Here is a 288,358-nt window from a genome sequence, read left to right as displayed (position 1 = left end):
AGGTTTTGGAAGATAATAATAACTAACATAATCCACCAGCACTCTTCTCAGCTCTTTAGACATACTACTCTATTTAATCATCATAACAAGTCTACAAGGTAGATATTAGTATTATCCCCACTTCACAGATGAGGAAACCAAGGTCCAAAACTTTGGAGTAACTTACCGAAGGCTACATATAACTAAGTGGTAAAGAAAGCTGGGATTTGGGGCCGGCCTGGTGGTGCAGTGGTTAAGTTCACATGCTCTGCTTCAGTGGCCCAGGGTTCACATGTTCAGATCCTGGGCACGGACCTATGTACCACTTATCAAGCCCTGCTGTGGCAGGCATCCCACATATAAAACAGAGGAAGATGGGCACAGATCTTACCTCAGGGCCAATCTTCCTCAGCAAAAAAGAGGAGGATCGGCAATGGATGTTAGCTCAGAGCCAGTCTTCCTCACCAAAAAAAAAAAAAAAAAGCTGGGATTTGAAGCTTAAGCTCTACCCTATTCTAACATTTATTCAGCACTAACTCTGTACTGGGTAGTATGCTTTAGTCTGGATCTGGGGCGACCCAAGGAGACCTAAAGAGCTATGGGTGAGAGGAAGAAAAATACCCTATCACATCTCCTTTAATTGCTAACATGTAGATTATTTACTTTGTGAATTGATCTGACAGAATCTTTAATCCTGTGTTTTTTGTTTTTTGTTTTTGTGAGGAAGATCAGCCCTGAGCTAACAACCATGCTAATCCTCCTCTTTTTTTTGCTGAGGAAGACCGGCTCTGAGCTAACATCTATTGCCAATCCTCTTCTTTTTTTTTTTTTTTTTTTTTCCCCTAAAGCCCCAGTAGATAGTTGTATGTCATAGCTGCACATCCTTCTAGTTGCTGTATGTGGGATGCGGCCTCAGCATGGCCGGAGAACGGTGTGTCGGTGCGCGCCCGGGATCCGAACCCGGGCCGCCAGCAGCGGAGCGCACGCACTTAACCGCTAAGCCACGGGGCCGGCCCTAATCCTGTATTTTTTACACACAGTCTTTCATACACACTGTAAGTGTGTATATGTTGTGGTGTTTATATACTCAAATACAATGTGCCATGAATCTTCAAGATCACAAGATCATGCCTCATTCTTACCTCTAGTTTTTAGCATGGTTTCCATTTACTATTCCTGAGAGGAAATGAGCCAGTCGTATTTTATAGATGGTGAAAGTGGTTTGGAGGAGGTCAATGGCTTGAACAAGGTCACAGATCAAGTTAGTGGCATTTGGCTTAAATCGGGATCAATAACCTCTGTCCCTCCAGCCTGATCCTTAGAGGGTCTGCCTGTCTTGGGGCCTGGGCCACATTCCAAATTGGGTAATCTGGTGCACGCTGCCTGTCTGAAATTCCCCTTGTGGTTTTGCTCACATCTGGTGTTTTTCACTTCTCTTTCTAAACACGTGCTTTGATCCTATTGCTGCTACAGCAGAAAGATGTCCATGGTTCCAAGGAGCATAGTTAATTTAGTGAGAGGTGAAAGATACTCCTCTCAACGAGACTTCTAAAAATAAACAGAATCAGAGCCTCACCATGTCATGCTTGAAGCACTTCCCGGAAACCCCCAAACTTAGTAACTTCTACGAAGTTTCTCTAAAGCCCTCAAACCTCTCGTGTGCCTGGACTCCTAGCCCCAGCTCCTCGCAAATGCCCAACAGGTTTGAAGTCTTCTTGTGTTGTTCTTCCTTTTGGTCTTTCTCAGGGTAGACAAGGGTAATGTGGTTCAATGTCTACCATAAGAGTTCTATGGTCATATTTCTCTGTCACTTCACATACACCGAGCTGAGAGCTCTGTATATTTACTTCCAGAAAACCTTATCTACAACTAGCCTTCCTGTTTTATTTTATCAAACTTTGTTACTCATTCTGCCCCTTACCTTATCTTAGTAAGTCTGTTTCTTAATTATAAAAGTATTTTTCCATTACATTAAAAATTTTAGGAAAATAAAGAATAAGAAAAAAATCCACAATCCTAGTACTCTAACATAACCATTATTAATGATTTGGTTTGTTTTCTGTCAGGCTTATTTTCCGTGTATGTGTGTGTAGTTTTTTGTTTGTTTGTTTTTACATAGCCAGAATCATAATTTACATGCAATTTTTGTGTTCTCTTCTTTTTACTATTTACTATTATATTATAAATGTTTTCCTGTGTTGCTACATAATCTTGCAGGTATAAAATGAAAGGGGACATGTAGGATTTGGCAAGGGGAGTGGACAAAAGCCATCAGTCACCTCCCATAAAGAAATGGATTATGAATCTCATTTGTGGGGACCCAATTCTTCCCTAAGTTGCTGAGATTTAGGATGGGATAGAGAAGACATAGCTGAGTATAAAGAAGCAAAACAGCCCCAAATTTTTGAAGACCAAGGATTAATCTGAAGTCACAAATGACTAAATTCAAGATTCCAGACAATTAACCCTCCCTGTTGAGATAAGTCAGAGGCAAGGCTAAATGTTTTGGTAGCACCTACCTAAACAGTCTCCAGAAAAGAACGTCTTATCACAGATATGGCCAGAGAGAGGGATGTTTGGGGAACATCCCTCCTAGGGAAAGAACATGGGCTGTGTGGAAAGTTATAACAAGTAAGTTACATTGCCTATTCCATTTGGCTTCCTGACTATGTGTTCTACTTTATCTCGGTCCCTCATTCCTCTTCAGTTGCCCCATCAGACCCCCACCTCAAACTAAGAAATATTACCTCAGATGAATTAAGTTGTCCTCATTTAACCAATCTTTCTGCCATCAACCTTCCAACCTCTCTTGCTTGTCTTTGCCGACTCTCCCAAACCCAAGGTGTCCAGCCAGCTCCCTTGTGCCATCTTACTCTCCACCTCCACCCTCACCACACACAGAGGCCAGTGCCGAGCAGCATCCACATGCCCTACTTAGTAGCCATGGTGAAGCCTTCTTTTAATAACTGAGCAATCCCTTATTGATGAATAGAAGAACACGGGCTATTGTGCACTGCTTTACTTCTTTGGAGCTGATCTCCCTCGTCTAGGGACACCAATTTACCTACTATGTGTCAGGCACTTTAATCCTACAACAATGCTGGAAGATTGGTATGGCTATTCTCAAATCATGGATGAGGAAACTGAAGCCCAGGGATTTGTCTATGTAATAGTACATAATATTATAGAGATGTAAGAGAATTGAGAAAATACCCAAAAGTGCAGAGAAGAGTACAAAGCAAAATTACCCATCATCCACCCTCCCAAAAGAAACACTATTGGGACCGGCCCGGTGGCGTAGCAGTTAAGTGCGTGCGCTCCGCTGCTGGCGGACCGGGTTCTGACCCGGGCTCGGATCCCCAGTGCGCACTGATGCACTGCTTGTCAGGCCACGCTGTGGCGGCGTCCCATATAAAGTAGAGGAAGATGGGCATGGATGTTAGCCCAGGGCCAGTCTTCCTCAGCAAAAAGAGGAGGATTGGCATGGATGTTAGCTCAGGGCTGATCTTCCTCAGAAAAAAAAAAAAGAAAGAAACACTATTAACTTTTTTATATATTTCCTTTCAGTTGTGTGTGTGTGTCTGAGAGAGAGAGAGAGAAGGATAAACCATAACATATATGGGTTTGTTTTTTTTCACAAAATTGGGATTATACTGTTTCTAATAGTTTGCTAGGGCTGCCACAACAATGTACCACAAACTGAGTGGCTTAAACAACCAAAATGTATTGTTTCATGGTTCTGGAGACTAGAAGTCTAAGATCAGAGCATTGGTAGGATTGGTTAGTTTTGAGGGCTTTGAAGGCGAATCTGTTCTAGTCCTCTCCCCTAGTTTCTAGTGGTCTTCTGGCAATCTTAGTTGTTTCTTGGCTTCTGCTGCATCATTCCAACCTCTGCCTTCATCTTCACGTGGTGTTTTCCCTGTGTGCATGTCTGTCTCTCCACATGGCATTCTTTTATAAGGACAACAGTCATATTGGATTAGGGACCCACCCTACTCCAGTATGACCTCATCTTAACTTGAATAATTCTATGTATGATGACCCTATTTCCAAAAAAGGTCTCATTCTGAGGTATTGGGAATTAGGACTTCAACATATGAATGGAGGTGGGGGAACATAATTCAAGCCGTAGCAACTATTTAGACAATATTTCATCTCCCTTTATTTTTTTTCTCTTACCATTCTACTGTAAACATTTTCTGGGACAAGTACACTTTTGTCAGGGAAAGAGACTGGAATTTGTGTGCAGGGAGAGAAGGCCAGAGTGGAGCACCACAGTAGGGAGCAACCCACAGCTGTAGGGGGAAGGCGGAAATGAGAAGAGCACATAGAAAGGGCAGGAGAGCCCTCAGAATGTTGACCATAATCATGGTTTGCCTACCTCACAGGTTTCTGAGAAACATGCTTCTCAGAAACATGTGTTAGAAAAGGAAAGCTGCCAGGACCGCCCAGTCTCCACGATCATCTCTCCACCCACGTACCATTATCCAGCTTGGAAGAGATCCTGGAGGAGGACACAAGAGAAAGCATAGAAACAGACCAGAGGGAATAACTATGAGGGAAGTTTTGGAAGGTGAATGTAGATTTGTCAACTAGGAAGCACTATAATCTGATAATCAAGATGTCCTACATAGAGTCCGAGAAATGTATTTTCAAATTCTAGCTCTGACACTCATTTTTCTGTAAGATCTTGGGCATTATTACTCAGCTCTCTAAGTTTCAGTTTCCTCATGTGAAAATGGACCTGATAATAGTACCTAGTCATAGGGTTGTTGTGAGAATAAAAAGGCAGTTATATACATAAAGTGCCACCTGTAGTGACTGGCATGAGGAAAGCACTTCATTCATTCAACAAATGTTTAACATCTACTGTTCCAGGGACTGCGTTGAATGCTAAGTATACAGTGGGAAACAAAACTGACATGGTAAAGGTAGATATTTAAGCAAAAATACAACTAAAGTCTATTTAATAATTTGAAGAATAAAACGATTTCTATGATAGAAAAGTGGGGAAACTGATTTCGTTTGGTGGGGGTGGGGAGGGGAGCCACTTAGGGAGGGGCACTCTGGGGCAGTGATGGTAAACTGAGACCTGAAAGTCAAGTTGGAGATAGCCAGATGGGGGCGTGGGGGAGAGCAGCCGAGGTAGAGGGAATACGGCCTATTCCCTTAGTATAGGTGCCTTAGAGGAACTGAAAGAAACATCAGTGTAACAGGAGTGTAGTGAGCAAGGGGGACAGGGTACACACGAGGCTGGAGACAGGCAGACACCAGATCTTGCAGGGAATCAGGGGAGCTGTGTGGACGCCTATTTTGAGAGGGGATCTGAGGGGAGAGGGTGGTTAGAGAATAAGAGGTAAGAAAACCAGGCAAGAAGAGTGACACACAAGGGGGCTTGGGGGGTTGGGTTCAGAGAGACAGGAGAAGAGGTGTTAAGTGTCAAAGGCTTAGGGAGGTTGAGGAGGATGAGGACTGAGCAGGACCAAGGGATTTAGCAGGTAAGAAGTCCTTTGAGAATCTGAGGGAGCAGGTTCGGTGCGACAGTCCGAGTGAAAGCTGGATTGTACGGGGTGAAGACGTAGCGTGTGGTGAGGAAGTAAAGGAAGAGAAGGAAGTTAACGTTTATTCTTAGAAGTATTGTGATGAAGGAAAAGAGAAAGTCAGGGTGATAGCTAAAGGGAGAATTTCCCCCTTTATTGGTTTATTTTTATTTTAGGTGGGGGAATTTTTGAGCATTTTTCTAGGCTGGGAGAAGGATCCAGTGGATAGAGATTGAAGACAGGAAGAGAAAGCAGGACTGAGTCTGCTCTCAAAAGGCCTCATTCCCATGGGTATTTTCCTGCAATTAGAAAGTGGTAGAATCTGGTGTCTTGATAGGGCTTCATACCTAAACAATGGGATTGCAATCAGAGATATGGTTCATCGAAACTCTGTACAAATCATTTCTATGGGGTTTTTTAAAATTAAAACTGTAAATCAAAATAGTCATTTTTTTTTTTTTTTGTGAGGAGATCAGCCCTGTGCTAACATTTGCCAATCCTCCTCTTTTTTTGCTGAGGACGACTGGCCCTGGGCTAACATCCATGCCCATCTTCCTCCACTTTATATGGGATGCCACCACAGCATGGCTTGCCAAGCGGTGCGTCGGTGCGCACCTGGGATCCGAACCAGCCAACCCTGGGCCGCTGCAGCGGAGTGCGAGCACTTAACCACTTGCGCCACCAGGCCGGCCCCAAAATAGTCATATTTTTAAATTCTGGATTTTAAGGCAATAGGCATTTAAAGTAAAATTTCAAGAAATTCGTATCCAGACACAATTAAGAATTTATTCCACCAACACTTTAGTGCTGTTAATGGCTCCCTTAATGTAATCCTGGTTTTATTTTTGAATTTTATATAATCCTTTCTTTGCACTGACCTTGGACCATTTCCTTGCGTCAAAACCCTCCTAGGGCAGCACCAGACTTCAGGTCAGTTTGGCGTCAACAGCTCTTTTAAAGACTTTTAAGTCTTAATTTCCCAGTTGCTCATAATTTTTTTTTCCTGCCTCAACAGGAGATGGAAAGACAATGGCCCTTCTGGGTTGATGGACTCAAGGAACAAGAAAGTTTCACTTTACCTTCTCAGCCTCATTATCAGCCAGGAATGATGCACATTGTCCATCTCACCTCCTCCTTTTTCATACAGCAGAAGAAAAAAGATAAATTATTGATTTTTATTTAACTATTTATATCAAAATTAAATGTGCACATCATTCAAAGAATCAAATAGTTCTACATTACTAAATAGCAGTCCCCCATCCCTCCCCTCCATTTCTCACTCCTCAGAGGAAATCACTTCCAATGCTCTAACTAATGCTTTTTTTTTGGAATCACCATATCTCTAAACAGCTACTTCCTACTTTATCTAATCCCTTTCCACTGTGGAAAATGGGAATTTCACTTTCACCCCTTCCCTTACCTTACACACATGTATTTCCTGGGTTTGTATACCTATGTCATTATTAGATTGATACTCAGTGTTTACATTATTTTGACCAAATAAATATTATTCACACCTCTGTTGTATAATAAATTCTGATCACTTCCCTAAAGAATATTTTGCTCTCTCTGGAGTTAATCATTGTCACATTTTTCATTTGCCTAGGTTTTCCTATGCATACGTCACTAATATAATCCCTACTCTTCTCCAGTTGTTTGTCTCCTCTCAACATGTTCAAACAAATTCCGTATTCAATGAATTTCATCTTAAAGAAAGTTTTTCCAAAACCTTCTGATCTGTTCCTATCTGGGCTGGTTAACCTCTAGATTTGCTATACAGCTGTCAGCGTGGGATCTCCTTTCACCACATCCTGGGGATTCCCTTTGCCTCTTGTGTTGAATATCTAGTTCTAGGATTCCACCTCTTCCTCTTTCATGATTCACTCCATTGTTTTGGTGGAGCACATCCTCCAGTAGTTTCCTAAGAAAGAGTGCAGGGAAGACATGACATATGCCATCAGCGCCCTGGCCATATTCCCTTGCCGCCTACCATATCCATGCACTCTAAGTTACCAGCACAGATGTCTCTTTGCCTGAGGGCTTTTTCTGGCCACTGAAGGTTTGCTCTTGAAATGTTGGGGGATTAACTTCCTCCTCACTGGGAGCAGCCCTTAACTAATGACTGATGAGAGCTGGTAGATAAATACCCCAGCTTCCTCAGCCCTGAGTGGGGATAACTTTGAGGCTTTGAGGCATGATTTCTACACTGGTCTACCAGAGTTCCCTAAAGGAATCAAGTTCCAGGTGTCCACAGTAAATTGCTGGATATACTGGCTTCCTTGTTTCACTTCCCCACTGCCCTACAGGTGTTTCCTGGGATCGTCTCCTAGATAAACTACTTTTGCTCTTATATCTTCTATTTTCCATCTCTTATCTTTTTGCTTTACTTGCTGCTTTCCAAATCTTCTACTGAGTTTTATTTCTGCAATCATATTTAAATTTTTAAGATCTCTTTTTTGTTCTCTATATGTTCCTCTAAAAAAATAGCATTCTGTTCTCATTTCACATATGCACTAGCCCTTCTTATTTCTCTGAGAATACTAATATTTTTTTGTTTTCTTTTTCTCTCAGAGATGCTGCTGTTTCCAAATGGTCTTGAGGGCATTTCTCCCCAGTGTGTCAGGTTCCCAAGGAACGCTTGCCTAACCTCCTGGATGTCAGGGTTGTGTGACTTATGTAAGGGAGGAAGGCAAGGGGTCTCTAGGTAATCTCCTTTTTTTTCAGAATGTTGTCCTTTCACATGCCTGTGTCTGGTCCTCTCTCTATCTTACTCTCCCACTGAAGAAAAACCTCCGTCCTTTGGCCATTGTGAGGAAGGGGCAGTCCACCCGACAGCAGCAAGGGCAAGAGGGGGTCTGGGGACCTCATTGCTTCTTGAACTGACTTTCAACTCATCCCATTGTTTTTAACCACAACTTTACTAGCAAAATACTCACAAAAGTACCTGGTGCCGCCAATTGCTGAGCACATGGAGGATTCTGAAATGTAAAGCAAGTTGCTTTAGCTTTCTTGTCTGCTGGCTTAGAATTCAGCTGTGTCAGGTTTCTTGATTCAGTTACTACTCACTCATCTACATTCCAGCTTTTAAAATTATCCTGCTGTGTCCCTTTCAGATTTTTTTTGTCCTTACATGTTTTCCTTTAAAAAAATCCACTTACCTAACTTCTTATTTGCTTACATACGCATAAAGAAACTCTGAAAACACACATTAAAAAACTAGTAATAGTGTTTACTTATGGACAGGAAGAAGGTGGGACCTGGGCCAATGGGAGACATGGATGAGGGAAACTTTTTGCTCTGTGCCTTTTTACATTTTTTGGTTTAGAACCATGTGAATGTATTACTTCATCAAACATTAACTTTTGGTTGAGTTCTAGGAGGGAGTGGAGCACAATGCATGTGTTTAATCTGCTGTCTTTAACCAGAAATCTCAAGTGTTGTTTTTCTAAATTGCAGCTTCAATGTTGAGACTGTAAGAAGCTTCCCAACTAAAAGCCGTTCTAAGCAATTTCAGAGGCCGTAAGCAAAAATATGGACAAATTTGACTCCACAAAAATTAAAAATTTCTGCCAGACAAAAAACAAAAATCAAATAAAATAAACAAAATCAGAAGACCAAAAACAAATTGGGAAAAATACTTGCAACAAATATGAAGAAGGACTAGTTTTCTTAAAATATAGAGTTCTTGCAAAAAAATTAAAAACAGATCAAAATCCAATAGAAAACAATAGGCAAAGAACATGCATAGACACATAGGTAAATAAATACAAATTGCTTTTAAATATAAGAAAAATGTGCAACCTCATTCATGGTTTAAAGAAGAAACGTTAAAACAAGAAACCATTTTTCACCTATCAGAATGGCAACATTATAAAAATCTGATAATACTCATTGGTGAGATGAGGATGTGGGGAGAGATGAAGGCTAAAACATTTTAGCAGGATTAAAATCGGTGCAGTCTCTTTGTACTACAGTTGTAACTATCAAAATTAAAGAGTTATACTCTTTGACCCAACAACTTCACTGCCAGAAATTTAGCCTATGAATCTGCTTGCATTGAGCATTGAGACATATTTAAGAAATATTTACAAGGATGCTCACTACAGTCTTACTTGTAGTCATCAAAACTGTAAGCAACCCAACTGTTCACAGTAGGAGACTGGATACACAGATTATAGTATATTCGTTCTACATACTGCATGGAATTCTAAGCAGCTACTAGAAAGAATGAGGCATCGTTATATTTACGGAATTATCTTAACATGTATTGTTAAGTTTAAAAGCAAGATATGGAACAATGTGTAAGGAATGACCCCATTGCTGTGTTTAGTGGCTTTTAAAGTGTTTTTTCTTAGATACCTAGATATGCTTACATACACACAGAATATCTCTGGAGGAATACATAAAAAACTAGCAATTGTGGTTACCTCTTGAGAGGGGAACTGGGAATAAGAGGTCAAGTAAGGGAAAGAGACTTGCTTTTTTTTCTTAAACACATTTTTTTCCCTTTTTTAATGAAGTGCATGTTTTAAAACAATAATGGGTGCATTAGTCAGGTTTGGTTGCAAGCAACAGAAACAAACTCTGGTTAATTTAAGCAGAAAATGAGTATATTAAAGGATACTGGGTAGCTCACAGGCTTTCCAGGTGGAATAGAGACCCAGGTTTAGAGGCTACATATCCAGAAATGACTTCTAGAATTATGCTGCAGAACAACCCCGTGAAGACACCAATGCCTACACTGCATGGACATCATCGCTGGGACAGTGGACACCTCAAATGCGGTTGCTGATCCTTGCTGCTAGAACCACTACCACTGAAGCATCTGGAAGCTGAATGTGAACCACTACCACTGAAGCATCTGGAAGCTGAATGTGGTTGTTGCAACTAATCTGCAGAGCAGATCCAGCAGTCTTTGCTGTTTGAGGTCACTAGCTCCTGAGTCAAAGTCCAGTGCAGATCCTGATACCTGTGCATAGCTGCAAGGAAGGCTGGAAAATAAGTATCTGATATTTTCAGCTTCTGTAGTGGGAGGTTGTCTCTGTATCCATCAAGGCCCATAAGGTTAGGAATGTCCCAAATATAGAGAATTAGATAACTGAGGTGTAGCAAGGGAGAGAGGGGTAGGGAAGGAAGAAGGAGTTTCCCATTAATTTTCACTTTGCTTTGGAAGAAAGTAAGAAATTCTCTCCTGGCTCCCATCTGGCATACTCACTTTCCTAGCTGAGTCTTTACATGCACGGTATTCAGAATCATAGGTCTTCAGAGTAGAAAGGTCTCTACAGGTCATTTGGTTTAACAACCTTATTTTATGATGGAGAAGTTCAAACTCAAGTTAAGTTTGGGCAACTCAAGATGCCCAATATTACCCAATGAGAGTTTTTGATGATGTGATTAATTTTTGATGATGTGATGATATGATTAGCCTCCCAGTCTGGGCCCTAGCCTCCACAGAATCTTTATGCGTAAATAGTACTTTAGCAAGAGCTCTAATAAAGTTTCAAGATACAGATTTGTTTCCGGGAAAGCCTGTTCTTACAGGCTTTCAAATGGCTGGTGCCATTTGTTACAAATATTATTGAAACATTTATATAGGATTTTAAAGTTTATTTTTAAAACAATTTTGTTTTTAATTACTAAAATGGTTTATTTATTAAAAATGAGCAAGCAATATTGAAAGATTTAAAGTAAAGGGTAAAATTGCTACTCTTATCCCAGCTTTCCTACTCCTTAGAAATAATCAGTGTTAAAAGTATGGTATCTCTCAGTTCTTTTTCTGTATATATACACATACATTTATATGTATTTATAAATATATGTAAGATGTATACAATCTTTTATAACTTGCTATCTCACTCTATATGTATAGTGGACATAACTGAGACTTGACGTGGCTGCATGCCAGTAAGTTACTGGCAGGTTGGTAAGCCCCACATGGAGACACAGTGTCTGAGGAGGGGATGTCATGCACCGTGGAAGGCTTGGTGGTAAGGTGATATTTTTGATCCAGTGAGCCTCATGGTATAAATCATCTCAAGTAGAAAACTACCAACTTTACCTATATTCAGGGCTGCTTCAGACATGAAGAGATCTCCAAAATCCTCTGGTCCAACCTCATTTCTAGGTAAAGAGCTATTTTCCTGGGAGGAGATGAGGAGAAGGTGGTTAGGGGCCTGGCCCAAGATCACCCAACCAGGAGAGTGACAGAGTTGGGGCTTCTTTCTCCAAGACCTTTGCTCATTGCGTGGTGTTCTGTTGCTTTCTGCAGCTTTAAGAGGGAGAGGGAGGGCAGTGCTCAGGTGAAAACATTCAGATGCTCAGACCACACTTGATTTCTCAGACAGCAGTGCTGGTGCTCCATGCCTGACTTTGTGCCATGAGTTCTTCCATTACCTTTTACTTTTGCCTGCTGTGTGCTTTAACCCTACCACTGATTATTTTCTTTAGGACTACCAGTCTTGTGCTTTTCACTTTTCTCATGGCACTTTACACTCTTTACTTCTCAAACATAACTTTATTATTTGCTCAGGTTTGGCTGAATATGTCTTTGAACAAGACATAGTATTAGATGGATGACAAAAAGTGGGGAAAAAACAAAGAAAGACAACCAAGTTCATATAGAAGCCAAATTCATTTATTTGGGGAGTGGTCATTTAGTGCTAGATAATGAGGAATGAGGTGGGGTACAAATTAGAACAAGACATATTTCTTGCCCTCGAGGAGCTTATTTTCTAAAACACTTACCTCCAAACTCTCCATCATGCCACTCCATCAAAAATATTGAGCATGCATTCCCAATAATTGCACATTTATTATAAACTATATATGCTCTACTATAACTTTTAAATATTGGTAAAGCTTAATTTTTTTAGTATTTTAGATTAAAGAATAAATAGAAACTACTGTTCACATATTTTCTTCCCACACCTCAGTGTATCATCTTGGGCACCCCACTTTGGAGCCCACTGTTCCAACAGGGGAATCAGATGGATACCCAAAAATACTATAACACAAAGAGTGTGAAGAAGGCTCTAATATCAGGGTAAGCAAATTATTCTTAGAACATCAAAAAGCATTGCAAAAGGAAAGGAAAGTTGAGAATATTCGAGGGCTCCTGACCTAGCCTCTGAGCCCAGCTTCTCCGGGCTTGGGCTAGGGATTAATGCCAGGCTTCTCTGCCTAGGCTGGTGTCTGTGCAAAGACTGCTTGATGAGAAGACTACATGTGAGAGCCTACTTCGCCCCTGAAGCATCCATTACCTGGTACCTCGAGCACGTGAGGACTTAATAAATAACATGTCATTCCATGGTGCTAGGGACGGACGCTTCTGACCCACGGCCCAGAGCCACCTTTGGCTGTCTACACCCAACAGTGGAGCAGCAAGTGCCCTGGATATGGAGTTAGGAGGCTGAACCAAATCCTGGCTCTCTCACTTGCCAATTGTATGACTGCAGCCCTTTAACCTGTCTGAGCCTTAATTGTCTGATCCTTAAAAAGAATAATAGGGGCCGGCCTGGTGGCGTAGTGGTTAAGTTCATGCGCTTTGCTTCGGCAGCCTGGGGTTTCCCGGGCTTGGATCCCGGGTGTGGACCTATGCACCACTTATCAAACCACGCTGTGGCAGGCGTCGCACATAAAAAGTAGAGGAAGATGGGCACGGATGTTAGCCCAGGGTCAATCTTCCTCAGCAAAAAGAGGAGGATTGACAACAGATGTTAGCTCAGGGCTAATCTTCCTCACCAAAAAAAAAAAAAAAAAAATAGAGAGAACAATAAATGCCTTCCAGGACTGTGAACAATTTCTAACATTTGTTGAGTTTTTCATTATGCTAAGTGCCTAACATGTATCATCTCATGAAATCTTCATGACAATATGATGAAGTAGATGCCATGACTGTTCCCATTTTGCAGGGATGGAAAATAAATCGTAGAGAGAGTAGATAATTTTTACAAGTTCACACAACTAAAATGTGCAAAGCCAGAATTCTGAGGCTTGCTGGACTCTGAAGCCCTTGCCCTACTCCCTCTGCTCTGCTGCTGACCCCACAATGCTGCCTGGGGGGCAGATAGGTAACACGACCTCCAAGTACACACAAGGTACTGTTACACACAGTGTAAGATTTAGTCCTTGTCCTCAAGCCTAGTTCAAAATATGCTTTTCTACACAGCCCTGAAGGTCAACAAAGTAGGATGTGATTAGAAAGAAACGGTGGAGAAAGAGAACTTTAAAATTAACTTCCCTAGTTTTGGTCCCTTACAACGGTGTATGATAATCTGGAAAGAGCACTAGGTTAGGAACAGGAGACCTGTTCTGCCCTGTGCGTACCTCCGACTTGGGGCGCATCATTTAAGCTGAGTTTATACGTCTGCTAGGGGTCCTAATAAATGAGCTCCACAGGGTCTTCTTGACTATCCCCAAATTCCAATCTGAAAACACTCCGCAATCTCCCTGCTCTTTGGGCAGAGCCCTGAAGAGAGGCGTGAGGATAGGAGGTACTGCTCAGGTCAGCTGGGGCTTACTCAAACAACGCCGTGTGGGGGCAACAGGGAGGGTGGATGGGGACTCCACAGGACCTCTGGTGGGCTGGGCCAGTAATTATAAGGAAACATTGCAGAGAAAGTTTCTGTTGTGGCTGTTCCCTCTGTTTACTTTGGGTAGTTCTGTCATTTTTTAACTGACCCTTCCCAGATGAGATCGTCAGTTTTCAGCTGGGTAAAGTCGGAGCCTTGCAACTGATGGGGTGTTTGAATCCTCTGCTGCTCTGTTGTTGGAGGGAGGCCAGGGCAGCTGACCCCCCCCTTCAGGGAAGTGAAGCCAGGGCTGCAAACTTGCTGACAGTGGCCCGCGGCCTGCAAATCCAAACATCCTCCTCTCCTCCGCCTTGGTGTAGCAATGCGAAGAAAACAAAGCCACGAGCTTTCCAGAGCAGGGAAAGGCTCCAGCAATTCCCTTCCAGCATTCCCTCCTCCCTCTGGCTCACAGCCATGTGGGCACAAGGTTATAGTTACAGATGAGAACTGCTGATGTCTACTTTTTGGTTGTTGCTTAAAAAAAAAAAACCACACATACACTTTTCTTGATGGCTTAAAGCTTCACATAGCTGATTCAGACCCGAAGGTGTATATTTGCTTTGCTTTGCTTGTCATGTTTTCTTAAGTTTGAACAATACGAATGTGGCTGTTTAAGAGTCAGAGAGAAGGAAAACTCATTTGCTTAGTACTTTTCCTAAATTTTCCAGTTTCTTTTGGCCTCAGAAAACCAAAGAATAGAGTCTTTTATGCCTAAGATTAGAAACATCTGGCCATCACATTTGAGTAAGGCTTGCCTGAAGTGGGGCAAAGCCAGGTGGAATGGCCTGCCTATCTGAATTATGGAATTTTAAGCATTGATGGGACTAAAAGTTACTAAATTCAACCTCTTCATTTTACAGCTAAGGAAGCAGGCCCAGAGAGGTTAGGACTTGCTTGATGTCACACATCTTGTAAGTGTCGGAGGTGAAGCCAGGAGCCAGGAGATAACAGGGAGAAGCTGACTCCCAGGCTACCACTCTTTGCATACACCCATGCGTAGGGAGGACTAGATTGTTGAAAAAATAGAATATTTATGAATATTCTTAATCCCTCATTTGACACACCCAACTATTTCTACTTTTGCATACTTTGGCCAGTTTTTATCCACTGGCTGTAGATTCTTCCTCAGCAGAGGAGAGGGATTTAATGTCCAGAGAGCACCAGCTGTGTGCCAGGAGTTCATCACATTTTCTCATTGAATTTTCACAACAGGCCTATGAGGGAGGCATGATTATGCCTGTTTCACAGAGGATGAAACGGAGAGGTTAGGCACACTTGCCCAAGGCCACACAACTAGAAAGCAGTGGAGTGAGGATTTGAATCCAGATCTCTCCAATTCTGCAGCTCCCAGACTTCACTGCACCACACTGCGTGCACAGCCACTGTGCATGTCACAGTTTATATCTTTATACTTTCCCACTTTCAAAATTATGACCTAGTTTTCATAATTATTACTTTTATGAATGTATTCATTCATTCAACAAATATTAAACAGCTACTCTGTGCCAGGCACAGTCAGGACACTGAGGATACAGTAGTGAGCAACATACATAAATCCCTGCTCTCACAGAGCCCAGGTTCTACCAGAGAGAATCAGACAATAACACAAATCACTATGTCAGATAAAACGGTAAGTGCAACAGGAGGAATAAAGGAGAAAGGGGAGAGGAAATGCTGGCATGGGGTCGGGGGAAGACAGCAATTTTAAATAGAATGCTCAGGGAAAGAAAGTTTTCTCTGTGACATTGGAGCAGAGATCTGAAGGTGGTGAGGGAACAAGCCAAACGGATATCTGGGCGAAGAGGCAAGAGTGAATTCGAAGACATTGAGGCAGGAGGCCTGATGTGTTCAAGAAAGTTAGGGGGCCGGCCCGGTGGCGGAACAGTTAAGTTTGCATGTTCCACTTTGGCGGCCCGGATCCTGGGCATGACCCTACTCACTGCTCATCAAGCCATGATGAGGTGGCGTCCCACATAGCAGAGCTATAACTCTACGACTATGATACACAACTATGTACTGGGGCTTTGGGGAGAAAAGAGGAAAAAGAGGAAGATTGGCAACAGATGTTAGCACACGGCCAATCTTCCTGGAAAAAAAAAGAAAAAAGAAACAGTTAGGAGGCCTGTATGGCCAGAGTGGAGTGTGCAAGAGGCAAAGTAATATCAGATGAGGCCAGAGAGTAATGGGGCCCAGATGAGGGAGGGCTTGTGAACAACAATAGACATTGGCTTTTATACTAAATGAGAGGGGAGCTGTGGAAGCTTGTGAGAAGAGGGTTGACACGTTTAAGTTTTCTAAAGAGTTCCTCTGACTACTGTGTTGAGAGTAGACTATGGGGTGGGGAACAAGGGTGAAAGCAGAAAGACCGATTGGGAGGCCATTGCAATAATTCAGGTGAGAGATGATGTGACTTGGATGCGGGGTAGTAGAGAATGCAGTGAAAAGTGATGCAATTCAGGGTATGTTTTGACAGTGGAACCAGTATGATCATCTACCATCCTTACATGCCATGATGTCATAAAACATTCATTTTAGAGATTTAGGTTGTTCCAGCTGATGCTATTGTAGATAACATTCTCATTTACATTGCCACTCAGACTTTTTCCATGTCTTATTTCCTCAGGATAAACTATTAGGAGTTAGATTACTGAGTCAAAGGTGTGATCATCCTTATGCCTCTTGCTACATATTGTCATATTCCATAGTAGGCTCCACCAGAAGTACCTTAAAGATCTCTCATTTTAAATGCTCCAGAATTCCTCTCCTACCCTCAATATCTCTAACCCACTCTCCCACTATGGTTTTCCTCTTTTTCTCCCTCTCCTCCCTCTCCTTTTGGGGAACTTGTAAAGGGGAAGGGTAACAAAGATGGACAAAGGTTAGGGCTGGCGCCAGAGAGAGGTCAGAAAAGACAGGGAGGCATTTCTTCATTTTTTTCTTGTCTTACAGCCCTGAGAAAGGGCCAGCTGCTTCCCTTAGATGAGAATCTTCTTCCCTAAGAATCAGCAAACTAACAATACTGCTTACTTAGAGACCTTTTTTTCTTCTGGGGAGATCAATGGACTTACCAATTTCAATTATCTTTCACAATGTCCCCTGGTGCTAGATCAAACTGCCTCCTCTGAACAAACATGCCTCTCACCAGGGTGGGAAGTTTACCAAACTTTTTGGCTCCCCTATTCCCCTCCTTCATAAGTTCAGTCCCCCTTCAAAGGACCCTCCTGCTTTCCACAACTCCAAAGTGCACTTGCTCAGTCCTCTAATTTCACCCTAAGTATGGAAGAAAATGTTTTAATCATTTATTAAAAGTGGGGGCTTTCTGGGGGCTGGCCCGGTGGCACAAGCAGTTAAGTGCATGCTCTCCGCTGCGGCGGCCCGGGGTTCGCCGGTTCGGATCCCGGGCGCGCACCGACGCACCGCTTGTCAAGCCATGCTGTGGCAGCGTCCCATATAAAGTAGAGGAAGACGGGCATGAATGTTAGCCCAGGGCCAGTCTTCCTCAGCAAAAAGAGGAGGATTGGCAGATGTTAGCTCAGGGCGGATCTTCCTCACAAAAAAAAAAAAAAAAAAAAGTGGGGGCTTTCTTATGAATTTTAGGATCAGTTTGTCAATTTCTGCTGATCCTAAAATTCATATGGAAATGCAAAGGACTCAGAATAGCCAGATGATCTTGAAAAAGAACAAAGTTAGTGGACTCATGCTTACCGGTTTCAAAGCTTACTGAAAAACAACAGTAATCAAGACAGTGTGGTACTGGAATAGGGATAGACATATAGATTGATGGGAAAAAAATTAAGAATCCACAAATAAACCCTAACAGTTACAGTCAATTGATTTTTGACCCAGAGGCTAAGATAATTCAATAGGGAAAGAATAGTCTTTTCAACCAATAGTGCTGGAGCAACTGAATATCCACATGCAAAAGAATTAATTTGGACCTCTACCAAATATCATACACAAAAATTAACTCAAAATGGATCATAGACCTAAACGTAGGAGCTAAAACTATAAGACTTTTAGAAGAAAACATGGAATAAGTCTTTGTAACCTTGGGTTAGGCAATGATTTCTTGATATAACACCAAAAGCACAAGTGATTAAAGAGAATATTGATAAGTTAAACATCATGAAATTTAAGAACTTTTGTGTTCCAAAGGACACCATGAAGAAAGTGAAAGGACAACCCATAGAATGAGAGAAAATATTTGTAAATCATGAATCTGATAAGGGGCTTGTATACAGAATATTAAAAACTCTTACAATTAAATAATTAAAAAAACAAATAACCCAATTTAAAAATGGGCAATTACAATAGATTTTTTTTAAAGAAAATATACAAATGGCTAATAAGCACATGGAAAGTCATTAGGGAAATGCAAATCAAAATCACAATGAGATACCACTTCTCACCACTAGAATGCCTATAACAAAAAGACAGATAATTTTTGGCGAGGATATGTAGAAATTGGAACCCTCATACACTGCTGATGGAAAAACAAAATGGTGCAGCCACTTTGGAAAACCATTTGGCAGTCCCTCTTAATGCTAACAATAGAGTTACCCTATTGGTGACCTAGCAATTCCAATCCTAAGTATTTACCCAAGACAAATAAAAACATATGTCCACACAAAAACTTGTATGTGAATGTTCATAGCAGCTTTATTCATATAATAGCCAAAAAATGGAAACAACCCAAATGTCCATCAACTGACAAAAGGATAAACAAAGTGTAATATAGCCACACAATGGAATATTATTTGGCAATAAAAATGAGTGGAGTACAGATACATGCTACAGTATGGTTGAACCTCAAAAACATTATGCTAGGTGAAAGAAACCAGTCACAAAAGACCAACTATTGTGTGATCTCATTTATATAAAATATTTAGAATAGGTAAATCCATAGAAACAGGAAGTAGATTAGTAGTTACTTAGAATTAGGGAGAGCAAAAAGGTGGGGGGGAGGGTGGAAATGGTGAGTGACTGCTAACTGGTGCAAGGTTTCTTTTTGGGATAATGAAAATGTTCTAAAATTAATTAAGGTGATAGATGCACAACTCTCTACATATACTAAAAACCATTGGATTTTACACTTTAAATGCGAACTTTATAGTATATAAACTATATCTCCACAAAGCTATTTTTTAAAGGTGGCTTCTTGTTCACTATTGGAAAAAGACACCACCTTGTTCCATTGAGTGCCCTCAAAAAATTTGTTCATGTAATGCATGAAGGAGCATGCTATGGGATTGTCCTAAGGGGTTGCTAGTAATAAAAGCTGGAGGCAGAGAGGGGCCAAGGGAAGAGGAGGATGGAATAAGGGATGGAGGAGGGACAATAAGGAATACGCAAAGAAGGCACCCATAAATGAAGGCATCAATCATCTCAAGGTTGGAAAGCCAGGTGGGAAAGGGAGAGGAAATGTGGGAGTGGAATTTGCAGGATAACTTTACTGCAAACCGTGTAGGAATGGGGGTGGGATGGTTCAAAGCAAAGCTGCAAAGGAAATAACTAAGAGGAGAAAGGCTTCATTGATTTGCTGAGTATGTAATGCTGTGTAGAGCTGATGGGAATTATTTGGTAGAAGTATGTGAGCACTGTAGCCAATTGGAAAAAGGGATCATGATTGCTGTTGCCAAATTTGTGTCAAAGGAAAATTATAATGCAATTCTGCAAAAAGCCAGAAAAGATAAAAGATTAACCCTTCCTACAAACAAAGCTGTGAATTAATCGTAGGTAACTTCTAGGAAACTGCTCTTTTGTCTAAGCAGAAACCCATGTATATAATCTTGTTTGTACAGCCCCTTGTATCTCAAGAAGAGTATTTGTAATTTCTAAAAACGTTTTCCTTAAATTAGAGAGATGTTGGATCTGAAATGTGTCCATTTTTTAATAAGAATTTAAAAATAAGAATACAGGGCAAGTTAAATAATACAACAGTAACTCATTGTATCTCGTAAGACATGCGCATATGCACACACCATCCCCCAAAGGTTCAAAGCATGGCAAGATACAAATCACACCACTGTGAGCCTCTTCCTTGTGGGTCTTGGCCCTGCCTCCTCAAGAGCCCGGCTCTTCCTCACAGCCCTGTCATACAGGGTAGAAGAGACAGAGACAGAACAGCTGTGACCAGGGCTCACTCATCTGCACAGTCACTAGACAGTGAGAGTTATATAATTACCACGTGTAAAGGCTTTGCAGTATACAAGCCACTGCTGTGCATTGGACAGTAATGTAATTTTAATCTTCATAGAAATTTCTCCTTTTTTTCCCAGATGAGAGCATCAAAGCTTAGGAATGAAGTGACTTGCTTAAGATCTCTCACTATACTCTTTCTCCTGAAGTATGTAAACACACCTAAACCTCTCTCAATATAGAAAAATGAATTCCATTCTTTACTCCTTATGCCCTCCAGCCAATCTCTCTCTTCTTTCATGAGTGAGCTTTTTCAAAAAGCAGCTCACATTCCCTGTCTCCCTCTCTTGGCACTCACTTTGTTAAATTTCCCTGTCTAAGGAATGTAATGTACTAGGGCAGGTCACAAGCTGAAAGATCACACCTGGGGAGCACAGTCACCCAGCCCCTGCAGCTTGGATCACGCATAATTATTAAACACAACTTGAGGGTTTAACAAGAGGAATGTCCTTGACCACTGAGGAAAGTGGGCAAACTCTTGGAAGGCACTCAGGCTCGGGAAGCTTGCAGCATTCTATGGCTACTTTCCCCATCCCTTCCTCTCTGGAAGGAAGGAAGGAAGGAAAGAAAGAAGGCAAGCAGGCAGGCAAGAAGGGAGAAAGGAAGGAAAGTTGGTTTCAAAACAAAGTCATCTGACTACAAACTCTTTTCCTTTTGTCCCTTATTAGGATCCATTCCAACTTACTGCTGTTGGCTTTGCGAAAACAGAGGCCATATTTTTACTAATTGTAGCTCTGGCCTTGTGAGAGAAGAAGGTCCCTCTACTCTAGAATTGTTTTCTTCACCTCCTATCAAAGTGCCTATAATTCCTCCATTTAAACTTCATTCATGATCTAGATCTTGGAAGATTTTCTGGGTTGAAGAGACTAAAGAAGCTGAATAAGACAGGAAGGGGTGAGAATGCTGCAAGGGAGAGGGGTGTTCCTAAAGGCATGTTTCACCCACTTCCCAACGCTCCCCAAGTCCTGGTCACTTACAGGATAGAACAGTGTGATACAAAGAGGCCAATGAGTAACTTTATGCTCTTGGGTACACAGTAAGTTCTCTCTCTCCTCCCAGCTGCACTAACCGTATTTCCTGTTCTGTTATCTGAAGTGTGAGTCTGGCACTCTGTGAAGACGCAAGTGCCCACTTCCAGTGAAGCAAAGCAAAAGCAGTCTTTCCTCCAGACCAAGATGGTCACCCCTATTGTCAGTACTTTGCTTCTCCAGCTGTGAAGGCAGAGCCCAGCTCTTGCCTCCCCAGATCCTGAAGTAATGAACCACTATGAGACTGTAATTCCAAGGAGTTCCCAACCTTACCAGTGTTTAGAATCTAGACTGAGTTACTACACATTGCCCCACACTTTTCATCCCCTTCCCTATAATTCAGGCTGCTGAAGAATTAGTATCTCCTTTGATAGCAAGGGGGACAAATATGAACAATCAGGGTGGGCCGTGGGCAAAATCATAAGGTAGGTGAAACATATCTTTGATGCTCCATCTCCTTCCTTTCTCCTTCTCCCTCTATTGAAGTCAGGAAGGAATCTGAGAAGGGTCATTTATACCTTAATGTGAATTTAAAGTTCTCTAATTATATCTCGCAAGGACTTTATCTTCGGTTATAAAATAAAAAAGTTCTGGCCACTACTAGAAGCAAACTTTCAGGCAGGTAGCAAAGGTATTTGCAGGGAACATGGGAGCCTTCATCTTGGAATCACCCCAGGTGGAGAGCCCCTTAGAAACACTCTGATACCCAAGGTCTTCGTGCTCACGGGGCTGGACGATGAGGGGTGTTTGAGCTGAATGGTCCACAGTCATTCCTTTCAGGGACTTTCCCCCAGCCTCTACCTCTCTGGTGGCTTTTCTGCCATGACCCACCTTCTTAGGCCAGTACCTGGTGACACTCATGGTGACCCAGGAAGGCTGGGTCAGGAGAAATGAAGGACAGGCTGTGCTGATGATTTATTAAGCTCTGTGGCTTCTTCCTCCTCCACAAGACTCCTCATCAGAGGGTGCGGCTTGGGTCATGCTGGGCACTCAGCAGCTTTGTGGTGGGTATCGGTTTGTGCTTCCTCTCCTTTGCTTTCGATTCAATGCTTTCCTGTTGCAGTCTGAGCAGTTCTTTTTAACCGCAGCCCCACAGCAGCTACCACTGCGTGCAAACTGGGTCCATTGAGGGGCAAGTGCAGGGCAACCAGAGGGGAAGGGCTGAGAGGTAAGAAAGGAGAGTGGTGGAAGCCAGCTGGAAATGAAGAAAAAATTCCAAAGATAGAATGTCATGATGAATAACAATCAAGAAAACATTCCAGTAATTTAAAAAATATGTTCCAGTTCACATTCAGCTATGAGAAAAGTCAATCCTGATGTAAGTTAATTAGTTCAAATACATTTTCATTACAACACACCCTTGGATGTATTTTTCAAAGAAATATCTAGGATGAGATAAGGTTAATTTGGGCTTTAATTCAATAATTCATTAAAAATTAACTATCCAAAATCAGTTCTGATTCAGGAATAAGATAAATGACACTTTAGGGGTAGGATTTAGACTACATTTGTTTGAGGTCATATAATAGAGTGTTCCAGGCAAAAGAGCGAGCATTTGTGAAGGCCTAGAAGCAAGAGGAAACAGGATGTGTTCGAAACACTGGAATCCAGCATGAGTGGAGTGCAGACTGATGGCAGGTAGGCAGGTTGCTGATCGTGAAGGGCTTTTGAGCTGTGCTGAGAAGTTTGGACTCTAGCCTAAGGATAGTCAGAAGCAACTAAATGATTTTAAACAGAGGAGGTGAACTTATCAGAACTGCATTTATGAAAACCTTTCCGGTGGCTGATGGAAAATGATCCAAGGGGAGAAAAACCAGAGGCAGGAAACTAGCAAAGACTTGCAAAAATCCAGAGGTGATCACTTAGGCTAGGTGGGGATGATGATAAGTGGGTAGATTCAAAGAAGTAGATTTTACTGGACTTGGTTATTGATTGAATGTGGAAGGTGAGCAAAAGAGTAATCAAAGATGAATCCTAGGTTTCTGGCTACAGCAACTGGGTAGATGTTGTGACATATATTTAGACAAGGAACATTAGAAGAGGAATAGTTTGAGGGAGTGAGTTGATTAATATGGTTTCAGGAATTTCCAGTTGGAGAGGTTCTAGAAGGCAGTTGATTATATAAGTCTGGAGTACAAGGGAGGTAGAGATTTGGAAATCACTGGCATGTAGATCTCAACTAAAGCCATGGAAAGGGATGAGATTTCTCAAAGAATGTGTAGAGGGAAGAGAGGCTGACATAGCACAGGATCCTGAGGCACACCAACACTTAAGGAGCTCATAGAGAAAGAAGAGCTTGCAAAGGATACTGAACATCCATAACTAAAGTAGGAAAAAAATAATAGTGCATGGAAACCAAGACAGTGAGTCTATCAAGGAGATCAATAGCATCCGATACTGCCCACAGTCAAGTAAAAGACTGATGTATCCATTGGATTTAGTAATATGGGGGGCATTACTGTCCTTAGTGAAAGCCCCTTCAACACCGTGGAAGCCAATGCCAGATCAGACTGGGTTGAAAAGAGAGGAAGTGAAGAATTAGAAACAGCAAGAGTAGACAGCTCATTCAGCAAGGTGTGCAGATGCCCTTCCACACCGTTCCTACTTGGTAAAATCTTGCTCATTCCAGGATAGGGCTGAAGTGAAGGAGGCAAATTCAGCCAGGGCTGGAAGTCAGGAAGTGTGTGACTTATTCCGTGCACACCAGACAAGAACTTTCAACCAATAAAGAAGGCCTGTACACTGCCTGGTGCCAATGTGGGGGTGTTGGTCTACATTAAGCCAAGAATGTGATGCAATTCTTAAGAACAGGAAGAGGTTATTTAGCTGGAATGGAAAGAGGGTGGCAGTACTGACTTGGGGTGGCGGTACAGGGGGTAGAGTGGGAAACAGAGTAGTCTTTTCAAAAGAGCAGAGCCAGAAATGAACTGACAAAAGCGGAAGGAATTGCAAAAGTGTAACTGAAAGCCTTTCTACCCTATCTCTGACTTTAGTAAAGCAGACAGAAAAAGCATCAGATTCAGAATTGGCTCATCTGTTACTTATTAGGAGAGAGAAAGTGCCCACCCATCAGGACTCTCTTGACATAGGGGTGACCCCCTGCACTTTTCTCTTCAAGCAAAGGGCAGCTATGCTGATTACAGATGAGAAAATTTATCTATAAAATGGGGATAGTGGCTATCAACCTCTCATATGAAAACGTGTATGAAAGCACCTGATATACTACTAAGAACAGTTCAAATGTTAGCAGCTGATGTTCTTACAAGATATAAAAGCACAGGATATCTTTAAACAAATTTGAATAATGAACGAATAAGAAAGATTAGATACAGATAACATTTTCCCCGAATGACACAGTCACATCCTATGACAGACATATTTAGAGACTGTTGGGAATCATTCTTTGCACTTAGCTAAGGCATCTTAAATTGAAAGAATCAGGCCTGAACAATTTACTTTCCTCTCATTAAAAAAAATGATTTAAAAATTGGTGCTATGTGAAATATAAAAATATGGGGTTAAATGGAAAAACATGGCTAGGGGTTTCTGCTTACACAGGTCAAATCATTAACATCAGATTAAAGAAACAGCCCAAATTATTTTCTTCAGAGAATATACAAAAGGCAAAATATTATTTGAAATGGTGAATGTTTGTTGTGGTATTTATGGGATTTGCCTCCTCTGTCTCCTAAAGACCATTATTTTTTAAAAGCTATTCTCTTCACAGCATAGTTGTTTTCCTCTCAAGGAAACAAGGCTTTAGACACTTTGAGGAAGTGGCAAAGAGCCTTTGGATTGGTGTTTTGCTGCCCTCTTCTGGGAACATGAAGTCATGGCCTGAAAAATGGACCAAGGTTTCCTGAATACTGCAGTATAACCAGACCAAGTTACTGCCCCATCAAGAGTAAAATAACTATGAAACTGGGTTGTTAGTTTCCAGAGTAACAGGCAGGATCACACTGGTCACAAATGCTTTCCTTGAACAGTTAGAATCGTAATAATAATAATAATAACAATAATAACAGTAATAGTGATATGGTGTGGTACTTATAGGTCATTTCACGGTTCATAAAATCCTCACAACCATTATTGCATTTTTACCTCCTTTTATTCTCAAACAGTCCATCTGAAGTAGGCAGCAGAGCAGATATCACTCCCATTTTTCAATGACGGGAAACCGAGGCACACAGTGCCTAAATAAAGTCCTATAGCTGCAGAGTGATGGGCTGGGTCTACAAGCCAAGTCTCCCAACTCCCAGTGCAATTGTTTCTATCCTTTCCCCCTCATGGACCACTGCTGCATGTGATGTCAATAAGTTGTCTCTGTTGCAGTTTCATAAATCCCTATCCTTCTTCAGCAATGTCCATTTCACACTGTAGTGTTCACCCGACTGATGAAAATAAATATGCTGCTTTGTATATGATTCTAGCAAGGCTAGAATCATAGCCTTGTAGCAAAAACAACAAAAACAAATATATCTACATAAATCCCAAAAGCACATGGATGAACTTACAGCAGAACTTCTTAAACTTTTGCTTGGAAGTTCTTCAGTGTCTTTTTTTTTTTAAGAATTTATAGCAAGCAGAATTTTGTAATATTAAGTCCCAACTCTGCTTCTGGGGAAAACTGAGTTTGAGAAAGATGGAAAAAAGTAGAGTGTAAAGATGAAAAAAAACAAATCAAGAAAAACCAATTTGAAAGTCAAAGTACTTTTATTCTAAAGTTCTGAGTCTGCAAATAATCACACTCTGCATATTAACGCAAACAGACAAAAGGCATACAAATAGATAAGTCTTCAGTCCTTACTTTTATAGGACTTACTACCTGCCTCTGCATGCCCAGCCCAACAAACCTCATAACCACCTACACTACTTGCAAGAGAATCATTGGCAGAAGTTCGGCAGGCACAAACGGCCATCAGTTGGTCAAAGCTATGCCTTCAACCACTTTCTTAACTTTAGCATGGTAAAATATGCCTCACTTTAGATGGCATATTGGTCAAAGTATTTATTGTTGAACTGGAGTCACTTTTTTAGATGACAAATTGGTAAGGACTTAAGTGACATGAAAAGCTCATTTAATATTATCCATACAACATAAAAGCAACCATAGCCATGATGGCTCTGTGGCCAACTGGAAATATTTCCAGACCAAGATCTGCCAGTCTATTTGACTTTGTGCTTTTTCTTCAAGTCTGATTTGTCTCCATGCCTTAATTTCCTATCCCTTGTCACTCTCTTACCTTTCAATTGTTTCTGCCCTAAGGAATCAATTTGCTATATTGTCTTGCTCTTCTCCAGTGTGTGCACCGTACATAGATAGAATTTTCCTGTTAGTCCTCTCTTGTTCTGACTTTTTAATGTGCCTTTTTTCTTTCCCATTCCCTTAGTTGGCCTTTACCATTTAACCCCACTTTTTCTCTTTTCATTCAAATTATGTGTATATCCATGATTTACAGAACAGCCCAGTTCCAGAAAACTTGTGCATAAATTTTTATGTCAATGTACTCACTCTGCAAACATTTGCTAAGTACCCCAACATGTCAGCCATTGGACTGAGTGCCAAGGATTCAAAGATACATGGATAACAATCGGTCTCTACCTCAGGGACTTCACACGGTATATGGCCAAGGAGACAAACAAGTACACATCTACTGTTATTCTAAATTGGTAGGTTCTTTACTACAAATATGAACAGGTTGCTATGGGAGGATGAAAGCATAACTTCTCCCAGGTTGGTGGGAAGGAGGATGTGAGAATGTTAGAAAGGCTTTGCAAAGGAGACATTAGAGCTGGGTCTTTGAAAGATGAGCAGGACTTTAGTAGGCTGGAAGTGAAAATGATAGGGGTAAGGAACACAAAAAAGATGTTCCGAAGAGAAGGCATCAATGAGCCAAGGAACAAGGTAAAGTGCTTGACTGGTTAGAGAAGGCTAGATAATTTGGTGTGGCTGAAACAAAAGAGATGGTGGGGATTGGCAGATGAATCTGAAATGGTACAAAAGGGTCAGATTTTGGAAAGCAGATTGGAGTAGGTGATCTTTTATTCTATAGGAATTGGGGTGTGATTAGCTCTTTAAGAAAATTTCTGGTATTAAGACGGTAGTACTGGGTTGAAAGACAGACACGTGTAAGGAGAGTAGTAAGGAGGCTACTGCAAGAGCCCAAGTTACAGTTAGTGAGAGCTTGCATCTAAGGCCCAAAGGAAGAGATGGATGAGAAATATTTTGGCGGTCATTAAAAACAGATTTTGGTTAAGAGTTGAGAGGTGGAAGGAGAAAACAGAGGAGTCACATGCAATTCATGACTTGTAGCTCAGGCGAAAGGGTGGCCGGTGATGCCTAAAAATTAGAAATGTAGTAGGAAGCACAGGTTAGTTTTACCTTTAAGAGTAACGGAATGGAGGTAATAAGATGTTTTAGATGCAGTGAAGTAATTATGGGATAGTCAAACACAGACAACCAATAAGCAGCAAAAAATTGGGGTCTGGGCCTCAAGTTTGAGGATTGACAGGTATACTTTGAAGTTATCGAAATATAAGTGACAGCTTAAGTCCTAAATAAAGAAGACAAACTAGAGGAGCTTGTTCTTGAAGAATTCTTGCAATGTTTGAAATTTTTTCTAGAGATTCCTTAAAGCAGGGGCATATCTGCATTGACTAATAAGAGAACACAGTTTATTATAAAATCTATCAAAGGTAAGATAAAGGTCTAAAAATAAAGAGTAAATACAATAATTGATTTTGAAGCTCTCGCTTGCAGAAGCAAAGTTGTAGCATTACATTAACTCCTAAGTAAAAACACCATCTAGGGAAATGAAGTAAAATGGAAAGGGATAAAAGAGGTGAGGAAAAAGAGTGGGAGAAAAAGAGAAGAGAATGGGCAAAAGGACACAGGAAAAAAAGGGGGTATTTATTTTTAAAAATTACTTTGCTAAACCTTAAGTGAATCAGATATAAAGAAACGTTGAACTAACACTGAGATCAAATGAAAATGTAAAGGAGCAAATAAAATAAGATGTATTACAAACCAAGCATGAGAAAGGGCAAACAAGAACTCAAGAGCAAAAAATATTAAAAAGGAATGAAGGGAGAAATGACAGAAGTAAATAAAAGGAGATGGGAATAATAAAATGAAATCGTAAAAAAATATGTATCTTTTCAAAATAAAGCAAACTAATAACTTGACAGGACAAACTGAAATGTCAGAGCTTAAGAATTTGTTCACATCATTATTTAGGAGTAGTAAACAGTAAAGTGTACTGGTTCGGTGTCTAGCAGTCCTGGATTTGAACTTAAGTACTTCAACTTGCTATGTGACCTTGGGCAAGCTGGGAAAATGGTTATGAGGACCGTAATAATATATGTAAAATGCCTAACACATAGTACTCAATAAGTGAAGGTTATGGTAGAAAAAAATAGTCCAGTAGTATATGAAGTCAAATTTCCAACAATTTTTCTAGTCTAAAACATGAATTCAGTTACAGCACTTGAAATAAACTTTATTAGAACTGAGTGATTAAATTGCTCGAGATAGTTTTACAGTTAGCTCAACCCTGTCTGTAATGAACAGGATGTGAGACCCAATTTGCCCATTCTATCTCAAAATACATCACACGTGCTAAAAATTTTTCTTTGGGGACCTTCACAGTACAAGCTATTTGGCCCAATCAGTTAATGTGCAATTATAGTAGTGACATCTATACAACCACTGCTCTTTGCCTTTTTGCTGAGCTGAAATGACAACCAGGTGGGGCTCATTCAGTTCTGCTAAATACACTAACCAAAAGCCTTGTGTGGCCACCAACACTTATGCCCTTAGTCATGAAAACTCCCAATAAGATGGGAATTTAAATTATGAGATGTTCTCTTATACATGTATTAAATACTGTGTGTGAAGAAATGATTATCCCATTTGCCTTCTTCTTAACTTGCTTTTGCAAGATTTCCTACTGATAAAAGTAGAAAATATAGGGGCCGGCTCCATGATCTAGTGGGCTCCGCTACGGTGGCCTGGGTTTGGTTTCCAGACGCCGACCCATACCACTTGTCAGCAGTCATGCTGTGGTGGTGACCCACATACAAAATAGAGGAAGACTGGCACAGATGTTAGCTCAGAGTGAATCTTCCTCAAGCAAAAAGAGGAAGATTGGCAACAGATGTCAGCTCAGGGCGACTCCTTCTCAAGCAAAAAGAGGATGATTTGCAACACATGTTAGCTCAGGGCAAATTTTCCTCAAACCAAAAAAGGAAGATTGGCAACAGATGTTAGCTCAGGGTGACTCTTCCTCAGCAAAAAAAAAAAAGTAGAAAATATAAATTTTAAGATCCTTGAATGTGATTTTTGAGGAACTGGGACCAAATATTTTTTTCTGTAGAACCAGATCCCTGAATGCACTACAGATAAATATTTGATAGTTTTTTTTTTTTTTTTGGTACACAATTTCTCAAGGATGCATCTCATCCACATAGTTCAAACTGCAGAATTCTTCCAATTCACCACAGCTGGACAGTTTTCAAGGCTTCTGGGTACTTACCTTTGAGTTCCACATCCTATGTATCTGGAGTTCTTAACTAGGGGATCCTGGACCACTAGGTCATGATCAGGCTCTGTGGAGTTCTTGAATACTGTGAAATAGTATGTGATACTTGGTATGCATGCACACAGGAACATTTTTCTGGGGTAAAGGGACATACCTTTCATCAGATTTTCAAAGGTTTTCCAAAAAGCATAAGAACCACTGTTAGACATTTAAATGAACATATGTATGTACAATGTGCCAAATACTGCTGCATTTTAACATTAATTTTTAATTAAAGCATGTTATGAAGCTCAATGTCATAACAACCAGAGAAGCTACTTGTAAGAGAAGTTCTACATTTTTACTTACTAGTGGTTCACACAATCCTCAATCCATTGCAATCTGACTTCTGTCCCCACTTCCCTGGAATTACTTCTGCTTTTATGATTGAGTTCCTAATCACTAAATTCAAAATACACTTTTTGGTACTTATTTGACCTCTTGGTGGTACAGTATGGCAGAGAAAAGCACAGACTCTGGAGCCAAAATGCTAGGCTCTAATCTTAAATCCATCACTTTCTAGCTCTGTAACTTTGAACAAATTACTTAACTCTTCTGTGCATCAGAGTGGTAACCTTTGTAAGGTTTCTTCATTCATATGGTATGAACAGTTTTTACTTCAAAACATCAACGTGAGAATACAATAAAATGTCAATGTGAGAATAAAATTAAATGAGCTTCTAACAAAGAAAGCATTACGTAAATTATTATTGGTACCTGGGATAACTCCTTTCTTGAAAATCACTTGAAACCTGTCTCCTATGTCTCATTCTACCTTGGATGGCTCCTTAGTTTCATCTCCCTACTTCCAGGCTTATCCATCTCTAATATATCTTTTAAACTATGGCCAGAATGATCATTTGAAACTATAAATCTGATGTCATCTCTTGCCACTGATGTTAGTGTAGTCTAAACACCTTAGCATGGCAGACAAGTCCCTTTATGATACTATACCAGTCTAGTTCTTTTTCAAGTCTCAATTGCCTACACTTACCCTACGAGTTAAGTTGAACCAAGCTAATTACAATCTCCAAAATGTGCTTCATTCGTTTAACTCACGATTTTGCACAAGCCATTGACTCTGTCTAGAATACCCCATTCTCCTTCCCTTACCACTCCTCCCCGAAGTACATTAGGTGTCCTTTCTTAACGTGCCCTCAACAACCCTGTACAGTTGTTTATCACATTCTATTTTACCTGCTTGTTTGGTTGTTTGGTTGCTGATAAACTTCATCTACTCAGATCTTCCCACTACCTCCAATAAAGAAGAGAAGTAGGAGTCATATTATGACAGTCTTTTTCTCTCATTTTTCTACCTTCATAATCTTAAACAACTTTCTTATTCCTTGGTTGATCATCTCCCCCTTCTCATTTTTTAATTAACCCAGAGTTTAGGTAGAAATGTACCTAGAAGGATATGTGTACATAAATTAACTAGATAACAAAACTTCACACTGAAGGGAACATTCTACAAGTATTTATTTCATTGCTGACCACTTGGTTGCAGCATGCAACTCTCAACAACGAGCTGCCACTCTCCACTCCTACAGAAGTACCAAACACTATGGTACCACTACTTAGGTTTTTAGTCTTTCAAAGGCTTTGATTACCAACATCATTACTTAGGGACAAACCTTTTAGGGACTTAAAAGCACTTATTCTCTATAAAAAGTAACTTGATATTTCATGCACAAAACTCCAATTGGCAGATTTATGTCCAAAATGGGAAAAAAACATTGTATTCTAGCTCTGCAAACTATCAGGAATAAAATAAGCATTTCTCCTTGCCTTGTTATAAGGAAATAGGATTTTTTTTCTCTATCAGGAATCAGAACAGTAGCTTTGATGTCTCTTAGAGTTATAAAATTGCTTACTGGTTAAAGTTCTTTCCAAAGATGTTAAGAAATAAGAAGTTGGCTCATTTTCCTATACAATTTAAAGAAATATTTGCAGTATGTGTAGGAGTTATAGGTTATATTGTAGACCCTTGTGACAATATTTAAAAGGCCTGTTCTTCCCATTTAAAAAATCCTACCTCAGAAGGTAAAAGGAAATCCCCATCATCCCTGAGCAAAAAAGGGAAAAATCATAGGTACTTTTATTTGTTAACAGAAGCCACTGTAAATGATTTATCTATCTCTAAAACATTCTCAGAGAATTTACATAAACTGAAGGAGGTATGAAGTACTCTCAGAGACTTTCTCAGGTAAATGTATTTAGTAGTTTGAGTAGTCACTATGCAAAAATTTAAATTTAATTAACTCTACAGCTGAACATTTTCCATTTTGAAATTTCAGAATATCCTGAGAGGATGCTTATGAGACATGAAACTACTGGGCACAGAGGAATTTAAAAAATGTTAGCAAACCGTGGCAGGAGGAAAAGAGAGTGGGAAAACTGTAGTGGAGAAAATGAGAAGGGGGCAGGACAAAGCTGTAGTTACGAGTGGGCCTTTCTTCTCACTACGTCAGGGGCTCTGGCTATATGTATGTGATTCTCACTCATATTGATATAATCCAGATGCTGAAAAATAATATTAAGAATGTCCCAAACTAATTTAAGTCTTTTAAGGAGTAAATGACAGAAAACATTTTAGCTTCTTAATCAAGGAGTGCTATAATATAATTTCAAGGCATCTTAATATAATTCATTTAACCCTAAAGCAATTGTGCAATAAGCAAAATATCATAAAAGAAAACAACAAAGGTTAACTTCCTACAGGGGCCAACAGACAAGATCTTTGCAGCACAGCAATTAACCTTCACATACTGGAGTCTTATTTAAAAGGCCATCAAAAACTCAGATTACTGAAAATCACAAATGTCACTAACAAAAGGAATGTTGATTAGATAGAGTCAAAAATCTTCCCAAAGGGCTGCCTTCTCTGAAGGAATTTCAGACTATTGCTAGCACAGATTGGTTAAGCCAAATCTCAGTGATGGTGCCCCTAGAGAATGAGGATGCCCCGGTCAGCACTGTTTTAAAAACATAAAACACTGGGAGGGAAAAAACAAAATAAAACAATCTACTGTTCCCTAACATATATGGCTTAGCACCCAGAGAAAGCCTCTGCCCCCAAAAGAGACTTTCTACACAGGTGAAGCTTCATTAAATGAGGTGTAACCTTTCATTTTCAGGGCATGTCTTTTCTTGCAAGGTCTTTAGAGGCAGAAGTTCCACTTGGATCTAATACACATCTCTGTGAGCTCAGCCTCCTGAAAACACACACCTGTCGGATTCTAGGCTCTCCCTTGTCAGTGACTGGATTCACTACTTCACAGCCACCAGAATCGCACATACACTATTAACATGATGAAAAATACAGCGACTGCTGCAAGTTTGGCATAAGTGGAACGCATGTTCAAGTACTTCGCATCCTGGCGGTATTTCTTGGACAGACTGGACAAATTGTTAGCCTTTGAATCCAATGCTGTCAAAGAGGAAAAAACGAAAACACTAATTAGTCCCTACAAGTATTTTATAAAATGTATTAAGATATAAAAATAACCAAAACGAGTGTCATTATACTAAACAAACATGAAGGTTAAATCACCATTCTTATTTTAAAGGGAAGATGGCATGTACTGATTAATTCACAATCCTGAAGCACTGTAAAATCTACAATGCATTTTAAAATTATCAAACCAAATTATGTTCAAATTCTTGAGGCTGTATAGTAAGGTGGTTAGGAATGCAGGCTCTGGCCTCAGACTCTGGTTCAAATCTCACCTGCACCAGCCATGTGACAATGGCCAACTCACTTAGCCTAAGACCCAGTTTCTTCATCTATAAAATGGGGATAATAGTAACCATTTCAGACGATTATAGGCACATGAGAATGCCTGTAAAGTGAGCACAGTGCTGGCATATGGTAAACATTTGATAAATGTTAGCTGACATTAATCATCTTCATAATCTAAATGGTCTAAATCATATTCTCTCATATTTTGAAAAATGATAATCCATGTAAGATAAGACTCAGGTAACCAGAAAATTCAATGAACCAGACACTGAGTATTAAGCTGTATCTCAGTGGTGACTGCTACCAAATTTCTAAGCTTCTCCACATAGTGAAGACTATTATGAAGGTAAAGTATCAGAAATTATATTTCAACAGACATAGGAAAGTTGTACTGTAACTAAGATACAATCACAGGTGCTAGAAAACCACCAAGATCTACTAAATTAAGCTTTTTCGAATCTTCTGCAAAGTTTTTTTTTTCTATAAGAACATTTGTAATGTTATCTTCTTAAAATTGTTAACTGAGCACTTAGAGAAATAGCCAGATACAAGCTATACTGCACTAAAATATATGGCATATTTTAGTAACAAAATCAAACTCTCAGTATGATATAAATGAATTCTATCAAACTTTTTACTTCTTTAAACTTTTGAAAAACTATTTTGCAATCTGAATTTGTTTGTTCTTCCTTAGGGAATGCTTTTGGAATATTTGGAATTGCTTAATAGAGACTGGTTTTGATTGAGAAATGTGGCATTACTTAGCAAGACAGACATGACAGCCACTTCTAAATTAGCAACTTGTCCTGTAAGAAAAACACCTAGTCATGCAAGAAAAAAGTTAGAGGATGAGAAATAACCATGACAATGCTGCAAGGAATCTTCCTAGCCAGTGTACTGGAATGTACACTCCACTGGACAGAGGTTTTTAACTACTGTGTTTATTGCTGTATCCCCAGGGCCTCGAACAGGGTCTGGCATACAGTCAAGGCTCAATAAATAAATATTTGCTAAATGAATCTAAATCTGCTGAGAATAACTGTGCAGAGGAACAAATATTAGGACATATGAAACACGTAATAGTTCAGAGAATTCCTTTACATAGGAACATTCTGAAACACATGATACAAAGACAAAGCGACTGCTTGGAGAAGTCATTTAGCAAATATTTATGTTCCAGGCACCATGCAAAGTGCTGGAGGATACCATGATGATCAAAACGTATGTGATCCCCGTATTTGTGGAATTTAAAGTCTAGTAGGGTAACAAGTTTGAACGAAAAAACACAACCCACGGCTTAAACGAAACAGGTCTACTTAGGCAGTAAAAAAGGACACAATTTGATCTTGCTGCAAGAACCCATAGGAAATACTCCGGTCTTAAATGCAAAGCAGGATAGCTCTAAAACTTTAAAAATTAGAAAGAGAAGAAAGCATAAAAGATGGATTCTTATTATGAATAAGCTTAAAGAGGAAGAAAACATTTTTTGAAGTAGGCTAATCTTTTCAGTCCTTCAAACACGTTCCATTCAGATGTTTTTTCTTCCTCTTAAAATAACACTCTCTTCACTCCTTCCTAATCTACCAAAATTCAATAATCTTTCCTGTTCACTTCACATTTATCTACTTCTTTCTATACTTTTATAGCTCTTATTGTCTATATATCTATTTAAAACTATCATACACTGAAGATGGACAAGGACTTGTGAGGCCAACAAATTCTGCAAGGCACTAGCAGCGTGTGTGACTTTTGGTAAGCTATTTAAGTTTTCTGAGTCTCTGCTTCTTTATTTGTAAAACTGGTTTGATACCACCCATTTCACATGGGATTACTCTAAATAATAAATAAGATATATGTAAAGTCCCCCTACCATATTGCCTAGCACAAAGTAAGTGTTCAATTGATGTTTGCTCCCTTATACTGTCTATAAATTACTGTGACAATGTTTCTTATCTTCTTAATCAGATGAAGTTACTTAATTACTGTGACAATGTTTCGTTTCTTCTTAATCAGATGAAGTTACTTAAGGGTAGAAATGTACTTCTTTTTCAACCAACCTATCAGTTTCGTAGCAACCAGCAAAGCACTAGAAGAGAATCCTTCACACTTTTGATAAGCTGACCAATATATAAATTTAGGATTTCAGAAAAAATCTTGTGCTGGTGTACTTTATCCCAGGTAGAAACTGTTAAGTCTGGTTATGATAAAAATTGACACACTTACCCAAAATTCGATGTTTAAAGAGTGTGAAGCTATACACTAGGACAACTGATGACTACTAAAATAAAGGTTAAAATTTGCAGTTCATAATAAAGAAAAACCCATTTACTCATGAATATGTAATAAGGTTGGATTCAAGAAATATTCATGAAGGCATCTACTTGTGATCATTACTGTGAGAGAAATAAAAGAAGTATATGAAACAGATATGAAACACAAATACTACCTTTAAGGAGCACATGACCACATTAGACACTTAGGTAACATTTAAACATTAGGTACATACATATATTTTAAGGTAAATTAGGTAAATAAGTATACACAAACATATATACACACACACCATGATACACTAAAAACACTATGTAGCTAAGTGCTTTAAGAGTTTAGAGGACAAAAGAGATTAATGTGACGTGGGCTACAAGGTTCAGGGAAGGCTTCTTCAAAGAGGCAGTTCTTATCTAGATCTTAAAGAACAGGTCTAGGATGGTGAGGAAGCTACCTGGTTGAGGCAGAATGTCTGTGGACTAGGGAGAATGAGAGATGTTTGCAATCTCCTTATCTTCCATTATAGAGAACACGATGCCTTGCACATTACAAGCACTCAATGTAATGACTGATTGAGTGATAAGTAAATTGAGACCAGATTAGATCTGATCTTGTAGCCACAGATTCTAAATGTTTTTCAGCAGAGGAATGTCTTGATGAAAATGGCATTTTATAACATTTAATCTGGCAGCAGTCAAGTCTCCCAAAATGGCTACTCAGGAAACCACTACAATAAATCTTTGACAATTTCCTCTCATTCTTCTTTTCATTTTCCTTAACTTATGTGTTTCTGTAAATATTTACTTAATTTTGTAAATATCTTGGAAACAGCAATTGCTTCTGATACGGAATAAGACTTTCACACTGTTTCAACTCAACAAAAACTAATCACGCCACAAAAAAATATATCATATTGGAAGATTTGTAATGTAATCTATTTCTGAGAGATGAATTCTTAACAGTGCTAGATAGAATCTAACAGCATAAAAGATACGCCAAACTAAGCTATCCTTGTCTATGGAATTAGAACCACTTCTTCCTAAGACTCTTACTGCTTTCAGATACCTGAGAGTGCTTCTCCCCGTTGCAACACTTCTTCAATATTGGCCACCATGATCCTCTGCACATCTTGCAATTCAGTGTTGATGGAGCCTAGGTTTCTCCGAGCACGACTGTCAATGTAGAGCTTCTTGGTTTTCTGAATGTAGGTATCTAGAATGACAAAGGAAAGTTACCCATTAACAAATTCTTTCACGTCCATCAAAGCACTGAAGTAGGGAATAGCAAGTTCTGAGTGTAGTCCTGGATCTGCAACTGTCTGTGGTTAACCAAGTTCTTGAGTGAGTATCAAATTTGATTTCTTCATCTGTAAAATGTAAAGATATAATGGGTGATCATTCAGGAGAAATTTCCTTTGCACACCTTCAAATTAGAAGTATCTGCTATCAAGATACTTAGAGAAATTAAGACCCCCTACAGTAAGCCTTTCCTGAAAGCAGAAATCTTCAAACTATATTCCAAAGACTCTTAGGGCTTCATTACTTAACTCTACATATTCCCTGATAAGGATGCTGGCAACAATCTAGCAACACTACAGCCTAGCATGGCAAAAGAGTTACATTATCATTAAAAGGTTGGAAAACATTGCCTTAAAGTATTTTATTTAACATACATTCCCAATATCACTCTGTTCTTAAACTTCATAAAGCAAACATGTGATAGGGAGTTTCCCAAAATACCACAATAAAATTGCAGTCTCATTCATGTCCAGCCCATGTCTGTATTTCTGAAAACTGTAAGAAGAATGACTTATTATTAAAAATTGTATTTTTAACTTTTGGCAGTGTGTTAAGTTATGTGCGCTGGATACTTTTCATTTGCCTCTTTAGATCTCTTCTCCACCCTTGTGCACCCTGCTCTGCCTTGGGAAGCTGACCTGCATGGAGTACATCCATGGGCTCCTTGCCCTCCAGCTTCCAGTTAGGTTCAGCCAGTATAGGAGCCCCAAGAGTAGGGAAGGAGAGCAGACAGTAACATCAGGGTATTTATTCCCTAGCTCCTCCCTGAGAAGTCCCCTTGACCTGGCAGCGTCCCTCCACCAAAAGTGACTGTTTCTCTCAAGTTGGCCTTCTCTATAAATTTTCTCCTTCCCAGTTCAAGAAACTGCGCCCTTCTCTTACCCCTTCAGACCTTGGGATGGTAGCAAGTACCATGTTACTGGTCTCAGTTTACTATACCTTGTGGTTCACCTATAACCTATTCATATCTTTGTATATAATTCTTTAAGCTAATTTGAGTGTACCAACTATTTCCTGTGTGACCCCGATAGAGTAGTCTTTTTTTTTCTTGGGTTTACTGGACCACTATCGTCTACAAAAATAAAATTTGAAAAACCAGAGATTATAAAAATCAGTATTTGGAGAGTCTGTAGTTATGAAACACTAGAATGCTTTGCTAACTTTTCTTTATTTCTAAAAAGCAATATGGCCCACTTATCTAGCAAACTTGAAACACTTCAGAAATTCAGATAGTAAAACCAATTTCTTTTTTAACTAAAAATGTCAGTGATGTAGTCTGATCATACTTGTTCTCACTTCCTTTACTTACTGTACTTAGGACATTTCCTTTGATCTATTGCCATCAAATAGTCTGCCAGGTCTGACCAGTGATGAGTCTTTCTATAATTCTTGTACAAATATGGACACCCATGTTCACTACTTCTGCATGTAGTAAATATTATCCCCCAATACCATATCCTGTCTGTTGGTTGTCATATTGTGTTACTGTAATGCTTGTGTTACTGTAATGCTGAAAGCTATGCCACTGGTATTTCAAATGCCAACAGGGTCACCCATGGTGGACAGGTTTCAGCAGAGCTTTCAGACTAAGACAGACTAGGAAGAAGGATCTGGCCACCACTTCCGAAAAAAACGGCCATGAAAACCCTATGAATAGCAGCAGAGCATTGTTTGATGTGGGGCTGGAAGATGAGAGGATGGTGGAAAAAGATTGGGCAGGGTTCCACTCTGCTGTACATAAGGTCACTAGGAGTCGGAATAGACTCAACCGCACTACTAAAAACAAGACCATACATCTTCTAGTACTATTTTTTAAACTAGAGGATCTTATTCTCTTAAAAGAAACAAAACACCATTCCTTCTGATTTCCAAATTCTGATCTCCATAAAATGAGCCTGACTCTGTGTGTGTGTGTATGTGTGTTGGGGAAAAGAACAATTCAGCTAGCCAGTCAAGCGGATCTTGAGGCACAGTTCTTGACCCTAATGCAGAATCCAACCAAATAATAAAAAAGGCAAAGGGCAAGAAGTTCTAGGGGGAAAAGATCAACAACTAGAGAAAATTACTTATGAGAAGGAAGCCTCAGTCATTCAACAGGACAAAAAGAGGTGGAATGGAAGAGGAGGCAGAATCCAAAACTTTGGTAAGTAAACATCCGAAAAAACATATCAAAATTATATCAATGTAACAAATAGCTTCTTCAAATTGTTTGCTCCCTTGACAGAGAGCCCAGCAGCAAAAACTTACCAAACTCAATGAAGGAATAGGGTCGAGACACAGTGGGCACCTTCTTCCCATGCTGTTCATCAAACTCGGAGTGCAAATCTTCTAGGTAGGCAAAAGCCAACTTCTTAGGAAAGGCAGCTTCACACAAAACCAAATAACACACTCCCTGCTCAATAATGTAGCTGGAGAGCAAAAAGGAAGAAGTTGTTTGTAGAGTATCAATACCTCCAACAAATTGAAACAGACTCTCAGCGCCATACAAACTTTTGAAAATATTCTAGCCTAAGCCCTTTGAGGCTAACTAAATCAGAAAGTCAATTTCAAGCCATAAATCCCTGGAATCAGAAAGCAAACATCTTCCATTAGAAGTAGATTCCAAAAGGAGTATTTAGATATGTTTATTATAACTGTTTATTCATGACATAACATTTCAACTAAAATATCTTAATACCTAAGACTTTTTCTTGAAAACTTGGAGTTGTGACTCCATCTACCCCTTGATTATTTATGGTAAACTAGTATACACATATGTAAATTCCTTCCAGCTACAAGAAAAACAGTGGAACTGGAAATTTTTGTGGAAAAAGTTGGAAGTTAATGCCACATTTACTGGGTACAGAAAATAATGACCTAAGGACTAATAATATTCCATAATTTCCAGGGTAGCAGAACTCTGTATCAGCTGGAAACTATCCAATAACAGAACTGACTTCCTCTTGTGAGAGTAAGCTCCCTGGCACTTTGGAAGGGGCCATATGACTACATGTCTGATATATTCTTGTAAAGAGGTTAGGCTACTCAGTGGTTTTCAAATGTCTTTTTAGCCATAGTATTCTTTATTTCAGCAATAATTATATTCAGAAGACCAATATGTATAGCAAATAAAGTCAGAAATTCTGTAAGTAAGAGTTTAACGGCCCAAAGTATTACACATACCCCCATCCCTGCCCTTTCTATGTGACTCCTAAGGCATCCTAGGACTCCACAGAGCACAGTTTATAGTCTACTATATGATATCTCAGACCCTTTAAAATAACAGTAATAATGATAATGATGGTAATAATAATACCGCTGTCCTCTCTCTCGCTTGGGCACCTGAATAATAATAATGATGATGATGGTGATGATGATGATAATAATAATAATAATGCTGCCCTATCTCTTGCGTGGGTGCCTAAATTAACCGGTCTCCTTGTCTTCAGTCTAGACCATCTTCAAAACCACCAGTTTTATTCCTAAAAAGTAAATATGACCATATTTCCCTGCTTAAAAACTTTAGGGACTCCCAAATACCAATAAAATAAAATCGTACTCCTTGGTATAGTATCTGTAGCCCTCCAAAACAAGTATAGGCCGCATTCCATCATATATCCCAACACACCAAATGACATGCTGTTCGCCAACAAGCTAGGTTCTTTTACGTCCTCATGGACTTCTGCTTACATTGTTTTTTTCTAATTCTAATACTCTTTTATGCAGCTGGAGAAACCTTGTTCATTTTCATATGCTCAATTCCACTATAATTTTTTCTGTGAAATTTCTCTGTATTCTCCCTCTATCCCCTTTCCTCAAATTCACTCTCTACAAATGGGAATTTATTGCTTCCTTCTCTCTCCTCCCAAAGCATTTTATTTATATCCCAATTACAGTACTTCTTGCCATAAGGTATTATAGTATAGTTGTTTGCATATGTGTCTCTCTCTAATAAGAGGATAAGCTCATTAAAAACTATGGACATTAAAGGCAGGACTTAATACATAGTCTGGCAAAGAACAATTCTTTCATAAATAGCTCTTGGATGGAAATAAAGGATGAGATGAGATGATAAAGGTCCTAAAGAACCAGGCAGAAGAAAATCTCTTCAATTCCGTAAGAACTTTCCTAGGCCATTGTTCCTAAGCCATGGTAGAGATAAGGATACTACATAATTAAGTGCCTCTATTATTTTTTGATGTTGAAAATTAGATTTAGAGAAAATGTTTCATATACTATGTAAATTAATACCTTATGAAATTTAATATCCACTATTTCTCAACCAATAGGCCAGGGTTTTGTTTTGGTTTTGGTTTTGTATACTTGTTTGCTTGTTTTTGGTAAGTAGAGGTTTTCTTTTTTCCTTTTAAGTTAAAAACAGCAGGTTCCTTGCAGGTCGATATTATCTTAGTGTCTGAGTTCCTAAAATAGCAAGGATTATTCAGCTAATCCTTTTTTATTTTCCTCTGATCTTCTTATTCTCTCTTTTCTTCTTTAATCCCTCCTGTTTTATCACCTTCAAATTTGACATATATTAAACATTTAATACCAATTATTTATAGATAATTTGAAATCTAATCAAATCTCTTTGATCGCTCTCAGCTGTATGCATTGTGTATTACTACTGATTGAGATGCTCTTAAACTATCTTTTATAATTTTCTTTTATCTAACTAATAACTAACACTTATTGACTACTCTCTATGTGCCAGGCAAGATGTTAAGAGATATACATGAATTCCTTCATAATCTTCACAAAACTATGATTATTTTCCCTATTTTATAGACGAAATTGAGGCCTGGAGAAGTATATGTGAGTTGTTCAAGGTTACATTGTTCGTAAACATCTGAGTATGTCTGGCTCCAAAAAGCTCCTACAGCAAAAAGTTATCTATTATTGCATGACGGGCACAGCATTCACTAGACACAGGATAACAGGTTAAATTATTGAATGGAAGTTGAATAAAGAAACCAAGATTTCAGTTTTGCAGAGAATTAGAGCCAGTGAAGCTGCTTCTATGAAGAGACTATATTTTTAAAGTTATCTTTACTTGTAAAAAAATCTTACCATTCTTATCAGGTGTTACTTATATTTACTGTATTTCATACTTAAATAATCACAAAGAAGTCAGGATTATACTCACTGGAAAGTCATGGCGCCAGCTTCCAAGGTACATCTGGTAGGGGATTGTTCATTCAGCTTTCGAAAGAGTTGCTTAGCCTGACTCTGGTACTGTTGAAGGTCCCGGCCAGACTGAAAGAAGACATCTTCATTTCAGAATTTTCCACAAAAAAGTTGTGTCAATTAGTGAGAAGCATCATATTATAAGAACGCTATGTGAATATAAAATGTGTATGTATGTATACACACACACACATACATATATGCATATATATGTTAATATAGAAATATTTCTCAAGTGAACAGCATTATAACAAATCATTGCCATAAGGACAGTGCTAAAAAAGATAAATCTACAAATTGATACTTCTAGTGGTCTCTGCCTAACTCCTCTGGTTCACTCACACTTATTTACTTCTTTATTCATATTGAAATGTCTAGTTCACCATTTTATATTTAATTTATTTTTATTGAGGTATAATTGACATGTAACATTAGTTACATGAAACTATATTAGTTTCAGATGTACAACATAATGATTCGATATTTGTATATACTGCGAAATGATCACCACAAGTCTAGTTACCATCCATCCCCATACATAGTTACAAATTTTTTTTCTTGTGATGAGGACATTTAAGATTTAATCTCTTAGCAATTTTCAAATATGCAATACAATATTATTAACTGTAGTCACCATGCTGTACATCACATCTCCATGACTTATTTTATAACTGGAAGTTTTTACCTTTGACCTCCTTCACCCATTTCACCCACCCCCTACTTCCCTCCCCTCTGGCAACCACCAGTCTGTTCTCTGTATCTATTAGCTTGGTGATTTGTTTTGTTTGTTTGTTTTGTTTTTTAGATTCTACATATAAGTGAGATCATAAGGTATTTGTCTTTCTCTGTCTGACTTATTTCACTTAGCACAATGCCCTCAAGATCCATCCATGTTGTCACAAATGGCAAGATTCTACTCTTTCTTACGGCTGAAAAGTATTCCGTTGTGTATATACACCACATCTTCTTTATCCATTTGTCCATTGATGGACATTTAGGTTGTTTGCATATCTTGGCTGTTGTAAATAATGCTGCAGTGATCATAGGGGTACATATATCTTTTCGAATTGGTGTTTTCGTTTTCTTTGGATAAATACCCAGAAGTGGAATTGCTGGATCATATGGTAGTTCTATTTTTATTTTTTTAAGCAACCACCATACTGTTTTCCATAGTGGATGCACCAGTTTATATTCTCACCAGTAGTGCACAAGGGTTCCCGTTTCTCCGCATCCTTGCCAGCACTTGTAATTTCTTGTCTTTTTGGTAATAGCCATTCTTTTTTTTTTCTCCCCCCCAAAGCCCCAGTAGATAGTTGTACGTCATAGTTGCACATCCTTCTAGTTGCTGTATGTGGGACGCAGCCTCAGCATGGCCTGACAAGCAGTGCGTCAGTGCATGGCCGGGATCCGAACCCGGGCCGCCAGCAGTGGAGCGCACGCACGCACTTAACCGCTAAGCTACGGGGCCGGCCCAGTAATAGCCATTCTAACAGGTGTGAGGTAATATCTCACTGTGGTTTTGATTTGCATTTCCAGTTTACCATTTTAAATATAGCAGACTCCTATACTTGTAAATTTGCTTATTTGCCACTTACACAATTTTATCGTTGCTTCCTTGTTTTTACTCTTAGCTCAGTGCTTCGGTATCTAGAATTTTAAGATTTCACTTTGTACTTTCTCAAAGTTAGGCCTCAGATCCAGTCCCTGGGAGAACCTCATATAAATACTTTTCTATTTAAACGTTTAGGTATTAAACATCTACCAAGGGGAGACTGTGTTCTATCTTTCAATCCAAAATAATAATGCAAAATAAAATAATTCCTCCCATCACATGGCAAAAGTTATTGCCCCCCCCCCCCGTATGTGGATGAATAAATAATGTATATTTGCTTCCCATTCTTCCTGCACTTCTTTTCTCTTTTGGATCTAGTAGGTTAGTGAGGTATGATTTTCTCCTTTTGAAATGACACTGCTGTTTCCCCCAGTAGACTTCTCTCCCTCTTTAAAAAAAAAAAAAATTGTAAGATCATTTAGAAATTGTTCAGGAAAATATTGCCTGTAATTCTATCATCTCAATATTATTATTTTCATTTTTGTATACATATATCCTTTGCTATCCAAACTTTTGCTATCAGAACTTGGGAACCAAGTAGATTTATTCAGTAAAGGATATTTGACTTTCCAATCTTTGTCCTTACTCTTGTTCATTTTTACCTAGTTGAAGTTATAGTTTTCATAATAATTTGCAGTCATGGGTACACACATTTAGTTTTGCTTAAATGCTCAATACTGTAAAGCTTTGTGGAAGATTTTGCTTGATAGTCCAGCATAAAAATGAGATTCGTTAGTCTGTTGTTCCCAGGATTTCCCCATGAGTATAGAACATGTTGTGAGTTCTGTTCCAGTACCTATGCAAATGAAATGGAGGAGGGCACTGACCTAACAGTGGAAAAAACAATGAATTCAAAGTTGACTCCTTAAATGTAGTTGAGGAGTGTGCTTTTGCTTTTTAGCAAATAAAAATGAGATTTTCTTGAAGAACTAGGGTTTGGTCTTCCTTTTTGCTCTAAAGGTAGGCCATTTTGTTTTTGTTAAAATGAGTCTCGGGCCAGCCCAGTGGTGTAGTGGTTAAGTTCGCCCGCTCTGCTTCGGTAACCCAGGGTTCACAGGTTCGGATCCTGGGTGCGGACCTACGCACCACTCATCAAGCCATGCTGTGTTGGCATCCCATACCAAAATACAGGAAGATGGGCACAGATGTTAGCTCAGGGCTAATCTTCCTCAGCAAAAAAAAGAATGTTATTAACTTGTAAAAAAAAAAAAAAAGAATGGCTATTACCAAAAAGACAAGAAATTACAAGTGCTGGCAAGGATGCGGAGAAACGGGAACCCTTGTGCACTACTGGTGAGAATATAAACTGGTGCATCCACTATGGAAAACAGTATGGCGGTTGCTCAAAAAAATAAAAATAGAATTACCATATGATCCAGCAATTCCACTTCTGGGTATTTATCCAAAGAAAACGAAAACACCAATTCGAAAAAATATATGTACCCCTATGATCACTGCAACATTATTTACAACAGCCAAGATATGCAAACAACCTAAATGTCCATCAATGGACAAATGGATAAAGAAGATGTGGTGTATATACACAACGGAATACTTTTCAGCCATAAGAAAGAATAGAATCTTGCCATTTGTGACAACATGGATGGATCTTGAGGGCATTGTGCTAAGTGAAATAAGTCAGACAGAGAAAGACAAACACCTTATGATCTCACTTATGTGTAGAATCTAAAAAACAAAACAAACAAACAAAACAAAGCACCAAGCTAATAGATACAGAGAACAGACTGGTGGTTGCCAGAGGGGAGGGAAGTAGGGGGTGGGTGAAATGGGTGAAGGGGGTCAAAGGTAAAAACTTCCAGTTATAAAATAAGTCATGGGGATGTGATGTACAGCATGGTGACTATAGTTAATAATATTGTATTGCATATTTGAAAATTGCTAAGAGATTAAATCTTAAATGTCCTCATCACAAGAAAAAAAAATTTGTAACTATGTATGGGGATGGATGGTAACTAGACTTGTGGTGATCATTTCGCAGTATATACAAATATCGAATCATTATGTTGTACATCTGAAACTAATATAGTTTCATGTAACTAATGTTACATGTCAATTATACCTCAATAAAAATAAATTAAATATAAAATGGTGAACTAGACATTTCAATATGAATAAAGAAGTAAATAAGTGTGAGTGAACCAGAGGAGTTAGGCAGAGACCACTAGAAGTATCAATTTGTAGATTTATCTTTTTTAGCACTGTCCTTATGGCAATGATTTGTTATAATGCTGTTCACTTGAGAAATATTTCTATATTAACATATATATGCATATATGTATATGTGTGTGTATACATACATACACATTTTTATATATTAACAATATTTTATAATAATTAACATTATAATATATATTAACATTATCATATTAAACAGTATTGCTAATATATATTTTCATGACAGGTCAGCCAATAAAGGAGAGTGAATACTATCATATGCTTTGAACTAGTGCACAACATCCTCCGTTCCTAAATTTGAATGGTACTTGCCAATCTGTTTGCTTCACCAATGCCATTACGTGGCATTCGGAAGAGATCTGACCCCACGATGGTAGATAAAAGGGATGCAAATAAAGTTGGAAATGCTACTAAAGTGCCAAGAAATACTATCAACAATGATTTTCAACCTTGGCTTCACACTAGAATCACCTGGGGATCTTAAAAAAACTACTCATGCCCAATCTCCGCCCCCAAACTAATTAAGTCAGTACCTTGGGGGTGGAACTTAGACATTGGTTTTTTAAAAATATCCAAAACCACAGACGTTAAGTATAAGTTTTTTGACAGCTAAAGGCAGGGGAGCACGTTAAAGGAACTAGTTAAAGAAATAAATGGCAAAAAATTGTCAAAGCCTGGCACAAATCCTTTGACTTTATAAGAGGCATCATAAACATTACTGCAACCTGAGAGAAAGAGCCTAACAACCCTATCAACCACAAGAAGCCACGGCCAAAAGCATGCTACAATTCCAGGGATTTACAATGAACAAAGCAGTGACTGCCAATGTATAACACTGGGGGCACATCTACATAGGGATTATGGCATGCCAACCAACATTTTACACTGCTGGTTCAGTTAGCATCACCATGCCTGAGAACACAATGTTGGCACAGTCTATCTGGTAGTCATTTTGGCAATATGCATTAGAAATTATAAAATTTTGCATACTGTTTTATTCAACAATTCCACAACTTTGAAAATACACATACGCATAAAAAAACAACTACAAATGCATATAAAAATAAAAAACAAATGTTCAATAACAGGATAAGAGACTGGTTAAATAAAATATGGTATATTTATATACTGGAATACTATAGAGCCATTTAAATGATGTTGGATAATATTTAATGATATGAGAAAATATTCATTATACATTAAGTGAAAAAAATTAGGTGGAACAGTCTTACAGCATTACTCATCACTTAATTTTATACACACACACAAAGATTACGCTTATACATCAAAATGGATATAATTTAAGTAGGGATTATACGGGTAATAATCACCATTAACATTTTGGTCCTTTTGATTGTGCAGATTTACTGAATTTTCTACAATAAGCACAGATTAATTTTGTAATGGGAAAAATTATTCATTCATCCATTCCTGTTTATTGCATATTTGCACCCATCATATTATGTATAATTCTACTCTGTGAACTTTAAGAAAGGCAATATGGAATTAGAAAAGACTCTTCAGGGCCGGCACCATGGCTTAGCGGTTAAGTGCGCGTGCCCCACTGCTGGTGGCCCGGGTTCTGATCCCGGGCGCGCACCGACGCACTGCTTCTCTGGCCATGCTGAGGCCGCGTCCCACATACAGCAACTAGAAGGATGTGCAGCTATGACGTACAACTATCTACTGGGGCTTTGGGGGAAAAAATAAATAAATAAATAAAATTTATTTAAAAAAAAAAGACTCTTCAGAAATAGGCAAATAAGAGGCTGGCTCAGTGGCGTAGTGGTTAAGTTCGCACGCTCCGCTTCAGCAGCCCGGGGTTCCCAGGTTCAAATCCTGGGTGCAGACCTATACACCCGTCATCAAGCCATGCTGTGCCAATGTCCCATATACAAAATAGAGGAAGATGGGCACAGATGTTAGCTCAGGGCCAATCTTCCTCAGCAAAAAGAGGAAGATTGGCAACGGATGTTAGCTCATGGCCAATCTTCCACACCAAAAAATATATATATATTAAAAAAAAATAGGCAAATGAAAGTACTCTCTGCCAGCCACTGTTCTAAACACTTCACATAATTTAATTCATATAATCTTTGGAACTACCGTATGAAATGATTAGACTTATGATGCCCATTTTATATTTGAGAAGTCAAACTTGCCCAAAGACTTGGGGCCAAGAAGGGAAGGGGTTGGATTTCAACCCAGTCTAGCTTTGGAGCCCCTGCTCCTAAGCATGTGATACCACCTCTACAATTAAAATTGCTTCAGTGATAGTAGATCCACCTTCTAGGTGATGTCTTACTATTTAATATTAATTCTAATTCACGGGAAATGCTCAAGAAACTGTGTGGCAGCTCTGACCTAGATCTCACAAAACATAATCACTGCTTTACTGATAAACCCTCAGTTTGCTTTCAAGATAAAAGTCACAAAGGGCCCACAGTCAGCCAGTCTACCTAAAAATAGTTAGATTAGATGTCCTAATTCTGTTTTCTACTTCGTCTAGAACAGATCTGATGAGACTTGTATACAGTACAAGGGAAAGATATTTGTTAGCAATCCAATAATGAAGTAGATGTGAATGTCTGGATAAATTCTGAAACAATTTGAGGTCATCCAGTAGCATATTTAGGATTTGGCTCTGTATATAATATAAAAGGTACAGGGTAGTAATTTGCCACACAACCACAATACTTTTTTTTTTTTTTTTGTGAGGAGGACTAGCCCTGAGCTAACATCCGAAGCCAATCCTCCCCTTTTTGCTTGAGGAAGAGTGGCCCTGAGCTAACATCCGTGTCCATCTTCCTCCACTTTATATGGGACGCCGCCACAGCATGGCTTACCAAGTGGTGCGTTGGTGTGCGGTCGGGGTTCCCACCCGGCGAACCCCAGGCCTCCGAAGCGGAGCGCGTGCACTTAACCACTTGTGCCACCAGGCCAGCCCCCAACCACAATACTTTTTATTGCTGTCACCTAGGACTGCTGAACAACTAGTTGTATCAAATGCCATCTTTTGCCTTTACAAGAATGTTTAGCTAAGCTCTTATCATCTTTAAATATGTTGAACTCAGCTGGTCAAAGGCCAGCAGCACCAACAACGAACCATTTTTCCCCAAAAGCAACTACAGTAAGGTGATAATCAACCTGCAATGGTTGGGGGCATGCGGCAGTTCACCTGTACAACACACCAGCTGCTTTCTTGGGGCTCCCTGCTGTCTACTTGGTTAGATTATCACTTTCTTCAAGTTCACAAAGCTAGGGCAAAATGAAAGAGAAGAGAATATGGTTCATTTTAAGGTAGAATAGAAAGGTAGATGAAGGGATTGCAAACATCTGAAAAGGAGAAACACCAGAAAGGAGGAAAGAAAGGAAATAGATAGAATATCAGTGATATTGAAGAGAAAAGACCATCTCTCTACCTGCCCTAGACCTACATTTCTAGTGAAGCACTGAGGAAACAGTGTATAAGATACTCTGCCTATAACATTTTTTAATTTTACTCTCTACTGTATTATCTGAATAACTGTTCATCTCCAATAGTAAGGCAGCTTGTACAGGGTCTAGCACCTAGTAACTACCTAAAATATGATATTTAGTATCAGTGTAAATAATTGAAAAAGTACATTGTATTGTTTGGCCTGGACAGTTAAGGTGATTGACTATAAAACTATTTGGTCGAGATATCCATTTCCGAAAAAGTTATTTCTGGACTCCTAAGAAGTAAATACTTGATTAAAAATACTTACAACAAGGCAGTAAACTGTAGCAGTTAGGTACTAAGGCTCTAGTCTAGAGTCAGACAGATATCGATTAAAAACCAGTGGTTCTCAACCACCAGTGATTTTGCCCACCACCTCCCCACCCCGCAGGTGACATCTAGCAATGTCTGGAAATGTTTTTGGTTGTCACAACCAAAGGGAGGGTGGTGGTAGTGCTTGGCATCTAAGGCGTAGAGGCCAGGGACGCTGCCAGACATCCTACAATGCACAGGACAGTTTCCCATAACAAAGAATTATCCATCCCAAAAGGTCAACATGCCGAAGAAACCCTGATGAAGAATTCCGTTATGCTACTTAGTAGCTGTGTGACTTTCTGCAAGAGACCTATCCTCTCTAAGCCTCAGGGCTTCACTATCTATAAATGGGGATTAGTACCTATACTAATATGGTTAATATGAAGACTGAATGAAATCATGCACTTAACAGGCTTAGCACAGGCTTGGCATGTAGTAGGCACTCTATAAATGTTCTGAATACTATTATGAGAGTAACAGTAAGTCTAGATTCATATTTTTGCAGGTATTAAAAGTTTAGGAAAGACTTTATTATTCAAAGTCAAAATTCCTAAGGGAAATCACGATGGAATTACAATCACAAAAATGTTTTTGTGTAAAATTTCTTTCCTTGTCAATTAAACAAAGCAACTCATCTTGGTAGACCAATACCTAATTTGGAATTAAATTAAGAAACACAATAATACATCAATTAATATTTTTTATATAATTTTATTTATTTTTTTCCCCCCAAAGCCCCAGTAGATAGTTGTATGTCACAGCTGCACATCCTTCTAGTTGCTGTATGTGGGACGCGGCCCCAGCATGGCCAGAGAAGCGGTGCGTCGGTGCGCGCCCGGGATCCGAACCCGGGCCGCCAGCAGCGGAGCAGGCGCACTCAACCGCTAAACCAAGGGGCCGGCCCTCAATTAATTTTTGAATAAAGTATCAAAGCAGAGAGTAAAGGCCCATTAACATTAAGTAGACTCTCAAATCTACTTTGTATTCTTTGTCCACATCACAATTCAATGCAATAGTTGGAAAACCGACTAGATTTTCCCTACCCTGGGAAAACTATTTCTCAGTCAAACTACATATCCTTCAAGGAAAACTTCCCCACACCATCTCCCTTGTTCAAATCATGTTCCTGCATACATTTTAACAATTTCACTCCTTCTGCAGAGTGGTCCTAGAAAATTCTTAACAAATTAGAAAAGAGAAAAATATTTCACAATTGAAAATTCAGGGCATGATATATTTTTTACATTTTTAATCAATGTTTAGACTTTGTTTTGTGGAACGAATAGAAAATATCTCAGTCAGCATGACCTGCAACTTCATAATCTGTGTCACTATGCTCCTAAAAGTGAAAGTAAACATATTCCCAAATTAAACCTAAAAAGGCATATAAGCAAATATATACAAGCTTTCCTTATTATTAGACATTACTGTCAGCTTAGATGTCATTTATTCTGGGAAGACTTTCCTGATCACCCCAAATCAACCTAGAAACCTTTTCCATGTTCAACCACAGAACCTTCTTCCTCTTCCACAACAGTTCTACTACATTCTAATTGTTTGTTATCTGACTTTTCCACTAATCTGTAAGCTCCATGCAAGTAGGGACTGTGTCCCCTAACTCCCTGCATTAGCACCATGCTCGGCACATCTTAAGTGCTTAATAAGTATTTTTTTCATGAATATACAAATGAAAAGTACAATAAAAGATATGTGCAAAATATTTTTTTCTAGAACTCATCTTTTTTTAGGGTTTGAGGTGTTTTTTTTTTCCTTTTTAAACTACTTACATTGTATGAGAAGGTAAAATAAAATTGATCACTTTAAATAAATTATATAAATCTCATTCTCAGCCTCACTTCTTCAGGGACCCCCCCCAGCCTTGCTCCACATGCTTGTCTCACACCAGAAATTTCCCTTGTGACTCTAAGGCACAAAGCAGCTTCCTTTCAAGATATCTGGAGTTGTTGTTTTTTAATCAATGCCGTACATTTTTGAGCACCTATTAGAACAAAGCTGCTGCTGTAAAAGCTATGGGAAACACAAAGATGACTCAGATGTGTCGTTGGCCTACTAGGAAACCCAATTTGTTAAACGACAAAGGAAAATAGTAAAATAAAGGTACAAAGTGTTACAGGAATATAACACAGAGGTTATAATTAAACAGCAGGAATTTAGTAAAGCTTATTGGAGGAGGCGGGAGTTGGGCATAACCTTTCAAGAAGGTCCCGTATGAACTTCCAACGGGCGCCTACATGTGGCCATATTACCTCCCCCACATTCAAAAGATGTCAGCAAGCTAGGTCAAGGAGCAGGTGCTACGGTAAAAGGAGCTGAAGAACTTGGGAGTTCATATTTTCCCCAGGACCTGTCAGTCAGCCTTATTAGCAGCAAAAAAAATTAGAAATCCTGAATTTTAACAAACTGCCCAAAAGTTACAGGACACTAAGTGATAATCAGCCGAACCTATCCCTTCTCCAGAGCGTTTTTCTAAGGAGACACACACATCTACCTCCGCCTTCAGGAAAGATTCCTCTTAACAGGTAGTCTCTCCACTCCCAAAGGATGCCAGGGCACTTCGGCGGGGTCGGGAGCGCCCGGGAGGCGGCAAGGGTCTCCCGCGTCCTAAGAGGGAATCCGTGCTGAGAGCACAGCGCTCTGGCACGGACTTGGGTCGCGGGGATCCAGTGGCTCACCTGTTCGTCCTCCTGCATCGAGGCGGCCAGCGGGAGCCCGTCCGCCACCCGGGCGATCATCGTGAGCAACACCATCTTCACAGGCTACAGGGACCCAACAGCGGCCCGCACGGCCCTAGGCGTCGCCTTGACTTCCTCCGCCGCGACAACAGTTATATCTCCGCCTTAGCTCCCGAAGATCCAGCTGCTTGCGTCTCTGCTTCCCGCTGAGGTGGCCGGAAATAAGCTCCAGAGCTTTCCACTACCGGTCCCCAGAATTGGCTTCCCACCGAGAACCACAACTACCGGAACACTAGTTCCGCGGTCTCTCCTTGCACATTCGGAAACTTCCCAGGCCCCGCCCAGTCTTGTCGATTTGAAGCTTCAAGTAACCTTTGACCCTTGAGGGGGCGTGGCACACATACAGAATTTTCTAGTTCCCGATACTCTAATTTTGGGGAGAGAGCTGGGAAGGAGGATGGGAGTTAATGAGTACTTAGATGAAGGGTGTGTGAAAAAACTGAAAATCAGGCTATATATTTTCATATTTAGTTTTTTATTTTCTATATGTAATATTTTCTGTATTCATATATTTTTAGGCAGAGATTTGTGCCTTTTTTTCTGTTTGTTTATACTGTTTCTGGTAAACAATAAATATTCATTGTATGCGTGAATAAATAACCAAGTACAGGACCTGAGAAATCACCCAGGTCAGTAACCCTTCCAAAAACTGGGGTCTTTGCTACATCTGTCATGACAGGTATCAGGGTAACCTTGGTAGGACTTCCAGTAATTGGGTGTTCACTCCCTATTGGAGCAACCTCTAGACAATTCTACTTGAGGAAGTGTTACCATCTCTCTTTTCTTTGGTGTCCCCATCTCTAAAATTGGGATGTTTTCTGTCTGTCAGGATTTTTGTGAATAGTCAATGAGAAAAAGTAGGTCCACGAGTTTTGTAAACTAGAAAAAGAAGTTATACAACTGTTGTGTTTATTATTACTTACAACAACTACTCTTTATTTACTTGGAAGTGGCATTTGCATTAATACAATACTGCTAAGTGCTTTATGGATACTAGTTATTTAACCAAACAACCCAGTAAAGTTGTTTAATAGTAGGTCCCCATTTGTAGTTGGAGAAAAAGCCTCAGAGAGTAATTTTTCCAAAGTGACACAGCTACTAGTGATGGGAACAGGATTAGAGCTGAGGTTGAACTCGAAATTCTATGCTCTTAATCCTAATGCAACTCCGTCTTAACATTTAACCATAGGTTAAAGAACTCATGCTTTTGTTACCTTTTCTACAGCTCTACAGCTATTAGGAGAAAACTAGTATTGTTTCTTGAGAGGATTTTGGGAGGAAGATGCAATAAGACCTAATGATTGACTCCACACACAAAATGAAGGACTGGGATATAGATAAAGCAATGGTGCTATTAACAGAGACAATGAGAAAGTGAAATAGAGGACAATCCTTGTGTATATAGGAGCCTAAGTTGGTAAAATCATAGTATCTTACATTTAGAATAGCCCGTAGGTATAACTTGATCTAACTTCCCTTCCTCCCACTCAACAAGGACATACCTTCTACCATAATCTCAAATGATGGTCATTCAGTCTCTGTTGGAACAATTAATGAGGAATTAATAGTAAAAATATTTTAACTAAGGGTATTGCTAGGTGGACCAGAGAAGCAGAGAGAGAAGAATGTAGCAGGCATGCACAGTGAGAAGCAGATTTGGAGCAAGCGTCCCAGCTTCTTTCCAGTTCTTGGCTCTAGGCTTTTTCCAAGGCCCATAAACATCCCTGCCTGAAGATTCTATGAGTCATCATTGTTTCTTTATAATAAATCCCCCTTTTTTTGCTTAGTTTGTGTTACTTACAACAACAGCAACAAAATTAACAAATAGTGGAATACAGAGTCAACCTGGAGCAACCCTATCTTGACACAACAACATTCATACTCGCATCTCTTATGTTTTTCCTATTTGACACACTGGATGATTCTGACACCCTTTAGATACACTGAAGTTATTATTCCAGGGAGAGAACAGTGGTCTTCTTGGGTCACTGAGCAGCCATCAGGAGAAGGCCAGAGTTATCTCTGTCTGAAACTGCCCAACACTTAGACCTCAGGAACTATGGAATCTGAGTTACTTTGCTTTTGACTTGATCAGCATATCTCATTCACCACCAGACATTGACTTTGAGCTCCTGCCCCTTGGTCCTTTGGGCAATACAGGACTGGGTAATAATGGTGATCACCGTGATCAATACATGGAAAGTTCTCAACTTGTTACATTGAATGAAAAAAGGGTATCAACAAACATTTGTTCAGAACTTTAGAATTTGTACAGCTTATGTATATCCTTTGTCTGCCAGCAACCGGACAACAACACTGTGAAATGGGTCAAAACCAAGAATCTCGGAGCTTGTAAACGCTGTACTAAGGAAAAAAAAAAAGGTAAACGGAAGCCTTGAATATCAGTTAGAGCTGCCAGCAACTTCTTAAAACTTATCAAAGAAACTGAGTAAAGTCACATAGCTAAATCAACTTAGATTAAGCTGCTAAAACAGGATAAGACTTTCCATTAAAGCAGAGTCAGAAGGTTGCAGAGATTTTACAAGTGAGAACAAAAGAAGCAATAGTTAGAGGCTTGTGTCCACTACTCTTAAACAATTCTTTTTTTTTTTTTGTAATTTTATTTATTTATTTTTCCCCCCACAACCCCAGTAGATAGTTGTATGTCACAGCTGCACATCCTTCTAGTTGCTGTATGTGGGACACGGCCTCAGCATGGCCAGAGAAGTGGTGCGTCAGTGCGCGCCCGGGATCCGAACCCGAGCCGCCAGCAGTGGAGCGCGCGCACTTAACCGCCAAGCCACGGGGCCGGCCCTCTTAAACAATTCTGGAGTGCCTGATTATATGCCAGACACTGGGCTAGGTTGTCAAGATGAATGAATAACAGTTCGAGCAACCTGTGGCCCAGATCTACCCCCAGACCAAACACTGTGGCTTAGAAGAAGAGGTCTGTAAGTAAATAGCAACTCCTGTTTGAATTACATGATTGCATAAATGGAAAAAGTATTTCTCAGAATGAGGTGACGCTCTTGGCAGACAAAAAAAAAAGTAGATAGCCATTATATCTGGACTGATATCCAGCCATATGCACTAGTATGGCCAAAACAGTTATTACAAAAATGAAATGCTTTCTTAGAGATTAGTAAATAGCTACTGCTCTGAGCAAGCCATCTTCAGCCCACATCTCCTACCGTAACAGAACCAGAACTCTTATAGTTCTGCATCCACAATTCATCCAGATTAGGTTCTGATTGGTTGGTTTCCATGCCAGTCAGTTTCAAAACCCCCACCTCCTGGTGGCCATTGGCTTGTTGTTGTTATGTGCCTTCAAGTTGGGCTCCGACTGCAGGAGACCCTATAATTAGTGATGTCCACAATTTCCTGTCCTAACCAGCCCTACTCAGCTCCTGTAGACTCATGCCTATGGCTTCCTTTATGGAGTCAATCCATCGCATATTTGGTCTTCCTCTTTTCTCACTGCCTTCTACTTTTCCCAGCATTTTTGTCTTTTCCAAAGAATCCTGCCTTCTCATGATGTGCCCAAAGTTAGGACAGCCGCAGTTGTATCATTTTTGCTTCCAGTGATAGTTCAGGCTTAATCTGCTCTAGGAGCCATTTGTTTGTCTTTCTGGTAGTCCAGCATATCCGTAGAGCCTTCCTCCAACACCATGTTTCAAATAAATCAATATTTTTCCTGTCAGCCTTCTTCACTGTCCAGCTTTTGCACCTGTATGTAGTAATTGGGAACACGAGGGTGTGGATAATCTTGGCCCTAGTTTCTAATGACACTTCCTTACACTTGATGATCATTCTTAATTGTTTCCTTGCTGCCCTTCCAAGTCTCAGTCTTCTCTTGATTTCTTGGCTGCAGCCTCCATTTAAATTGATGACTAAACCAAGGTAAACAAAATCTTTAACAATTTCAATGTCTTCATTGTCTACATTAAAGTTATGTAGTTCTTCTGCGTCATGATTTTTGTCTTCTGGATATTCTGGCACTTTCTTCTTTCACTTTCATCAGAAGTTGTTTTAAGTCATTGCTGCTTTCTGCCAGTAAGATGGTGTCACCTGCATATCTTATATTTTTGATATTTCTTCCAGCAATTTAACTCCCCCTTCATCTGAGTCTAGCCCAGTTTTTTGTATGATATGTCCTGCATACAGATTAAACAGAGAAGAAGATAAAACACACCCTTGCCTGACACCTTTGCCTATAGGAAACCATTCTATCTCTCCATATTCTATTCATATTCACCGTCAAGAAGACGGTGGCTTCTTGTCCACAACACAGGTTACACATCAGGACAATCAAGTGCTGAGCCATGCCCATTTCTTTCAGAGCAGCCCATAGCTTTTCATGATCCATGCAGTCAAAGGCTTTACTGTAGTCTATAAAACATAGACTAACCTTCTTCTGAAATTCTTTGGCACACTCCAGTAGACAACGAATAATCTCAATTAGATCTTTGCCATTAGCTACCTTGAGGGACTCTAGAAGGGCCCCACCTTCCACTGTGGTGCCTGCCCTTTGACCGTACCACTGCCCTCTGCAGACTGGCTGGGCTGGTAAGCAGTGCCTCAGACAGATGTACTGACATCATCTGTGCTGGTGGTTGTTTTGAATTGTCACCCCTGACTAAACCTCCTCACAGTGCGAGCTCTGTGAAGGCAGGAATTTGTCTGTTCATTCTTGAATTTGTTCACAAACCTTACCTGTGTCATCCACACAGCCATTCCAGACAGTGAAGTGAAAGTAAAGATTTGGGGGAGCAAGGAGAAGAAAAGAACAAAGTATGCATTGTAAGTAATGTGAAAGCCCCTATTTAAAATAATTATTACTTTAAGTAGCCTGCTTCAAATATAGAGCCTTAGCAAAGCTACCCCCTGCCTTCTAGAAGCTACCTCATGAAACTTCATCTTTCATCATGTCTGTGTGGTTTCCCTGCTTTGTCAGGAAAGCCAAGCAGAGAGCAGGTCCAGCTGGTCCATCCCTTGGAGATTGGGATGGGGGGTGGGGGTGGTAAGAAGGATAGTTGGGGTAGTTTTGATAGCTTGTAAAATATTTTATTGAACTTAAAAATTTTTTCTAATAGATTTCTTTCTTCTCCTACTAGCCTCTAAATCCTTTCAGAGCAGAAAAAGTAGTCATTCGTTATTCCTCAGAATCTTGTATTCTGTACCTGGAACCTAGCAAATGCTCAATTAATATTTATTGAATAAATGACTAAATGAATGGTATGCTTATGGATTGAGACAGTATTTCATTGGTTGTTTACAGCACAATTCACAGTTGGTACTCTACTAAGTGAAGACATAACCATCACCATTCCCTTCAGTCATCCATTAGTTATTCAACAAATATTTATTGTTCAACTACTGTGGGCTAGTAAATCAGGCCCCAGGTTATACAAAGGTGAACAAAAGAAACATGATGTTTGCTGGTAGAGGTTACATTCTACCCGGCTCTGTCTCTCTCCCATCGCCCCCCAACCCGCCTCCACTCCCATTGCTTTCCTACTCCTCAGTCAGGAATGACAAAAGCCTTGGGTGGTGATTTTCTTTCTTTTTTTTTTTTAACCTGAGTGTCTACCCAGATTGTCCCTCAGACCTGCAGCCCTGCTCCCTTCCTGTGAAGTCCAAGTGGATTGAGTTGTTCCTAGCAGCAATTTCAATTTCTTGATCTTAGCTGCTGTTGTCTCAACAACTTCCACTGTTGTTTGGCTTCCTCCTTTCATAGTCTTGCAGCTCCTACTTCTTTATTAGACCCTCTCTCTTCTACCCATACTGGTGTTTCAGGAATCAGTGAACAACTATCTCTGTGAGGGATTTGTTTACAATCTTAAGGGTCAGATCTTTCAGTTATTACTAGTCTTTGTTATCCTTCCTCGTAAAAAAAAAATATATATATATATATATATTAGCCTGACTTATTCAGCTCTACTTGCCAGAAAACTGAATCCAATATGACATTAAATGTGACAAAATGGGGTACAACCTAACTTGCTACTAATGCTTTCTTGTGACTTCTCCACCTTCCAAAGACACAATTTTTGTTAATCAGTCCTTTGTGGTTGTCCTTCCCCCGCTCCCTAGCCCACACTCTCACTTCATTACTCTCTGATGTGGGACCATTTTCTCCCTACTTTATTAGGGAGTATGATCCTCTGCTTCTGAAAATCTGACAGATCCAAAGTTCTATGTGTCATTTCTCTAAGAAGGCCCACCTCAAAGCCCTTAGTCAGATGATAATCAAAGTCCTAGAAGCAATTCGCTTTTTTCATCTGCTATTTATGTAGCCTGTTGCTTCTTGAAAATATTACAATAGCAGATTTGAGTTGGGGTTTTAGGGGCTCAAGACAACAATCCTTTATTCCTCTTCTAAGTTGAGATCAAACTGGGAAATAGACATAGGAACCAAACAGAGAAATAATAATAATACTTTTATTGCTGATCGAACTAAGTGGAGAATATGGATTTAGATCTATGATGACCCAAAGGTCTTGCTAACATTTCACCTCAGAATCAGGTAGACTTACCCATCTAGCTGGGAAAGAGCAGGCCTTCCCCAAAGAGGCAGTCAGGCTCCTTACCACATGACAGAGAGCAAACTAGAATGTGTCTGCACCGAGGCCAGCATCTTCTCCAAAATACTCAGCTGTTACTGGGTACAGCCCTATGCAGAGGAGGACCTAGGCCCTATCAGGGGGCAGAAGTGGTCTCAGCACCTTTGTTTCCCTCCAGCTTAGTGGCTGTGGTGATCTCATAGACTTCTAGCTGTTCTCTCTCTGCTAGCCTTTAGCTGGGAAGAAGTTGTATCACCATATACTTTTTGTGGAAGATTTAACTTTTGTAAATTTTGTATGATACAATGCTTTTCTTATGAGTCTCCGCGTTCTGACTGTGTGTTGCATCCCAGTTTGTGACAAAGTTCTTGCTCCAAAAGTAGAATTATTAGATTTTTATACTACTTTGGGGATAGGATGTGTATTTTTATTGGGATCCATCATTTTTGTTGCCACAAATGGCAAAACCTCAGCTTAAATTACTGCAATTGAGTTTGGGTTTTTAGCAAGTTTCATGTTGCTACTTGATTTTTTTCATTATACGCTATGAAAAAAATATGGGAAATGCTGCTGGGAAAAGCTGAAAACACCAATAGGACAGGAGACTTAATTGAACCTCTAAAATGCTACAAGACTCTGGGAGTTGAACAGATATTATGTATAATGGATGATATCTGAGTGCTGTCAGAAGCTCTTATAAAATCTGTATAATTTTTAAACCACTTTTTCTGAAAAGTGAAGGAAAAAGGTCAAGAAGGTAGTTTATATCCAGATTAGACTGAATACAAATCCCATTTACCACAATTGCACCAGAGGCATTTTGTGTTTTGTTTTGTTTAAGTTGGTCTTTGTGACTGTTGTAATTTTGTAACTGTTGAAATTTGTCTTAAATGGAGTTTTCTGGAGGTTTTGTTTTTGGGGAAGAGATGCTGGTGGAGACACAGACTTTTCTTTAAAATACATGGGTCAAATCACAAATGAAGGAGAGTTATTACTACTAACCCACAGAAATGAAAGGATTATAAGGGAATACTATGAACATTTGTATGCCAACAAATTAGATAAATTAGATGAAATGGACAAATTCCAAGAAAGACACAAGCTACCTAAACTGATTAAAGAAGAAATGGAGAACCTAAATAGACCTATAAAAAGTAAAGAGATTGAATTAGTAGTAGTAATAATAATAAAACTTCCCACAAAAAAGAGTCCAGGTCCAGTCGGCTTAACTTGTAAATTCTACTAAATGTTTAAAGAATACTAATCCTTTGCAAACTCTTCCAAAAAAAGAAAAAAATAGAAAAGAGAATACTTCCCAACTCATTCTATGAGGCCAGTATTACTTGGATACCAAAACCAGACAAAGACTTCACAAGAAATGAAAATGACAGACCAATATATCTTCTGTAAAAATAAGTAGCAAAATAGTAGTAAACCTTTTCCAGCAGCATATAAAAAGGATTATACATCATGACCAAGTGGGATTTATCCTGGGAATGCAAGGTTGGTTCAACATATTAAAATCAACAAATGTAATACACTGTATTAATAGAATAAATCACAAAACCCACATGATCATCTCAATAAATGCAGAAAAATCATTTGAGAAAATCTAACACCTAAAAACAATCAACATACTAGGAATAGAAGAGAACTTCCTCAACCTGATAAATGTCATCTATGAAAAACCCATAGCTAACATCATACTTAAAAGTGAAAGATTGAAAGATTTTCTTCTAAGATTGGGAACAAGACAAAGAGGTACACTCTCACCACCTCTACTCAACATTATACTTGAAGTTCTAGCTAGGGCAATTAGGCAAGAAAAAGAAATAAAGTCATCAAAATTGGAAGAGAAGAAGTAACACTAAATCTATTTGCAGAAGACTTGACCTTGTATATAGAAAATTCTAAAGAATCCACAAAAAAATTTAGAATTAATAAGTGAATTCAGCAAAGTTGTAGGATGCAAGATCAATCTGCAAAAATCAATCATGTTTCTATGTATTAGAAATGAACAATCCAAAAATAAAATTAGGAACACAATTCCATTTATAACAGCTCCAAAATAAATGAAATATTCAGGTAATTCTAACAAAAGAAGCGTAAGGTTTATACACTGAAAACTATAAAACATTGTTGAAAGAAATTAAAGAATATCTAAATTAAATGGAAAGACATCCCATATTCATGGATCAGAAGATTTATAGGGTTAAGATGATAAAAATCCCCAAACTGATCTATGTATTCATTGCAATTCCTATCAAAATCCCAGCTGGCTTTTTTCTTTCTTTCTTTTCTTTTCTTTTTTTTTTTGTGAGGAAGATCAGCCCTGAGCTAACATCCATGCCAATCTTCCTCTTTTTGCTGAGGAAGACCAGCCCTGAGCTAACATCTATTGCCAATCCTCCTCCTTTTTTTCCCTTTTTCTCCCCAAAGCCCCAGTAGATAGTTGTATGTCATAGTTGCACATCCTTCTAGTTGCTGTATGTGGGACGCCGCCTCAGCATGGGCAAACAAGCGGTACGTCAGTGCACGCCCGGGATCCGAACCCGGGCTGCCAGTAGCATAACATGTGCACTTAACTGCTAAGCCACGGGGCCGGCCCCCCTTTTCTCTTTTTTTTTTGGCAGAAATTGCAAGCTCATTCCGGAATTCACGTAGAAATGCAAAGTACCTAGAATAATCAAAACAATCTTGAAAAAGAATAACAAAGTTGAAGGACTTACACTTCCCAATTTCAAAACTTACTACAAGCAACAGTAATCAAGACAGTGTAATACTGGGATAAGGATAGACATATAGATCAATAGAAAATAATTGAGAGTCCAGAATAAACCCATACATCTATGGTCAACTGACTTTTAACAAGGGTGCCAAGATAATTCAATGAGGGGAAGATTAGTCTTCTCAATAAACGAGGCTGGTACAACTGGATATTCACATGTAAAAGAATGAAGATGGACCCCTTACCTCACACCATATATAAAAATTATCTCAATATGGATTATCAACCTGAATGTACGACCTAAAACTATATATCTCTTATATAAAATAATATAGCTGTTATATAATAAAATATAGGAAGGAATATTTATGATCTTGGATTCAGCAATAGTTTCTTAAATATGACACCAAAAGCACTGTGGGAATTAAAAAAAAGACAAATCTGACTTCCTCAAAAGTAAAAAGTTTTTTGCTTCAAAGAACATAATTAAAGTGAAAAGACAAACCATAAAATGGGAGAAAATATTTGCAAATCATATATCAGGTAAGGGAATTGTATATATATACACGCACATACTACATATATACATACAATTGTGTGTATATATACATACACACAATTATATATATACACACAATTATATTTACACACAATTATGTGTGTGTGTGTATATATATATATATATATGAACTCTTACAATCAGCAATAAAAGGACAAACAACCCAATTAAAAAATGGGCAATGGATTTGAACAGACATTTCTCCAAAGATATACAGATAGCTATTATGCACATGAAAAGACGTTCACCATCATTAGTCATTAAGGAAATGCAAATCAAAACCATAATGAGGGCCGGCCCTGTGGCTTAGCGGTTAAGTGTGCGCGCTCCGCTGCTGGCGGCCCGGGTTCGGATCCCAGGCACGCACTGATGCACCGCTTCTCCAGCCATGCTGAGGCCCTGTCCCACATACAGCAACTAGAAGGATGTGCAGCTATGACATACAACTATCTACTGGGGCTTTGAGGGGGAAAAATAAATAAATAAAATCTTTAAAAAAAAAAAAAACCACAATGAGATACCACTAATGAATGTTGGTGAGAATATAGAGTAACTGGAACTCTCATGCACTGCTGTTGGGAACATAAAATCATGCAGCCACTTTTGAAAACAGTTTGGCAGTTCCTCAAAAAGTTAAACACAGTTTTACCATGTGATCCAGCAATTGCACTCCTAGGTATTTACCAAAAAGAATTGAAGACAGTCCACTCAAAAGTGTGTATGTGAATATTCATAGCAGCATTATTCATAATAGCCAAAAAACTCAAACAATCCAAAAGTCCATCAACTGACGAATGAATAAACAAAATGTGGCATTTCCATACAATGTGATATATTTTAAGCAATAAAAATGAATGGAATACTGGCACGTGCTACAAAGTAAATGAACCTCAAAAATGTTATGATAAATGATAAGAGCCAGACACAAAAAACGATATGTTGATGATTCCATTTATATGAAATGTCCAGAATAAGCAAATCTATAAAGATAGAAAGTAGATTAGTGGTTGCCAGGGGCTAGGAGGTGGGAAAGCAGATGATGGGGATGGACATGGTGAGTGACTGATAACGGCTATGGGTTTCTTTTAGGGGTGATAAAAATGTTCTGAAATTAGATAGCAGTGATGCTTGCACAATTCTGGGAATATACTAAATACTCATGAAAGAAATCAGAGAAGAGCTAAATAAATAGAGAGATGTTTCATGTTCATGGATAGGAAGACTCAATATTGTCAAGACCCCATTTCTTCCCAACTTGATCTATAGATTCAGTGCAATCCCAATCAAAATACCAGCAAGTTATTTCATGGATATCAACAAAGTGATTCTAAAGTTGATATGCAAAGGTTAAAGACCCAGAATAGCCAACACAATATTGAAGGAGAAGAACAAAGGCAAGAGGACTGACACTACCTGAGTAATTAAGAGAGTCGACATTGGTGAAAGAATAGACAAATATATCCATGGAACAGAATAGATAGCCCAAACATAAACCAACAAAATATAATCACCTGGTTTTTGACGAAGGAGTAAAGGCAAATCAATGGAGAAAGGATAATCTTTTCAACAAACAGCACTGGAACAACTGGATATCCACATGCAAAATAATGAATCTACATGGAGACCTTGCACCTTTCACAAAAATTAACTCAAAATGGGTCATAGACCTAAATGTAAATGCAAAACTATAAAACTCCTAGAAGACAACATAGGAGAAAATCTAGATGACCTTGGCTTTGGTGATGATTTTTTGGATACAACACAGATATGAGCCATGAAAGAAAGAATTGATAAATTGAACTGCATTTAATTTTAACTAAAAACTTCTGCTCTGTGAAAGACACTGTCAAGAGAATGAGAAGACAAACTACAAAGTAGGAGAAAATATTTGCAAAGCACATATGTGATAAAGTACTGTTATGCAAAAGATACAAAAAGCACTTAGAACCCAACAATTAAAAAAAACCTGATTATAAATGGGCAGAAGATCTGAACAGACACCTCATCAAAGAAGATACACCGATGGCAAATAAGCATATGAAAAGATGCCAACATCATATGTCATTAGGTAATTGCAAAGTATAACAAAAATGAGATACCTCTACACACCTGTTAGAATGGTCATCTGCAAGCTGGACATCCAGGAAAGCCAGTAGTATGGTTCCAGTCCAAGTCTGAAGGCCTAGAACTGGAGCACCGATGGTGTACATGTCAGCTCAAGCAGGTAGGCAGAGAGAGAGAATTCAACCTGCCTCTGTCTTTTTGTGTTATTCAGGCTTTTCAAAGGATTGTATCATGCTCACCCACATTGAGAAGGGCAATCTACTTTACTCAGTCCACTGATTCAAATGCTAATCTCTTCCAGAAACACCCTCACAGACACATCCAGAAATAATGCTTAAACAGATATCTGGAAATGCTGTGGCCCAGTAAAGTTGACATATAAAATTAACCATCACATGTCTCTATGATTTTTTGACTACTCTAGGTATCTCATAAGTAGAATCATACAGTATTTGTCTTTTTGTGACTGGCTTATTTCACTTAGCATAATGTCCTCAATGTTCATCCATGTTGTAGCATTTATCAGAATTTCTTTCCTTTTTAAAGCTGAATAATCTTCCACATTCTGTTTTTTGAATCATCCATTGTTAGACAAGTGAGTTGCTTCCACCTTTTGGCTATTGTGAATAATGTTGCTATGAAAATGGGTGCACAAATATCTCTTTGAAACCCTGCTTTCAGTTCTTTTGGGTATATACCTAGAAGTGAGATTGCTGGATATGATAATTCTATTTTTAATTTTTTGAGGAACCGCTATATTGTTTTTCATTGTGGCTGCACCATTTTACATTCCCACCAGCAGTACACAAGGGTTCCAATTTCTCCATATCTTGGCCAAGACTTGTTATATTTGGGGTTGTTTGTTTTTGACAGGAGCCATCCTAATGGGTGTGGTCCTATGGGCTCTTTTTATCTTTCTCATTTTAGAGTTTTTAAAAATATACTTTATGTCAAATATTGTAGTCTTGTTTTAAAACAAATTTATTGTTACAAAAAACTAAAACAAATTCATTGTTACTAAAATTAAAAAACAAAACAAAACAATAACAGGGGCCAGCCTGGTGGCATAGTGGTTAAGTTTGGCGCACTCCGCTTTGGCGGCCCGGAGTTCCTGAGTTTGAATCCCGGGTGTGGGCCTACACCACTCATCAAGCCAGGCTGTGGCAGCAACCCACATACAAAGCAGAGGAAGACTGGCATGGATGTTAGCTCAGGGCCAATCTTCCTCAGGCAAAAAGAGGAGGATTGGCAACAGATGTTAGTGAAGGACCATGTCCTCATCGAAAAAATAAAAATATGAATAAAACAATAAAACAATAACAAAAAATCATGAATCAGATCAATCACTCTTTCCCAGAGGAATAATAAGTGAAAGGGATGAGAAAGAGCAAGGAGTGTCACCCCAAAATGCGTCTGAATGGAAGTTTCTCCATTATGGAAAGAGGAATACTGGAGCAAAGAAATTCCCTCCTAATATTTTCAGGCTTTTTGTTTTCTCAGCCAGTTGGGCTTTACCATTTGTTAAACCAGAGGCTGGCTCTCTTCTTGAGGGGGAGAGAGCAGTCTAATTAGGACAATTCTGTCCCCAACTTCAGGTAGCCCCACTCTGAAAACCACAGGAGGATAGTTAAGTTTTTATGCTCAGAGGCTCTGAAATAGGTCAAGCTAGTACATTAATTAAATTAATTCCAAAGCCTGACTGTAAGTAAGGCCAATAGATATAATCGCTACTATTTCCTATTCCATTTACCAGGTTAAACTATTAACTTGTTATGTTGTCTAATACAGTATACTAAAAACATGTAATGAAATAAAATGTCAAGAGAAAGACACTAAAATTATACAATATCAGAAGATACTTCAAATTAGGATATTAGTCTTTTTTCACTATCAAATTTTCAGTTGGGAGATTAACTCTCCTTCTCTTTGTAAAGTAAACTGCATAGAAAATCCAGACTCTGTGAAGTTCACAGAAATTAAAATGCAAAAATCATTATTTCCCAACTACTTATTATACTTAGGCTCAGCCAGCATTGTTCTTAAACAGGTGCCTGGGTAGAATCAGGATTCTTTCATCAGCTGTAAGGCTGAGCTGTTTTCACTGGAAAATTTCTTCAGTATCTTCAATTTGAATTGATTCAATCAAAATTTCTGATGTCTCTTACTTTCAAACAATCCAAAACATAATAGGACACTTAATATTAAGTTATCAAAATATTAAATTAATACTAATTTAATTAAGCCAAAACATTAAAATTAAAAAGTAAATTCCAAGGCCGTAGAGCTACCCAAACAAAATGGTGTTATCAGAAGCCCGTGTACTACTTGGGATATGTCAGAACCACATAGCTGTTTCTGAACAGCGTAGCAGAAACTCAGCATCAAGAGTACAGAAAGAAGAGAAAACCTTTTCAGTTTTAGCTTCTCTGGCTTACCAACCATTTTATGCCAGTTATCTGAACCTATGACTTGTAAACATAGTCTCAATTGAGAGAAATGTTTCCCATGATGAGGTTAATTATTGTGCTGTGTTTAATACATGGCAGATGGAGGTGGGAATCACCTATACAAATCGTTTCCTCTTTCAGGGAAGGACACTTGAGATTTTCCTGCCTTGTTATAAAATTTAGCAATTTAAAGGTTGGCAGTCTTTTTTTCTGGTTACTAACTATGTTTTAATGAGCTTATTGATTTTGGTTTTCCACCAGCATAATCAAAACCTATTAATTTCCATTTCCCCCTTTTTTCCTGACACCCAAGGGCTGATTTGAGTGTAGGCTCTGTTTAGTGACATAATTTTCATATTCTCTTGTGCATGTTCATTCTCAGCCCTTGCACAGTGACTCCTGCCACTGTGTAAACGCTATGAGATTGATTAGGCCTATGAAACCTGCCTCCTGATCAAGATTCCCTACTTTATTTCAGCTGGAGAATTGTCTTCAGCACATTTCTGAATTGAAACTGCTTCTAATATTTCCGAGATATATTGGTTTTTTATTCTACTTGGGGTTTACTGAACTTCTGGAATCTAAGAAGGCAATATCTTTCATCAGTTTTAGAAAATTCTTAGTCTTTATCTCCTGGGATATTGCTTTTAGCCCACTCACTCTCTCCTCTCTTTCAGGGACTGTAATTACACATATATTTTATCTTTTGACTGTATTCCACATGTCTGTTATGCTCTGCTCTTTTTTCTCTTCTTTTTTCTGTCCTTCATTTTGGAATTTTCTATTGACCTATATACCACTTCACTAATCCTGACTTCTGCTGTATTCAGACCGCTGGAAACACACCCAATGGGCTCTTATTTTCAGTTATTCTAATTTTTATATTCAGAATTTCCATCTGATTTTTTTATAGATTCCAATTCTATATTGAAGTAAATTATCCATTTTACATCATTGCTCATTTTTTCCTCTATTTTCTTAAACCTATTAGTCGTAGTTATTTCAAGTCCTGTCAACTCTAATATCCAGGTCTGTTTCTATTAATTTTTCTCTTAGTGGTTAGTCACTTGGATTTGATTTTTAGAATGCCTCATAATTTTATCTTGGATCCTAGACTTTGTGGATGAAAAAATTGTAGAGGCTATGGATAATGTTATTCAACTCCCAAGAGTTAGTTTTATTCTGGTATGCAGAAAGAATACTGGCAGATCAGTTTGATCCTGTAAAGACGTGGTTTTAAGCTTTGTTAGATCTATTCTATTTCAGTACTGTATTGCCCTTACTCTAATAGTGTGGCCTTTTTGGGTATCAGCTGAAAGCCCTGGGTATCTCTCTACCTTGGACAGGCTTGAAGTCCAACTTGTGTTAGATGCTGAAATCTCTTCTTAGCTCATTAGGCTCCATACTGCTGTTTTCTGGCATCTTGCTTTGTGCATGCTGGGCTTAGGAACTGGCCCCTATTCTGAGGGGAATTTGTACCCAGATTATTGAGCTGCTTCTCTGCCATTCTCCCCTCTCTGGGGATTCTCCCTCAAGTCCCAGCCACTTTGGCAGCCCTGAACTTTCACCTTTGTCTGTTTAGCCCAGTAATACTGCCATCTTGTACTTGGCCTTTATTCTCTAGCACCTGATTTGTAAAATTCTCTCAGGAGAAAAATCCCAGGGTGAATATGGAGCTCACCTCATGTGCTTCTCTTCTCTCAAGGATCATAGATTGGAGTCCTGTTTGCTTTGGTTACTCCTCAATGCCTTCCAAGACTTGTTTTTGTATTTTCCTATATTTAAATATATATAGTATTTATATATTTATTAATATTTATATATTCTCTGCAATTCCACTCCCCTTGCCCAGGAGGAAAAAGTTAGTCTGATACATGCTCCTCCATTTTGGCTGGAACTGGAAGTCTCAGCACTTCTTAGCTTTTGGGTTTGTGGTAATTTCGATGAACTGTTTGTCTGCCTCAACTAACGAAGATGGCATATTCTCTTTAAATTAAGGAACCCATTCCTTTTAATTTGTGTATTATATAAAATCTACTACTCGTCTGTGGGCAAAGCCAAAGTCTGAGTCAGCTAGGAGAGCAGCTTCAGCTAAGTAATAGGATTAGAAGCCCGACTGCCAAGAATTAGGTGGTAAAGAATGAATGGAAGTCAGGAAGTATAGACATCAAATGAATACAATGTATTTAAGCAAACTGGTTATGAAGGGAAGTGAGAGCTATGACGGTGGTTAGAGGTGGAAGAACTTTGTTTTAGGGATGAGGAGACTTGAGCGTCTTTATAGGCTGGGGATGGAGCTAATGGAGAATAGGAGGCCAAAAATATAAAGACAACAAAAGATAATTAACACTTTCTAAGTAGAGATGAGAGCGGTAGGGTAAACTGCCCAGGGAAGATAGATTGGAAAGAAAGAGAGGTAAAGATATAGATTAAGTTAGGAGGTTTGAAAGAAAGAATAATGAGATACTTGATGAGACACTAGATAGCGTCATTTCCAAGAGGCAGTTGGAATCATGATGGGGGCGACCACTTAAAGATAAAGAAATAGTAAAGAAGTGGAATTAAAAACTGGATGAGATGGATAAGTGAGAAAGACAAGTCTCAAGTGACTCCCAGGTTTGAGGCTTGAGCCACTGGGTTGATGGTAGTGTGGGGGTTAAAAAAAAAGACTGAACTGCATATTTGGAAGGAAAAATAAATTAAGGGTGAGTTCAGCTTTGTTCTGTTAACCTTAAAAATAAAACAGCCAGTTATTTTACCAGAGAAATGAATTTATTTGGGAATAGTCATAGAATTGCAATTTGGAATGGGCATGCTATAGCAGACCATTGGCAAATCCAACAAACAAGAGAGAGGAATGTTATTTTATAGAGAAAAAGGAGGAAAATGGGAGGGATTGTTTTGAAGGAAACTTCACAGGGGAAAAGCAAGAGTTCAGGACAGTGAGAGTTTCTCATTGGCTAAGTTGCTGGGGTAGTCCATTTCTGTTTGGGATCCAATTACATTTCTTCTTGTAATTGACAGTTCTTTCCTGTTGACTTCTTTCTGTTGAGGTCTATAATTGACTTTTCTGTAATTGACCTTCAATGGTACTGCATGGCAGCTCCCCCTCCCAGCCTCCCAACTCCATTTTAAATGAGGTTTCCCTTTATTAATTTTCACAGTTCACATCGAGTCAATCAACAATAGTGACTATATTGCCTATCAACCTTGGGATCGATAGTACCCACCAGAAAGATAAAGCTTCTCCCTTGCAGGCTTTGTGCCATACAGAATAGTGTAGTAGAAGCATTCTGCTTTGCTGGAGACTCACTAGCTTCCATTCTTAGAGGACACTGGAATATAAGAAAACGGTTTTCAGAACAAACATTTAGTGGAGGACTTATTTGACCTATGAACTTTTTTTTAACCATGAAAACATACCCTTGACTTGATGGTGGATACCAAGCTATATATATTTTACTATGAGTTCTTCATGAAAAATGGCAATCAGAAGGCCTCAACTGAAAGGAAAACTGAGGTTGTTTAGGAGAAAGGTTTTTACAATAACTAAAGGGAAAATTGAAAAGAAGATTTTAAAAGAAGGAGAAGGCGGGAAAGAGGGAGAAAAGAGGCTAGCCAACAACCTGGAGAAGTAGTGATTCTGAGGAGAGGATAATATAAGAGGATGACTGCTTTTGAGGGAGGAGGAGAACAAAAACTGGGAAAATACGGGGAGAGAGGAAATGAGAAAAGGAGAAAGTTCTTGAGGTTGGAAATTGAGGATGGTGACAATAGAACGGATAGGAAAAATAAAGAATGAAGTCTGGGAATGAAAAGCTCTCCACGTGGGGGTAGTAGGTGGAGAGAGAATGGGGAGATGATAGAGGGTGAAGAGGCAGCGGCGGATGTTTGTGGGAGAGGGACAGAGGCAATCTGGGCGGAGCAGGTGGCAGAGGCAGGCGCGGAGGAGGCCTAGTCCTTCCAGGTCTCCACCACAACAGTGGCAACTGGTGTGAATACTCATCCACGCCTAGAGGATGGATGCGCCTTGTCAGTGCGGGAAGATCGTAGGAAAACCAAGCAGGGACGGTAGCTAGGACTGGCGTGGCCAGGCTCGGGAAATCCATGAACAGGACCAACAGCGGATCCTGCTGCCGCCGCCGCTGCGACTGCAGCAGCTGCTGCTGCGCATCCCGCCGGGCGCACCACGCGCCTTACTGGTCTGGGGACACGGCGCAAGCCCCACAGCCCTCGCGGCGGTCTCCTGGCCGGGAAGGACGGCATCCCGAGCAGGCTGGGAGCTGGGCAGCAGCGGCCGAGGAGGAAGAGGCAGTCGCGGCGGCCGCACCCTGGATGAGGTGAGAGCACCGCGGGTGCGCAGGAGGCTGCAGACTGCGCCGAGAGGCGCGGCGCGCCTTGCGCTGGGCTAGAGAACCGCTCCTGGGGCTGGGACTCAGGGGCTGGAGACCTGGGCGCCTGGGAGGGATTGGTGCCAAGTGACATTAGCTTGGAGAACGTTGAAGGGCACCAGGAGTGAGGGGTGATGCAGCTGGTGGCGGGGACGGGAGGGGGAGAGACAGTGGAGGGTTGCCTAGAAATAAAGATGGGGTGCTGGATTGTACCGGACTAAATCTTGGGAAACTCAGTCTCTATCCCAAGGTCTCTGCTTAATGTGTAGACCACCCGCTTTGTTGGCGGAGATGAGGTTGAAGGCCATGCTTGTTGGGTGGAGTCAAAAGAGAGATGAATACATGATTCAGAAGGCCATGTCAGGGTGGAAGCATTAGGGATAGTAAAAGGAGATAAAGGATCAGGAAATGTGTATGGGAGTACATTTGAAAGAGTAGGCACTGCCTTCTCTTACACCCTCTTTTTAATTTTTTTTTTTCATATTTATCTTAGATACAGACAGCAAGATGGGGGTTGGTGACGGTCCCTTCTTCCTAGGCTACCTCTCTTCCCCTACAGAGCTGGAGCCCTGCCTGTTGGCTGGATGAGGTTGTGCAGGACAAGCTCCACCCAAACAGGTCCCTTCCTTTGCTCTGGCTTGGAAGATCGGGCAAATGAGGCCCAAATTGTCTTCACGCAGCAGTAGCAGGATGAAAATCTGACATGCATACGATTTTTTGGAGAAGAGACAGATGGTGCTGCTGCCTTTTTTGAAATAAGCATTTCCTTGTCATAGCATCTTTGGCTTATTCTTTTATGGGAAGCTAGTACCCATGAAACAAACTACAAGGCTATAGTGGTTTCAGTCTCTAAGCTGCCCTTAACTAACTGGGATCTGAAAAAAGTTACTAATTTCTCTAGGCCTCAGTTTCCTATGTGTAAAATCAGGATTTGGATCTTTTGAGTATTTATTACAGAACTAAATATTAATGGAATCTGTATTCTGTGTTCAGAACTATGCTTTATTTGTGAACTAGGAAACAAGTTTATTTACAGCCACTTAATTGTATTGATTCATCATACTGTCCACTGTTTATTTGAGAAGACTGAATCAGACATTCAGTTAACAGTGCTTAAAGGAATCACATTTCTATTAAGAAATCCATAATAAATTACTGCTTTTAAGAAGGAATGAAGCAAGAAGTATTCATTATTTGATTTTTTATAAAGTGAAATTTTAGCCTAAATATAAGTACTTTTTTTTTTAACATATGTATCTATGGGGTGTTGAATATTTTTTACAGAGTACTTTGGAGTTTTTTTAAAGCTTGAAACAAAAAAATTTAATCTGCATATATATTTATAATTTAAAATCTTCTTAACTACTTTATCTACACTGGGGTGACCTCCTTTCATCAAAAGAAGCATTACCATTGCAAAATTTTAAGTGGATCGTGACTTCTTATCATAAAGGTGTGATTTTTCTTACTGTCTTTGGTAACAAAAAGTTTGTAGGATTAGAATTTGGTTCTCTAAATTGTGGTTTAATTGTTAAAATAAATAGCATGCTTTAATTATTTCATTAATAGTTACTCATCTGACAAACCTCTACATTCATCTTAGTTGATGTAATGACGAGCCTTGAAATGTTTTTAAACATTTCAGGAATTCTCAAAGGAAACAGTGTCAGGGACTTCACTGAGGTTGGTGCTACTCTGACCTTCATTTAAAAATCAAGTCTCCAGGAATGTGCAGCGTACTTTTAAAAACATACGTGTCTTAGCTATAATATTAGAGGTTTATGAGAATTAGAGGCTTGTACTTGGGAAGGAGTGTTTTTGGTATCCAATTTTCTAACTCCCAATCAACTAAAAAATGAAAGAAAGCAACTCTGCACACTATCCAGATTCAATTTAATTCAGTGTTATTTATTGAGCAGTGCTGGTGGAGGCCAGTACAAAACTGGATCCAAAACTACCCTCAGGTACCTGAGACTCTGTAGTTCTAAACTATGCTCATCTAACTATGTATAGTATGGAGTAAGTGCTGTAACAGAAAGATGAACTGTGGAAATAAAAAATAAGTAAATAAAAGAATATCTCTGGGGAAGGCTGGCTGACTGTGTCCCAAGAAGCCATACAAGGTGGCCTTATCTTGGAAAGTATGTGAGAATCTGGTCTTTAACTTGTTGAGTCTGTTTCTCACACTGATATTCAACAAATCTGCGAGACTATGATATAAACCCAGGATGGCAAATTATTAATTTATAATGAGGATTCTAACATCTTAGAGAATTAGACCCTCTTTTGTTATTTCAGTGAGGTCTCTGGGCATACTTGCCGCATTCAGAAGCCACATTAGAACCAAAAGATTGTTTGTGAAACTTGAATTTAGAACAAAGGGGATTAATCAGTGAATTCTAAATTTTAAAAAACACTTAAAAGCTTCAAACAGAGTATCAAGGGATACAAATGGGTTCTTCCTTCCCTGGATGGTGTGTCACTAATGATCAAACTCTCTTCTTACATACACCTTTTTTCTGTCTCTGACATGCTAATATTTTCAACCAGGTCATAGTCTGTTTGGCTTGGGGAATCCTTGTGTCTGTTTCAAGTGTCTGCACATCTCTTCTCTGAACCAGTTTGTCTTCACCATAGCTTGGTGAGCGTACTTGCCCTAGGTAAAATTCATGACAGGGATAGGGAAGTGGGATTGGGGGACCTTGTTACAGCCCCTATGTCCTGGCAATATGAACCAGGTAGTTAGTGGCAACTGGATATGGTGCTAAGGGACAGTGGATCAGAGAGGGCTTCACACACTCAGGAGATGAACTTTGTCTGGCCTAATAAGATAATGAAGTCAGGGTTGAGGGGAAGGCAAATTTTAGCCCAGGGATACAAGCAGATGTATGGCCCTGAGAAAATGCCTTATTGAAGTGAGACCCACACTGGGACAGTACTTTTCTATGAGGATGTAATTCAAAGATGATCCTCTTTCAAGTATACAGCTATTTAAAAAGAGGAGTTAAGTGAGTTGCTGATGGCAGTCTGCCTCATTGTGTACTTTTGAAGCCTAGCAGATTGCACATTCTAGGTGGATAGCCTGGAACCAGCAGACAACTGTCAGGGGGAATGATGTTGGAGAAGGTTCAGTCAATTTCTAATATCAAACGTCAACCATTGTGTCTCTTTAGCCATCTCTCCTTTTGTTATTATTATTTTTTGCTGCTTTATTGAGATATAATTGATATACAATAAACTGGGCAAATTTAAAGTGCACGATTTGAAAAATTTTGATATATGTATATATCTGTGAAATTATCACATATCCCTCATCCCAAAAAGTTTCCTTCTGCTCTTTTATAATCCCTCCCTCCTGTCTCTTCCTGCCCTAGTAACACACAGACAACCACTGATCTTTCTGTCACTATATGTTAGTTTGCATTTTCTAGAATTCTATATAAATGGGTACATACAGTATGTACTTTTTGCTTTTGCCTGGCTTCTTTTACTCAGAGTAGTTATTTTGAGGTTTATCCATGCTATTGACAGTATCAGTAGCCCATTTTCTTTCATTGCTGAGTAGTATTTCATTGTATGGATATGCCATAATTTGTTTATTAATTCATCAGTTGTTGAGTTGTTTCCAGTTTTTTGGCTATTACAAATAAAGTTGCTGTGAACATTGGTGTACAAGTCTTTATGTGTGCATATGCTTTCATTTCTCTTGGTAAATTTCTGGGAGTAGAAGAGTAGGCGTATGTTTAACTTTTTAAGAAATTGCCAACCTCTTTGTCAAAGGGATTGTACCGTTTATGTTCCCACTAGTAATGCATGCAGGTTCCCATTTCTCCACACCCTTGCCAACATTTGTTACTGTTATGTCTTTTTTTTTTTTTGTGAGGAGATCAGCCCTGTGCTAACATCTGCCAATCCTCCTCTTTTTTTTGCCGAGGAAGGCTGGCCCTGGGCTAACATCCATGCCCATCTTCCTCCACTTTATATGGGACGCCGCCACAGCATGGCTTTCCAAGCAGTGCCTTGGTGCGCACCTGGGATCTGAACCGGCAAACCCCGGGCCGCTGCAGCTGAGTGCACGCACTTAACCACTTGTGCCACCGGGCCAGCCCCTGTCTTTTTTTTTTTGTTTTGTGAGGAAGATTTGCCCTGAGCTAACATCTGATGCCAATCTTCTTCTTTTCACTGAGGAGGATTGGCCCTGTGCTAACATCTGTGCCCATCTTCCTGTACTTTATATGGGATGCTGCCACAGCATAGCTTGACAAGCACTGTGTCAGTGCACGCCCGGGATCCGAACCTGCGAACCCCGGGCCGCCGCAGCAGAGCACGCGCACTCAACCGCTCAGCCACCGGGCTGGCCTCTGTCTGTCTTTTTTATTGTAGCCATTCTAGTGGGTATCTTATTACAGTTTTGATTTGCATTTCCCTATTGACTACTGATGTTGAACATCTTTTCATGTGCTTAATTACCATCTGTATGTTATTGGTGAAGTGTCTGTTGAAATCTTCTGCCCATTTTCTATTGAGTTGTTTGCTTTTTTATTGTTAAATTTGGGAGTTCTTTATATTTTCTAAATATGAATCTTTATTATACATGTACTTTGAAAACGTTTTCTTCCAGTCTATAGCTTATCTTTTCATTTTAGTAACAGTGGCTTTCAAAGACCAGAGGTTTTTAAATTTTGCTGAAGTAAGTCCAAACTATCAAATTTCTCTTTTATGGATTTTGCTTTTAGTGTTATGTCTAAGAAGTCATTGCTTAACCCAAGGTCACAAAAATATTCTCCTATGTTTTTCCCTAGAAGTTTTATAGTTTTTCATTTTACATTTAGGTCTCTTATCCATTTTGAGTTAAGTTTTGTATATAGTGCAAGGTACTGATCAAAGTTCATTTTGTGCATATAGGTATCCAGTGGTTCCAACACTGCTTGTTGAGAAATCTATCCTTTCTCCATTTAATTGCCTTTGCACTTTTATTGAATATCAATTGACCATATATATGTGAGTCTATGTCTGAACTTTCTATTCTGTTCCATTGATTTGTCTGTCTTTAGACCAATACCATACTGTGTTGATTACTGTAGCTTTGTAAGTCTTGAAATCATGTAGTACAAGTCCTCCAACTTTGTTCTTATTCAAAATTGTTGCAGCTATTCTAAGTCCTCTGCATTCCCATATACATTTTAGAATCCATTTGTCAATATAGTCAAAAAGCCTGCTAGGCATTTGAGTGGGATTGTATTGAGTCTATAGATTAATTTGGAGAGAATTGATATTTTAACAATATTGAATTTTCTGATCCATAAACATGGTATATCTCTCCATTTATTTAGGTCCATGGATCTCAACTGGGGGTAATTGTGCCTCACAAAAGACATTTGACAATATTTGGACACATTTTTGATTATCATAACTCACAGCAAGGGTGATACTGGCATCTAGTACATATGGTCAGGAGTACTGGTAAACACCCTACGATGCACAGGACAGTTCTGACAATGAAGAATTATCCAACCCAAAACATCAATAGTGTTGAGATTGAGAGACCCTTATTTAGCTCTTCTTCAATTTCTTTTAGCAGTGTTTTATGTTTTTAGTACATAAGATTCACACTTCTTATGAGACACTAATCCCTAAATTCTTCATATTTTAAATTCTAAGTGTCATTGTCTTTAAAATGTCAATTTCTGATTGTCCATTGCTAGTTTATGTTGATTTTTGCGTGTTGAACTTATATCCTCTAGCTGTGCTAAATTCACTATTTAGTTCTAGTAGATTTTTACGTAGATTCTGTAGAATTTTTTACGTGATGATTATGTCATCTACAAAAGAAAGAAAGAGAGAGATACAGTTTTAGATCTTACTTTCCAATCTCTATGTCTTTTGTTTGTTTATTTATTTTGCCTTACTGAAATAGCTAGCACCTCTAATACAAAGTTGAACTGAAATAGTGAAAGCAAACATCTTTGCCTTGTTCCTGATCTTAGGAGGAAAGCATCCAGTCTTTTACCATTAAGTGTGATGTTACCTATAGGTTTTTTGTAGGTACCTTTTATTAGGTTGAGGAAGTTCCCTTATAATCATAATTTTCTGAGAGTTTTTATTAGGAGTGGATGTTTAATTTTACGTTTATTGAGATGCCTATATCATTAAAAAAATTCTGTTAATGTGGTGAATTACATCAATTGATTAAGAATATTAAAATCAGTGTTGAGTTCCTGGGATAAATCCCACTTAGTCATGATATACTGTCCTTTCTATATTGTTGGATTAGATCTGCTAAAATTTTGTTAAGAATTTTTGCATCTGTGTTCAGGAGAGATGTTGGTTTGTATTCTTCACTCATAATGCCTTTGTCTGGATTTAGTATAACGATAATGTTGGCCTCATAAAATGAGTTGGGAAGTATTCCCTCCTCTTCATTTTTGGAGAGAGTTTCTGTGGAATTGGCTTTATTTCTTCCTTAAATGTTTAATAGAATTCTAAGGAAAATTATTAACATAATGTCTTCAAGTTTCATCGTGTTGTAGCATGTGTCAGAATTCTGTTCCTTTTTAAGGCTGAATAATATTCTGTTATATGTATATAGCATATTCTGTTTATCTGTTTGTCCTGTTGCTGGACTTTTGGGTTGTTTCCACCTTTTGGCTATTGTGAATAATGCTGCAGTGAACATGGGTGTACAAATAACTCTTTGAGTCCCTGCTTTCAATTCTTTTGAGTATTTACCCAGAAGTGAAATTTCTGAGTCATATGGTAATTCTATGTTTAATTTTTTGAGGAACTACCATATTATTTGCCACAGGTTCCCACCAATAGTGCGCAAGGGTTCTGATTTCTCTATATCCTCACTAACGCTTGTTATTTTCTGGGTTTTTTTTTTTCCCACCCCAATAATAGCCATCCTAATGGGTGTGAGGTGGAATCTCACTGTGGTTTTGGTTTGCATTTCCCTAATGATTAGTGATGTAAGAGATATTTTTTAAAGTCGTTTCACATTTACTCACATATTTACCACTTCCAGTGCTCTTCATTAGTTTGTTTAGATCTGGATTTCCATCTGGTATCATTTCCCTTCTTCCTGAAAGAATTCCTTTAACATTTCTTACTCTTATTGTGCAGATGCTAGTGGGGAATTCTTTCAGCTTTTGTATATCTGACAAAGTTTTTTTTTCACCTTCCTGTTTGAAAGTTATTTTTGCTGGTTATCAGGACTGACTACATAATGTGGTCGTAATTCTGGGGCCTGATGCAAAATGAAAATGTAGAGCCCTCTGTTCAAAAATTATTAAGAATTTCAAGCCATCACAGCAGAACATTAAGTCAAACACAGTCCTTCTGAGCATAGTACCCTGTGTGACCGCACAAGTTTCACACACAAGAAGGCTACTCTGCTGATTATAGAATTCTAGGTAACTGCTTTTTTTTTTCTTTTAGTATTTTAAAGATGTTGTTCTGCTATCTTTTAGCTTGCAATTTTTTCTGATGAGAATTCATTCTTATTTTTGTTTCTCTGTGTATAATGGATCTTTTTTTCTCCTGAATGCTTTTAAGATTTTCCTTTTATCACTGATCTTAAGCAATTTGATTACAATGTACCTTGGTGTAGTTATTTTTGTGTTTCTTGTGCTTTGGGTTTGTTGAGCCTATTGGGTCTGTGTGTTTATAGTTTTCATTAAAGTTGGACAATTTTCAGCCATTATTTCTTCGAAAAATTTTTGTTACTCCTTCTAACTCCTTTCCTTGGGGACTCCAACTGTACATATATTAAATCACTTGATTTTTTTCCCACAGATCACTGATGCTTCGTTCATTCTTTTCAGTCTTTTTTCTCTTTGTTTTATTTTGGATCATTTTTATGTTATGTTTTCAAGTTCACTAACCTTTCTTCTGCATTGTCTAATCTGCTGTTAATCTCATTCAGTGTATTTTTCAGCTCAGATATTGTCTTTTTCATCTCTAGAAGTTTGATTTGTGTCTTTTTTTATAACTTACATGTATTTTACTTAACTTGATTAATCTTCATTCTACCTTCTTGAATATATGGAATGTTATAATAACTGTTTTAATTCTAACATCTGTGTCAGTTTCTAGTATGTTTCTAGTGATTGATTTTTCTCTTCATTTTGAGTAGTGTTTTTCTGCTTCTTTCTCTGCCTGGTAGTATGTGATTAGATGCCACACATTAAGCATTTTACCTGTTGGGTGCTACATAATTTTGTATTTCTGTAAATATTCTTGAGCTTTATTCTGGGACATAGTTAAGTTACTTGGAAACAATCTGACCTTTTTGGGTCTTGTTTTTAAGGTTTTCTAGGTGAAATCAAAGCAAAATTTCATATACAGTTAACTTTCCCCACTAGTGGGCTGATAGTCTTTTGAGTATTCTGCCCAATATGCCATGAATTATGAGATTTTTTTCATTTTGGTTGCTAGGGAAAGAAACTATTTCCAGCCTTGTGTGAGCCCAGAGGATTGTCCCTCAGATTCTCTCATGTGGTTCTTACCCCAGCTTCAGTTTCCTTATACAAATGTGCTGATCAGTACTCAGCTGAATACTTAAGGGGCCCCTCTGCAGATTTCTTGAATTTTCTCTTTTCTGGTACTCTGCTCTATGGACTTTAGCTCTCTTGGCTTTCCTGGATTCCTAGCTTGATCTCAACTTAGAGAGATAAGTAGGCTCTGCTTTGATTCCCTCTCTTACCGCTATGAACCATAAATACTTTCCAGGAAGTAAGCTCGGGCAGTTGTGTGGCTCACTTTTTTTTTTATTCTCTGGGATCACTATCTATGCTGCCTGATATCCAGTGTTTGAAAATCTTTGTTTTGTATATTTTATCCAATTTTTTAGTTATTTCTATCAGGGGTGATTGAGAATATATATAGACCCTGTTACTTTATGCTATTTGGAAGTAAAAGCATCTTTCTAGCCATCTTTTAAATTAGTAGTTTTCAATCCTGGCTACACATTAGAATTACCTGGGAGAGGTTTTTAAAAACACTGACATGCAGGATCTACTCCAGACCAGTTAAATCAGACTCTTTCAGATTGAGGCCCTAGCCTTGGTATTCTTTAAAAGTACTCAGGGTTGTCTTATATACAGCAGGGTTAGAGAACCACTGAATTAAAGAAACTTGCATTTATAAGCAATTCTGAGAGACTTCTGTGTTCTGTCACTCCAATCAAGACACAAAGGTGGTTTTTTTGTTTTGCTGTTTATTTATTTGTTTTGTATTTTTGATAAGCATTGTGGAGCTATAGAAGGTTTTAAAGCAGGGTACTGACATACTTAGATCTTTGCTTTAGAACCACAAGTGTGACAACAGAGTGGGAGATGGGGTGAAGTGGGTTGAGTCAAGAGACAGGGGATCATTGAGAAGCTATTACAAGCTGGGTCAGGGTCAGAGGTGATGAGGACCTGAACTTGGGCAGTGGTGGTAGGAATGGTGAAGAAGGGATAGATTTGAGAATTTCTGAGGTAGAATTGATGAGACTTGTTGATCAATAAAGTGTGGGAAATGAGGAAGAGGAAGGAAACAAGAGCGACTTAAATTTCTAGGTCAATCATGGAGTGATTAGTAACATCATTAACTGAGATAGATAATATGGTAGGAGAAGCATGTATCAGGGAAATGAATTGCTTTAGTGTGGAACTTCCAAAAGGAGGTGTCTTGTAGAACTGTCTCCTGACTTCTAAATTTTTCTGAAGCATAGGAGAGAGAAAACATTTAAGAGCATATCTTTCAAATGTGCTGTATGATTTTGAACAGTCATGTCTTTCTGCTTTTGTTTGACTTAGTTTAATATTAAAATCTGCTTGCATTTCTTAAGCATACATCAGTTTATATTAGAATAAAATAGATGTCTTCTAGATGACAAGATATCAGGTCAGGGATTATTGCAGAGGTTTTTCCCTTTTTTTAGCTGTGGGAGCATTCATTCACTCCTCCTTTCTTTGGACAATAATCCTACATTTCTTTTGGAGAGTTAGCTTTTTCGCCATTACTTTATTAAAGTCTTGGTGAAATAGTCAGTTAAGGTACCCTGCCCTCTTCTAGCTAAATGAGGGTGATGAGACCCACACTAGGACAGTCCAACTCTCTTCATGAACATTGCATCTTCAGTGAAGCAACACAGGAGTGAAAAAAATGGTTGAAACCAATTGGCTCCTTCTTGCTACCTGGGTTCTTATTCCTTCCCTACTTCTGCCCCTTCCAAGTCTGTTTTTTAGTCTTCAACTGTTCCTTTGGTTCTATGAGTCTCCCCTTCCAGAATCTTCTTTTTAAAAACTTAACGTAGCCAAAGTTGTTTCGTTCATCTTTTCGAAAAGTGTATACGGAATGCCAGGCATAATTCTGGGTGCTAGAATAGAATGAAGAATAAGATTATTGGGGCCGGCCCAGTGACGCAAGCAGTTAAGTGCGTGCCCTCCACTTTGGTGGCCCGGGGTTTGTGGGTTCAGATCCCGGGCACGCACCAAAGCACTGCTTGTCAAGCCATGCTGTGGTGGCATCCCATATAAAGTAGAGGAAGATGGGCATGGATGTTAGCTCAGGGCCAATCTTCCTCAGCACACACACACAAAAAAAAAGAAGAGGAGGATTGGCATCAGGTGTTAGCTCAGGACTGATCTTCCTCACACACACACAGAAAAGAATAAGATTATTGGATAAAGGCTCTACCCTCACAAGCTTAAATTTAGTGAAACTGTAGTAGTACTGGTGAGGAGCTAGACAGCAAACAAGTAAATATACAAATAAAATGATTTCTGATAGTAATAAAGTTTATAAGGAAAATAAAATAGAATCATTGGTTAGAAAGGGATTGAGGCAGATAACAAGAGAACTGCAATTGTAAAACTCCTAAGGTAGAAATAAGCTTGGTGGTTTGAGGAGGAGAAAGAAGAGCAGGCAACTGGAGCCTGCTAAGCAGAAGGAGAGTGGCCGGAGATGAGGCGGAAGAGGTGGGCTGGGCTGGACCTTGTAGGCCGTGGTAACAAGTTGATTTTATTCTAAGGACATTGAGAAACCAATGAAGAGTTTGAAGCAGGAGTGTGATGGGATCTGGAAAATGTTTGAAAATATCACGCTGCTATTGTAGAGCAGACTTTAGGAGGCCGAGAGTGGAAGCAAGGAGGCTACTTTGAAGACTGTTCCAGTAAGTAGTCCAGATATGAGATAATGGTGATTTATTTCAATCATGGTGGTAGCAGTGGGGGTGGTAAGAAGGGAACAGGTTCAAAAGATATTTTGGAGGTGGAGCCATCAAGATTTGCTGGTGTATTGGATGAGGAGAATGAAGTTTTAAAAGGAGGTATAACAGGCCTTTTAAGAAAGAGTAATTTAAATTGAAAATTGCTCTAAAAAATAGTCTTTATATTAAAAAAAATTTTAATGTGAATTAAAAAAAAAAGAGTAATTTTACCCCATAGCCTCAAGGGTAAAATTAGTTCAGGGATGGGCGCTTGACTCAAGTCCAAACAAGATTCTTTAGGAGCCTCCTGAAAGAGGCAGCCTTTCTTCTAATGGATGTGAATCTGAGGGAGAAAGTAGGCCTGGACCTGCTGGCAAATAACTTGCTACCTTGCAGACACTGAAAATAAAACCAGCAGAGAAAATAATGAAGAGAAGAAGAGAGATATTGTTGGAGTCTGTTTTAGGCTGTATTTAAACCTCTGGCTGAGGTTTTTCGCTTAACCCTAGTTGAAGTTTTATACCCGCTCAGTATAGGGGTGGTGGTGGTTAGGTGATGGGACAAAGGGATGGAGGTCACTCCAATGGGGAAGACTCTGGATAACATAAAAAATATCTTCACAGAGGACTGCATATGATGACCAGATGGTGCTAGTGTTCATGGTGGGAAGGTGGTAGCAGGCAGGGAGATATTTGCCTCAGGACATTCCAACCACTTCTTCAAGTTACCTGTTCTCTCAGGCTTATTTGACAGAGCAGCTTCATAAGTAGAGGGGATGGTACTAGATCTCACAGGAGTTACAAACAGAATTCTGTTAGATTTTGATCACTCATTTCCATGGCAGCAGCATTGCCATTATTATTGTTACATGTATAATTGTATTGTTAATAATATTGATTGAGCACGTGCTACATGCCACGCCATGTCTTAAGCAATTTATAAGCGTAATCTCATTTAATCCTCACTCCAGTTCTGTGAGAAAGATGCTATTATTATTCCCGCTTTTTTTTCCATCATTTTTTTAATTTATGTTTTAATAGTTTATAACATTGTGAAATTTTGGGTTGTGCATTTTTGTTTGTCCATCACCATATATATGTCTCCCTTCACCCCTTGTGCCCACCCCCCACCCCCATTGCCCCTGGTAACCACAGTACAGTTTTCTCTGTCCATGTGTTGGTTTATATTCCACATATGAGTGAGATCATACAGTGTTTGTCTTTCTCTTTCTGGCTTACTTCACTTAACATAATACCCTCCAGGCCCATCCATGTTGTTGCAAATGGGATGATTTTGTCTTTTTTTATGGCTGAGTAGTATTCCATTGTATATATATACCACATCTTCTTGACCCGATTGTCAGTCGAGGGACACTTAGGTTGCTTCCACTTCTTGGCTATAGTGAATAATGCTGCAATGAACATAGGGGTGCATAAGCCTCTTTGGATTGTTGATTTCAGGTTCATTGGATATTATCCCCACTTTTATAGAAATGTTAAATAATTTGACATGGTTATGAAGTGGTACAGGGGATGCTTAATTGGCAGGTGCTAAATTTTTTTTCATGTACATTTGAGTAGTTATTTTTGTCCATCTTGTATGCTTTAAAAATTTTCTTCTTTCAATGACTCTAGATTTGCTTTTCCTTAACAAACAAATCAAAACGATCAAAAACAACAACAAAAAGCCTTTCATAGAGCTTTGACAAAAATGGTTTGGTCTCCAAATTAGCATAACAAGTGTGAAATGTCATCTGTTTTAAAATAATAAGCTGCATTATTAAAATCTGACCTTGCGAGGATTTGCTTTCTAATTCATGTGGCAAAATGCCTGAAGCTCAGCACAGAGAAATGAATGACCTGATTAAAACAAAAAGGAGTGTACCTGGATGTGACTGAGAAATCTATCAAAAAAGCATCAGGGAGAGCTCCATATTCAGGTTAATAAAATTGAATGGCACATTTCAAAGGAGAATCTGGGACACTGTTCAAATGACAAAGACTTAAAGGAAGCTGGGCTCACTGCCCAGAACAATAGGCACATGAATTCACAGAATGGGGAGCTTTTTCCACTGTGTGTTTGCTCATGCATACGCACATTTAACCATACAACACTAGCTCAGAGAAAGTGGAACCAGTAAAAGAAATGTTAACGTGAACAAGTGCCCTTAGGGTACAAATAGAAACAATACCATATTTTAGCATCCTTTTAGTCCAAATCTATAATAATATCCAAATCTATAACATCTTTTTGCCTCATTGCTATGGAAACCTTGACTTTGTAATCTCCAATAATATATTGCAACTAAAATGTACAGCTTTCTTATAATCTCAGCAAGAAAGGTTTTGGTGGATTGCACATATCTTCTAAAAAAATGTTCTTAGTAGTAATTAAAAGCTTAAAATTAAAATTTTAAGTAATTAAAAGTAATTCTGGAGAGAGAATGCTTAGGCAGTATATTCTATAGAATGGTCTTACAAAGGTACTACTTATCACTCCCTTAATTTTTTCACCATAAATCTAGTTTCCTGTTAAATAAGTGCTCTGAATTCTTTGTCCTTTACTAAAGAGAATAATAGCTTCTTTGTGAATGGGAGGGCTGGGTCTCTAACTCTACAGCATGACCTTGGATTGAGGGAAGGGGAGGGTTCAGTGGTCCATGTATCAGTTGTCTATTGCTGCATAGCAAAACCCCAAAACTTAGTGGCTGTGATGGTTAATTTTATGTGTCAACTCTCCTGGATCACAAGGTGCCCAGGTATTTGGCTACACATTATTTCTGGGTGAGTTTGTGATGGTGTTTCCAGATCAAATTAGCATTTGAAATCAGTAGACTGAGTAAAGCAGATTGCCCTCCCCAATATGGGTGGTCACTATCTAACCCACGGAGTTCCTAAATAGAACAAAAAGATGGAGGAAGGGAGAATTTGCTCTCTCTCTGTCTGACTGCGTGAGGTGGAACATTAGTCTTTTCACCTGGGATTGGGACTTACACTATAGGCCCTGTGGTTCTCAGAACGATACCATCGGCTTTCCTGGGCTTCCAGTTTCCAGACAGCAGATTGTGGGATTTCTTAGCCTCCATAATTGCATGAGTCAATCCCTTAAAAAAAACTTCTTTCCAAGGTAAAGAGTGTGATTACCAGGGATCATTGGGGGCCATCTTAAGAGTTCCCCTACCACAGACTGCATCCATTACTTGAACTCTTGGAAATTAGAGGAACAATGGGATTTATTCCTTCCTTTTGGAGCAAGGCTAGTACAAATCAAGCACAAAAAGCAAGGAGGAGTGTAACCAGAGCTGAGGCTGCAGACTATGTATGTCACGTTAAAGAATTTCATCTGTATCCTCAGAACAATAAAAACCTCAGACTCCACTTGAGTCAGCTCTCCAAGCATCCCTGGAAGACACTGCTGGCAGTGACTGGCTCTGGCCATCTTCTTGGATGCCTTAAGAGTTGAGGGGATCAATTTCCAGACAGATAATGTAACCTGTTTACAGCACAAGATGTGCACTGGTTGGGAAGCTCTGCCTTAGATGACCTATTGGGAGACCACCTTGTATATGTAGTTTACAGTGATGGTCCCTAAGCCTCTATTCATTTACTCAGGTTTGCCCAAGAAAAGATCCTAGCTGGTGTATCCATTGTGTCTTATATGCACTACAATGCAACAGTACTTGCCACCAAATTAGAGTATGTTTCCAATATAAATTAGCAAAGCTGCCCTCAGATTGGTCAGGGCTTGGTAGAGCCAGAAACTGGGGGCATATATGAGGTTAAAATAACTTAATAGTAATATTAATGTTATTAATAAAGGTAATAACTATTGATTTTTATTTTTTTTATTTTTTTATTTTTTATTTATTTTTTTATTTTTTATTTTATTTTTTTTAAAATTTTTTGTTTATTGCAGTAACATTGGTTTATAACATTGTAAAAATTTCAGGTGTACATCATTGTACTTCTATTTCTGCATAGATTACATCATGTTCACCACCAAAATACTAATTACAACCCATCACCACACACATGTACCCAATTATCCCTTTCACCCTCCTCCCTCCCCCCTTCCCCTCTGGTAACCACCAATCCAATCTCTGTCCCTATGTGTTTGTTTATTGTTGTTATTATCTACTACTTAATGAAGGAAATCATACGGTATTTGACCTTCTCCCTCTGACTTATTTCACTTTGCATCATGCCCTCAATGTCCATCCATGTTGTCACAAATGGCTGGATTTCATCGTTTCTTATGGCTGAGTAGTATTCCATTGTATATATATACCACAGCTTTTTATCCATTCGTCCCTTGATGGGCACTTAGGTTGCTTCCAAGTCTTGGCTATCGTGAATAAGGCTGCAATGAACACAGGGGTGCATGTACCTTTGCAAATTGGTGTTTTCAAGTTCTTTGGATAAATACCCAACAGTGGAATAGCTGGATCATATGGTAGTTCTATCGTTGATTTTTTGAGGAATCTCCATACTGTTTTCCATAGTGGCTGCACCAGTTTGCACTCCCACCAGCAGTGTATGAGAGTTCCCTTCTCTCCACAACCTCTCCAACACATGTTGTTTCCTGTCTTGTTAATTATAGCCATTCTGACGGGCGTGAGGTGATATCTCATTGTAGTTTTGATTTGCATTTCCCTGATAGTTAGTGATTTTGAACATCTTTTCATGTGTCTGTTGGCCATCTGTATATCTTCTTTGGAGATATGTCTGTTCAGGTCTTTTGCCCATTTTTTAATTGGGTTGGTAGTTTTTTTGTTGTTGAGATGCATGAGTTCTTTATATATTTTGGAGATTAAGCTCTTATCAGATGTATGGTTTGCAAATATCTTCTCCCAATTGTTAGGTTGTCTTTTCGTTTTGTTGATAGTTTCCTTTGCTGTGCAGAAGCTTTTTAGTTTGATGTAGTCCCATTTGTTTATTTTTTCTATTGTTTCTCTTGCCCGGTCAGATGTGGTGTTTGAAAAGATGTTGCTAAGACTGATGTCGAAGAGCGTACTGCCTATGTTTTCTTCTAGAAGTTTCACAGTTTCAGGTCTTACATTCAAGTCTTTAATCCATTTGGAGTTAATTTTTGTGTATGGTGTAAGGTAAGAGTCTACTTTCATTTTTTTGCATATGGCTATCCAGTTTTCCCAACACCATTTGTTGAAGAGACTTTCTTTTCCCCATTGTATGTTCTTGGCTCCTTTGTCAAAGATTAGCTGTCCATAGATGTGTGGGTTTATTTCTGGGCTTTCGATTCTATTCCATTGATCTGTGTGTCTGTTTTTGTGCCAGTACCATGCTGTTTTGGTTACTATAGCTTTGTAGTATATTTTGAAATCAGGAGTGTGATACCTCCAGCTTTGTTCTTTTTTCTCAGGATTCCTTTAGCTATTCGGGGTCTTTTGTTGTTCCATATAAATTTTAGGATTCTTTGTTCTATTTCTGTGAAAAATGTTGTTGGAACTTTGATAGGGATTGCATTGAATCTATAGATGGCTTTAGGAAGTATGGACATCTTAACTATGTTAATTCTTCCAATCCAAGAGCACGGAATATCTTTCCATTTCTTTGTGTCTTCTTCAATTTCTTTCAGAAATGTTTTATAGTTTTCCGTGTACAGATCTTTCACCTCTTTGGTTAAGTTTATTCCTAGGTATTTTATTCTTTTTGTTGTCACAATCATTTTTAGTTATTGCATCATTTCATTCTTTACGTAATAATTAAAATGTTATACTTTGAAGGATTAACAGAATTTCAACATGTAAAGTATATATATAAAGAGATTTTCACTCTGAATTGTATCTAGAATACTTACCTGTATTTTAGAGTGAATGTTCAGATATTTAAAAAAATGTAAATGGCATACTTTATTTGTATTACCGACATGTTATGCTGGGTAGATATTATGGTAACCCACATGAGCATAAGTTCAGAGATGTAAGGAACAATACTGAAGTCAGCATTCAGCTATTGGGTTTTGCAAAGCTGAAGCCAAATGGCAGATTTTGGCTCAATCGTGATGCTGAACTTTGGCGCATCTCTAAATTTTATATCCTCTTTTTACTCTTCTAGTTGGCCACAGGGGCTAGTTTTTCTCAGCCTTCAACTTCAGCTCTTCAGTGGCTGCAGCTTTTTCTCTTTTCCTTGCTTCAGTGAAACCTTAAAAGACTTCCGTGTACCTTACCGCCCTCCAATCTAGTCCTAGTCTCACAGGCAGAAACTGGATGTCAAGGGGAACCAGGAGCGGGGGCCAATCCCTAGAAATAAAGCCGTCACAAACTGAGCTAAAAAACCAGGGCCCTGCCTTCAATTGGGCTGAGCCCCAAGTTATATTTCAATGAAAGAAAACTGGAAGCAGAGTTTGGCCCTAGGTGGACTAAGAGCCTGGCAAATAGTTCAGTTCTCCAGGTTGAGAACACAGTCAGAACTGTGACTCCAGTGTCCTGCCCGGAGGATCGGTTTTAAAAAAAAATGGCACAAAGGACCCAAGGCTAGTGAGGTGGCTGGCCCTGTGAGGCAGATGTAGGTAGAGCAGCAGAAGGCAGGCCTAGGGTGCCCTACCACTAGGAACCAGGCAAGCCATCTGAAGGAACATGCAAATACCTGGTGCCTACAGATGGCCTGACAGGTAACGTAAATGAGTGGAGCAGGTCAGGTGTAAGATCATAGAGGGTAGTGTTGGTGACTGTGATTACCTGGAGCGTTTAAGTCTCATCTAAGGGCCAAACAAGATACATTGTGAGACCGATTCTGTAAGATAGGTTCTGCCAGCAGGGGGCACCTGTAGATGGTTTGCACTGTTGCAAGATCAGGTTCGGTACTTATGGATGGGCAGCTCTTGCCAAAGGAGAGGCTCCAGTTGGATGAAGTTTCCTAAGCAGGTTGAATTCACTAGAGCCTGCATGGAGGATGTAGCATGGCTACTTTTAATTTCCAGAGCCAACTGCAGTCCATGTGACAGGAAGACTACAGGTGAGGCAGATTTGGTCTTTGAGTCGAGTGGGCAGGCACCTCAAACTGAGAGTTGAGGCTCAGAGTTTTCTTAAAAGGACAGGCTGGTTACATTAGCAGCAACTCATGAGGTGACTTGTTCTTTTCTCCCTCCCCCACCCATCTCCCTTTTCCATCTGTTCTACCATCTCCCCAATGCCCTATAAATCACAGAAACTTGCCCTTGAACCTTAAAACTATTTGGAAGAACTGGCCTTGGCTCAGATAGTCACCTTTGCCTTGTGGTGTCTTCTAAGTGCCACCCGATGTCTGGCAATTCATAATGCACAGACAGCTGTTGACAGCAAGGTCAGCAGAACAGAGCACTAGAGAGTACCAGTTTGCCTCTTGTCACACCACCTGGATGACCAGCCGGGCCCCGACTAGACTGAAGCAAGTAAGGCATTCCCTCCTAGGGTTGTGCAAATGCAGGGGCAGCTGGGGCCTTTATTCAAAATTTTGATATTTTGTTCATCATGGATTTTTTGCACTAATTTTGTTTTTTAAAATATCATTTACCTTGATTACTGAGATTTTGGCATCCCTTAAATTTTGCCCCACAGGCGAGTGCCTCCCCTCACCCTAGGTCCGGCCCTGAAACAGCTTCACAGTTGAATCAAAAGCTTGAATCACTTGAACCAGTCCATCAGCACCAGGACCTTCTGGCCTTGGTTTTTCTCTCCCTCTGTCTCCAAATTTACCAAAGCCAACACACAGAGGATGCAATCATTCTTTTCTGTATATCACAGCTGATTTAGAGTCAGCTAGCATTTCTGTATCTGTTGTTATGTCACAGATCTAGCCTCAAAATGAAATACTTTTGTCTAATTTAAAGATTATTTTAGTTGAAAGGAATCATAGTGATTAATGTTGGGTGTGTTTGTTCTTTTACTGAACAGATATGATCTAGAATGGGATTAACTCTTACAGCCACTATACTCACTTGGACTTTTCAAGGATAAAGCACTGTTGAGGTGTGCTCATGTTTTATCTAGGATTGCCAGATGTTTGACATTGAACTCCACAGCTCAGTATTTTGGTTTCTTATATGCCAAGATGAAAATTAAAACAAAAGTGAAAACACAGCTGTGGGATTTTTCTCATTAAAATTTTTTCTTGATTGTGTGAGGCTTTCTGAGGCTGTATCTCACTATTTCTGAACCATTGCCAGCTGGAAGAAAGGACAAGCATCTGTTCTAAACTGCCAAGAAATTGACTTCAGTAGTTGTGATGTAGATGAGGGAATTTGTCTTTGTCGTACAGTTCACCTTTGTCCTGGGAGTGATTATTTGGATAGGCTGTCTTGGTTGGACATATTTGAGCCAAATATCTGCCAGGGATAGCTCCTGATAGTAGTTAAATAATTCAATGCAAATACTTCAGATTCTGTTTAAAAGCGACAAAAGCTGACCTGGGAGAAGTGGTATATTCTTTTAAATAATCAGAGTAATTTAATAATTTTAATTATTCTTAGGAGATACACAATGAAATATTTAAGGGTGAAGACTCCACATCTTACTTTCATATGGTGCATCAATAATTGTGTGTTGGGGGGTGGGGAGAGAGAAAACAAATGTGGCAAAATGTTAGCGACTGGTGAACCAAGTGAAAGATTTACAGGACGTCATTGTACTATTTTTGCAACTTTTCCATATGTTTAAAATTTTTAAATTTTTGTCAAACTGGAATGTTTTAAAAACTGATTTGTTTTAAATAAATATATATACAGATATACTTATATGTATATATGAAAATGTGTATATACATATATGTGAAACGTAACATTGATTTTTAAAAACTTTAAGATCCGATTGTAGAGGAGATAGAACACCAGAGATCCTCAGTGTCTGCCAGAATTTTAAATCCAGAGAAATCTATCTTGACCCATGGGTCATTGGGGGACAAGCTAGTAGATGGCCTGATACAGAAACAAAGGCAGAGACTGTAGCTGTATGACTGCCTTGTCCTCAGCAATATGTGTTCTGATTCAGAATCCAGTCTGAGCTCTCCACCAAGATCGTGCATTGCATTGGTTATCGTCTCTGGATTTCTTAAGAGGTCCAGATTGCCTGATGCATGCTGCTTGGCCTTGGACTGGAACTGCTTGTCCCACCCTACCCTAGAAAATGACTCAGGTTTTAGTGATGGTGCAATTGTCATGAATGCCTTGAAAGCTATTTGTGAATTTATTCCAGTATTGTTTCTGGTTCCAGAAATTTATTTATTAACCCTCACATCAGTCCCTTAAATTTTTAAGGCCCATTATCTACATTCAAAGCAAGGAGAATTATCCAGGTAATTCATACGAGTCTCTCTTCACTGTTCTAAGCCTCTTCCTAGAAATTTACATACCACATTTCTTGCCTGATTCGCTCTCCTCCAACATCAGATACACATAAATAGGGGGTGTTGAAAGGATGAGGGAGATTGTATGAGTAAATTACCACCAGCTGTCTGAAGGCTTGGTCATAATTTTTTTCCTTGAGGTTTTTGTTACAGCTGACAGACAAGGCTAACTAGTGAAAGAGATGGGTCCTCTTTCACACACAGTCCTCAAGACAGGGGGAGGAGGTTGCAAGATATAAAGGGAGGAATACAAGATGGAGGAAATAGCCACTTTTTTTGTGCCTAGAACTCCAGACAGGAAGTGAGGGAACCAGCTTATTCAGCTTCCTTGCCAGTGCCTTGGTCTCATAAGATAACTCAGAGAGCTGAGAAATGGAGAATCTGGGTCACTGGCCTAGCCCTAGAGAGCAGTTTGAAGCAGAACTGAAATTAAAATTCACAATTTCTATACAGGGTTAGAATCCTGCCTGGTAGGCAAACATTAATAAAAAAAATAGCTGTGATTTTTTGAAGGCCTAAAAGGTGCTGGGGAATGAATTAAACCCTTTTCATATATTATCTCATTTTGTTCTCACAAGTGCCCTGGTAGGTAGTTGTTATTGTTAATTTTACTTTACAAATGAGGAAGCTAAAGCAGAGTTTAAGTAACTTGTCAAAATCACAGGGCTGGAAATTGACGGGGGGGGATTTGAACCCAAGTGTCCCTTACTCTAGGGCCAGTAATCTTAACCACTCTGTGGTAATGCTTGCCAGTGACAGCTTCTCTGCACGGCTTTTCCAGATGAATGGGGCCCTAGGCAGTGACTCAGGGGAGATTGGGAACATTTCTCCTTCTACCAATGAAACTTTAAATTTTTAAACAAAAGCACTTTTTGCAATCCTAACATATGATAAAGTTCTATATTACTACCATCCTTCAGGACCCTACTCAGATGCTGCCTTCTTTGTGAGACCTTCTCTAGTCAAATTTAATCACTCCTTCCTTTGTGTTCCTCTTTGTGCCTTTACTGTAGCCCTTACACTATCTGATTTGTATTACGGTTTGATGAATGCCTGCCCGACTTTCCACACTAGATTTTAAACACATAGCACAAATGTTTAGCATATGCTCTGTAAGTGTTTGTTGAACTAATGTTGAATTGAATGAACTAAGGTAAGGAAATTGCTCCTGAGTTTTACCAGTTTGTGGGAATAAATTAAGTCCCATGAGCATTAGCTATCTTTAAACTCCTACCTGTTCCTTTAGGAAATGAAGTCTTTTCCCAAGTCCCCTTTCCCCACCCAAGTATTTCTGCTTGTCCCAAGGATTATTTCCCAATCTCTCACAAACTGCTCCTGGTTCTGATCTCTGAGGCACAGCTGCCACTTCACCTACTATGTATAGTCCTCTGAGTCACACATCCCCTAGGCCCTGCCCCGCTCCAGCTCCTGAAGGGCAGATCTTTCAATTCATATATGTACAACCTTTTCTCTTCAGGTTCCTTATATGGTCTGGGTATAAGGCACATCTATCCAAGCCTCTGTTCTGCCCATTATTAGTTCCTTCGTTGGACTAATAATACAGATAACAGACTTGAATTTATGAATTCCATTGGACCATGTTTTTTACCACATGAAACTTCAGTTTTATTATACCTGGGAACATGCTTCTCTTGCTGGCCTGTCATTTAGTCTCTCTAAGGCCCAGTTTCTTCATTTATAAAACAAGGTTGCCTTGTTGGGATGCTCTCTTAATACTGCTTGGTTTCTCTTCATTGCACTTATCATCATCTGGCATATTGTAGTTATTTCTTTGTTTATTGTCTGTCTATATCAGTAGACTGTAAACTCCGTGAAAACAGGGTCTTTGCTGTTTTTTCTTTTTAACTACTGTGTCCCTAGAATATAGAATAGTGCCTGACACATAATGGTCCTCAGTAAGTATTTTTTGAATGAATGAGATAATATATCAGAATTATTGTGTACATTTTGAGGCCAGTTGTCTATTTCTGCATAATGATGTACTTAAAAACTTGGTGGTTTAAAACAACAATCATTTTATTGTATTTTATGATTTTGTGGGTCAGGAATTTGGACAGCTCTCAGCTGAGCAGTTTTTCTGCTTCGTGTGGTGTTCACTGGGTCACTCGGTGGTATTCAGCTGAAGGCTGCTCTGGGGGTCCCAGAACAACTTGACTTGCGTCAGGCATAGAATGTGAGTGTGGCCTGATGCCTTCATGCGGATTGCTGGGTGATATTTCACAAGTGGTCTCAGGGCCTCTCCTCAGGGTCTCTCCAGCAAGGTTGTCAGATTTCTTTCATGGCAGCTCAGTATATCAAGAGGCCCAGGTGGAAGCTGCAAGGCTTCTTATAACCCAAACTCAGAATTTACGACCTAGCACCACATTCTGTTGATCGAGTAAGTTACTAAGACCAGCCTAGATTCAAGGGGAGGAGAATTAGACCCCACTTCTCAATGGGAGAAGTAGCAAAGAACTTTCAGCCATCTTTAATCTACCATATACTTACACATTTTGGCCTTAAACTTCACCGTGTGCATTACTCATTCCCTCCTAAAGCCCCCAAAAGTTTTGTAACATGTGCTATATCAGCTCAGAAGTCCAGAATCTCACCATCTAAATCAAGTTCAGGTGAAGATGAAGCTCCTGGGGTATACCTCCTTGTGTATGATTCTTCTTGATCTGAAGACCTCTTGGTCTACCCTCTGGGCTGTTGGTTCCATTCTTTTTGTGTGCGTGTGTGAGGAAGATTGTCCCTGAGCTAACATCTGTGCCAGTCTTCCTCCATTTTGTATATGGGACACTGCCACAGCATGGCCTGGTGAGTGGAGTATAGGTCCACGCGTGGAATCTGAACCTGTGAACCCCGGGTTGGGGAAGTAGAGCATGCAAACTTGACCACTGCACCACCGGGCCGGCCCCTTGCTTCCATTCTTTGAGTCACTCTTCTAGTTCCGTAAGACATGGTCCTTGTTTGCAGTTGGGTAACTTTTTCAGCCTCCTTCCTCTCAGCAACAGTTGTGGGTCCAAAGGCATCTTTTCATTCTGTACAGTCTTAATCCCTTCAGTTCATGCTGGTACAATTTGCTTAAAAACTTTGAGAGCATCTTTTGTACTAATTTATAATCAACTCCTCTAGACAAAAGCCACACCCACATTTCATTCTGAAACAAGCTCCTCTCTACCTTGGGCTGCCTGTGAGGCTGCTGCAGGATAACGGGCCCTTAAAATTCTTAGAAGCTCTTTTGTCTAATGGAGAGGCTCACGCTTAAGAGTCTTACAGGCCTTTTTATTTAACTGAAATGGTATATGAGGTATACCATTTTATATGTATATATATGTAAATCAATGGTATATGACCTTAAATCTTCTTGAGTTCTTAACTCTGTGTCTTAACAGTCACATCTTGGATTTGATTTTTGCCCTGAAACTGCTTCTTTTTTTGAAAGCTTTTGCTATGTGGAGAGATTAGGGATGAGAAGCAGTTTGATTTTTGAACCTAGCAAGTCCTGACACTTTATATTTCCTCTAAATGCTCCTTAAAAACTGAATTGTTTTTTAGCTCATCTTTTTCTATCCATACTTTATCATATGTGATTAAAAGAAACCAGTTAGTACTTTTGAAATTCTGCCTAAAAATTTCTTTTTCCAGATCTACCTATTCATTAGGTACATTTTCTATTTTTCATTCTCATGGGTAATGGTTTTGCTAAATTTCTGCCACTACATGACACAGGTCATTTTTTCAGCCCCCAGTAGTATTTTCTTCACTGCCCTTCACAGTGTCTCCAGGAGTTTCCTCAGTGTCCTTCTAGCTTTCACTAACACTCTCCTTGAGGCCTTTCCAGCTTCTGCTGCATCCAGATCCCAAAGTCATTGCCACTTTAGGTGACGTTTTAGGTTTTGCTATAGCAACACCCTACTTACAGCTACCAAATTTGGTTCAGTTATATATTGCTACTTGGTAAACTACTCCAAAACTTATGGCTTAACACAAACATTTTATTATATCTCATGATTTGGGGGATCAGTAATTCTAGCATGGGCAAATTTACTCCATATAGCCATAGCTGGGGCTGCTCGATTATGTCCAGCTGATGGCTGGACTGATCTGGATGGTTCAAGACTGCTTCATTCATGTGTCTGGCACCTTGATGGGAACTGCTAGATGGTGGGCTTAGCTAGGCCCCTACCCTTCTCTGTGTGGTCTCAGGGCCTCTTCACATGGTTTCTCTAGCATGGGAGTTTCTTATCTGGCAGCTCAGGGCTTCAAAAGCAAGTGTCCTGAGAGTCTTGCATGGAAGCTGCAAGGCTTCTTTTTGAGTTAGCCTTGGCAGTCCAAGAACATCTCTTATGCTGCATTCCACAGTCCAGTAAGTCTCTAAGGCCAACCCAAATTAAAGGGGAGGAGAATTAGATTCCATCTCTCAATGGGAGAAGAAGGAAAGAATTTGTGGCCATCTTTAATCTACCACAGACACTCCATCTTTGATAGCAGAATGATTCCTCTCTGTCTGAAAGGACATTTGTTAAACCCAAGGTTAGAGAGATGGACATGGAGCTGTAAGGGACAAAAGAGACATCTTCTGACTAACCAAGTCAGCTGAATCAACTGCAGTGATAAATGAAGTGACAGATGTTGCAGACATATTGTTCTCCCATCTAAGACTCAGTGAAGGTTAGGGGTCAAAATTACAGAAGCAGTGTGCATAGTTAGTGGTTAGGCGTGACGTTCTGGAGCAAAACTGGTTATAAATTTCTGTTCACTGTGTGAACTTAGGCAAGATACTTCACTTCCCTGTGCTCCACTTAGTCATTTACAAAGCAGAGATAACTAGACCTCACCTCGTTACGTTATTGTGAGGATGAAAGGAGTCAGTACATACGCTTTTAGAGAGAATCTGGCGAAAAAATGTTAGACATGGTTATTTTTCTTATTGCCTTATACTTCATGAAGTAATCCATATGAAGATCAATAGTCCTTTTTACCAAGAATCAAGCTGGGGAGGAGAAGAAAGGGAAAAGGAATAGAAAAACTGAATGGAAGGTAAAAGTACTGTTGGAGTATTTGGAGCTGAGTATGTAGACAGAGATACCTTCCTTTTTTGTGTCCCTTGTCATCAATTCAAACATTTCCTGAAGCACAATCAACTGACCAGTTCAAAAGCAGTGTACTCAGAAAAGAATAACATAACTGGTTTAATTTATCAACACTATCTACCAAGATTCTTTGAGTTCTAATCTGGAAAACTGGGAGAAACATATAAGGAGGAAGATGTGTGACTTTCTATATAATGATCCATGGGACCTACAGTCTTCTCTCTGCCTCAGTCTCAAAATGAGTTAAAAAATAAAGTAAATAATGTGTCGTAACGGGGCAGGTTATGCTGCAGTGATAAATAATCCCCAAATCTCAGTAACTTAATATGACAAACATATATTTCTTGCTCATTCCACATGTTCGATTTGAACTAGCAGGAACACTCTGATCATTAGAGTCACTCAGGGACCCAGGTTGGTGAAAGCTTCATCTTGACATGTATCAATTTTCAAGGATCAATACAACAGTGGAAATTGACAGTTGCCAATTGTGTACTGGCTCTTAAAAACTTCTACATTTTGCCTAGAAGTGGCCACATGAGACCTCGTCTCACATTTCAGTAGCCAAAGTAAGTTACATTTCATTGGCCAAATCCACACCTAACTTTAAATGGGGTGAGGAATGGCAAAGTTACCATGTATCCACAAGGACAAAAGCTTAACAAAAAGCCATAAAGTATGACATATAGTAACTGGTAGATTGTATTATTGTTCCATAAATACTCACTTACCCCTCCTGCCTTCTGTGGGCAGAGTGCACTTTTCTACGTCAATGACTTTGGATTTGACCATGTGACTTACTTTGAGAAGCACAATATAGCAGAAGAGAGAATGTGCCAGTTCTGAGCAGAGATTTTAAGAGATACCACAAGTCTCTGCCAACTCTCTTACATTCCTGTACTCTACCATGAGAAGAATATTCCCTAGGTAGCCGCTTCTTCTTCAGCGTGGGTCCTAGAATGAGAGATACATGGAGCAGACTTGAACCCATGTGCAACCAACCTGAACCACAGATCCTTGAGTGGAAATGGATGTTTATTGTACAATACTGAGATTCTGGAGTTCTTTGTTAAGCAGCATTGCTTCAGCAAAAAGATGACTAATACAGTGACTCAACACAGTAGGATTTCATGATGACTAGCTACTACAGATAATGGGTTGCAAGTAAGCATATGAAATAGGAACTTACTAGTTAGTATTCTGAGAAATATAAAGTAAAATGAGATGATATTAAATTATTTATATACTATATAGATAGATATAGATATGTATCTAAAATATCTTATAACTCTTAAATTATTTCTTATTTATTAAATAAGGAAAAAATTTAAAGGATAAATGCTAGTGCTATTGAGGCTATATAAGATGATAAAATTAGGAAGTCCTTTTACCCTAAAATTCCTATGCCTTAAGAAGTTATCTTAAGGAAATAATTTAAAAGAATAAAATAATGAAGGCAGGAAAACTTCATTAAGGCATTGTTCATAAGAGTCTAATATTAGAAACAGCATAACTATGCAGTAATAGAATATTATTAAGTAAGCTATGGTTATATTGATATTATATAATATTATACAATCAGTAGAATAATAAATATGAACACTCTCTAACAACGTAGACAGGTATCTGACAAGTGCAAAAAGGAAGATATAAACTTATGTCTAAGCTATAATTGTAACTATACAAATCGATATGTAATATATATGAATAATGACTATAGGGAATATGGAGAAATTTAAACTGTTGTGCTGGAGGAGGGAAATATGATTGAATGTTTGTCTTGTAAAATATAACAAAATATAAAAGAACAAGTTTGTTCTTTTGACAATAAATGTAATTTTAAAAACAACAAAGAAAGTTCTCTTCTCAAGAATACACTCTTTTGTGTTTAAGAGAGAGTCAGTGTTTGGGCTAGAAGATACATTTTTAAAAGATAGAAAGAAATTAAACAACGTAAACATTATCTCTGGGTATTATGGGTAACTTACTTTCTACATACTTGTCTATATTTTTCAAATGTTTTACAATGAATGTGTTATGAACTTTGTAAAAAAGTTATTTTAAAACGAAATGAACATATTTCCTGGCCTCGCTTCTGAGACCCCACAGTTTATCTAGTTAATGCTGTCATTTCTTGAATGCAGCACATGTCTGGCTGTAGACAGAGTTCCTCCCAAACTCAGTAGCCCATAATTTGATTTGAGACAAAACTAAATATAGCACCAACTTTGGTATGGACGATGGAAATCTGACTCTCTCCGCCCTTTTTTTTTTTTAATTTATTTTCTTTGCTTCAGAGGCAGCAGGAGATTCTTTTCAAGACAGGTGGCCTATGAGCCTTGTCTCAGGTCAAACTGGACCTTAAAATGTTTCCTAGAAACATTCTGAGCTCAGGAGCAGTGTGGTCTACGCTAAGTGTTGAGGTTGGGGGATTCTAGACTAGGGGCCTTTTAGACAGTTCCTCTGAACTTTCAAATGTTTTAATGTTATCCTACCCTCCCAACCCCTATTTTGTACTGATAATTAGGAGAACTAATCCAAGAGACAGGAGGCAGGATGACAGTTTGCCCCAAGAATACAGGTTCCCAACAGTCTTACTAATACTCAGCATGCTAGAGGCCTTCCTGGGTTTAGCTCCTAGGATACCTGAGAGAATCAGTTTGGTCTAGGGAAGCCTTGTTGGTTTTATCTTCAGAGAACATGTCTCTGCGGCCACACTATGTAGAAGACAACCTGTGTCAGATCCTTAGCAGAGACTTTGAGCCTTTTTGGTCTCAAATTTATCATCTGTGAAACAAGTATAACTAAATCAGCATTGCCACATGTGGGTACTATAAAGCTTTCTGCAAATTAAAAAAAAGGTCATTGGGAATGCTAATAGTAACAGTGATTATGTCACTTAATAAAAGGGTTTTATTTTAAAGCTAAAAAGGAACATCAGGGCTGTAAGCACTTTAATTATAGCATGTCTGACTTGTTTAAACTTCATTACATAAATAGATGGTACAGGGTCGCAGGCAGTGCCATCACCTTTTCCATGATCTTAGAACAGTTATGGAGGTGATTCTAAGTCCTGATGGCTACTGTCTTGAAGCTTTTCTAATGTTCTGGAAAGTTCAGGAACCCTCTGCCCCCTTGAAGCTAATGGTAGAGCCCAGTTGCCTCTGTGCTTGGGAAACTGAAACCCAGAGAAGTGGAACACCATAAGAAAAAGGGGTTGTCGGAGATGGAGGCAGCTAATAAAGTTGCAAGGTTTTGCTAGGATGAGGAAGGTTCATGTCACCAGGTTAATGGTGAGACTGACAGGTCAGATCTCTAGGAAAATAACATCATGTCCTATGACCATCTAGTGTGTGCATCTGCATTCAGCCAGGATTGCACCTAAAACCTTCCTAGACTCCAGCTCTGCCTCTGAGGTTACCTGTGGGTGGGGTGATGCAGGCACACAAGAGGACCTTGTCTCCAAATTCTCCCGACGGTTGGTTTTATCCAAAGCCCTTCGGTGGGATGGGCGAGGTACAGAGGGCTTGATGCAGCGTCCTCTAAGCCCTCTGCCGTTCTGCCAACATCATCAAGGCAAGGAAGACGGGATTGTGTGTTCAGGCGACGTGTAACCTGGGCCGGCTCAGCCCCAGCACACTGGCTGTCGGGAGCCCCGCCTCCCTCGCGGTTGACAGCTCAGCTGGTGCCGAGCAACTCGTGCCAGCCAGTCGTGTCTCAGCCTGGGAGTGTGTGCGCGCTCCGCCGGGCTGCCTCTGGCCCCGGCTCCCAAAACAGCCCCGGGCGCCCTAGCTTCCTGCCGAGAACAGTCCCTCCCTTGTGCCTGTCGCACCGTTAGCTGGAGGTTCGGCCACGTCAAATTGCTTTTCTAAAAAGCAGAGAGTAGAGCTTTCTCTTCGCCCACACAGAAAGAGGAGCTGGGGAGGAAAAAGCTGCTGCTCTTTGCACTGGAGATTCGTGGGCAAGGCTTCTCTTTCTCCCAGGCTACTTCCACTCCTGGGTGAGGAGCGCCCTACGAGTAACGACAGCGCCTGGAAAATGGAGCAGATGTGGACGAGGTAGGTGAACTGCTGGTTTCTCCCCGCATCCCGGATTTGGTATCCCTCCCTCGCCCCTACCCCTGCGCTTATGGAGAGGTCGCCCCTCACCAGTAGAGGCCTTGGACAGCTGCTCTTTTTTATCACCTCGCCCTCTCTCAAGTCCCAGCCCACTTCTCTTGGTTCTCCTGCACATGTTCTGTTCTCTGGTGTTTTCCTTGCTTAACGAATCTCCCTTCCACCTAGTCTTGATGTTAAAAATACCCAATGAGGCTGTCTGGAAGTTTTTGTAGAAATGTTTCTCTGTCTTGTCCTTGCTCCATGATGAGAGGGATTCCCATGGATCTTTCTTTAGAGATACCTTTGATTTCAGATACCTTGAAAAATATCAGATTTCCTTCTCCTCCTGCCACGTTTTCCTTCTGAACCTCACCCTCTACTAGTCACACAAAGGCAAAGGACTCGGTGAGCAGAGCCCAGCAATGCTCATCTCCAGGGTCTCCATTTGGAGCTGACTTGGGGAGAGGAAAGGAGAAAGAAAGAGACCAAGGTGCCCCTTCACTGCTCAGGCTTTGTCGAGGTCAGAGTGACAGCCTGCTTTTAGGTCAGATTTTGGAGATGAATTGTGTTTTCTCTATCCCCCACCCTTTCCCCCCAACTATACTTTAAAATGGAGCTCACTCAAGTATATGAGATGATGTATTGAGACAAAGACTTCATTTTTGTTTTCCAGTTGGAGGTAGGTGGAGAGACTGTATCAGAGGTGTTTCCATAACAGATACTCCTCCATCTCCAGGATTTAGCTTTGGAGAATTGGAGTGGGGCCAAATGAGTGTTCTGAGCCCTAAAAGAGGGCAGACTGTACCAACACAGAAGATAAATTTGGGGCTTAACAGTACTTGTGAAAAGACCTGGGGGATTTTAGCTGATTGTTCCACAGGAGTGAACTGTATACTGTGAATTTTAAAGAAAGGGCAGATTGATGCTTAGAGTGTGTTGATAGAAGTATCCTATCTAGATTTACAAGTGATGATTCTATCTTTTACTCTTTTCTGCTCTTCTTAGGCCTCTCCTAGAGGACTGTGCTCTTTTCTGGGCATCACTAGACTAAAGGAGTGAAGGAGTGCAATCAAGAGACATGGGGGGACTGAAAACCATACTTTGAGGGATGACCAAAGGCCTCAGGGCCCTTTAGTCTGGAGAAGTGAAGACTTGGAGGGTGGATATGGTAGCTCCCTCCAAATATTTGAAGAGCAGTTGGTGGTAGAGGGATTAGATGACTTTGGAATATCTTAGGAGGACAGAACAATCGATTGGAACAAGTTGTGAGGAGGCAAATGATGGCTTAGTATAAGGGAACAACTTTCTAACAAGTGACCTACCTGGGCAGTAAATAGATTCCTCACCCTGGAATTGTTCAAACAAAGGCTCGATGACCACTTGATGGGAATGAGAGTGAGGATAACAGGGATTCTTGCTCTCTATCAGTGTTTTTCACACTTTTACAAAAAAACATTATTTTTTAACTTTTTTGAACTTTAGATCTAACAATTTCAGAAATAATTTAGAAAAATCACAAATTGTATGTTTATAGTTCAATTATATTTCACAAACTGAATATACTACTCATGTAACAGGCACTCAGATCAAGAAAGAGAACATAACCGGCACCCCTGAAGCCTTCTTGACCCCAAGGAAGCATTATCCTGACTTTTAACACCAGAGATTAGTTTTGCCTGGTTTTGAACTTTCCATAAGTGGAATTATCCACTGTGTACTCTTTTCTATTTGGCTTCTTTCACTCAATCTTATGTTGTGTGCTTCTTCCATGTAGTTGTGTGTCGTTGTAGTTCATTCATTCTTCCTTCTATGTAGGATTCTATTGTGTGTAAATATATCAAATGTATTTATCCATTCTATTGTTAATGAACATTTGGGTAATTTCTAGTTTGGCACTATTATGAGTAGTGTTGCTATGAGCATTGCTGTGCATGTCTTGTGGTGAACATATGTACACATTTCTGTTGGGTAGATACATAGAAGTAGAATTGCTGGGTAAAGGAAATGCGTGTTCAGCTTTAGTAGATGCTGCCAAATAGTTTTCTAAAGTGGTTATAAAGAGGATGTCCAAAGGGCTGAGATACAGTGAAAAGGTGCTCCCCATCGCTAGTAAGCAGGGAAATGCAGATTAGAACCACATGCCGTACCACTATATACATAGCACAATGGCTGAAATGAAAAAGACAGAAAATACCAAATGTTGGTGGGATGGAAGAGAATGTTCATGATTTTTTTTTTACCCCTATCCACAATAAGAAATGTATTTACATGACAACTAAGTACACTCCCATATGTAACTGAAGCAAAAGTTTCATGTAACAATACTTAACCTTACTATGTGTTTGATACTCTGATCTTTCCCACCCTATTCTTTTTCTTAAAAAAAAAAGGCTCGTGTGACTCAATTTATTTTACCACCTAATGGGTCACAGATGGAAAAATCCTATAATTATATATGGTAACTGATGTCTCAGATACTTCCTAAATCACAGCGAAGATCAGTTCACAAACTTTTATTTAAAATGGGAGAGGCTAATACAGGCAGGGCAGTGTGCTAAATGCTGAGGGTAAAGCAATGAATGAGACTGGGTTTCTGCCTTTAAGGATTTTACTTTCTCATTGTCTATAATTCTAATGGAGAGAGGCTAAGACAGACATATGCATTGGCTGCTCTGGGATCACAGTGGAGAAGTACAACTTGGGGGATTCAAAGTATAAAAATTAACTTTCAAGTGATTATTTATTAAGCTTGCATTTATTAGTTTCTGCATTAATCCCTTTGCATATTTTATTTCACCTAATCCTCACAACCCTATGAGGTATGCAGTAAATGTTATACTCATATTTAACTCAAGAAAACTGAACTTTAGAGAGATTAAATAATTTACCCAGATAACACACACAGCTGAGGAAGAAATATAGCCCGAAACGATCTAATTCCAAAGCTTATGCTCTTAATTGCTTCATTTGAATTGAGTCTGGTAGGTGACTTAGTTTCTGAGTTGGTTCTGAAGCCAGCTACTTATTCTGACTGTTCTTAAGCTTTTGAATAAGTTTAAGACTGTGATTCTATTCTCAAGTTTCATTCTTGGTAGCTCTGGAAAGCCCCCTTTCTGAGGGAGTCTTCACATGAGTCCCCATACCCTTTATCTTGCTCAGTCTACTCACAAAGGTGCTGAGTATTTGAGTTCTCAAAGTTAAATATCCCCTACTCCCAGCTGTACATCATCTTCCCCACTACAAGTCAATGGGAGTGTCTTTTCCCAGGAGTATTGCCCAACTGTTGCCAGACTCTGGTTAAATCATTTGGGGAAAGCATGGTTGGTTCTGGAATAGCAAATTTCCCATGAATACATTGGCCTCACAAAAAGCTGATTTGGTCACTAATCAAACTGATATCTATGAATAGGGTAAGAGTTGTCAAAGGAATAAGCTCATGGAGATGATGAGGAACCTGATGATGAGGGTAGTTTTGCTCACTTCATAAGTCTAGTATCAATCTACTGCTCTAAATTTTTAGCATTCACCTGTCTGGACTAGCAACTGGCTAGAGCAAGGCAGGTATTTCAGAGTCCTGTTTGTATTAGTCTTCTTTTGCTGCTGGAACACATGACCACAAAATTAGTGGCTTACAACAACACCAATTTATTATCTTGCAGCTCTGGGGGTCAGAAGTCTGAAAACTGGTCTTCTAGGCTAAAATAAAAATGTTAGCAGGACTGTTTTCCTCCTGGAGGCTCTAGGGGAGACACCATTTCTTGCCTTTTCCAGCTTCTAGAGACTGTCCACATTCCTTGGTTCATGGCATCACTCCAACCTCTGTGCATTCATCTCATCTCCTCCTCTCATTCTGACTCTCCTGTGTATCTCTTACAAGGACTCATGTGATTACATTGGGCCCACCCAGATAGTCCAGCATAATTTCCTCATCTCAAAATGCTTAATCACATCTGAAAGTCCCTTTTGCTCTGTAAAGTGGCATATTCATGGGTTCTGGAGATTAGGAATGTGGACTTCTTTGGAGGGCTGTTATTCAGCCTACCACACTGTTAAATGCTGAAAAAATCATAACTAATTCTCTTCCCCTTTTAGGTGGAAATGTTCTTGTTTCTAGCATATGGGAAAACTGAATAAAAGTCAGGCGAATCATATATGAACCTTATACAACTTCCCTGAACAAATAATCTAAGAAAAAGTGAACTTGAATTATTTAAGTGCTACCTATAAGATTGAAGATTAGGAAAGGAAAGCAAATTAATTAGTCTGTTTTGTTTTGTTTTACATTACCCTGTAATTTGATTTAATAAAATGCAAGCATTAATTGTATTTGCCTGCTGTGGCTGTGAAAATTTGGAGAAGGGAAGTAACATCCAAGAAAAATAATGATTTGGTATCAAAATTCAAGAATTTTGATTTTGTTTCTCCTCTCCCACATAGTTCAAGTGCAGCCTTCAAGTAAGATAAGATGCCCATTTATCATAGTTATATTGCACTTAAAAGATCCCCATTGATAGCTTATTTGCATTTATTCTGCTCAGTATTAACTCTTAGCCTAGAGGAAGCAGGGATATTTATTTCTCTTTGAATTCACAGTGAGTTAGCAGACAGTCCCGTTTACTAATGCATAGTTACAACCAGAGGTGGAACTCCCCACCGTTTTATAGACGTGGCAGCTGAGGCTAGAGAGGTTGTCAGTGTTGGAGCATGAAGGTCTGGTTGATTCTGATATCTTTGCTTATCATGGTGCTGCTGCTTTGCATATAGCACTTTTTATTAGGAAAATGCTCCTTTTCATAATTGTATTATTGAAACATCTTTGGATGTTGAATTTCCTGTTTAACATTTAGCACTTCTAGCAATTAATTTTCTGTATTTGGGGAAGGAAAATCTCTGCCTTTGCAACTCTGATCTCCTTTCAAATAGGCGTATACTTGGACTTAGGCTTGACAAATTTATCTCAATCAGTGCTTTCACCTCTACTTGCTTATTTCTCACATGCCAAATCAGACTGGACCTCCGTCCCCTCTTCTTCCAGCTTACATGCTAAGGCTGGATTTAAAATACCAGAAGACTGGGAAGGGCTTGTTTTGTCTCTGAAAGGATAAGTGGGCTGACCTCATCACAGTGCTCTCTCCATTCTGTGTGGCTCAGGGATGATTTATGCAAGGCTGTGTGGAGCATCCATCCATTCAGTGGATGCCCTGAGACACTACTGCTATTGAAATTTTATAAATAAAATTCCAAACTGGGCTCAGAACATTCCACAGGTTGTCTCTGGCAAAAATTCAAATAGCATTTAAAGTTAGAAGAAAGTCCAGAATAAAGGCAATGTCATGATGACCCAAGATGGCTCTATCTGATTCTATTTTTAAATATTCACATGCACTGAGGACTTGTTTTCCTCTGTCTCAGAACACATCTTCTGAGTTCTATGGTCAGCAAGAGAGGCGTGATCTGAATTTTCTTTTTATTTTCTGATGGCTGAAGCACTTCATTAGTCATAGACTATTTATAATTATAATAATAATAATGACTTGTATTTCATAGCACTTGAATAGTTTCAAATACATTTTTTTTGCTAAGGAAGATTCACCCTGAGCTAACATCTGTTGCCAATCTTCCTCCTTTTTTTTGCTTGAGGAAGATTGTACCTGAGCTAACATCTGTGCCAGTCTTCCTCTATTTTATATGTGGGTCACTGCCACAGCATGGCTGACCAAGGGGTGTAGGTCCACACTCGGGTCCAAACCTGAGAACCCGGGCCGTGGAAGTGGAGCACGCCAAACTCAACCACCACGCAACAGGGCTGGCCCCAGGTTTCCAATACATTTTACCTTAATCTTTCCTACTATCTTCAGTCCTTTTCTGCTTGTTCCACTCTACAGAAACTTCTTTCTCCCTTGGCTTCTCCAAGGCCAACTAGAGTGGAGGTAACCTGCATCTAGTGTCTTCTCATCATGGCCCAGGTGGAAGGGGTGGAAGGAAGCAATAACTGCTGGTATATAGAAAGCATTGACTGACAAAGAAAATTGAATAATTTCTAGCATTTCACACAATTTAAGAATATATTTATTTTCTATTTCATGATGTGGAATATTATTACTCATAAAGTGGAATAGCATGTCATGTGGAATTATAATACTTAATCATTCCCCTATACTTAGGCCTTTAGGTTTCCAGTTTTTAACTATTATAAATAATACTTGATAAATATCTAGATACATAAAACATCTTCTTCTATAGGATGATTTTTGAATGATAGATGTTCAGAAGTAGAATAACTGTCAAACACTTCTAGTTCTTGAAAATACATTGCAAATTACTTAGGGTTTAGATGCATGAAACTCATTTTAATATAGAGGATATTTCATTCGGTTTAAATATTTTTTTCAAGATCAGAGTCCCTGTATTGCAGAAGGGGAAACAGAGGCACACTGATATCAAATGGCATATCCTCGGATATCCTAGGGAAATCAGGAGCAACATTCCCAACTTTTACCCCTCTCTAGGGTAAAATGCTTCACTGTTGCTATTAATCTCTGTTACCATCTTGACGTGTTTCCTGAAATGGTTTCCAGAAAATTTTAATATACGAAAGTAAAAGTGGATATAAATTACATCAAAATTATGCAGACGTATTAGGATGTCTATTGCAAGGCAAGAAGAAAAAAGAAAATAGATGCTGTATTTGGTTGTGGGGAATATGGACAACACTCCTTATATGCTGCTTTAAAACTAAGTCAATATATGTTTTATAGCAGGAAGAAATTTACATTTATATCTACCAAGTGACGACATGTAAAGTTTGGAACTGAATTGGTTTTAGAGAGATTTTTCTGTGCATTACTTAGAGATTTCCAGATTATTGGCACCATGGGAGCAGCATTATTGCCTGCAGACCTAGGGAGATGGTTGTAGTGTCACTTACTCACCCTGAGCTAAAATTATTATGAGTGGGCCTTAATATACCAATTGTTCCACCCACACACTTAGCCTTGCCTTTGCTAGGATAACTGTGTTTATCCTTCAGAGGTTAGTTTCAGCATTACCTCCTTTCGGGATTATTTTTGGAACCTAGTTCTGGGTTATTTTCTGTAGCCAGAGCACGCTCTGCCTTCTCTGTTATAACATGCAGCTAGTTGGTTTACTTGGTATTTTCCATATTCTAAGTTTATGGGAAGAGAGGATTATTTTTTGTCTGTAAATCTTCAGCATCTTACATTGTTTCTAGCACTTAGCAGATCCTCAATTAAGAACTTTCCAGAGAACATTTCTGCAAGGCTCGTGTGACTATTTCTTTGGTAGGTGTCTCCTTATTATGGAACGGAGACAGCAGGTTATCGAAGCTGGATGCTGTAATACATTCAAATTGTATTTATTTGTTGTTTAAGAAATATGCATAAAATTCCTATTGTGATCTAGTCTTCTTAAGTGCTGGATACACGATAATGAATGATATAAAAACCGTGCCTTCAAGGTGCTGACATTCTAGAGGGGTCACCAGGCATGAATATACATAACTGTTACTCCTTGACCTCACAATTCCTTAAGTTTGATTCACTTCAGTACGTTATAAGCACAGTCATTATTTGTAGCTCATCTTCACTCCAAATTCTCCATCCTTAGGATCCTTAACTTTGAAATTGTATTTCCTGGCCACAAGGTCAAGTCCCCCATCTCCTCATTCTCTCTGAATATTCAGTTTACCTTATCATTTACTCCAGTTCCTCCAATCCCCTATATCTCCCAGGCCTTCTACTCTTCATTCATCTCCCTATTGAGCCTAGACCTCAGGGTCAGCTATTTCATTGGTTCTCAGCACTGCTTTAGAATTTCTTACTTCCTTAACAATCCCCAACCCTTGGTAACCCTCAATCAATTTTTTATCTTCTAGGATTCTATAATCTTTATTTTATTACATTATAAAACCATACTGAGAAGGAAGACTCTAGATTCATTCTTTCTAATCTCGAGCAGGTCTGTAATGTTAAGACCTCTTCCTTCTCCTCCTCTTACCTGCCTCCTCTCCTGACTCTTCCTCTTCCCCTAAAAATGCATTCCTCAAAACCTTTGACTTCAATAATATAAATAAAATCAAGATACAAAATTGTATGTTCAGTACATACAATTTTGTAGAATTCACACAGGCATATGGACTCCAGAACAACTAAAAGTAAATATGTAAACACCTTTATCAATGTTGCCTTTGGGTGGTAGCATTTTTTATTATTTTTATTTTTCTCTATACACTTTTCTCTTTTCTGAAATTTCTAGCTGGAACACATAATTCTTTTAAAATTATTAAAAATAGACATTATAGAGAAAGGGAACAGTAAGAGATTATGTGAATAAAAAGGTAGGTGGGAATGGGAAGAAATCATCCATCTCTTGATGCTTGGTCTAGGGCTCTGAGATAGACTGAGCCAACTGCCTTGGCATACCCCAGTGCCTCATGAATAGTGGTTGTTAATGAAAACAGGACTACAGAATGCATTGCCAGGACCAAAAGTAAAAAGCACAAGCTAAATTTTAGAAGTGGGGAGAGAGGCCATATACCATCCCTGAGTGATGTGACTGAATCCAAAGCAGGTTATTTTCATGTCTCTTTTGAAAGAGTGATATCAGTGTCTTGGCTGATTCAGGGGACAGGAAGGAGAATTTATTAGATATTTGGATGTCTGATAACCTCATAGGGCAAAACGAGGGAAAAAATTGCTTCAACTGCCTTTACCTTTTTGCAGTATTAAGTGGTTTCTCTGAACCTTAATGGATGGCCGCAAGAAAAATGCTGTTAGTCCCTTTTAGGACAGAGACTTAGTGCAGGAGCAAAAGAAGTCATAAAACTCAGAGAAGGTGTTACAGATGCACAATGATGCTTGCAGCTTCCTGTAGCAATTGAGGACCTAGCACTCCAGAAAACTACCTCCCAGAGTTCCAGTGGACCGTGGGCACTCTCAGTGAATAGACTATGTTGAGTGAAGGGTGTAATTGCAGCCTGTGCTGGAGAAGAGTGGATGTTACTGTCTCGGTGCCAAGTCAGCCCACACTTAGGGTACAGAGGGAGACGCACAAGCGATGCTCTCTCTGTTCTGAAAGGCTTTGCCAATTAAGCATCCTAGCTTGCAGAGGTTATAATGATAGGTCTTGAGATGAGAAAAAATTATAATTTCACTGTATTTATTATGTAATGGTCTTGTGCTCTGCATCTGTGACTTCTGCTCTATTTGCATTTGAATAAGTGTTTTTTGCAATTCTGGTGCTAAATGGGGGGTATTTGGCAATATTTGGAACATAGAAGATATACTCAGTGTTTCTCTTGGCAAGAGAAAAAAAGATTTGAGAAGGAGAAGTCTCAGAGCTAGTTCACTAATGGCCTTTCCCATTTTGATTGTGTCTGTTTCCATCACCTCTCCTGCCTGTCAGTTTATTCCCTTTGTCCCTTAGGGACAATGCCAAGTATTATCAGAGAAGGGGTTCAGGGAAGGTGTGAATATTTGGAGAAATTTGGACAGAGACAGGGAAGTATAAAATAATGGATGACTCACTTTTTGGGAGAGGACCTGTATAAAAAGTCGTACTTGCCACTTCCCTTTTAGGATTTTAATTTGTTTGTCACACAGCATCTGTTATACCTGTACTCAAATACTCAGGTGTGAACTGTGTCCATTGGGGATGAGCTGGTGTCCCAAGAAATGAATTTGTGTCTGGATTTGAGTGTAAGTCCCATCTCTTTCCCACAGCAGCACTGCCCACCCTTCTTTTCACCTCACTTTCTCAGGGGTCATTTCCCTGGAGTCAAAGCAGGTACAAAGGAGGCTCCTGGTAAATGTGTGGGTAGAAATAAGGCATATTGGGCAGAGTAAAGGTTTGAAGTCAGACAGATAGAATTTTCAAGTTCAGGCTTGACACCAACTAGCTGTATGATCTTGGGCAAATTACTTCATCCTTCTAGGCCTCTTGTTTCCTCATCTGTAAAATAGGGGTAACAATATCTATTTTGCAGGATTTTGTGAGGATTGAATGAGATAATGCCTGGAAAGTATATCAGGCACTCAATAAATTGTGGTGGCAGTATTGGTGGTGAGTGTTGGTGGTTGTCCACTATAATGATGGTGGTCATTTAATGCAAGATTAGTGTTGAGGAAAATTCCAGCATAAAAAAACGTGTTAACCTGTAAAGTTATACACAAGCTGTCCAGAGATTGCTACCTGTAGACGTCTTCGTTTAAGTTGGCACTATTTGTGAAACCCCATCATTTAAAAATTCTCAGAGCCAGAGCTTCACATGTTAAAGATAGTAGGCCACAGTTCTCCTCCTCCTTCTAGCCCTTTTATATCTGCAAGAGTTGAATGCGGATATAAATTAAAAATATGAAAAACAGATCTTTGAACATTAGGAAGATTTCTTTCATTTGAACCAGAATCTAGCAACTCATGTCAAATGAGCTTTAAGAATATGGGATTAGAACAGAATGTGTGGTTGCTTCAGTGCCTAATACTAGGGGGACCCCAATAAACAGCAAGCTTCAGCAACCTTCCTGTCATACCATATATCCCCCACTGTTGAGAAGGCCACACTGGGCCTAATCTCTTAATGTTTCATGTCTTATTGGGGGCATTAATTAGAAGAACAATGTAAATTAAATCAAAATATGTTCCCTAGGTTTATTTATTTATTTATTTATTTATTTTTGTGAGGAGGACCAGCCCTGAGCTAACATCCAATGCCAATCCTCCTCTTTTTTGCTGAGGAAGACTGACCCTGGGCTAACATCCCTGCCCATCTTCCTCTACTTTATATGGGACGCCACCACAGCATGGTTTAACAAGTGGTGCGTCAGTGTGCGCCCGGGATCCAAACTTGTGAACCCCGGCCGCCGCAGCGGAGTGCGAGCACTTAACCGCTTGCGCCACCGGGCCAGCCCCATAGGTTTTTTCTTTTAAACAAGAATTAACGATTTAGTATAAAAATAGGAAAAAAAAAAAAAAAGATTCTCAATGGTATTTTCTACCATCCTAAACCCCCAGCCTTGTCACTTCTCCAGATTCTCTCCTGGTCTGATCTGTAGGCATTTTTACTGTAGTGCAAATCTTAGTCCCGATCCTTTCTTGGTGAAAGTCTTGATTATTTTAAATCATCTTTGGGGATTCTAAGGAGTTAGATAAAGCTACAGTGTTTGAAAAGGGAAGTGCAAATGAAGAAATGGTTTCCCGTTGACCCCCTTAATAATCCTATGTGAGGGTTGGATTTAGGGGGAGGGAGGCTTGAGGAGAGGGAACGGTAAAAGGGAATTGGAAGGGGTCCTGAGGGAGCAGTTCATGCTGACTCAGGTGGAGGGAACAAAAGGACAGACCTGAACACACCCTTCCTTTTCCTATTTTGGGGTCTTTGTCGTGTTTTCGTATGTGTTCATACCCATCCTTCAAGGCCTAGATTCAATGTTCTCTGTTTTCTGTAGATTTCCTAGACACCCGCCCCCCCAATCAGGACAAAATTAATTGCTCTCTCATTTATGTTCTGAAATCTCTGTTTTAAATTTCATTATTCTAATAATTATCTCTTTGAATCCTGTCTGCCCCACATCCTCAACAGACCCTGAGCACCTTGGTGAGAGCATATATATTTTTTTCACCTTTATATTTCCAGTGCTTGCCATATAAGCAACTTCTTAATAAATATTTATGAAATGGAATGAAAAACTCTAAAAATGGCAGTCAAGGTCCAGTTTTTTGCTGTAAGTACTACTATAGCAGATTGCTTTTCCTCCTTCTGAATTTCTATTTATAATAAGAAAACCATATAAAAAGAAGTTTGAAAAATAGAAAATGTCTCTGGGAGATGGCCTTTGTCCCCAGGCTTAAAGACGTTAAGCCAGGGTGGTGGTGAGTGTGATGAAATAGGGGGGCCAGACTGTGTGGTGCTGGAACAACCCACGTGTATGTGATTGCCCTGGGGTGGGGCCTGAAAAAGTACCCACCCCTTTGAGAGTTTGGACACTCATATGGGAAGAAATATCCCTAGGTTAATTGTCTTACTAGATGAGACCAAGGAGAAAGCAATGGGTCCTAGACAGGCCTATTTCTATTTCCTTAGAAATGGTCTGGGGGTGATTTTGGTCCTGGGATACTAATATCTCATACTGTCCAAAGACTTGTTGCGTAGCCTGCTTTGTGATGTGAAGTACGATTGTCATCTTGCCATTGCTCATGAATACTGTGGTCCATTAACACAGTCCATTGCTCTTCTCACTCCACAGGTTAAATAGGTCAAAATACACCACCACCAAATGTGCAGTTTGCGAAGGATGGTCTATGGCTGCCTTATAGAAAATATCTCTCTGCAGGCTTCATCTTAATCTTAGCCTTTACTAAGGAAGAAGGACCCAAGTTTCCACCCTTCCCCACAATATTATGAGAGACCAGACTAGTGGGACCAGCGAGCTGCTCAAAACTTGGAAAGGAGCTGTGGCCATTTTCAGTGGCCATTTTCCAGCAAAGCAAAACTGAGTGCCTTGGATATTCTTGAGATAATTGAAGCTACCAGACTTAGAAAATTACTGGAAGAAATCATCAGAGCACAGTTTGACAGCGTCAGAGTACCAGAGTGTAGCAGATGGCTTTGAGAAGAGCAATTATTTTCTGCTCATTCTCAAGCTAATCACCCTGGAAAACTGTAGGAAAAGCTAGTAATATGCAATGTTGAATTTTGATGTATTGTTTGAGTCCAGTATCTTCATAGCTAGTTATTAGCAAATCAGGAAAATGTGAGTAATATACCATGCAGAAATTAAATGGGCAAACAGCTGGGGGGTGGGTTGTACTTGCAAAAATGCTTGATTCTTCGAATTAAGTAGGACAGTGTCTTGGCAAAAATTAAGAGGTCTACTTTTAGTGGAATTGGTATCAGTATTGACAGATTGATGAGGTAGGGAGAAAAAGGATAAGGCTCATGAGGGAAAGTATAGTTCATTTAAACAGGAAAAGCACATTTAAGGTAAAAGTATCTTGGAGGAAAGATTATATATGTGCATCTATGCAAGAGAGCTGTAAGTGCCCTGGTGAACCACACGCTAGCTGAGCATGAGTCATTCAAGGACTGATGTTAAAAAAAAATCTAGAAACACTTGAATTTGAGAAACTATGACAAAGATATACAAGTTTTTTTCCGGACTTGGGTAATATGGAAGAATTTACCAACATCTCTTACTGCTTTGTGTGTGTATATGTGGCCAGGCTTGGAGTCTGTCTCTAGCATACCCTAATTCTCTTTGCACTTTGGTTTATCAGATGTTGTCACAAATTGAAATCCCCTAGACATATACCCTGTGTTTCTTCACTATGAGCCCCTTTCCTGCGGGAGCATCAAATTCCTTACCAACCTCTTGGAGCAGCTGAGTGAGTCCCACTCTCTGGCAATAAGAGAGGGAACTTGAGCTGTTAATAGAGTTACAGTGGTTTTTAAAACATCTCCCGAGACTACAATAATCCCATTAACTCAGTACCCCTCCGAAGCAACCTCACTACCCTTCCAGTTATTGATTCATACTGGGTAGGCAGCTGGCTCAGAGCGGGTGTGGGTGGGGTGGAGAAGGTGAAGTATCTCATGGGACCATGCATCGCCTTGCTGTAACCTGCTCCTCATGTAGAATGTGGAATCTTCTGAGCAAGGAGGATTGAATGAGATCATGTCTGGAAAATTCCCTGGATTCATGGAAAGTATTAAAATGGGTTTTATGGTTAAGCATCTATTAGAATATAATTGCATAATTACTGCAAGGAACCTTAGAAATTCATGCATTTCTTTTACAAATATTTGAGGAAACTGGAGCCCAGAGAGATAAAAGTGACTTATAAGCCAGTTAGTAGCTTATCACAAATTAATTAATTATGTGCTGAAGCCACTAAGTTACTCAAGACCATGTCTTAAAGCAGAAATGAACTTCTGTCTGCACTTGATTTATACCAGGGTAACAGCCTCAGAGACCTATAAGGAGCCAGACAAGTATCGTAAATGAGTGCATGAGCTGGGACTACAAGGATAAGGAGTGACAGGGACTGTGGCAAGCTGGAGAACACGTCTGTTTTATTTAAAGGCAGCAGGTTATCCTCCTATATGGGAAGAAAGGCCCAGTGTTGCTAGACCCATTCATTTTCCAAGAGAAGTTAGAAATGGGTCAACCTTGTGTTGACCAAATAAAACATATTGGATGGGCTGAATTTGGCCTGAGGAATGACCCTGCTCCTGACGGCAGATGCACAGTTACCTAGGTCTGTGGGCTGAGCATAATGGAATCCATCCAATGTATGAATGGCAGTAGTGAAGTGTGAGTTTCTTCCTCACAAATTTTTCAAGACATTGTTCTGGCTGATGGTTTCAACGTCCTTCCCCTGCTTTATCTCAACAGAGGGGAATCCCTAAGTAGTACATTCATCTCTTCCATTGTTCAGCCTCAGGGAAAATTTTTATTGAGAAGTGGAGAAGAGAAAGAGGCAGAGGGCCTGGAAGAACCACAAGCTGGGGATCTGATTTTGAATAATAAGGAATTGCCAGGTGGTGTGTATAGTCCATTGTGCCCTGTCTGGTACTTTCATGTCCATCTGGAACTTAACAAAATGAAGATTCATGCCAAGATCCAGCCCTGAGGCAGAAAAGAAAGAATATGAACAATTTCTAGATAAATGCCAGGCTCTGCTCCGCCTTCTGGTGAATGTCTTCTGGCTTTTAAAAGGAGAAGCTCTCTAAATCTCTATCTACAGAATTATTTTTGGAACAACTAACTGGGAGTACTCCAGGATTTAAGGAATAAGCTAAATGTTGAAAGCATCTCTCTGTAGCATTTTTGCAGTCGTCTCTCCATTTCTGCCTTCTCCACCCAGTCTGTTGTCAAAATAGTAGCCAGCTCTTTTAAAACATTCATCACTCAGTTCATCTCTCTTTTGACTCACAAGACTCCAATGGCTAAATGCCTCTCAATGTCCCAAAGGCTTTATACAGTCTGCCCCCTGCCCAGCCGTCCCACTACTTCCCTGACTTCGCCCCCTACTGCTCACCACATACTCACTCTGCCCAGCCACACTGGCCTCCTTGCTGTTCCAGAAACGCCCTGGCACCGTCCCTCCTAAAGGCCTTTGCATTTGATATTCTCTGCTTAGAAGACTCTCCCCAGATACCCCGTGGCTACCCTCACTGCTTCTCAGAGAATACCTGTCTACTGAAAATTGCAATCTCCTCCTCCTCCCCCACACCTCAGGCATTCCCCATCCCCACTCCTTGCTTTAATTTTTATAGTACCTGTCCCTAATTACTGCTATACATTGTACTGACTTCTTTCCCTTTATGATATAATATAAGTTCCATGTGTGCAGGCAGTGGTGTCTGTTTTGTTCCCTGATGCATTCCTGTGTCTAAAAACACAGTAGGTGCTTGACGAGTAATTGTTGAATACATTTTGAGTTTTTTCCTCCCCTGTGCTGGAGATAATGGTCTTCACTGTACTGGGCAGGTATACCTGTTGCTACTGAATCGTAGTGTTTTTAACATTTCCATTAATAGCCTTTGTCTGTTTTCCCAGTTTTCTGTATCAGTTCTACTTCCTAAACATATCTTGAATTTTTTTAAGCTTCTCTCCATCTCTACTGTTTTTTCCCTCAGTTAAAACCATCACAACTTCTTGCTTTCCCCATCCACTTTTGTTCCCTCCACAGTCTCACCCAGCAGCCGGAATGATCTATCTGAAATCTAAATCCGGTCATTTACCGTTCATATTCTCATTTAAAATCCTTCAGTGGTTTCCTGTTGCCCTTCACATAAAATTCACTATCCTTACCCCATCCCACAGCCCTGCACGGTCTGGTTGCAACATTGGCTTTCTCTCTTCTTCTGACACATCAAGTTCCTTCCCGACTCAGGTTCTTTGCTGTTCCCTCATGGTGGAATATTCTTCTGTTTCCATTTTTCATCTGGTTGACATTCTGTGTGTCTCAGTTTATATGTCCCTTTCTCTGAGTTTCTCTGAGTCGCTCTACTAGTTAAGTTACTCTGCATTTTCCTTCATAGCATTTTACCACAATGGTAATTCAGTACTTGTGGAATTATTTGTTCAATAACTGTCTCTACATGTACTTATTGAGGATAGGAATCCTTCCTGTGGGGTTTGTCTTTTGTGTCTCCAGCATATAACACTGTCCCTGATACAGAGCAGGAGCTGAATGAATTCTTGTGGAGAAATAAATGATAACAGAACATAGGTATCTTGCCACCTCAGGCATTGGGGACCCTGTGGGGTGCTATCTCATTAATTAACGATGTGTTTCTCTCCACAGAGATTATTTTGCAGAGGATGATGGGGAGATGGTACCCAGAACAAGTCATGCAGCAGGTAAGGAGGCTATGGGCCTGCCTTGTTAGATTCTTGGTTTCCTGCTGATCATATTCCCCTGAATTATGGACCCTTTAAATTCATTATGGCAATATCCTCAGACTTTTTGTGAATTTCCAAATTTGCACATGCTATGGTAGCATATAATTCCCCACCTTCTCAGTACAGTGGAGTAAACCATAAAACTGAAATACTTATGTGAACTCTTCATACTTTTAACGATTCTGTAGTTGTAAGATTAAAGTCACTTGTAAAATGATTAAAATAGATTCTGCCACTAAAATGAAATCTCTGCTCTAATATACCATTAAAATGGATAATAAAGTGTCAACCTTGTAAGTGAGATTAAGTGAGAAAAGCTCTTAGTACAGAGCTCGTCAAGGAATACACACAGTAAATATTATTATTATTATTATTAATGTATTCATAATCATATCATACTATTACCATGCTAACATTAGCCAGCGATCTACCTGAATTACAAAACCAAAGTGAAGACAGCTCTCTTTGGGGGACCATTTTTCACAAAAACTTTTAATCAATGAAGAGTTTTACTTGCTTTGCTAAGTGGTTTGCCTTTTTCATACCAGCTCTGAAGCACAGATGGTTCATATGCACAATGTGGAAAAAAGATTTTAATTTGAACCTGTTAAGGACTTCAGAGTCACTTAAAATGAGCATTGGTAATGGTGTATATTAAATCTACAGATTCCAAGGGTCTACCGTACTCTCGTTTTGAGCAACATGATCCTCCGTTTTGAGGTCAGAATCAGAGGGCTAGGGCAAAAATGGAAGAGGAATGGAGAAGATGCCTACTACAGGCAAGATATTAGGCTGGCTATTTCATTTATTGTTTCATTTAATCCATACAAAAGCTCTGTGAGGGAAGTATTATTATTCCCATTTTTACAGAGGCAATGAAGCTCAGTAAAGTTAAGAGATTTGCCTAAATTCCCACAATTAGCAAGTGGTCAGGATTCATATCCAAGCTTCAAATGCTCTTCTCTTCCCATTGTATCCCACTAATCTAACTGTAATGTATTGTTGTTATGCTTTATCAAATTTTCTTCCATTCAAAAGCCTATTTAGGGCCGGCCCCGTGGCTTGGTGGTTAAGTGCGCGCGCTCTGATGCTGGTGGCCCGGGTTCGGATCCCGGGCGTGCACCGAGGCACCACTTCTCCGTCCATCCTGAGGCCGAGTCCCGCATGCAGCAACTGGAAGGATGTGCGGCTGTGACATACAACTATCTACTGGGGCTTTGGGGGGAAAAATAAATAAATAAAATCTTTAAAAAAAAAAAAAAAAGCCTATTTAATTTCACCTAAACATGGAAGACATAATTCTTTCTAATTTCTTTTAGTTAAAACATTTGCATTTACTTAGAAATAATCAGAATGTCAACAAAACAGGTGCAACATTATTATTAATACTATTATTATTACTATTAATTTGCAATCACAGAGTGGTGTATAATTAACAGAACAACAACTATTTTATACAAGCTGAATCAAAGACAATTGAAGATGGAAAAATACTACTTCCATCTATAACTAATTTGTGCTGTGTGCCAAGAAAACCTGCTTTAAATTTCTGTGCTAGTCTAAGCCCCTATACTCTACCAGGCAAGGTTAGCAGCTATTGAAAATACCATTAAGGATAGGGCTATCTAAAGACACACTTTATAGTATGTTAATTTTACAAAAATGAAAAGACACTGTCAGTGTCAGTGTCCAGTTTAAAAGCAAATCATATGGCCTTACATTTCTTTTTTTTTCTTTAAAATCAATGATGTAATGGGGAGTTAAATACTTTTAGACAAGAAAAAAACTGCACTAGATCCACCCTATTTATCATCATTATTTTCTTCTTCTTCTTTCTCTTTACCATCATCTTCCCGATCCTTTTTGTCTTCCTCCTCTTCCTTCTTTTTCCTTCTTTCTTTTTTTTTTTTTTTTTTTAGCAGAGAATGCTCTTTTCTGAGCATTAAAAAAAATCTGGGGACTTTTTCTTGTGGCAAGTTTGCAGAAAGAAAGAGGACGGGAGGGAGGGCAGGAGCAATATTGTCTTCCATCCCATAGGCTGCCTTTTCATTCTGTTGATGGTTTCCTTTACTGAGCAGAAGCTTTTTAGTTTGATGTCGTCCCACTTGTTTATTTTTGCTTCTGTTGCCTTTGCTTTTGGTGCACATGCATATATGGTCAATTAATTTTCAACAAAAGAGACAAAAATGTGCAAAGGAGGGAGGAAAGAAGGAAGGAAAGAGAAAAGAAAAAAGAAAAAAGAAAAAAAAAAGGAACAGAAAAGACAGAAAAAGAGCCTATAATGACGTTTTGCCTCTTGACCCTTAGGATCTCCTTTGCCCATACGTCCAGTTCTGCTGACTCTTCCTCAGTGAGGCAGAGTCACCCAGAGCCCATTTTTGCTCTCACTTGCCCTGACACTGTCTATGGAGCTCAGTGTATTGCAATGGCTGTCATTCTTTCTGACTTAAAAAAAAATTGTTCGGTAATAAAGGCTCATTGTTGCCTCCTGTCAACCAAGAAAAGATGTATTTTTCTACATCTTCTACCTGTGTCTACAAACCCAAGCCCACTTCAGTCTGAGGTTCTCTGTGTACTATGCCTGAGGAAGCCCTGATTTCTTATTCTTTCACAATGTTTCTTCTCAGAGGCACGCATAGGGTTAGTAGCAGCTTAGCCAAACCAGGGCAATGCTTCCTTTGATTAATGGAATGATCTAGCCACTGCCCCTTTGCCTGTTTTTTCCTGACTCTTAGGCCTGTTACAATCCCCTTTGCTGCTAAAACAACACAGTATTAGTATACCGTCAGGAAGGTTGAGTGGAGAGAACATAGAATTGGTTCTGCCACTCTTTAGCGATGTAATCTTGGACAAGCAAACTTTCTGAACCTTTATTTACTTGTTAGTAAAATGGTTTTAATAATCACATCAGTCTGTTTCACTGGTTGCAGTAACTTTATAAAAGAAATAATTCATGTGAAACTATTTTGTAACCTGTAAAGCCTGTTCAAGATGTTGGTGTTTACAATAATGGTTATTATCTCTATATGGTAATCTGAAAGATTCTCTATAGAGAGATTGTAGAAATACTTCTCAGCGAGTAGCTTGATTAAAAAAAAAAAAAGAGGCTATCTCAGTTATCTTTTGTCATGTGTAGAACCACCCTAACACTTAGTGGCTTAAAACAGGAGTCAGCAAACTGCAGCCCATGGGCCAATTGCCAGTTTTTATAATGACAGTTTTGTAGCAACACTGTCATGCTCATTCATTTACATATTGTCTGTGTCTGCTTTGAGCTACAAGGGAAGGATTGAGTAGTTGTGACAGAGATGGCCCACAAACCTAAAATATTTATTATCTGACCCTTTAAGAAAAGTTTGCCCACCTAGGGCTTAAAACACAATGATTTATTATTTCTCACAATCCTATGTTTTGGCAAACTGGGCATTTCTTCTGCTGGTCTCTCTTGGCATCACTCAGATAGCTGCAATCTTCTGACAGCTTGACTGGGGCTGAGGGTCCGAGGTGGCTTTACTCAAGTGTCTGGCAGTAGGTGACTGGCTGTCAGCTGGGGCATCTTCATTCCCCCTGTACTTGGCCTTTCCTCCTCCAGGAAGGTGGACTGGGCTACTTCATAGCATGGTGGTCTGGGGGTTCTAAGAAGGCAAGAACAGAAATGCAAGGCCTCTCAAGGCCTAGTCTCTGGAACTCATATGGTGGCATTTTCATACTTAGTCAAAGCAAGTCACTAGGCCAACCCAGATTCAAAGTGTGGAGAAATAGACTCCACTTCTTGGTGGAGAAGCAGCAACATCAAATTACAGAGGGGTGTGGACATAAATGAGTGTGTTTCACTGGGCACCATTATTAATATGATCTACCGCAGGCTACTTCAGGTGAACTGTTTCTTTATGGCCTAGAATTGGTTTGTATTTTGCAGAAACCAAATTCTGCTGGACTGTGCAGGTTGGAATGATCATAGTGCCACTATTATATAAAATTTTTTGTTGTCCTCTTTCACTGGCAGCTTTTCTTAGTGACACTAAAGATCGAGGCCCTCCAGCGCAGTCACAGACCTGGAGAAGTGGTGAAAAGGTCCCCTTTGGGCAGACCCATTTCTTGAGAGCATTTGAAAAGCCCCCTCAGGTGCAGACCCAGGCTCTTCGAGACTTTGAGAAGGTAAGTCACGTGGGTGGATAATTGTTATCCCAATTAGAAGCAGTACCATTGGATAGTGATATCTTATCAAAATATGACCCATGGCTTAGTCTACATTGTGGGCATTCTTACCATAATGGTGTCTCTTTTAAGAGCATATGTCCCAATAAGCATATGCACTGTTTAGCTATGTGTTGAGGACTGTGGTTCATGGGTAATTTCCTGTACCAGTGGTTCTGTCTTACCATTTTTACCCCTAGTTTACTTCTTAGATAAATTCAGGAAGTTTAAATGACACCCTGAAAATCTGTAGCTGGACCACAGTGAGCCCAGGAGACCTAGTCCAGTCAGCTGGCATTATATTCTCTGTGGCTGGCTTGGGCCACTCTAGATATCTGGATACTGTCTGCAGTATGAGGTGGCTCAGCCATACCATTTGCTTCTCAACGAGAATCTGGCATTGTTGCTTGAAACTCCTGATTCAGCTCCTGAAATGCTCTGCATCTTGATATGTTTATCATTGGATTTGACCAAGAGCCAAATTACTGGTCATGTAATATACATCCCCAGCTTCCTGTGCCCTGGACTGATCCCAGGACGTGGGTACAATAGAACCCATCTCCTAGGATTTATATGGCCTGGAAAGAGCACCCAGGATTTCTGAGACCCCTTGTGTGCTAAAAAAAGAAACAGCTCTTTGGTGCCCCCTGGGGGTTACCCAGGGATCAAGCCACACATGAGTACTGTGTAAACAGACCGAGATAACGTGGGTTTCTTTCATTCTTGAATTGATGGCTTTTGACATAAAATAATAAAATTCCATCTTCAAAAAAGGGTTAATAAAGCACTGTTGACGGGGTTTTCCCCATCTTCCCTCAATTTGTAAATAGAAATGTTTCACCGGGACCTAATGTACATCCTCCAAGATATTCTCGTGGACAAAGAATATGCTCCATAAAACACGTGCCTGAGAATTAAACAGCCTCCTCTTGGGTTTTTGCTCATAGTTCTCATGGATACTGTTTAAAAAAAAAACAAAAGACAGTTTGCAGGCATGTTAAGTGGCTTTTGAAGACTAAACCTCTGAACAGCTGTGGTGCTGGTGGTGGGAGTGGGGGTAGGAATGCCCAACCGTTTCCTCTTTTTTCACCTTTTGCATCTGCTGCGACGCAGAACGGGCGAGCAGAGTCGCAGCGCTCCTCCAAGCTGTGTGAGTGCTCTCCGAAAGTCAGTCTGCCTGCACGCTGCTTTTGGTTGAGAGGTGGTTTGGAACATAGAAGTGAGGGGTGTCGACTCCACCGACATAATGAATGGCCGGATGCTGTGGTGAGAGGGAAGATAGTGGGCTGAGTCACGCGTCGGAGGAGCAGAGGTCAGCTGTGGAGGTGTGGAGTTCTGAGTGCTTTTCTCTTGGCATTCAGGTCTAATGTCGCTGATCAGGCCTTACTTCTCAATGCTGGGAACCACTGACAGAAACCAAGCCAGAACACAGAGAAAGGCCAATGAGAGCTGTCTAAAGCTCTCTCTGGCCCGGCGGCATAGGGGTTAAGCTCACCCGCTCCGCTTTGGTGGCCCAGGGTTCGCAGGTTCCGATCGTGGGTGCAGACCTACTTACCGCTCATCAAGCCATGCTCAGGCGGGGTCCCACATAGAAGAGCTACTATGCTACAACTGTGTTCTGGAGCTTTGGGGAAAAAAAAGAAAAAAAGAGGAAGATTGGCAACAGATGTTAGCGCAGGGTCAATCTTCCTCAAAAAAAAAAAAAAAAAAAAAGGCCTGGATTGAGGGTCTGATAAGAGAAATTTAAAAACCAAAAAACCTCTCTCCCCTATGTGTCTAATAATTAATAAATAACAATGAGGCTACACTTTTTTGAAAGGTCATTGCTAAGGCTTATAGAAATTGTGACTTTTTCAGAATCATAGAATTTATGTACCGTGACCATAAATCATGACAGGTTATTGGGTCAGAAAGATTTTTACAAATGGCCATGTATTGAGAAAAACTTCCTATGTGATTTCTCACCCACCCCACCCCCAGCATCTCTGGGATGAGTGAGACTACAGCAGCACGTAGAGAATATTGGCTAGCACGTGTTGATCTCTTTCTGTGTGTCAGGTACTATTCCATGTATGTGCAGTATTATCTCATTTAACGTTCATGACAACCCTGGGAAGACAGCATGATTGTTACCCCAGTTTACAAATCAGGAAGTAAAGGCACAAAGAGTAGCAAAGGAACTTACCCAAAGTCTCGTAATGTGGGCCTGAAAATACTTGTCGTTTCTGTGACCTGAAATAGTGAATACTATCTAGGTTGGGAAGCTCAGCTGGTGAGAGTTTGGTGGTAGTGGGACTGGAACCCTGAGCTCCTCTTATTTAGGTGGGCACAGAGCACAATTCTGTCTCCTCTAGGTAAGCTGTAAATCTACTTGTATCTCCCAAGATTCTCCAAGACATGTTTTTTACTCCATTAATTCTGAATTGCTTGCAATTCAAAGCTTTTTCATACTTCCAAGTCTTTGTTCTGGCTGTTCCCTCTGCCTAGAATACCTTTTCCCTCCTATTCTTTACCTGGTTAAAGCCTGCTCGTCCTTCGAGTTTCAGCTCAGGTGCCATTTTCTTTTTTTTAGGATACCTCCCCTGACTCTCCAATCTCGAAATATGTACCTTGACTCTAAGCTCTTCAAGGGCAGAAAGACCTCTCGTTCATCCTTTTCTAGTCTCTAGAATCTAGCATGATGCCCATGTATAATAAGTGCTCAGTAAATGTTCATCAACTGAGCTAAACTTGTTGGATCTGTATTTGTGTTTCACCTGGCCTCTTTTCCAGCCAATTCTATTGGATTTGTGTTTTCCCCGGTCTCTACTCAGTACTCACTGAATGTGTTCACAATAAGTTGAATGGTTCTAAGGAGCATACTGGTGTGTTAACTAATTGGTTAGAATAGGAAACTGGGAAGTCAAGAAAAGTACATTTGTTTTTAATGATGAGTTTAAAGGAAGACAGTTTTCCACCTAAACTGGGATGATAAAATTATAAATGTAAAGTAAGAGAAAGCAGCAGAAACCTTTTGAAATATCTGACAGGATTTATTAAGAAGATCATAATAGTGGCTAATAATAATACATGATATTTATTGAATTTTTAATACTCTAGGCACTTTTCTAGATACTTAATATATTTTATTTCAACTATTTTTCAGTTCATTTTCCTAACTCATGAGATAGATGTTATTATTACATCCGTTAGACCAGTGAAAAAGACCAAGGCTCAAATAACTTGCCTAAAGCTGTATAGGTCTAAAGTGGCAGAGCCAAGATAATGCCAGTGATTGCCAAGGTTCTTGGGGAAAAGGAGGATCATTCAGAGGAGAGGTTATGTTGGTGGAATGTGTGCGGTTTGGTTTTATATGCAGAATCAAAATGGCAGATGCTACAGAGAAGCCATGGAGGGGTGGGGGTCTGCGGCTCTAAGGTCTAGAGGGGACCTCCACTGCCCTATCCTGTTTACACATTTTCTAATAATGTTGTCTTTAACATGAAAATGCCAGCAAGACCAGCTGCAATGTTTGCCTAATTATAGTCTGAAGCCAGCTCTCCCTGGCAGTCTGGATCCAACCACAGTGAGTCAGCCTGTTGAGGCTCCACCCATCCTGGCACATTTTTCCAGTTGTGTCTTCAAGTCTGTACGGGGGAAAAAAATCCTAAAAGGGACTTTTCTACCTTTATGGATATCTGAGTTATCACAGTCTGGGTTTCCTGTTCTAGTTTAGGTGAATCTGGGTCATGTCACTGCTGCCTTATGGTCCAGTGATTTCAGTGCTTCTTGAGTGTTTCTCTGTAATTACAGCCTTGGGTAATGAGTGCTACCAGTAAAGTGCATTTTCATTTTTTTGAAAAAATGCCATTTATGCTCTCTAAACTACAGTGCCAAGCATCCTGATTTTGTTTTCACTGGTGTCTTGAGATGTTCAAAAAGTTATTAAATGAAAAGAGAAGGAGGGGAATCCTAAACTTTAGCAATCTTAAGCATAGAATTTTCTTCTTTTTAAACATGGTTTTTCAGAGGGATTCTGCAGAATTTCAACAATGTTTTCACTCCTAAGCAACATTGCCAAAGATATGTATCAAGTCAATCATTTTTTTCTTAAGAACTATTGAGTAAAAGGAATGATTCTGCTTGCTGTAGAGGATACAGAGATGTATACAAGTTACCATTCTCAAAGAGCGTACAATCTGATAGGGGCACAAGAAATTTAAATTACATAAGATTTAATTTAAATAACCCCTAAGGCAACAGTGGAAGGGGTATCACAAGATGAGAGTAATTCCCAAACAAATGTATGTCTTTAAAACCTAAATATTAGAACAAAACATTTTTTCTAATTTGTATTCATATACATATATGTAAACTTCACAAAGTTATAAATACTAGTTCATATTTGGTTATATAATTAATAAAGCAACTTTATCAAAAAAATGAAATCACAAAAATTTGAAAACCCTGAAAATTCTGAGAGGTATGGTTACTGCCACGGAAAAGAGCAGTCACTTCCATGGAGAAAATGATGCTTGAATGAGAACAATTTTTCTTATTTTTTAATTATCTCCTTTCTGTTTTCTCATTAGAACTGTTTTCTTCTTTTCTTCAATGTATGAAGCGAAGCTCTGTCGTTCTTCCTGTGGACCTTGAGGAATTTCCATTCTAATAATAAATTTTTTAAATAATAACAAAAATAATGATACCAACATTTATTGAGTGCGTACGGTGTGCAGAGCTCTATGAATGCACGTGACTTGCATTATCTTATTCAGTTCTTTGAAGTTAGTGCATCCGTTATCTTCATTTGCGCAGAGAGGGACATGAAGCTAGGAAAAGACTAATGATTGCTAGAAAGTGCTAGAGCTGGGATTTAAATATAAGTATACTGATTCCAGAGCCTAAACTCTTAGTCACAGTGTTCTTATGCCTCTCTATGGACAGCTGATTCCCTTATGCATTTGATTATTCATCCACTCATCCACTCAGTATATGGTTGCATCCTATGTCCCAGGCCCTGTTCTAGCTGTTAGATGCACAATGATCAAGTATGAACATATGCCAAGATATGTGTTCAAGGATGAATGTTTATTTCAGTATTCTTTATGCTAATAAAATATTAGAAATAATCTAATATCCATCAAAGTGAGGATTAATTATTTCAAGTATGGTATATGCTTACAACAGAACATCAGAGAGCAATGTACTGACTTGCAAGGGTGTCCATAATGACAGATTTAGGATTAAACAATAATTTGACTGAATATTACATAAAATAAGATCTCATTTTTGAGGGAGAAAAAAATGGAAATGTCTGGGAGGATATATGCCAAAATATTGATAGTGATTATATCTGGGTGGTGGGATTAGCCATGATTTTTGCCTTTTTCATTACTTTCTGTATTATCTAATTTTTAATAATGTGTGTTCGTTTTAGTTATCTAATCATTCAACAAGTGTTTATAGAGCTCTATGTACAATATAATGTCTTAAGCACTGCAAATACAATAGTGAATAAGGAAATAAGTTTCCTGCCCTCATAGAGTTTACAGATTAGCCAGTTACAACAGAATGTAATCATTATTATGATGGAAGTAAAGGGTGCTACACAATATAGCTCCTAACTCAGTCTGAAGGGGTGGGAGGATTCAGGGAAAGATTCCTAGAGGAAACTACATCTAACCAGGGATCTGAAGGAGGAATAAGAATTAGCCACTCACATGAGCTGGGAGTGGGAGAATGAAGAATGTTCCTTGCAGAAGAAACAGCATGAATCAAGATTCAGATTAGAGAAAGAACTCTAGTAAGTTAATATGTCTTAGAGCATAGGTACAAGGAATGTGGAGAAAAGTTGAGACTGGAGAAAAAGAGAGAGAGAGAAGCCAGCATACTGGGCTGTGCAAGTTGCATAAAAGCTTATAAATTTTATTGGAGCTCATAGGCGAACAGCTGGAAGCTTTTAAACAGGGAGATGATATGATCAGATTTTCCTTTTAGGAACATCCCTTTGGCTTCTGTATGGACTCTGGATTGGAGGGATCAAGTCTAATCAGTTATGAGGCTGTTGCGGCATTCCAGGCAAAGGTAGGTAGTGCTGATAGTACAGGAGTGAGAGAAATGGAGAGATAAAAGACAAAGAGATTTCAGAAGCAGAAGTGACAGGGCTAGGCTACTGATTGGATGTAGAACCAGTGAGAGAGAAGCAGCCCAAAGATGACCTACCACCAGTTCATCTCTCTAGTTCCATCCCCGGCTAGGTTATCAACCTGTTGTAAACTTCCAGAGTACCTTGCACTTTCCCTTTAATCACATGAGTTACTTGTCCCTGATAGCAGGGACAGTAGTGATTAGCAGAGTGCCTAGTATGCAGTAGACATGCCTATTTTCGTTTTTGTTGTGTTTTGAATGAATAAATGTCAAGCTTTCTTGCTTGAGCCACTACTAGATAATACCATCCATAGAGAAAGGGAACAACTGGAACAGGCACGTGCAGTACTTTTATAGTCATTTATACAACAGCGACAAAACCCAAAAACCAGTAAAGTGATTTTCACTTTTGGAAGAAAAATAAGGAGATCCTGTATGTTCTTAAGGAACTCTAAGTCTAATTGGTGAGACAGTCAAACAGATAACCCCAGTAATAAGAGTAGGTACATAATGCTGTGGAAGCACTCAGGAGGGGCCCTCACCCAGACTATAGGGTCAGATAGGCTTCCTTTGGTAGGTAATATCTAAATCAAGTCCTTAAGGGCAAATTGGAGATAGTTAAGTCAGAGCTGAGTGGGAGGTGAAGAGAATGACATTCCAGGCTATCACTGCTACCCATGAAAAGTCCTGGAGGCAGCAGAGAGCATAGTGAGCTCAGAAATAGAAGGCTTTTTGTCATGGCTGGAGCACTAGAGTGTCGACTGAGGTTCAAGTTGGCTGTGTCTCCACTATCCACCCCCTACTCCTGGTCAAAGCCTTATTGTTGCAGCCATTGTCCTCCATGATATCACTGGGAACTCTTAGCTCTTAAGCCTAGTGAAAGTCCTAATTGGGCCTTTGAAATCACCTTCTTTCCTAGAGAAGGTTGGAGAAAGGATTATTGAAAATCTAGAAAAATAGGTGAGACTATAAATTGATATGTCCCCCCCTGAATATTAGAAGCTCAGCAGATAATCTTCCTGGGTTGAACCAATTGTGAACAAATAACACCAAGTCCTGCTGATGTTGGTCAGGCCAAACTGATGGAGAATCTAGTTTGGAGTCTTTCAGTCCTTGGGAGCTCCCAGCATCAGTGCAGTTCAACTGTTGTTTCTACCATGGAGCTCATGTAACAGCACTATTTCTGGCTGGGCCATTGACTTTTGGTGTCCAAGGAAGTTGTTATTTGTTTTGTTTTGGTTTTATAGAGTTCACAGCGCTCTTATATGATGATGATGACGACACCTTGTTATTCCAGGATTGGGGTGGTGTGGGTGTGTATCTATGGTGGGAGAAGGCAGCAGGAACGTCATCTGAATCCCTATCCTTTAACCACATGATGATGCTGCCTAAGACAGAGTTTATTTATCAACTTGATGTAATAGTTCTGTTGTTAGCTCTCTTGTCATCAGTCCAGTTATTTCAAGAAAAGGCTGTGTAGAGGATGGATATCAGTCTGCTTCTGAGTTTTAGGGGAGAAAATGGAATGATATTAATATTTTAGCATTTAAAAGACTCTAACTTCAGGAATTATGTTGAAATTTCAGAAACAGAGTTGCAGAAGAAAGATTTCTTTATTGTGCAACCAAAGAGGAAAAAAAACAGATCTTTGTAGAATTTGCCGTACTTTCTGATGCAGGCATCAACACTTACCTTCTCAAACACTGAACAGAAGCCCTGTGTGTAAGTTAAGGGTTAATGAGTGGAGACGGAGTTGATTGACTTTGATTGACATGTTCCTTGTTAGAACGTCTGCAAAAGTTATGCATATTCTTCAGGACAGCCTAATGAGTGTGTTTTTCCTGTGTCGAAATATAGAGTGGATCATATGTTTTCTTTCTGTTTTATCTGAGGATTGTAACAAAACTTTTTAACTTGATAAAACATAGAAACCCATGAGTTTTCAATCTTGAGTGCTGCTTAGAGGATACTTCTAGCCTTTATGTTAGGGCCCCATAATCTAAACAGGATTAATATGCAGAATGTTTAGAAATGATCAGTTTTATACTATTTACTTTTAACTGAAGTGAATTGAGCTTTGATCTTTATCATAAAAAAATCCTTTCTAAAAGGCAAAGGACTGGGCAAGTTACTTCTCCCAGCTTGGGTTTCTTTCTTCTTTTTTAAATAACAGCTTTATTGAAATATAATTTACATACCATAAAATTCACCCTTTTAAAGTGTACTGTTCCATGGTTTTAGTATAGTCACAGAGTTGTGCAACAATTACCACTACCTAGTTACAGAACATTTTCATCACCCCCAAAGAAACCTCATACCATTAGCAGTCACTCCCCATTCCCCCTCCCCCCTGCCCCTGGAAGCCACTCATCTACTTTCTTTCTTTCTTTTTGTTTTTTGCGAGGAAGATCAGCCCCAAGCTAACATCTGCCAATCCTCCTCTTTTTTTTTTTGCTGAGGAAGACTGGCCCTGGGCTAACATCCATGCCCATCTTCCTCCACTTTATATGGAACGCTGCCACGACATGGCTTGAGAAGCAACGCATCGGTGTGCTGCCAGGATCCGAACCCCAGGCTGCTGCAGCAGAGCGCATGCACTTAACTGCTATGCCACTGGGCCGGCCCCTCATCTACTTTCTTTCTCTATGGATTTGCCTTTTCTGAACATATAAACGGAATCATACAATATGTGACTTTTTGTGCCTGGCTTCTTTCGCATTAGTATAATGTTTTCAAGGTTCATCCGTGTTGTCGCATGCATCAGTACTTCATTCCTTTTTATGGATGAATAATATTCTATTGTATGGCTATACTAAACTTTGTATATCCATTCATCAGTTGATGGAGATTTGGGATGTTTCTACTTTTTAACTGTTATGAATAATGCTTCTATAAACATTCACATGTGAGACTTTGTGTGGACATATGTTTTCAGTTTTCTTGGGTACATAACTAGGAGTGGAATTGCTGGGTCACATGGTAACTCTATGTTTAACCTTTTGGTTATTCATCTTGAAAATGGAGAAAACCATATTTTATATAGGTTCAGGTGGTCAGATCCTCCAGGGTCCCAAGGAAGATTATTTACAGTGAAGGTTACTTTTTGAAAAGATGCAGAGACCTGAGGTAGAAGTAGAAGTACTTGATCAGTCACAAGGGAATCCAAGGTTCATAGGGGTCATCTAGTGTCATGATTAAGGCCCTGAGGAGTATGCAATATGGGTCAGACTCTTGGATGCTGTGGTCTGTGCTCCTCCACTTTCTAGATGAGCAAGTCAGCTAACTTCTGGACGTCTCATTTTCCTTTACAGTAATGGGGATAATAATACGTAATCTGCTTACTTCACGAGATAAAATGAAACAATATACATGGAAGTGATTTGTACGTTGTCCAATCCTAGCAGGTGATTGTTGTTGTGAAGACAGTGTAATTATATCCAATCAATTTTGTAATACAAGTCCAAGTCATTAAAACAGCCAGGAATTCAACTTTTGTATTCCTGCAATTTAGATTCTTTCAGAAAAGCATAGGGACTCCCAGACACATAGATGTATTATAAATAAAATATTTATATGTGGAAAAAAGCCGTCCTCCTCCTCCTCCCTGCCCCATCCCTTCCTGTCTACTCCCATCCTCCAATCCAAAACAAGTTGGGTTCCTGGGTTGGATTCCACTGGATGCTAAAGAGCAGGAAATACTCTCCAGCTGGTTGTGTGCCCTTCCCATATGTCTGTTTTGAAAATATGACAGTTAGCAAAGTTATAGGTTAAATAGTCTATTGGGGATCATCTTTGGGTCCCAGTCATCATTGCTGCTTTTGTCTTGAAAATATGACGTCCTTTACGCTCGCTAATCCCTTTTTCCTCTTACTGCACAAGGCAGCCAGACTCCCACCACCTTTTAGAGCTCTGCTATAAGAGAGCTGGTGGGGTGTTCTGAGATTCTTCAAAAGTGATAGCTCTCTCATTGGTGCTGCCTTTGGTAGTATTGTTTCTATGAGAAAGTATGTTTCAAACATGGAATCTCAGGATAGCTTAGGATCTTAAAAGTCCTCTAGAGCTAACTCCTAGTTGACGTGTGACGACTTCCAGCAATATCCCTGACAAGTGGTTCTTTAGTTTCAGTCGAGTCCCTTTTGTGACAGGAAATTTACTATCTCTCATAATGTAAGGGCTCAATAAATATCTGATGTATGAATGTATGGATGAGGTGTGGCAATAAGTTCATTACATCCAACTCTACTGGAGAATTCATCCTTGTATCTAATGGACAGCTGCCTCCCTCTGATTCCTAGTTTGATTGCCCTTAAAATAGTTTTTTGAAATTATGAGCTGTTTCACAAACAACAGGAATGTACAAAGAATAATAAAACACTGGTCCATGTATCCAATATCTAAATTTTAATGAATATTATTTTCAGCCTATTTGCCTCAGATTAAAAAACAAAAGTTAACATAACAGATACAGTTGCAGCCTCCTTAGTACCCTACCCAGATCCCAGTCTTCTGACTCCTTTCCTACAGTTAATTACTAGTAAGTAATTTTCCCAAAGTTACACAATCAGAAAATACCTAGGTCTCCTTGGTTCAAAAGCTTTTGCTCTTTCCACAAGGTCGCGCTACCCTACCTGGACAATATGCATGATGGTGATAATATTTATTGCCCATTTGTAAATGAATAGTATAGCTTCAAAGGTTACTTAAAACACTATTCTCCTGTTCCTCTGTTTACCATATTAAGTTATTTAAGAATATTTTTATTTTCATGAACTGTAAAGATATGAATTATCACAGATATCAAATTAGTAGAGTTTAAGTTGCAGAAGTTTTATTATATTTGAAAAGAATGTGTCAATTAAGATGATTAATCATTTTTAGTAGAGTGGAACTTTATTTTTGAGAGAGAGAATTGTAAAAGATTATTATGTTTTCAAGCATTTCCATTATAAGACCTATCTGGGGGGTCTGAATATGTTAAGCAAATGTGAAGCTAAGTTTTTTTTAAAGGCTGACTTGTCAGTTGGTTATGTTAATGGGGCATGATGCACAACAGCTGGGCTGTAATCCTCCTACTATTGTTGGCGTTGATTGAGTCCTTATTAAAGTCTTATTTCCAGTCCACACTAATACATTAAGAAGCGGTGGGAAGAAGAAACTAAGGAAAGAGGAGGGAAGAGCCATTAAAAGTTTGGAAAAGGTAATTTGAGAGAAGAGTAAAGATTTTAGATATACTATATAAAAAAGAACAAAGATAGAAACACTGTCCCTTGCTCAAGAACCTGCAGTGTTTCTTTGTTTTCTAAGCAATGCAGTGCCTATCAAAACATATAGGCCTGGGAGCTGCTCCCAGAAGATTTAGTGTGCAGCCCAGGTATGTGTATATTTGTTTGTTAAAGCTACAAAAAGCAAACGAGTAAAACAAAACATAAGCAATAAACAAACAAACAATCTTCTTAGTAAGCAAGTTCCTGGCCCTCCCCCATGGCCTTTCTCCTCACTCTTTGTCCAAATTGAGAGCCAGGATCTGCCTAGGGGAACAAACTCAGGCTCCTCACCCTGACTTTCAAGATCTCCCGAAAATGGTTCGTCACTCCCATCATCTTTGTTCCCCATTACAGGACAGTACCGGCCTTTTGTTTCTGTCCAGTCTGCCCTTTGCACCTCTGCTCAAGTTCCACCTGCCCAGATGGCCCTGTATCTTCCCCTCAGCCAATCCAGACTTGGATTCATCCTTCAAGGGGAGCTAAACGCCAGTTCTCTGTGGAACCTTGTCTGACAGCCTCTCTTTCCTAATTTCTATGGTTTTTACCATTTGTACAGTTCATATCGTTCTTTGATTGTAGTTTGTCGTATATTATTTCCCGTTTTTTCAGAACTCTTATACAAAGTTCAGATTCTGCATTCTGTATGGAAATTAGTCTGTCAGAATAATTTATTTTACTTATAATCTTTTTACAAAGAGGAATGCCTTTAGATACGCTCTTCATCCTAAAACATCTGTGTAATCTTGTATACAGATTGGGTTCTATTAGAATTAAATCCAGTGAGGTCCAAGTCAGCAGGTTAATTATTTATCCATTCTTTTATTCAACAGATATTTATCTAGCACCTATTATGTACAGGCACCATTCTTGGTACTGATGATGTAGCAGCGAACAAAACAGGAAAAACTCCTGGCTTTCTCATGGAGTTTACAGACTAGTGGGGAGAGACAGACAAGAAACAAGACAAATAAGTAAATAAAATGTTTTGGAAGGTGATGGTACTATAGCATAAAAAAACAATTAAGGGAGATACAGAGTGCTGGGAAAGATCTGGAGTTCCGTTTTAGGTATCACAAGTATGAGATGTCTATATTCAAGGGGAGATTTCTACTAGGAAGTCAGATATAGATTGGAGTTCAGGAAAAAGGTCAAGATGGGCATATAAACTTAGAAATTCAAGTGAACAAAAATCATTTTTCTACAGTAACCATTCTAGCAAATGTATTTTCTTTGGAACTATTAAAACAAACCTTTCTATATTATTGGAAAGTTATGACAATAATACAAGCAAGCTAGCCCATATTTAATAAATCAAATGAGCAAAAAGTAAAATCTTTATGGAATACTTATCTTTTCATTAATTCAACAAATATTTGGGGAGTGCTTCCTAAATACTACGCAATGAGAATACAAAGACACAAAATATGCCTTACCAGCCCTCAAAACACTCTAGTCTGGTTGGGGTGATTGTAAAACAGGCTGGGACTGCACAGGGGGGTGGATGTTATTGGAGAGGTCTTCTCGGTTGTTATGGGAGCAGAAGGAGGCTAGAAAGACTTATAAGTCATTGACCCTTTCCTTGGGTAACTTCCAGACTAGTTGGTGAGACATAAACGCAAGAAAAGTTAAATAGCTCTACAAGGTGTAAATAACCCTTCAAGACAACAGAAGGCAATATCATGAGGCAGCATAAGAACACTTGCCAAATGCTAATATTTGTCTTAGGAGTTCAAAAGAGGAAGAAGTCTTTCTAGGCTGACGTAGCAGGGATGGCTTTGTTTGGGTGGGATTCCAACTAGGACTTGAAAAACAGGCAGGGTGTCTTGAGGGGATGTGGTGGGGTTTTCCTTTTATTCTAAGAGTGATGAGATGCCTGTGAAGGGTTTTAAGTAGAGGAGATGACGGGATAAGATTTAAGTTTTGAAAACTTTAGCTATGATACAGAGAAAAGATGGCTGGAGTGAATTCTGACAGACATGGTAGAGACTGTTGCAGAAGGTTTTGCTGTGAGGTTGTTTGTGAGAATGGGACATTCAAGTTGAACTATCTAGCAAAGAAAGATTTGGATGTGTAGAGCTAGATCTTGGGTGAGAGGACTCGGTTGGAGATTTGGGGGTTGTTTGGGAGGCAAAAGTGATAGCCCTAAAAGTGGATAAAATCTCTAAGGGAGAAAGTGTGACGAGAAAAAATCAGAAGGCTAAGGACTAGCCATCATTTAAGCACTTGCTGTAAGGAACTGGCAAAAAACACAGAAAAGAGGCCAGAGAGGTAGGAGAACAAGGATTGCAGGGCATAATAAGAAATAGGCATTAATGTATAGAAAGAAATATCTAGGTTGGATGAGAATACCCTGCATTCATATGCAATTTTACTTTCCATAAAACTTTTACTAAATTTTCTTATGTGATGAAGCAATCCAAGTAGACTTCGAAGGCATGATTAGACACTAATCTAGACTCTGGCAGCCTGGTTCCCCTTGTGCAAAATGGAGGTGATAATAACTAGGTTATTCCTCTAGGAGCTTAGACCAAGAAAGGGCCTTAAAAAGCACCTAGTTTCCAACCACTTCATTTTATAAATGAGAACAGTTAGGCCTCCGGAGAAGTGCACTTCCAAGGTCTTTCAGCTATTTAGTAACAGAACTGGGACCAGAAAAGGATCTTCTGAGTTTTAATTCAGACTTTTCTCTTCCTGTCTCTAAGCCTAAATGAAAATAATTTATTCTAAGAGCACAGATTTAATGAAAATAGCTAAATGAATTTTAAACTAAATAAATAAAACTAAATTTTAAATTTTAGATTTTTTTTTTAATGAGGAATATTTTGTCTTAAGTCACGGTCTGTGGTAAGAAGCATGTCACCTTACTTATAATCCAAATCTATCCGAGAGAATCCCCAGTTCTAATTATGCCCTCCTGGGGCCACTTTATTCACTCAACTTTTTCTGTCTTTCAAAGCAAAGTGCAAGTGCAACTCCTAGTGAAGTTTTCTCTCATCATCACAGTAAGAATTAATTACTCTTTCTTCTGGATTCCCAGATTCAGTGTTTTTCAAACTTTAGGATGAAACTTATTAGTGGGTCATGAAATCAATTCAGTGGCTCCCTCCCAGAAAGAGAAATAGAATAGATAATATGTGAGTGCATCACCATGGTGATGGTAATATCACTTTGTGAAATTTCTGCTTCAGTTATGTGTGTACGGGTATGTGTGTATACTGGATTGCAGTATAAAATGTAAAAAGTTTGAATAACACAAGCTTGGAGAATTGTAGTGTAAAACACATACTATATGTATATAGCCACTTAGTTCTTTGAGGATTGGGACTGTCTTCATTTTTGTATCTCTCAAGCCCAACATACTACCTGGTGGGTACTCAGGAGATATTGATTGGAATTATTATGTAGAGTTAAGAAAGAATTAGAAGAAAGAAGAGCAGGTATTTTGGGGAGGAAGAAGTGAGTGCTTGAATTAAGGCTAAATTTTTTAGTCTTCTTTACATTGGATGTTAATATTAATTTTGTTTTCAACCTAGTGTTACTGCAACCAAGAAGCTGTGTTTGGTATCTGTGCTGTGGGGTTGTCTCCCAGTCACCTTCAATGTCCCGTGTGATGTGGTATAAATAATACTTCCTGCTAATGTTGCAGCTGTCATTCAAGAATCTTAAATTGCTTTACGAGCAGGATCTGGCGATGAGTGCCTGGCTCCACTTGGCAGGTGCCGGAGTTAAGAACCAGTGACTGGCTGAAATCTCTGGGCTCCAGGCTGACGCCTCCCTCCCTCTCTTTCTCTCATCCCTTGAGGAGAGGAGCCTTTGACCCTGCCTCTTTGTGAGCTTGTGTAACTGGTAAACAGAGTTTGCAAAGACTCCACTGAACTAGAAGATTCGCTCTTTCTTTAGGGGGTGGCTCTAGTGTGTATGAGGGGAGGCGCATGGTAATAAAGGCTATTTATTTAACTGTCTCAGGGATTGAAAATTCCAGGGAGGAAAACTGGGTAGGAACTGATTTGAGGTGAGCTTCTGAATCATCAAAGGAAATGAGAGACCCCTGCGGTTAGTAGCTCTTTAAGATTTGCGCCTGACAGAGAGGGATATTTGACGAGTGGTCACCATTTTGTATATGTGTGCTCTTCTCTATAGCAACCGTATTTCTTGCTTCTGGCCACACTCCTTTGGGTTTTGTTGTGTAAATCAGCCACCAGGAACTTAAATACCCACTCACACACACCCCCCTTCATTTCCTTCTCTTTTTTGCAACCTCCCCATCACCTTGAATTACTCCGTTCCTCATTTGCTGGAAGCTTCTGGGGGTCAGTCCCCTCTCTTTTCCGAGAATCTGTTAACTGCCTACAGTTGGGCCTGGGAGGCTCTGGGAGGGTGACAGCCAAGTCCTGGCTTGGAGTCGGGTTACACCACTTGTGTCTGAGTTCATGCAGCATGTTCCTCTGTCAGGGATTCCGCAAATATCTCCCGGAGGTAAAAAAGGAAAGTGTGCTGGGCTCCAGCACCCAGAACAGTAAGCCCAGTCCCAAGTCCCTGAGAGAGAGCCAGCCATCAGGGCCATGTCGCTGTAGCCTCAGCAGCCTCACAGCCGGCTCGCTTCATGTCGCGGTGCAGCTGCACCAAGTTCCTGGGGTGAGGGGGCGACTGGGCATGCTCCTCCCCATGGGTTGCCCACCATGTCTAATGGATATCGCACTCTGTCCCAGCACCTCAATGACCTGAAGAAGGAGAACTTCAGCCTCAAGCTGCGCATCTACTTCCTGGAGGAGCGCATGCAGCAGAAGTATGAGGCCAGCCGGGATGACATCTACAAGCGGGTGAGTGCAGGGGCCGTGCGCTCCCCGCCGGGCGGGGGCTGGTGGCGGACCCTTCGGACCCAACGATATTCCAGGCTTTTCCTAGCTCTGCTGTGCTAATTAGTGAGGTAGGCGGGTTCCAGGCCCTGTCTGGTCATCTTAATGCCTTGTGACCCTGGACAACCCATTTTACCTCTGTTGTGCCTGTTTTCTACTTTCCTTCTCTGTAGTGGGAGGAAGCTGGATTAAATCAGAGGCTCTCAAACTCTTGGTCTGGAGCTGTGCAGAACAATTACCTTGGAAGCTGGTTTAAAATGTAGATTCCATGACTCACTCCCAGGGATTCTGATTTAGCAACCGGGAACTTCAAAACTTGCATTTTTAAACAAGCCCCAGAGGTGACTCTGAGGCAGGTAGTTTCCAGGTCACACCTTCTGCTAGAGAAGTGCCCCTTCTCATGGGGGCAGGGACTAATGCTCTGGAGAAAAGGGCAGGGACTGAGGACATTTCTGTTCCTTGAGAGATTCTTGTTTGTTTTTGAAGATGATTATGCAGATCAGCTTTTAAGACAGAATCTTAGGCATTTCAGTCTTAGGTATAGTTCACCTTAGAATGACAAAAAGGGTACTGATGGACTAGGAGCTGGCCTGAGGAGGGGTGGGACAGGGAATGGTGGCTTCCCTGAAAGGGAGGGCTGTCTTGATTGAAGGTTGGGGTGGGGAACGAAGACGGAGGAGGTTTGCTGAGTTGAGGGTGAGATGAGACAGCACCTTGATAAGGGGACATTAGGCTATGGGTTACAAGGATTAAGCTTCCTAACTGGTTACCACAATATTGGTTTTCTCTTAGTGTCTGGGCAAGCACTAAAGTGGCCTGAGTGACTTGGAGCTGGTCGCCTCTGATTTAATCAGAGATTCTAAATTTCCAGCTGTTTATGCCAGGAGACCGTACAAAGCTATCACTGTCTATGTGTGCTCTGTCCTGTCGAGAAGAAGGTTAGGAAGCATTACAGGCTGCTAAATAGTATCTTGTATCAAAGGAGTAACTGGTGTCTATGAAACCTAAATGATTATTTGGTAAATTCAAATAATATGGTTAGCTAAATTTGGGGGATTTGGCCCTATGTTCTGTCTTTCCTGCATTTCTGTGTTTTAAATGGAATTTTCCTGAAATTGGTCCAGACTCATCTTTCATCTTGTATGTGGCTTGTAGTGAGTGTGCCTCATTGGAGCTGCCAGGGGTTGAGGAGAATGTTGCCAAGTGAGGATTGGGAACTCAGACATGGAGAAAGGGGGAAGATGAGTGACAATATTTGCCTCAGGGTAAGAATAGTGAATGAATTTGTTTACTGGGCAGAAGGAGGAGTATTTCCCCATTAACTGTCTCCAAAGCAAGGCAGAAGGAAGGACAATTTCTTAGATAATTGGAAGGAAAGGATATTTTTAGCTTGAACCAACCAACTGCTTGAATCATTTGGTCTTACCTTCTGTTTTGCACTGGCTAAGGAGACAGTCTTCAGGGAACACTTTGGGTGGGGTGTGAGAGGACACCATTGCTCTCCTGGAGAAGTGTGATTAAGGAGCTGCACGGGGGCAGGGGAATGTCACGTGACATTGTCACAAGCAAAGGTGACAACCCTTTTGTTATCCTAATGTTGTCGTTAGTCCCATACAGGGAATAGACAAGGCCCTGTCTCTTCCTACTCTTAAATGCAGAGGAGTCAGGCAGCTACTGGCATCATATGATTTGAGGGATCTCAAGCTACTGTGTCCCCTCCTTTCCCTTCTCACCAAATTTTGTTCAGTCCACCTGTCACATTGCTCATCCCATTTGGCGATGATTACTTGGGGAGCACTGAAGCCTTAGGTTAAAATGCTCTTATTCTTTGGGAACGAGAACACATAAAGCCATTTTCAATCATTAACATCATAGTTGAAATTAGTTTATCACACTATGTAGTGATGAGGGGTTGACAGAAACCAGGGCAGTTCTGTTTTGATGGAAGGACAACGGCTTAAAAAACCACCACATCAGGACCCCTGGAGAGCCAGGGGACCTAGGCAAGTTACTTAACCTCTCTAAGCCAGTTCCAGTCCCTGGAGAACTGGCATCAAGGATAACACACAGCATCATAGACCCTGAAAATTATTTGTTGAGAGTATGAATAAACAGCAGCCATAAAGATTAAATAAGAAGGGGCCGGCCCCGTGGCTTAGCGGTTAAGTGTGCATGCTCTGCTACTGGCGGCCCGGGTTCGGATCCCGGGCGCACACCGACGCACCGCTTCTCCAGCCACGCTGAGGCCGCGTCCCACATACAGCAACTAGTAGGATGTGCAGCTATGACATACAACTATCTACTGGGGCTTTGGGGGAAAAAAAAAAAGGAGGAGGATTGGCAATAGATGTTAGCTCAGAGCCGGTCTTCCTCAGCAAAAAGAGGAGGATTAGCATGGATGTTAGCTCAGGGCTGATCTTCCTCACAAAAAAAAAAACCTCCCTGAAAAAAAAAAAAAAGATTAAATAAGAAGACTTATATCAAGGCACTTTGTAAACTTCACAGCTTCGTACATATATGAGGGGATGGTAGTTACATGCCTACTAGTAGTAATAGTATGATATTTAAAAATGACGAAGAGGTTTGGCTCTTTTAATCTCACCCTCAGATATTCCCATGAGTGTGTTTTACATTCATCCTTCTTAGTCACATTGTGATTCTGCAAGGTTAGGATGATTAATTAGCAGCAGTGTTGGCAAAGAGACATCGAGAGTGACATGCGATGCATCACATGGTAAATCAGATGGTTCACTTGGGAATTTAGGGCTCTGTTCTGTGACCAAACTTAGCTTGATTTTTCTTTGGTGTTGGAAGGACACTTCTTTAAATATAGTAAAAACATTAAATCACACCCAACTTAGAATCTGCAATAATCTGGGTGCTGTATGCATGATTCTCTTAAAGAAAACCAATGTTTGTGAAACATATGTAATGCAAGTTTATTGTGAATAGTAATTATTTTATCATTTTTTCTATTTTTGCTATGGCAGATTTTTGTTGGGATATTTGTACTTAAGAGTGAAAAATTAGTCTTAGAGACGATCAAGCGTTTCACCATGATGACTGCAGGGAAGGGCAATATGGGAAACTTTAGGAGAAAAGGACTAGAGAGTGGGTTCAATCTTTCTCTTTCCAAGTGGCATGTCCTCTTTAGGTAGTTGATGGAGGGAGAGACTAAAATAGATATAATCCTTAAATGTAAAGGAAGCTACAAGGATATTTAATTGTATGAGAAGTTGTAAGAGAGAGTTATATAAAAACCTAGAAGTATCAACTTCAAAGCAAGTAAGCAAAAAAGAAGTTAAGGGTTTCTCTTTTTCAAGCTGTTCAGAGAATTCAGAAATAATCTTAAGACTCGTACTAGTAATGGGTTAATAAAAGTGTTAAATTATACATAAAAATTGGTTCTGTGAAACTAGCTACTTTTCTGTTAACTAAGTTAAACTATTTTTTAAGCTTCAATATTTGTAAATAATTAAAAAAAAAAACACAGGTAGAGGCTGCTTACCCTCAGCACAGATAAAGTGGGGCATATACCTACATGATTAGGTACCACTGCCCCCTCTTGGTAGCAAATATTAATTGTAGGTTCAGTTTTTTGGGGACAGTTTTGAACGTAAAAAGCAAGGAAAGGAGAAACCGTTGCAGTACATATAGCTTCTGATTCTGGAGCAAAGTAAATTGAGAAAATGCTGAGTGGTCCACAGCTGAGTATGGCCCACTCCTAGGGAGACTGGCTTGTTAGCATTTCTGGACTGCAGCTGCTCTGGTAAATAATTTCTGGGCAACTTGACTGACTTCCTTGTTGTTGATTATCTAATCCTGCATATTCTCATGATAGCTGAGTGTGCCGCCACTAGAACTATGCCTGACCCTGGAATTTATGAAATCCACTGCTGTGTGGTAAACACCCAGTCCCCAAACAGCACACAAAACCACTGTCCACTGTGTTTTGCCCCATCATGGCTACTCACTTGTTAAACTTGTGTGACTTTATTATTACCCAAGGTTGCTTTAAAAAAGATTTAAGGTTCCATTCTAAAAATGGAATTTAAAATCTGACAGGCCTAGATCTAACAACAAAAACGTTAGGAGAAACTGAATGCAGTCATCCTGGCCCAGATAGAGTCAATGTTTGAATATGACATAATTGATATTAGAAGGTTAAAGTGGATTTAGCCTTTAGAGAGGAGTTGAAGGAGTTGTGTTCCAATGTTTTATCGCCCTTAACTGTCTGACTTTTTTGAGCTGTATGTTATCATATTTTGGGTTTGATGACATTTTTCTTGAGCAAACCTTGAAGCTTATACGTAGCGTATTTCTACAGCTAGGTTTTAAAAATCATGATAAACAGGGGCCGGCCCCATGGCTTAGCGGTTAAGTGTGTGCGCTCCACTGCTGGCGGCCCGGGGTTCGGATCCCGGGCGCGCACCAACGCACCACTTCTCCGGCCATGCTGAGGCCGCATCCCACATACAGCAACTAGAAGGCTGTGCAGCTATGACATACAACTATCTACTGAGGCTTTTGGGGGTGGGGGGAGAAATAAATAAATAAATAAATCTTTAAAAAAAAAAATCATGATAAACAGCCTACTGACTTTACTTGCCTACCAAATTTTCATCATTTCTACTATTCTGCTATCACTGGGCATAGTAGTTAAGAGTAATGAACCAGACAGACCTGAGGTAGAATCTTGGTTTTACCACTTGCTACCTGTGTTAACTTGGGCAAATACTGTAATTTGTCTGAGCTGAAGTGGGTGTGGTAATAGAACCTCTCTTATAGGATCTGGGGCAGGATTCAATGAGCCAATGACTTGAAATCAGCACAACACCTATAATGTAGTAAGCCCTCAAGAAATATTTGCCATTACTGTGACAAATTGAGAGGTATCAAAATTATCCAGATAAGTCTAATTACTGGACATACTCATCCTGGACCATTTTTTATTCCAAATCAGTTTCTTTTTCCTCAGTAGTGGATTTGGGTCCACTTATCCTATTTGTCTCAATTCTCCATTTTAGTTTGCCCATGTATAAATAAGATAATATTACCCAAGTAACCCTGTCGCAGCAAATTTACTATCACCGTCAAATACAAATATTTCTTCAAAAAGAATAAATAAGAAAGGGTTTGTTAAATTTCTTTTTTTGAAATACAATATTTTATTTAGTAACGGCACAAAGTCCTTTGCTTTCACAAAAATTACTACTATTCTGACTGTGATGGGTTATAATTCAAAAATTTTTATCATCTTGGTTTCATACTTTGATATAGCTTGGTCTGGTTCTAAATTCAGCTTATTTTATTTATTTTTTTATTTTTTAAGATCTGTCTTTTAATTGAGATATAATTGACATAAACATTATATTTGTTTCAAGTGGACAACAGAATGATTCGATATACGTATGTATTGTAAAATGATCACCATAATAAGTCTAGTTAACATCCATCACCACACATAGTTAGAAAATTTTTTTTCTTGTAATGAGAACTTTTAAGATCTACTCTCTTTATTAAGTTTCTTTTGCTCACTGATTGATTTTCTATAGTCTTAGCCTGATTTCTTTAGGCTTTGGGCAATATGATGAGTAACAGTATACATGCAGACTTACTGTGCTAAGAAGCACCCAAAAGTTCAGTGAGGTCCCAAACGACTCCAACAGGCTGTACAATTTAGGAAACTTGACTTGAACCAAAGGAAGACTATTACAGAAAGACAGTAACTTTGAGGGAGATAATGTAGGGACACAAGTTTTGGATTCAATCAGAAAGCCTGAGTTCTAAATCTATCTTTTCCTGCTATGTGTCCTGTGACTTGTCCTTAACTTCTTTGAGCCTTAGTCTCCTGAAATGGAGGCATGAGTTCCTGCCCTGCCCTCCTCTCCATACGTAAGTATGTTTGAATGTGTTAGATGTTAAATAAATGTAAAGGCTTATTACCATCCTACGTACCTACAGACACATATTAAAGAGCCTGCACCTTCTCAGATTATTGTCTAAAGTGACTGCTGCAGTTGCTGTTGTAGAGTGGAATAATTTTCTTCTTATATTTAACGGAGTTGACTCCGTTTTCTTTTTACAATTGGATACCTTGTTTAGATAGCTGCTAAGGTTTTTTTTCCCTGCGTTTTACTTACATAACTTTAAGAAATGTGTATAGTAGAGAGGGGAAAAATATAAGTAAAGAGAGAGAAGTAAGAACTACTTTGGCCAAACTATTTTTAAACAGTTCTCTGGAAGCCTGGTATAAATGTAGTCTGTGTGTGTTCGTGTCTGTGCACACTGTGTGTGCTAACTCCTCGTTCTCAGCTTTCTGCGGTCTTTGAAGGCATGCTTGTCCATTTCCTTTTCTTTTTGGGAGTGGAAGTAGGAAGAAAGTAGAGAAACTCTACTCATTAAATAGTTGTAACCAATATTTGTGTTCTCGGTTAAAAATTTCTTTCAACTTCACACCTATTAGGATGGCTAATAAAAAACAAAACAAAACAAAACAAACAGAAGACAACATGTTGGCCAGGATGTGGAGAAACTGGAAACACTGTATACAGCTGGTTGGGAAGGTAAAATGGTATAGCCGCTGTGGAAAATGGTATGGATATTCTTCAAAAAATTAAACATAGAATATTATATGATCCAGGAATTCCACTTCTAGGTATATACTCAAAAGAAGTGGAAGCAGGGACTCGAACAGATTTTTGTACACCCTCATTCATAGCAGCGTTATTCACAACAGCCAAAAAGAAGAAGCAACCTAAGTGTCCGTTGACAGATGAATGGATAAACAAAATGGGGGACATACATATAACAGAATGTTGTTTAGCCTTAAAAAGGAAAGAAATTCTGACACATGTTACAATGTGGATGAACTTTGAGGACATTATGCTAAGTGAAATAAACTAGTCACAAAAGGACAAATATTGTATGGTTCCACTTACATGAGATACCTTGAGTAGTCAAATTCATAGAGGCAGAGAATAGAATGGTGGTTGCCAGGGACTGTGGGGAGTGAATGGGGAGTTATTGTTTAATGGGTGTAGTCAATTGGGGAGAAAGTTCTGGAGATGGACAGTTGCACAACAATATGAATGTACTTAATGCCACTGAACTGTATACTTAAAAATGATTAAAATAGTAAATTTTATGTTATGTGTAAGGAAGAAGGGAAGAAGAAATTTTTTCCTTTGAATACTTAAGACCTGTTCTTCTAATCACTAGGAAACAAATCTAAAACTAAATTCTGGAACCTGATTTAATTCTAATCCACTTTCAATTATCCTCTTACCTATGTCTATGTAATTTATACTTCTGCATGAACTTATTACAAAGACACCTCTTCTTCCTATTAGTTATGTACATCCAGGTTTACACACTGATAGAAGTAATATGATATAGTTGAAAGAATAAGCATTCTAAATTCCTGTCTCAGATGTTTCCCTTATTTGCCTTATCACCTTGGCGGTTCATTTACTCATGTTCACACGCATGCATTCATTGATTCAGACATCTATTGCATATCTACTATATGCCAGCCAGTGTGTTTGAGGCTGGTGGAGAAAGATATCAACAAATAAATAAAAATGGTGTAATAAGGGCTACTGTAGAGGTATGTGTAGATTGCTCTGTAGTATTAAGGAGAATGATAAAATCCACCAGGAAAGGGCTTGCCAAGCATGTGAGGTTTGAATTGAATCTTAAAAGATAATAACACAACAAAGAATGGGGAAGAGCATTTCGGACAGAAGAAACAGTATATACAAGGGCATACAAGCGTGGAAAAGCATTGTGTGCTTGGCACACTTCAAGTCGTTCAGTATGGCTAGAACATGTGGTATCGAGGATTTGTTGTGGGGGTAAGATGAGACTGGAAAGGTAAGCAGATGATAGATCATGGAGAGCTTTGGATTTATCTGTTCATCCATTAATAAATGTTAATTGGGTACCAACTATATTCCAAGTATTATGCTGGAAGTTAGGGCTTCAAAGATGAGTAAAACACAAGTGATCGAGTGTGGTAAAAAAGCAATAATAGAGATGCATATAAGGCATAAGGGAACCCGTATGAGGCATCTCTAACCCAACTGAATGGAGTAGATGGGAGGAAAATCTACAAAGGATTCTTTGAGGAGATGAACCCTGAGCTTTGTCTTCAAAGAGGAGTAAGCTTTAGTTAGTCAATGGATGGTGGAGTGGAAAGAAAGGGCTCTTGCCAGAAGCAAAAGCCTAGAGATAACAAACCGCATGGTATATGTGGAGAATTATAAGTGGTTTTGTGTTGCTAAATTTAAGTACTGGGCATAGAATGAGGCTGAAGAGTATGCAGGGCATATTCCTTTGTGCCATTTTAAAGAGTGTAGACTTTATCCTGGGGATGATAAGGAGCCCTTGATGGGCTTTAAGCAGCAGGGAACATGGTGGGTGGGGAAGATGGACTCAAGGAAGATAAGGCAAGAGGACAGGCAGGCCAAACAAGAGATGATGAGGGCCTTAATGAGGGCCCTGGCAATAGGAATAGAGGGGAGGGAACTGATCTGCAAAATATTTAGGAGGTAAAATATCTGTAGGACTTGGTGATTGATGGGATGGGAAGATTGAGGGAAAGGAATCAAGAAGACTGCCAGGTTCCTGGCTAAGACAAGTCACTTTTTCTGAGCTTCTGGTTCTTTATGTATAAAATGGGTGGGCTAGACTGGGACTGACACTGACATCTCTCCCAGCCCTGGAGTGCTATGATTCTGGACGCCTCTTTGGACTCTCACCCTGACTCAGGTAGTTGCTTCCCTTCTCCCCGTCTCTCAGCTCCTCTGATGCCCTCTTAGTATGGGAGGTGCCAGCAGAGCTGAGATGGCTTTAAAACTGCCAACCAATGTCAGGAAAATCTAGTGCTGTTACCGGGTAGCTGGAGTTATAATTAGCTCGGTTGCTAGGGGAAAACTGAGATTCTGTAACCATGGACTGCTCGAAACAGCTCTTCCCTACTGGGTAAATGTATTTGTTTGCAGGAACAAAGTGGATATGGATGGAGTGTTTTTAATGTGTTTTTGGAGAATTCAGTTTTTGCCCAGGGTGTAAGATATGTTAAAAGCAGAAAATATGTTTGTGCTGGAGCTAATCAACCTCATGTGTGTGGTAGGAGGAGTGGGCAAAATTCTGCTCTGTTATATATTTGGATAGCTGGAAAGAGACTTATTTCACCTGAAGAGAGACAAATAAGAACGTAGAATCACAGTTTAGAGCTACAGAGGATCTTGGAGATAGTCTATAGAACCCCTTCACTTTTTAAGAAAGCTTTTTATTTTTTTTCTTCTTCTATTTTTTTTTCTTTGCTGAGGAAGATTCACCCTGAGCTAACATCTGCTGTCAATCTTCCTCTTTTTGTATGTGAGCCACCACCACAGCATGGTCACTGACAGGTGAGTGGTGTATGTCCGTGCCCAGGAACCGAACCCAGGCTGCCAAAGGGGAGTGCGCCGAACTTAACCACTAGGCCACTGGGGCTGGCCCAAGAAAGCTTTTTATTTTAAAATAAATTTAGACTCACAGAAAAGTTGTGAAAATATTATAGAGGGTTCCTATATACCATTCACTCAGCTTTCCCTAATGAATACACCCTTCATTTTAAAGATAAAGAGACTGAGGCCCAGAATGGTAAAGTAACTTGCCCAAGGCCACACAGCAAATTAATGGCCAAGTTGAAGCTAGAATCCAGGAGGCCTTGCTTCCTGTCCAAGCACTTGCAATGATTTCCTTGGTCTTTAACAAAAGTTCAAGGAATTTATATGCTTGTCAGAAGTTTAGACTTGCTTCCCCTTTGCACTACTGGGCTAAAATAGAATAGACACAGCAGGAGCTAGAGTAATTCACAGATAAATGATTCTGTACCCTGTGCCTGCTGCCAAAAGAAAATATTTAGTTCCTCAGCCTACATACCCCTTTCCCAGGAGTTTCATCTATATGTTTCCAAAAGCCACTGTGGATTTTTTTTTTTTTGGCTCTTCTTCCTCCTCTGGCCCTTGCCATCGCATCTAAGCAAGCTCAACTTCACAGAGAAGTGAGGCTGTGTTATACAGGGAGAAGGCAGAGTGGGGGCTGGTGCAAACTGGAAATGGGCCCGCCCTATCGTATTAAGTAGCAGCTAATCCACCCACACACCAAAAGGCTGATCTGACTTGGTACATGCCGTTCTGCAGAGAGCTAAGTAATAGTCAGGTGGCTTTTTGCCAAGTAACTTTAGAAAGGACTTTGGGTTACACTGGGCAGTTACCATCCCAGTTATTTGGAAACTTGGCTTGAAGAGAGTGGGAGTCAATGAAAGGCACAGGCTGCCCTATAATGCCAGCTTTTCATCTCCCAACCTTGTGCAAGGCCCCACTACCATGAAGGGCAGGAAGCCACCTTTTTTTTTTCCTTTTTTGAGGAAGATTAGCCCTGAGCTAACATCTGTTGCCAATCCTCCTCTTTTTGCTGAGGAAGATTGGCCCTGGGCTAACATTGGTGCCCATCTTCTTCTACTTTATATGGGACACCGCCACAGCATGGCTTTGATAAGCGGTGTATAGGTCCGCACCCGGGATCCGAACCTGTGAACCCCGGGCCGCCACAGCAGAGCGCATGAACTTAAGTGCTATGCTACCCAGCCAGTCCCCAGGAAGCCACCTTTTTATGCACACAGGGTCTTAGAAAGCCCACATGGGGGCTTGAGGAAGAAGCCCTCCTCGGAAGCCCCTGGGCAGGTGGAGGGAGGCTGCCAGCATGAAGGCCATGACCTGGAGCTGCAGAAGGAGAGTCAAGGCTCTGGCTGAGGGCTAGAAGTAAGCATGTCCTTCCAAGTCACTCTTTCTTGATAGGTTTCATAGCTTCTCTCTGAGGCCACGTAGGTGACTGTCCCTCTCAGAGACTCTCTAACCAGACCTCCCTATTATCCAAGTTCTCTCCACTTAGGCTGAGTATCTGCTTAATACAAACATAAACCTTGTCCTGCCCACCTGGCACTACTCCATTGATGACAAGGTGTGTTGTCATCACTCTGCTTCAAAGTCAGGAACTCCTGAGTCCAGAGCTGGACCCTAGGGTCTTCGCAGCACAGAAATGAGATGAAGGTAGTGAACCTCTAGGGCTCTGAGGAGCAGATCCCTTAGAGGCGAGGAGCAGTCTCCCTTCTAAGTCTTGTTCTTTCTCTCCGACCCCTTCCAGGCTGTGGGATTGTGGAGAAACCCAGCTTGCTGCCAAACCATTTGGAGCCTCGGAGGTCTCAGACAAGAGTCAGGATAGTAATAAGTGGTCCTTGCCAGCTTCTGCAAAGCTGGGGGTGAGAGCGTAGGAGTTCTGTTAGCTGTGGAAAGCTTGGTTATGTAAGACCACTGGAATGGGCTTGCCTGAATTGCTCCAAGTGGAGGGTGGTGACATCGAGTAGAACTGGAACTTCGCCTCAGGCTTTCTCTACCTTCATTTGGCCCTCAGCTGCTGACTTCCTGATTTCCCTCTCCTCTCGTTCCTCTCCTGTTTCCCCTACTTCTTCAAGGTGTCAGGGTATGTCATCAGTGCCTAAGGGTCTTGATATAAGATGGAGGAAAATAAATGGTCGTGAGGAAAACAGCAGTGGACTCTTTTGTCCTTTCTAGGCTACTTTTCTCCAGGAGAGGTTTCTAGATCCGAGTCTTGTCCCACCTTCTGGTGTCAGTATTATCCCCGCTGTTAGGCTCTTTCTGTCCTTCTTTGCCCCATATCCTCTCTCCTTTCCCCAATTTCCATATACATGGATACTAAAACCTAAATGCTTCCCATTTAAACCTTATGGAGGAGGAAATCCATTTAGTGTTTACTACGTGCTGGGCACTCTGCTATGCATGTTATACACATTTAGTCCCAACCACATAATAGCCGTATGAAGTAGTCCCCATTTTTCACAGGACCAGATTTACCATTAGTAGCCTCAGCCAGTGTACCTGGTGTCCCAACAGCCACATGGCCTAATTCTTCAGTTAATAAGCAAGGCCTTGGCACATTCTTTAGAATTTAAAGTTAGTTCCTCTTTCAAATGCAAATAATGTTTTTTAGTGAATAACTCTACATTGTATTAAGGTCTGACTAAAGAGAAAAGAAAGAGCTCTAGTCAGGGATACCTGTTTTCATAGTGGCTTTCACCCAGATTGTGGTAGGAAGAGGGCATTGTCTCATTGGTGTATCTTCCGTAAAAGGTGGCATTGACCTCATTTTTACTTGTGAAACAGGTGCAAACTGCCATGTAGAATGTAATAGAAACCAGGCTGTTCTTATCCCCGGGCACTGCCCTGTTGGACTTGTGCTGAGTCTGGTATGAAACTCTAGAAATTCAGAGGAAATTGGGAAATATTCGAACCAAAATAAAAATTAGAAAATGAGGCTTATGAGAAAGGGGAAATGGAATTGGGATTTTTAATTTGGGGAAGCACAGACTCAGAAGTGACCTAATAGTAGATTTTAGGTACGTGAAGTCTCAGTATGTGATAGGTGGTGATTAGTTATGCTCTGTCTCTCCTGAGAATGCAAATAGATTGATGCTAGTGTAAACATAAGCATGAGGCCTCGTTCATTTAAAAACACTTTTTGAGCACCTACTATGTTCCAGGTGGAAGTAGTTAGAACGTATACCAATGAACAAGACAGACACACATTCCTACTCTCATGGAATTTATATTCTGGCACGAGGAGACAGACAGTGAACAATAAACTTTAGAAGTAAATAAATATGTAGAATGTTGGAAAGTGATAAGTCCCCTTGGGGAAAAAAAAAAGAAAAACATAAGAGTGGAGGGCAGGTTGCAGTATTTAAAGAGTGGTCAGGGGAGGCCACATTTAGACAGTGATTTTAAAAACACACATACGTGTTTATTGTCTCATAGTTAATGTGGGCCAGCAGTCCAGGCAGAGCTTAGCTGAGTTCTCTGCTTAGGGTTTCACTAGGCTACAACCAAGATATTGGCCAGGCTGAATTCTCATCTGGAGGCTTGACTGGGGAAGAATCTGCTTCTGAGCTCCCTCGGGTTGTTGGCAGAATTCATTTCCTTGTGATGTAGGACTAAGGGTTCCAACTTCTTGCTGGATGTTGGCTACAGGCTGCCCACAGTTCCTTGAAGCCACCTACTGTTCCTTGCCGTTTGGGCTTTCCCCACATGACCACTTACTTCATCAAGTCAGCAAGGAGAGGCTCTAGAGCAAGGCTCCTAGCAAGACAGCGTCTTAAAACTTAATGTAGTCACAGGAGTGACATTCCATCACCTTTGCCATATTCTGTTGGGTAGAAGCAAGTTACACATCCTGCCTGTACTCAAAGGGAGGGGATTACACAAAGGCATGAACACCAAGAGGCAGGGATCATGGGGAGCCATGTTCGAGTCTGTCTACCACATGATCTTCCCACTGTTTTTGCAGAGATGGGATGGAAAGGAAAGTAAACAAACATGAGAGTGACCAATGGAGGAAGATTTGTTCCTAGGTTTTGCCTTTCCAGCATTTATAGCTCTCAAGTCTGACCTGAGGCAATGAAAGTATCCGAGATTGGTGGTCTTGGTGGTGCTAAGCTCCTTATTCACCCTTTGCACTTGGCTGTTTGCATTGCCACTTCCTTTATCACTTCTGTTTTTCTTTTCATCTTTTTGTTTAAATCAACTTTATTAAGTGTAGAATTTGATGAATTTGAACAAATACATACATCCATGCAATCACCACCACCACACAATCAAGATATAAAACATTTCCATCACCCAAAAAAGTTGCTCTATGTCCCATTGGTGCCAACTTTCTCATACCTCTGGCTGCAAGAAACCATTGATCTGCTTTCTGTCTATAGCTTAGTTTTGTCTATTCTAGAATTTTGTATAAATGGAATTATACAGTATAGATTCTGGTGTCTGGCTTCTTTCACTTAGCATAATGATTTTGAGGATCATCCGTGTTGTTTGTGTCAGTAGTTCATTGCTTTTTATTGCTGAGTAACATTCCATTGTACGAATGTAATGCAGTTTGTTTATCCATTCACCTGTTGATGAATATATGGGTTGCGTCCAGTGATTGGCTATTATGAATAAAGCTGCTATGAATATTTGTGTACAAGTCTTTGTTTTATTTCTCTTGAGTAATTACCCAGTAGTAGAGTTGTTAGGTCAGATAATAAGCATATATTTCAATTTATAAGATACTGCCAAGCTTTTTTCCGAAGTGGCTGTACTATAGAAAATGATTTTTAAGCAATGGCTTGAAGGAAATGAGGAAGTTAGCTAAACAGATAACTGTGGGAAGAACATTCCTGGCAGAGTAAAAGTAGGAAAGCCATGGGGATTGAAGTAGCATGAGAAAGGGCGAGAATGCTGGGAGATGAGGCTCCAGAGGTAATGGGGCTGTTGTAGATCAGATAGGACCTTATAGATAATTTTAAGGACTTTGGCTTTTACTCTAATTGACAAGGGAAGCCATTGAAGGGTTTTGAGCAGAGGAGTGATCTAACAAATGACAGCCCTATCTGACTTTGAAAAGATCATTGTGGTTATCGTATTTTGAATAGGCTGTAGAAGCGTGAGGACAGAAGACAGAAGGGCTATTAGGAAGCTATTGCAGTAATCCACACTCCACATAGGAAATGATGGTGATCAGACTAAGGTAGTAGCAACTGATGTGGGGTGACATGGTGAAGGTAGCACGGACAGGATTTGCTGATAGATTGGATGTGGATTGTGAGGGAAAGAAAGGAATCAAGGAAGACTCCAGGGTTTTTGGCCTAAGTAACTGGAAAGATGGAGTTGCCATGATTAAATAGAGAAGGCTAAGTGTCAAGCAGGTTTGAGGGTGGAGAGTGGGAGTTCAGTTATGGACATTTTGTGTTTGAGATATTTGTTGGACATTTCCAGTGGCAATATCAAGTCAGCAGTTGAATATATAACTCTGAAGTACTGCATGAAGGGTTGGGCTGGAGATGTAAATTTGGGAATTGTAAGCATATAGATGACATTTAAAGCCGTGAGACTGTATAAGATCACCAAGTGAGTTACATCTACCAAGGGAGAAGAGAAGAGGATCAAAGACTTAGCCCTGGGTCACTCTAACATTAATAGTTTGGGGAAAGGAGGAAGAACCAGCAAAGGAGATAGAAAAAGTACAATTGGTGAAGTGGGAGGAAAACCAAGAGTCTGGAGTTGTGGAAACCAAATAAAGAAAGCAAGAGGGAGGGATCAACTTTCTGAAATGCTGCTGGTAGCTCAAGTAATATGATGACTAGGAATTGACCTTTGGATTTAACAACATGAATGTCATTAGTAGTCTTGATTAGAGTAGTTTTGGTGGACTGGTGGAGGCAAAAGCCTGATTGCAGTAGGTTTAACAAAAAATGAGAGAAGAATTGGAGTCAATGCGTATGACTGATGATGTTGAGGAGTTTTGTTGCAAAGGAGAGCAAAGAAATGGGACAGTCACTAGTTAGGGTATGGGCTCCACAGAAGATTTTTAAAAAGATAGATGAATAATAGCATGTTTCTATACCAATAGAATTTTCCAGTAGAAAGTGAAATATTGATGGAGGAGAGAAGGTAAGACTTTCTGGATGTTAGTTTTGAGAGGTAGAATAAGACCTAAAGCATAAATGGAAGGTTTGGCTTTAAATAGGAGCATGGATAGTCAATCTGTGATCACAACTGAAAAGATGGAGTATGTAAGCGCAGATGCTGGTACATGGATAGATATGGTGGCAGGAGACCGTTGGAGTTCTATTCAAGTTGGTTCAATATTCTCAATGAGGCAGGAAGCAAGCTTTATTCTCCCACGATATATTTTCAAACATGTTCCTCAAGTGAGTCACTCTCCCTCATGTGTGCTAATTCCTGCTGACACATCCTTGTTTACACCTGAAATACCTGTATCTCTTTTCTCTGCTCATCCAAACCCTACTCAGGTTACAGAGTCCAACTCAGATTCCTGGATTCCAGTCCAGGCTCAGGGGAGCCTTTCCTCATCACCACTGACAGAAATCATCTTTCACTCTCTGTGCTTTTCCGGCAATTACAGTTCAGATACATTATTTGGCACATGTTATTTAATCCCTGGCTGGCAATTATCTTTCCATGTATACATCTCTTATCTCTTCTTTTAAATTATAAACGCTTTGTGGGTTGGATTGATCTCAAACTTGTCTGTAGCCTTCAGCATAATCTTCAACATTGTTGAGCCTATAATAGAACCTCAGAAAGTTTGTGTTGATTGATTATAAACACCCTAGAAGTTGCAGGTGAGGCTCATCTGTACAGAAAAGGTAGACGAGGAGACCACTTTTCCATCCTTTGCTATCTCCTCCACTTGAGAGGCCCAGAAGCTGTGCTTTCGGGCACGCCAGGTGAACCTCCAGCTCTTCTTGGAACTGAGCAGTCTCTCCAAGAGAAGGGTTGGCAGAAGTAGGAAGCAATCGAATTGAGAAAAGAATCAGTGTAAGAGGAGGAAATTCTTGGCAGTGAGAATTGTTTAAGAGTGGACTGATTTTATTTTGAACAACATCCATTCACCTGATAAACATATAATCGTCTTCTATGTGTGGGCACCCTGCTAGCAATGGGGGCAATGGTGAGAAGATAGAGGGAGTCCCTGCCCTCCTGACACTTACAGTTTTGTGTCTGAACATCTTTTGAGTAGTCCTGTGATCTGACTCCTGTTCAATGTCATGCTTGTTATCACCCCCTAGATAGTTTTGCTTCACTTATAATTAGCTGGAGTTACTTCTGTATTTTGTTGGTTGTTGAATGCCATAACCCCATAAAACTAAAAGGGGTCTTATACCACAGGCTTACCTGTGCTGCAGGTTGGAACATGTCTTCATGTAATGTACTTAAGCTAGTACATCTTTTTCCTAACATCTCATAGAGGAGTGCTGTCCAACAGAAATATAATGCGAGCCACAGATAAAATTTAACATTTTCTAGTGGCTGCATTAAAAGAAAGTAAAAAGAAACACGTGATGTTAATGTTAATAATATATTTAAAATATTAGCATTTCAACATGAAATCAGTATTTAAAAATTGAGATTTTTTGTTCTTTTGTGGTGGTTAGTCTTTGCAATCCAGTGTACTAAGTCTTTGAAGTCCTTACAGCATATCTCAGTTTGGACTAGTCACATCTCGAGAGTTCAGTAGCTACATGTGGCTCGGGGCTGCTGTCCTGGATGGTGCAGCTGTAGAGTCTCCAGTCTAAGTGCTGTCCCTGGTCCCAGGTAGAGGTATAACTTCAGAAGAGCTGCCTGATCATAGGACCTAGCTTCAGGACACAGCTAGGCTTTCAAGAGAGGAGTGACAGGTGTTAGAACTTGGATTCTAGTTCATAATGCAAGCTTCAATGTACAAAAAACTGTCCTGGACTTTGTAGGACACCAATGAGTGGCTTTATCCTTTTTGGAGAATAGAACAAAGTACAAATATCAATCAGAACTGAGAGCTGAATTTGGGGATAAATGTCAGGTCATGTTAGGTGCCACAGGTAATTTAAAAGTATTTAGTAGGCCATAAATTTCCTATGTACCAATTTATCTACAGAAAAATTAGTATAGTTTTTATACTTTTAAACTCCGATGTAAATTTTCACTTAGTTCCCAATTCTATATCTGCTGCCCCAAGAGAAGTCAAGGAAAGCACAGGACGGTTCGCCTGACCTCCAGTTCCTAAGTGCTGAGGGAAACAATCATTCTGAACATGCCTCTCAGCCCTTTCAGTGGGGCCGGGTCCTGTCTCCACACAAGGTGTCCTGGGGATTGCTGGGCTCCAGCTTCACCCCCGGCTTTCACAGGAGGCCTGCACTTTGCTAAATTAAGCCCAGTCAGGCCTATTTGTGAACAGAGAGGCTCCAGCCAAGTGAGAGCGATTGTCCTGCAAAGGAATGTGCTGGGGAGCGGGAGAGAATCACTGAGATCATTGGTATTTATGTGTATGTTTTCACTTGCCAGCTCACTCGGGCCAGATCAACAGAGGCTTCTGGGACTCGACCAAGATTTTAACAGGGTGACTGAGAAGGGTTCAAGTTGGAGATCAATGAGAACACCAAGGCAGTGTGTATATTGGGACCTCTGAACTCAGAGTTTAAGTAAAACAAGCCTAAGACACCTCATGTTTTTCCCCATATTTCTAAATAGACTTTATTTTTTAGAGCAATTTCAGGTTCACAGCAAAATTGAGCAGCAGGTACAGAGATTTCCCATCTAGCCCCTGCCCCCATACATGTACAGCCTCCCCCACCATCAAAATCCAAGGAAACCTTATTTTAATGTATCTTTTCTTGGTTTCCTAAACTCAGGGTTGACAAGAAATAGCTGTCTCTCCTTCTTATGATTCATGCATCTTACTGCCTTTGGGGGAATGAATGTTTGTTGAACACCTACTATATGTCAGGTATTTTCATATACATTTTTTCATTTAATTTTCACAATATCCCTGAAAGGTAGTGATTTTGGCACCTGAAGGAACTAAAACTTAGGTTAAGAGATTTACCTCTAGAATACAGAGGAAGAACTGTGTGGAACATGTGAAACTGTAAAAAATGATTGAATATCTTCACTTTCATATGATTCAACCAATAGAATGTGAGAGTTAGTATTTGAACCCAAGCCAGTTTAGTTCTAAAGTTGACACTCTTTGCATTATACCGTACTGCTGCCCTAAGTACCAGATTCTTTATTTTCCCTTGGCAGTGCTGTAGTTTCAGATTTACATCCCTCCTCCCTAAAAGATTAGACTGGGGAGCTGAGAGGAAGGACAACCCAAGGTATGACATATCTTGCATTGGATCTAGGAGTGTTTCTTTGGAGGCTAAAGCCGGGAGTTACAGGATGGACCTGCATTGATTTGTGTATCTGCTGTTATTTATATCTGCCACCTGTGAGTATTTCCATACAGCCATCTGGTTCTGGGTCTCTTCTGTTTATGACACTATACTATAATTAGCTGTTTAATTGCCCCCATAGGCTGTAAATTCCCTGAGGCCTGTGATTATGTCTGCCTTGCTCTTTCTAGTACCTGTTAGAGTGCCTTGCACATCCAGAGTAGGTGCTCAGTAAATATTTGATGAAAAAACAAATGAATAAACAAATGCTACTATCTCATAAGCCAGCTACCCTGTCCTCTGCCCAGCGAGTACCCTTTCTATCTCTGACTCTGTCTCTCTGTATCCCTCTCTCCCTCATTCTCTCTCTCTCTCACACACACACACTCACACACACAGACACACACACACACACACACGCCTTGGCTGTGTCTGTCCAAATACCTAGTTACCTTAGAACTCGTCCATGGCCTCAGTGCTTTCTCAGGTGTGGATGTCTGTTTGTCTTATCAAGGTAAACTGGGCTGGGAAGGGAATGGAATTGTTTTCAGGTCTCTACTAAGGACTGACATGGATTGGGCTTGAAAGAGTGACCTGAACAGAGTTGTGCCTTTTGGATGTGGATCCTTGTATTTTGTATTATATAAATGGAAACTTTTCCACTTGGTTTTTTTCCATCTCTTTGGGGGACTGGACTCTAAAGCAGGCTCTGGCGTTAGAGTGCCTGGCCTTGTATTCTTCACTACCCTACTGTTGTTTCCCTGTCAATGAAGGCCATTTGGCACGTTAGGTAACTACTGTGTCTAATTTGGGGCTTAACTGAACTCGTAGAAGACAGTGAACCTGAAATCTGTAGAAAGGCACGGATTGTACCTCTGAATAAAATCTTCCTCCACCCTAGGGGCTAAGGACTTGAATGTTTTGCCTTTGAACACCTTCTGGCTAGGCATCTCATATCAACGTAGAAGATGAGCAATGCAAGTGGTATTATAATTCTTATGAGCAACAAGAAGAGGCTCTGATTAAAATTAATTGACTGTATAAAAATATAAAGCTTTGGGGGTGACTTGTCTAAGGTGACACAGTTAGTTAATGACAGAGCCTAATATTTAGACCCGTTAGGGTTCTAGTTTGCTATAAAACTGGGCGAGTGAAAAGAAACTTCATCTACAAAAGAACTCACTCGAAGCTACTAAAATGTGTTTCTAGGGATTGTGTGGGACCAGCCCCTTGTCCCCGGGTCAGGACAGATAGAACCCCTTGTGAAAATGAAGAGGAGGCAGGAATCCTAAGCTGTATGCAGAATTCTAGTGATTCGAGTTGCCCTGGGGCAAGTTATTTCTCCTTTTTATGCCCAGTTTTAGCAACCTTTTATCTTCATTGGGTTAATAATATAGCTCTTGGAGAATATACCTGTCAGTTGAAAACAGAGAAAGTCTTTTAAAGGCTTCAGATAAAAAGCTTTTTGCACAATCATACAGCATTATCCTATCCCCTTTTTACTCACTCAACAAACACATTGTCATTCCACTTCTGCCTACTGTCCATCTGTTCCCGTTTGTTTGTTGGTTGGTTCATTCATTCAGTGCATTCACTACACATAGAGTGCAGGCCCCGGGTTAGTCACAGCTGCTAGCTATTTGTGTCAGGCACTGTGCTGGGTCCTTTACATAGGTTATTTCACTTATCCCTCCCTACAATCCCCAAGGTAATTTTTCTAACCCCATTTTATAGATGAGGAAATTAGGTTCTAAGAGGTTAAATAACACACAACAAGGTCACCCAGCTAGTAAGTGGCAGAAAGGCCTTTGGAGGTCTGCCTGTCCTGAAACCTGTGTCCCAGCATCGCAAAGCTGAAAGGCAAGAGCAAACGACCAGCACAACTGGCTAGTTCCACCACACCCGCATTTTCCTGTCCCTTGGGAGTCTGTAATTTAAAACCGCAAATAGGACGTGTAGAAATGCAAAGCACTATATGATGTGTCAATATAAAAGTACAAAAAAATGATATTATGAGAAATCAGAGGCATAAGAAATGACTTTTAATGGGGGGAGATAAAGTCAGGCTTCACAAGGGACATGGCAGTTGGTGAAGCTGAAGGGACAACAGTGACAAGGCACTGAGACAGCATAGGATGTGTGTGGGAAATCCAGTTAGACTGGTGGAGTATGATGGGCGATAAAGCTGATAGGTAGGGTGAGGTCAAATTTTGAATAGACTCTATTATCAGGCTCAGTTGTGTAAAATTTAATTGCTGTGCAGTTGAAAACTTTTAATAGCTTTTTGAGTAAAGGGAGTAAAGTTATCTCTGATTAGTTAAATTAGGAAACATTTAAATGGTGGAGAGACTGAGGTTGGAGAGACGAGTTATGAGACTATTTACCCTGATCCCAGTGAGAAAGGAGGAGTACCTCATAGGGTGGTAACCGTGGTAACTGTGGTAACCGCGAGGAGGGGCGGGATTGGAAAGAGATTTTGAAATACCGGGTGCTAATCTCTGTTAAGAGAAGCTTGAAGACAGTGTATAGTTTGCTCTGTAGTTCAGATATAATAATAATGTTTCTATGTGCCAGACACGGTTCTAAGTGCATATGTAATATGCAATATGTAGTAATCATTGTCATTTAATTTTAACTGTTATAACTACCTAGGGCTTTTAAAAACATATTTATAATAATTTAATTGAGATAAAATTCACATATCATTATAACTCACCCCTTTAAAATATACAATTCAATGTACATGCTAATGTTTTTAGTATATTCACAGAGTTGTGCAAATATTATCACAATTTTAGAACATTTTCATCATTCCAAAAAGAAACCTCAACCCCTTAACCATCACTCCCCAATTCCCTTATCCCTCGCTAGCCCTAGTCAACCACCAGTATACTTTATTTCTCTGTGGATGTGCCTATTCTGGACATTTCATATAAATGGAATCATACAATGTGTGGTTCTTTGTGACTGACTTCCTTCACTTAGCATAATATTTTCAAGGTTCACTTATGTTGTAGCATGTATCATCCCTTCTAAGGACCAAGTAATGTTCCATTGTATGGGTATACCACATTTTGTTTATCCATTCATCAGTGGATGAAATTTTTAAAGTTATTCTAGAGCTTTGCTATGTCAAATATTTATATGCTTGAAATAAGTGAGCTACTGAATGTCACTTGTACATTTGGATTGTATAGCAATTTCTATTTTGATACTATATTTCCTTATCTACAATGACTTTCTCCACCCTTCTCTATCTTCCTCACCCATTAAGACTTCCCTGGGTTAGGCCATATCTGAACTCCCTCACCAATGATCACCTTTAGCATTTTTAATATGTACCTCGGAATTTTGCTCTTCTCTCCTCAACTGGATTACAGGCATACTGAGTGTAAGAAATACATGTTGGACATCTTCATTATTCCCCACAGGACCTTTAAAGTGCCTTTCCACACTAAGAATGTTGTTAAGTTGGAAGACAACACCCTACAAGAGTCAGAGCAGACCCATTAACACTCCTTGGCTGTGACCACACTTTTCCAATTTAAATTTCTCCCTCCCTCACTCCTAGAAATGTCTTGTGGAATATTTGTGGGAGACAGTGTGCATACTATTGAATTAGTTAATATAATGGGTAATAATGCTTCTAATCTAATGCTGAAAGGATTGATATATTTGCATTAAGATTGTTTTTTAATTGGTTGGACATAGCCATTTCTCTCTTCTGTTTTTTTTTTTTAAGTAGTTTTTTAGGATTCACTGTGTCATGGCTTCTACTGGAGCAAAATTTTGAAAATCTTATTCTTTTTAAAAGGGATAGCCACATTGTGGATTATATGAGAGTGGATCAATTTATAGAGTTAAAATTGGAGCCTTGGAAAGGAGTCAGGTAACTGGTTACTGCTGGTTGCTTTTAACCCAAATCTATGTTGAACTTTACATAGAGTGGAAACCAGTTCAGGAGAATCCTGTGTTTAACATGGATTGCTATTAAAGCTCTGGTCAAGTGATATTTCATGAAACAAAACAACTACTGTCACAGAGAAAGTCTGATTAAACACAGTTAATCTATAAACTCACTGTTAGCCCAGTCCTAACATTATAATGAAAGTTTATTGTATTTCTTCTTTTTTTTTTTTTTTTGGAGAGGAAGAGTGGCCCTGAGCTAACATCTGTGCCCATCCTCCTCTGTTTTGTATGTGGAACACCACCACAGCATGGCTTGATGAGTGGTGTAGATCCACACCTGGGATCCGAACCTGCAAACCCCCAGCCGCCAAAGCGGAACATGCCGAACTTAACCACTGCGCCAATGAGCCAGCCCCTGTATTTCTTATTTAATTTCAGCTTCATCCTTGAAACTTTTCTTTGAGTTAGATGGGTGAATACTTCTCTGGGGACATGGAGAAAAAGAGGCTCTCGCCTCCCCAGCCACCCCTTTCTTGAGTACTTATATTTCCTTAGAAATCTTGACAAAGCATTGACAAGATTTGATGATAAGATAAGCAAACGCAGTTAATTTGGGATCCACTTCAGCTACACTTGAATTTAACGATTTACGTATGAGTATTTACTATGGAGAATGAATAAATGTGATAAACTAATGGTGAATGGAGAAATGTGAATGAATAAATGTCATAAACTAATGGTGAATGGAGAAATGTGATAAACTATGCAGTGACTTTCCTGCAGGAAGAGGTTACAGAGGGTTAGACTTTAATGCTGTAAATTGGTACGTACTTGCATTTCCATGTGGTAAGATTTTGTAGCACCCATGAAATTACTTTGATCCACTGGAATAATTGATCGTGAGATTTAGGATCTACTCTTGTGGAGATGAAACTATTTTAGCAGTTCTATGTGAGACTCATAAACTTTATTGACTATTTGATTGACTAGACATAATGCTGAAGCCTAGAGAAGTAATTCTATTTTTTAATCTTTCCTCTTGTTTTTTTCTTTCCATCCTTTCCCCTCTTTTCTACTTTTCTCAGAAGGATAAAGCTAATGCGAAGAATGTTCAGATTGGGTGTGTATTTGTGTGCAGGTGCCTCACGTATCCCACCTTTGGTGTAATAATTTTCTTTCCTTTCTATAACATAATATTAGTTTAATATGTGATTATGGCCAAGAACTTCAGCTATCCCAGTCAGAGAGGGTAAATTGTTATTTTTATAGTTAATAAATGTAACGTTTTTTTGAATGCTTACTGCATGCTAGGCACTATGCAATGTGCTTTTTGTGTGTTATTTCATTTAGTCTTCTTAACATCCTTAAAAGATAGGTACCATTATGATCCCTAGATGAGGAGGTTGAGGCTTCTGGAGAGGACAGGTGACTTGCCAAGCTCTCTTCTCACCTTCAAGGCCTATGCTCTTGACCACTGTACTTACTGTCTCCATCTATATTCTTTCAGGAGTTAACTTAATGCAGCACATTGCCTAATTCTATAATTTACCACATTCTACTAAATCAGGCAGAAATTGGCCGTGTTTCCTGAGCTGGTCTCTGGCTGAAATGCTGGAGCAAAAATGGAATGCTGGATTCAATTATTGCTTTTATCTTAGAGGAACCCTTCTGGATTTCAATTTCCTTTTCTTTAAAATGAGGGACCTGCAACATATAAATGCTAAGGTCTTCAAATCTGTGAATCACCAAATTAATTGAAGTATTGACTTCATTTTGCTATCTATGATTTAGAACAGACAGAGCCCATGTAATTTACATCCTCCATTTTTCTTCCTTTTAGCTTTAAATATTTTTCCTGGGGGTGCTGAGGTGGCCCTAGTTAGCCTGGGAATGAAGGAGAACTGAAGGAAAGTTGTTGAGCAGCTGTGTGCAAGGCAGTGTTCTAGGTGTTCTGGGTGAATTGTGTGCATGATTTCGTGTCTTCACAAAGTCCCCTGTGGAATAGACATTATTATCTTCATTAAAAAAGAAAGCAACTGCACTATATCTTTGAAAAAACTGAGGCTTCTATGATGAAGTCCATAACATAGCATTAATAAAATTCTTCCTGCTTCATACTATGTTATGAACTTCATCAGGGAAGGGACTAATTCACCTCTGTGCACTCAGCTCTAAGCCTGAATAAAGTAAATCCCTCAACTGACATGTGTAGACTTCCCCTTTAAGTTCCCCCACACCTGCTCCTCATTTTCTGTTCCCTATTTTAGTTAATAGCATGCATTACCACCCAGAAATCTCAGCCTCAGCTTTGCTTCTCCCTCTGGTTAATCTGAATCTCTCACAAATCAGCAGGCCCTGTGGATTCCACTTCTGAAATGTCTTTTGAGTCTTTCTCCCCATACCTCTTTGGCCTCAGACAGTCTCCATCGCTATTCTGGTTAGTTGCCTCCCGACTCATCCGTATATTTCTTCACATCCACCATAAATTCCTTCCTTAACACAGACCTGATCATGGCAATATTTTACCTAAAGCTACCTGATGAGTTCTTGTTCTCTACTTATTCCTATTCAGTCTTCTCAGCATGGCTTTCACAAACTAGTTGCAAACTATTTTCTATACTGATTTCCACTCCACACCACACACCAGGCCACTTAACCTGCGCTGGACACTTCATGCACATCTCACCAAGTCTTTGTCCATACTTTACTTCACTTGGGATATTTTTATTTCTTTTTTCTGTTTGTCAAAATCTTACTTGCTCCTGCTTCACCTCAATAAAAATTAATTGTCCCTTTCATAGATTTATCATCAGAATCCACTCTCACCTTAAGCAAACCCAATTTATGAAAGTCCAATTTTATGATAAAGGCAGTGTATTATTTTCGGAAATGTTCACAGCATAATGTCTTTAAATAATTACATCCCTATGTATATTTAAAATACAAGTGTTTATACAGCAATTTGGTTTTGAAGAACAGACCTATATTAGTAAGAAAAAATTATTTTAATATACACTTTGTCCTCCAGTGCTTTAGTGAGCAAACAAGTTTGGGCATTATCCATCATCCAGGGGCAATGATAAACAGGTTGGGAGAAAGAATAAGTTGCTCAGGGGAAATCCTGAGGCTGTACAGTTCACTCGTCCTTGACTGGTTTACTGATCCATCTGAATCCCCATTTATGTCAAGGACCATGAAGATGGCTGAGACGAGAAGCTGTGGACTTGTGTGTGTAAGACTCAAGTAGGCACCTGGTTCCAGGATAGAGGGTCTGTGGTTAATGATGATTAATGCCTGTGTGCTTTTCAGAACATTGAGCTGAAGGTTGAAGTAGAGAGCCTGAAACGAGAACTCCAGGACAAGAAACAGCATCTGGATAAAACATGGTGAGTTGCAGTTTGCACTAGTTGAACTCTTGGTCCTTTCCAGAGTCTGGCTCATTAATCTGAGAGCAATTGATTTGGAACCAAATTCCTTAACCTTAACTCTGGCATTTGAATGCTGTCTCCAACTGAGGAACTAAAACAATCTGCTTTCTTTCCCTTGGGCTCCGTCTGTTACTAAGTCTGAGAGACTTTGCTACAGATTGGTACATTCACCAAACCTGAGGTTATAAACTTCCTATTCAACAATCTACTAATAGTATCAAGGGCTGACATAGAATTTTGGGAAAATGGGCACTCTCATACACTGCTGGTGAGAATGTGAATTGTGAAACATTTTTGGTAGCCACTACCTATCAAAGTAAAAAATAAGCATTTCTTTTGATCAAATAATCCCTAGAAGGAAACTATTTCTCATAAATGAAAGCACGAATTTGAAAGTATAAATGTATAAGGATGTTTACCATATCAATATTTATAATCGCAAAAACTAGAAACAACTATCCATCAATAGGGCATGGTTGAAGATATTTTAATATAACTATACTGTGGAGTATTATGCAGTCATTAAAAAAGTGAGTTAGCTGTATGTTATTATCCTGGTGGGAAGTCCCTGATAGACTAAGCAAGGGGGAAAAGTGCTGAGTGATGTTTATAGTATAAGCCCCTTTGCGTAAAGACGAACAGTCCTTTCTGTGTGTACATGTGTTTGCTTGATTATGCATAGAAAAAAACTGGAGTTACATACTTGTTAATATGACATCAGGGGAGTGAGACTGGAGTTTGGGGTGGGGAGAAGACTTGATTTTTTTCTTTATATACTTTTGCATTGTTAAATGGTTACTTTTATAATTTATAGTTTTTATAATTTAAAAACAATTAGTTTTACAAATACATGGACAAAGAAATTAGATTAGTGGTTATCAGAAGGGAAGGGGGCTGCGGAGTGGGCATAAGGGGTAAAGGAGCACATGTATGTGGTGACTGACAAATAATAATGTACAACTGAAATTTCACAATGTTATGAACTTATGACACCAATGAAAAAGTTTTTAAAAATTAAAAACAAACTTAGTTTTAAATATTATTAAAATTGTTATTAAAAATAATTTTCAGATTATATCCTGGGATCAGTATACATTCAATCTCATCTGGCATCCCTTCTATCTCTACAGTATTTCATGATATTTAGGAGACAGTCCAGAAAGATCAGAATACTCAAAACCAGATTCATTTACACACAATATGCTGTCATTACTAAATACTAAGGCATTAAGTGAGCTCATAGACTTTAGGAAAACTTATAATAAAAATTGAGTAATAAAATTTGAAATTTGTGTAATGCTTTTCAAAATTTTTATGTCATTTCAACTTTTAATTAGTTGGCATTATCCTTTTTTAGAAATGAGAAAACTAAGGTACAGAGCATTAAAGTCCTCTCAAATGAATGGCAGAACCCACATCTTCTGGCATCAAGTTCAAGGCTCTTCTGACTTGACAACAGCTGTAGCCTATTAAATCAGGAATTCCTGGCTAACTGAGTTACTCAGAAAATGTATAACTTCCATTCCCAAGATATTGTGGTTAGCTGTTCCATTTATCAAGGAATATAGAGTCAAAGTAAAAGTAAATGATTCCTGAAGTCTGCCTATTTAGAGGTCTTGGGTTATTCTCTTGACTTATGTCCCTTGTACGACCAAGACTCTTCTACTCCCAGAAAGCTGTATAATGCCATGGGAGCTAAAGATAAATATAGCCTCTGGGATAGTGCCAAGTGGTGTCCACTATAACCAATGAATCCTCTAATCTTTTGAGAAGCCCCATTTGGTCTCCATGGACACAACCTTCTGGCCCAAATATTAAAGTACCACTGGGCTTTAGAGCAGCTTTGATTTATCATGAGCCTATGAAGGTTCTATATTGTTCTCTGCCCTGAGATCAAGAAGATGGCCTGTGGTTCTCAACAAATGGCTTAAAACAGGAATAAAACCAAACCGGAATTAAGATCATTCAGCTCTTGATACTGCCCCAAAATTTCTAATCCTCAAACATCCAAGGGCAGCTGCTGTTAGCTATAAATAAGCTGGTGACACCTTACCCGCTTCATGCTAGCGCCTGGACATTCATTCCTAAAGACATCAGAGAAGCAAAGCTGGGCCAGAACCCTGAGCTTCCATAGATTAAATGTCTGCTCTCTGCATGGACCATGGGAAAACTGGATAGAACTCTGAATAGGTAGCCCAGATTCAAGACAATCGATAGGTTGCTGGCTGTAAAATAGGAGAGCATTTCTGTGGCTGGCCAAATGGATATTCCATCCCAGCAACCTAAATAGAAGGACCACTTTAAATTCAAATAGCAAGAAGATAGGGAACTAGCAAAGCACTCTGGGAGGGCAGTCTAACTGGAAGAGTCCAGGAACAGGTGATAGTGAACATGGATGCAGTGTTCTGAACCATTTATGACTACCTGCCTTCCAAATGAAAGATTCTCCTCTTGAAGCTATAGCAATAATGAAGCCTCTAGGGAGTCAAGTATGTTCGATTGACAAGCAACAAAAACCTGGAGTTCCTAAAAGATTATCTGAAAAGGTTGGAAAGAGTAGTATCACAAATAATTGCAGAGAAAAAAAAATGCTTCATTTTTTTCTTATCAGTAACTTCCTAAGAGGTTCCAGAGGTTGAAGACCGACAGTGCCTCTGAATTACTGAAACAACTTTAATGAGTCTACTTGCTAAATTGTATGACTGGCTCTAACTGGCTGATGCTCTATGGTTTTAGGGCTGATGTGGAGAATCTCAACAGCCATAATGAAGCTGAGCTCCGGCGCCAGTTTGAGGAGAGACAGCAGGAGACGGAGCATGTTTACGAGCTCCTGGAGAACAAGATCCAGCTTCTGCAGGAGGTGAGCAGGAGTCCCAGAGGTCCATGCGGTCCTTTTTCACCTCTTCCCCTGCTGCTCTGCCTCCTGGCATGCACCTTTTCCCTCCTGACTTTCCTTCCCAAGCTCTGCAAATGTCCCTGTGCTTTAGGGTTCCTAACTTGGGTGGGGACTTTGCAGCCTCTCAGTTTTTGTTCTTTTTGCAGGAATCCAGGCTAGCAAAGAATGAAGCCGCGCGGATGGCGGCTCTGGTAGAAGCAGAGAAAGAGTGTAACCTGGAGCTCTCAGAGAAACTGAAGGGAGTCACCAAGGAAAGGGAGGATGCACCAGGAGACCGAGCCAAGCCTGACCAATACACTGAGGCCCTGGCCCAGAGAGACAGGTAGGTGCCTTTGGTGCTCTACCTGTCACTTGTCTTTTGCCTGTTCTCTATGAGAGCATACAGCAGCTGCACTGTTCTCTTTTAAGGGCTTACTGTGGACCTTCACCATTTCCAAGACTTTATGGCTCCACACCCAAGAATTTCTTTTTAGAGTTGAGTCTTCAATGGTTGGCAATCAAGAGACTTCAGTAGGTATAAGTAGAACAACGGTCAGATGGTGGCAGGCAGGAGACATGGATTCCCTTATGCACATTTATTGAGCACCTGCCACCTGCCAGACACTGGGCTAAGCACTAAGGTTACAGAGGTGGAAGACCCAGCTCCTCTTATCTAGAAACATGTTACATGATTTTAATAAGTTCTCTGAAAGAAGTAACATGAGATGCTCTGGGGTCATGTAGGATTGTCATCTATTCCAGACTAAAAGAGCAAGGTGCCATTGAAGGTTTCCTGGAGGAGGTGAAATCTGAGCTGGGTTTTGACGAATGAATAGGAGTTAGAAGAAGTAGTGTAGGAAGTGTGTGGGGAAGGGAAATGTACTGTGTAGAAGGAGAAACAACGGAGGGGAAACACAGAGAAGGGCATATTTTAAGACCTGCAAATAGTTCTGCAGAACTAGAGCAGAGGGTCTAGGGCAGACTAGTGAGAGGTAAGCTGCATTGAGAATAGGAGTCTGATTGTGCCACCTTTGTATGCCATCATAAGGAACTTGAATGTTCTCTCACTGTCTGGGTTACTGCAGCAACTTCCTAACTATTCTCTTTACTTCCGGTCCTGCTCTTCTCCATTCCATCCCCATCTAACAATTCACAGCAGTTTTGAAGTGGAAAATTCAACAATATCAAATTGACAAATAATTTAGCCTCTTAGATGCATGATACTATGGTGGCTTAAAAAGTCTTAAGTGGTTTTTAACTCAATAGGTGAAAAACATACAGTGTACACACAATGACCTACGTGAGCTTTTTGAAACACAAATGCGATCATGTCATTGCAGAGCCACTTAAAAAGCTCTCCCAGCATCTTCAGGAGATAAGATCCATTCTCCTTAGCCTGGCCATCAAAGCCTTTTATGATCTGACCCCTGATTTCTCCCAGACTCATCCTCCGTCCTCCACGACCTGGTCACACTTCAGTGATGCTAGACCAGTAATAATAATGATGGCCGAGGGTTGTTGAGCAATTACTATAAAGGTGAGCTGAGTACTTCACATTCTTGTTTAATTCTCCTAACAATCCTATGAGTTAGGGATTATTATACTTTATAAATGAAGAAATTGCATTTAGAGAGTTGTGTAACGTGGTTTCTGGCTTTGCTGGAATCCAAACCCTGAAGCCTCATTGCTCCAGAAGCATACGGTGCTATGTCAGGTCTCCAGAATTTTGCTCATGCCCTTCCTGCTGTGGGAAACATCTGTCTTTCTCCCTCCTGGTGAACTCCTGTTCTTTCCTCAGAACTCACTAAGGCATCAATCGTTACTTCTGTGAAGGCTTTTGCGATAGCAGAATTAAGTCTTTATATTGCTGCTTTGTTTTGTATACACATCCATTATTGACAATTCTCAGTGTGGTGTTGTATTTTCTTTCAGATCTTCCCTGCTAGATTCCCTGAGACTCTGCCTCATCTCTGTATCCCAATAAACACTTGTTAAGCTAAAGAAAAAAAGAAGGAGCAGAAAACATATGCACACCTGACAAGTAAATTGAGGGAGTTCATATCAGATGGCCTTGAACAGCTTTATAAAGGTGGAGAATAGATTATCTGTAGAGACCGAGGGTCAAAGGGATGAATGAAGTGAGGCTTGAGAATGGTAGAGACGTTCTAGCACAGATCCCATGGGGAATTTGATAAAGAGTCCACATTCATCATCATAGTTATCATTACAGCCTGTATTTGTATAACATTTTTAAGTTTTTAAAGTTCTCTTTCATCCCCAAATCTTAGCTGATCCTCATACCCTAAATGAATTTATAATTTGTGAGATTCCTGCTTGATTTTCTGGTACTCTTTACCTTTCTGCCAAACTATTTTCCTCTTAAGGTGCTATCATTATCTTACACGCTTACACAGGAACAATAACGATTGGAAACATTTCATCTAGTACCAGCACATTTTCTAAGGAGAGATATCTCTAGTACTCTAAGACTTACAGAGAAACAGCAAGACATGCCTTGTACATAGTAGGTGAGGAATAACTGTTGATTTGAACCTGTGATTTGTATACTTCAGCACAGAATGCACCATCTTCTACAACTTAATCCTAGTCCAAATTTCCAGCCTCTTCTCCAGCCATTGTCTCTTCCCTCCAACCTTTCACCCTTCCCCTTCCAGTGACTCCTCCCCAAATATATTTTGGATCTTTGTGCCTTCATTCCTTTGTTCAAGCTCCTCCCTCTGAGCCTGGAAAATGACCCAGTCTTCATAATCTCTTCTCCTGAGCTTCCCCCAGACTCCTCCACGTCAAATGAATCACTTCTTTATCTTTCTTCCTACATGCAGCTTCCTACAGCTCCCTGCAGCCCCGGATGTGCTATATGGTATATACCTCTGGAATGGTAGCGCTTGTTACATTCTATTACTGTTATTTTTTTGTAGAGCTGTTTCCCCACGCCCCAAACTTTTGGCACACATACCAAAAGAATTTAAGATTCTGTAGAGCAGAGATTGTGTCTCTTCCAACTTTATATTCCCAGTGCTTGGTAGGGTACATTGAGTATACATAATGGTTATCCAATAATTGTTTCTTGAGTGGAACAACAATAACAACCAAAAAACCCACAACTTCCGGGCCCTTATTCCAAGAGTTACATACCTATGATCTATAGATTGACAGCTTGGCTTCAGGAGGTTTATGAAGCTGGTGACAATGTAAGCAAAAAATCATTTGTGTGTATATTTGGTAGCTGGGGCAGAGAATACATGGCTTGCTGAAGAAAAGTATCAGAGTTCAATAACCCAAAAAGATAAAAACCTCCTCTACTGGACCATGCTATCTTTGGAGTGGGCTGAAAAATAAAGGTAATGATGGGATCATGACCATAATTGTTGTTGTTACTTTTTTTCGCTCCAGAAGAATTGAAGAACTGAGTCAGAGCCTGGCTTCCCAGGAGAAGCTTGTAGAACAGCTATCTCAAGAGAAGCAACAACTGCTACATCTGTTGGAGGAGCCAACTAGCATGGAAGTGCAGGTGAGGTTTGGGCTGTGCTTCCTGAGGCACTTGCTTCATGCTTTCACGAGCCCTACTTCTGTCTGTGTCTAAGTGTATTGGTTATTTATTACAGTCATGCGTCGCTTAACAGTGGGGTTACATTCTGAGAAATGCGTCATTGGGTGATTTTGTCGTTGTGTGAACATCATAGAGTGACTTACATAAACCTTGCTGGTACAGCCTGCTACACACCTAGGCCATATGGTACTAATCTTATGGGACCACTGTCATATATGCCATCCGTCATTGACTGAAACATCATTATGCGGTGCATGATTGTACTGTGTAACAACTTACTACAAACTTAGTGGTTTAAAACAACGTACATTATTATTCCACAGTTTCTGTGGGCTGAGAGTCCAGGCATGGCTTAGCTGGGTTTTTTGCTCAGGGTCTCACAAGTCTGAAATCAAGGTGTCAGCCAGGCTGCTCTCTCATCTGGAGGCTCACTTAGGGAAGGACCTGCTTCTAAGCTCCCTCAGGTTTTTGGAAGAATTTATTTCTGTGTGGCTGTAGAAGTTATGGCAGCTTGCTTCTTCACAGCCAGCAGTGGAGAGAGAGAAGGAGAGTGTCTGTTGCTTCTCTCACCTCTAGACATTCTTTTAAGGGGATCACCTGATTAAGTCAGGCCCACCAGTATAATATCCCTTTTGGTTAACTTAAAGTCAGCTGAGTAGGGACCTCAGTTACATCTGCAACATCCCTCCACTTTTGCCGCATAACTTTGTAGTGGTATTCCATCTCCTTTGCCATATTCTGTTGGTTAGAAGCAAGTTCTAGGTCCCACCCACACTTAAGGGGTGGGGATTATACAAAGGTGTGGATACCAGGGAGTGGGGATCACAAGGGCCATCTTAGAATTTTGCCTACCACACTGAGTGTTTTATAATTATATAGAATGTAGAATGTGGTTTTAATATTGAAGAGAGAACCCTCACTGTGGTGAAAGTAATTGTATTGATGTATATTGTAGGAGGTTACCTCAGAGAGAACTCCCCTCCTCCATTCAACTTCTAATTTCTAAAAAGGTACCTTCTAAAGGAACCCTAGAATATATCTGTTCTCAAGCAATATAAGCAATTACCAGGTATTCTTACAGGTCCTAGACCAATGATAACGCAAGACGTGTGCAGTTTAATTTAGTGGTTCACATATACAAAGGTTGGAGTCAGGATAGAAAGAGCAGTGATAAGAACTAGTTTAAAGTCGTGCTTCCCAACCTTTCCTGTGTCATGGCACAAATAACAAATGATAGTATTTGTAAGGAGTAGTGGTAAATGGATGGACCTTCTCACCTGGGGGGCCACCCTGAGTGCTTAGGCCACAATGAGGGCAGAAGAAATCACTCTCTTGGCCACACTTGTAATCCTCTTGGACGTGGCTCCATTTTGGTTGGAAAGCTCTGGTTAACAAACTCAGGAAATGATGTGTATGCATGTAATTTGACAGATATAAGTAAAAATTAAAGTTCATAGGCTTTTTGCAAGATATATATTGAAATATATGGAAGGTTTTTGAAAAGACTCTTGAAAAGATTCCACAACATTTTTTAATTAGAAAGAACTTGGCTGGGAATTAGGAGAATTGGATTTCTATCCTGATTCTTTCTTTATTAACTTATGACTATGGATATATCGCTTCTCAGCTTCCATCTGTGTAAAATGGGAAAATTAGCCCAAATAATCTCCAAAGTCTCCTATAGTTCTGACATTCTATTATAATGAGTCCAGCATCATTGGAAAAAGTATGTAGTCCCCAAGGTGAGCATTTTGAAAGACATAATACTCAGGTAAATTCTGAAATAAAATCACCCTTATGACTCTAGTTTTATATTTACAGATACATAAATACAGATATATTTATGTACACATACTTATTTTCATCAGTATCTTTGGTAAGCACTGCAATGGGTATATGTAGTTCAATATTTGCAATGCTGATGAAGGGAATTCGTTTGGTATCACTTTTCAGAGCAGACTTGAAGCAGAGAAAGATTATAATTTCAAAGAGACTAAATTATTTATATTCTATTTTAGAGGAATACTTAGAACAAGGAAAAGTACAGCATTCAAAGAATAATAAAATCGTATGGGTAGAAAAAAGAAACGCATCAAGTCACAAATTGTACTAAATTGATATGTTTCTTTAATATTACCTGGTACCTATAAAAATTTATGGTTATTGTTATTACCCAACTCTTAGTACATTTATAAACCTGATCATATGGTGCTGTTAATTCTGTAAATCAGTATTTCCCAACCTCGTTTATAGAAAGTTCATTTTCATAGGAAATTATCGTGTGTCTGCGGTACTCTGAAGTTAAGTGACTGAGGCTGGTCATGGTTGGAGGTTATTGCCTGTGTCCGCCTCCAGATCCACCCACCACCTGAGCGTCGAGGGGATGGCGTCTCAGCACAATGGTGGGCCACTCTGAGGCACACCGGCTAGAACACACACGTTGGAAAGCTGTGTCATAGGGGACCTCGGACAGTAAGTCCTCTCAGATGTGGAGGACAGAAAGCCTCCCACAGATCATGTCCTTGTTTCTCCCTTTTGGTCTGTGCCTTATGAAAGAAAAATTAGGCACCAAGTACTGCCTAGTGTGCACAGAATTATTTTATATTATCATTTCTAAAACAGCCCAAAGAAGCCTGGCCAGAGAATGCAGCCTTCTAGCAAGCATCCAGATAGTCCTCTGAAAACTTCCTTCTCCTCCCAGTGCGTATTCAGATTCCAAAGGAAAGGACATGGTTTCGGTCACTGTGCTTCTATCTTATATTCTGTGGGCTAGAAAAAAAGAAATGTTGTAATGATTTCTGTAATATCTTGGGAACATTTAGCCATACTCAAGTGGTACAGATGGACTTATGAAAGGATACAGTCAAGTCCAAGTTTAGGAAAGAATCTGATCCTTCAATAACTGATGCTGGTATGAAGTCTCCTGGATTTTAACTAGAGAAGCAAAGTGTTATGAAAGAATGAGCTCAGGTTTTGGAATTTGAATCCCAGTGTCAACACTTTTTATATACATGGCCTTGGACAAGTTACATAATTCCTCCAAGTACTGTTTCCTCCTCTATAAAATAGGGATAAAAATACCTAATGTTCAGCTATTTGTAAGGATTAGAAAGAATATATATGAAGTGCCTAGGATATTGCTCAAAACATGGTAGCTACTATTATCATTATCCATATTAAGAACCTGAAAGAGAGCTATTCTTAAAATGAGTAGCGGCTGTAAAGACATAGTCAATGAGTCAGATATTGCAAACTTCACTCACATTGTAACTATCTTTGTCTTACAAAAGACAAAGAAAAATTAATAAGTATAGCAATTATTTATTAATGAGATTAATGGTCACAATTCTTCCTCTGGACCTGTTAGCCTTGCACATACAAAAACTGTTTTATAGGCAAAGACCAAACTCAAAGTTGTCAATTTGTGTTCTTGCTCCCCAGGAGGACCACGAGGGAATGTGAATCGTTCAGGGTAAATTGGTCATGATGAAAATTATATCTCACTTTAATCTCCTAGACAAAAAGGAATATTGAAGCACTTTCTCTAACATCTTGGGAACATTTAGTCATGCTCAGATGGTTCATATTATTATTATATGAAACCTAGAAGTGAATTCACAGGATTTCTTAAATATGTATTTCAAGTGTAATTTAAAATATTTGTCAATGAATATTCAACAACTTTTCTGTAGTAATGACATCAGCACTTATTATAGCATTTTCTGTGTGCCAGACACTGCTCTAAGTACCTTATATATTAACTCAAATTATTTTAAACCTCAAAGCAACCCTGTGAGGTAGATACTGAACTATAAGAAACATAAAAAGAGATTAATTTATAATAAAGTAATAATTATTTAAATATGTAAATTCTTGGGCACAATTATATTAAAAGATATAAAGAAATAGTCAGGTACTTTTACCTGTATGGGAAATCACTGTGAATGTCACAGTTCAAATGCAGTCTGATCCAGGCTTGTTATATTGGCAAACCAAACACGGCAAGGGGCACTTCCATTAGTAATAAGCAAGGGGCACTGCCGAAGTGAAAAACTCTTGGTAAATTTCCAAAGTAAATAAATAAATAAAACAATCCTCCCTTAATTTACATAGCAGTTTAATTGATGGAGAATTCAGGGTATATTCATGTTGTGTTCATATATACAAGAGAATAAAGTGCTAGGTTCAGATTTTATAAACAGTTTGATTACCTCCATCAGTGCCCAGTGGAACATTCGAAAGTCGTTCAGATTTTGGGACAATGCTTTGTCCTGCCCATTGCAAGTTATGTTGTACCCCCGGCCCCACTCATCTCTGTGAGGACAACAAAAACGAGAAACGCTCCCACAAATTTCCAAAATGCATCCCAGGATATGGTACAGTTGCTCAGTAAGAACTACTGGTCTAGGGGGTCCTAGCCTTCGAAGTGTTTACAGTCTGATAAGAGATGGGCGTGTAAACAAAGAACTAAAATACAGGGTGATAAAGGGAGAGAGAGAAATATATGCATAGTGCTAAAGGGACCCACAGATGAGACAGATTAACTCTGCCTTTGGAAGTCAGAGAAAGCCTCATCTGGAAGTCACCCTTGACCTAAGGCCTTAAAGGCTGAGTACACCAGGCAGAAACTAGAAGAAGGTCATTCTAGGCAAGGGAACAATATATACAGTGGTGTGGAACATAGTTAAGGAATTGGCAGTAATTGGTGTTACCAAATATATGATAAATGTTGGAGAATGATGAAATACATACATAGCTGGAAAGTCCCATAAATGTCAACCTAAGGATGTCATGTTGTAGGCAATGAAGAATTAAAACAAAAATAAGCAAGGGGAATAAAAGCTCATGATTTGCATTTTAGAAAAGCAATCCTGGTGGTTGTTTAGACTGAGGATTGACTGAACAGATAATTGATGTTACCTCTTGAGATAGCAAATCATGGTTTGACACAGATATTAACTGCTTCCTCTAGTCTATTCTGTGAATTAGATAAAGGTAAAGAATATTATAAAACCAATTATAAAAAATATTATAAAACCAATTATAAAGTGCTTTGTCTCCCCCCTCTGTATAAAGTAACATGTGGCAACTCTTGCTATTTGTGACACCTGAAGCCTTTGCTGTGAGTGTTACCCTTGTCTGCTAACAGTAGCAGCATCTTTTTTTTTTTTTTTGTGAGGAAGATCAGCCCTGAGCTAACATCCATGCTAATCCTCCTCTTTTTGCTGAGGAAGACCGGCTCTGAGCTAACATCTATTGCCAATCCTCCTCCTTTTTTTCCCCAAAGCCCCAGTAGATAGTTGTATGTCGTAGTTGCACATCCTTCTAGTTGCTGTATGTGGGATGTGGCCTCAGCATGGCCGGAGAAGCGGTGTGTCAGTGCACGCCTGGGATCTGAACCCGGGCCGCCAGTAGCGGAGCGCACGCACTTAACCGCTAAGCCATCGGGCCGGCCCAGTAGCAGCATCTTAATTCTACTGTATTATACTCAAACCTTGTCTGCATGCCACTTCTCAACACAGGAGCCACACCCCTACAATGTGGAAGGCACAAGTTCAATTTCTAAGCTCTGGGCCTGCTCTGGAGAGGGTAAAGAATTTCCTTATCCCTAGCAAAGTCATCCCTGGATCCCTTACAGATGTCAGGGGATGAGGGAGCTTGAGTTCTGAGGACTGATTTACTCCCTCCTCCTCTCCCCACCTCTCACAATTGGGAAAACCACAGTTGGGCTTTAGAAGAAAGAGAGCTCACAGATCTGACACTTCTGGGTTTGAGTCGTCCAAATGAAGAACACTCATCTTACCCCAGCTCCCATAAACAGGGATTTCTCATGTGATCACAGTATGAAAGTCTAGACTGGGGTATTATCTCTGAGTATAGAAAGTTTCACTTCAGAGCCTTCATTCTCTCAAATAAGACAGACAGTTTTAATAAAGATGATTTGATTTGATTGATTTTACCATCCTTCTAGCTATTTTCCTTTTCCATTTCTACCAAAACATTGTGCAGCATCCATGTTAGCTGGAGTGTACTTGCACAATACTTATGAACTTCTATGATATAATTAACTTTATAGAACAACAAAAAACTTGACATGCCACTGATTGACAACACTCCATGTTTGTTTCCGATCCTCCAGGTCCATGCAGATCGACAGCTGGTTGTTGGGATCAGAGTGCTCAGAAGCTTTTTGATATATCTATCATGCTGCAGCAACTTATCTATATCTTTTTTACCAGGGAGTCAGAAAATCTAATCAAGTGAAGTTTACAAAGCGTTTTTCTCTTCCTTAGTGAGAGTATCCACAAACTTGCAGGGAAAGCTGACAGTTGTTCCAGTTATTGATGTTATTCCCTTCTACAGAATGGGGGAAGCTTCATCTCAAAGAATCTTTTAAATTAAGCCAGACTTTGAGGGTGTGAAGGCAGGGGGAAATAATGTACTTGCAAAGGAAGGTCTAGAGGCATTCTTGTTTTGTTTCTTTCCTTTTTTTTTCCTCTCCATTTTCCCCCAATATTTATTATGTGTAATTACACTGTGATTGGCCTAAAAAAATGAAACGGGACAACAGCATTAGGGAGAGGCATCCATTAAGCAATCAGGACCATCCTACTCACACAAAGCAGCAGACACTCAAGCCATTGCATTTAAGCCTTGTTTGGAACCTAATGTAAATATCACTGCATGCAGTGAGGCATAGTTCCTAAAATAGCAAACATTCCAGCGTTACCATGGAGAGATCTGCCATGGAGGTTAAGGCAAGAATGTGCTCTGAAAGCTCAAGGCAGAGACTGAAAACGTTGCAGGGATCAGTAGCTCAGGCAGCTCCAGCCAACTTCATGTAAGATTATTTTTAGAGCAGCTTTTCAGTATCTTCTTAAGCTGATGAATGTTGAAGCTGGAGACTCATTTACAAATCCTCACTCAACATCACCATCTCCCAGACATAACCTTCATTGGTAACATGTCTCAGAAACAGGCCTTATCAGCTAAGACAATCATAGTTCTGACCCTTTAGAGAAGAAATGGAGGTAGAAAAATAAGGGGCTTCTCTACAGCCTCATCGAAAATATTTATTGAACATTTACAATGCACAAGGTACTGTTATGTGAAGAAAGAGGAACACAAAGATGTATAAGGTTTGGTTTCTGCCTTCTAGAGATAACAATCTAATTGGAAGGTAAGAAAGTCTCTGATGGAAACAAAATACAAGATAGTAGAGAAAAGAAAAAGTCATCATGGGCTGGGGTGGGCAGTGACGATTCTGATCTGTAAGGAATGATTAGGATTTTAATAAGAGATGAAAAGGAAAGGCATCAATTCATTCATTCATTCATTCAATGATTATTTACTAGATCTAGGAACATACTGTTCTAAGGACCTCAGAAGATAACAAGATGAGTAAAGCATGGTTCCTCTTCTTAAGGGAGCTTACCAGCTAATGGAGAGAAAGCAATATGGAGAAATGACACAAATTACTGTAGGTACAAGATGTGCTTTGGAAGTTCAAAGAAGAGAAAAATGTCTTTTGAGGGGATTAAGAAAGGCAGCTTAAAGGAAATACGTGAAGGTCAGATAGGATTTTGACAGGTGGAGGTGGTAGTGATGGAAAGAATATTCCAAGTAGATGAGATGGAGAGGTAGGGAAGTTCAGTATAAGGAAGCAGTCGTCGGAGTAGAATATATGTAGGTAGATAGTGAGTTTAGGCTAGAAAAATAGGGTGAAGCTAGAGTCAGAGGGCCTTAGATGGCAGGTTAAGAAGTTTATGATTGATGGATAAGTCATTAGATCTCCAGGTTGCCGGGCAGGAAAGTGATATATCTGAGATCTGTTTTGGAAAGAGTAATCTGGAAGGAGGATAGAGTAGAGGGGAAAGAAGTTGAGGGGACTAGTTATTATGGAACTCTATTACTTAAATATGAGGTCATTAGAGGGTAACCAAGAATGGAAGTTTTGTGCTAAGGCAAAAGAGTGAAATAAAATTTTAAGATTATAATAAAAAGTTCATTCATTCATTCACTCACTCATTCATTCATTCATATATTCCAGTCAATGACTGTTTATTGAGTGCCTACCATGGCCAGACACTAGAGTTGTTAGGTGCTGGAGAAACAGTAAGAATAAGCAAGGCAGAGTCCTTCCTCTCAAGAAGCTTACATTCTAATAAGGGAGATAGATAAATAACCAAGTAATCAAACAAACAAATAATTGCAAACTGTGATAAGTACATTGAAGAAAACAAAAAGCAGGAAATAGCAAGCTTTTTCTGTAATAGGTAGTAAATAATTCTGTAAAAGGTAGTAAAAAGGTAAATTTCTGCAAAAAGTAGTAAAAAAAGAGAGTAAATAATTTAGACTTTGCAGGCGATAAGATTTCTGCCATTGTAGCACAAAAATAGCCATACACAATACATAAAGGACTTGGCATGACTGTGTTCCAATAAAACTTTATTTATAAAAACAGGTGGGGGCTGGAATTAGCCCACAGTCCATAGTTTGCTGACCCTAGTGGAGAATTAGGAGGAAGGAGGGGGAGGCACTATTGGTAAGGGGAAGACGGCAATCAAGAGTTCAGTCTTTCCTGTGGTGATTTTGAGATGTCTCTGACACATACATCTGCAGATACAAATAAGTAGTTGGCCATCTGAGAGTTGAACTCAGAGGAGAATTCTGGGATTAAGATATTCTTTTAGTGGTTCTGATCACCAATTCCAACATGTGTGTTGCAGGGGCGCGGTGAGGGAGGCGCTTCCCACACAACACCAACACCTACTGGTGTCCAAGAATTCATCCCACTTCTGATATACATGATCTACCCGGAGACAGCATCAGATCCCATAGGTTAAGGGTTCAGTCTTACAAGACTGTTGCTGCCGCTTAAAACATCAGTCACAAGCCCAGGTTCTGGGCTTGTGCTTCTGACCAACTGACTGTAGATCAGCGGTTTCCACGACCCACTCCTCAGGTTTGTTTAATTTGCTAGAGCAGCTCGCAGAACTCAGAGAAACATTGTACTTACTAGATCACCGGTTTATTGTAAGAGGATATAACTCAGGAACAGCCAGATGGAAGAGATGCATAGGGCAAGATATGTGAGAAGGGGCATGAACTTCCACGCCCTCTCCAGGTGGGCCACTCTCCCAGAATTTCCAAATGTTCACCAACTGGGAAGCTCTCCAAACCCAGTCCTTTTGGGTGTTTAAACATAGGCATGATTGATTAAATCATTGGCCATTGGTAATTGATTCAACCTCCAGCCCCTCTCCCCTTCCCGGAGGTTGTTGGGGGAGTAGAAGGGGACTGAAAATTCCAACCCACTAATCACATGGTTGGTTCCTCTGGCAACCAGCCCTCATCCATAGGTGACCTAAGGGCATTCTAAACGTCACTTCATTAATATACCAAAAACCTTTACCACTCTCATCACTTAGGAAATTTCAAGGGTTTTAGGAGCTCTGTGCCAGAATCAGGATGAAGACCAAATATATATTTCTTATTATAAATCACAATATTACAGATATAAATTGGAAGTTAGTGGTATAAAGATGGGAAAGGATGAGATGACACTGAAAGAGAATAAAAAGAGAGAGGTGAAAAGGATCTAGGACTGAGCCTCAATGAATACCTACAAAAGTTTCAGAGTGGTTTAACTCTTACTCTGAATTCACAAATTCAGTTATGCAGGAAATATCACATTTTGTTACTTTGTTTAAATCAATTTAATGTTATCTTGAATCCCTATTCTAATCAGGCTGGTGGGAAATTAAATTTCATCTACTTGGTACTTCCTCCTCCCCACTCTCTCAGTTACTTGAAGGTGAAAATCCCTAGGTTTTATCAGGTGCCAAAGCATCAAGGAGACTACTCTGATCACTGGTCCACCACTGAAGCACCCCTGCCCCAGCACTCATGGTTCTGCCAACGCTAACAACTTGCTACATTGGAATCTTTTTGGAGAAGAACCCCTTGACTTAGAGTCTAGCCTCTCCAAGTCACCCATTGCCTTCTCCTCCCAGGGCCTGCTGCTTCCCCACGGCACTGATATGGAATGGAAGTGGGTCCTTGTTACTCTTTGACCCCCAGTCTCTTCCCTATCTGGGTGAAAGCTCACTCTCTCCTCTTTTGTTGACCTCAAAGACGTTTTCCTCTCTACTCTTCTCCACTGGGACACTTGGCTTAATCTTCTCAATTGGTTTAGAATTTTATAAGAGTAAGGAAATGCATTTGACTTAAGCCTCTGCTTTTGGCTCTGCAAAAACTCTTAGTCGAGGGAATGCTAAGGACCTGACCATTAGACCAGAAAAGAGGGAGACAGGGGTATACGGGTAACAAAACAAATTTATATCCAAAAATTTACCCTGTCACTATTTGGTTAGGTAAGAAGTATGAGATGAAGCTGAAAAGTAGATTAGGATCTTATTGTAGAGATATTGAAATGCTAGGCTAAGGTTTCAGATTTCATCCAATAGGTAGTGGACAATGATAGTGGATATGAATGTTCTGGAAATAGTGTGCAGAATGATTAGAGGGGTAAGCTCCTAGGGCTGTGTGATGTCAACCTAGAAAAACAGAAACCAGTTTAAGAGGCAAAGCATTTATTTGGGATCAAAGAATTGCAATTCGGGGAGCATAGATTCAGGTAGAAACCCAAACAGTGTCCCAATTAAAGGAGAGGGCCTTAGAGTTTTTATGGGAAAAAGGAAAGATGAGGTGAATTGTATTAAAGAAGACTTCATTGGTGCTAGATGAGGTAAGGCTAGATTTGTACTTCATAGATTGACCTGAGGTTTGATCTTCAGGCAAAAGGCTGGACTTGTACATCATTGATTGGTGAGCAATCCAGTCATCAGCAAAGTCCAATTTCATCAGTCCTTACAGACAGGATATTCTTATCCTTACTGACTTCTTGGATTGTTGGCAGTTTGGTCCAGTCTGGAAGATAAAACAAGGCACGCAAGGCAATTCCTCTGAAATGGCTGCTCTGGCTCTATTTTAATATTGCTCCATTCATGTCATCTTTCACAGAGACATGGTTCAGGTTTCAAGAGCTTGAAAGGGAAAGGGTAGTGAAAATGTGAAGAAACATTTCTAAACATGCTAGAGATGTTCAGAAAAAGGATCAAAAAGATTTTAGTGTTTGGCTTGACAGGGAAGGATTCTGAGGTGTTAAAGGTAACAACTCTGAAGTTTCCAAGTCTGCTCTGTTACAGAAAATGATATGCCTGATCTCATCTCTCCTGCTGATCTCTCTCTAGCTTTTGACAATGTTAACCATCCCTCTCATTCTTGAGATTCTGTCCCCCTCTTACCTGTGCTTTGATTGCAGACGAGCTCCGCTTAGTTTTTCCACTGGTTTTCTCAGTCACCTAAACTCAGCATGTCCCAAATCAAAATTTTTCACTTTTGCAAATGGACTCTTCCAACTCCCACATTTCTGTTCATTTAGACCATTTTTTCTACCAATCTTCCAGAACAAAAACCTTATCTCCATTTTTAACCGTTTCTTTTCCTTCATCCTCTCTGCATATGTTATCAAATCCTGCTTTTCATTCCTTCAAAATGATTCTCGTATTTACCACTTTCTTTCCATTTCCACACCAGACCTTTCTTACCCCACATATGAATAATTGCAATGGCTTTTTAGCAGGTCTTCTTGTAACCATTCCAGAATCTCTCCCTGAAACTCTAGTCCATTCTGTTGCCTGGCTAATCTTCCTAAAATAAAGTTTTAATCATGCCATTCTCTATTCAAGTACATAACATTAAGTCCAAATTCTTTTGCCTTTGCCAAATATTAACCAAATTTTAGTTGCCAAGGCACTCCCATAGCACCACAGCATAGTGTCTGGCTTACAGCTGGCCCTTTATACATGTTCTTTGAATGAGCAATTGTAGAGGATAAGATGTATGGAGTAGGATGAACCTGGCCATTCAAATGTCAAATAGAATCTCCAACATACTCCCTTTAGTTACAGGCTAGCACTGTATTTAAACCCAACTTCCAAGACTTCTGATGATGCTATTTTCTTTTTCTGGAGTCCCTTCCTTTGTTTCCTTCATTCTAAGACCCACCTTAGAATGAAGCAGGCCACTCTCGCCCGCTTCAACTATATCAGCCCATACTAATCACAACTTTTCCTGCACTCACATTGAATTTAAATCAGCACCATTTAGTTTACCAATCAATCGTTTTGATTGTAGCATGCACATTTTCTCCCCTTCAACTAAACTGAAAGCTCACTGAAGACAGGGAAAAGACATACTGAGTTTGCATAAATTCTGGCTCATTGGTTGATTGATTTAACATTAATTCACTTCAACAACTATGGGTATTTAATAACAACTTGAAAGACTCATGTTTACTATATTACGATGGATTCTGCTGATAGCCATGTTACTGCAATCTGTAGTTGAACTGGAAATCTGATTTTAAAACAAGTGTTTTGAAATGCTGTTATTAATTAATGCAAAGCATGATCGTTTTTAGCTTCTTAAAAGATTTCAAACCAGCACAGGGAAATCATGCATGTGCTTGTGGTGTTACCATAAAGTCTAATGGGCTTTACTTAGATATTCTTGCATTTCCTCATCTGCTTTAACTTCTCTGCCAGAATCACTTTTTGTTTGGCATAGTTTTTAGTAATTAGAACAGCTATTTCGAATATCATAACTGGGGCAATGAAACCTAATACAACTGGTTTAGGACATGGGGATTTTCCATCTCTCAGATTCTTTTGGAAACTCCCTCCCGGCCCAGAATTAGGTCTTAGAAACACTACAACACAGGGGGTACAAAAGTGGCTACAGTTCTAAGAGAGACTTCCCAGGCCCCCAAAATTAGAGATCGAAATAGAGATAGTGCCAAACATCCCTACCATACTACTACTTAGGAATTGTTCCAAATGGGGTTCCAAATTGTTCCAAATACAGTTCTCCAAATTCAACAATTTTATAAGTAATTCTTCATCATTGATGGATGTATCCATTTATCTGCAGAACTTCTGATCTTTTGATTGAGATTTTTCTGAATACACTTTAGGATAGTTCTAATTCAGTAGTTTTCAAAGTGTGGTTCCCAGACAGCAGCATCAGCAGGATCTGGGAATTTGTTAGGAATTCTTGGGCCCCATCCCAGAGCAACTGAATCAGAAACTCTAAGAGATAGGTCCCAGCAATCTGTGTTTTAACAAGCCCTCCAGGTGATTCTGATACACACCAAAGGTTGAAAACAGCTGTTTAAATTCAACATGTTTATTTTGTAGATTAAGGAACTGAAGACCAGATGTCTGGCCTTTAAGTGACTTGACCTAGGAATACAGAAAATAAGTGTGAATGCATTTATCAATCCGTTTTGAGGGCAAACTGCTGATACATAAAATTATTTTGTTTAATTCATAATAGCATATCATAATATGAAACCTGTTCTCAAATTTTCCTTTATTATTCACCTTTGATAAGTTTTAGAATTATCCTATTCTAAATCATCACAAAAGCCTCAGGTCTCACCTTAACAACGTGCCTTGCTTCAGTCATAAATGTGTGGTTTGTGGTGTGCATATGCATATAAAATAATATTTTCCAAAGCTTGTATGGATAGGAACTATAAAGTTTTGAATTTTCAAATGGGCTTTTTATGGAATTTCTTTTGGGCTATATTTTATCTTCCCAGTTTTCAAAGCTATTCTTATGATAAAGTGGGGGTTACTTTCTACCAAAGAAATCCCACAGATTAAAAGTTTATGGATAATACATATTTTTATATTTATTTACTCCTTTTAATATTTTTTATTGAACTATACTAACATACATAAAATCTACAGATCTAAATGTTCAGTTTAGTGAGCTCTGACAATTGTACATCCATGCAACCATCACCCAAAACAAGATATAGAACATTTTCATGACCCCAGAAAATTCCTTTGGGTCCCTTGCAATTAATTCTCACCCCATCTTATCCCCCATAACCACTTGCTGAATTTCTATCACTATAGATTCATTTTTCTTTCTTTTTTCTTTTTTTGGTGAGGAAGATTTGCTCTGAGCTAACATCTGTGCCAATCTTCCTCTATTGTATGTGGGTCGCTGCCACAGCATGGCTTGATGGGTGGTGTAGGTCTGTGTCTGGGATCTGAATCTGCGAACCCAGGCTGCTGAAGTGGAGCCTGCCAGATTTAACCATTATGCCATGAGGCCAGCCCCCATTTTTATTCTTATTAGACTTAAATGGAATCACACAGGATGTACTGAATTGTATATGGCTTGTTTCACTTAACATGCTTTTGAGATTCATTCATGTTGTGGGTATCAGAGTTCATTCTTTTTTATTGCTAGTTAATATTCCATTGTATGAATATACCAAAATGTGTTTATCCTACCTTTTTTCTTAGTAATATTTTTTTTCTTAACACAAATGCAATACATGCTTATTATAAAATACAAATGAAAATTATAAAATACAAATGAGGAAGGAAGAAAATAAGTATCCATAATTCCACTTTCCAGACATAATCACTATTTAATAATTTGTATATCCCCTTTGAACCTGTTTATATAAGTTATCTACATATATATAATATATATAGTTATCACATATGTTGCAAAAATTCTCATTTTAGGTTCAAGTTTTACCACTTAGATTCTGATATTAGTGTGTTAAATTGGCACAATTCTTAGTTTTAACTATAGAATATTTTCTAAATTTTAAAAATTTAAAAAATAATACACAAATACACATTCATTGCCAAAAATTCAAATGATACATGGTATATAGAGTAAAAGTAAATGTTCTTGTTCAGCCCCCCATTTTGCTTGCCTCTCCATAGGTAGCCAGTGTTAACTAAATACAAAATCTTGACCAAGATGATATTGATAAAGACCATGAAGTGCTGAATTTATCACATAATTTTTCTGTTTTATTTTTTAATTTTATTTTCAAATTTTGTTATCTATACACCAGTGATCTTTCAGTCGGGATTAAATTATTTTATAATACCAAATGATCATGTTAGGACTAGTTCTAATACTATAATTTACTATCCATTTCTTGAGAAATGGTTTTTAAATATTTTCTCTAGGAGTGAGTAGAGTGCTATCTTAAGATTCTCTTTGATTGTTGAGTGGTTTATTCCTATCTGTTGTTGGAAGCCTAGATATGTATAGCTCTCTTTCAGTATGTTGACCTTTACTTATAGCCAACATATTTATCCTTCAATGGTAAATGTCTTTTCACTATTTATACTGACTTCACTTCTACACCAGGCTATCTATATGCTGTCATTAAAATTTAGAGACTGTCAGATGCAAAATCTTATTAAGGAATAGAGAATAATACAAAGTATTATTTTGGGTTTGCTCCTGAAGAGTACTTTGTTTCCTTAATTACTTTGTTTCATTAGCATTTTCCTCAATAGGAAAATGTGGCTTGCATTGACTGTCAAAGATGAGGCTTTGATTAATGTCTTAATTTGCACTTTTATGGACCTTTGAGTCCTTGCTGCTCTTTAGGACAGTACTTAAGACAGTGTACAGCAGATGGTGTCCTGGCAGGCAGGCTGTCTGTCAGTAGAGTGGGTCCAGAGACTCCTTGCCTCTCTGTAGTTTACTACAGATTCCAAAGATTGTTGTTTAATTTCCTCTGACTTTGAAGCTCATATACCTAGAGGCAGGCAAAAATGCAGCTGTAGTGAGTTTTAGTTGGAACTCTATTTTACATTCTTGGTTTTAGGACCAGAACATCCATATTTAGGTGAAGTCACATATGCCAAGTTCTATAGCCTATGAAGCCCAAAGCTCTAAGGACAGTCCTCTCTCACCATGGAGCTGCTAAGATTTTGTTTTGGTGATTAAATAAGAGAACAGTACAATCTGTGTGTGCAGAGTCCCATACAGTCTTAAAATTACTTTAAAATATTCCCTTTATTATATTAAAACAACAATGTTAGCTATTATTTAATGAGCCAAACGTTGTTAAAGCACTTCCTCCAAATCATCTCATTTAATCCTCAGTAAGAAGTTTGCTGGTTTATTATGAGCTCCCATTGAAGGCATTTGAGTATCTTCAAGCTTAGGAGTATGGGCTCTGTCCTGGAGATGAGGCTCAGAAATATGCAGACTGTTGCTGGCCTTATTATCTCACAAGGTCCAGTTAGTGAAATTTAGCATTATTGTAACTGGGAACTGTCCTGCTCTGGGGAACTCCTGATGATCGCTGGGCCTGTTTTTCCTCCCATCTGGTGTCTGCATGCCTCTCAAGTCAGGGAGAAAATTCTTTATTATAAATGGCCGTTGACACCTGGATTCCACCTAGAGAGAGCTCCAGCTTCCTCCTACTCTTCGTGTGCATTACAAGTTCTATACCCAACACTGTATAGTCTTGAATAAGACAGTGTACTAACTGACATCAGTGAAATTCCCAGCCCTATTTCTGCAGAGGGCAGCACTCCGACACTCTGGACTCTTACTCAAAGAAACTAGGTCTTTTGTTCTAGTGTTTGTCTACCCTTCCCACCCCCAAAATAAAGACTGCAGTCTTCCTAAACCTGAAAGAGAATTCGGTGATAGTAATCTACTCTTAGGTATCTACATTCTTGAAAAAGCCCATTTTCTCTCTTATTGTCTTCAAAACCTTGGTTAACCAGCTGCATTCACCTGGTATTTTCTGGACTCCTTCTCAGGTGACTGCTTTCTGCCCTCTCGATTTCTTTTCTAAAAAAGGGCAAATCATCCAGGAGTGCTACCCCCCACCGCAGCCGCAACCCCAAACATCGCGAGAGCAGAAACACTTATCCTCTTTTCTAGATACTCCCAGTGGTGAGGGAGAGGTTGAACCGAACCTCCTAAAATCCGCCCTACCTGCCCCCTCTGCTTTTATTCACCCTTTCTCCCCGCCCGCCACCACAGCCTCAGGGCCTTTTAATCCAGGCACAGAACTGGGTAGGGAGAGAATGTGGGGCTGCAGACTGGAGGGAGGCGGCGCGCAGCGGTACCTAGTGGCGCTGCCAGGCTGCTCCGTCCGGAGTACGTGGCACTACCCCTGGAGAGGGGGGGAGGGGAATCGGCTGTCTCCTCCCCACGCAGAGCCGCGGGACATCCCTCAGGGGCGGGAGGGAGGATCCACCAGGGAATTGATGCGCTTTTTTGGTGAAAGCTTAGTAGATGAAAGCGGCCTGGCAGCGGTCGGCAGTCCATCCTACTCTCCACCCGGTACCCACTGTGAGCCACGTCTGCGTTCCACCGCGAGGAGCCGTGACCAGATTTGGGGCGAGGGCCAAATCTGGCCAGCCCGCATGCGCAGAGCGGGGAGCCGGCCCCCGGACTACAGCTCCCAGAGGAACGTGCCGGTGGCCGCAGGCGCCGAGCCGCTGGCGCCATCTTGAAATCCGACCCTCAATCTCCGAGTCTTTGCGTCAGCAGCGGACGGCCGCTGCTGTACCGCGAACTCACCCTGCTAAAAGAGAGGACGTTGAGGACGCGGCGGCTGGCGGGAGAGACAGCTGGAAGAGACATGGCAGGTTCCGCGCGCGGCCTGCGCTGCTGTCACTCAGCATCCCCCTGAGGCGTTTCTACGCCCGCCCCCTCCCCGAGGGGCGGGGCTGACCACTGTGGTACCCAGAGCCCGCGCGCGGGTGGCAGAGGTGTGCCCCTGCAGAGTGGGGACCCCACCCGGCTGTGCCATGCCGGCCAGAGGCCGCGGAGGCGGGGGACGGAGCGCAACCAAGCGCCAGTGAGTGATCACCGAGCAGCAGCCACTTCAGGGAAGCTCGGCAACCGCTAGGAGGGAAGATGAAGGAGATTTGCAGGATCTGTGCCCGGGAGCTGTGTGGAAACCAGCGGCGCTGGATTTTCCACACGGCATCCAAGCTCAACCTCCAGGTTCTGCTTTCGCACGTCCTGGGCAAGGATGTCTCCCGCGATGGCAAAGCCGAGTTTGCTTGCAGCAAATGTGCTTTCATGCTCGATCGGATCTACAGGTTCGATACTGTTATTGCCCGGATCGAAGCCCTTTCTATTGAGCGATTGCAGAAGCTGCTGCTGGAGAAGGACCGCCTCAAGTTCTGCATTGCTAGCATGTATCGGAAGAATAACGATGACTCTGGCGCGGAGACCAAGGCGGGGAATGGGACGGTTGACATTTCCGGCTTACCTGATGTAAGATACTCTGCACTGCTCCAGGAAGATTTTGCCTATTCAGGGTTTGAGTGTTGGGTAGAAAATGAGGATCAGATTCAGGAGCTACACAGCTGCCATGCTTCGGAAGGCCCTGGAAACCGACCCAGGAGATGCCGTGGTTGTGCAGCTTTGCGGGTTGCTGATTCTGATTATGAAGCCATTTGTAAGGTGCCTCGAAAGGTGGCCAGAAGTATCTCGTGTGGCCCTTCTACCAGGTGGTCCACAAGTATTTGCACTGAAGAACCAGCATTGTCTGAGGTTGGGCCACCCGATTTACCAAGCACGAAGGTACTCCCAGATGGAGAAAGCATGGAGGAAGGGACACCAGGATCTTCTGTGGAATCTTTGGATGCAAGTGTCCAGGCTAGTCCTCCACAACAAAAAGATGAGGAAACTGAGAGAAGTGCAAAGGAACTTCTAAAGTGTGACTGTTGTTCAGATGAACAGGCTCCACAGCTTATGTGTAACCACAAGCTGGAGCTAGCTCTTAGTGTGATTAAAGGTCTTGATTATAAGCCCATCCAGAGCCCCCGAGGGAGCAAGCTTCCTATTCCAGTGAAATCCAGCCCACCTGGAGCCAGGCCTGGCCATATCATGACAGATGGAGTTAGTTCCAGTTTCCTTAACAGATCTTTGAAACCCCTTTACAAGACACCGGTAAATTATCCCTTGGAGCTTTCAGACCTGCAGGAGCTGTGGGATGATCTCTGTGAAGATTATTTGCCACTCCGGGTCCAGGTATACAAAATGGCTACATAGTACCTTTTTGATGATAGTTAGCTGGCCTCAGGCTTCACATGATTTCTGTCTAGGTGACGGTTAATTATATTCCAGACTAGAGAAAATTAATCATTGGCTCCTTTTTGCTGCACCTTTTGCTTGTGCCCCATTTAGTAAATGTGATTCACACTCAAATAATTTGCTTTTTATGATTCTCTTTGTAAAATATCTATCATCTTCCCATTAAATATCAAAATTGCAGACCTTTTGGAGACAAAAAGATAACGCTTCCTAATTCATTTTTACTCTATAAAAAGACATTTAATCTTATTTCTGGCACTAGAATTCTTTCCTCTTACCTCTTTTTTCTTTTTGTTCCCTCCTACATTTTGGTTTTGTTTTCATTTTTAGATATATGGATGTTTTCTCCTATCTGTAAGTGAGTGAGTTCTCCCTGGAGCGTTAAGCCTTTCATCCCCTGATATGCCTTAAACTGATTAGAGCATAGAGTAAAGGTTTGGGGAAAATCCATTAATCCACCAAAGTATTGTAACGTCTGGGTAATATTTATAATAAAATAATAGGTCATTTGAGGATTAATGATGACTTGTTCATAAAAGAGACTTGGGAATTCAAGTGTTGACCTTTAAAATTTTAAGACGAAAACTGTTCACAGCCAGTTTGTCTACTGAGCTCTTTTAGAAGATGTTTGATATTAAGAAAGTTTCATCCATTATTGGGTGATATGAGAGTTTCATCCATTATACTCTTGAATTTCTTAATGCCTAGAAGATAGCAGTTGATCTAAATTTAACTATTCATATCTGCCCAGTTGATTTCATACCAGCCTTTTAAATTCAACTATATACAGGGACCTGACAGATGCTGTTTTGTTTCTACAGCAATGGTAAATGCTAGATTCAATTACCTGTGTGAAACATCTGGCATGTTTTACTTGATACAGTTCTTCAGTGTTACCATTACAAAGGTAGACAATTTAGAAGGCATTTTTGGAAAGCCTGCTTCTGGTCAACGTTGTGTTAGAAATATAGAGCTTGATCGTAAATGAAATTGTTGATTGTCACTTGAAATTTTTGAAAAGTAGTTTTATTATATATAAAATTTGCATCACAATAAGAACTTAAGCAAAAAATGGGATAAATATTTTTAAATTTACACAAAATTGTCAGAAACAGCATATATGAAAATGTTATGAAATAAGTATAAATATGAAAAAGTTTTAAAATGTGTTTTCATTTGTATAAAATGGTAAGTATTAGTATGCCTAACACTTGTGTACTTCTTTTCTTTCGCTTCCTTTTCTTTCAGTGGATCCTCACAGCTAAATTTGGGCATTACAGTATTTCTGGGACCAGACACATAGATGTCACAAATTAAACATGGTGTTTTTGTATTAGGATCTAAAAGTAGGCAGGGCAGGGTAGGTGGGAAATAAGCTTTTTTCCCCCTCAAATATGGCCAATATTGTAGAAAGGGAAAGACTTAGAAAATTACAGGCAAAACAAAAGGAGTTTTTTCTCCATATTTAATTAAAAATGCTGTCTTTTGATGCCTGCAACTCAACAAATTTTGGAGTTGGGAATGATTTTAAAGATCATCTCACGCATGCTGTCAGTTTAGAGAGATGAAAAGCTCATGGCTTAAATAGCTTCGCCCAGGCAAGAACCAAAGATTCCTAACCATTCTCAGCCAAGACCATTTAATTCTGTATATTAAACCACATTGCCTGATGTACATTGAATTAAATAAGTACTTATTTTAAATGAAGAGCCTTCTTTCTATAACTTGAGGATTCTTTAGGGATTCTGTGAAGAAAATTGTCATCCTATTGAGCACAGTTATACTATGGTAACTGTATCTTTAGGTCAAGTCCCTTTACTTCACTAAATTTGGACCTTAGAAGAATAGACTTTTAAAACAGTAGTGTATGACCTTTCTGCTGTCACCTGGCTTACATTCTTTACTGTTTGTAGAATAATAAAACATAAAGAGGAGGGAGAAGATAACCATCTTGAAGAAGCATGGTGTTTAATTACTTTGTCATTTTCTCAAATAATTAAGGATGTGGAGGAAATAGATAAATTGAGCTCAAAGTGTTTGTAAATAAAATGTGTATTTTGGATCCCTGATCTATTGTTTCAGTCTGGTTGACTTTTAAGCTCCTTAAGGCCTGTTGTGCTTTATGGCAAAACCAGACCTAAGTGGGACAAAGGCAGACTGGTTTTTATCTATTTCTTTGAACAAATATGGAAAGAATAGAAATAAATGTAACTTATTTTTGGTAGTTCTCTTTTCAGTTTGTAGAAAGAAAAAAAAAATTTCCTTTAGTTAAATTCTACTACAAATACAGAGAAAAGCTCTTGTCTAAAGAGCGAGATTGTTCTGTAAGATCATTTTGATTCCTTTGTTTAATCCTCCATCTACCCCATTGTATGCACTATTAAATATCACCATCGGAATTCCTCCTGATTGCTTTTTTCTTTTTCTTTCTTTCCTTCTTACTTTCTTATATTAAAGAAAAATAGCAACAGTGTAGTTCTCCTGCTTACTAATTTTATGATATTATGCAAGTTGATTTATTTGTATTCAGAATTTATGCCTGAAGACCCAAGCTTGTTCAGATATCTAAAGAAAGGTTTGAAGCCTGATTTTATCTGGTAATTTCCTTCTTTATTGTCTTGCCCTGAACTAGAAGAGCTATGATAGGAGGGGTGTGGTCCCTTAGTAAACATCAATTCAGCTCTGGCCCATAAACATCAATTCAGCTCTGGCCCATGTGCAATTTCCTTTTCTATCTAAATTCAAAGAACAGGAGATCTTTATTTCAAGCCTTGCAATGCCAGGGTCTGCTCCAGTGTGACTATGGTAAATTCATCCCTCTCACAGTTTAGCTCCATAACCTAGATTAGGCCCTTTGAAAAGTGTAAGCATTAGATGCTGGTCAAAGATTAGGCCTTTAATTTTAAGCTAGTTGATGGTTCTTGTGTATCTCCTATTATTAGCAATAGGAGAGAAAATTACAGCAGTTTGAGATCTATGACTTGCTATTGTGAGGACTAGGAAAGTGCCAAGAGGAATGCTGTTAACCCAGAAGATCTAAATAGCTGCCTTTTAGCTTAAAGGTCTCACATTATGCAACATAAGGCCTGGGAGCAGTTCTTTTTTTCTGATGCTGGAAAGCATTTGTCCTGAGTCAAAAGCAACTTAATTTAAAATAATGTTATTATTACAACATGATTTTAGTAGCTGATAGTCTGGAGATTAACACCGATTCAACCAAATCAAGTATTACTGATTTCAGGCTCTACAAAATCTTCACAGGAGTGATCAGTTTATATATTTGATACTTCACAAGAATTCATAATGAGCTGTTGACTCGAGGACTTTGCTAAGTGCTCTTTTGGCAGACTGTTATCTGAAGGGACATTTTTCTAAGATGTAAAATAATGAAGTATTTTGAATAAAGAAGAAACAAACATCTTCCAGTTTTTAAGTCAAAACATTACATTTACAGAATTAGGGGTTTTTCTAGGATTGCTCATGCCAAGATGGGTGCAGATGAGATCCAGATTCATTATGAACTTTTCTGTGACATTCTTTGGCTTTAAAGTTGTGTTGAAGTATGTATATTAAATATCTATCTATCCAGTCTTATTTCTAAGAGAGCCACTGAAAGATTAGAACATTGGGGCAGGGAATTTGGAGACAGGCCTGTTTTTGTTTTTTTGCTCTTGGTTTTATTGTTCACTTATTAAACAAAAACTTTTGGTCCCTACAGTATTCCATGCATTCTGGTAGGCAGTGGGTTTATAGAGATGAAAGATACATTACCAACTAAAGTGCCTTGGGTTTAATTGGATCCTTTTCCTGATTTCCTGTGTAACTTTGGACAAATGACTTACCTTCTCTAAATCTCCATTTCCTCAAATGTAAGATGGGATTGAACCAGATGGTTAGTTTATAAAGTTTCCTTCACAGCTCTAAGATTCTTTGTTTTACAGTGAATAAATGTGACCACCTTCCTTTGCCATTTTAAACTTGAAGCTATTTTCTTTAATTCTGCTTGTTATAGTTTAAATTCGAAAAATATCTTATAATAGCTGTTATTGGAGAGATGTTGTACGCTGAGGAAGTAAGAAGCTAAGTTTTGTAGAGAATGTTTTATCATTAAATAAATGATAAAATTATTTATTTATCAGTTAGAATTGTTGTAAATCTCTATTAAAATAGTTACCTCTCCCATAGTGTGACATAATTCACATTGCTTCAGGGCAAGGCTCCTTCTTATACCGTCAACAAGAAATATCCCAATTTTTCTAGGAGTCATTATCCCTGCTGCTTCTCTCTTTCTCTCTTTCCCGCTATCCAGCCCTGTTGACTCTACTTTCAAAACATATCCAAGTCTATCTGTTTTTCTGCCCCTCCATTACTCCCACTCTTATCTTTCACCTGCTCTACTGCAGCAGCCTCCCAGCTGGTCTCCCTGTTTCTGCTGGTGCTGCCCAACAATCCATTCACCACAGAGCAGCCAGAGTGATCCTTCTAAAATTTAAATATGATTGGATTACTTTTCTTTTTAAAACACTGCAGTCCATTCTCATTTCAATGAGAATGAAATCCACCTTTGCTCACCCTGCTGCACAGAAGCTGTGTATGACCTGGCCCCTGCCTTCCTTTCCACCTCATCATATATTACTAGCCCCATGTTACCCAGCAAGGTATCCACTAGCCTTATGTGGCTAGTCCGAATTGAGATGTGCTGTGAGTGTAGAATAAACCCCTAATTGCAAAGACTCAGTATGAAAAGATTGTAAAGTATCTTGTTAATAATTTTTATATTGAGTACATGTTTATGATAATATTTTGGATATAATATATTGGATCAAATAATATATTTTATTAAAATTAAGTTCGCTTATTTATTTTTACGTTAATCAATGAAGTTACTAGAAAATTTAAAATTACATATATGGCTCACATTATATTTGTATTGGAAAATGCTATGCTGGCCACATAGGTGGTTCTCTTTTTCTCTTTCCTAGGCTCATATCCGCCCTAGGTCTTTTCCATTAGCTGTTCCCCCTGCCTAGATTGTTCTGTAGATCATTGCAGGACTGGCTCCTTGTCATGCAAATCTCAATTTAAATGCTGCCTGATAGAGACCTTCCACCGGTCAACCAATTTAGAGTAACTTAACCACTTTATCATGCTTTCCTATTTTACAGCATAGGGCTTGTCACTGCTGATATTTTGTGTATTTCCTTGTTCCTTCATTATGTAGCTCCCCACTCCAGCTCCCACAGTGCTTTGCATATTATGGTACTTAATAGATGTTAAAAAACTTTTTCGGGCCGGCCCCGTGCTTAGCGGTTAAGTGCTCGCGCTCCGCTACTGGCGGCCCGGGTTCGGATCCCAGGCGCGCACCCACGCACCGCTTGTCCGGCCATGCTGAGGCCGCGTCCCACATACAGCAGCTAGAAGGATGTGCAACTATGACATACAACTATCTACTGGGGCTTTGGGGAAAAAAAGGAGGAGGATTGGCAATAGATGTTAGCTCAGAGCTGTTCTTCCTCAGCAAAAAGAGGAGGATTAGCATGGATGTTAGCTCAGAGCTGATCTTCCTCACAAAAAAAAAAACCAAAAAAAACTTTTTCCAGGGAGCTGGCCCTGTGGTGTAGTGGTTAAGTTTGTGCGTTCGGCTTTGGCTGCCTGGGGTTCGTGGGTTCAGATCCTGGGCGGGGACCTATGCACTGCTCATCAGGCCATGCTGTGGTCGCATCAGATGTTGGGCACAGATGTTAGCTCAGGGCTAATCTTCCTCACTAAAAAAAGAGAAAGATTGGCAACGAATGCTAGCTTAGGGCCAATCTTCCTCACCAAAAAAAAAAAAAATTTTTTTTTCCGAAATCTTTATACCACCTGTCAGTTGTTGGCAGGGAGAGATTTAAGGTAAGCTGTAACCCCACTGCTTGGAAGGTGGTAATCAGAATTTGAAAGTGTGAGGGGAAAGAAAAAATGAATAGCAGTTACCTTTTTTCTCTTCCGCATGGATTTATATTTTTCCTAATTGGAGTGAATGGTGCGGGGCAGAGAGAGAGGAGATGGAATTTAATGCCACAGTGAATTCCTAAAGTTTTATTTTAGTACCCTTAGCTTATGATAAGTATTAATGACAGTTCAATAGTTTATCTTAGTCTGATTGATCATCTCATATATAAATGATATGTGTTTTTTCTCCTGAATCTTTTTGGTGAATTGATATTCCTATAAAACACATTTCCTTCTGAGATCACATGGATTTTTAAATTTATTTTTATCTTTTTTTACTTTTTATTTTGAAATGATTTCAAACTCACAGAGACATCATAAGAGAAGTGCAGAGAACTCCCAGATTTCCCAGTTGCTAATATTTGCCCAGATTCACCACTTGCTAATATTTTGGTACATTTGCTTTATCACTCCCACTGTCCATATAGACACGTTTTGTTTCCTCAATCGTTTGAGAATTAGTTGCAGATATTGTGTATCTTTACACTAAATAAGTATGTATTTCCTAAAGACAAGGACATCTCTTACATAACTACAGTAGAGTTACCAAATTTAGGAAATTTAGTATTGATAAAATACTATTATTATCTCATGTATAGTCCATATTCAAAATCTGCCCATTTTCTCAATAATGTGAACAGGCATGTTATAAAACAGATAGTTGAAATATAACTTTTCTTCTCTTAGGGATTGTATAAGTTTGATCAGCCTTTTGAGTTCCCTGATTGAAAATAGTATAAAGTGTATATTTGGTTATCATAAGCATTTTCTTTTTATAATCCTCTTTTCTCTTTAAATTCTGAACTTTTTACTTTAACTGAATATGTAGTGTTTGTGTGAGTTCATGAGGAAAGGTAGGGAGGAGAGTTAGGGCTTATTGTAAGGATGGAAGTGAATCAGTACTCTTAATAAGAAACTAGACTGTCTTCAGGAATTCGTAATGATAATGTATGCAATAACTCTGATTTTCTAAGTCTCTGGCAAAAGATGCCAAAGACATTTGAAGATAAAGTTAAAATTTATTGTTGGCTACATTTAACTCAACTTGTCTTACTGCTTCTTCCTAGCCCATGAACGAAGAGTTACTCAAACAACAAAAGCAGAATTCAGATGAGACCATAATAACTCAACAGTCTGTATCTGATTCCCACTTGGCAGAACTCCAGGAAAAAATCCAGCAAACAGAGGCCACCAACAAGGTATGATCGATACCATGCCCTTGGTGATCACAGGGTTTCCTGAGGATGTGACTGGCTCTAGCTGAGTCTATTAACCTCTCTGAATAGGTCTTGGGAGATAGATACTGTGTATTCCTGGAGCTCTAGGGAATATTTGATTAAGAGTGTGATTCTTTTATCTCTTATCAAGATTTTAGCCTCATCTGCACAGATCAGAATTTCTGGTGCCTTTTAGGTCTGTAATTAAAACTTGAATGCAGTCTTTAACTGTGTAAGGCACGGAGAGGGGAGGTTTGCGCTTTTGATTTTAGCTTAACTTCTCACCCCTTTATAGCTCATGGATTTTAACATCTGCTTAGAAGATAATTCCCACAATTTGAGTTGCTGAGCTTCTGGCCTGGTATGTCCTTGTAGTGTATTGTCCTTTACTAGACAGCAGAAGCTCCTTTGGTCTTTGTGTAAAGGATCCACGGTGACTCATGAGGATAAGTACTCAGTACGGCTGCCATCATAGAGAAAGCACAGTGCCTGATAATTGAAGCAATTGAGCATTAAAGGAAGTATTTAATATTCCCTGCTGCTTTCTCTTGCTGATTAATGTAGAACCTTAGTGGTTACTATATGTGGGTAAAAAATAATGTGGTAATATTCCTTAAGAAATCCTTTAAACCTAGATTTAAGAAGGACTTCATGGTTGCATTTGAGGTTAAAAGAAATAATTGACCTGTTTTTCTTTGCTGAATTCAGATTCTTCAAGAGAAACTGAATGAAATGAGCTGTGAACTAAAGTCTGTTCAGGAGTCATCTCAGAAGCAAGATGGTACAATTCAGAGCCTCAAGGAAACTCTGAAAAGCAGGGAAAGTGAGGTAAAATATTTGGCAGTTAAGGACCTGTGAAGAAATAATTTGTCCCATTAAAGTAGACAAGTATTGTATATTTTGTAGAAACAGATCTTGTCAGACTAACAGATCTTAGCCTAGAGAAATTGTAGTGTAATCTAAATTGGTATTTTGGAATAGTCCCGTTACTAAAATCTGTATGGATGAGATAATGGAATTCGTATTTCGTTTACTAACAAGTTTAATACTTCCTCTCGCATTTTCAGACTGAGGAGTTGTACCAGGTGATTGAAGGTCAAAATGACACAATGGCAAAGCTTCGAGAAATGCTGCACCAAAGCCAGCTTGGACAACTTCATGTATGTGAGGTCACATAGGACAGGAGATGAGACTCTGGTTGGGGATGTGACACTCTCAGTGACAGTCTTGATTTTGTTAGTCTTCTCAGCTGCTCGGGGCTTGCCCTCCTTATGATGATTTTTACTCTCTTTTCAGAGCTCAGAGGGTACTTCCCCAGCTCAGCAACAGGTGGCTCTGCTTGATCTTCAGAGTGCCTTATTCTGCAGCCAGCTTGAGATACAGAAGCTCCAGAGGGTGGTACGACAAAAAGAACGCCAACTGGCTGATGCCAAACGGTGTGTGCAGTTTGTAGAGGCTGCAGCCCATGAGAGAGAACAGCAAAAAGAGGCTTCTTGGAAACATAACCAGGTAAATCATTAATCATTTTGTGGCCCTAAACGCTGACTTTGCCCTGATAATAACTTTTTATCAGGACAGTTTGTGTTGAACCCTTGAGTTCACTTGCTTAGTCTAAGTAATTCAGTTCAACATTTGTTGCTCCCATACCATGTGCCAGATGTTGGGCTGTGTTCTGGAAATACAAGAGTGAATATCACAGGCTCTTTCCTCTTAAGTTACTTGCAATTTAGTATGAGAGACAGTCACATACATAGAATTTCAGTGTGGTAAAGAGTGTAGAGGATGGGGGTCCTATAGGAATATATAGGAGAGGCTGAGGAAGAGAGTCAGGGAAAGCTTCATGAAGGAGGAGATATCTGAGGTTATTCCTGAAGGATGGGTAAAAGTCAACGAGACAGAAAAGTGGGAAAGAACAACCAAGGTCAAAGGAATGCCATGCACAGTTAGCCATGCATTTTTTTTTTTTTTTAAATCATATAATTCTTAAATGGTTCTTTTATCTTGTTAGCCTAGAGCACACACTGTCAATTTCTTTTTTTAAGATTTAAAAGGATGGTAAAAATATCCTATGCTTGAGCTTATTGTAAAGTAAAGGATCCAGGTTTACAGTGGGACAGAGTCCCACTTAGTAGTTATATAGCTCTATGATTTTTAAACCAAAAATAAATATTGAACTATAATATCAAATTTATGTCCTATCCTCATCCACAGTTCCCACAATTTCCTACGTCCTATTTGATTCGTGTATGTTTCTATAGTAATTTTAAGAATGGCACTGCCTGCTACTTCATATTTGGTTCTATATGCCTTGAAAGTTTTAAGGCCTCCATATCTAATGACCGTGTGAAAATTTTTGATTGTTTAATAAAGGGAATCTGTTTAATTCAGGAATTGCGAAAAGCCTTGCAGCAGCTACAAGGAGAATTGCAGAATAAGAGCCAACAGCTTCATACCCTGGAGGCTGAAAAATACAATGAGATTCGAACCCAGGAGCAACACATTCAGCACCTAAACCACAGTCTGAGTCATAAAGAGCAGCTGCTTCAGGTGAGTCTACATAGTGATTTCAACTAAAATCGGGCTCATAGAGCTCTGAAATTTCTATTCATATAATCTCAAGATATTAGTCCATCTGTGTTAAGTGCCTGTTACATGATATGTAGAACATTGAGAGGTGAGAATCAGGAGGATTCCATAGAAATAGAAATAAATAGAAAGTACAATCCGTGAACCAAAATGCTAACCAGCAAGTGTAGGAAACAATAAATGTAGACCTGAAAGACTTATGCAATAAAGATTCAACAAATCGTTATTGAGCACCTCTGTGAGTCACAGACTACGCTAGGTGCTGGGAAGAGAAAGAGAAGATATGTCCATGCTCTCAGTCTAGTAGGTGAAGACATCTGTATGAAATTTCCACAGAGTTATTTAGATGATAAAATGAAAGTTTTAAGGAAAAATGGAACACTAAAGAAGAGTGATCAGTTCTACCACCTACTCAAAGCTTCAGTCATATTGAATCCCTTACATTTTGCTGAGCATACAATTTTTTACAGTGTACATATATTGTGCATATATTTTTTCTTTGACAGAAATACCTCCACCACTTCTTCACTTGGGAAACTCCTAGTCCTTTAAGACTCAGAGCAAATGTGACCTCTTTTGTGAGATCTTTAGCGACACCTTCAGGCAGAGTTAGACAATGCATCCTTAGTTTCCCTATTACTGGCTACACACATGTGCACACACACGTATATGTGTATGTATATATATATACATATATATATACATACACATATATGTGATGCAGAATAGTTAACAGTTTATATGTCTGTTATCTCTACTAAACTGTGTTCCCCTTGAGAGTGATCACATTTTGGTTTTTATCTTGAATAAGAAATTGCTTGACAAAGTGTAGGAATTCAGTTAATATAGGATAAATGAATAAAGGAAAATATTTTTTGGTCTCAGGAATTTCGGGAACTCCTGCAGTATCGAGATAACTCGGACAAAACCCTGGAAGCAAATGAAATGTTGCTAGAGAAACTTCGGCAGCGAATACAAGATAGAGATGTTGCTCTAGAGGTATGTGCCATAATTTTGCTCACAACTCTATGGATTAATTTATTCATGTGGGTGCTATAGAAATGTGTGTCTACTTAATTTGCTGCTTTTTGGAATTGGTTTTCTATTCCTTGATATTTGGAATCTTATTGAATAAGGATGATCAGAATAGTAAATCTTATGGAGCTTTAGGATCCTTACTTTCCTTGCAGCGGGCTATAGATGAAAAGTTTTCTACTCTAGAAGAAAAAGAAAAAGAGCTACGTCACCTTCATCTTGCTGTGAGAGAGCGAGATCATGACTTGGAGAGATTGCGCAGCATCCTCTCTTCTAATGAAGCTACCATGCAGGTAAGAGCAAAATCTGTCATGGCTTGGTATCTCTCTCCCTCTTGGATTCTAGGCCTGAAGCATCAGCCCCTTCCATCATTTTCTGAAAACCAGGGAATTTGCTTTCTAAGAAAAAAAATAAAAAAGCAAACAAAATAGCAGTCATTAGTTCCATCGTTATAGATTAGGAAGTAAGACATTTTTGCTTCTACTGTGAAGTTGGTAGGGGGATGCAGTGAACACGGATTTCTGTACGTAGTTCTAATTTATTTCTAATCCTTGTCAATATCTATATACTTTTACATAAGCATTGCCAGTATGCAACTATTATATTGTGTTTATCTAATTAATTTTACAGTCATGTGTCACTTGATGTGGATGCATTCTGAGAAATGTGTTGTTAGGTGATTTCATTGTTGTGCAAACACAGAGTTCACTTGCACAAACCTGGATGGTATAGCCTACTACACACCTAGGCTATCTTATGGGACCACCATCGTATATGCAGTCTGTGTTGACTGAAAAGTCATTGTGTGGTGCATGACTGTATATACATGTCCCAGTATAGCCACAATCAGAACACTTGTTTATTTTATTAACATTTACTGTGGGCTATTTTTTATATTTATTTTAGAGCTTATATATCTAACCATCTGTTACTTCTTTAAGAAGTCCTTCACTTCGTTTGTAGCATAGCCTACTTCCTCCAAAATACTTCATTTATCACGTACATTATGTATATCTCTCTACAAACTAGAGGAGAATGTCTAAAAGCAAAAAATAGATGAGTATGACATTGTTAGGTTAGATACTAAGTTTTCTCCTTTTGCAAAAAGTTGATAGATAATTTAGGAGCTAATTTAAAGGTGGATCAAGTTTCTTGTTTATCCTGAGGAGTGTGGGGCAGCCCTTTGACTTATGGTTGCTTTCTTTGTGACCATGTAGAGTATGGAGAGTCTCCTGAGGGCCAAAGGCCTGGAAGTGGAACAGTTATCTGCCACCTGTCAAAACCTCCAGTGGCTGAAAGAAGAATTGGAAACCAAATTTAGCCATTGGCAGAAGGAACGAGAAAGCATCATTCAGCAGTTGCAGACGTCTCTGCATGACAGGAACAAAGAAGTAGAGGCAAGACTTTAGTTAACTTAAAGGCAGTGGTTTAGTGATTACGTAATCTCCGTCTTGAATTAGAAATCTTGAGGTCTGGGAGGCCAGTGACCCAACTCTTCAATTCCATTCTGTGCCTGGGCAAGTCATTGGCTTTCAGTGGGACTGTAAACTCAAGGAGACAATTATCTTTCTCAAAGAAGTTATGTGAGAATTAATGAGATCCAAATAATGCACCTACATTATGGTAGCTAACCTTTATTAGTTGTGGTACTTGTGTTGTGTCAGGCACTATTATAAGAGCTTAATGGATATTAACTCATTGAATCCTCACAAGTCTATGAAGTACATACTTTTATCCTTCTTTTACAGACAAGGAAGCAGACTTCTGAAGTGAAGTAACTTGTCTAAAGTAACATAGCTAATAAGTGGCAGAGCCAGTGTGCAACACAGGTGGTTTGACTCTGTGGTTTTAACCACTATGTACTACCTCTCAGTGTAGAAATAGGAACTGCTTCACCATGCTAATAAATATAGTGCCCATTATTCTTTTTCAGCTTATCATATTGTGTTCCCCCTATGAAGTTACACTGGAGTGAAAATAAATGAGATAAATGAACTGAGTGTCTGTTTATCCTCAGCTAATATTAATTATTATGTTCCCTGAGCAAATAGGGAAAGGACTTATTTCAGAAAACAATATGTACTTTGCCATTATAAGTATTTTTCTGTATTGTTAGTGTTCATTCATTGAGCATGTATTTACAGCCTCCTGTGTGCCAGGCCTGTGCTAGATATGGGGAAACAAAGATGAATAAACCAGGATACTCACTCTCCAGAATCTTACAGCCCTTTCTTCTATGATAGATTCTTATAAGCCCTTTGATATGTAGTAGAGGGAATTCTTGCCTCCAAAACTTACACTGCCCCTTCTGTATTAGGATCTTAGTGCAACATTGCTCTGCAAACTTGGACCAGGGCAGAGTGAGATAGCAGAGGAGCTGTGCCAGCGTCTACAGCGAAAGGAAAGGATGCTGCAAGACCTTCTAAGTGATCGAAACAAACAAGTGGTGGAACATGAACTGGAGATTCAGGGCCTGCTTCAGTCTATGAGCACCAGGGAGCAGGAGAGCCAAGTAAGGACTAATACACTCATCAGAGAAGTATCACTTAGTGCATTTGTAGTCTGTGAATAGGAAGCATCTGAACCTCCTAACGTGTTTGTTTATGTCTTTTCACAGTCCGTTCTGTCAGTTTTTTTTCCCTTTAATCTATTGACTTGATTACAGTTTTACATCAGTCATCAAAGTGTGAAATAATTTTGGAACACTTTGCATCTAGAAGGGTCCCTAAACAATACATGTACCCACCTGTTAACTTCATCATGTACATTGTCTTTTCCTTCATATTCTGATCACTTTGACAGAAAGGAATATGGCGTTCTGGAGTGTTTTAATTTTGATTCTAAATTATCAAGACTTGAGTGATATTTTGTATTTCCAGCCAAGGTATGGGAAAACTTACACTTCACATATTTTCTCCTAATTCTTGTAAAATCTGAGTTCCCATAAGAGGAAAAAAAGATTGTGTTTTTTCAAAGGCCATGATGAAAATAACCTCATAATAATATGGGGTATATTAATCTCAAAATAATGGTACATAGGTATTAATTTATCCTCATTTCCATGTGTCTTTCTCGTCAAGGCTAAAGACTGGTGTAGTTGACTCATGCTGCATTTCAGAGACCAATCAATCAGAATCCCCCTTGTCAATTTTTAGAGGGAACTAGATTCTTTTAACTTGCCTATGTTATTTGACCATAATATTCTCCAGTGCTTCCTTATATTATGGAATGGTGATATGCCACTCTTCTAATTCTCAGGCCCACAGAAGTAAATACACATTTTGCTATAAACATGCTGTCATGTGCTGTAGAAATTGCTTCTAGAATAGACCTAACAAAATCACTGTGAGTTATTTAAGTCTTTGGCAAGAGGCTAATAAGCCTTTATTTGAGTTTTCTTTTTAACTCTTTTGTAATTTGAAAGAATGAGTCTTATTACACCTCAGAAAGAAATATTATACCCTGATAGTAGTAAAATAATGGAACCTAGGAAATGACTGAAATTACAAAAGATTTTCAACTCAAGAAGGAGAGTAATGGTTGTATTCTTCTAGATCTGCTTCTCGGATTTTCATTCAGATGAATCCCCTGGATAGTGTTTTAAAAACATAGATTCCCAAGCTCACCCCCAGAGATAGAAATTAGGAAGTATAGGTGGGACTCAAGCATCTGCATTTCTTACAAGCTGCCAGATGATGGTGACACTACTGGCTCATGGACCACACTTGGAGGAGCACTGCTAAAAACAACACTACTAGAAAAAGAATACCAAGCCAGATAAATCATATATATGACACAAGATATCTTGTATGTTATTTGTTATGTTTTTTCCCATAATAATTTTCACTGAGATTTTTATTAAGGCAAATTAAGGTACTGATACCTTTAAGATGGTTATGCCCAAATCCCTAAAGAGCCTAAATTTTACTTATTAAAAATGGAAGGTTATTCTTTTATTTCTCTTAGAAATTATGCCAAGAGCTCAGCTTTTCATTTGAAACAGTAGTAATTCTCCCCAGAGATAGTCAGTGCTATGATAAAGCTAATACAGTTCTGATTCATCATCTTATACCCCCAGTAATTTTAGTCTTAGTTGATTATTTCCAGATTTTCTGGTTAAATGGAGGCTTTCTATGCGGTGATGGTCACAAATAATGTTCTATATCTTTTCCTTATTGTGCTATCACCTGTCTTACAATTTGTAATGAAATAAACAGGGTTTGGTGGTTTTGAGGTTCATATGCTCCTGATCATGTGGTCTGATAACAGTGTTTCTGTACAATTGATTCATTCAATAAACATGAATTGAATGCCTATGTATCAAGTACCTACTATGTGCCAGCTGCTGTTCTGGGTGCTTGGGATTCAGCACTAACAAAACATCTTAGTACCTGCCCTTTGGAAGCTTACATCCTGTTGGGAGAGAAAGAGAGAGACAATAAACAGATAAATGGTAAGTGCATTGTAAAAAAATTTAGCACAAAGGGAATTGCGAGTAGAGGAGAGATTGCTGTTTTAGATAGGATATGCAGAGAAGGCCAGTCTGATAAGGTAACATTTGGCAGAGACCTAAAAGGAGCAAATTAAACGAATGTTTGGGTAAAGAACATCCAGGCCGAAGGCACATGTATCCCAGAGTAAAGAAAGACAATTCAAACCAGAATCTTAACACCTTAGCCTGATAGAGTTCTAGCAGAACCAATTTCAGATTATTTTATCTTTAATAGATGTGTTATATTCAGTTTTTCCAATAATCTGCCTATGACAGACTTTCTTTCCACTATATTTTTCCCTAAAACACGAGGCAAGGAAACTATTTCTTTGGGACCCACTCGCTTTTCATAAACGGTTGACTCTTAACAAATAACATCAGAACATGAATTTTGTTTTGTTGAAGTATCTTTCCAATGTTGTGTGTGATTTCCTTACTAGGCTGCTGCAGAGAAGATGGTACAAGCCCTAATGGAAAAAAATTCAGAATTACAGGCCCTGCGTCAATATTTAGGAGGGAGAGACTTCATGGTGTCCCAAGCACTCACCTCTAAACAACCCGCTGAAGTTATCTCCATCAGCCCCCATCTTGGAGAGCAGACAGATCAAGTAAGAGCTATAGACTTGTGTAGATATTCATGCTAACTGCATATTTGAGGTCTAAGTTTGATAATTTTAATACTAAATTGTGTGAGAACATTCTAAGTCGTCATCATTGTGATCATGGTTTCTGCATTTTCCTAAATCTCCCAACTCTTCCAATTTTTAGGGTTCAATGCATATATCCTCCAGAGATGATGGCACTTCATTGACTGCCAAAGGGGATACCAGCATACCCAGGTCCTCATTAGGTAAGTATCAAATTTCATTTCATTAAGGAACTTCCTGTCTTTCTTTCCTGTAATTCTCTGTTCATAGGTTTGGTCAAGACTCTCTTTCTCTTTCTACCTTGATGGAAAAAATAAATATGAATTCCCCTGAAAGGCTGAAGACATATCTATAAACTGCCCTTACCTTAAGTTGAATAGAGGTTATCACTCTGAGTACGCAATTTGGCTCAGGGAAACTGCATCTTAATTCTCTTTTTCAGATAGCTTTGCAGGGATTCAGAGATGCAGGAGGTAGTGTTTCCAAACCTACACAGCAGGACCATGGGGCCAACACCTTCTCCTGGGTATCTTTCAAAAATGCTGAGGATACTCACTATAACTTGACATCACCTACATTACAGCATTGGGAGGGCTAGGCAGTGTACGTTGAGTTATTTGCTGAACTCACCTCAACTCCATCTAAGGGATGGTTGTAGGCCTTTCCTAAAAACAACTAAATTCTGTGCATGGTGAGAGCAAAATTCATATAGATACCTTGGATTAGAGTCTCTGACTTGCACAGAGCGAAAGGTTGGGATCTAGGGTAGCTTCAAGGAAGATATTCCCCAATGAGTTCCAGAAGTAGGGACTCACCATGATTAATGAAGTGGTGATTATAGTGCTATGGTAAGAAAGGTTGTGGACTTGGAGAATTAACATGACTTTTTAATGATATTAAGAATGTAAAAACATTGTGTCTATGTTATAGTGTAGGGTATTATGGAATTCCATAGATAAGTCATGCAAGTAGTCATTTTTTAGTAGGAGAACTTTATGCTAGTCAGAGTAAAGAATGCTGGATTTGTTTAATTTACTCTCTATTACCTATTTTTAAAAAGTACCTTTTCCCGATATTTTATTTTGCAGATTTCAAACCTATAGAAAAGTGGCAAAAATGGTACAGTGAATACCCCCTATAAACTTTTATTAAGATTCACCAGTTAACATTTTGCCACATTTGCATTATTTCTTTGCATACACACACATAGATATAGTGTTTTTTTCCGAACTATTTAAAAATTCCGTATAGACATCATGACACTTCATCCCTAAATACTTTATTATGTATTTCCTGAGAACAAGGGCATTCTCCTACATAACTACAATATAATTATCACGTGGTAAATGTAATCCTAATATAGTCCTGGTATCTAATATACAGTGCATATTCAGAGTTCTCATTATCCAAATAATGTTCTCGATTGCTGAGGTGTTTTTTTTTTTTTCCCTTCAGGGATTAAGCATGTGCTTAGTTGTCATGTCTCTGTAGTCTCCTTTACTCTAGAACAGTTTTGAGCCTTTTTTGTCTTTTTTGACATTGGCATTTTTGAAAACTCTGGGTCAGCTAATGTCCCTCAGCGTGGCTCTGATTGTTTCCTCCTGGTTAGATTCAAGTTAAAAATTTTTAGCAAGAATACTACATGAGTGATGTCTTTGTTGGTGCATCACACCAGCAGCACGTGATATCAGCTGGTATTATCCTTGGTGATATTAAGTTGAGTCATTTCGTTAAGGTTTTATCTGCCAGATTTCTTCATTGTAAACAAGGTTCATTTTTCCCTTTGTAATAAGTGATCTGCCCACTAATAGCTTGAGATATTGACAGTTCTATTTCCCCACAGTCATTCAGCCCATGGTTTTAGCATCCTTTGAGCCTTGCCTGAACCATAACATTGGTATTTTTAAAAAGTGATTTTCTATTTCTAAAATTCTTTATTTATTTATTAGCATGTATTCTTTTATAAAGAAGAGCTGTCCTTCCCCTATCCTCCCCACTCCATTTGTTTGTTTATATCAGTATGGACTAATGGATTCTTTTTTTAAAAAAAAGTCATTTTATTATCTATTTCTGTCATTTTTCCTTTGGATGCCCAGATTATCCCAGATTTGGCCAATAGGAGCCCCTTCAAGTTGTTCCTCTAGCCTTTTGATATTTCCTCATCAGTTTTTGAGCATTTCCATACTTTTTGTCACAGTAAGATGTTCTGTGATCACTTCTTACTTTCCCTGCCTCAGCCCTGGAATCATCCATTACTTCAAGGAGCTCTATGGTTCTTTTTAGTGGGTAATGGCATCTAGAAACTAAGATCTGGGCATAAGGTGTGTTCATTGCTACAAGGATGTCATTTGCTTCTAGACCCTTTTATTTATTTATTTATTTTTTATTTATTTTTATTTTTTTTTTATTTTTTCCCCCCAAAGCCCCAGTGGATAGTTGTATGTCGTAGCTGCACATCCTTCTAGTTGCTGCACGTGGGACTCGGTCTCAGGATGAACGGAGAAGTGGTGCCTCGATGCGCACCCGGGATCCGAACCCGGGCCACCAGCATCGCAGCGCGCGCACTTAACCACCAAGCCACAGGGCCGGCCCTAGACCCTTTTAAAAGTGAACCCAGCGAGGGATGTATATATCCATACCTATATATATAGATAGATAGATTTGACCATATATGTATATATACATTTGATACTGATTCCTCTAATTCCAGTTTAACAACATGGATTCTTTCTTTCCTTTATTTTATATTTGTATCTGCCTTCTCCCAACATTGAGAACCCTGGTTACCTATAATGTCAATATATTGCAGTATGTTTACACATTTGTACAATACACAAAAATAGTTTCAGAATCACTACATGCATACTGCTAGCAACAATAACTCTATTAAATGATGTTTAAGATTTCTTTGTAATTCTTTTTAACCTTAGAATATTTCTCACTAAGGATGTACAGTTAGAATACTGAGTTTAAAAATTATTTGGATTAATTTTTTTATTCTGGGTGGTTATGTTATCTATTTGCCATATCGTTTTATTTATTTGTGTTAGGTTATTTATAAATGTTTACATTATTTATATTTATGTTTATGTTATATTTATTTATATATTTATGTTATGCTATTTATTTATGTTTTCCATATAGGTTTATTTATTTTAGGCGTTTTGTCCCCCATTATTGTTGAACTAACTTTACACGTTAAAAATAAAACATTAACATGGTTCAAAACTCAAATAAATAAAAAGATGTACTTAGAAGTCCCATCTACTTTCCTGTCCCTTTTCTCCTGTTTCTACTCATCCCCTGAAGGCAACCAGTTTTATTTCTGGGTTATTCTTCCTGTGTTTCTTTTTGCAAAAGTAAGCAGATCAATCACATGTGCATATGTGATGTGTATGTGTGTGTGCTTATTTCTCCCTTTTCCTAATGTAAAACATACTACACTAGATGTATTCTTTTGTACCCAGCTATCTTTACTTAATGATAGATCTTGGAAATGACTCCACATCAGTTTATAAAGAACTTCCTCATTCTTTTTCACAGCTGTATATACATAGCTGTATACATGTATGTATATAGCTTCATTGTGTAGATATGCTATTGTTTATTCAACCTTCTTTTTACAGTTGATTGTAGTATTTAGCTATTACAAATAATGCTGCAAACAACAACCTACGCATATATGTTGCATTTTATTGTTGGAGTGTGTCTTCACAGAAAATTCCTCAGAAATGAGGCAGCCGAGATCACATTATGTAAATAGTGATTAACACGAGCACTTTATTTTTCATTTTTAGGAGACTTGGACACAGTTGCAGGGCTGGAAAAAGAACTGAGTAATGCCAAAGAGGAACTTGAGCTTATCGCTAAAAAAGAAAGAGAAAGTCGGGTGAGTTTTCTAGTCAAGCCTAATTTCTAAATTCCTATTTTTTTCTGTCAAAATAGTTTACATTTAAAAGACTACAGTTCTCCAAGTACAATATCTGGGTCCAAATGCAAGGTTGGGTCCAAATACCTTTTTTTTGCCTTTCTGGAGAAAAATAGAAATCATTTCATATACACATTATCTCACCAAGATGCTCTTGTTTTTATAAATGAGAACCGTTAAAACTTTTTATATACTGAAACACAGCTTTCTCTGTCCATTTCTAACTGGAATAAAATAATTGTAAAATACTTTGAAAAAATGAAGTGCTATATAATTGCTGCTTAGAATTATGACATTAGATCCATTAAATCAGTTTTAGAAACATGGAATAAGAGAAATTTAAGAATGATCAATAATGTTTACTGAGTACTTGTCATATGTTCTGGTACTTAGCACAAATACTTGCAATTCTATGCAAAGTAAATGCAAAGTAAATGTATATTTACTTTATATAGTATATATATATACTTACTATATATAGATGGAGAAGCTGAAATACTGATTTTTTAAAACATGGAGGTGGGGAATAGTCATATAACTAAGAAATACCAAAGCTAAGATATAAACTCAAGTCTTTTGTGACTCAAAATACCTGCTAAGAAGCCACTGGAGCAGATCATTTTTCCCATCCTTATGCTCTGACTATTTCTAGCAATAGAGTTTCCATTAATTTTCTTAGAAGAGGCCTCTCAGCCTTTTGGAACCCCTTCCCCTTTTGCCTCCCTATACAGCTAGTTGTATGTCCAACTATGATGAAGGAGAAATATTAGGGCCGCACTATAGAGTTACAGAGTAAGACTAAAAGCCTTTATGTTTTCATGGCACCTATTTTAGAAGATCAGTCAGTGTCCTGGGTTCTTAAATTAAATTTAGCTGGCTAGCCTAGATAGTTCCTCAGTTTTATTCCACCTCTTTGCCATAGTTAATAATGTTTGGTGATCTCTTGTGGTGTTAGCAGCTGTTGATGCTCGATGCCTATATCCATTAACTCATTAAGGGTTGCAAAATGGAGATATTCTATCATTTTCTCATCTGTTAGCTGAAATACTTATATAAAGAAAAACTTTATTCTTGCATCTGATAATGTGACCAATTTTTTAAGTATTATAATAAATTCATTAATTAAACAAATTTGATGTTTTATAGTGCTAACTAAAGTGGAGGACATTATTAAAACCACTATTAGAGCTTCCCATAAAATATCCTTTCTTCCACAGTGCATGGTTTACTGATCTGATCCAGTAGAGCACTACTATTCATGTTCTAATTTTTACTTATATTACTGGCTGATAGTGATAATATATGGAAAAACATTTGCCTCAATGTTAAAATATAAATGTGACAGATACTGTTTTCTCTGCGCACTGACTTCAGGATTTCTTCTCTCCGCAGATGGAACTTTCTGCTCTACAGTCCCTGATGGCTGTGCAAGAGGAAGAGCTGCAGGTGCAGGCTGCTGATATGGAGTCCCTGACCCGGAACATGCAGATTAAAGAAGACCTCATAAAGGTATTTCAGAGCTTTTTAAAGACCATTGAAAATAATTACAGCTCAGAATACCTGGAGGGAATCTTCGAACATTTGGATACGTTGAGTCCCTTGGCCCATCCTTATTTGCTTGATGCAGTTACAGTGTCTCGATATTACCGTATTCTCTTTGACTTGTATCAGAGTTGCTAAGATTTCATAAAGAATATATCATTACCTTCACGTGGCTTATCAATATCCCACTTGAAAGTATAGCAGACTACTTTAGGAACATTTGCTCCTTTGCTAAATAGCATTTTTATTACTATTCTTGTTTTTTGACGTCTAGGACCTTCAGATGCAACTGGTTGATCCTGAAGACATACCAGCTATGGAACGCCTGACCCAAGAAGTCTTACTTCTTCGGGAAAAAGTTGCTTCAGTAGAATCACAGGGTCAAGAAGCTTCAGGAAACCGAAGACAACAAGTAAGTTATTGGAATACAAGCCTTATTTTTACTGTGAAAAAATAAACAATGAAAAAGCTGTCAATCTCAATTACTTATAAAGGGGTCACTTGATGGAATTTCATAAGGAATCTGTGCTCTAAGGTTTCCTGGCTTGGTCACTGGCAGCCTCAGATGCTCCTTTCTTGCATATGCATTTCTGAAAGGAGCAGCAGTGTTTTTTTGGACACACCTTGTCCGTTATCCCTCACTATCATACATAAGTCACCTGCCTCTCAGCTGAATCCTTCTCATTTGCCTGTGTTTAACCATGTTCAAACCTCTCCCAATTTAAAATAAATAAAGAAAAAAACCTCTGCCTCTGCCCCAAATTCCTTTGTAGCTCCTATAACCTTTCTTTAGTGCCAAACTTTTCCAGACCTACTTGCCTCTACTCCCGGTCTCCATTATCATCTCTCCTACCAACTACTCATCTCTCTCTAGTCTGGCTTTTTACTCTACCAGTTCCCTTAACCAGATCTCTGCTGGTTATACTACACTATCATAGCCCATCTTCTTTGTAGCACCTATCAGAGCTCACAGTGACTCATGTCTGAGATTGATGACTGTCTTTTCCCCTGACTAGATAGTAAGCTTGTCCCTAGAACAGAGATTGGCACATAGAAGGTGCTCAGTAAATACTGACTGAATGAATGAAGCACACTATTAAGTCCTGGTGTATGTTTCCCTCCTGCCCTGCCTCTCTTTCTCCTCCATGCCTTTCTCTTAGCCTCTTTCCTGTGCTTCTGGCTTCTTTCTCCTTTTTCTTCTTCTTGCTTCCGTGTTTGAATTCTACCGTATAGAGTTCTAAAGATTAAAAAAAGATAATAAATGTGACGTTGATTTGAAAACTAAAATACTATAGAAAGCTTAAGTAATAAGATAGTGAGCTTTTTTAGTCATAGTACATGCTGATGCATTCTTATGCTCTCTTTCTCAGGATTAACTGGCTTCGTGTCTTGTGTCTCCATTTGCATATTGCTTCTCTTCTTTCCTCAGTTGCTGCTGATGCTAGAAGGACTGGTAGATGAACGGAGTCGGCTCAATGAGGCATTACAAGCAGAGAGACAACTCTATAACAGTCTGGTGAAGTTCCATGCCCATCCAGAGAGGTAAGAGAGAGACTGCACTGTTTTTCTTTTCATTCCCCATTAAATACAGGTGCTTACGGTATTGAAAAGGGGAGAAAAAGAAAGCAGAGACAATTACTGCGACTATCCGGTTTGTCATTTGTTGTGTAGATTGCTCTGAGCCTGTGTCGAACTCTTAAGTCAGGAATAGTACCTATTTCATACAGCTGTTACAAAGATCAAATGAGAAGACATGTCAGGTGTTTAAAATAATGCCTTGCGTATAGTAAGCACTCAGTGTATGTTCCTTTCCTTTCCCTGCTCCATGTCCTTAAGGCTATTTCTCTTATAAGAGTAAGGCTATGAAGGGCACAGATATTCATTAAATATCATTGAAGAAAATATATTGCTTGTGATGGCTAATATCACCCCAGGAACACTGATCGCCATCACGATGAATATATTTTCTTGTACTTCTTGATTTTTGGTCATGTATATTATATCTTTCTGTTTCATTTTATATTCCCTTTATTTTTTTGTATTTTGCCTTCCCTCCTAGGCCCTCTCTTTCCTAATTTTTATTCTTTTACTATTCAGTTTCTTCTAGTTTATTATTGAGTTTATAATTTTTTTCTTTCTACTTCAAGAAAATGAAGGCAGAAGAAAGGTAAAATAGGACTACTTTGTTGTGTTACTTTTTAAAAATCTCTGGATCTTTAGTCTCTATGAACCAGATTCCTTTTCAGAGCACTGTCAAGTTTGGTTAAGGAATGAGAGAACAGATATCTTTAATAGCAGTCCTACTTGGCTCAATGTTGCTTCAGTTTGCATTTAGTTTTTTCTGGGTTTTGGTTTTTCAGAAACTAACGCTTTTGGTCAAGCAATGAAATTTCTCTTATGTGGGCCATAGGAGTGTGAGATAAATCTTAGGAACTATAATTTTATGTGAGATTGGCCAGGAATCTAGCATAAAGGGACAAGCTTTAAAAAAAGGAGCAGGCCTTGCTAATCTACCAGCATTGAACACAAGTGCCACAACAAAGACTGCATTCATTTATTTTGTCCGGAGAACAATTACTTTAGAAAGTCTGTGGCCCAGAGTGGCATTGATGGCTCTTTGGAAGCATGTGTGGACTCATTACAGTTGATGGCTAATCCATTTTCCTTTCGTGTGGCATGTTTAATCAGCTCTGAGAGAGACCGAACCCTGCAGGTGGAACTGGAAGGGGTCCAGGTGTTACGCGGTCGGCTAGAAGAAGTTCTTGGAAGAAGCCTGGAGCGCTTAAGCAGGCTGGAGACCCTGGCTGCCATTGGAGGTGGGGAACTGGAAAGTGTGCGAGTTCATCACAAGCATGCCTTCTGAGCACTGGCGGGTCAGACTGCAGCCCAGGATGGAAAACCTTGTTTGCACTAACCAGAAAGAGCCTTGTCTGACTTTGGCAGAATTGAATGGTGACTTACTAAAGATAGAACTGGTACAAGTAGCGTCAACTACAAAGTGAAACTCAAGTTAGTCTACCTGTATTTCACTGTATATATCTATCTCTAAGTTGAGTGGTGGAGGTTGCAAAGTGTATTTGCTCATTTTAAATCATTCCATTTTAGTTTTCCCACCCATATTCATTCTTTTGCCTAGCCCCTCCTTCTTATTCACTTATCCCCTCTATGGGCCAATAAAGTTTATTCCTCCCCCACTTTCACAATCCATTTCATATATTCCATATCTTGTCATAAATGCATGCGTGTGTATTATTTTTGCCATTCAATCAACTCCTGCTCTTTGAGTAAGAGCAATTTTTTAATTAAAGTTTCAAGATGAGAGAGAGAGATTGAAAGTCTATAAGAATGACTTTGCAAAAGTGGTATAATCCCTATCAGAACGTAATCAAAACAAAGTCTTGCAATAGTAGACTGTGAGTATTGGGAGGGCCAAGTTAAAGGTGGAGACAAAGACTGTTAAAGTGTTTATAGTCAACCTTTACCTCTAATATTGTTTCAGAGTTGATTATTGAATGACAATGAAATTAGATTAGGTGCAGATTAAATTCCATTAAAAATTTTTTCTTTAAACCAAAGGTGTGCTATTTAGTAGAAACATGACTTTAAGAAAGCTCCCAGGTCTTCCAGAGTCAGAATTCTCTATGTGAAAAGATAATTTCAAATTTAATGTCCCCCTTTAAATTCAGTGTTTCACCAAATAACTCATTATAGCCAGAGGAGAATATTGCTTATATATTTCCATTTGGTGGTGGCACTAGATGGAGTCTTGTATTTTTCACTTTTTAGTGCTTATACGTTTCTCCATATTAAAATAAGTAATAAGCTTCAGCTTTGAGGTGTTTGAATAGTTTGTAAAGAAATGTCACAGATCTGTGTTCATAGGTTTTGGCCATTGTCTCAGTGCTTTCTTATGGCAACATGACAGGTGTAAGGAAAGGGGCACTGGGTATTGTATTTCTGGCTTTAAATGTCAAGAGTATAAAAAGTAACCGAGATTGCTTTGGAGCTTTGTGGATTCAACACTGTTAGGTTTCTTATTTCTGCTGGATATAAGATTAGAAGCTGAGATTTCAGTTTTTAAATATGGAATTTGGTGAACAAGGATTGAGGTTTTCTAGCACCATACATGTAATGGAGTATCCTTTTTAAACTAGGCAGAGCACAATGATTTTTCTGTTTTCCCTCCATTTTTTACATGACACTTATTTCTTTCACATTCATGTGTTGACATGGCTTGCCTTACATTCTAAATTCCATCCAAGTTTCTGTAACCTTAGCCATGCCTGTAACAGAGCCTCAGTCAAACTGAAGAAGAAAATGTTCTACTGGAGAAACACCCTGGAAATTTCTGATTAAGTATTTTGCAGAAGATTGATAGCCATGAGCCTTCCTCTTAATGGAAATGCTTTCCCATTTTAATGGCCTTTGGAGGGGGGGAAAGGAGTCATTTAAGGAAGGAGATAAGAAATGTAAGCAGAACCATCCTCTTTTCTTAGTCTCCCAGTCTTTAGAGACCCTTTCCTGCACAAAGCTTTTTGTAACTTTCTAGAAGTAAGGTCGGGGTGGGGTGTAATCCAGCTATAGAAATGTCAACCCACCAAAGACTAGTCTGTCATGTCATTACAAGGCGTTTAGGAAATGTCTTTCCTTAATTTTACTAATAGACCAAGGAAGCTTTCTCTAAGTCGCCTGTTAAGATTTCAACCATGGGTAATTCTTGGGTTCTGGTGGTTCTCAGTGATTGCAGTAATTTATGTTTATTACCACTCCTGCTTCTAACAACTTCCAACAACAGTCGGAATTTCCCTTGGTATCTGGAACTGTTACTAAGTTAGAAATATTAAGGTAGTTGGATGAATAATGAGAAACTCAACTTCCTATTGAAAAATTATCAAAAGAGATTAGGGAAAAAAGTAAGTGAATTCTGGTCCTGATTTGGATCCTGAAAAGACAGACTAACTTGTGCTATAATTACTTGCCTTTGATATTGGTCCCTGGGAAATATTTTAGAAAATTAAGTGATTTAGTGGCAAAGGATAAATTGAGAGTTTGATTTTGATACCATAGGTGTGACTACAGTCTGGTACTAACTTTCTGGTCTTGATAGCTGGAATGAGGCTTGCAAACAGTGCTCCCTGGAGAGAGCTTTCTGGTCTAACAGTTTTGTGTGATAATTTGGCATCTTATTAGAGAACACAGTTCTGATGAATTTTGTTCTATAATCCAGAGATAGAAGATGCTGTGATTGGCCACATCATTCATGTAATCATATTTAGCATGATATAATATGATTCCATTTTCTCTTCAGGAGCACAGACCCTTTCTCTTACTGGATTATTCTAGCTTTGTCAGTCATTTTTTAACAATACAGTAATTTTAGGTAAAGCATCATGTGCTTATAGAACTTTGTGCTTGAATAAAAAATCTTGAAAGAACATGAATGAATTAAATTCTCATTCAGGCTATGCTAAATTGGAAGCATAAACTTAAATTGAGAAAACCCATATTGATAGATTTGATTTTTCTCACGTTTCCTTTTTGAATAATAGCAGATGTGCAAAGTAATGGTTATAAGAGGTGAGGGTAGATGAAGTCTATAGTTATTAGACCTCTGGAGTTGAAAAGGACCTCCAAGAGGATTTATTTAGTGACTGAAATTGAAGTCTTTTTGACAGATGTTTCCACTAAACTCTTTTCTGTTGCAGGTTTAAACTGTATTGTTGAAGTCTGATGATTTTTAGTGCCTAGTATAAATCAGCATTTTTCTGGTGTTCTCTTTTTAGATTTAGCCAAGTTATAACTTTTTTGAAATGGCATGATTGGGCTGTTTTAATATTGTCAACCTTTTACTTTGATAGGGTGTACTTTTATCCTTACCCCTCTCCACACCCACTTCTCATTCAGTTGTGGACAGCAGCAATATTTTTGGTACCTATACTTCCTTATTCATATTTTTAAAAGATTTGTCAATGTCATTGTATATACAGTCATGCATCACTTAATGAGGGGATATATCCTGAGAAATGCGTTGTTAGGTAATTTCATCGTTGTGCAAACATCATAGAGTGTACTTACACAATCCTAGGTAGTATAGCCTACTACACACCTAGGCTATATATATGGTACTAATCTTATGGGACCACTGTCTCATATGTGGCCCATCATTGAGCAAAATGTCATAATGTGGCGCATGACTGTAGTAAGAGATCTATTAAAGATCAGGAAAATCTTGACCTGTATAGAATATTAGATTCTAGCCACAGGAAGCTTCCTTAGAAGGTTCTTCAGTATATTCTGCTTGCACAGTTTATACATAAGTGATATCTGTGGCAGATATACATAAGAGCCTTATCACTATTATGCTTATTTATGCTCCTAATTCAGTATCTGGTTCTGAGAAGTTTGGCTCATAGCTTCAAAACAGTTCAAGAAAACTGATTTCAGTTCTCTCTACTTCAGTCTTCCAGTTGGATCTAGAGTTCTCTGATTAGGGAAAGGAGGAGCAGATCAGATTACACCAAAAATGTCTCCTTTCTTTGAGGAACAAAGGTTGACTGACCTACCTAAAGTCTCTTCCCTTCAGACTGTAAGCCTTAGAGGGAACAATGTTACTACCTTTGTTTTCCTTGAGCTACTATTAGAAAATTCTAGTTCCTGTTATTAGGATAAAGTCATTTTTTTCTGGTTTCATGGTCTTTTTATATCAAAAAGTCACAGAATCTTCACATTTGCCATCCCTGAAAAACTCAAGTTGCCTCTTCAACTAGGGCCTCAGTGGTAATTCTTCAAGTCTGCAGTCAGTGTCCTGCAAGGAAATGTGACAAACTTCCTATGAAGTTAGGAAGAAATATTAGTAACCCACACACTTAAAGTCCATTTTCCATCTTGCCTTGTAGAAATTGTACTAGTGGTAGAATAAATTAAATTAGCTTTCTTCTTCAGATACTAACTCCTGTGAGATGCAAGCATGTAGAGTATTTTCTCTCATTTCTCTTAGTGTTAAAGCTCAGAGATCTTTTCTTCTCCCTTTGGTAGTATAGAACCATTTGTACTGTAGAAAGAATAGCTAGGGATATGGAGCTCATATAAGGCAACCAATAATAAAAAACAGGAATGAGTCAATGGGACAATACATCAGAGTGATTTCTGTGGGGTAATAGCTTCTGAGTCTTAACGCATTTTGGAATATATATTTAAGCCACCCTCTCACTAGACTTTTGGAGCAGTAACTTTGTTAAACCATTTTATTATGATTACAAGACAAGCATGTTGCTTTCAAGTAGTCTGACTATTGACAGAAGGTAAGTTCTCAACTTCTTTCCGTATAATCACATGAGCCAGGATGAGTTTCCCAAATAAAAAATTAGTGTTGTAATTTGCTTCCAACAAAGAATGGGAAGTGGAAGGGAAACACAAAACTGTGGAGCTGACAATACTAATTTTACCAGATTTCAAATAAGGGTGATTAAACTTATAAAGTGATGTACTAATTGTTTTTGTGTTACTTTCCCTTTTTGTTGTTTAAAATCAAATTCCAGAAATAAAAATCTTTATCATACGGTTTTCCTCTTGCTAACGCTGAAAGGATTGAATAGAAAGTTCAGCAACATCAGAAAATGTTTGATCTAAAATAATATGAAGAGTAGGGGTGTTAAGTACCTGAACCAAATCAGCTTCTTATTCCCTTTAAGAACTCATAATTGTCTAGCAAATGTATGTAGGTTTGCTTTTAGTATATAATATGAGTATGCAGTGCTTCCTTTTGCAATCAAAATCATTGCTCTAAAATACTGACCTCTCTTTCAATCTGTAAACTTTAGAAATGTGTATATACAAGTATGTTTTATAAATCATGAATTTCTATCTGTTTGCATGAAGTATTATCAGTTTGATAATAAAAACAGCTTTTATCACTTAAAATTTTGATCCTAGGGCTGTGGAGAAAAATTAAAGTGATTCATAACAATTTAAATGAAGAAGGAAGTGACATGTTAAATGACCCACTAACTTGACATTAGATCATTTCCAGGACTATTTCCCCACCAAAATAAGCTGTATATTTTCCTCTGGAAGTTCACTCTTCATGGCACTGTGCTGTGTTGAACTGTGTTAACATTTGTGCTGGAATGGAGAGTGTACTTTTTTATATATATAAGTGTTAGAATTTCAGCTGCTTTAGTTGAGACACAAAAAATTGTTCCTGATCCAATAAAAGTATCAAAGGCCAAACAGTAACTATTTGGTTTCATTCTTAAAAGATTTATGAGAAAAAAGGAGAGAAAGCTCGTATCTTTTTTTTTTCCTTATAGGAGAATCAGTCAATTGATCACTGTATTAAAATTCCAAGTCAAAGTAAGGCTCTGGAATGGGTGAATGCCTTTGTATTTATTTAACTAAAGGAAGGAAGAGGAAGAAACCTGAATTTTTCTGCTCTCAAGGAAGTGAGACTAAAGAAACAGCATTATACTTCCCCTAGAAATGTGAAATGGACTGCTTTCCCTTAAAAACCCTTGCTTGCTCTCCTTGCTGTAGGATAGTAGTAGAAAGCAGGATGGAAATTTGAGGAGCCAGTTGTTATGGTGGGTGGTGCTATCCCTGTAAATGTTCCTGGAAAGCCTTGCTTCTTATGTTCTTTGAAGAAAAAAAGACCATGAGCAGGAGGAATTCTTTGACATTACAGAATTTTAAGTCACTGAAAACAGTTGCTTTCTAAAACAAGTACAAGCTGGAAGGCTAATTCAGAGATATTGCAATTTAAAGACAAAGATACACCATAAGGGGGCTTGACGGGGACAGCAGTTTTCTAGTTACTTCTGTTCCAAGATCGGAATCTGTCTAGTTAAAGAATTTTGTTTCTCGGCGGAAGCTTATGGAGGACTATATGAAATCTTAAAGTTTTCTTATGGTCCAGAAAAGAGTGGATGCAGGTGAAATTGCAGAGTTTGATAGGAGACTCCTTTTCTTGGATTCTCTCCTATAGCATCACCATATTTAAGTCAGCAGTAGTTGGTTCATGATGTGAACATGTGCTGAGCCCATGGCAGAGTGCCCAGGAGTGAAAGTGAGATGGGCCCAGAGGACCTGGCACAAGAGCCTGGCATCAAGAGAAAGAACAGCCGGGCGCTTGGCACTGCAAATTTCTTCATGCTGTAAAGTTTTAGCTCTTTTCAACATTAGTCAAATGTGACTCCTGCTATGTTCTGAGTAACTGTATGGGAAAATACTACCCCTTTTCTGTTGGCTTAAAGGGGAGATAATAATGACTGCAGAGTAGAATTTGGGGAAAATGGTCTTGTCCCAACCCAGTTAGGGCTCATTACTGAAGAATTAAAATAACACTTCATGACTTTCCCTCTAAGGCTTATTCATGCACAATGGAGTTATAATTTAATGATGATGAACCCTGTGTAAAGCACCTATTCAAAAGGGTTCATCCTCCTTTACTGACAACTGTATGTTCTTTCAACTGCCCTGTGAAGCAGGGAGAACAAAGAGTATTATTTCAAGCCTCCTTTTGGGGGAAACATATTCAGAAGTGAAGACGTGCAGATAGACTCCATCAAGATCATCCAGTTAATAACATTAGGTATAAAATTTCCCTCTGCTGATTACATTTAGGTTCTCTGGCCTTCTTTTTAAACCCTCAGCTTTTCAACCCATAGACTAACAACAATAATAAAGTTTACCAACAACAATAATAAAACAGTAGTATTGTTTAAGGGTAATATTTATTGAGTACACACTGTATACCAAGCACTGTTCTAAGCACTTCAAAAGCAGCAAACTCTTGAAAGTTCACAACTGTGCAGGTGGATATCATTCTTAACCCTAATTCATAAATGAGGGAACTGAGTTAGGGAAAGGTTGTGACTTGCCTAAAGTCACATAACTAATGACAGAAGCAGAAATCTAACCTAGACAGTCTGGCTCCGGAGTCCGTGTTGCCATCTTCAATTTAAAAGAAAAGTGTGAATTTTTGCCTCAGTGATAAAAAGAATAACTTATATTTGCATAACGCTTAAGTTTCTGCCCAAGGATTTTATAGTATTATATTTTAGGGGTTTATTTCATTTCTGTGTACTTTGTAGAGTCAGATAGCTGGTAGAAAATAATTGTCTAAATCTAAAAAAGGGAAGTTTTGGTAGCACCTCCATTATGTGTGTGGTTCAGAGCCTAGAAACTTGCAAGAACCACAATTTGAGAACTACCATCAAAGCCTCAAATAGAAGTTTTTAATAAAATTTCCAGTCTAACACGTAAAACTTAACCCTGGAGATAAAACCTGGAGAAGCAAGTTAAATTTGAATAAACAGATTCTTAGCTTTCATAGATTCTAAAGGTAGCAGGCCATTTCATTTCAGATTTATCAAAAATAAGCAGTAGATTCATCGATATAAAGTATAGTACATTTAATTGAAATTAGAAAGTTAAAGTATTCCAAGTTAGTTCTGAAGACAGTGTTTTGTTGCCTTGTAAAAGCTTAGAAAGGGTATTCGCCACAAGAGTTCTTTAATTGTCATTCATAAAACAAAAAAACAGTGGTAACAACAGAAAGAGGGATGTCTAATGTAAACTTCTATATAGGACCTTGTGTGGGATAACTTATTCATTCCAAGATTTTCTATAAAATTTTTTCAACTTTATTCTCCCTCTCAAACACATACGAAGAAGCTTTCAACATTCTAATTCAATGGGTAAAAGGCTGAGCAACTCTTATAGCTGCCCTGAAGGACATACAGTAGACTGTAAGCTAGCTAAAAAAATAAATAAGGAAAGCAAAACTTCTATGTAGTAGAGTGTCCGGATGAAATGGGCATTCTTGCTGGGTCTCCATTTAACTGCTGATGAAGTCAAAACCATGGTATTGTGCCCTAAGTGAATTAAAGACAGAGCATTATCTAGAAATGCAGATGTGGCATCAGAGAAGCTGACAAAGGTAAGTGAAGGGCAGAAAGACAAAAGCCTTCAAGACTAGTGACAATACCGTTTCTAATCCCCACTTATCTTACTCCTGGAACCTTGTACAGGAACCATCTTGGGATGTGGGCCCAGCATGGCTACTCAACCCACCAAGAATGGCATGGGAATGAGGATCCTGACCTCAGAGGGCTGAGCTTTCTTCAACCGCAGGGTCATTCTCTAGCCCAACACTCAGAAGGGAAACAATGTGGAAAGTATGTTTTCTTAATCTCTCACTGAGTGGAGCAATTCATTTTCTTTGTAGGAAAAAAAAAATTCTGATCCCTACTGTTGTACAGGAAAAGATTTTCCAAAGTAGGCATAATATACGATATGGTTGTCCTTGAGTGAATTAGCATCCTGGGTTCAATGAGTTTCCAAAGCAGCCAAAGCTTAGGGATTGTGTTTATTCACCTCTGCACAACAACCCTGAATGAGATGGTTCTGGGGCTAGTTTGGAACAATAAGTATTGGAAAGCCTTATTGTACACTGTCTGCCATAGATCTCTAAAGATTCTGAGTGGTAGAGGTGCCTCCTGTGAGTAGGGCTTTTACTAAACAAGGTACTGCCTTGGTCCAAAGTTAATACAACATTCATGTTGAAGATCAGGGAATGAGTCATAAGATTAAGCTGTTAGGACAACATGCTTACTTCCTTTTAGTACTTTAATGAGTTTGGCCTGGGACATTGCAGATACTCTGACATGAACTTGCAGATGCCAAGAGATGGAATGTAGGTGTGAACTGCCCCTGTTGTAGTGTAGGTAGTGAATGCTCCTTATTTATGCAGAGCATTGCATCCATGAATGTCTGAGCTCAGTAGCAGGATCTTTGGTCTCAGAGGAAGAAACAAAGATAAACATCTGATTTATCACCAGAAAGAACAGTGAGTTGCCTCTGTCTGAAAGTCCAGAGACTTCTTGGCACAACTCTTGTCAGGACTAGCTGTGTAACCTTGGACAAGCCACCTAATCTCTTTGAGGCCCAGGCTACTCAGTGGTCAGAAGAGAAGTTTTAACAGGTTGGTTGCTGAGGCCAGGGTCAGAACTAGATCTCAACGTTCTCTAATGTGGGCAGGTTCTGTAAGACCCAGAGAGTGTCATGGTAGATTTTCTTTGGTGTTCAAATGAATTAACCATTATACGTTTCTACACTTTCAGAAGAAATCAGTAATGTGGGCCACAGATCTTAATCTAAAATTGGATGGACAGTCTTTTAACAGATGTGGAGAGGAAGAAATGCCCTAGATTTGTTCTGTCCAATATGGTAGCTACTAGCCACATGTGGCTATTTGAATTTAGGTTAAATTAATTTAAATTAAATAACAAATTCAGTTCCTCAGTCATGCTAACCACATTTCAAGTGCTCAGTAGTCACATGTGACTACTGTCTACTGTATTGGGCAGCATAGGCACAGAATTGCAGAAAGTTCTATGGGTCAGCACTGCCCTAGACCTTTACCCAGACCACAAACTGCAGCTACTTATCCCTTAGTGCAGGGCATAGATGTTTGTGCCCTAGGGTGACTGTGTCCATCTTTGGGGAATGAAAGAATTGATTAAATCTCATTTGGACAAAGCAGTGCAAAAAACACTTCAGGCAAAGGATGTTGCATTGAACAAGAGTTTGAGAAAGATGGGGAGGAGGAGAGGTTAGAGGAAGAAATTAGGAAACACCTGAATCATTCTGTGCCCTGGGTCTTGACTAGACCTGAGCGCCTAGAGGAGGGTTCCTCAGAGGGACTGCCACCCCATGCGCAACTGATCCCAACAATGGAATAGTGTGAGAGGAGCAGGGCTGCCCTAATCCCCAGAAAATCAGGGACCCTCTCAGTGCTCAGTGGTGGGAAACAGGTTAGTCATGTTGGGCCCATGTTACAGAAGAGAAAGTTGTTACACAGTCGGTCAGTGGCAAGACAGGGAATAATTCAGGCTTTCTGGAAATAGGTAAGAGGGGTAACCACTCTATCCAACTCCTTAGGTACAGGTCTGTGCAGTCAAAGCCAACTTATGTTTTGAGGCTTAAGCTTGAGCGTTAGCGAGAAAATATCAGTGATCCAGCGAGAAGGCTTTTCTACAGGTTTGGCAGGTTGATTCTGCCTTCCCTGTTGGCCCTGCTGGCTAGGGGGCCGTGCATATGGGGAAAGGAAGAAATCAGAGGTGGATGGCAAAAAGTGTAATTTTAGCCGCTGTCTGGAAGCCAGCTGTGAAGGGAGTCACCTTTCTCTTCTGGACTTACTTTCAGGTGCAGCTGCAGGGGACGACACTGAAGACGCGAGCACTGAGTTCACTGACAGTATTGAGGAGGAGGCTGCACACAATAGCCACCAGCAAGTAAGTCCGAGTCAGGTTCTGGGTCCTAGATTGGAAAGCTGATAGCCCTTGGGGTCTGTGGTCTCCTGCAGCCCTTGTGGACCTAGAGTGAGAAGCTTTCTTTTTATATAAACCACATCCTAGTCGTCTTCTTGCCCTCCCTGAGCTTCCTAGCTACCTTGCCAACCCCTATCCTCACTCCATTTTTCTCTCCAATCCACCCTTTTGTTTTTACTCCTATCTCTTATTCCTGCTCCCTGCCCCCTCCTACCCACCTTTGCCCCCATGTACCGTCTATAGCTATAGCTTCAGAAGAATTTTTACTTACAAGATCATGGACACTTCCTCTCTTGGGCTTTTGTAACTGAAACAAACCACAGAAGACAGGGAGTCATCGAAGGGCTGCTTGGGGAAGTGGCAGGCCTAGCCTGCTTCGAGAGAGTGCTCTCTGAGAAACTGCAAGAGGATCAGAAGGCTTCCAAAGCAGGGATCATTCTCAGTGAAATCTCATTACACGAAAGAGAACTTTGTTGGGCAACCTGATAAACCACCCAAGTTGTGACATGTCAATGTCCAGCAGATGACACTTCAAGAGCAAGCCCTGTCAAACCTCAAGACTTGGTACCTAAGGCTGAAACACTGTTCCCACCAACCAGCAGTGATGGTGTAACCAGCATGTTCTCAAGCTCAAGAGTTAAATATCGTGGACCTCAGAAATTAAGTCACTGATAGTGATTCCATAGCACTCACTGGAACCCCTGTGTGTCTCCACCTTGCCGTGACATTTATCAATCACATTTCCTAGATGGACCATGTCTGTGCCATGTTGTTAAGGAGAAAGTTGGTCATTGGTACCTGTCCTTCTGCAGAAATAGCTGGGCTTTGGAGCTAGTAGGAAAACTGTAGGGGAAATGAGCTTTCTGGGTCTGCCTCTGCATCTCCTGCATAAGAAAAAGAGGAGACATCTAATAAACCAACAAAAAGAGCTCAAGTGAGCAGTCTACAAATGTCACAGGATTTGGCACAGTCTTTGGCTCTTGAGGACATGAGTAGTTGTCTGGGATACCACATGTCCTCAAGACATTTTCTTTATTTTCTACCAAGATCCCCTTTTTGTTGCTCTAGCCATACCTGATCTTTACTTCTTCCTTGAGTTCCTGCATGAGCTCCACTTTTCCTTTTGCTTGAAGAGCTTCTGAGTCCTCCTAACTGATGCTCCTAACTTTAATTATGTACACTACTGCTGCTCCAGACAGATCCCTCTGCTCTCACTCTCTGATTTTATTGAGGACCTTGGGTGAGAGAGAGGGATCTGCAGGATAAACGAATGTCCACTTTAAGACAGACCTAGATTGGGATGTCATGTGGGACAGGATTAACTTCAGTATAAATGAATAGGAGACACAGATATGGAGAGAGCCAGATCCTGATTGACATCATCTAAACTATCCCTGGTAGTGTGAGTCCTTTGCTCTAATTCTCAGTTGTAGGCAAACTGGTTTGTAAAGTCATTTCTTCCTTAACCATCTTTCCAATAGCCTAGCATAGAGAAAATGACCAGACCACATTTTGAGGTCAATTCAACTCTGGAATAAACTTTTACACTGGGGCATTTGTATTTCTCTTGCAATATCTGCCCTATTACTTGGCATAGGAGATACTTAATAAATTACTAGTTAACAAATCTTTGGATTGGGGCTTGACTCATGATAGACAAAGTATATAACTGCTGGATGAAGAATATCTTGGGTAAGCATCATTTTTCTTTCCATCACCTTTCCTTGAAAATCAATCTTCAGTTTTGGTTGGACGAACCTTGGTGTGTGAAATCATTGTAAATTTACTTACTCTTCTTTGGAGTTTGAGGATGTGACTCTTCTGCTACCAACTAAATAAAGCTTGTTTTGCCATAACTATTTTGTGTCCAGATTCTCAAAACTGTGTTTGCTGGTTTCCAGGGAAATGGTCCCTTAAGATTAGGCTCCAAGTTCTTCCTTGTTGTGTCCTTGGAAGGTACACTTTATTCTAAACACCAAGCTACCTTCCCACCTCAAGCATATACACTTCCCCTAACAAACACATGCAATTTTGTGTTCCTTCCAAGGCAAGAACCACCTTTTGGCCAGACCAAGTTGCTTTGTCCTTACTTTTGGACTCACTGACCACAGGAAATCTCAGGTCTCACCATGATGATAATTTTTCCAGATATCTCCCACAAAATTCCATTCTCAAGCAAATGTAAGATCTATAATAAGTACTTAGGAAATTCCTGTGAAAGAAACGAAATCAATCATTGCCTTTTTTCATTTGAGCTTTTATAATGGAGAAAAGTTAATCAAGAATCAAGATTCAAATGCAAAGAAGGGTTGGGGCTGGCTCCATGGTGTAGTGGTTAAGTGCACACGCTCCGCTGAGGGCAGCCCAGGTTCAGATCCCGGGCACGCACTGATGCACCGCTTGTCAGGCCATGCTGTGACAGCGTCCCACATAAAAGTGGAGGAAGATTGGCATGGATGTTAGCTCAGGGTCAGTCTTCCTCAGCAAACAGAGGAGGATTGGCATGGATGTTAGCTCAGGGCTGATCTTCCTCACCAAAAAAAAAAAAAAATGCAAAGGAGAAAGAAGTCTGTAGACTTCTGTTATGAATTTGAGAAAAGATCATTTTTAATACCCTTAATGCTGTCTGAGAACTGACTTAAGAGAGAGAGAGATGTGAGAGGTAGGATGCAATAGGGTAAAAACAAAACAACTCTGTTCAAACAAGAGTTCAGATCTGCACATAGACCTCTGTGGGGTAAATGGAAACCCAGCACACAAAAAAGCTGAATTATACCATGGAAGCAATAGAACAGATGAATTAGGAAATGTGAAAAAAGAAAAAACCTATAAGAGATATCATTAACAATAGACCTAAAGGAGTAATACTACCACCATACATACTGGAAACCCTGGGGTTTTATTTGGGGGAAAAAAATAGAAATATTAACTTTCCATAGATGATAAAGAAAAACTAGTAAAAAGGCTAGATCCTGAGTCACTTTTCATGCATTTACATTGAAATTTTGCAGACAAGTTAGCCAAAATAAGTTCCCTTTGACATGGAAATAGGAAAACCCAAATTAGCCTGGGAACAAATCAGATCTCTATTTTCTCATTTTAAAGTGGGAAATTAAACCAGATGGACCTTAAGGTCCCTTCTGGTATTAATATTCTGTGGGTCTTAATTTTTTCTTTTTAAAGAAACTAGGTATATTTAAATCAATAGAAGAAGATAATGTACATCCAGAAGGCACTTTAAAAATAGATAGGTATCATTAAAGTTAGACATTATTTTTAAGCAGAAGGAACTCTTAAGGTTTAGAAATAATAAATGTTGTGCCCATATTCAAAGCTGATAGCAATGTTTATTTTAGTTGAGTTAGTTGGAAAGAGTTTATGTAGAAAGATAAAGTCACATAGTTTAAATGAGAGGTGAGGTCATGAACTTTCAAAAGTGGTTTTAGCCAGTCCCCCTTCCTTTATTTTGTCACAAATGCTTGGTGGCACATGCAGAGGTGGCCACCAGTCTAAGCCTGACAGCAGAGCCGTAGAGACAGACATTCCCAAGAAGCTCCCAGATCTCAGGCTTACAAGCCCAGGAATGCCTAGGAAATGTGCCTGCGCATCTCTTTCTTTCTTTCTTTCTCACAACCTCAACCGCTATGTCACTAAACGCCATTGCACATACGTGCTGTGAATCAGCCCCACCACATTCCCATTGGCTAGATTTTACCATGCTCTGTTACAAGGTCAAAAGCAAAAGTCAATGGCTTTGTGCGAGGCCAAGCAGCTCTATCAATCATTGATCCATTTAAGCAGCTCTAGGCTCTGTTCTGTTCAATATATTTGTGACCTAAATGAAGGTATAAAGCATATAATTAATTCTACAAGTCATCCCTAATCAAGTGGCCACTACAGGATTTATGGAGACACACATCAAATATTTTGATGACTTTGATAATTGGGAAATGATTCTGTATAGCCAGAATCAATTTATAAGTAACAACTACAAGTCACATTATTTATAGAGATAAAAGAAAACGACATGACCCAGAAATAGCTGAGGGAGAGAGATGGAAAACTGGGAGGTCTAAACAGACCTGAAGTTAAGTAAAACCCCAAAATGCTGCCACTGAGAGGAAAAAGAAGCCAACATGATATTGGGATGTATTAATACTAATATTGGACAGACAGGCAAGAAATCTTTGTACTGAAATACTTAGTCATACACTGAGTAGATGATCCTATGTAGGTTTTGGTTTGTAGACTTTTAAAAGTGTGGGAAAAACTGGAAAGGAGCCCAAGATGAACAATAAGAAAGTCTTAAAGTTAAAAAATTCTCATTTGAGGAAAAACTATATGATCTGCTTTAGTTGAAACATTGAAGAGTAACTTCAAGAGGATCCTCAAAAAAAAAAAGAAAGAAAAGAGTTGGGAAATTGTTTCTGCCTTGTTTTCTTCTCACCTGCTTAGATGTGTAGAGTTTGGCTGGCAGTGTCAGCATAGGGTAATATCCAACTAGCGAAATTGGCTGCTGGGCAGGTGGCCTCACTTGAACTTCTCAGTAGTTGTAGGGTATGATACTCCTGCTGCCAATGGAATTAAGCTTGCTTTGTCTCACCTGTAGCTCTGCCCATATTCTAATTCGGTGACTGTGACTCTTGACTCCTGAGTGCCTGAGTCCTCCCTCTGTCATCCTTTTTGGAATCTGAGTTACAGACACTGACTCAGGATTTGAGCACTGGTGTCTCGAGCTGTGATCTTTGCAATCAAGGACTCAAGTGTTGTGGAGCTGATGAAGCTTCCTGACTTGTAAGAAGACTCTGGGGGAACTCTGTCTCCTCAGGAAGAGAAGAATCACAGCATCCACACTCTCCAGTTCTGTTTACACCTCATTTGTTTTTAATTTATTATGTGCTTGTGTTTTTTTCTCACCCACCTCTGGATATTCCTCTTCCTGCCCATGGCAGCAATTCTCCCTGCTCGCATGGTGTCCACCCCTCCCAAACCGGTCTCCAGGGCCCTTATGCCTGAGGAAGTCCTTAGGGGGGCTTATTTTAGGTCTGCCTTTTTTGTTCCCACTAAGGCTGCCTTTGTGATTTGATGTTCCTCTTGGATCCTCTTTAATGACCTAACTTCTTTAAACCATCATTTTCTTTCAGCTCATCAAGGTGGCTTTGGAGAAAAGCCTGGCAGCTGTGGAGACCCAGGGCGTATCTCTTCCTCCTTCGTCCCCGACAGGAGGGGACAGTAACAGGGATCTTCAGGAGGAAATGCTCCACCTAAGGGCTGAGATGCATCAGCACTTAGAGGAGAAGAGGAAGGCTGAGGGGGAACTGAAGGAGCTAAAGGCTCAAATTGAGGAAGCAGGATTCTCCTCTGTGGCCCACATCAGGTAGGACATTCCCCCAGGGAAGGGGAGCCTGCCGATTGAGAGGCCACCATAGCCAAGGGACTCACCTTGCTGCAGCCAAGGCATTCATGCTGCCATGGGGCTTCTTGCTCCACATCCCAGGCTCCATGCATTAATGGTTCTACAAATTCTTTAGAGAAAAGTTGATAATATTGCATAATGGTGATTATCAATAGTTACCATTCAAATTACTCAAATAAATCTGGTGTTAATTCAATATAATAATGCCCATTGTTAGCCATACATGTGACAGTCATGAGTGGAAATCTCCTAGTTGTATGACTGGTATTGCTCTTTTGAATTGACTTGAACTAAAGAGTCTCCTGCCACCCAAGTTGCTTCACTGCTGTATGCAGAACCAGAACAGTCCATGAGGGAGGAGGATTTATACAGGGGCTCCCCCATCTCCTCTCAGCTCTCTCTCAACAACATGAATCCCTAAATCATGAAATAGCAAGTTTAATAATCTCTGCTATTTTATTACCTTTACAAAAGTGGTAAATAGCTGATTAATTGGCTAGATTGGCCACTCTCTCTTTAATGGCTTTTTTTCAAACGATGCTTGGGGAACATGCTGTTAATGTAGGGCTAATCCATTTATTCACTCATCCCTGAGGGTCGTGATCATCATGGCCTGTTGTTTAGTACACAACTGCGCAGATGTACAACTTCTCATGCATGCCCTGTTGTTTCCCTGCCTATTATGTGCCACTTAAACGTCCCTGAATTATAGAATAAGATTAGCACTGAAGAGGACCTTGGCATCTAGCCTAATGTCCTTGTTTCGTAGTTGAGGAAACTCAGGCCTAAAAAGTTCTAGTAACTTGCTCAAGGTTGCATAATAGTTCATGGCTAGATCCCCAGCTCCCAATTTTTAAAATCTAAACCTTTTCTTCTTTACTATATACTTTCTCAAACAATTTTTGAAATATTCTTGTGATCATTCTTAATGCTGGTTCTTTTACTCTGAATTATCTTGGTATTTCTTTCCTTAAATTCTACTTAGTTAGAGCAGAAGTTTTGCTTAAGGTTTGTCATATGTAAAATTCGTTGAGCTGTCATGGGTAAGAACAGTGCATCTCTTTTGATCCTACAGTTGAATGTACAATCAAACCCAACGTAGATACCCTTGTGGAGTATTTTCTTTTTTCTCCAGAGTTACTAACCTGAAACTCTTATTTAACTCTCCACCCAACCTTAAGAATCACCAATAATGTAGAAGATAGAATCTATCTAAAGCATTGGCCATCTTCCGAGATTTTGTTGAGCTTTTCTTTCATTAGTTTGTGTTGTGAAAACAGTGAGGTTTTCCCCAAAACATAAAGTTATAACATAATATTAAATACTCTTTTTCGGGCTGGCCCGGTGGCGCATGGGGTTGAGCGCGCGTGCTCCGTTGTGGCGGCCCGGTGTTTGCCGGTTCGGATCCCGGGCGCGCACCAACGCACCGCTTGTCAAGCCATGCTGTGGCGGCGTCCCATATAAAGTGGAGGAAGATGGGCATGGATGTTAGCCCAGGGCCAGTCTCCTTCAGCAAAGAGAGGAGGATTGGCAGATGTTAGCTCAGGGCCGATCTTCCTTACCAAAAAAAAAAAAAATTAAATATTCTTTTCTATACTACACATGTGCCCCTTTTTCTCCCCCTTACACCTCAGTTTTGGTAAAATACCTGTCGCCTTTTTATCCATTGAGGAAACTTTTATATAGTCTGTCTGATTCCTATGTCCTGAAGTATTTTCTTCCTTGATTCACACTTGACAAGCTCTGCTCATGGTCCAAGACTTCAGGATTCTGAGAAACCCAATCTAAGGGCATAGCCAACTGCTGATCCTTCAGATTGTGAATTACAGTCATGTGTTGCTTAAAGACGGGGATACATTCTGAGAAATGCGTTGTTAAGCAATTTTGTCGTTGTGCGAATGTCATAGAGTGTACTTACACAAACCTAGATGATATAGCCTACTACACACCTAGACTGTATACTACTAATTTTATGGACTGCCATCATATATGTGGTCCGTCATTGACTGAAACATCGTTATGTGGCACACGACTGTACTTGTTCCTTTGCCTCTTCTAGTCAGTGGTTCTCAATTCAGCATCCTTAAGAATCACCTATGGAACTTAAGTAAAATGTAGATTCATAGGCCTTAGCTCTAAAGCTTTCTTAACAAGCACCTCATAGGATTCTTTTTTTTTTTTTAAAGATTTTATTTTATTTATTTTTCCCCCCAAAGCCCCAGTAGATAGTTGTATGTCACAGCTGCACATCCTTCTAGTTGCTGTATGTGGGACGCGGCCTCAGCATGGCCGGAGAAACAGTGCGTCGGTGCACGCCCAGGATCCGAACCCGGGCCGCCAGCAGCGGAGCGCGCGCACTTAACCTCCAAGCCACGGGGCCGGCCCCGCCTCGTAGGATTCTGATGTTAGTATTCCTCAGGCCTTCAGCTAGTGCAGCAGAATTAAATGACTTCTCTGTTGCAGACCCTGAGCTAACCATACCATATATGTAATTTCATTTAAGCATCCAATAACTCCACTAGGTAAGTGTTATAATGCTCATTTTATATAAAAGGAGACTGAGGCTCAAAGTGGTTAAGTGAATTGCCTATTTAAGTGAATTGCCTTGTTAAAGCCATGTTTTTATTGCTTCCACCCAACCATAATGAAGGATTGGGTGGGAGGAAAGGGTGGGTCTAGAATGTCATGGTGAAAATTAGTTATTTAGTCCATCTTAATTTTTCAACAAATATGAATGTTTTATGTGGCAGGGACTGTGGAAGCTCTGGGGATACAGGATGAATAGGACAGAGTCTCTGCTCTCATAAAGATGACCTATTACAGGAACCAGATGTAAAGCAAATAATTACATAAGCACATTTGATTGTAGTTCTGATTAGTATTAATTATTTCTTCTGTGTTCCTAGATCTCTATTTCTCATCTAATGGTTGAAAACCGACTGATGATAATTAATAGAACTCTAGAATCCATAATAATACATTTGTCCCAGCAAGGTCCTTCTTATTTTTTTCTAAAAAGTGTAAGTACTCTTGTTATTCCAGAGGCCACTGAAAATTAGAACATGAGGCTGCATGGCATGGGTAAAGACAACTAGACCAGGTGTCTTGAGTCCACGAGTTTTAGTGATAGTACTGCCGCCAAGTAGCTGTGTGAACGAGGGCGAGTCTCTTATTCTTCCTGAGCGTTGGCTGTCTGCTCTATAAAATAAGGGAGTTGTTGTAGGTCTCTGAGGTTGCTTCATGGTCTGGGGTATCTCTGAGTCTCTGATGGACTGAGATGTGGGTAAAAGGGGCCAAGACCAGACCCGGCCCCTGATTGTATATGTTTCTTGCAGGAACACCATGCTGAGCCTTTGCCTTGAGAATGCAGAGCTGAAAGAGCAGATGGGAGAAGCAATGTCTGATGGATGGGAGATTGAGGAAGACAACGAGAAGGGCGAGGTGATGGTGGAGACTGTGGTAGCCAAAGGGGGTCTGAATGGGAATAGCCTTCAGGCTGAGTTCAGAAAGCTCCAGGGAAAACTGAAGAATGCCCACAACATCATTAACCTCCTCAAAGAACAGCTGGTGCTGAGCGGCAAGGAAGGGAATAGTAAACTCAGTCCAGAGCTCCTTGTGCACCTGGCCAGGGAGATCGACAGAATGAACACAGAGCTTGTTTGTTCTCCTGGGAAGCACCAACGCCAAGAGGAGGACGTGACTATGAGGCCCTGCCCCAGACCCCAGTGCCTTGACCTTGGGTCTGCCCTCGGAGTGAATGCCCACCAAGTAAGTGTGGGCTTAGATGGAATGAAAGACCCTTGGAGAAGGGCTGGAAATGTCAGTTTTTACCTTAAGCAATTCTGCCCTGTGGGTCAGGAGGTACTAAGGGAAGGGCACCTTTGCACCGCAAGCAATGGTAATAATATTCCTCACACATTCAGCCTTTAGAAATGTTTTTACAGCATTATCTGATAAGTATTACTTGAGTAATTAATTTTCCATTAATATTTCTTGAGTGCTTAATTTTCCACATAACACACTAGGCATTGGCAGTGGTCAATAAGACCTGGACTCTGTCCTTCAGGTACTCACTATGGTGGGGAAAGATGGCACAAACACGGATCATTTCTATAGGATGCATGGGGTCTTAAGGCAGCCCAGACAGGTGGTGTGTAATAACATCTCTTCCTTATCACTGCCATTTTTGTCACAGCTCATTACAGATGTCTATCCCTGAGCCTCAGAAGGAGTTATCAGGATCCTTTCAAGGGAAGGGTCTTTGCTGAGGATTAAGTAAAGTGGAGAATGCAGAGGATCAATGGGGGCAGGAATGCTGGAAGAGACAAGTAGAGGTTTCCATCCCTTCTCTTTTCAACCACTGAACAAACTTTTACTGAGAGCTCCTCAGTAGACTGAGCTGACACAGTGCTATGTGCTGTAGATACAGAGATGAATAAAACATTACCCCAGCTCTCTAGGAGCTCAGTCTGGAAAGCAAATAACTGCCAAATGGCCTAAGGAGTGCTGTGGGAGACACATGAATCAAGTCCACAGGCTTCACAAGGGAAAGTGGCCATCACTGCGTGGGGGAGGACCTCAGACTTCCCTGATCCTGTGCTGGCTCTTTTCACAGCTGGATAACCAACCCCAGGCCCGGGACCCTGGGCCTCAGTCAGAATTGAGCCTCCCAGGATCCACCAAGCACCTGCGCTCCCAGCTGGCACAATGCAGACAGCGCTATCAAGATCTTCAGGAAAAGCTGCTGATATCAGAAGCCACTGTCTTTGCCCAGGCCAACCAGCTGGAGAAGTACAGAGTCATGTTCAGTAAGTCTTCAGTTCACATCACCAAAGTGTCTGTCTCCCCCACGAGAAGCTACCTGCTTGGCAGACTTCACTTTTCTTCCCCAGCCTCAAAACAAATTTAATCCTGACCACAGTCGTAGAGTTGTGGAAGTGGATATTTAGCTTCATTTTGCAGATGGCAGAGAAGAATAAAGGAATAAGGCAAGTTTGCAGTAAGAGTGTAGGGAGGAAATGGGTTAACTTCTAGGTTTGCTCATTTGTGGTAGAGTCAACGAACTGCCTTACCCCTCTTAACATATGCTGATGGTTTCTCTTCTGCTCCTCTTTGTACCACATCAGATTCTACAAAAGTACATCATCATTGTTGGTCTAGAATTAGCACTTTCTAATAGAATGTCCTGCAGTGATGGAAATGTTCTATATCTATATCACATGTGGTTATGAAGCACATGAAGTGTGGCTAGTTCAACTCAGGAATTTGAAGTTTTATTTAATGTTAACTTATTTGTTATAAAATAGTAACATGTGGCTAGTAGCTACCTTATTGGACAATGCAGATCTAGATGTCTTGAGACTAAATTAGTTCAACTGCATTCAAACATTTACTGAGCCCTATAAACAAAGCACTTGCTAGTTTCACTGGGGCTTCTAGAGATGATAGTAATACCCTACTGAAAGATGTCTGGTCCCAACTAAGCCTAGGTTATCTGTAGGTGAGACCATCAATGGCAAACAGACTTATCCTGGTGGAGGGAGGTCATGCTGCCTGGAGTGGGTGATCTCTTCTCCAACATGAGTCCAAAGAAGCATCTATCCCACTTTGGATCTCACCTCCCTGCCCCCTGTGGGTGAGGATATGTGCCACCAAGGTTGAGGGTGTATGTGGGAAATTCAGATACCGTATAACACCCTCTGTCTCTTCCTGAGCAGGTGAGTCCTTGGTGAAGCAGGACAGCAAGCAGGTCCAGGTGGACCTCCAGGATCTGGGCTATGAGACTTGTGGCCGAAGTGAGAACGAAGCTGAGCGGGAGGAGAGCCCCAGTCCCGGTAAGAGTACAAGTGTGGGGCTCACCTTCCCTCCCTGGGGTCAGCTTTCATCTCTGGGTGCTGTTGGCCAGTCCCAGACCTGATGAGGAGGGGTGAGGGGGTGTTGTAGACTGAAGGGGACACAGGACCAGAGAGGGACAGGAAGTTTGGAGGAGAACTCTTGCCCCAAATGAGGCTGAGTGTGAGTTTGAATTTCTACAGTTAGTTTTCAGCATACTGCTGTTAATAAAAAAAAAAATTCTATCCAATTGATTATTATAGAAAAAAACATTAAGGCCTACTTATTAATGAAAAGACCAGATGAGCTTTTAGGGATATGCAAACCATAAGTAAAAAAAATTGTTTTTCCATGATAAAAAGACTGTCAAGGGAGTGGCTCCAGCGGCAGGCCCAGCTTTATTCAGGAAGATGCCTTTGTCTTTTCTCAGAGTGTGAGGAGCACAACAGCATCAGGGAAACAGTCCTAATGGAGGGGCCGTGCTCTGAGCAGGGACAGCTGGACTCGACACTGGCCAGCCCCCCTGGGAAGAAGCCCTTGGAGAACCAGCTAGGGAAGCAGGAGGAGTTCCAGGCATATGGAAAGTCAGAAGACATCTCTGTCCTACGTAAGGACATCAAAGATCTGAAGACCCAGCTGCAAAATGCCAACAAGGTCATTCAAAACCTCAAGAGCCGGGTCCGGTCCCTCTCTGTTACAAGCGATTATTCATCTAGTCTGGAGAGACCCCGAAAGCTGAAGGCCGTTGGCATCCTTGGGGGATCTTCACCTCATAGTGTCACTGACGAGGATGAGGGGTGGCTGTCTGATGGCACTGGGGCTTTCTACCCTCCAGGGCTTCAGGCTAAAAAGGATCTGGAGAGTTTGATCCAGAGAGTGTCCCAGCTGGAGGCCCAGCTCCCAAAAACTGGACTGGAAGGAAAGCTGGCCGAGGAGCTAAGATCAGCCTCGTGGCCTGGGTAAGGAGGGCCCTCTTGGGCCCTTACTTGATTGATGTTGTCTAAGTTTGTGTTTGAAGCAGGGTAGCCTGGGCAGGTGGAAGAGAGAACCCTCAGGGCAATCAGAAGAGCCCTTCTTTACATGGTAGACGTAGATCTGAATAAAGGACAGGTAGGCCAGGCCCTCCTGGAGATCCCAGGTCTCTGGGATTTCCTCTTTGGACTCTATTCATAAAGTGACAGGATATGTGGTATAGTAGTGAAACTGGAGTCAGACTGCCTGGATTTGAATCCTAGCTCTGGTACTTACTAGCTGTGCAACCTACTTAGTCTTTCTGAGCCTATTTCCTTACCTATTAGATGAGGATAATGAGAGAACCTATCTCATAGGATGGTTATTAGGTTTAAATGAATTTATACAAGTGCTTATAATAATGCCGAACATATATTAAGCTCTCAATACTATTTGCCATAATTATTATTGTTATTGATACTCTGTGTTGAAAAACACTGGGTAGACTTCCAGGCTGAGTAAAAAACCACCCCAAAGCTTAGTGGCTTCAAAGAATAATTTATGTGGATTGACTGGGCTTAGCTAGGTGGCTCTCGCTTGAGTCTCTCATGCAGCTGCCATCAGATGGTGTCTGGGGCTAGAGTCATCTGAAATGTCTGGCTGTGCTGGACATGGCTTCTTCATTCACATGTCTGGTGACGTGGTGCTCCTTGGCTTCTCTCTTTCTCCATGTGGCTTCTTGTCTTTCAGGACCTCTCTTCCTGGCTTGGGCCTCTCACAGTATGGTGCCTGAGGTAGTGTCACTTCTATGTGGAAGCTGGCTTCCAAGAGACAGGAAGTAAAAGTTGCCAGGCCATTTAAGAGCTACTCCGGGACTTGGCACAGTGTCACTTCCACTATATTATCTTGGTCAGAGTGGTCACAGAGCCTGCTCAGATTTAAGGAGGTGGAGAATAGCCTCTACCTGCTGATGAAAGAGAGGCAGAACCATATTGCAAAAGAGCATGTAGAATGGGAGATTGTGTAATGGCCGTCTTTGCAAAATACAGTCTGCCATAATACAGATGGTCTTTGAGATAGAAGACATGAAAGGTCCTATCCAGACTTAGGATTAGGTGATTCCAATCACTTAATTTATTTTTGGTATTTATTGAGTATCAACTGTGAGTGTCCACTATATTGGTGCTGTAAGGGTTATAAAATATGGCACTGTATTTACCCCCACAGAACTTAACCATTCACTTTGGACATATGACTAACATATATAAAACAGTAGAAGAACAGTGGTATACTAAATTGTTTGATGCAATAGTTTGTCAGAGCAGAATTTACTTTTAAATATCTCCTTTGGTTTATGTGCCAGAATTCAGCTAGGGGGGAGTTCCGTAGAGATATTATCACAGAAATGTCTACGGAAGCCCCCACAACAATTCACTCTTTTCCATTCTTATTCTTTCCTGCATTAGGAAATATGATTCCCTGATTCAGGATCAGGCCCGAGAACTGTCCTATCTACGCCAGAAAATACGAGAAGGGAGAGGTATCTGTTATCTTCTCATCCAGCATGCAAAAGATACAGTAAAATCTTTTGAGGACCTCCTAAGGAGCAATGACATTGACTACTACCTGGGGCAGAGCTTCCGGGAGCAACTCGCCCAGGGAAGCCAGCTGACAGAGAGGCTCACCAGCAAACTCAGCACCAGTAAGTTGGCCACAGGGCTTTGGGACACTCTCGCTCACTCCCACTGCCCCAGGCCCAGGTGGCCGCCACACTTCCACTGCAGCCTTTTAACCCAGGTCCAGCTTCCACTTCATTTCCCAGGGGCCATTACAGGATCAAGGCTGGCCAGTGGGGAGCATCAAGGAGGAAGACACAGGGTTGGAGAAGCCTGTAGAAACTTCAGCACTCAGGGAATTTGACCTTGAGGAAAGCAGGCTGTGTCCATCCAGTGCTAGGGGAGAAAGAGAGAAGAGATTGAAGAGAAGAGATTATAGGACCTTTTATAGTGAAAAGCGCCTTAAGCTGAGACTTGCAAGACCCAAGCTCTAGCCTGGATACTGCCATTAACTTGCTTTGGGCAAATGGTTTATCCTTTTGGTGTCTCTGTTTCTTCATGTTTTGCATGGTATCATACATGAATGTAATCAAATATGAATAAAGTACCATGCTCTTTTGGACATGGTTTAGGCATGAATGTCATAGTACAAGGGCTAGGGATGTTGGTTATTATTGGAGCCCTTTATTTAGGAATAATTTCCTGAGAGCATCCCAGGGAGTACAGCAGGATCTGTCTTGGGGGCCAAACATCCCATGTCTTGGTGGCAGGTGCAGAGGTGGGACGGGGCTGTTTTGTCATCTCCTGAAGGCAAGAGTGGGTTCTACATGAAAGCGTGAAAGCTGTGATGGGACACAGAGCTGTACGTCTGGGAGTCCGTCTGTGTCAGGCTTGGAGGCTGGAATGTTGCAGAGAGAAGCTGGGCAAGTGCCTTTTAAACTTTTTTGCATTGATTTAGGGCAGAGGAAGTCATGATGGTAATCACTAGGTCAGGGAAGGTCAGCCAGGTGAGCTAAGGAGAGCCTGCAGGTCTCTTCTCTAAAGACACAATCTGGGACCTCTCAGAATAATTCCTCCACATATCCTGGACACACATAGAGTCGTCACTATTCTGTACCCAAGTAGGCTTCTGCATTTATGTGTGAAGTGGGACCTGTTTAATTTCTTACTATTTCTTTCTGAATTTGGTTTGCAGAGGATCATAAAAGTGAGAAAGATCAAGCTGGACTTGAGCCACTGGCCCTCAGGTAATTCAAAACAGGATTGGTAAAGGAATCAGGAACAAGGCCCAAAAGGGGGTCAAGGGTGGCTGCAACTTCACAAATCAGGGAGTAAAAAAAGGAAAATGCTGATTGTAATGAATTCATTTCTTCATGGAACACCTTAGTGGTGTTTTTACCTTAATTCTTTACTCTCTTTTGGTATAATTCTGTTGATTTCTATTTGCATATTTATTCTCCAGGCTTAGTAACCTAGAGTCAGTCTGTCCTAAACTAGCCAGGTTTCCGGGGTCCTTGGCATCCCCAAGGTTCTCCTCTGCTCTTCCCTGTGTGTTTCAAGACCTGGGTGTGCTTTTTGCCAAGATGCCTTACCCAGTGCTGAGTTGGCATGTAGTTTAATAGCCACCCAATTTCTTTGGGAAAGAAGAATCATATTATTCTGGAATACAGCCCTGGGGGGTATTTGGAACCTCCTCAGTTTTCAATGAGTCACTGCATAGAATCTCATAATGTGCAAAAAAATGTGGGCTCAGAGTCCATTGTGGCCACTAGATCTAGCCCCTTTGTGTTATGAGTGTGCTTTAGACCACATAGTGCTTCTCAAAATAGCTGTGGTGAAGGACCAGGTGTTTTGATTTTGTTTTCATTTCTACTCCATCACAGACACATACATGATCTGTTCCTCAATCAACCAGATGATTCCACTTACTGTGCTCTCGAATGTTGTGGCAATGCCAACTGCTATATGTGTTTCAACCCTTACCTCCAGTTTCTGTACTTGTCTTGTTGGAGACTGGTAATCAACAGTTCTTAGGCTGCAGCTGTACTGGGGACCACACTTGAAGCAACAGTATGTTAGATGGCTGGCTGAGTTTCTGCTAGTCCTCAGCGTATCGTGCGGCCAGTGCACTGGGTAGCTGTTGCTCCCCCTCCCTCCGCACCCCACCCCTAGTCAGAGATGGGTTATTTCGATTATTCTTTGCAGGAATGATCCCCTTGGCTTATGTGGCTTTTCCCATGTGCCTTAGTCAGGAGTAGCTGACTTGGTGACCTTGGTATCACCTGCTGTCCTCCCTTACCCCACTAGGCTCAGCAGGGAGCTGCAGGAGAAGGAGAAAGTGATTGAAGTCCTGCAGGCCAAGCTGGATGCCCGGTCCCTTACGCCCTCCAGCACCCACGCCTTGTCTGACTCCCACCGCTCTCCCAGTAGCTCCTCCTTCCTGAGTGATGAACTGGAAGCCTGCTCTGACATGGATGTAGCCAGCGAGTACACACACTATGAAGAGAAGAAAGCTTCACCTGGTCACTCAGGTAGCCTCCACTTTCTGAGTGGTACCACCTTTATCTAGGCTGAGAGGAGACTTCCATGACCAGGGCTTATAGATCCACCCTGGTGTGTATCAGGCTGAACACAGCTGTGGGACCAAGTGCGAAGCACAGGCCCCAGTGGGTCAGGATCTTTGCTCTGCATCTGACTCTGTAAGTTACTGGGTCTCCACTGGCATGTGCATGCTGTTGGACCCAAGGCAAGCCTAAATACGGAGAGTGAGAAGATCATGGCAGACTTTTCTTCCCCAGTTCCTCATGAGCACAAATCTGTCTGACCGACCTCCTTCTTTAAGATGGGATATCTTCTCCCTCTTGCAATGATCTTGCTGGCTGTAGTTCCTGAACAGTGTCCCCTGAGTGTCTGTGGGTGTCCACAGGTGCTGCCGGTCTTGCCTGGTATTTTTGGAAATGCCATTGCTCTGAGCCCCACTATCACCTCTAAGGTGGCTTGTTCACTAAAGGAGCCGTCTGCAAGCAAGGAAGTGAACACTGCTCACAGTGCTTGTGCTTGGTGCTTTCCCTGAAAGCAAGGCTCTGCCTGGTCCCCCTGGTTAAATATAAGATTCCAGTTCTTTGTAGAATGTGAAACATTTTTTTTCATTCATGGCTTTTATAGATTCCATGTACCATTCGACTCATTCTGCTGTACTATCTTCTAAACCATCAGCAACCAGTGCACCTCAGGGGGTTAAGGCCGAACCCAGCAGCAACCCCATCAGCTTGCCAGCTCCCCAGAACCCCCCCAAGGAGGCCAGCCAGGCCAAGCCAGGTATGCAACAGCCAGTCGGGCAGGGGCTTCATCTCCTCTCCCCAGCTGCCTGTTTGACATTTCTACAGGGACAAATGTTTCCCCTGTTAGGGGCTTATATGCCTCAAATTCTAGACAAAATCAAGAGACTACTCTAATTTGCTAATTGCATCTAACTGTTCTTTGGTTTAAATATTTTAAAAAAATAAGTAATCCACAACAGACTTTGATCTGCATACCAATTTTGACCAGTACTTGGCTAATCGTTTTAAAGTAAACATTTTCATTTCTTTCTCTCATTTCATCCCAGGGAGTAAAGAGCAAAATGTTTCTCTCAGGATTACAGTAGACAAAGAACAAAAAGAAATTCACATCTACTGCTCCCCTATACATGTTACCCATTTAATGTGCACAGCAGCCACTGCAGTAGGTGGGGCTGCTTACTTCATAGCTGAGGATGTTTCCATATCGTCAGTCGGACAAGATTCTGCTCATAAGATGTTCTCATTCATGGATTTATGAATGGGCTGGCAGTCCTTGACATGTACATGGTGTGTATCCTGGGGCCAATTATAGAGTATTTCATTTACCTGCCTCAGCTTAGTTGCCAGGGGGTGCGCTGTTCAATCGCAGCTCCCCACCAGAGCTGGCAGGGAAAGGGCAAACCTTGTCCTCGCCTCCTACCCCCCACCACGACTGGCTGGTTGTCTTCAGTATTCTTTGTGGTGAGGTCGGACTCGTGTAGAGGTGCCCCAGAAAGCACAGTGCTTGCCTGCTGGCCACCCCTGTCTCTCCTGAGGACAAGTCAACCAAAATCACAAGGAAGAGGATGTGTCCGACTCTTCCTGAGTCTGGGCTCAAAGTGTCTAGGCCAGAGTAGACAGCAGCTAGACCAGGAAAACAGGGGGAAAAGCTGTCCCCCAAGCGCTATAGGCATCTGCATAAATGCTTTGGGGTCACAGAGTAGAAGGCCAAGGGTAATAAAATCAGAATCCTTCCCTGAAGGATGCCTGGGCTTGTCACTTGGCAATTTGGGTGTCTTTGCAGTACTGCTCTGACACCGTGTCAGCATCCTGGGGCAAGGGATGTGTTTTAGAGTGTCATCATTGTCTTCCATGTTAGACATTGTCCACAGGTCAGTCTTGGTTTCTGCTCCCTCCATGGGCTACCTGCCTTAGAAATGTTTTTAGGAAAGAGGAGACAGATTCAGACGTCAGAACTTTCCAAGTTTCCTAAAAAGCTGTCTGTAAATGAGCTGCAAAATGATCACCTGTGAAGATTTTTTAAAATGCAAATTTCCTAGTCTGACTCCCAGAGTTTATGATTCAGTAGGTCTGCATTAGGGCCTGAGAATCTGCATGTATTGAGAATTTTTCCAAAGTGATTCAAATGCCCAGACAGGTTTGTAAGCCACCGTGTCTAAGTCACTTCGCCAAGGTCTCTATTTTTCCTTTGGTAAATGAACACATTGATTTGGGATTCTGAAGTTTGTTTCCATCAGAGTCTTGAATTGCATGCGTTGGTAATGCAAATTTCCCCACAGTCCTAGTCCACTCCTGCCCTCTTCAGGGTGAGCCCTGATTCTTTCATACGAGGAGTTCTAGGTGTAGGGAGAGTCTTGTCACAGGGGCAAGGACTGGCACATGCTGGGAGCAGCACCACAGGGCCCTTGAGAGCATCCAGGCACAGCTGTCCTGACCTATCCATGCCCCGGATGGCTGGGATGGGGCTCTGACGGCTGCCTGGGTTACAGTTAGGCCACCTTGCCTTCTGTAGCCAATTGTTTTCCAGATGAGCGTAGAATGTGTATGCAGGATAGCCCTGCCAGGCTAGAAGGAGGAGGGGTCAGCCAGGCCAGCCTCTCGGGTAGCAGTGATCGCCCTCAGCCATGGCAACGATCACTCTTAGCCATCCCGGCAGCACCGTCTAGAATGATAGCTACTCCCCAAGGAGACATCTGGTCAGGGAATAGTTTCACCTTCTCAGTCTGTCACTCATTCTTTTCTCTTACTTTCTCCCTAATGATGTGTCTCCTTTCTCCCCAACTTTCTCTTTCTAGGCCTTCATTTTCCCTCCATACCCACACTGGTTAGCCTCTCCCAGGCACCACTGCCCTCAGCTCCACCCAGCTTCCTGCCTTTCAGCTCTGCTGGCCCTCCCCTCCCTGCCTGCTGTGAGACACCTGTGGTCTCCTTGGCCGAGGCTCAGCAGGAGCTGCAGATGCTGCAGAAGCAGTTGGGAGAAAGTGAGCACTTCCTGCTGCATTTGTGTGCTTGCGAATGGCAGCCCTGCCCCGAGTTGCTCTGCATGGCTTTGGCTTGATGGCAGAATTTTAAAACACAGCAGAGGGGTACATGTAACCAGTGGACGACTGAGGGGTAGCTCTGCTTGCTTTTCCTGGAAGTGTATTTACTGTTATCTTTCTGGTGTGTGTGTCTCATCAGTTAACTGGTATATATGTTCATCGGGCCCTGGACCTGGTCCTCTCCCATTGCTCCCACTGTAGGGTACCATCAAGTATGCTGAAGCCCTGACACACTGGTGACGTGTTTACTGGCAGGGTGAGGGAGAGAGCTTGTGTGCCTTGCCTATGCAGGGTGAAGTGGCCATGAAAAAGATGGCCACATTCAGTGGGATCGTTTCCACACCTACTATATCCTCTTGCTGTGAAATGCTTTTAATCAGGTTCAGATCCTGCCATCATCAGGTTGGGGCAAAAAAGGTGGTGGTAGAGGGATTCAGAGGGGATGACAAAGCCACTCTTCCTGTTGGATAAGGTTCATTTCTGCCCCTGGACATGTGACTCATGGTCAGCTAGACCCAGAATCACAGGCTGTGATGCCTGATTGTGAATTTTGTCCTCTGACTCCCAGAGATAACTGATCTTATGTAGTCACAGAATTCATAGACTGTGCACAGTCATCTTTTAGAAAAGGGTTTGATGTATATGTGGGCTGGATGCCTTCTCATAAAAATTTTTTGTGTGTGATCACTTATAGCTTAGAAAAAATAAGAAAAGAACCTCATATGATGAATTTGCTCTCTGGCAGTGCTTTAAAAAAACAACATCTATAAAGCAGTCTGAAATTACCTTAAAACCCCATTCTGTGCCTGTAGAGAAGCTCGGGTGAGCCAGATATTGATGGTAAGGGTCACCACGCAAAGGGTGTCCAGTGACCTAAGACCACAGCCCAAAATCTGTATACTTGAAGCCCCAAATGTCAGGGCCAGCATATTTCTTTTGTCAGCCCTGAAAATGGATACACTGTCTACTCTGCCCGCTGTTTGATTTCCAGAACCAGATAGACTAAGCCTGTCTTTAGGAGAGTTTGTACATCTTCCTTTCGGCAGGCAGTGAAGTCTTAAGAGGCTACCTCTTCTGCTTGTCAGCTTTACAGGGGCATGGCAATCTAGGCTTACCTAGCAACATGAACCTGGTCTCACCTGAGCCTCACAAAACTTTCATAGTAGGTAGAACCAGAGCAGGGAACTGAGGCTCAAGGAAGTGAAGTTACTTGCTCAAGGTCACTTGTAAGTGGGATAGAGGGTCGAATCCAGGTCTTTTGCTCCCAGTTCCATGTTTCCGTTACACTTTTCTACCCAAAGAGATTTTGTTGACATCCTGCTCAGAGCATGGAGCTGAACAAACTCGGGAGGCCCCTAGCAACCGTCTTTTCTCTCTCTCTTTAGAGACCAGTGGAAGGTGCTTGTGTCTCCGAGCTAGAACTTGTTATTATAGCAGTTCTGGAACCAACAGCTGATGGATAATAAATTTGTCTCATGGCAAAATGGCAAGAGTGTTCTCTAGATTCCTTTTCTTTCCCCTGCCTCCTTTTCCTGTATCTTTCCACATTTGTCAATTTGTCTTTGTCCCAAGGGAAAGATGGAAGGAGAGCATTGGGCATGAAAAAGGGTCTGTTGATGTGAGTTGAACTGGAGTCATATCTAGTCTGAGCCAGTGACCAGAGTTTCGATGGTCCCAGCCTTGGTAAGGAAGGTTGTAGCCCTTTCTTTTCTCTCCTGAAGTACCGCCTTCTCCAAGGGACCAGCGCTTACCAGCACGCCTTGTTTGCTTTGAACCAAGTGGACAGTGGTGCATGGCAGCTTCTCAGGCCACTGTGGGGCTAAAATCTCTGTGTGCAAGAGTCTTCCCGGTGTCTGTGCATGGTTTAGGGCACGTGCTCTGCATTATGTGACCAGGGGAGAGTGGAGTAAGAGAATACTGACCACTGCTACTGGTAGACTCGGAACCTCCTAAGACCGTGGTTAAAAAGTAAGCTGACTGTCGACAACCATGACTGATTTGCCCCTTTGCTTTGTGTTGTGGTGGAGTTGAAGCAGGTGCAAAAGAGGTAGGAAATCACATCTTTATTAAATCCCAACTAAAATTTAGATGCCTATTGGGGCCGGCCTGGTGGTGCAAGCGGTTAAGTGTGTGCGCTCTGCTGCGGCGGCCCGGGGTTCGCCAGTTCGGATCCCGGGCGCACACTGACGCACTGCTTGGCAAGCCATGCTGTGGCGGCGTCCCATATAAAGTGGAGGAAGATGGGCATGGATGTTAGCCCAGGGCCACTCTTCCTCAGCAAAAATAAAAAAAGAGGAGGATTGGCAGATGTTAGCACAGGGCTGATCTCCTCACAAAAATAAAATAAATTTAGATGCCTACGTTTTTCATCTCCCTCTTTAACTCCCAGTGACCCTAATGAATACCTGATATTTTGCAAATTGTGGAAGGAGAGACCCATGAGAATACCTCTCAAACTCTTCTGCCTATTAGAATCAGTTGGGATGATTCTAGCGCCCAAGCTGTACCCGATACCCATTAAGGCAAACTTACTGGGGGTCCAAGCATCAGTATATTTTTTATTACATTGTCCCGGGTGATTCTAGTGTATAGCCAAATTGGAAAACCAGTTATAAATCGGGACAAAAATTGGCCTGTGCCAATTGCATTGACCCCTCCGAGACATTTGACTTGGTTGGAGGAAACAATGACCTCGCTCCTATTTGCTTAGGTGGAGCTACCTGTTTACTCTGCTGCCTATGTTGATAATCTCTGAAAGAAAGTAGTCTTCTGAATATTAATATCCTAAACTATGGCCCCATCCTCTCTCCCTTTCTCCCCTAGTTGGGCTTCTTTTTACATAGCAGCAGACATGATGTGACTCAATGGAAAGCCCATGATTTCATAGGATCTATGAAAGCATCAGACTATGAAATGAAATATCCTACCTCCCTCCATTGACAAATATTCAGTGAGTCTTTAGACAGGAGAGATGACATTTTGCAGTTCCTTGAATCATGTTGGGTGAGATCCAAATCACCACTGGCCTTACATGGAACCTCCCCAGCCTCAGCAAAGAGTTCTTCAGTCGGAGGAATTGGGGCCACTATGTTTAGCTGGATTTCATGCTCCATTTCTCCTCTGACAGCCGCAAAGGAGAGACGGAAAAACTGGCTGGTTAGCTTCTGGGGGAGGCAAGTACTGAGGGAAAAACAAATATTCCTGTTCATAAGAATGCTCAGTGCTACATCCCATCACACTTTTGACCTCTGACTTTGGAAGTGAGTTGTACTTCTGGAACTTCCCTGGACTCTATCATGAGGAATTACAGTCGGACCCAGGAGTGGGGCCTCTGGACTTTTCCTTTGTGTACACTGGGGACTTTCAGATACTTATTCATTTCCTACCTCTTGGTGTCTTACGCTACCAAATACATGGAGTGAAAGTTATAGCCTCTAGGTTATGAGTCTTCATCTAATTGGTGTTCCACAGTGGACTGGGATCTCTGACATCCCACATGTCCCCTTTAGCGTCTGTTCTTAGCAATCACATGCTTCCTTGACTCACATCTGGAAGTGGTAGGAGAGGCCTAGGTCTTCCTGTTTCTGGCCTTAATTAGGGAGTTTCTGAAGAGAGGGCCCTTAGGCAGAGCTTCGCAGTTTTCAAAGCACTTCCTTGTTGATCCTTCCCTTCTGATACTGTGCTTCTGACTCATGTTTCTTTCTGCCCAGGTGTCAGCACCGTCCATCCTCCTTCCCCAGCTATGTTGCCAAGCAACCATTTAGAAGCCAGCTCTTCCCACTACCTCAACTCTGCCCTGCCCCACTCTCCTCTGAGGGGCACCATACCACTGGGCGGAATCTTGGAGCCTGGGTACCTGGGCCGCAGTGGCCAGTGGGATGTGATGAGGCCTCAGAAAGGGAGCATGTCTGGGGACCTATCCTCAGGCTCCTCCGTGTACCAGCTTAACTCCAAACCCACAGGTAAAGCACAGAGCTAAGCGGGTCAGCCTGTGAAATGAAGTTTCATTTACAGTCCACCCCCGTCCTACCTGGGCAGGGCCCTTTTCATTCCTCTGCTAGTCCCTGGCTCACAGAGTAGGGATAAAATGACAAGGCCATGTCTGTGCTCAGTCCTTTCTAAGGCATCCCTTCATCCCCCTCTGCAAGGCCTCGGAGCTCTGCAGGGGCCCAGGAATGTCAGGGACCCATTTCTGTGCTCTCACATTCACCCTGCATCCTGATCCCCTCCCAGCCTACTCTTAGACCCTTCCAGAATTCCAGGCACCAGTGTTCACAGGACATTCTTCCCTCTGTCAGGAGTTACAGAAAGGGAGGCTGTTTCTACCCAGCTCTTCACCCCATAAGTATATCCTGTGTACAAAACCCAGTTCAGTCTTTCCCTCTCACTCCTAGCTCTCCCAGTCAGGGCCAAGAGACGTTGTACCAGTTGGAGAGGTGGAGCTATACAGGTGCATGCTGGGATTCAGCTCAGTTCCAATAGTAACACAGTTGTAATCTTCAGAAAAAGACTGTGCCCAAAGCAAAATGGTGCAGCTGATGTAGTCTGTCATTAGCACCCCTCCCACTTCTCTTTTCTGCATCTTTTTTCTTTCTTTGGCGATGCTTTCTCCTCCTGGCTAATCAGCCTTCAGTCCCTCAATCAGTGCAGGCTCTCCTCTCTTCCTTCCATATTAAAAGTGAGTTGAGGGAGGCATTCAGGGGCAGTCTTTAACCACCGAGGATGAGTTTATATTCATGTCCTTTTACCTGAGGCCTCCTCTCTAAGGGTGGAGGAAGGGTCTGTCCCTTGCTAAAGAACATTCAGTCAAGTGTTGAACGAGGAAAGGTATTAGGGCAGGAGGAGACCTTCCCTATCACATGGAAAGTCACACTCAGTAGGTGGCCACACCTCTCCAGATGCTGGGCTGATGTCCACAGCCTTCACTTATTTTTCTCAACCATGTGGAACTCCCTCACACTTATACTGACAACTCCATTACACGTACCATGTATGGGAGGAGGCCCAGGGGCTTGCTTAGCACTAGGCTGTCCTGGGTTTGAAAGCCAATTACTTGTTAAACAAAGTTACCCATGTTCCTGGGTGCCCGTCAGAGAGGAGCAGTTGGCAGAAGGATGGTGATGTTTAGGGATCTTGCTGAGAGGCCAATAGCCCAGCCCCAACCCCCATGTGGACCCCACTAGTGACCAGGATTCCCCATCTCCCACTTCTCTCTTGTCCTGGTGGGATGGCTGCAGGGGCTGACCTGCTAGAAGAGCATCTTGGTGAAATCCGGAACCTGCGCCAGCGCCTGGAGGAGTCCATCTGCATTAACGACCGCCTGCGGGAGCAGTTGGAACACCGGCTCAGCTCCGCTACCCGTGGGAGCGGGAGGAGCGGCCCAGGTCATTCTGTTTCTGGTCATGATCAGGGAGCTTCTGAAGGGAGGGCCCTTGCGCAGAGCTCTGGAGTTTTCTAAGCACTTTGGTGGGCTTTACTCCCCCTGCTCCTTACACACAGTCCAGCATGGCTGGTGGGGCAGGTATATTGTCCTCATTTGGTAGAGGTATCTGAGCTCAGACAGTAACCTCCTCACTGCAGACCTACCAAGTCTGGTCCCCAGATTCGTCTGACTTCTTATGCCATCCCTAATCTGCTCATACACTGCCTGCTGAATTCCCTGTGCCCTTGTCCTGTGATTGGATCGGCAGAGGCCTCCCCTAACCACTTCACCAAGTGGCCTTTCTCCCCCCACTCCCCTCCCAGGCTGCTGTCACTTGGAAGCCGTCCCTTCCCTACACCCGTGTCCTGCCCACACTGCAGCAGCAGCTATTTGGGGAAGGAGACTCCCGAACAAGTGCAACCAGGACGTGACAATACACGCAAAGAGCCCAGTGAGAAGAGGCACAGGAAAAGCAGGCATTTGGCCCTTAAGGCTTTAGGCTCAGGCCTCAAGTCCCTGGGGGTTTCTGCCAGGTTGGGACAGTATCTGTGGGAGATACAGAATGGGTAACTTTGAAAGCATCTGTTACCCAAATGTGTAACTTGCCTGCTTGCACTTTCCGGAACAGGATCCACCTCTAACTTCTACAGTCCAGGCCTGGAGTCCACCCCTCAGCTCTACAATGAGAACAGAATTCTTAGGGAGGAAAACCGGAGCCTTCAGGCTCAGCTGAGTCATGTTTCAAGAGGTCGGTGGTCAAAGCCACAAACTGTGGTCACTCTCGGGTCCCTTTCTACCCTGGCCACACTAATCACCAACTGGAGAAGCAAAGAGCGAAGGTGGAGATAACAGAGCTACCCAGATCTCCAGCCACAAGTTCCCATAGCTATTCTCAGTCTAGAAAGGGCTGCTTCCTGAGAGGTCCCAACCACAGGCCCTCAGACCCCTAGGCTCTGGCGATGAATAGCTCTAGGGATTCCACTCTTCTGTGCAAACCCGCCTGCAGAGAGTCAGAGTCATTTGCTGTCAGACTGGGTACCAGGGAGGTATCTGTCCTACCTCCCTTCAGTTCTAGCTGATTTGGACCCAGGAAAGGAAGGAACATGCATGCCTATATTCCCTGTCAAGGTTCTCCACACTTTACTTCAGCTCTGTGTTTCCCTCCCAGTTCTGCTCAGCCATCCCCATATCTCTCACCACCTCTGCTCACTCACATACTCAGGCTCCTCGCTCATCAGTCCTTATGACTCTGTATTTGGGGGTGCCAGCAAAGTGTTCTTCAGAGCTTTCCCTGCCCTATCATTGGGCATCCATGGGTGGGCATCATTTCCTGTGCAGCCTGGGGGCCAGCTGACCTTAGTGTTAATTGAGTTGATCAAATCAATACATTATCAGTTAGAAATTATTTTTATTTAGAAACATCTATTGAATCTCCATAAAAGACTAAGAATAGTGTCCAAAAGGATTAAGAATGCTAGTGTAAAAGGATAAAGACTTCAAGATATATTTCTAAATTGGCCACCTCAGAGCAGGAAGATGTGAGAGGAAAGGTCAGTCACTGTTTTGGGAACATAACAAAAGTTAACAGATAAGATAGAAGACAGGACTACTAAACTACCATTGCATGCCTGGAAAGACTAGAACAGACCTCGCCAGTGAGAAGACAGAAAGATTTAAATGAGCACAATCTGCCAGGCCCAGGTGCATTCCATCCCAGACGACTGACAACACCTGCAGCCTTATCCTCAGAGTCTCTGTCAGTAGTCTTTGAGAAACCATGAAGGTCTGAGAGATGCCACAAGCCCGAAAAGAATACATTCTCAGTTTTCAAAATGATGAAAATAATATATTCTAAAAACTGTAGACAAGAAATCTTGATGTTGATTTTTTGCAAAATTCAAGAATGGACTACTGCACCAGAGGGTTTGTGAGCACTTAGAAAAGAGTAAGTGTTAAGTGACATCAGCGTTTTGGCAAAGTGAGTTGTTCCCTTTGTCTTCCCCTCTAAGTTACAACTAAATGGACATCCATTAGACAACAGAGAACTCCCTACACAGCACACAGGACGCCTGAGAGATCCAGGCAGCTATACATCTGAAGGTGGGTGGACTGGACCCCTGGGAAGCAGTGGAACTAAGGGAGCATATCCCTCCCCATCCCTGATGGCAGTGATCCACATTGCGGATCCTCACACAGCAGCTGGCGTGACTGTGGGTGGAGGTGCGTCAGCCTGGCCTGCACATGATTGCTTTCAGAGTGGGAGCCTGGCCTGTGGTTGTACTTCATACTGTGCTGGGCTTGCCTGCATGAAAACTCTCCACTGAGTGTTGGCGGCTCAGCCAGCATGAAGGTGCCCCACCCACTGAGTGCAGCAGCATGGCTGTGTGAGCAGAACTTTTCGAGCTGCTGTGGCCAGCCCGTGTGAACGGAGATTGGACCAACTGGCACAAGTATAAGCACATGGGGTGGGAACAGAAAGCACAACCCTGCCGCCCCCCAGAGGTGGCAGGTGGAATCTGTGGCCAGAAGCAACAGGAACCACAGTACAGCCTGTGACCCTGCCCCCAGTGGTGGCAATGCCGACACGAGCTGCACCAGCAGCAGAGGCTCTGTACAAGTCCCAGGGTCCCCAGGCCCCCACTAGCTACAGTAACACCTGTGAACCCAGCACCCCTAACAGCAGTGCATCCAGCACCCCAAGACAGGAACAGCAGGAACCCCAGGAACAGCAGTGCAGGTGGTGCATGGGACAGCAGCATCTGAGCCCACAGAGACCCAGTGGAGGAGCATGAGAGCCAAGTGACCAGAACCAAAGTAACCAAAGCTGTACTCAAATAAGAAAAGGTAACTACTACCACAAATATACTGGCAGAGCATCAATTCATGAGGACTAATGGTAACACTGCAGAAAAGAAGGAAAATGACAACCCTCCAGAAACCAAGCCTGAAGTCACAGAAGATTACAACATAAATGACAGAGAATTCAAAATAGCTGTCATAAAGAAACTTAACGAGTTACAAGAAAACACAGAGAGTGCAATGAGCTCAGGAATAAAGTTAATGAATAGAAGGAATACTTCACCAAAGACATTTAAGCCCTTAAAGAAAACCATACAGAAATTCCAGATATGAAGAACACTATTAATGTGACAAAAAATAATGTAGAAAGCATAAAAAAATAGAGCAGACCTTATGGAGGAGGAAGTGAGTGACCTGGAAGGTAGAAATCTAGAAAGTCTTCAGGTGGAGGAGGGGAGAGAACTAAGATTTTTTTAAAAAAGGAAATCCTTTGAGAAATAGCCAACTCAATTTGGAAAAGTAATATGAGGATTATAGGCATCACAGAGGGAGAAGAGTTGGGGAAAGGAGCAGAGAGCTTGTTCAAAGAAATAATAGCTGAGAACTTCCCAAACCTGGGCAAGGAACTGGACATACAAGTACATGAAGCCAATAGAACTCCTAACAAAATCAATGCAAAAAGACCTTCTCCAAGGCATATAATATTAAAACTGTCAAAAGCCAATGACAAAGAAAAAATATTAAGGTCAGCAAAGCAGAAGACAATAACCTACAAAGGAACCCCTATCAGGCTCTCAGCAGATTTCTCAGCAGAAATCTTACAGGCTAGGAGAAAATGGAATGATATATTCAAAATACTGACTGACAAAAACTATCAGCCAAGAATACCCTATCCAGTCAAACTATCCGTCAGATATGATGGAGAAATAAAATCTTTCCCAGATAAACAAAAGCTGAGGGAGTTCATTGCCACTAGACCTGCCTTACCAGAGATGATGAAGGTAGCCCTCCCAGCTGAAACTAAAAGGCAAAGGTTTACACAGCTTTGAGCAAGGAAGTAAATAGACAGACAAAATCAGAAAATTGCAGCTGTCTATCAGAATAGGTTTGCAAACAATTATAACATAAAAGATAAAGGAAAAGAAAGCGTCAAAAATAACTGTAAACACTTCAATTTAGCCACCAACTCACAACAAAAAAAGAAGAATTTGTGACAACAATAACACTGAAGGGGAAGAGGAAAGAGATTGAACCTGCTTAGACTAATGGAGAGAAGAGGCTATCAGAAAATGGACTATCTCATCTATGAGATCTTTTTTACAAACGTCATGGCAACTACTAAACAAAAAATCAGAGCAAAGTGACAAACCATAAATTAAGAGAATACTGAGAAAACCATCACAGAAAACCACCAAACTGAAATGGCAGTCAGAAACACAAGTGAAAAGAAACAATGGAAACATAGAACAACTGGCAAACAAGAGATAAAATGGGAATATTAAGCCCTCATATATCAATAATCACTCTACATATAAAAGGATTGAATTCACCAATCAAAAGACACAGAGTGGCTGGATGGATTAAAAAAGCAAGACCGAACAATATGCTGCCTCCAGAAAACACATCTGAGCTCTAAAGACAAGTATAGGCTTAGAGTGAAGGGATGGATGATGATACTCCAAGCAAATGGCAAGCAAAACAAAGCAGGTGTAGCCATACTTATGTGAGACAGAACAGACTTCAAGATAAAAAAGATAATGAAACACAAAGAGGAGCGGTATATAATGATAAAATGGACATTCCACCAAGAGGACATAACACTTAAGAATATTTATGCACCTAACACAGGAGCACCAAAGTATATAAAGCAACTATTAACAGACCTAAAGGGAGAAATTGACAGCAACACAATAATAGTAGGGGATCTAAACACTGCACTTACATCAATGCATAGATCATCCAGACAGAAAGTCAATAAGGAAAGAGTGGCCTTAAATGAAACACTAGACCAGATGGACTTAATAGATATATATAGAACATTCCATCCAAAAACAGCAGAATACACATTCTTCTCAAGTGCACATGGAACATTCTCAAAGATAGACCATATGTCGGGAAACAAGGGAAGCTTCAATAAATTGAAGAAGATAGAAATCATATCAACCATTGTTTCTGATCACAATGCCGTGAAACTAGAAATCAACTACAAGAAAAAATCTGGTAAAATCACAAATATGTGGAGACTGAAAATATGCTATTGAACAACCACTGGATCAATGAAGAAATCAAAGGAGAAATCAAAAAATACCTGGAGACAAATGAAAATGAAGGCACAACGTACCAACTCTTATGGGATGCAGCAAAAGCAATACTAAAAGGGAAATTCATAGCAGTATAGGCCAACCTCAATAAACAAGAAAAATCTCAAATAAGTAATCTTAAACTACACCAAAAAGAACTAGAAATAGAAGAACAAACAAAGCCCAAAGTCAGCAGAAGGAGGGAAATAATAAAAATCAGTTCAGAAATAAAAGAAATAGAGACTAAAAAAACAATAGAAAGGATCAATCAAAGTAAGAGCTGGTTCTTTGAAAAGAGAAACAAAATTGACAAACCCTTAGCCAGACTCACTAAGAAAAAAAGAGAGAAGATTCAAATAAATAAAATCAGAAATGAAAGAGGAGAAATTACAATGGATACCATGGAAATACAAAGAATTGTAAGAGAATACTATGAAAAGCTATATGCAACAAACTGGATACCCTAGAAGAAATGGATAAATTCTTAGAATCATACAATGTCCCAAAACTGAATCAAGAAGAAATAGAGAATCTGAATAGACCAATCACAAGTAGAGAGATTGAAACCGTAATCAAAAACTTACTAAAAAGCAGAAGTCCAAGACCGGATGGTTTCTCTGGTGAATTCTACTAAACGTTCAAAGAAGATTTAATACATATCCTTCTCAAACTATTCCAAAAAATTGAAGAAGACAGGACACTTCCTAACTCATTCTACAAGGCCAACATTACCCTGATATCAAAACTGGATAAGGACAACACAGAACGGGAAAATTACAGGTCAATATCCCTGATGAACATAGATGCAAAAATCCTCAAAAAAATATTAGCAAATTGAATATAGCAATACATTAAAAGGATCATACACCATGACCAAGTGGGATTTATACCAGGAATGCAGAGATGGTTCAAGATCTGCAAATCAATCAAAGTGATACACCACATTAACAAAATGAGGAATAAGTCACATGATCATCTCAATGCAGAGAAAGCATTTGACAAGATCCAACACCCATTTATGATAAAAACTCTGGATAACATGGGTATAGAAGGAAAGTACCTCAACATAATAAAAGCCATATATGACAAACCCACAGCCATCATCATACCTAATAGTGAAAAATTGAAAGCGATTCCTCTGAGAACAGGACCAAGACAAGGGTGCCCACTCTTGCCACCCTTATTCAACATAGTGCTAGAAGTTTTGGCCAGAGCAACAAGGCAAGAAAAAGAAATAAAAGGGATCCAGATTGGAAAGGAAGAAGTGAAACTCTTGCTGTTTGTGGACAACATGATCTTATATATAGAAAAGCCTAAAGAATCCACCAGAAAACTACTAGAAATCATAAAAACTACAGCAAAGTTGCAGAGTACAAAATCAACTTATCAGTTGCATTTCTATACACATAATAATGAACGAGTGAAAAAGAACTCAAGAATACAATCCTATTTACAATCACAAGAAAAAGAATAAAATATCTCGGAATAAATTTAACCAAGGAGATGAAAGACCTATACATTGAATAGTATAAAACATTCTTGAAAGAAATTGAAGATGACAAAAAGAAGTGGAAAGATATTCCATGACATGGATTGGAAGAATAAACACAGTTAAAATGTCCATGTTACCTAGAGCACTCTACAGATTCAATGCAATCTCTATCAGAATCTCAACGACATTTTTCATGGAAATGGAACAAAGAATCCTAAAATTTATATGGACAAACAAAGACCCCAATAGCTAAAGCAATCCTGAGAAAAAACAACAAAGCTAAAGGCATCACAATCCGTGACTTCAAAATAGACTGCAAAGCTATAGTAATCAAAACAGCATGATACTGGCAGAAAAACAGAGATCAATGGAACAGAATTGAAAGCCCAGAAATAAAACCATGCATCTATGGACAGCTAATATTCAACAAAGGAGCCAAGAACATACAATGGAAAAAGGAAAGTCCCTTCAATAAATGGTGTTGGGAAAACTAACAGCCACATGCAAAAGAATGAAAGTAGACCATTATCTTACACCATACAGAAAAATTAACTCAAAATGGATTAAAGACTTGAATGTAAGACCTCAAACCATAAAACTCCTAGAAGAAAATATAGGCAGTAGAATCTTTGACATGGGTCTTAGCAGTATCTTTTTGAAGATCATGTCTACTCAGGCAAGGGAAACAAAAGAAAAAATAAACAAATGGGACTACATGAGACTAAAACACTTCTTCACGGCAAAGGAAACCACCAACAAAATGAAAAGACAAACCACCAAATAGGAGAAAATATTTGCAAATCATATATCTGACAAGGGGTTAATTTCCAAAATATATAGAGAACTTGTACAACTCAACAAAAAAAACAACCTGATCAAAAAATGGGCAGAGAATATGAACAGACATTTTTCCAAAGAAGATATGAAGATGGCCAACAGTCAAATGAAAAGATGTTCAACATCGCTAATTATTAGGGAAAGGCAAATCAAAACTACAATGAGATATCACCTTACACCTGTTAGAATGGCTGTAATTAACAAGGCAAGAAATAACAAATGTTGGAGAGGATGTGGAGAAAAGGGAACCTTCATACACTGCTGGTGGGAATGCAAACTGGTCCAGCCACTGCGGAAAACAGTATGGAGATTTCTCAAAAAATTAAAAATAGAGATACCATATGATCCAGCTATCCCAATACAGGGTATTTTTCCAAAAAACATGAAATCAACAATTCAAAGAGATTTATGCATCCCTGTGTTCATCGCAGCATTATTCATAATAGCCAAGATGTGGAAGCAACCCACATGCCCTTCAACTGATGAATGGATAAAGAAGATGTGGTGTATATATATACACACACACACACTGGAATACTACTCACCCATAAAAAAGACAAAATCATACCATTGGCAACAATGTGCATGGACCTTGAGGGTATTATGCTAAGTGAAATAAGCCGGACAGAGAAAGACAAACACTACATGATTTCACTCATATGTGGAAGATAAACAAAGACATGGATAAGGAGAACAGATTAGTGGTTACCAGAGGGGAAGGAGGTGGGGGAGAGGGCAAAAGGGGTAAAGGGGCACATATGTATGGTGATGGATATACACTAGACTATTGGTGGTTAGCACGATGCACTCTATACAGAAAATGATATATAATAATGTACACCTGAAATTACACAATGTTATAAGCCAATATGACCTCAGTAAAATAATTAAATAAATTTAAAAAAAGTCACACACTCACACAAAAGAAAATAGTAAGCGTTAGAAATCAGAGTTTCTCTAAAAGCAAAGTAGGTCTTATTAAATCAGAGGATCAAGGGCATTGCAAAGATGGAGGTGCCCCATTCCGCAGGGTGTGGGGTTATAGGAGTTGACATTCTCTTGCCTCCCCTGGCAGGCTGCAGCATAAGCTGTCCTTCCTTTCCCCTTAGTTCTATTTGTCAGGATGCATGTACTCGGACTCATCCTCCTGCTGATGTTTGTCCCCACAATATAAACACTCCTGTGTTCTGCTCACCAGAGCACTCCCAGGAAACAGAATGCCTGAGGGAGGCTCTGCTGGCCTCTCGATCCCGGCTTCAAGAGCTGGAAATGGAGCTGGAGCATCAGAAGGTGGAGAGGCAGCAGCTTTTGGAAGACTTGAAGGAGAAGCAGCAGGAGATCTTGCATTTCCGGGAGGAGCGACTATCCCTCCAGGAGAAAGACTGCAGGTAAGAGAGAGCCCCTTGATAAGGAAGATGGACCCAGTTTCAGATTTAGAAGAAGGGATATTGGCAAGACAGTTAATAGCCCCTTTTGGAAGCTTCAGTTTCCCCTCTGCTTTCCTGATTTATGGGTGACATTGAGCAGAAGGAAGGGCTTCTCTGGGAACATCTTTATCACTCTAAAGTTGAGAAAGCGAAAGTTGAGAGAGAAGACTTCAGCATATCAGATGCTGAAGAAAGAACATTCTCGTGCTTTCAGTGAGATGGAGGACACTAGTCTAACCATCACGTACATCACATCCATCTACACCAGCCGTGATGCTAGTTCCCAGCATAAACCCAGTAACTGAACTGCTTGTCAACAGGAAAAGAGCCCTGTAGGGCCAGTAAGAACACCAGGCTGGTGTGTCTGCTCCTAGCTAATGTAGCTAATGGCATGTCTCCAAGCAAAATTACTTTACGTCTCCGAGCCTCCGTTTCCACATCTGTAAAATGAAAGTGATGGTCTCATGACCCCTGGGTTGACATCTAGGGCTAAAACTCTATGATGCAAAGGTTGGCTCACAGCTTATTGCCCTGGTGGGGCTGAGTGGCCCCACAGCTCAGCGGACCCTTGCCTCTCCCCTGGCAGGCTGCAGCATAAGCTGGCCCTCCTGCAGCAGCAGTGTGAAGAGAAACAGCAGCTCTTCCAGTCCCTCCAGTCGGAGCTACAGATCTACGAGGTGCTTTATGGCAATTCCAAGAAGGGGCTGAAAGGTATGTGTTCCCCTCTACTCCTCCACCCCATGAGCTTCCTGCCCTTGCTTAGGATCCCAGTGAGGACTTTACCTTGGCAGTTGTGGTGATCTGGGAAGCTTCAGAGTTGTGTCTCAGAAGAATTCCCAGCCAGGCCTCAGCCTCCCAGTAAGAAAAGAAGAGAGCTCTCATACACAAAGCCTAGATGTTGGTGACATGAGCAAGATCCAGCCTAGGCATCCTTAAAAATAGGCCACGAGAGTCAAACTTCACCTACTTAGATGGCCAGAGCAAGTTAATCAAAGTCCAGATTATACACTGATTTTTTTTTAAATACGAAGAACTGTGCTGATGGTATCATCATTTGAAAAGGTCTTGAGTATTGTGATTAATACATACTGACCACCCATGCAGCCAATATAGCAGGCAACCTGCTCCCACCCTGACCCTTTCCCCAGTTAGAAAATTCAAAGATACAAAAAAATTTACAAAAATACCACTAATAGGACTTAAATTTCAATCCTGGAATTAAATTTTAAACTCGTTTATTGAGGACTTTTGCCACCTGCTGAAATAATAATCTAGTATTTGAGACTCTTGTTATGTTTCCCTATTCTTCTTCAAATGGGGGAGGCTATTCTAAACATAAAGTTAATAAATCCAAGCAGGCCAAAACAGAGCTGATGTCAGTGTGATGAAATTGAGCAAAGATGAAAAAAAAATCCTGAGCTTGATTACAAATATCAGTGGTAGAAGTACAGAATGGGGAGGCCTGGCTCTGTAGCCTTTCATGGGTTTGAGGATGGGGGAGTTAGGTAGAAATACATTTACACAAGGAAGTTGTAGGCCAAGGATGCTAGTAAAAGCAACTCAACCTGAGACCACAGTGGCGTAGGTGTGGTGTCCATATGGTGAGACCATGTCAGAAATATTGTTAGGTTGTGGAGCACCATCTTCTAAAAGAGACATTGACAAACTAGGGAACATAAAGAAGACAGGGAGCACAATGCCTTGGGACCAGAAATCTCGAACTGGTTGAAGAAACTAAAAACTTTTAGGCTTGGAAAAGATCATGAGGAGATGAGAACTGGCTTCAAATATCTGAAGAACTCTTAGGTGGGGAACAGCTGATGTGTTTTGTGTTTTGTGTCTGTTCATAAGGCTGAACAAGGGGCATAGGGTGAAGGGCAGTGGGATTTGGATCTACGCAATTAATGCTTTCCTTTCCATGAGAGCCTTCTAGTGACGGAATGGCTGGTATGTGAAGGAGTAAGCTCCCCATCCAGCTGTATTTGAATAGAAAGGGATGATTTGTTAAGGATCTCACAGAAGCAGTTCTTGCTTTGGATGGGATATTGACTCCCTACACCTTTCAATTCTAAGTTTTCTGGATTGTATGTTTAAAAATTCCTTAAGCAATACGGTCTATTAAGAATTTTCACTATTCAGCAAAATTTGAATTTTCATAAAACCTGATTGAATTTCCTAATTTGCTCGTGAGAAGGTGAACCAGAACTTGAAGAAATACAGGCAGCACAGCAGGCTGAGAGAATAGCTCATGTACAAAGTCATGGGTGTGTTGAGTTAGGGAGGAGGCAGACCTGCCTATAGGAGAGCTTTGTATCAGGGGTGTGAGAAGTCAGGTTTGTTGGAAGGAGAGTTGCCGGCGTACAGAAGCCCTACAAGGTAGGATGAAAGTTTACATTCTATGCAGTAGGCAATGGAAAATGAGTGTGTTTTTCCAAGAAATATAGATGATGATGGAAACAGAATTTTAAGATGGTAAGACTGTGGGACACAGGAGCTGGAGACATTAGAAAGAGGGAAACCTACTGAATGAGTGTGGCAATCTTCTGGGCATTAAGTGATGGGAGTCTAACATTAGGTGCTATTGGGAAGATAAAGGAGAATGGAGAGTTGGAAAACATTTTTTTGAGAAGAGTAAGTAAAACTATTAGAATTTGGATTTAGGGAAAGAAAGAGAGGGAGGGGCATCATGGAACTTTGGGGTTAGTATCTGGAAACCACTTCATCCCGAACTCTCTCCCCTTTCTGCCTTTCTCCGTTTTTGAGGGTCTTTTAGGATTCATTTCCAAGCTACTGCCACTAAAGCCCCATAGTCGCCTATCTTTAATTCATTAATCCAATAAGAGCTCTGAACTGATGTCTTTTTTATATACTTCTTTGGTGACAAAACATAACTGAACTGACAAAAGGGTATTTATTCATAGTCTTCATTTATCCCACTCAGTGAGAATATTCACCTAACTCATGGTGGAAATATTAATGTGTTTGATTAAGGGCTGTGGCCTAGATGCAACTGGGTGCATGAATTATATGGTATATGCATCCTATTGCCTTGCTAACAACCAAAACAGATTCTACCTTTTGAAATACATTTGGCTTCAAAGTTTTCAGATAAGCCATGTGGTCTTGTCAAATATTTATTAGATCTCTTCATCCCCAGTATGTAGGAATAGACTGTGTGTGGTGAGTGGGGGAAAAAACATGGAGAAGTTGAAAACGTCAACTAGTTATGATTTCTGGTCTGTGGTGCCCGACTCCCATTCTTACATGCCACCAAAAGGCCCAATGTCTCCCCCCACCCTCCTCTGATTCTTGAGTGTGGAGGTCATCAAATCTTCTCCCTGAGCCCCCACCCTTCTCTAGTTCCATGCTGACCTCCTGTCTTGGAAGACCCTGCTCTCTAGCCTGCAGCACTGAGGTTAACATGGAGACGAAATAATAGGCTTGACCTCATCTGCCAATCAAATGCCCTCTAGATGCACATGGGTCATTTGAGCCTCAGAAAACTGGGGTGTGTGCCATTTCAGTGTGTGCCCAGCCCCACACAGGAAAAGTGACATCTCCATCACAGATGTGTTGCCTGGGACCCTGAGGGTACAGTGGGGTCCTTGGCAGGAAGGAATGTCACAGAGGAGTGTTCTGACAAGTGCTTGGAGATACTTGGATCAGTGCCACCAGACCCCTCCTCCCTCTGCTTTCAGCTTACACCTGGGACGCCTGTCACCAAGCCCCTCTGAGCAGTGAGTTGAGCCACCTGGTGACAGAGATCCGAGCTTTGAGAGGGCAGCTGGAGCAGAGCATTCAGGTGAACAATTGTCTGCGACTGCAGCTGGAGCAGCAGTTGGATGGTGGTGCTGGCAAAGCCAGCCTCAGCCCCTCGTCCGTTAACCAGAAGTTCCCAGAACTTCCACTGACCCTGGAAACAAACAGCTGCTCTTCCCAAGGTAGGACGGAAAGGGATTCAGGAACCCCTCAGCCGGTGGGGAGGTCACCAGGACATCTGTGGTGGAAGCGACAGTTTTGTCTCTCCCACGGTACTTGGGATCAGCGTGCAATCGGAGGTGCTTCAATACAGCACCTTGAGTGAGAGCAATTCAGGGTCAGACCTGGTTCTAGATTCGAAGTTTGCCACTTACAGGTTGTTTGCCTTGGGCAAGGTGATTAAACTCTTCAGGTAGTGTAAGCCTAATCTTCCAGATGAGAATAATAATAGTATATACCTTTAAGGTTATTTAGAGCATTAAATGAAATAATTTACAAGCACCTGTCACCATAAAAATTGCTCAACAGTTAACAGCTGTGTATGTTAATCTCTATTTCTTATATTTGTGGAGTGCTTTAAAATTTACCATGTATTTTCAAGTAATTTTTCAAATAATTTCATCTGAGGTAAGGCAGGTTTTCCTATCTCTGTATTTCACATGAGAAAACTTAGGCGCTGAGACATTCACTGACATGCTGAGGTTTACAGGAGCTAAGAAACCAAACCAGGATTTGAACCAGGCGTTTGGATTTCCAGTCTGTGTTCCTTCCAGCTTGCCATGCTCTGTCTCCGTATTGCTGGCCTTCTCAGCCTGGCTCCCCATTCCCTAATTTGTGGGGAACTCAGCTGTGTGACGAAACATTCCTGTCCCTAAAAAAATCCTGTCCATGGGAAAGAAGTGGATGGCGCCATGTTTATTCCAGGTGGCGGTCATGCACTTCTTCCGCCACTGGCCCCTTGCCTGCCTCTCCAGATAGAAATGTTTAACCAGTTCTCTCCCTCTCTTCTCAATACTCTTCATCAATCTCACTTCCCCCAGTTTTAATATGAATGTTAATACTGCCCCCACACCCCAGTCTCCTGACACGCTCATTTCTACTTCCTCTTCTGTCTTTCCTTTTGATACACCATTTAATTCACCATCTCCACTCACCTCCACACCATATCCTCAATTTCATTCTAACCAGGAACCACTTTTGCTCAGGATTATCTAAAGCTGAGCTTTCAACCGTTCATGCCTGCTTTTCCTGGGGCATGTTAATCCTTACTTTTTTTCCTGGTCCTGCTAGATTTTCATTTATCAGACAATGGCCTTACGTGTCAAATGAAGGTGATACTCCCGAGATCACATTGTTGTGGCCATTAAATCAGACAGCGTATGTGGACCGCCAAGCGTAGCACCTGGCACACAGATACTGCTTGGCCTACGTGAGGTGGATGCCTTGCCTACTGGGGCTACCATGATGGTTGCAGTGTTCAGTTCTGTCTCCTTCTCTCCCCTTTAACTAGGCTTTCCCCTCTCGCTGCCTCCCCACAACAACAGCCAGGACTCAGACCCACCAGCTCAGTTGCTGCTCCTCCTGCTCACCCACCAGAGGCGTGAGCTGGAAAGCGGGCTCTAAGCCCCCTTTGCCTGAGCAGGATCCCTTCTCTCTTCTTTGTGCTGTTTTCCAGTTCCTCCACTGTAGGATTGCTGCCTGGTCTCCAACAGGGCATCTCTAACCCACCAAGGCTTTTGTCTCCTATTCTTATCACATTGCTACATTTTTTCCAGGACTAACTCATCAGAATGGTGATTAGAATGTTGAGTTTAATCGCCCGTAAATCCACTCATTGTTTGATTCAATATTTTTTTATTTTTTTTGGTGAGGAAAATTGGCCCTGAGCTAACATCCGTTGCCAATCCTCCTCTTTTTGCTGAGGAAGCTATGCCCTGGGCTAACATCCATGCCCATCTTCCTCTACTTTATATGTGGGATGCCTGCCACAGCATGGCTTGATGAGCAGTGTGTAGGTCCACACCCAGGATCTGAACCTGTGAACCTTAGGCCACTAAAATGGAGTGTGCGAACTTAAGCACTAGGTCACCAGGTCGGCCCTGATTCAATATTTTTCACATATATACTGCTTCATATATTTATGCATATTTACATTTAGTTATAAGGCATTGTATTAGACACAACATACAAAATTATATTCAAAACTGGGTTAGAAAAATATACCTGAATATTTTTCAAATTGTAAGTTGGTTTCTCATGGGACACTTCAATTAAAGGAACACCTTCTTGTTCCAAACTAAGGGATTTGTTTGCTACTGCTTTGGATTGTGGTGTCTGGGTGATGATTATGTAAGAGGTGAGTCATGCTGCAAGTCTCCAGAGGTGAAGACGAGGCTGTACATGTGCTCCTGTGTGGTGTGTCCCAGGGTTCCTGAAAATCGTGTTTGTCTTTACTCCCTAGATTCAGTTGCCTCCCCTCCAGTTCGGGATGTCGGCATGAATTCTCCAGCTCTGGTCTTCCCCAGCTCTTCTTCCGCTGCTCCTGGCTCAGCGCCCACCGTCTTCAATAGGACAAATGGTAAATATGGCAACTTAAGGGCTCAGGGACAGATGATGGAAAATTATTAATGTAAGCAAGCTTCGGTTCTCTATATACATATTATCTGAATGCAGAGATTTTTCTCTGCGTGTCCCCAGTCTTCAGCCCTATTCATTGCACCTTCTGTGACCAACTTTCCTGTCATTATTCTTCCTCCTCTGGTTTTCCTATTGCTCTGCTGTTGCTTTATTGCAGTGTTATCTCTCCCTTCCTCAAAGTGCTCTCTCTGTCCCACTTAATTTTCTTGTCTGTATCTTTTCAACCTGGAAATTTTAATTTTTTTATTAATAATATTTGTCCTGCATTTGTCAATAAAGATACAATGTACTCCTGGCAATTTTATCATTATGAGATGATGTAAGAAATGTTATAAAATCATAGAACCCAGAATATCTATGGCCTTCACACCACGCTAGTACTTTGCAAGACTGCCGTTCTTGTTCCTGGCCTCTTTCCCTATTTGATGTCTCTTTTGGATTGAAGTGAACTGAGGATATGATTATAAAAAACAGCGTTGTTGTGGTTTTATTTTTCAGAGCTGGGTTTGGATGCTTCTCCAGTAATGAAGGACCCTCCCAAGCTGGAGGGCGATGCTACTGATGGCTCCTTTGCCAATAAGCATGGCCGCCATGTCATTGGCCACGTTGATGACTATAGTGCCCTGAGACAGCAGATTGGGGAGGGCAAACTGCTGGTCAAAAGGATAGCATCTCTCGTGAGATCAGCCTGCGACTTCTCTGGCCTCGAAGCTCAAGGCGCAGAGGTAATCGCATTGTAGCTCTTAGGTGCACCTTGTCCTCGTGCCCTTTCTTCTTCTGATTTTAGCTCCTTCTCCCACTATTTGTTTCATGCTCTACAGCTCCCAACAGCCGAGGATATGTTTTCCATTTACACTCAGCCAGGCCTTTCTTCTCCATCTCCTCTTTGCACTATAAACTCTGCTCTGTCCAGTTGTAGCTGACTTGATATTTCCCCTCGGAACCAGAGGAGAGCCTGTGCAGCATCCTGCCCTCATCAGTAGAACATTTGATAGGTGTTGATGCACACATGTGGCGCTGTACTGAGTACCCTTTGGTCGCTTATTATCTATTACAGTCACACTGGCACATGGCCATCGTGGGCCAAATAAAATCGCTTAACCAGATGGCTAGAAATTCACATCCCTATGGGCCACATGTGTGGAAGGAGTGAGAAACCTGGCAGCCATGGGCTTTCCCTGTTCAGACTGAGCACGGGAAGAGAGCAGGCAGCAAGCCCTCTCAGAGCGCCTCACCGTGGAGAGACCAGGCACCAGCTGCTGTGCTGTCTGAGCCACTGGAAAAGCACAGAAACGTAGGGCAGCCCTGTCCCCAGGGACCCCTGCACCAGAGAGGAGGACATACGTCCGAGTCAATAAGTACAACAGGGGGCTCCAGGCACAGCGTTAGAAGTCGGCCTCTGGGTGTGAGGGCACGAATGAAGAGGCAGCCATTGTCCCAGGCAAGGAAAGGAACAGCTCCCTAGAGGACCCACTGGGGGGATGTGTAGGTTCTCTGGGTGGAGGAGAACATTCCAGGTAAAGGGAGTGGCACCTCAGTCCCTGGAGCTACAAATGGTTCAGCCCAGTTGAAGCCTAAGGTGTGACTTAGGGAAGGGCAGGAGGTGGCAGAGCAAAAATCAGGGACCTTAGACTAGAGCACAGAGCAGCACTAGAGCTTACAAAGACTGGGGGAGGCTGGAATCCAATGAATTCTTGATGACGGGAGGTCACTGCTGAGGTCGGAGATGCTGGGCTTCCAGGTTAGAAAAGGGTTTCTCAGGTCCAAGCAGGCCCGTATCCCTGCCTCACGCACAGAAGAAGCTTGAGCCCTGTGCTCGAAAGAAAAGTGATCTCTCAGCCCCAGCGATGTCCATGGCTACCTGCCCCCTTTCCCAGGTGCTGGGCAGCGAGGGCATCCGTGAGCTTCGGAGCAGCGCCAGCACCCTGCAGCACACGTTGGAGGAGTCGGCATCCCTCCTCACCATGTTCTGGCGAGCGGCCTTGCCAAGCTCCCAGGGCCCTGCACTGCCTGGTAAAGCGGTAAGAGGCCAGTGTCCTGCACTGGCTCTGCCCCCAAGTATCCTTATGCCCCCTGAGTCCCATGGATCCTGAAGCTCAGGAGCCCAGTGGTGAGTTGGGACAGACAGGACTCTAGGGAAGCATCCCCCGAGGGAGACCTCTCATTCCTGGTGGCTGCTTTCAGTGCAGCTCTGACTACATCCCAGCTCCTCCAAGCCCTGACTCTGGGATAAGAAATCAAGAGGAAAGGGAAAGAATGTGGAGAAGGCAAAGACATAGGAACCCTGGTAACCCACACACGTTCAGTTTCTTTAACTTTCTGAAGTGTGGCTGAGCTGAAGTTCAGGGACATGTTAAAGCGTCAACACTTCTTTCCCCACCCCCCTCTCAGGTGCACGTAGTCAAGCATGATCACAGAATGTCAGTATGAGACTACCAGCCTCTTTTAGCCACCCACTGAAATCCCAATACATTGCTTAAATCTGCGTCTCTGGGTCAGGCCTGGGGAGAGTCAGCCACCCCCAGGTGCTCTCAAATCTAAGGCCGGCTCTCTGGTTGGCAGAACCTTGGACAGGCACGTTTCAGAATCCTCTTCCCGGGGATTCTAATGCCAAATTAATAACCTTTATACCTTATGGGACCCAACTGTGCTAATTCCAAGTGAGGGGGTATTTTCCATCTTGAGATTGGCAGAAATATTTACAAAATTGCAAACCATCTCCAGTGGCCCTGTCTCCCTAGGCATAATATCCCCAACCACCCAGTCTTACTTGTGACGTCTGAGTGATATAACTGATGTCAGCACCAAATCTGAGCTCTCATTCTCAGATGGGGGTTCGGTATTGGCCTGGAGTCAGCTTCTCTTCTGCAACAGGAGTGTAGGCCTTTGCTAACGTATGGGGGCTCCCAGGTTCTCAGTGTTCCCACCACATGGCCTCATCCTTTGCTGTCATCAGCTGGAGGGTTTTAGAGGCTTTAATGGATGGAATCCAGTCCAGAAAGAGTTAAGAAGATTCTAGGATCCCACTTTGGATTGTAAAGAGCCACAAAGCAGGGGTGCTTTAGGCCTTCTGACCATTGACAGAGAGCCTCTTCCTCTTACCCAGGGAGAGTCTATGAAAAGGGAACTTCTGGAACTGAGAACCAAGCTATCCAAACAGGAGAGTCTCCTTCAGAGTACAGCTGAGCGTCTGAAGACCGCCAACCAGCAGAAGGAGAACATGGAGCAGTTCATCTTCAGCCAGTGTGGGTGCCCCAAGCCAGGGAATGGGAGAGGAAATGGGGGGCCTTCCAGACTCCCCATGTGCTGCGGATGGACAGTGACCAGAGAGGCTACAGGAGAGGGGAGATTGGTGTGATGTCCTTGATCCTCCTGTGCCATGATTAATCATGTATGCAGGGGGAGGGGGCGTGGGGGACAGCAGGAGACCCCAAGCTGAGTGGCCAGAAAGACACGCTTTAGAACATGCACCCAAGGCAAGGATGGGCCCGGTGGGTAATTTCGGCCTTGTTGGGCTGTTTTATTTCAGTGACCAGGACACATGATGTTTTGAAGAAGGCAAGGACTAATTTGGAGGTAAGGAAACCACTGTACCGGTCAGAGCCCCAGAGCCCATCCCAAACCCATCACCATCTGTCAACAGAGTCTGCAGGTGATGCTCAACCTGCTCTGACCTTCCAGGAGAAGACTTCTGGTCCCCTTGTAGGAACGCAGGTCCTCAATAAGCATCCTTCTTGTTTCCATCCCCATCACCCCTCTCACCCCAAGCAGCTCCCTCCCCTGCCATGTCGGTTCACTCTCACACTGTCATCCTTTCCTCTCTTTACTCCAGTTAGCCCTCCTTTATGCCAATTCAGGAGTCCGAGAAATGCAATTCAGTTGGTTCTCGAGGTCAGAGGACCTACGGGAGTCTGCCTCTGAATTAGCTTTCAGTGAAGGGGTCCTGGGGCCAGGTACATGTTCTGGTGTTTCCCACACCACTCTAGGAAAAATTAACAGCAAGATGCAACCCAGTAAATTGATTTCACTGCGTACTGTTGGGCTGAGAAGAGCAATTTGATTTTGATATATCTTTTTCTTTAAGCGACATCACAAAAGAAAACTGTGGGTCTTATTAACCTAAAGGAGAATCTTATAATAAATAAAAATTGAAACTTAAAGGGAAAGATATTATATATATGGCAGACATTCTCTACATTTACTTAAAACACTAACACATTCCCTAGCAAGTACTTCGAAGAAAAACTTGAGGTGTTAGAAATCACTTAAAAGTCAGAAACCAAACCTTTTAACTTGGACTGTAAAGCTTGGCCATAAGCAGCTAAGCCCATTCCTAGGAATGTTCCTAAACCGTAACCTGAAAGAATGTTGATTCCACAGTGTGAAAATGGGTTGAGCCATGATTTAAATTTACTCTTTTCTTTTTGTTTTTTTTGCTAATTCGCTTTGTTTTTCTCTGAATTCCTTTCTTTCTCGAGCCTTTTTAGAAGAACACTTACAAGATTGCCTCTGTAAAGCCTTATTCCTGTCCCAGCAAAGGTAACACAACAGCCTCACATACCCGCTGGCTTCCCCCAGTTAGGAAGTGTTCTCTCCGCTTCCTCTAGGCCATTGAAAAGGGCCCAAGGCCTGGGCTCTAATCCCAGGCCTGTCACTAACTGGCCGTGTGCGTTGGCCGGCCCCTCAGTCTCTGTGAGCAGCCGCCCCTCATCTGTAGGAGGTGGCAGTAGACTTAGAAGATCTCTGAGGTCCCTGCTGACTTGATGCCTCCCTCTCCCCTGTTAAGTAAATGGGACATAAACTTCACAGGGGGACTTCCCTGCAGAATGTCCTCTCCTTCCTACAACAGGCTGTTTCTAGATGTGCATGTTTCAGACTAAGCACTTCTTTTCCTGGGAGATCACAGAAGCCATCACTTTGCTCCAAAGTGAATTGGAGGGTGAACTGGCCCCTGAAGAGGGGCTGGTGGGATCTGGCCACCCGGTGTGCAGTGGCTTGAGCAGGGATATCACTGCCGGAGGTGGTGGGGAAGATTTTCCTCTAACCTGGTGGCACCAGTTGCACCTCAGACCACAGCGCATGCCCTCAGCTCATCCTCTTTTTTTTTTTCTTTTTTCTGAGGAAGATCAGCCCTGAGCTAACATCCATGCTAATCCTCCTCTTTTTCCTGAGGAAGTCAGCTCCTCCTCTTAACAGGCTCTCACCGTGCTCCTGGCTCTGTCACCACTCAGCTCCCACTCTAGCCTCAATCAGCCACCAGCAAGGCCTGATAACAGACTCATACTTTGTTTGATTTCTGCCTCCAGGTGAAATCCCTAAGGGGTCTGCCGTGCACTCCCGTCTTGTGACCCTTGCCTTCCAGGAGCCACGCAGGGGGCGAAGCCACCAGAGGTCGTTGAAGCAGCAGGAAGGATGGGCCTGCCCCCCTTTTGCACAGCTACCTATCTGCTGAAGAGACCTGGGCCCCACTCCTCACACCCTGCTGGAGAGTCTAGAAGAAGGTGTCAGAGGCCTGGTGGGACCGGGCGAAGGCAAAGAGCCTTTCCTGCAGTCATGGAATACCATCAGCCCAGGGTCGCTTGTCCCACCACTAAGCAAAACACGCGTAGTTTTTAGAGGACCTTGTGACGCTGCTTCTCAACACCCAGTGGCAGGGGAACCAACAACAGCACATTTCTCACCTCAGCACCTGTCCTCAGAGGGTCAACTCAGGGGAAATAGGACCTGCTTCCTAAGACGGGGGCGTGTGGTCCCAGTGCTGGAGCTCCTCGGCAGTTCTAAAAGCACACGACTGAGTGGCAGTACCCTGCTGGACAGTGGGACTCAGGCAGCACTGCCCACAGATCCACACCGGACCCAGGGCCAGCTCAGCTGGGTCACTGTCAGGGTGGGCGTCAGTCTACACTACAGCACCTGAGTTCTTTGAATCCACATGGTAAAAGCGGTGACTTCCCAGACGCCATCTCCTGCTTAGCCTGGCACCTCCTATTTCTATTCTCTTTCGATCTCCAAAGTGTGCTGACCTCACTCTAAATATGCTGTCCTGCTTTATCTGCCCAGCTTCTCTCTGGGGAATTGAGACTAAGGGCCAAATCAAGCCCATTGAAGGTCTTGTGTAAAGCAAACCAGTGATCATTTTTAAGTGGCATGTGAGAGGTCCCCGGTTGTGCTAAAGCCTAGTCTGTCTTCACAGTGCTTTAGAAGGTGTGTATGTGTGTATAAATGTATGATATATATTTATATATGTGGCTATAGCAATATGTTGGCTGACATAACTGGTGGACAGGGTTAGTGAGAGTAAATGAAACTGTCTGTTTGGTGGCTATTAAAGCAAATGTGTATAAAGAAATAAAAAGATTTTCTTCGCCTGCTTTGTTTCCAATTTCTGCACCAGACTCCAGGCTGAGTGTGTGAGAAGAGGAAAGACAACTGTCGTGAAGGTGCTTACAATCTAATGCTGGAATTCTGCATTTAAAATAATAAATTTTTCCTTCTTTGCCATTTTGGAAGAATCCCCAAGCTAAAACTACAGAAGAGTGGTTCTTATATTTGGGTTGCCTTAGAATCAGAGTTGGAGATTATAAAAACTACTTCCTGGGCTCCAATCCCAAGAGATTTAGTGTGCGTGAGGCCCTAGAATCTGCATTTTTTATACAAGCATCCCGGGTGATTCTGATGCAGGCGGGCTGCAGACCAGAGTTTAAGCATTGTTCTATAAAAAGCATTGTTCTATAACATCGAGTCAAAAGTATAAATAAGTTTATTTTACTTTAATTCAGAACCTAAGTGGAAAAGTGAATAAGTCATTCCATAAATGTTGACATAAAGATCTTAAAATATTCCTTGGGAAAAGTCCTTAGTTACACCCTTTTGCCTTTCAGAATTAAAGCTATCACTCCACAATTATGTCCTAGTAGCAGTTAGAGAATCAAAACAAACAACAAAAAGGACAAAAACTCAACCACTATCACCACCACCACCAACCACCACCAATAACAAAAGACCCATCAGCAGACTCGTGCCTGAGGTAGCGCCTGCCCCTCCTTCACAGTAGATGGAGTGACAGCCACATCTGCTCTGATGCTCCGTTGTCTCAGTATTTCCATGAGCGCCTTGGCTGTCAATCCAGAAAAACTCACCGCCAGAATCAGCAGAATGGATGAAAAGTCAGCACAGCTATTGAGTGTTACTTAAATTAGCAATATCTGAGGCTCTCTTGCCCGGTGATTATTCAAGCATCCCAGCAATTCTTCCTTCATCCCTGAGCTGCCAGGGCTGGTAAGCACTGGTGAATATAGTCAACAATCCATGGAGAACTCAAATATTGCTTCTAAAAAGTCATTTTATGTACATAGCATTTATGAAACCAACAACATATGACATCATATACATCTCAGATCTGGTCATGACCCAGTCACAACTTACTTTTGAGGAAAAGCCTTAAAAGCCATTCTTGTATTTCACCCTTTGTGAAATGTCAAAGAGTAGCTCCATGCCTTAATAAGAATAGTTACAAGAAAACATATCTTTCTTTGAGAGGAGGATTCGCCAATATTTAATTTTTTGTAAATTATATTCTTTCCCTCTGTGTGACAGAAACAGAGCCCATTCTTAAAAAAAGATAAAAAAAGTCTGTGTGGCCACCAGTGTCTTCCAATTTGCCATAATTCAAATAAGAACCATGTTGAGCCCTGTGCAGAGAATAGGATGACAGTCCTATAGCAAAGAATGGAGAGGAAAAAAGATGGCAGGTACCTAACATAACACTTAAAACATGTAAAAAATATCTTGACCTGTCAACCTAAGACAGACAGACAACCTGCAGAATTCATTCAGGGTTTATTATATCCCTCAGATCTTATTACTGCTAAAGTGAATGAGCTAGACGCTTGTATTGGTTTTCTATTGCTGTCATAACAAGTTATCAGAAACTTAGTGCCTGAAAAGAACACAAATTTGTTATTTTACAGTTCTGTAGGTTAGGAGTCCAACAGGGATCTCACTGGACTAAAATCAAGGTGTCAACAGGGATGCCTTTTCTTCTGGAGGCTCTAGGGGATGATCATCTGTTTCTTTGCTTTTTCCAGCTTTTAGAGGCCACCCACATTCCTTGGCGTGTGGCCCCTTCCACCATTTTCAAACTAGGAGAAGCAGGTAGAGTCCTTCTCACGTCACATCACTCTGACCTCCTTTTCTGCCTCTTCTATTTTTAAGGCCCTGCGTAATTCCATGGGGCTCACCTGGACAGTCCAGGATACTCTCCCCATCTCAAGGCCCTTAACATAATCACATCTGCAAAGTCCTTTTTGCTACAATGTAACACATTCACAGGTTCTGGGGATTTGAACGGGAATGGTCTAGGAGGGGGGCATTAATCTACCTATCAACACCATTAACTCAGGTGCCAACTAATATTGGAACTAAAAAAATATCTTTTCTAGTTTCAACAATTTAGTAAAATTAAGACACTACCTCAAGGTGCAATCTAGAACAGCACATCAAGACAAAGCCACATTAGAACTCTAGAAGTGCTCCATGGATGACCGTGTTATTGCACATGCACTATTCTCTTTAGAGTAGTTGTTTTGTTTTGTTTTCAGATGAGGTTTTTCCCCTCCAAAGGCTGACCTTGATTGTAGAAATCTCATCTGAGGCGAAGAGCGCGTGGTGAGGGAGGAAAGGTGGCAGTAGAGTTGGTGCAGCCGGCCCCCACTAACCTTTGACTGAACTTTCAGCTAGGTCTAAAGTGGGCAGATGGGGTGGGTTTCTTTGGACCTGCCCTTGCCTGAACATAGGGATCTTTGTGGCCCTACCCCAGGGGACCACGAGGGGGCATCATGGTCCTTCTCTTGGAACTTGCCTTGTAAAGAAGCAGGCACTGGGATATTCAATGTGTCCTGGACCTTGTGAGCCAGATGTTGGCCCTGAGTGTCCAGAGCCTCCCTGACTTTTGGTCACACCATCCAAAAGGGGTTGGGCTTGGCCTAAGGCCCGCGCTGCCCGGGCCTTGGGGGGTTGGCTGTGGAGGCTGAGCACCTCAGGTGGAGCCATCTTACTCTCTCCTCCAAAACAGGTTCTGACCAGAGAGAAATGTATTCATGCTTCTCCTGTTGGAGGAAAGTATTTCCTCATCTTCCGCTCAGACTGAGGAAGCCCTTTCCTATGTTGAGCTGCTTTGTGTGTGTGTGGGGGGGGGGGTTGGGGGTTGGGGCAGGAGGAGCAGGGAGAGCGATGAGGAGTGGCAACAAAAAAAGGCTGGAGAGCAGAAGACTGGGGAGGATGGGGAGGAGGAGAAGGAAGAGGAGGCAGCATGAAGAGGTGAAGAGGAGGAGGCCCAGAGCTTAAATACCAAGGTGGTTCTGGTCCCTGGCCCCAGAATGGCAGCTGCTCTCTCTGCATCTCCCCCAACCTCATCCTGGACACACACACACCTGTCCCTTGTCTCTCATCCTCTAGCACAAGAACAGCCTCTCATCCCTGCTCCCATCGTTTGATTCTGGGGATTCTTTCCTTTTTCACCGGGTCTCCCCAGAGCCAGACACAGGTTCCTCACCTGCAGCCAAACCCTTGTCTGTGGTTCTGGAGAGTCCAAAGCACAGAAATCTCCCAAGAGAAAAGGAAGCGCAGGCTGTGTGGGGTCACAGGGTCACCCTGCAGCATATGAATCCTGCTGTCCCAGGTCATTCTAGGTTGATATTTGTGAACATGTCTAACTGGTTCAAAAGAAAATCCAAGAAGATCCTTGGTCCAGGTCATTCTCACATGTAGTAAATTATGCTATGAAATCACAAACCAGGTGATCAATCCTCATTCTAAAGTCACAGATCAGCCTTAACAAGGGGAAAGCAGCTTGTGAGTGCCAACTACAGGAAATGAACAGAACTGGGGCAGGTCCCAGAAATGTCTCTGTAGGCGAAGCTACTTAGGCCAATGGCTAAGTAATGCCCTGTATTTGTCAGCTGGGGCTGCCATAACAAAATACCATAGGCTGGGTCACTTAAACGGAAATCTATATTTATTTTCTCACAGTTCTGGAGGCTAGAAGTCCAAGATCAAGACTGGAAGTTCCCACCAATTCAGTGTCTGAAGAGAGCTCTCTCCATGGCTTGCAGATAGCCGTGCTCTTGCTATGTCCTCACCTGGCCTTTTCTGGGTGCTTGTGCTGGGAGTCTTTTCCGGGAGCCCAAGCTTGCTGGTATCTCTTCCTATAAGGACATTAATCCTATCGGATCAGGGCCCCATGCCTATGACCTCATTTAACCTTACTTTCTTCCTTAAAGACCCCTTCTCCAAAAACAGCCACATTGGGGATTAGGATTCAACATATGAATTTTGGGGGGACATAAACATTCAGTCCGTAACACCCTCCGCAGCCTACTCCCCCATGAAGGTGTTTGTAGCTCCCAGCTCTGTTTCCTGGGAACGTCCCACGAACTGGATCCTCAGATTCCTCTCCCCACAGACTTTCTCCTTCATTCTCCTATTCAAATGCCTCCACACTGGCGTTTGCTTGCGTGGTCTGTCTTTATATTTTCCCTTTCATTCTTTTCTGTTTTGTAACACTGTACATGTAATATTGAAACATTTTGTCAAATGACGAGACCCCCTCATAATTTCTGCAATAATAAACACGAAGCAGATTTTATCGCTTATGGAAGTAAGGGAAAGCTGTGCTGATCACGCACAGTGTCTCTGAGCAGCCAGACTGCTGATCTTATGTACAATTAGGGGAAGTGTGGAGTTCAGGGTCTGGTGAGCGCTGGAGACATAAGAGAGTTGGTGTCAGCTGTTGACTGGCTGGCACTCTAGAGCTGTGAACTGAGTTGCTTTCAAGTGGCTGATCTCAGAAGTGAGGGGCCAGCACTGACCGATGTGTTTGCAGAAATGCGTTCACTGAGGAGAGTGGCTGTGGTGGCAGAATAATGCTTCCCCAGAGATGTCCACATGCGAATCCCTGGGATCTGTGAGTATGTTACTTCACATGGCAAAAGAGACTTTGCAGAGGTGATTAAATTCAGGATCTGAGGGCGGGGGTTCATCCTGGAGGGCCCAATGTAATCACAGGGTCCCTATAAGTGAAAGAGGGAGGAAGGAAAGTGAGTGTCAGAAGTGTGCTGTGAGGATAACTGGATCAGCCATGGCTGCTTTAAAGATGTAAGGGGGCTACGAGCCAAGAATCTGGGCCTCTTCTAGAAGCTGGAACAAGGAAAGAAACATTCTCCCCCAGAGCCTCCAGAAAGAAACTCAACCTTGCTGACACGTTGATTTTAGTGCCATGAGGCTCATTTTGGACTTCTGATCTTCAGCACAGTAAGATAATAAATTTGTGCTGTTTTAACACACTAAGTTTGTCGTAATTTGTTGCAGTACCAATAGAAAGCTCCTACAGGGTCATTGATGGATTAAGATGATTTAAAACTAGTTCTGGTGGCTATTTGTTACCATGGCTTTAGAACAATTACTCTGTTCCCAGAGATGTGAACTTGAACGCTTTTCAGTTCTCATTGTAAATAATTTAAAAGATACAGGATGTTGTACCAACCATCCCCATACAAAGAGTCTAAGCCCTCACCCTCTGCTCAGGGCATTATAAATGTCAAGTACTATCCAAGGTTGGGTTGTGCATAGGTGCATGCTTGGGGCAGGGTTGGGGGAGCTTCCTCACTGGATTTATAATGTTCTCCACAAGGCTGGCTGCAGAGTGTTGGGTACATGAGAGTCCTTTGTCACATCTAGGGCTATAGTCTCTGAACCCCCTCCCCACGTATGAGGAACTTCCCATGTTCTGAAACCTTAAGGATCACATACTTGCTTTCTCCATTTCCCTAGGGGCTAAGATGTGGGTATATTAGCAAGACATCACCAATCCCAGTCAGGAACAACTACTCCAGCTTTTGACAAGAGTTGAGAGACTCAAGTAACAGGCACTGGGGAAACTCATTCTGGCCCCTGCAACATAATACTCTCCCCACCTCAAGATCCTTAGTTATCACCATCCAGGGGCAGAGGGACTCATGGAACAATTGGTGGTGTCTAGTGTCCAGGGCCAGTGGCATCGCCTGTGCAAAGCCACCTGTCCAAAGCCACTCAGCAGGGGGCACTAATGTCCTTCACAGCCAGTTCCTGTCGCTCTACCCCCCTCCGCCTGCCCCTACGTCTGCCTGGGCCCGGGTGGGGGTCTCGTGGTGAGCACAATGGTTGAAGGCAACCAAGAACGGGAAATGGATGACTTCAGCCCAAGAGGCTGCGGTGTTACCTCGAGCTGAGCAGCTTTTGTGGCAGCGAGGAGCAGGCAGGGACGATCGTGGGCCTGGCCTTTGGGCATCGGAGTCCCCAGCTCACTTGGGCTCAGTGTCAACGCCCGGACCTTCCCAAAGACAAGACTCAAAGTCCCAGCGTGGGCGGGGTCGGACAGGCATTAGAATCTTTCAGCTGGGGTTGGATGGAAGGGGAGTATGTTCTGTTTCCTTGACAATAGCACAGGAACTCACACCAGCTTGTCTCCCTCTTGCGGTTGGTTAGCGCTTTCCTCTGTTAAGCGAAACGTTGGTGGCTCTGAGCTCATCCAAGGACAAAGCCTACCTTGTAATCGATCAAGGTCTTTCCACCTGCTTTTCTGTGTCCTGCAGTTCTCAGTTCCTCCCTGTGATCTTCTCTTTAAGGTCCCCCAGAATGGCCACCGAGCTTCTCTCAGCAAGCTGGTTCCTCCCGGTCTTTACCTGGTGCCCCACCTTCCTTGGGCCACCTAGACAGCTGCCCTCTCTTGTGTCATCTGCATTCTGGATTCCAGGACAACTGCCAGGGCCAGAGGTTGAAGGCTCAGGGGGACTCCCTTTAAACTGTGACATCAGAAATCAGGCTCTAAGTCACCACCAGCAACCTAGTCTCAACCTGGGTGTCGAGGTGCAACAACCTGACTCCAGTATTCACCACAGGATCTCAGGATGCCTCACCATTGATTTGTGACTGTTGTCTTTTTCTTCTTCTTTTTTTTTATATTCAATATATACACTCATATACAATACAATTCACCCATTTTAAATGTATGCTAAATGAAACAGAGTTGCTCAACCAGTACCATAATCCACTATTAGAATATCTCCTTCACCTTCTCAAATTCCCTCCAGCCATTCCACATACTTTGCTCCCTCCTTTAGCCCCAGGCAGCATTAACCTGCATTCTGTTTCTATAAATTTGTCTTTTCTAGACATTTCATATAAATAGAATAAGACAATATGTAGTGTTTTGTGTCTGGCTTCTTTCACTTAGCATAATGTTTTTGAGGTTCAGCCATGCTGTAGCTTGGAACAGATTTCTTTGCTTTTTATTGCTGAATAGAAATTCATTGTATGGATATACCGCATTGTGTTTCCCCATTCACCAGTTGATGGACATTTGAGTTGTTTCCAGATTTTTATTGCTATTATGAATAATGCTGCTATGAACATTTCTGAACAAGTCTGGTGTGGACCTATGTTTTCATTTCTCTCGGATAGATTTCTAGGCGTGGAATTGCTGGGTCATATGTAAGCTTACGTTTACCTTTTCAGAAACTGTCACAGTAGTTTCCAAAGTGGCTGTATCATTTTACATTCCCACAGCTCTCCATATTCTCAGCAACACTTGGTATTATTATCTTTTCTGAACATAATCACACTAGTTGGAAGTGGTATCTTGTTTTAATTTACGTTTCCTTAATCACTAATAACATCAAGCACCTTTTCATATGCTTGTGAACCAGTGGTCTTGAAAAGAGATTTTCACTTATTGAGGTATATGGGGTTCAAAATTGATTCGGCTTGAACTAAAAAGCCTGACTTATGGCCTATAAAACATATGCTGGACATCTGTTTTAACCATTGAAGAATGTACTCTCTTAAAACAAGAATGCATACTTCCCCTCCTATGCCTTATTGGTAATGTTCCTATTGGTTCCTTTTCCAGACATCAGGGTCATGTTGATCTACTAAATTGCAACTGAATACCTCCTTGAAACTTTGATGAATATGTATCCTAGGCATGTTTAATGTATGTTCTTTTTTCTAAAAAGCTATAAGACTGTATTGAAAACCATGCTTCTTTTGAACGCTTTCCTCATTTCTGGAAAAGGCCTTCCCAGATTATAATCCCCATCGTGGCTCAAATAAAACTCACCTTATCTCTCTTATCTATAGAATGGTTACTGGTTATTTTGCGACAGTCTTCTTTGGTAAAGTGCGAAGTCTTTCACCGATTTAAAAACTTGTGTTGCTTCTTCTTATTGAGTTTGTTGATGCAAAATATCTGGACTTACTCCCACTAAGGAAAGGAGAGAGGAACTACCTAGGGTCCCATGAGATCAAAAGACATTCTAAGGGGCTGGCCGTGGCGTAGTGGTTAAGTTCGCGTGCTCTGCTTCGACAGCCCCGGGTTCACGGGTTCAGATCCCAGGTGCGGACCTCCGTATCACTTATAAAGCCATGCTGTGGCAGGCATCCCACATATAAAGTAGAGGAAAATGAGCATGGATGTCAGCCCAGGGCCATTCTTCTTGAGCAAAAAGAGGATAATTGGCAACAGATGTTAGCTCAGGGCTAATCTTCCACACACACACACACACACACACACACACACACACACAAACACACAAAGCCATAAGGTCTGAGAGAATCCTAAGTGTTGGCTGAGATTTCCCAAGCTCAACTCAGAGACCCTACACTTTGAAGATTTGTTGGGTTTCTTATGTGTGGTCATAGGTGCACTAGCAGACAAAAGTTGACCCACTGAGCACAGAACTAGACAAAGAAACATAATATTACCTGGATATACCACATTACTTAATACCCTCACTGCAGTGGGCTCACTGAGAATGGGAATGGGCAATTGAAATGCCTGGTATTCAAAACAATTATGGGACAAAATGGAAAGTTTGGGTTAACAGTTTAAATTATAGTATCTTCAGATTGAATTTGATGGCAAGTAAAGTGCGGACTCCATGGAATAGTTTTCTAGGTTCTGCAAGTGGAAATGTGGGGCTAAGGGAGAATGTAACGATAGAACTCAGTATATAACTTACATAACTCAATACCTTTCACGCTTCCACAGTTTTTCTTTCATTTTTTCTGATCCCATGGTCCCACGCCTAAGTGTAACCATATTTGTAGCAAGGAAGTTGATATCAATACAAAATATACAAAATCGATACCATTAAATTTGGCATTGCATATTACTAATGCTACTTCAGGCTGGTTTATAACTGCATGTAGCCATGTTATGGCTAACCTTGAGTGCAGCCCCCTTATACCTGTGTGTATGTTTCTCCTTGGCCCCGTCTCTAGGTTAAGCAGGACATCTAAGCTGGCTCCATCACTGTGGGAAGGATGTAGGTCATAAATAGAAATGGGGGAGAGGATGGCAAAAAGAAGGCATGTTCATAAGTGGGTTATAATTCCACAGAGGATTGTGACCATGCTATTTCCAAGAATAATAGGCTTAGTGATCTCTCTGAAATCTGGCACTGACTAATGAGCAATGCTAGGGGAAACCATTGTACCTTTTCTCAGAGAAACAAAATCGAATTCCTGCTGATTTACAAGGTGCGTCTAAAAACTCCACCTAGACAATTTGGGCAAAAGAAAGAAACAGTGTTCCTTCTAGTTGCTTTCCCTTCAGTGGGGGATGCCCTGGAAAGAAAGAAAGGTATCCCAGTCCATTTTCCTTGTAAACAATTAGTGAAGAACCTCCTGGCAAAAACGCTAATGATAGTTACTACTGGGAGGTCCTTATCTATGGAATGCTTTCAGTGGGATGTATCTGGTCTGTGTAGAACTATAGAGGGAATCAAACCTGGAATCTGTGGACTTACGTGGCCTGGAAACTATCACACTGATTATGTAGGTATTGGCATAGGAGATGACCAAACACAGCTCCATTTTGTGTAAGTGATGACCTCAAACGTCACTTAGAGACCACATATGTTCAATCTGGGCCAGAGAAGGTCCTAATGTGGGGAGAAGCTTCTTGCAATTAGTGTCGCTGGCCTCAGACTTCTTGTTGCTCTGCTTGTGACAGAATTAATTTGATCCCTGAAAATGTGAGAAAAACTTGAAACTGGGTAAGATTTATGATTTTTGTGGCTCTGATTCAAGAATCAAATCTTTCATGTTATCTCCATTTTGGGTGGATGCGCTCTTATGCTATTCCCTGAGCTTTCTTAAAATAGTCATTGTTGGCCAAAGTCAAGCCAGGATAATCACTGTACAATGTGACTGGCAGATCACGGATTAAATATACAGTGGCCTTTATGGCCAAATTTGTTGCTAAAGTGTCTTCTCAAATCATGTACTGTTCTTTTGTATGTGGCCATTTGCCACTCTAAGCCCAAAGGTATATTTCCCTGCTACCTTGTGGTCACTGTCCTCAACTTCAGTCACTTTTAGCCTATAAATTGACGGTCTCTGTATCATCACATGATCTTAGCGGCAGAGAGATACTTACAGTTAGTTTAAGCGCATGAAGAGACTCTTGCTTCTCTGCAGACCAATGGAGTTGAGCAGCACTCTTTGATCTCAGTAAGTCATTTCAGATTTTTTCTAGAGAACAGGTAATTTTTCCATTCATGATAACATGTTTATACAGAATACAGACTACCTTAATTTAGTCTTATTGAGAAAGTGGGTCACATTATACAAGTAACTCAAAAATCAATCATCACTCTGAAAACTAGCTTTTCATCACTGAGAAAGTTTTGGCTAGGGCTTTACAGGTTCATAATAAGCTTGGTACACAATCACTCACCTATGGTATATGGCATTAAGGTTATTTTTAATAGCACTTCAAATAAATCAATGCAATATGACTTTAGTCAAGTTAGTTAACTATTGTTATGTTTTGATGACCTCAGTTTAAGTAGTACTTGTACAACTCTTCTTTTCTGCCACAGAATGTACTTTTGAGCTCTCTCACACAGCAATATCATCCCTCAGTTTGTATGGAGGGTGTGAGGGAGGTAGGACCCCAACTTCGAAAAGTAGTCTGCCCAGCAGAGTGATGTGAGCATGATGGTGGAGTGAGTTGTTCCCTTTGTCTCTCTCCTCTAAGTTACAACCAGTGGGATATCCATTGATCAACAGAGTATTCCTTACACAGCACAACAGGATGCCTAAGAGATCGAGGCATCTACACAGCTAAAGGTGGGTGGACTGGAACCCCAGGAGGTAGTGGAACTAGGGGAGCAGCCCCCCCATAGCAGCCATCCAGGGCATGGATCTCCACACTGGCCCACAAGCCTGCCAGAAAACAGGCGTGGCTTGCTCGTACAGTCTGGCAGGGGTGGAGAGTGTGGATTGGATCACTCCTTGCCCATATCCCAGAAGATTTAGGATTTGCACCCACTAGTAGTCCAGCAGGGGCAGAGGGTGGGGATTTGATTGCTCTGTGCCCATCTACCAGAAGATCCAGCATGCACACCCCCTCTCCCTCAAGGCAATGGCCAGGTGTTTCCAACAGTGGGGATAGTACACAAAACTCAGATTTACCCAGCTGAAGTTGGGCGCTTTGACCAGGTTTTTAAAAAGAAAAAACAAGTTAGCACTAGAGACCAGAGGCTGCACAGCAAGCAACAAGACAACCTTTACCTGCTTAGCTCCTAGTCCCCTCTAGCAGTGGCAGGTGGAATCTGGGACCGGAGACTTCAGGAACCACAACAGAGCCGGTAACCCAGCCCCAAGTGGAAGCATCCCCTACACCACCTCCACTAGAAGCAGGGGCTGTACACAATTCCCCAGATCCCTGGGCCCCCAGTAGTGATAGTGACACCACGAGCCAAGTACCCCTGGCTGTGATACAACCAGCACCCCAAGACAACCCAGGAAGAGCAGCACAGGTGGTGCACAGGACAGTAGCAGCTGAGCCTGTGGAGAGCCAGTGGAGAAACATGAGACTCAGGTGACCAGAGAAGCAGTAGAAGTCCTCGCCACCTGACAACCCTGGTGGCAACACCTGAGACTAAAGTGAAAGCACCAGCAACCCCGGAGGCACAAGCAGCACAAGGAGAGCACTGACAATGTCCCTGGCAGAGGCACTAGAGGGTGGAAATTGTAGGCTCTCAAATACAACCAGAAGCAGCCCAGAACTAGAGTAACAAAAGTTGTACCCAAATAAGAATGGGGGTTACTACCAAAATTGCACCAGCAGAGGACCAATTCATCAAACACCATGAAGAGCTGCAGTAACAGGGCAGAACAGAAGGAGAAGGACAGCTCTCCAGAAACCAAACTTTAAGTCACAGAACATTATAATCTGACTGACAGAGAATTCAAAATTGCTGTCATAAACAAATGCAATAAGTTACAAGAAAAGTCAGAAAGTTCAATGAGTTCAGGAATAAAATTAATGAACAGCAGGAGTACTTCCCCAAGGAGATTGAATCTCTATCAAAACAAAACAAAACAAAACAAAAAACAAAACGGAATCTCTGGAGATGAAGAACACAATAAGTGAGATGAAAAATAATGTAGAAAGCATTATCTGAAATTAAGAGCTGACATTATGGAGGACAGAATTAGTGAGCTCGAGGATAGAAAACTAGAAAAGGGTCAGGTGGAGGAAGAGAGGGAATTATGAATTTTAAATAATGAGGAACATCATGAGAAACACCTGACTCAATTAGGAAAAGTGACATAAGGATAATAGGTATCCCAGAAGGAGAAGAGAAGGAGAAAGGAGTGGAAAGCTTGTTCAAAGATATAATAGCTGAGAACATCCGAAACCTGGGGAAGGAACTGGACATGCAAGCACATGAAGCTAACAGAACTCCTAAGTATCTTAATGCAAAAGGACCTTCTCCAAAGTATATAATATTAAAACTGTCAAAAGTAAATAGCAAAATAAAAAATATTAGGGGCAGCAAGACATAAGAAAATAACTTACAAAAGAACCCCAATCAGGCTTTCAGCAGATTTCTCAGCTAATCCCTGCAGGTTAGGAGAGAGTGGAACGAGATATTCAAAATACTGAAAGCTAAAGTTCGTCAGCTGAGAATACTCTATCTAGTAAAATTATCCTTCAAATATGATGGAGAAATAAAAGTCTTCCCAGTCAAACAAAAGCTGAGGTAGTTCATCGCCACTACTCCTGCATTACCAGAAACAGTGAAAGGACCTCTCCCATCTGAAACTAAAAAGCAAAGGTTTACAAAACCTTGAGCAAGGAGATAAATAGAAAATTGAAGCTCTATATAAGAATAGGTTAGTAAACATGTAATTATAACATAAAAGATAAAAGGAAAGAAAGCGTCAGAAATAACTATAACTAATACAATTAGCTCACAAACTCACAACACAAAAAAGAAGAATCTGTGATAACAAAAATGTAGACAGGGAAGAGGAAAAGGACAGAACCTGCATAGTCTAATGGAGATAAGAGGCTATCAGAAAACGGACTATCTGATCTATGGAACCTTCTACACAAACCTCACGGTAACCACACACATAAAATATCAGAGCAGGGTGACAAAGCATAAACAAAGAGAAAACTGATAAAAGCACCACAAAAAACCACCAAACTGAAATGGCAGACATAAATATAAGGAAAAAGAAACAATGGAAAGATAGAACAACTGGAAAACAAAAGATAAAATGGCAGTATTAAGCCCTCATATATCAATAAATGCTCTAAATGTAAATGGATTGAATTCATGAATCAAAAGACACCAAGTAGCTGGATGGAGTAAAAAAGCAAGACCCAACAATATGCTGCCTCGTGGAAATACATCTCAGCTTTAAAGACAAACATAGGCTCAGAGTGAAGGGATGAAAGATGATACTCCAAGCAAATGGCAAGCAAAACAAAGCAGGTGTAGCTGTACTTACATCAGATAAAATAGACCTCAAGACAAAAAAGACAAGAGACAAAGATGGGCATTATAGAATGACAAAGGGGACATTCCAACAAGAAGACATAACACTTATTAATATATATGCACCTAACACAGGAGCACCAAAGTATATAAAGCAACTATTAACAGACCTAAAGTGAGAAATTGACAGCAACACAATAATAGTAGGGGATCTTAACACCCTGCTTACATCAATGGATACATCATCCAGACAGAAAGTCAACAAGGAAACAGTGGACTTAAATGAAACACTAGACCAAATGGACTTAATAGATATATATAGAACATTCCATCCAAAAACAGCAGAATACACATTCTTCTCATGTACACATGGAACATTCTCAAAGAGAGATCATATGTTGGCAAACAAAGCAAACTTCAATAAATTTAAGAAGATTGAAATCATATCAAGCATCTTTTCTAGTCACAATGATATGAAACTAGAAATCAACTACAAAAAAGAGGCTAGGAAAGTCACAAACATGTGGAGACTAAACAACATGCTACTGAACCATTGGATCAAGGCAGAAATCAAAATAGAAGTAAAAAAGGTACCTGGAGACAAATGAAAATGAAGGCACAAATACCATTCTTATGGGTGGTAGAAAAGTGGTATTAAGAGGGAAATTTATAGTAATACAGGCCTACCTCAACCAGCAAGTAAAATCTCAAACAAGTAATCTTAAACTACACCTAAGAGAACTAGAAAAAGAAGAACAAACAAAGCAGAAAGTCAGAAGAAGGATGGAAATAATAAAAATCAGAGCAGAAATAAATGAAATAGAGACTAAAAAAAAAATAGAAAGGGCCGAAGAAACTAAGAACTGGTTCTTTGAGAAGATAAACAAAATTGACAAACCCTTAGGCAGACTCGTTAAAAAAAAAAAGAGAGAAGACTCAAATAAACAAAATTAGATTGAGGAGAAATTACAATGGATACCACAGAAATACAAAGGACTACAAGAGAATACTATGAAAAGGTATATGCCAACAAATTGGATCACCTAGAAGAAATGGATATATCCTTAGAATCATACAATCTCCCAAAACTGAATCAAGAAGAAAGAGAGAATCCAATAGACCAACCATAAGTAAAGAAGTTGAAACAGTAATCAAAAACTTCCCAAAAAACAAAAGTCCAGGACCAGATGGCTTCTCTGGTGAATTCTACCAAAACACTCAAAGAAGATTTAATACCTATCATTCTCAAACTATTCTGAAATATTGAAGAGGACAGGCTGCTTCTTAACTCATTCTACGAGGCCAACATTACCCTGATACCAAAACCAGACAATGACAACACAAAAAAGGAAAACTAGAGCCAGCCCTGATGGAATAGGGATTAAAATTTGGCACTCTATCCCCTTCGATGGTCCAGGTTTGGTTCCCAGTCACAGGACCACACCACTCATCTGTCAGTTGCCATGCTGTGGTGGTGGCTCACACAGAAGAACAAGAAGGACTTACAACTAGCATATTCAACTATGCACTAGGGCTTTCAGGAAGAAAAAAAAAATAGGAAAACTACAGCCCAATATGACTGATGAACATAGATGCAAAAAACCCTCAACAAAATATTAGGAAAGTGAATACAAGAATACACTAAAAGGATCACACACCGTGATCAAGTGTGATTTATTCCAGGAATTCAGGGATGGTTCAACATCCTCAAATCAATCAATGTGATATACCACTTTAGCAAAATGAGGAATAAAAATCACATGATCAGGCCGGCCCAGCGGTGAAGCAGTTAAATTCATGCACTCAGCTTCGGTGGCCTGGGGTTCGCAGGTTCAATCCCAGATGCAGACTGATGCACTGCTTGTCAAGCCATACTGTGGCCTTTTCCCATATAAAGTAGAGGAAGATAGGCACAGATGTTAGCTTAGGGCCAATCTTCCTCAGTAAAAAGAAGAGGATTGGTAATGGTTGTTAGCTCAGGGCTGGTCTTCCTCACAAAAAAATCAAGAAAGAAAGAAATCATATGATCATCTCAATAGACGCAGAGAAAGCATTCAACCAGATCCAATGTCCATTTATGGTAAAAACTCTCAATAAAATGGATATAGAAGAAATGTACCTTAACAATAAAGGCCACATATGACAAACCCACAGCCAGTATCATACTTACCAGTGAAAAACTGAAAGCCATTCCTCTGAGGACAGGAACAAGACAAGGGTGCCCACTCTCGCCACACTTATTCAACATAGTACTGGAAGTTTTGGCCAGAGCAATTAGGCAAGAAAAAGAAATAAAAGGGACCCATATTGGAAAGTGAGCAGTAAAACTCTCACTGTTTGTGGATGACAAGATTCTATACAAAAAAACCCAAATAGCCAAAGCAACCATGAGAAAAAAGAACAAAGATGGAGTGATCACAAAACCTGACTCCAAAATGTACTACAAAGCTATAGAAGTCAAAACAGAATAGTACTGGCACAAAAACAGACATACAGATAAATGGAACAGAAGTGAATCCCTAGAAATAAATCCACACATCTAGGGACTACTAATCTTCGACAAAGGAGCCAAGAATCTTCAGTGAAAAAAGGAAAGTCTCTTTAAAAAACGATGTTGGGAAAACTTGACAGCCGTGTGCAAAAGAATGAAAGTAGACCATTATCTTACACCATACAGAAAAATTAACTCAAAATGGATTAAAGACTTGAATGTAATACCTGAAACCATAAAGCTCCTAGAAGAAAATATAGGCGGTACATTCTTTGACATCAGCTTTAGCAGTATCCTTTTGAATACCACGTCTGCTCAGGCAAGGGGAACAAAAGAAAAAATAAACAAACAGGACTACAGCAGACTAAAAAGCTTCTGCAAGGCAAAGGAAAGCATGAAAAAAACAAAAAGACAACTCACCAACTGAGAGAAAATATTTGCAAATCATATATCTGGCAAGGGGTTAATTTCCAAAATATATAAAGAACTCATACAACTCAACAACAAAAAAACAAACAACCTGATGAAAAAACACGCAGAGGATATAACGGGACATTTTTCCAAAGAAGATATGAAGATGGCCAACAGGCATATGAAAAGATGTTCAACATCACTAATTATCAGGGAAATGCAAATCAAAAATACAATGAGATTTCAACTCATACCCATCTGAATGGCCACAATCAACAAAGCAAGAAATAGCAAATGTTGGATAGGATGTGGAGAAAAGGAAACCTTCATACACCACTGGTGGGAGTGCAATCTGGTGCAGCCACTACGGAAAACAGTATGGAGATTTCTCAAAAAATTAAAAATAGAGATACCATATGATCCAGCTATCCCACTACTGAGTATTTATCCAAAGAACATGAAATCAATATTTCAAAGAGACTTATGCATCCCTATGTTCATTGCAGCATCATTCACAATAGCCAAGACGTGGAAGCAACCCAAGTGCCCATCAACGGACGAATGGATAAAGGAGATCTGGTATACATATATACAATGGAATACTACTCAGCCATAAAAAAGACAAAATTGTGCCATTTGCGACAACATGGATGGACCTTGAGGGTATTATGCTAAGCGAAATAAGCCAGACAGAGAAAGAGAAACATCATATGGTTTCACTCATATGTGGAAGATAAAAACACTCATGGATAAGGAGAACAGATTAGCGGTTACCAGAGGGGAAATGGGTGCCAGGAGGGTGAAAGGGGGAAAGGGGCACATACATATGGTGAGGGATAAAATCTAGACTACAGGTGGTGAACACGATGCAGTCTATACAGAAATTGAAACATAATAATGTACACCTGAAATTTACACGAAGTTATAAGCCAATATGATCGCAATAAATTATTGGAAAAAAAAGTAATCTGCCCCGTCCTTCCTTCACTTAGTCATGAATGCTTAGCGGAACACTTGAAGGTCGTGGCCATTGTGCCCTTGTGAAACCCCCAGCCTAGCCAATCCCAGCAGAGTTACAGAGAAACACATATCAGGGGGACGTCCCACATTTCAGGCTCACAGACCATGGGTAGGATGTAGGTTAGAAGATGACTCTCTCTCACACCTCACCTCTC

The 288,358-nt window shown here is 40.5% G+C and overlaps 2 protein-coding genes and 1 long non-coding RNA gene across 12 annotated transcripts in view; 1 reads left to right on the top strand and 2 right to left on the bottom strand.

Annotated features, from left to right (window-relative positions):
* Window positions 1-31,349: 31,349 nt before the first annotated feature.
* Window positions 31,350-52,880, bottom strand: SEC22B (SEC22 homolog B, vesicle trafficking protein). Its single transcript, XM_004420592.3, has 5 exons — window positions 52,663-52,880; window positions 42,325-42,434; window positions 39,450-39,610; window positions 36,970-37,116; window positions 31,350-33,324 (listed from the first exon to the last, which is right to left on the bottom strand). The coding sequence occupies exons 1-5, from the start codon at window positions 52,735-52,737 to the stop codon at window positions 33,170-33,172; spliced, it is 648 nt and encodes a 215-aa protein (XP_004420649.1). The 5' UTR covers window positions 52,738-52,880; the 3' UTR covers window positions 31,350-33,169.
* Window positions 52,881-70,998: 18,118 nt separating this feature from the next.
* On the top strand, window positions 70,999-269,986 carry PDE4DIP (phosphodiesterase 4D interacting protein). 10 transcript variants are annotated; one of them, XM_087444629.1, is made up of 48 exons: window positions 70,999-71,423; window positions 117,526-117,581; window positions 121,630-121,781; window positions 137,923-138,033; window positions 164,114-164,190; window positions 166,969-167,092; window positions 167,275-167,450; window positions 170,522-170,639; window positions 196,706-196,837; window positions 197,564-197,683; window positions 197,923-198,015; window positions 198,152-198,364; window positions 199,244-199,402; window positions 200,327-200,440; window positions 200,632-200,769; window positions 201,694-201,873; window positions 202,794-202,988; window positions 205,409-205,576; window positions 205,737-205,818; window positions 209,413-209,504; window positions 210,936-211,052; window positions 211,360-211,497; window positions 212,515-212,627; window positions 213,774-213,901; window positions 224,289-224,377; window positions 229,558-229,790; window positions 233,165-233,597; window positions 234,445-234,637; window positions 235,547-235,663; window positions 236,092-236,620; window positions 238,079-238,314; window positions 239,364-239,415; window positions 240,476-240,699; window positions 241,334-241,486; window positions 243,525-243,710; window positions 247,481-247,732; window positions 249,008-249,154; window positions 249,821-249,940; window positions 257,819-258,008; window positions 258,634-258,758; window positions 261,746-261,988; window positions 264,268-264,384; window positions 264,942-265,168; window positions 266,321-266,464; window positions 267,550-267,688; window positions 267,973-268,019; window positions 268,931-268,982; window positions 269,750-269,986. In XM_087444629.1, exons 1-48 carry the CDS (start codon window positions 71,191-71,193, stop codon window positions 269,893-269,895), a joined length of 7,623 nt encoding a protein of 2,540 aa, XP_087300755.1. In that variant the 5' UTR covers window positions 70,999-71,190; the 3' UTR covers window positions 269,896-269,986. The 10 variants fall into 10 exon arrangements, with proteins under 10 accessions (XP_087300755.1, XP_087300706.1, XP_087300701.1 ...); XM_087444580.1 differs by lacking the exons at window positions 243,525-243,710; window positions 268,931-268,982 and having other exon boundaries at window positions 241,385-241,486; window positions 269,750-269,897; XM_087444575.1 differs by lacking the exons at window positions 243,525-243,710; window positions 268,931-268,982 and having other exon boundaries at window positions 269,750-269,897.
* A 10,099-nt stretch (window positions 269,987-280,085) lies between these two features.
* Window positions 280,086-288,358, bottom strand: part of LOC147918005 (uncharacterized) — a 12,369-nt gene continuing 4,096 nt past the window's right edge. Inside the window, exon 3 of the long non-coding RNA XR_015549041.1 lies at window positions 280,086-281,015. This is a non-coding gene — a long non-coding RNA (uncharacterized LOC147918005). The remainder of the gene's footprint in view (window positions 281,016-288,358) is intronic.

The sequence above is a fragment of the Ceratotherium simum genome, chromosome 2 (assembly GCF_057802395.1).
Source record: "Ceratotherium simum simum isolate JZ-2026a chromosome 2, ASM5780239v1, whole genome shotgun sequence".
Classification (NCBI taxonomy): domain Eukaryota; kingdom Metazoa; phylum Chordata; class Mammalia; order Perissodactyla; family Rhinocerotidae; genus Ceratotherium; species Ceratotherium simum.
The sequence above is the reverse complement of the archived record's forward strand: the minus strand, read 5'-3'. Positions and strand labels throughout refer to the sequence as shown.

Excerpts from the sequence above, each read along its gene's own strand:
- SEC22B (XM_004420592.3), bottom strand. The coding sequence starts at position 52,737 with ATGGTGTTGCTCACGATGATCGCCCGGGTGGCGGACGGGCTCCCGCTG. Across the intron at positions 37,117-39,449 it reads CTATTCCTTCATTGAGTTTG|ATACCTACATTCAGAAAACC; the intron begins GTAAGTTTTTGC and ends TTGTCATTCTAG. Across the intron at positions 33,325-36,969 it reads ACGGGGAGAAGCACTCTCAG|CATTGGATTCAAAGGCTAAC; the intron begins GTATCTGAAAGC and ends CCTCTTTGACAG.
- PDE4DIP (XM_087444629.1), top strand. The coding sequence starts at position 71,191 with ATGAACAGGACCAACAGCGGATCCTGCTGCCGCCGCCGCTGCGACTGC. Across the intron at positions 224,378-229,557 it reads CACACAATAGCCACCAGCAA|CTCATCAAGGTGGCTTTGGA; the intron begins GTAAGTCCGAGT and ends ATTTTCTTTCAG. Across the intron at positions 238,315-239,363 it reads CACCAGCAAACTCAGCACCA|AGGATCATAAAAGTGAGAAA; the intron begins GTAAGTTGGCCA and ends TTTGGTTTGCAG.